General features: G+C 33.6%; 10 protein-coding genes across 11 annotated transcripts; 7 read left to right on the forward strand and 3 right to left on the reverse strand.

Annotated features, from left to right (window-relative positions):
- Positions 1-21,391: 21,391 nt before the first annotated feature.
- On the reverse strand, positions 21,392-105,283 carry LOC106716378. Of its 2 annotated transcripts, XM_045683021.1 has the most exons (8): positions 104,474-105,283; positions 101,226-101,361; positions 40,402-40,497; positions 28,068-28,488; positions 23,434-25,485; positions 22,713-22,851; positions 22,307-22,426; positions 21,392-22,101 (listed from the first exon to the last, which is right to left on the reverse strand). In XM_045683021.1, exons 1-8 carry the CDS (start codon positions 104,860-104,862, stop codon positions 21,915-21,917), a joined length of 3,540 nt encoding a protein of 1,179 aa, XP_045538977.1. In that variant the 5' UTR covers positions 104,863-105,283; the 3' UTR covers positions 21,392-21,914. The 2 variants fall into 2 exon arrangements, with proteins under 2 accessions (XP_045538977.1, XP_014365376.2); XM_014509890.2 differs by lacking the exons at positions 40,402-40,497; positions 101,226-101,361; positions 104,474-105,283 and adding an exon at positions 33,850-34,206.
- On the forward strand, positions 85,495-88,268 carry LOC106716379 (glutenin, high molecular weight subunit DX5). Its single transcript, XM_014509891.2, has 4 exons — positions 85,495-85,527; positions 85,907-86,595; positions 87,294-87,506; positions 87,837-88,268. Exons 1-4 carry the CDS (start codon positions 85,519-85,521, stop codon positions 88,183-88,185), a joined length of 1,260 nt encoding a protein of 419 aa, XP_014365377.2. The 5' UTR covers positions 85,495-85,518; the 3' UTR covers positions 88,186-88,268.
- A 1,638-nt stretch (positions 105,284-106,921) lies between the features above and the next one.
- On the reverse strand, positions 106,922-108,867 carry LOC106716366 (tyrosine--tRNA ligase, cytoplasmic). Its single transcript, XM_014509875.2, has 2 exons — positions 108,741-108,867; positions 106,922-108,606 (listed from the first exon to the last, which is right to left on the reverse strand). Exon 2 carries the CDS (start codon positions 108,587-108,589, stop codon positions 107,018-107,020), a length of 1,572 nt encoding a protein of 523 aa, XP_014365361.2. The 5' UTR covers positions 108,590-108,606; positions 108,741-108,867; the 3' UTR covers positions 106,922-107,017.
- Positions 108,868-110,041: 1,174 nt separating this feature from the next.
- Positions 110,042-149,203, forward strand: LOC106716388 (RNA polymerase II elongation factor ELL2). The gene is made up of 13 exons (XM_045682811.1): positions 110,042-110,385; positions 120,032-120,079; positions 138,783-138,875; positions 140,598-140,752; positions 141,119-141,577; positions 143,992-144,062; positions 144,132-144,288; positions 144,644-144,885; positions 145,354-145,470; positions 146,533-146,620; positions 147,009-147,180; positions 147,467-147,604; positions 148,862-149,203. Exons 1-13 carry the CDS (start codon positions 110,251-110,253, stop codon positions 148,913-148,915), a joined length of 1,929 nt encoding a protein of 642 aa, XP_045538767.1. The 5' UTR covers positions 110,042-110,250; the 3' UTR covers positions 148,916-149,203.
- Positions 149,204-154,720: 5,517 nt separating this feature from the next.
- On the forward strand, positions 154,721-162,472 carry LOC106716384 (stress response protein NST1-like). Its single transcript, XM_045682779.1, has 13 exons — positions 154,721-155,026; positions 155,203-155,466; positions 155,707-156,782; positions 157,490-157,607; positions 157,911-158,096; positions 158,291-158,439; positions 158,724-158,890; positions 159,193-159,299; positions 159,814-159,924; positions 160,843-160,931; positions 161,017-161,101; positions 161,396-161,525; positions 162,420-162,472. Exons 1-13 carry the CDS (start codon positions 154,863-154,865, stop codon positions 162,444-162,446), a joined length of 2,673 nt encoding a protein of 890 aa, XP_045538735.1. The 5' UTR covers positions 154,721-154,862; the 3' UTR covers positions 162,447-162,472.
- Positions 162,473-163,897: 1,425 nt separating this feature from the next.
- LOC106716357 lies at positions 163,898-202,312 on the forward strand. The gene is made up of 13 exons (XM_045682998.1): positions 163,898-164,033; positions 164,754-164,901; positions 164,972-165,032; positions 167,006-167,069; positions 168,402-168,548; positions 184,199-184,318; positions 198,768-198,961; positions 199,578-199,681; positions 200,560-200,757; positions 200,917-201,043; positions 201,245-201,411; positions 201,658-201,786; positions 202,201-202,312. The coding sequence occupies exons 1-13, from the start codon at positions 163,927-163,929 to the stop codon at positions 202,282-202,284; spliced, it is 1,650 nt and encodes a 549-aa protein (XP_045538954.1). The 5' UTR covers positions 163,898-163,926; the 3' UTR covers positions 202,285-202,312.
- Positions 202,313-206,408: 4,096 nt separating this feature from the next.
- On the reverse strand, positions 206,409-273,478 carry LOC106716380 (elongation factor-like GTPase 1). The gene is made up of 11 exons (XM_014509893.2): positions 273,010-273,478; positions 272,408-272,647; positions 271,790-271,982; positions 270,641-271,517; positions 270,494-270,567; positions 270,158-270,313; positions 269,532-269,649; positions 268,077-268,801; positions 267,636-267,749; positions 206,841-207,025; positions 206,409-206,699 (listed from the first exon to the last, which is right to left on the reverse strand). Exons 1-11 carry the CDS (start codon positions 273,355-273,357, stop codon positions 206,511-206,513), a joined length of 3,219 nt encoding a protein of 1,072 aa, XP_014365379.2. The 5' UTR covers positions 273,358-273,478; the 3' UTR covers positions 206,409-206,510.
- On the forward strand, positions 214,484-223,156 carry LOC106716383 (protein giant-lens). Its single transcript, XM_045682759.1, has 4 exons — positions 214,484-214,785; positions 221,373-221,497; positions 221,914-222,181; positions 222,646-223,156. Exons 1-4 carry the CDS (start codon positions 214,594-214,596, stop codon positions 222,892-222,894), a joined length of 834 nt encoding a protein of 277 aa, XP_045538715.1. The 5' UTR covers positions 214,484-214,593; the 3' UTR covers positions 222,895-223,156.
- On the forward strand, positions 230,346-267,445 carry LOC106716381. Its single transcript, XM_014509894.2, has 6 exons — positions 230,346-231,224; positions 264,171-264,281; positions 264,673-264,813; positions 265,228-265,390; positions 265,938-266,036; positions 266,503-267,445. The coding sequence occupies exons 1-6, from the start codon at positions 230,403-230,405 to the stop codon at positions 266,748-266,750; spliced, it is 1,584 nt and encodes a 527-aa protein (XP_014365380.2). The 5' UTR covers positions 230,346-230,402; the 3' UTR covers positions 266,751-267,445.
- A 6,875-nt stretch (positions 273,479-280,353) lies between the features above and the next one.
- On the forward strand, positions 280,354-283,764 carry LOC106716356 (zwei Ig domain protein zig-8). The gene is made up of 7 exons (XM_045682999.1): positions 280,354-280,432; positions 281,117-281,298; positions 282,272-282,482; positions 282,777-282,876; positions 282,968-283,125; positions 283,539-283,708; positions 283,759-283,764. The coding sequence occupies exons 1-7, from the start codon at positions 280,393-280,395 to the stop codon at positions 283,762-283,764; spliced, it is 867 nt and encodes a 288-aa protein (XP_045538955.1). The 5' UTR covers positions 280,354-280,392.
- The last annotated feature ends 4,594 nt before the right edge of the window (positions 283,765-288,358 follow it).

A 288,358-nucleotide genomic window follows, 5' to 3' on the forward strand; every position in this document is an offset into this window, starting at 1 on the left:
TTAATTTTCTGAAGCCATTTTGTCTTTGTAAGGAACCAACTTTGTATATAATTATTTGCATATAAACCGACAAGGATATTCTGACCCGGTGAGGATAAGTCAAACTAAATTATCACAGTTCACTAGCGCCCCCTCTCAATATCAAAAAAGTGTAACGATATCCTTTTCGTTCTGTAGCTGTCACGTATTTGGTTTCTTTTATGCCAAATTCTATGCCCACTTAGGTTTTAATATTTTGTTACATAGAAATAACCTTGATAGTTGAGCCTCTCTCATAGGGTCAGATAACATGGTTGGTAACACGTCGATTTTTTGTCAGTAAAAACACTTTTTTACCAATATTACGACTGTCACTAAAAATCATCTAGCTTAGTGAAGTTACATAATTTTTTCCACCATTTTGGGAAATAAATATTTGATATGAATTGAATGAGCTTAATAAATTTTAAAACATTCTTAATCTACATTTTATATTTGTTCACTACGACTGCATTGAAGGCGTAAAACGATAAATTATCTAATATATAAAATTCTCGTGTCACAGTTTTCGTCACCGTACTCCTCCGAAACGGCTTGACCGATTCTCATGAAATTTTGTGAGCATATTCAGTAGGTCTGAGAATCTGTCAACATCTATTTTTCATTTTTTTTTTTAACTGCGCGCGGACGGAGTCGCGGGCGACAGCTAGTGTTCATATAAATATCGATTCACCTTGAATTATCTATAACATTTTTTTAGTATCGTAAAAGCAAGCGTAAAATAAAAAATGGTGCGCGACCAAGGGTTAATTGCGTATAGAGTTTCATGCCAGTGATTCCTGAAATAACATTAAATCACGTAATCTGATTTATTTACATGGGTATATGATAACGTAGATGTAAAAGTCTTAGTAGATTTTATTTGTATTGAAACCATGGTTTTTGTTTGTTAAACTACACTTTTTTGTAGAACTAACCTTTGTTATTAAATAAAAACACGAATATCAAAATAATATTTAATTATATTTCTGCAACCGCCTGTACACTAAAAGTTTTATTAAAGTATAGAGGTACCACTTAGATACCATTTAGTAGTGTGATGCACACTCTTGATTATTTCATATCCTAATTGAAACCATGCGTATAGCCGTGGAAATGGCACCTCTGCTGTTTCTTTGCCATATGTATATTTTCCCATGTCTATATTTTCCTACAATTGTAACCGAACTTCTTATAACAAAAACAAATGGTCAACAGAGCCATTAATATTAAGTCAAGTATCGTCCGTCGAGATGACGTGACCAGCCTGTGTCGTACCATTTTTTGTTACGGTAGCATAATCCCAGGAAAGGATGGGATACACTAATACAATCATAACTAATAATCTGAAGCATAGATTTCCAAACTTTCCTCGTATATCCCTTTAATTTTTTTCTGGTTTTGGTGAACCCCCAGTTACTACATTTCTTCAACGTCTGAATCTCAATCACTTTTTTTTTCATTTTCATTTCCCACCATCGTATACCCCTGACGGGTCTTCCGAGAACCCTAGAGGTCCTGGACCACTTTGGGAATCACTTCTCTAAAATAAATAATACTCAAACCGCTGAAGCATTTAATACGCTGCCTATTAATTGCCCTATTATAGAGATTTATGAGACAATTATTTGAAGACAGGCTTCGAATTTACGACGCTTGACGATAAAGTAACGTTTCCACATAGCAAGTAAAATCTTTAACATACTAAGTGATACTATGTTTTTGAAACATTAAATATATAAAGTAGTTTTTGAGTCGACTTTTTAAACTAACATGAAGACAATGAATAACGCGCATAATATTGTGTTCAACAGAAATAAAGCCGCTCAAAAGTTTGTTATAAGTTTATTTACAGGAAACAAAATTCTGTATTGAGAAAGATCACGCGATTGTGTCATAACTTTGACATGAATAAATTCCCGGTGTACTTATTTCATTCTTAATTGTATCACTGTGTATGAAATAGGACAGAAGGGTAGATTTAACGTTTTAGTTCGATGTAGTCGTCGAGTCGAAATCGCACTTTTTCAATCTGAAAAAGTGTGTACGTAAAGGTAAAAGGTTTAGCTGTTTTTTTACCGACAGTAAAGTACAGCCGGATTTGAAAAGTGTGATGTCATTTAGTTGGAATTCTGCTCTAGTAGTATGTCATAGCTACAGTTGGGGTTATTATTTTTTTTAATAAACTATTGCTGTTTACTTTATTGCTAACTACCATTGAATATATGACAAGGCATCTTTACGTTTAATTATTTTCCCTCGTTCAATCTCTCAACTTGAAATCCGCCAGCGTACAGAAGAAAGATGGCGCGCACGTACTTTGTTTTACCTTTTTTCTCCGGAGTTCAACGGAGATGGATTTGTTTATAAAGTAAACCGGATATTACGTTTCACTTGACACGCTTCCTCTAGCTTCCCCTCGAACAAGTTCTTTTATATTTTAATCGGTGTTTAACTATTTCAAAGGGAGAGCATTTTTATTTCTTGGTCGTTATTGTTTTATCGTGGTTATATTTAGAGATCTTATAACGGTCCACTTGAAAATTACCTTTACGTCACATATCACATTGTCTAAACATTAGTTCATGACTTCATATCTAGACGTTAGTAATATAACGAGTGAGTTGATAAACTCACTATACTCACAATCTGACGAAGTAACTTTGAGTGTTATGTACCCAGTAACAACCCCTAAGTTCATTTCAATATCTTCTTGTCATCTTAATGTTTTTCAAATGCCTTCAGATCTATAAGCGGAATAAATATATTATTTGCGTTTGTTCGAAGTCTAAGTAAAGATATTAACGTGGACGAGGTAACATAACACCGTCCACGAACTGGGACGTCACTAAACCGGGCCAGAGTTCAAAGCACCATCGCGTGACTTACATTTTAAAGTTATCTACTTCCGGGAAACGGAAACGTTTACATGTAAGGATTTTTTTTGAATACTTTAAATCTAATCTTTTTTACGACTGCAGTGACACTTAGTATTAATACATGCTGTAGTCTCTTATCAAAGATAATGAAGGGATGAAAATGTCTAAAATTACAAATGTCTGTGCAGTGGACATCTGGTAGTAGGGGAGGCGAAGTGGGTTAATAAAGCGTGGCAGTTAAACATTAGGAATCTTACGCCCAATCGAGTGCTCCAACTGAACATAAAAAAAACATATAGAGCCGCGAGTTAAGGTTGACCGATTAGGATACTGAGTAAAAAATCTCAAAATTCCCGCTTCGCCTCCCCTAATATAATTTTTTGTGCACTGAAAAACATATTTTACGAATATCATAATTCATTTATTCTAAACTACTATTTCATTAAAAAAACATTCGGGTCGATCGGTATCGTCAACTAGGTCAACAGTTTGTGTTATTTATAATTCCATAAACCGATACATTATGATATGCAAAACAAACTTCGATTACTTTCAAAAAATGCTTTAATCATTTTTCCATACTTGTGATTTAGGAAGACAATTGGTGATTACAAAAATTATATATTTTACCGAATTAATTGTACAATTTTTAACATTCAAAGGACATGATCCACAAACCATACCATTTAATTACATTTAGGAATCCTTGCAAATCATCAGAATTTAGTAGATCGGTTTTTCTCAAAGAAAAATATTCAAAAATCAAAAATTTCGTTAAAAGTTCAACTGATGAAAAAATACCGTATCCCGACTATATTTGAATATATAACAAAAGAACGTTATGGAAATTTTTCTGAATGTAGCTTTGATTTTGGAGAGTAAAAAAAGGAAAAAAAATATTCATAAATGTCGACAACGAGGGCTAGGAAAGTTATACAGATTTGCATTCGATTGTGAAAACATTGAAATATTGTACCACAAAGGTAGTATTGGTTATTATATTTTTAAATATTATTATTCAATAGAGGAAGCATTTATTACACGAATGGATTCGCTTCCGAAGACATATTATCCCAATTTTTTTAATTATATTATTAGATGCAAACGAGCAAGCTGCCACCTGACTTCGAGGAAATAGCGAAGCTACCGCTCCCATATATATATGCGCAATTGCAGATACATTGCCTACTTGTAATCGACGGAGGACATAGAAAGAAAATATTCCCCTTCCCACCCTTTCCTTATAAAAAAGAAGTGGAACAGGAAATTCTAAAATTAGGCCTCCGGCACCAACTTGACTTCATGCCTGTCTTCTGTATGGTGGTATTTCACCGGGCGAGCCGACCAATTCATGCCACAGATGTGCTGGGGTCTACCGATTTTTGTTTCCATTATGTAGTTACTTTCCTATTCCAATATTATTTTTAAAGCTCTCTCAAATCCATCGGTTACCTATTTGTAAAGACAGTATATCAGCTAAATTTGAAAGGTTAGAACAGCAATATTTTATCCCATATAAATCGTAAAAAGCCATTCGATCTCTACATAATTTAGCTTACTGGACTACATTCTTCGATTTATTATTTTTGTATATCTGTAATCAGGCTCACAATTTGTGTGTAGAAATTTTATTCAATTATGATTATTGATTAAAAAAGTCCTAATTTGAACATTGATAGATAACTATTTTGCCTTTATACCGTTATATTTGGTGTAGATACCAATCGGCGACAGAGTCTAAAAGGTGCTTAGCCTAAATCAATATTAAATAACACGAGAGCTCCCCCGAGAACCCAAATCGGGAAATGGCCATGCTCTAATCTAACGGATTGTACTCTCATGACTTCTTGACCCAAATAAACTATTTAACTATATGGCATGATCTTACATCTAATTCACGATTATAACTATGGAATCAATTCATCGACAAATTATTGTTATTCCACTACCTTAATATTGTATCTCCAAAACGGTCCAACGGATCTTGATGAAATTTGGCACAGATGTAGAAAATAGTCTGAAACAACACTATTACTATGGGCTATTTACTAAGTGTATTTTCAAAAACCTCGCGGACAGAGTCACGGGTGACAGCTAGTCTATCATATAAGTCTTTGACTTCGCTGCTTAAACTGTAATTGTGACGGTAGCTCGATGAATTTGTAAAGTAAAATACAAATGCTTTATTATTTTGAAGATATTTACATCTTCTTACAAGGTTTTACGATAAGCCGCTTATTGCCTCATCCCAGAGTGCCCTTTATTAAAATAATTTCACAAATTGATTTCGTTAGGCGGCGATCCGTTAATGTTACCATGGTAACGTTAAATTTATTTAATAGAAGTTAACATTCATTTTAAAAGCTTTGAAAGGTTAAAGCAGAAGATAACAGTTGAAAGTAGAAAGTACCACTGTTTTGAAAGCAAATGAGAAAGATAAGAATATGTCTTTGTTTGGTTGTTTTGGAACTGGAAACTCACATAATGTAATTTCTCTGTAATATGATTAATTTTACGATGTAGAGTTCAATATGGAAATTCACATTTTATCCCAATAGGCGAGGGCAAAAAATCCAATTTAAATATATAGATCTGCAAATGTTATTGGTTATTCTAGGAACGCTGGCCGAGTAGAACGTAAACTTTTATGCTGACACTTATAAGTATACATTTTTTTTTTATTATAAAACTATTGTAACTTCAACCTATGTTTAAACTTTACCTCGATGGTGAATCTTTTCAGTGATATTTCACGTAGAAATAAGAGTTTCATTATTTTTATTTATTTATTTATTGACTCTTATCTATATATATATATATATATATATATATAGATAAGAGTATAGTATAGTATAGTATAGTATAGTATATATATCTATATATATAAAAGAAAGTTGTGTTAGTTACACCATTTATAACTCAAGAACGGCTGAATCGATTTGACTGAAAATTGGTGGGCAGGTAGCTTACAACCAGGAATAGGACATAGGATAATTTTTACCCCGTTTTCTTTTTTTTTTTTATTCTGCGCGGACGGAGTCGCGGGTAAAAGCTAGTTGTTTTATAAATTATACAGAAAAATGATTAAAAACTAATTTACATAGCAAGGGCGGTCTTATCGCTATAAGCGATCTCTTCCAGGCAACCCAGTGGGACAGGAGAGATTATCTTAAGTCTATCCCTACAAAAAAAAAATTACATTGATTCCCGATTAATAGGAAGATAGTGTGATTCGCGGATGTTAGTATGAAGGTTTTTTGTATATCAATTTAATTGTGACCCGTGGCCTTAACGGCTAAATTGATAGTGATGTATCACTGGATTCGTATTCTTCCGCTTAGTGTCAGGCGTATTGTTTTTTATTAAAATAAATTGCTAATAATAAGATCTGTAGCTAATAACTCATAGTTAATAGCCGATAATAGATATTTTTACTTATCTACAGTACAAACCATATTGCTCATTTGCAATAGTAATCAGTTGTAGATCTCACGGAACAATTTCATCAATATTTGAATGACTCGTATTTTAACGAACCGTTAACTGAAGTTTTGCTTTGGGATATATTTTTAAGTGCAGTTATAAAACGAAGAAATATATTTGCAAGTCGATGTTACTACGAGTTACTGACTTGTTTAACTAAATGAAGAGTTACGAATAAATAGAGTTAGCAAAGTGATAACATTGTGATTTAATTTTCAAATTTTTATGACTTCTTACTATGAATTTGAATTTATATTTATTTACACATATACCGTAGAATCTAAAATTGCTTTACATTGCCTTTGCTTACTCATATGTAATGCTTTTTTGTAATGATAGGTACGTTCATATTCAAACAAATAACATGACAAAGGCTTCCTTCGCAAAACAAAAGAACTGATATTAAATTTTGCGTCTTCCCGGAAACGAAAATAAGCGATGCGTTTATGAAATGACATAAAATGATATTAACTTATATTTTCATTTATTTCCCTGAAAGTAAGAAATAAAAACATATGTAATCTGATTAAAACATCTTCATACCTTACTTAATAAATAGAAACTAGTTTCCTATTTATTTAACTTCATATTCTAGTATAAAAAAGGTTATGAAAATTATTGGCTTAGTATCCAAAGGAGAGAGGACACTTTATAATCTCACTAGTTATAATATGAACTGACAATGGTAACACTCTTACGGTGTTTGCGATACCCAAAACTTAATCAGTCGGTGTTAAAACTGCCGTCCATATAACAAAAGAATAATAAAAGTGGATTTTTCCCGGATTTGGACAAAGCCTTTTCTGTCGGCTTTATTACACCTCCAGGGCGAACTGGAATGTTTCCTCTGTAACTTCAATAAGGATATTTTAGTTACAACGTGAACGGTTAACGTCAAGGAATTTTTTTATTACAATTTTTTCATAAAAAAATTGCGCATTTTTTTGCTGTGATACTCAAAGCCGTTAATAAGTCTCTTAGTGAGATACTTAGTGCAGATTTTGTATGAATAATATGAATAACCTAAGTTCAAATAAAAAAATCAAAAAACCCAACTGACTGGCAGCCATGACATGCATGGATGAGAAAGCCATCTATTGGTTGCTTTTTTAAACAAAGTACCTATATTTTTCATAAATCATTAAACTCATTTTAAATGTTAACACTTCAGTAACAAGATTCAGTGATGAAAAATAAAGTTATGGCGAGTGAGTAAAATTTGTACTTATTTTTCATTAATTCAGAATTTTGAGATCAAATTCCAAAGCATGTATTTTGTGGAGATATAATTTTGCCCACAACACTCGGGGGAATTTGGTATTACTCCAAATCGGATTTGATCAACCAGATTTTCATTAATAGTATTGATATCTTCTACCTGTACAAAACTGGCTCCGTGCCATTAGAAATATAGTAAAGCTTAATTTATCTATGAGATATTTCGAATTTTCTTACTATTTCCACACTGAATTTGACATTTTTGTCCAATTTACGGAAGGCCTATTAAAAGACGTCGTCAGCACACACACATTAGAGGTAATAGTCAACCACGCTAGCCCAATGCGGGTTAATTGACTTCTTCAGATCTTTGAACATCTTCACAGATATGTGCAGGTAGCATAAATCGTCGGATAAATGCACATATGAAATTTGAAAATAAAACACAAACGTGGCGGGGATCAAACCAGGACTTGCAGATTTCAGTCCAGTCCGATCAAGCGCTTAATAACGGCGCCAACGACTTAATCAAGAATGTATAATTGTTTTGAACTAGCTGTCGCACGCGACTCTATCAGCGCGGTATTAAAAAAAAACTTAATTAGTTGCCTATGTATTCTGCCAGACTGCGTTCTACATCTATAAGAAATTTCATCGATATCCATGCAGCCGTTCTGGAGATACCTTCAAACAAACATCCATCCATCTATCCATCCATCTGAACATTTGCATTTATAATATTAGAAAGATTAAACTCTTCCATTTAGTTAACCAGAAATACATTATTATAAACACTAAACTCCTGTCAGTTTGGCGTCCATCGCATCTTGCAAACTGTGGGTATCTTTTGAATAAAACACTGAACAAAATATTGACCTAAAACCGAATCAAAACTGTTATCTAATCAAATTATAACGCTCAATCGTTCATTTTAAATATTGACCTACTCAAAGTAATCATTTAGTTGAAACTTAGTTTGTAATTACATTAGGGTGTTGTCCTTAATGAAGCTCGCGGGTAGTCAAACAAAAACTAACAAAGCAATGCCGAACCGATACCTTTGAACTTAATTTATCCCTTATTTACATTGGATAGAATAAGTACACAAAGTTTTTTTTTACTAACAAGAGTGTACTTCCGATTAACATTATCAGTTTTAACATGTTTTAAACAAAACACTTTTTGCCACAATCACTCTTTTTCTATATTTCTGTTGTTTTCATGATTCGTTAGTAGTAATGCCCGCAACATCGTCCGCGCGGTGTTAAAAAAATGTAGAAATAAATATTGACTATGTCACCAGTAGATAGTGTAGCTTCCTAACAGCGAAAGAATTTGTCAAATCGGTACAATAGTTTTGGACCCTATTCAGTACAAACAAATCTTTCCTCTTCATGATATTACCAGCTGTCGCCCGCGACTCCATCCACGCGGAATTAATTAAAAAAAACTTAATTAGTAGCCTATGTGTTCGCATTAGTAAGATTGTTATAATAATTACAGACTATTATTATTTTACTTTTTTGTAAGCACTCTTATTCACTATGCACATGGGCCGATACATAGCGTGTAAATTATAATTTTTTTTTTGTTAATATGTACACGTCCGTAAAGATAAATTAATCTATTGATCAATATAATAATATACGTGACCAAAAATAGTTTTCTTCATTAGAATCCTTAATAATGAAGAGTTACTAGCTATATTAATCATGTCATTAATTGTTCTCGAAACTCTGGAGAGAATCGTAACTTTTTATATCATCAATTTCCCAGGGATTTACTAGTGAGAAAATAATTACGTCAATTTCTATTTTAAATATGTTACACTCATTCTCAGAGACATTAAATTGTTACTAAAACAGTTACTTAGCGAAGATCTCTACACTAAAAGACTCAAAAAATACTACTTACAATTACTCTTAGATGCGCTTAAAAGAATTTTTAAAAACGTTCCACAATTTTTTTTTACTTTATCAAAAAAATAAAAGACAATTTAATAAAGTTTACAATAAATTAGACGGGGAATTTTGTGAATGATCTCAACAAGCGTATAATTGAAATAAATCTAATTTACAACCGACGTTTTCGTTCAATGAATTTTCAATTTCGTATTCTACGCATTTGGCAAAATCAGAGAGGCAATTAAGCATGTACACAGGGGAAGAGCCAATTTTAGAATTATAAAGCAATATTAGAGTGGTATATTTCTATCAGAAATATTTAATTACGGATACTACGAGTGAGCTTTCTGAGACTTGTCATGTTAGTGACATATATAGTTATTGATGTCATAATGTCGGACCGTCTTTAACTGTCTCTAAATGATAATTTCAAGGCCAAATTATTTAAAGAAGTTTAAAATCTAAGTATCGACGACCGCATAAATACGAGATACTAACCTAATACTGTTTTAAAAAGATTTCAAAAGACTGGTTTTAGGCATTTTTATCTCTTTTTAATTATCTATAAATTACAATAAGATTATAGTAATTTAATAGAGCAAGAGCCCACGACAGCCAGACCTTCGTTTAATAATTTTTTTTCTGGGCAAGTATATAAAAAACCAGCGTCTACAGTGTTTGGTTTGTGGTCACTAAGTCAGGTTGTACCTTTAATTCTACAAAGTTCATTTTTTAATATTTACCAAGTTTTAATGCAAAAATTAATTAAAAACGAGATTTTTTTCAAAAATTAATAGGGCAGATGTGTATTTATACTCTGTTTCGCTCACCGTGGAGTTTTTAATTAAATATACACAACAGAGGTCGCGAGTTACACTTTTATGTGCCGCATAGCTACACATTTCTGCATCACCCTCAAATACTGTATGCATTTCCCAACGGACATAAAAGCACGGCCGTTCTTATACAATTTAATTTTTTTTATATATTAAACTTCAACTTGACATTGATACTTTTATCATCACACAAAACATATTAATCATTGAATGTTAAGTTAGTAAATTTACTTACTAAAGAGTTGGTAGTTACTATTATAGACATAGATATATTTAACTAGCCACAAATCATTTGCCTGTTTTAAGATTATATTCTGTTTTCCCTTTAGTGTCAAACTAAGACAGTCCGCTAGTCGGAAAGGATCTAATTTAATTTACAGTTATTTTATCGAAATAAAGCTTTTGAAACCCATCTTACATATCTAATATATAAAATTCTCGTGTCACAGTTTTCGTCACCGTACTCCTCTGAAACAGCTTGACCGATTCTCATAAAATTTTGTGAGCATATTCAGTAGGTCTGAGAATCGGCCAACATCTATTTTTCATTTTTTTTTAACTGCGTGCGGACGGAGTCGCGGTCGGCAGCTAGTAATCATATATAAAAATGTAAAATGATAACATATCGTTATTGTTATATATTTTCTAAATATCTTTGGTTTGCTCATTGTCAAATTTAGGCGAATGCCCAAATACTGAACCACTGCTCGTGAGATTTTCCAGCGCCTCTTCTTAATTATGTTAAAAAATAACACTGTTGTTTGTTACTTTTCCAAACAAAAAGTCGTATTTTTAATAATGAAAAAATAAGAGTTATAAAATAATTTACCAAGGGTTTTCCCTGCAGAAACACGTGTATAAAACATACCTATAGAATTCAATCTTAATGTTTAATTTTCGTTTCTTTTTCGTCGATGGTTCGTTTCCGAATATTAACGTTTATCCACAATTTGTTCATATTATAATTACAGAAATTCATAGTTTATTATGTTGCACTAAAATGTGATAACACTAAAATTGAACGTTATCTTTTCCGGAAGGTTCAAAATATGTGAAATTACATCGGACGTTATCTCGCGCGTGCATAACATCGCAGTTCGAAACTAGTTAACGTCCGTTTCGAGATAAATAGAATTTCACGTACGCATGTCAAAGTAATCCCGAGTACGGTTAATTGGAAACGGTGGTAGTTTGAACATCGATGTTTACATACCGTGTCGTTTACGAAGGATTTAATCCAGTTCAGATTATCTTTGAAATGCGTATACTGATTTTCAGTCAGTATACTTTGCTATTATATTACGCTAGGGTCGTCTTTTATTATTTCGTTACTAGCCGTCGCCCGCAAATCCGTCCACGCGGCAAAAAAAAACATAATAAGTAGCCTATGTGTTCTTCCAGACAATTTAAGGATCTACATCTATGCCAAATTTCATCGAGATCCGCTGAGCCGTTCTGGAGTTACCTTCAAACAAACATCCATCCATCCAAACATTTGCTTGGATAATATTAGTAAGATGGTAAAGCAAATTTCAGAGATGTTTGTACAGTTATATTTACGTAAAAGTTCAATAATAATAGTAATTTTTACCTAAAAACAATTGAAACTCCTTGAGCCACAATAATTTGAAATTTATGAGCTAATTATGACATTCTTGAATAAAATAGAGTACTACAATGTTATAAATTTTGTCGAAAAAAGTTTAACAAAGCCATGAGTGGTCAAATTCAAGTAGAGTTGCCACTCGCAAAGCCCTTAACATTTTGAAACACTTTGAGAGCTTTTGTTTTTTACGAGATATTATTTTAGATAATAATTAAAAAAACATCAAAAAGTAGTGGATGTATATTTTACTATATTTTATCACATACTAGCTTTTACCCGCGACTCCGTTCGCGCGGAATAAAAAAATAGAAAACGGGGTAAAAATTATCCTATGTCCGTTTCCTGGTTCTAAGCTACCTGCCCACCAATTTTCAGTCAAATCGATTCAGCCGTTCTTGAGTTATAAATGGTGTAACTAACACGACTCTCTTTTATATATATAGATATAGATTACTGGATTAAAGAAGCGTGTTGATTAAAATTGACAATTACTATGTACTATGTAGTCATCACACTCATCATATTATACTTTTGGAAAACCTCGTATGTAAGTAAGTACCTATAATGTAAGATTTCAGTAAATAAATATAAACACCCGTCCAAGTGTCGTAATATGTATACATAAATTATTTATTAGTATAGTGTTTGTCGATATAAAAAAGGTTTAAAAACCTAAGGTACAAAATGTACACTCCATGAGGTTGCGGGCGTGATGACTACCATTCGTTAAAAATTGTTACAAGTAAAACGTAAAACGAGAATTCTATTTAAGTTCGTCAAATATTAACAAAGGTAACGAATACATCTTTTATTTACCTTTGATCAATATTCCATTTGATTGGATAAAACGTAAAAACGTTTGGCTGTCCTTTTCACCTAGGTCTGAGACGTAATGTTGGCGTGTTATTTACCTTCTCTTGAACAAACATTTTCACAAAGGGTTCGCGTAATAGACGTACAAAGGTAAACTAACAATAATTCCTTTTATACTTATTGATTCTTTTTTTTATTTTCTAAAAACACGCAAATATAGCCCGGTCAAAATAGACATTGACCTTTGGTTCAATTCCAAACATGCTGCAAATTTACAGCCGCGTATGGGGTACCACTCTTATGATATCCTGAAATGTCCCATGTCCCATCCCACACGGGATGTGTGATAAAACTTTACCACAAGTTCAGAGGTCGCAAAATGTTCTTTTTTTGGCCAAACCCTTAGTTTTTCGATAAAAACAGCTTGGCTATAGCTAAGTTAAGATAAATAGGGGTAACCTATTGTGTAGCTATTGATAAGCTCATTTGACCGGACTGCCGTTTGAAAAAGTATAAGGTCATTTTTATCTGAGTTTTTTTAAATAGCCTCGGTTTTAACTTCAACAACAAATTCAGATGGCCGTTTCCTCGTTTGCCACCTTTTGATACATATTTTGTAAAACCCTCTTTACGTTATTTTTGCCTTATTCATTTTATTTTATTTAAAATTTAACATTTTAAACTATGAATACAATATTAAATAAATATTTATTTTAACTTTAACGAGTAAACACAACATTTGCCGGAACATTTACCGGAATTAGAAAAGCAATTGAAGTTGTACGACAATTTCCTGCTATTGCGATACAAAACAAAAACTTTGTAACCACTACTCGAACTATTATAAACGACGCTAAATTAGTTTCCAACTTAAACTTAAGTTGCGATCGAAACGGAGAAAGCTTTTCAACTTGCAATTTTCTATGCAATTTTAATACTTTTCAGCAAACTACGAGTATCAGACAACTCTCTTAGCTTTACTTTGTAATCGGGTTCAATAGAAATCACATCAAAATTCGTTGAATTAAAAAAAATTAATCGGATACTAATATGGCCGTAGACCATTTATGTAGCCAAATCCAAATATAATCATCAAATTTTATTGTCTTAATCGATCTTTCTTCTAGTATTTCACTCGTCATTCTATTCTTAATCATGGTACCTTTCAAGTCCCAATACAGTCAAACCTGGATAAGAGAGAAAGCTCTATAAGCGAAAGTCATTGACCTCTATAAGGGTTATAGAAAATCGCAGTCATTTAGACTCTCTTATTCAGGATTATTCGAAATGACAGGAATTTCAAAGTAACTTATTATTCATAATAACTTTACAAGTCTTACTGAAAACGATAAAGAAACTCATTTTATAAAGCTTTATAAAGTTTCGAGATTCAATTTTAAGAATTGAGTTTGTAAGAATTAATCTTTTCCTAATGGAAAGAGTGATAAAAGATGCAATTTTAGATATAAGTTCGACGTTCACGATTCAACAGACATCAAAAGCATTTCATGGGATTCTTTGATAACGCTCTTTGAATCGTACTTACCTGATCTACTGTAATATTAAATGAAATAAAACACTGAACAACTTCTTACATATACTTTTCAACTTGAAAACGACGTTGTTTTATGAAATGACATACCTAATAACGATAAATTCGATTAGTAATGTTATAGGAATGTTTTAAATAATTCAAATACATCTTTTGTTGTAAATCTTTCGGCTTAGAATGTTACAGTTACGAATGGTTTTGTCTAAGGATTCGTTGACCTACAAAAGTAACATGAACTATTAAAATATTCAGTAAGGTTCAAACCGAAATCCAACGTTATGTTGTGCTACCGTACAGTATTAAGACCTTTGATAGAATATGTAATGAACAATACTACAAACACGAAATATATTGAAATAAATTCACTTTAAATTGATTCCGGTTTTGTATATTATAAGTTGGCAAATGGTACAGGCGCCACATAAATTCTGCCCATGGGCATCTGCAATTGCAGGAGTGTGGTCATCTTTAATCGATGGAGGAAGAGACGCACAGAATGAAGATTTTTCCCCTTCCTATGGTCATCTGCTCCATCAAATCATTTCCCTTGGATCCTTTCTGTATAAGAAAATGGTGAGAAGGGAAAATGGAGTAAAATTTGATCTCTGGCATGCACACTCATCAGAATAAACGCAAAATTACTTCTACTTTACGCCTGTCTTCTGTGTGGTCGGGGTATTGCACCAGGTATTGCAATGGATCCGCCATTCGTGCAACAGACGTTATTGTTGCTTGCATCTACCACTGTAAAATTGTTTCTGTTCATCTTACTTAATCTAGATTGTTCTGCAAACTTTACAATTATCAAGTAAACACTTGTTACAAAGTTAATTCAAATTGAAGATCAAAAGATGCCTTATACATTATCTTAAAGTAGGCATAACGAGCATCACTTAACGCCGGATTTACTTCCACTTCGAAAGATGTGAATTCTAATTTAACTTGAAATACTCTAATAAAGTTTTGGTACAACTAGTTGAACAAGTACAACTTTGCAATGCCAAGTGAAGTAATAAGAGAGAAAATTACAAATTACTGACAAAATCACATGCAAAAAGTTTTTTTTTATATCATAAAGTGGGCAAACGAGAAAACGGCCACCTGAATTCGCCGCACTAGCGAGTCGACCGATGCCCATAGACATCCAACATATGCAGATGTGTTGCCTACCTTTAATCAACGGAGAAGAACGCACAGAAAGAGGATATTTCTCTTTCCTATGCGTCCCCTCCTCCGGCAAATCACTTCTTCACTTTTCTTATTAGGAAAGGATGGGAAGAGAAAGAGGACTAAAATTAGGCCTCCGGTACCACACTCATCAGACTGTACGCGGAATAGCTTCCACTTCACGCCTGTCTTCTGTGTGGTCGTGGTATTGCACCTGTCGACCCAATTCGTGCACTCAACAAATATTGTTGTTGCGGGATCTACCACTGTTTAAGTTTCATTAAATATGAAAAATGATTTTATTAAATTCTTAGATTTACCGAACAAATGGTGTTCAGTGAACATCCAAAGTTCATAACATACAAACACTGATCTTTACTTATATTGTGATGATGAATAGATAATGTAACACGTATTTCATATAATTCCAACACCCTTGCGGTTTAGAACATCTATTCATGTTATTATACGAGCTTAACTGCGGGTACAATAAGATTAGGACGAATAATACATACAGATGTCCACTATTCTAGCTACAACATCTTAAGTACATCTTCAGTGCTCTTTGACCATTTCAGAGCAAAATACGTATATGTATACGTATATACATATATGAGGAGCGTCGGAATAAAAACCTATACTTAAATCTCTTTTTTTTTTTGTTTTTGCAAAAGTGTAAAAATATGGCCAAGTACATGGCAGTTCAATTGACATCATAATAAAAAAAAATCAAAATGTAATTTATGGTTTTTGTTCCGACACTCCTCATATATAGGTATAGTTAGTAATTAGAAACTCAAAAAAAAATTCATTACCATTTACCAGTAAAAAGAAATCGAAAAACGGATAATTTTGAATCTACAAAGTTTTTATTAATGTGAATTTTTAAACATAATCAGATTAAATAAATATCTTAACAAAGGATCGTTTAAACTTTATAGTACGTAGAAAACAAAAACTTTTCACTTTCATGAACGTGTTTTCCAAACTACATTGTTTACGAGCGCAAGACGCTCCAAGACTTTCTTTACAATTCTGAACGTCTGTTGTTATTTAACCTAGCTTTTGAAAGCCTCGATCCTAGTACCGAGACCCTAAAGCTGTTCTTCAGAATATTTACTTCTGTACAAAGACTAAATTCAAAAGCACTAGTATAAAAAGATATTTTTCAAAGGAAAATCTAATTGATCTCAACTCTTTAACTACATCGTCTTCCTCAACAACATTCCATTCGTTTGTAATCGATAAAAAAACATAGAGTCTAGTTCACATATTGCTACAAAATATTAAATATTTATTATATTGATAACGTCGCAACTCATCCAACATTTTCATCAATATTGGAATTTAAACAAAATATTACTTTAGGACCAACATAAAAGAATTGCCAACGATCCTAGACAAGCTACACAGAAATAATAGAATATAGAATAGAAAGAGCCATCCAACATTTTGATAGCTTTTGTCAGTTTTTTTATTTTATTTTATAAAGTGGGAAACGAGCAATCGGCCACCGGAATTTGCCGAAATAGCGAACGAACGATGACATTTGCAATTGCAGATGTCAATGGGCGACCTTTAATCAAAGGAGAAGAGGACGCACAGAAAGAGCATATATTCCCTTCTTATGTGTCCTTTCCACTGCCAAATACACTTCCCCTTCCCATAATTTCCTTATATGAAAAGGGTGGGTGGGGTATGTGTACTATGATAAGGCCTCCGGCACGCACACTCATCAGACTGAATTGAATCCACTTCAAGCCTGTCTTTTGTCTAGTTGTTGTATTTCACCGGTCGATCCGGTCCATTCGTGCACCCAACAAAAATTAATCTTTACCACTATTAAAATTTATTGTAACATTTTTGCATTTTCTTCCAATTTTGCTAATGATAGTTTGGCTAGGTACTTAGAAATCCAAGGGAATTTTTTTTGGGTTTAATAGTTATTTAGACAACGTCCAGTAAAACATGCTCTGAAATTTATTTCAATCTTATTCGGTAACATTGGTTCTATTTGACTATCTAATAACAAAGAATTAACCGTATTATTATCATTTTTAGAAGCTTTTTTAGTAAATCACTGGCGGAGAAAAGAATCGTGCTCATTAATGTAATATGAGACTACTCATTGTGTAATTGGCTAACCGAGGTTAACAGGAAAATGCTCTTAGAAATCTCATTTAGTATTTCCAAACGTATAAGCAAAATGAGACTTAAATCCAATTTCCACTTAGTCGTTTGCCGCGCAGCTGCCGGCCGGCACAGTCGCGGCCGCGCCAGTGGAAATACCACTTCATATGCGCGACTTCTGTACAAAGTGATAACCACTCGCATCCAGAGTTGTTCAGCTAGCCTTTACTTGGAATAGACAATGCGGGCGCTACGGTAGGGCACACTTGGGCAACCGCCCAGGGCGCTGGATATAAAGGGACGCCTCAGGTCTGCAAATTACTCAGTCTCACATAACCCTGTTAATCACTTCCCCTAAGACACGTTTTAAGCATGTTGAAAACGGGGAGTCATAGAAATCTTGCCCAGGGCGCTGTAAGCGCTAAATCCGGTGCTGGGAAACAGGTCCTTATTTTCGATAGTGTCCTTTATTATATTTTTTCCTTTTACTGTGGTCCTTATTTTATAGCAATATCAACGACATCTTTGTAGTCTTATCGTCATTTGGGATATGATCGAAAAATGTTATATGGAAGCTACGAGATGGCGCTTAAACAAAAAACATTGTTAGTTCAAAGCGGCCTGAATTTTGTGACCTTTTTGCTTTTATTATTTTAATAGCAAAATATTTTATATTGTCAACTACCTCAATCAAGATGAAGTGCCTATTACATTAGGAACTCAAATTTTAAGATTACATTGCACCATAAGTGGATATGAGATGAATAAATAGAATTAAAGTTGTAAGTTTCCTATCCCTCTTTAGTTTAGTTCCCGGTGTCATAGTACGTTGTAACCTTGAGTAACAAAGTTGTAAGAGTAAATCTATACAAACCATAGTATCTGCCATTACTTTTTGAAAAAAACATTTTTCGATACACCATTTCGTTGATACGAATATCGGCGACGAAATAAGTTTTTTTAATACCATTTATAGTTATTAAATGCATACTATACTGCATACATATGCACGCTTTTACGCTTCGATATTTAGGGATGTTGTTAAAAAAAATATTAAATAAAACACAATATATTTTTCCAAGTACTTTATTTTATCATCCATTTCAAACTACACTTTCAAAAAAAAAACATTATAATCGATTATAACTACCGTAAGCTATAAACTTCTATCTAACCTTTGATCCGAATGTGTGAAATATAGAAAAATTTTGACACATTATTTTTTGTATTCCAAACCAAAACGTATTAACAACATTCTATCTTACTAATCGTTCGCTATCTTAACTTACAATATTATGCTTAATGAGCCGACATGTCGAACTACGTACAAATTATAAATGATCCCAACTAAGCCGACTCTATTCTATCGAAATATTACCTTAAGAACAAATACAATAAATTAATTATTAGATATTAGTTGCATGCTTGCAGAAGCTGCATTACGGTGGTTTAGTAAAATTACAACATAAATCTAAAACATTCGTACATGTTCCGCTTTTATTACCTACTGTTACCTAGTCTATTGTACCTAAGAATAAAATAAAAACATCACTATACGTAATTATAAGTCTCAAACAATGCATGTTAGTGTAAAAATCAGGTACAAATTAATAAAAACACATGTGAAAGGTAACTCAAATTATCTAGGAAGTCAATGAGATCAATCTTTACCAACTTTACTACAAAATTTTAATATTAAAAATATTACGATAATAAATAATATAATATTAAAGGTTTTATCTACAACCTGTGTACGTCTGCAATACAAAAAACTAACCATATTTGACAAGAAGCTTCTGGCTAAATAGCTATTTCAACTTAGCGTCCAGTCGCGCGATTCTGACCGCGAGTGGTTGTCTTTTATACCAACCGCACCAGTGGAAATTTGATATAACACGACTCCATGCAAAAGTTCTAGCCGCTAAGTTGAAATTAAATAAACTGCAAGCTATCAAGTTCATACTCTACTTGATTCACATTTGAATCATAATCGTCACATCTCAAGCTGTTTTACAATCGCTTCATTCGTGCGATATATAAATTAAATAACTCAGTATATGATATATATGTATATACATAGAATCACTATATTTTTTGGCTTCGCTATTATCAAACTAAATCACAGAAATAACTACAAAAAAATATCTAAGGCCTTGCGCACACTACAATCTTTGCGTTCTCAATATCTTAATAAAATAACCACGATATTATGCATGTATTTTAAAATAATATGTTCCTTATTTTGCATTAAGACGACAAATATTGTGATAAATCATAGTGCGCACTCAGCCTAACCTAAACTAATCATACGTTCCAGGCATTATGCGCATAAAGTATAAAGTTAAGATTTTTTTACTTTTTCCAAATTACTAAGTGCGTACATAAACACTAAACTTGTTATCCTACAACCTAACATTTAAATCGCATTAATCTACTTAAACCTAAAATAACAAAAAATATAAACAAGTCGATGTGAAAGTTTCATAACACGTGCAATTTTTTGTTACAAAAATGATCTTAATTACGTGCTGCCGTTATCATACATTAACTAGTTTATACCTCAATGTGGTATATCATATCCAGATTAATATAACCGTGAAATTCCACTGCCGTAACACTTGTATTAAAACATATTATTGACAGTGTAAACCCACAGCAACATCCCAACAAAATGGTTACTGTGAGTGGGCAATTTAATGGCGTCGTTTGATTTGTTATGACGTTAAAGATCCTCTATTTTGTAAGTAATGCATTTGATTTGGTGCATATCTTAATTATGTCAAATTATTTTCAATGTTTATCTGAAAATCTTAACTTCAAAAGCAATACAAAATGCTGTTAATTTGTATACACTTTACTCAATTTAAAATATTGACATTTTCGTTCAATACTTTGTCGTTGTGGAAAGATTTTACTTAATTCATAAACGTTATTTATTTATTACAAATCCAAGTGACTTTTATGGTCACTTTTACAGCTCCTTAGTTTAAGATAGTATACTAAGAGCCACCCTAAGTGGCCATTAAACGACTATTTAGAGATTATACGTACGCTAAGTTAATTTAAATATGTTTATTTTTTTTTCGAATCAAAACTCTTTACATGTTTTAAATAAGATACTGTAAGTTGAGTCACCATTTTGTAAAACAATCGATAAGTTTCCGTGACGAGGTCGTTTATCGGACATAATAACGATGACTCATTGGATTATTTATATTCGACATACAATGTTACCGTTTATAGTTTTTTAACCGTTTATAGTTTTTTACCCTAGTGATACGAACGTTTTTAGTTTCGTAAAATATATTTTCACCTTACACACATCTGTCAAATAATAAAAAGAATGCGCACTCCCTGCGCCATGTTATGACGTCATAGCTATCAAATAAAAAATGGCGTCTGTATAACAGTTATAATATTTTTTTTATGTAAAGATCAAATTATTCTTGTTTTATCGCATACGAGTAGTAGCTACTAAAGTTAATCATGTTTAGGCCGTGTTTATATAAAATAATTAGTTGAAATATTAATACGCAATTACGAATATCAACTTATTTAATGTCTTATTAGTATTTGAATATATGAATCATTTTAAACAAACTTGATAACATTTGAATCAATTAAAATAAATACAATAGAAATAAATAATACAACAACTTAATTACAGAATAAATAAATAATAAACGCATAGTAAATAAAGTTTCTTAATTAATTACGATCGGCAATTAAAGACGTAAAAATTTGTTAATTTTTTTGTCAATTTTATAAAGTATTGTAACTGTATGAACAAATACTTGTTAAAACTGTGGATAGTACTTATCAAATCCGGTGAAGAAGATACAAGATGATAGCCTTTTTCTGTGCCTTATCATCGATAAGCGAATACACGTGCTAAGACAACATCGAATTACATTTATTTTGCTGCTATCCGGGACTAGAATAAACGAATTATATCGCAACATCGCAACTAAAGTACACGATTGGTTACTTCACTAAATACTCTTTGGTAATATTCACTGGGTTATCTAAAAGCTAAATATAAATACAAATACGTAATAAACTGCCATTGCATATCACACTTAATCACTATTGAATACGGATTAGAATCGCTTGGATTCGATGCGAACGTCTTGTCACAAAGGTTGTTCCTATGGTTCTGCGTTACGTCTTAGCTCTTGCATAGTGCTACCAGAACTTGATGCTACGAGCTGGCAGATCACAAATCGTTAGACTACACGGTACGGGCTCGTTAACGGTTGCTCCTGTCGTGTAGCATTTGCTGCTATATAGTTGCCCAAGTGCATAGCTTTAGAGTAGGACAGCAGGCAGCGGTGTGGAGAGCGCCATGTGCTCTGCGCCGCGCACGGGCAGGCGCTGCGCAGTGACGTAGTGGCGCAGTAGAGCCGGCACGTTGGGGAAGGCGGTCGCCGCACCGCCCAGTGTGTAGCCCTCGGCGCCTCGGCAGATGCGCATGTGCATGAACCCACGAGTTGACCTGCTCACAAATAATTTAATTAAAACCTCTCACCAATCAACTTTGTATAACAAACGAGTTAAACAAGAAATAATAAAAATATTATGCACTATTAAAAATCTCATCACAATTGTGTTTTTTATCTACTAAGATATTCTAATCTTGTTTATGGCCTTCAATAAACTCACTATCATAATAACTCTTATCAATGCTCTGTTGAACTTACTTTAAACTCAGAGAATAATCGTGTTTGGCAGATTCGCTGTTCCTAACGAGGAAGACGCCTTCGTTGGCATCTCTCAGCAAACCTTCGGCCTCAACGCGGGAAAGAGTACCATGGTACCACCTGGAAATCAACAATGTCATACATTAGATTACATTAAAGATTATTTTATTTTAATCTTAAAACGTACATATAAAATTATTATCAACACTATCTGGTATTTAACTAAACCGAAAATATTAAAATTTCTAAACGTATTACAATTTTAAAATCATTCTAGCTATCAAGCGTTATCACTGCATTTGAGTTAATCATATTTTATCGTAAATAGATAAAACTGCCAGATTCTGAAATCACACGATTCAACCTCTGTCTTAAAAATTATGTGATATGTAAAAGATTGTCTTACCCTTGCCGGTCGAGTGGTAGCGAAGCGTCGATCAGATCCCGCGGCGGAGCGATGGGACCGAGGTTCAGATGCAATCCCTTTCCGCCTGATTTCCCGCTACCGTCGAAGTTTAACGTCAACTTTGCTCTGTGTTTGTTACCTGAAATAAATTCAAACTTTGTTTATTAGTATATTATGGTCCTTGTCTCCAACATTTCATTAACTTGTGAGGAGTTAAAACAAAACAACATGTTTTGACTATAATTTAGTACAAAAATGTTATGACCTATTGAACGTCAAACATGAGTTTATTGACAACGTTACAAATTGTTTTGAACATACCCACGCTTGGGATAAAAGCACTCAAGTAAATTAAATATCAGAACGCTATCAAGTCGAGTTTTCGTGCGGTATAATCTATATTCTTACATCTTAATCCGAATAACAATGAAAGTATATTTGACGGGATAAAAGGGACAACGGAATTGACTGGACACGCATCGCCCTTACTTACAGGGAACTTTGTGAGAAGTTTATTATTTTCAAAAAGCCTTTTCTATTGTGTTCCAGCGTTCAATATTGTATTACTCAAATCGAAAATATTCAAAAATGTATTTTAACATTCGGATGTAATAAGTTCACAACAGCTGAGAGGAGCAGAGGTCACTTAATTTTATGCCCGATGGTTTAAAATGATTATACCTACCTATAATTTGAATTAACGCAAAATAATGTAACTCACCTTGATTCAAATCCTGAACGCTCTGGCTGGAAGAAGCATTGGAAATTGCTTCTCCAAAATCATTGTTGAGCTGCAGGGACTGCCCGCGCAGCTTGCGGCGGAGCTTTGGCATGTCGAAGGGCAACGTCCTGAGGTCTACCTCGGCCTCAGCGCGCCGCCGCCGTAGCTTGGGCATGTCGAATGGCAGGTCAGACAGGTCCACGTCTTCGTTCTTCTTCTCCTCTTCAACGCTACTGCTGTTCTTGAAATTAATGAACGCGTTCCGTGAATCAACACCTTCCCGCGAATGTATCGATATACCGCTATCGGATCCCTGGATCTCCGTATCTCCCGCGACCGAATGTCGGAACGAGAGATTTAATAAGTTCTTGTTCTGTAACGCTCGACGTTTAATTTTCGGAGCAATGTCGGTAGTCATTAACGACGCGTTGCCCGTCTCCAAGTCCTCGGGAGACACTTTCTGGGAGTTGTTATTTTTGTTATTGTCCGAGGTCTCCGATCCTGGTTCCTGCGACGATTTATCCGAAATAGGGCTCAAAATGTGTAGCTTGGTCGGGTGATGCCCAAACCCCGAGAGCTGCATGTGATGCAGCGACTTGGTAAAGGGAACGTTACCCGAGTCGGAGCTGTGCGAGCTGAGCGAGGAGGAGTGTCGGCTCTCGGAACTGGTAGTACTACGGTCGCCCTCGCTGTTGCTGCTACGCAGCGACTCCATACTGCCACCGCTACTGCTGGTGGCCATACTCTCGGTGCTCGAGTACTTCCTCCTCGGGCGGGCCACGCTCGGCCTTCCTTTAAACTCCATTATAGGGCCGACCCCCTTTGGCCCCATGTACCGATTCGACTTTGACGTGTCGGAATCGGAAGTGGGTCGACCCTTAATCTCTAAAAAAATACCGTCTTTTGATTGCCCTCTCTCGTCATCGCCCTCCCGCGACTCACGGCTTGAGTCTCTAAGTCGCTGCCCGATGTCGAGGTCCGTGGAGCCCGAGCCCTTCACGTCGGCCATACTCACGTCACTGCTAGGTGGCGTATCGCGTCCGCGCAGAGACTTTACCGGCAGCCTTAGGTCCTTCAGCCGAGGATGCGCCGGTTGGGACTGAGGTAAGTTTGGGGCACTTTTTATACTGTTCATTGCGGATCCGTCTTTTTGCTGAAATTTAGTTGGGAGCGGTGCAGTCGACGGAGGCGACGGAGTATATCCGCGGAGAGGCAGTTGTGAAGTTGATGAGTTTCGACCTTCCTCCTCGATGTGGACCTTCTCCAGTTCCTCGGACAGGGCACTCGCGTTATTCTCGTTTTCTTTCTTTTGACGTATCGTCGGTATTTTGGAGCGACGGACGCTGTCAGTCTTCATGGTGACCTTGCGCCGGCCCTTGTAGTCGGGTTCGCCGCGCTCGACCGCCTCGAAGGCGGACGAGGCTGAGGAGATAACTTTGCGCTCCTCCGCCTGCAGCAGCGCTGGGTGGTTACTGACGCGGTCGAAATCATCAAGATCATCGTCGGAACGCGCGACTTTGCAGTCGAATGCCGTCTCGTATATCTGTCGCGCGGTCATCTCTTGCGGCCAGCGCGGTAGCGGCGCCGGTACGTAGAACACGCTGCGTGAGGCCCGCTCCTCTACATGTTCGGACGCGGCGCACGCGCAGCCGGCCGCGTCGCGCCCGCGCCGCCGCGGTGGCATCCACGCGCCCTCACCCGACGAGGAGGACGAGCGATCTAGCTCGCGAAACCCATCCTCGGCCACCGAAAAACGCTTGGGCAGTGTCGGGCGGGGAGCGACGTGCGGTGCGTCTAGGCTAGCTGACTTTCTATACCGAGAGCCTCGAGATGATGCTGTAGTGGGGGCCGAAGGGGCCGGCGGTGGAGCTGCTGTCTTGAACAGATCGCCGTAGTAGTACGGGCTGGGGTTCCTCCGGGGAGCGTTTGCGTATCTAGGATCCGAGCGGCCGCTGTCAGGCGAATGCAAAGACGGTGCGGTCGCGAACGGGTCGAACTCTCCAAACTCTTCCTCGTCGTCTGTTGTCGTAGATCGATCACCCGAAGATGATTCTAAAAACAAATAAATTAATAAGGTAAAGGCTTTACTAAACTTCCTTAACCGTTATACAAAACATTAACTCGACAAAGTAAATGCATATTTCGAAAAGCAAGTGAGTCTGAGAAACGCCCTAAACCGTCTCAAGTGGTGTTCTTTAATGAGCGTCCGTATTTTACGTTAACTGGTTTATATGAAAATATTTAACAATCTACCAAGAAATAGTTTAATAATGACTAGACATACCCTAGAAGGGCAAAAATCATAAAGGCAACATGTAAAACTCCACATAATGGAAACATTAAAATTAAAAATAAACATCTTACAACACTGTAAATGAATGTGTTAAATCCCCCTATACCCACACATGCGCTAATGCTATTTCAAAGGAATATAGAAATACCCTAATGAGAAATTCTAGATGCACGCAACAAAGGCGTGCTTGTGAATGCATGTTGAGTACAAAGTTTGAATTTAAGCCGAACCGAGATAAATGTCTGCAAGATAGATTATATAACCCTTTGATTGTAATTTTAAAAAATGTAAATTCATTATGACTTGGAAGAAAATATCACAGTTCTGGATTTCTATTGCAATTTTAAAATGATTGATTCTACTCGTACAAATATTTAAAAATAATGCTTGTTTTCTAGTTTTGAGAGGGATATCCAACTGAACAACCTCTTCAAGATGGACCAGCAATCGTATTTTTTTAAGAACAAATACTTATCACCTTTAAACCCTTTTAAGATTTCACAAGAATATTGGTAAGACCAAAGACCGAACTTTAGACCCTTGGACTCTTAGATAGCTTTATGCCCAGCTTATAATTACGATTACAAAATTATTTTATTCAATGTTACATTTTTTTTATTTGCTAAAATGTCTACACGCGCTACTCCAATCGGCTATTAGCGATGTGAGGGGAGCGTAAGTGATGTCATTAGGCGGTGTAATTACTTTTCCGCGTGGATGACCACAATGGTGACGTGAGTTGAATTTGTTAAATTGTTTCAATCTACACTTGTAATGTCTTTTTGTAAGACAGACATTACTGTGAGATCGACTGTTGATAGTTTGGACCCAGTTTCCGACAATATATATTTAATCTTTACTAAAAATAGAAGAATTCTAAAAGTAAGTAACTAAGTAGTTTAAATTATAACCATCTCCCGGGCCTTTTCCTACTCACGTGGGGTCGGCATCCAAGGTTTTATAAACCTTAAAGTTTTGGCTTAAGTTTTTACGGCCGGCCGCCTGCCTGTCGCCAACCCTACTTGGGAGGAATATCTTAAAATTAAATATAACATAAACGAAATATAGCTAAATAATTCAAAATTACTCCTAAAAATACACCAAAAAAAAATTTAAATTATAACATAAATTTATTTAAAATGTTGTAGAGAAAAAAACCTATGCTCTACAGTGCAATATCGTCGTAAAATCACTATGCCTGTATTTATTGCAGCCGAGACATTTTTACCAGTCTAGACGGACGAACAAACGGGAAGGCCTGATTAAAAGTTTCCATTGTAAGCCCGACTCCGGCCGCTGCGGCTTTTATTAGCAGCGGCCTAATTGTGGAAAGCAAATCAGCTTTCATCCAGACTGTACGTGCGTTAAGCTATCGTTTGTCTTATATCTTTTTAAAAACATATATCGAAATATTTATTCGATTTCATTTATAAATAATATTTTTAATTAATTAATCGCATAAATTTGTTTGCAACTACAAAGCTTTGTTTTGTACGGTCATTCATCTTAGCCTTTGCCTTAGAATTGTTCATATTAGTTATCTAGATTGCAAACATTGTGATTCTAAGGCATGTTATTACTCAAAGAACAAACAACAAGGGTTCAACATATTGTATAATACATAGTCCAGAGTTTTAACGGTCTCTATAAGACACTTAAGAAATAGTCTGCAGATCGGTACTCAAGATGAAGCTGAAAAGAACTGACCTTTGTGTACTATATTTACACAGAATTGGTTACATCGAGCGGAGATCACCTCCTCTAGTATTAAATAGTATCACATGTTTTTTGTCGTGGTGATTTCAGAGGGAAATAATTACAAGCGTGTATGCAACGCCGCATAAGAAATGTTTGTGTTTTTTAATAAAAGTGTAACCAACGGACACACTATGTAGCTGCACACTACAGCTGGCCCGAACAATGCTTCTAACAAGTCTCTACCGCAATTGTGTTGCAAGAAGAAAGAAACCTTTGTCCTGTGCTCCTTGTAGACGAGCTGAGTTATAACGTAACTAGTTTATAAGACTAATGTAGGAATTACATTATTAGTTCATTGAAGTCTGTGTGCATGCAGAAGTGATTTAATTCTTAACATAGAGTATAATTTACAAACATTGAAATATCAGATATAATTTACAAGTAAAACTGCGTAAACTCTCAACTTAGTTGCTAGATGTTGTAATCCACGCGGCGCTACATCCACAAGTATTAGCAGTTGGCAAACTTTAGTTTTGCGCAATCATTTTAAAAATAATTTGGATTTGACGTTTCATATTTTATTTAATGTGAACTAATTATTACTTCTTAAATTATACATGTAATAATTATATAGATGACGTACCAGATTCGTAGTACGGCTGGGAGCGATGGCACGACTGTCTATCCTGTCTGAGGGGCGCGGAGGGCGCGGGCTCTGGCGGGGAATCTACGGATCCCTCGGGCGCGCTCTCCGGGCTGCGCCGTGCACCCGGCGTGGACAGGTGAAAATCGGTTCGTCGAGCCGATTCGTAGTCGGCACGGCGTCGGGCCGATTCCGCGTCGAAGGCCGGCCGTCGGGCCGAATCGTCGTCGTACTCGCGGTAGTGTCTGCCCGAACCGTAGTCGTACGGTCTCCGGCTAGACTCGAAGTCGTGCTGTCTGCGGGCTTCGTGTCGCCATTGGGTGGCGTCGGGTGACCGGCGCGGTTCCCGTGACCGCCTGCCGCGCGGTGGCGACCGACGTGCTGTGTCTTTCGGCGTGCAATATGCCTCTAAGAATTCAACCTGCAACAATAATTAAATCAATCAATGACACCGTTAGGTTTTCTAGAAAAAATTAATGAGTGTGTATTTTTAAATTAACAAGATCCAATATCCTCGACTCAATTATTAAGTACCTTGATTGTAAGGTAAAATAAGAGAAAAATAAAAGAAAAATTGTCGGGAAATAAAATTCAAATAAAAATATATTTGCCTTCTAACACGGAAAGAAGTCACCGCGAGCTATTCTCAAAAAGAAGCCCTTCATCATGAAGGTCGATTATGTGGCGGAGTAAAGTGGTAATAAAATGCAGCGGTCACATATCTGGTGAGCGTAACGGCCGGTTAGCCGGCCCCTCACCATGCCCGGGCGTCATTACCGCGGCCCGGGTGTGTTTATGTGGCCGGATATAAAGAACATTATGAGATATTGCGCTTCACGATTGGATGACCTGATAGCGTTTTACATTGCTACGATTATTGTCATAAATACAATGGTTACTTGCAAATTAGCATATAATTATTTCTAATTTCATCTTAAAATTGTAATGCATCAATATAAGACATTAAAACATGAATACTGTTTGTGACGAAACAAATCTACATTTAGTTTTTTACAAAGTATTGAAAATGATGCATTGAGGAAAAACCCGTTTAATTTTGTCATCTATTTTTGCGTTAACCTAACGCGAACTTTGTACGTTATGATATAACTAGCTGTCGCCTGCAACTCCGTCAGCGCGGAATTTAAAAAAAACGTAGTAAATAGCCTATGTGTTCATCCAGACTATGTTCTACATCTGTGCCAAATTTCATCAAGATCCGTTGAGCTGTTCCGCAGTTACCTACAAACAAACATCCATCCATCCAAATCAATCACACTATTAAATTCAATGGAGTCAATAAGAACAAATTAACACATGTTGTTGCAGTTATTGTTTAATTTAGAAACTGATTACAATATTTTTTCGTCTATATATCATCGTTAGCAAATTGATTTGCATAATAAAACGTCATGTCTACGTAACGAGCCCTCGCTTTGATTTGCGACGTCTGCCAGACTCGGCCGCCATTTGCATATTTTTCTCAACGCTTAATTAAAACTCAAACGAGGCTTGTGGAGGGTTCAAATGTTAACGTAAATATTTATTAATAACATTTTTTTTAGATGTAAACAGTTGCATCAAGAACAACAAATAATGATTTTGTTTCTCTCTTATTAATGTTGTAAATGTTATATAGTTTAATTTCATTAGACATAAAGAACAAACATTACCAAGGATTAACACTGTCCAAATATTTGTGTAATTTCACATTGATGACAATCTTACTAATATTATAAATGCGTATGTATAGATGGATGGATGGATGTTTGAAGGTATCTCCGGAACGGCTCAACGGATATTGATGAAATTTGACACAGATGTAGGACATAGTCAGGAAAAACACATAGGCTGCTTATTAAGTTTTTTTTTAATTCCGCGCGGACGGAGTCGCGGGCGACAGCTAGTATGATATAACAGTGGAAACTGACGGTTGAAAATATATCCCGCATCATCTCTAGCTCTCGTCGTTTCTTTTTCAGCCAATAAATAAACGATATGTTTTATTTGATGTCCATTCTACCGACTACAAAGCTTTCCGATATATTTTTTTATATTTCATAATACATACTTTTACAGGAAGTATCCAAACGTCACTTCCTGCTCAACCATACATAAATTGACTCGAATATATTTCTAAAGGTTATAAAATTATTTCCTCTTATCACTAGCAGCTTATGTATGAAGTTTATAAGGAAATTAATTGCATTAAGACAACATAGACCTATTTACTTCTATTGTTTTATTAAACTCTTATTAACATTAAATATAATAATAATAAGACCGTGTTCTCACTTAGATGTAAAGAAACAAACATTAAAGAATAAACTACGTTCTATAATTACTTAACGTCAATTTATTTAATGCGATAAAATTATATAAATATAAACAACAAATTAGCCCGAATTCACACTGACGCTTTTGTTACGTCGCGTTAAAACGCGTTCAAATAATACATGCATTTCTATGTATCTGTCCATATGGACAGAATAATGGTAGCGTTTTTAAAACGCGACGTTTTTTTATCGCGCAATATTACATTTTGAGCACTAAGCGAAGAAAACAAGCGATTTTAAGCGTTCGATACATGAGAGCCGCCAACGCCGATTAAAACGCGGCATAAAAAAGCGTCCGGGCGAATGCGAGATTAGCCTATCAAATAACGATAACTAATTGATTGCCTAACAATAACTAAATGATTTTCGTATAATAATTTTAAGCCCAAAAAATCAGCAAAATCATCACAAGTACGATAACTGTACTGACGTCAATGCCTACAATGGAAGATCGTGCTTTTTACGATAGCAATAATTTTTGTTGATAAATTCTGTTATTTATAAATAAGTATAGCAAAATAACCTCTTTGCCGTGTACACGATGATTCTATCATATTTATACAGATAACAAATGTTTAGTTATAAGGACGATCACCTGTGTGATAAAATAAATGATATTTCGATTGTGACCTTCAAATGATAGATAAATTTAAGTAGATTCTATTTATTACAACATAATTGAAGATAATTTTCCTAATTCAAAAGTCCATGTGCAAAAATTTACTACCCCTATAACTAAGAAAAATATAACTAGACAGATTTGTTCGTAATGAGCGAAAAAAAAGTAGGACGTTAACATTTGGCTAATACGACACAAAATAAATGAATACACGACCGATGTATTTTGGTGCGGAATCCCGGGGAGGCGTGTTGTCGTATTAATACGACCGGGCGAATGAGTCATCAACAGCCGTACGCAGTTTGCAGTCAACAGCAGTTAGGAGTCTGTTGAGAGCGTCTTCTGTCTGCGGGCGGCGTATTGCCCCAAATCCTCTAAGTATTACTCATCGGCCAACCCGGAATCCCTCACGAAAGCTACGTCTACGTTTGTCTTGTTTCGTGCATTCATATACGGGTATTTATTTGTAATAATAATAATTCAATTCTTCACTGTCTCGACGTCTGCTTCGTCTGGATTTATTTCACAAAAAAAGTATTATTTTAAAAGTTGAATGTTCCAAAATCAACATTTTAACTGGCAGCTGACAAACGAAAGAGGTTTGAATCATATTATAAACTCTACGGTATAGAATTGTTTCGTTCCCGATTCCCGCCAGGTGGTCTGCTCTTTCATAGACAACCGTCTGCCGTCTGGTCACGTTTCGCTAACAGTCACCAATAACGTTTCAAATTCGAGCAATTCAAAATGGTTTTATTCTTTTCTCTTTCATTTTAAATCATAAATATTTTCCTTTTTGCATCGCGCTGCAAGTTTGCTTTGTATTTATTATTCGATCGATCCATTGTCTATCTGTATTCCGCATTACTATTACCTTTGAGAAACATTCTTATTTTTATTTAACTTCAATCAATCAACTCGCTATCATTGAATCAGAACTCATGTGTTGTCAAAACGAAGATAAAATCTTGGTTTTACATTACCAGTGAAAGTTAGTAATGTTTTTGAGTCTTCCAATTTAAAGACACAATAGAAATGTATATTTTGAAAAGTTGCATGAACGTTTAATACGCCTTCTAATTTGCCAATCTGATCAAGTTCAGTTCAAATGGTCGAAGTAACTAAGAAAAATGTAATCTTAGTTCTTAATAAGAAGGAAAAACAATCACATTCAATTCCGGATCCGAAAAGTACCTTTGATTTCATGTCCAATGAACTGTTTGAAATTTTATTTATTTTAATGTCCTTCTCTTGTGGCCTCCTTTTTGATACGACACAACGTCCATTTTCAGCTTTATCTGTTACATGTATGTTATTCTTGGTCTTCCCAATTTCTATTCCCTTCTATTTTCCTTCTATTATTGTGCTTGTCATGTCGTTACAGATTTCCCAACATCTTTCCTCTCCTGTTTTCTGTTCAACGAATAAGCTTAAGAAAGACTCCTTTATGTTTTATTCTAAACATAAACAATGCAACAAATGCTAACATTAAACGAAATATAATCCTCAGATAAACTATGAGTCACGCAACATGAAGGTACAAAGATTAAAAAAGCTATCATCAAGTGTAAAGTCAAAACAAATGAGCTTAGTTACTAAATCGTCCGTACAAAAGCTTTAAAGATAAGGATAACTTGAAGTTGATACTTAACAATGTTGAATAATTATCACGAAATAACATCTTTCCTTTGTTTTAAAGCATTCTGCTTTTGTTTGGGGTGAATCATAAGGGATGGTGTCAATTAAAACAAATAAACAATTTAGGATTCACACCTTTCTTTATACTCAGTGACACAATAAATTATAGGCTCAAATTGAGCAATTTGTATCATAATTTATGTACTGAGTATCATAATTTGAATTTATGTTTCTATCTTTACAACAGAAACTTACGAGTAGGATAGTTTTGTACGAACAATTTTTTTTTTTTTTGAGAAGGGGCAAACGAGCAGCGGGAACACCAAGGTTTTCATCAACGCCCATGGACATTAATACTAGAGGAATCTCAGATGCGTTGCCGGCCTTTGAGAAGGTGATACGAATTAATTCTTATTACATATGATAGGTATTTTCTTATTATATGTAACGTATGATGATAGTTAATATTCAAATTTTGATATACATATAATTGTGAAATACCACTGTAGTTACACTTCTTAACACATATTGTTGTCTCTTTTTTTTCTATATAGAATTAAAGCGACGACAATATCATCGACATCAGAATAGAAGTCCTTGAAAAATGTAATCAGGTAATGAATTTGTAACATCGATAATCAAATAATTTTAAATATCATGGTGCATAATAAAAACTGCTTGTCAAATAACACAGAGACATTATTACTACTTATAATGAAGTAGCAATTTTAAATACTTACAATACTAAGTACCTATAGGTACGTTTTGATAAAAATAATAACGACCTTTCGTATAAATTCGATCTACACACACTATGCTCTACAATTGGTTCTGTTCAAAGATCTTACTTGGTTCGCAATTGAATGTCTAACTTTGCTTTCTAAACTTGTAACGAATTTACGTCGGCCCGAGTTCGCGAAGGGTCTTAATCGATATCCATGAAGCTATGAGTTGAAGAAACATTTCTTTATTCCCGTTTTAGTCTTTGTACTACAGATTTACTTTTAAATTAAATTAAACTAAGTAGTAAACATTAATTTGATACAACTTCAGTTTTTAAATCAATGAATAGGTACACCTTTTATGTTTAGTTTTAGCTATAGAGTTAGCTCGCAAGTGCAAATTGCAATTAGTATGTAAAAATCATACTTGCAAATAAACTCTAGTAAAGTGTTAATTATAGACTTACCAGATGCACAACCAAAATCCACTGAGCTAGTTGTCTCACTTTTGAAATTAGTTTCTTGTTTGAAGGCATAGTTCTAATCTTAAATGGTCTAAATTCACTTATATTATTCACAAAATCAGCTTAGAACGTTTCACTGTGACACGCACACTCACGTAATAAACTAGAACCGTACTTCGTAGTCACTTCACTTTCACCTATGCTTGTTTTAGCACTGGACACTTAAAATATATACTCAAAACTCAATATCTCGTCAATAAAATTATTAGTTTATAGCGTTGGGCAGTTAAACTCTGCGTTATAAACGCCTATAACGTTTTTGTAGTTCACTTGACGAGTCCAACTGTAGACTGACAACAAGCTCAAACACAATACGCGAATGTGTAAAACGGTGACTCATCGCCCCGCATACTGTTTACCGAGGCTTGAGTCATCGCGGCAGCGGTACCAACTCTATAAGCGATTGAAGCGCTGTACTCAAAAAGCTGTGAGACGCTGCGGTATACTCTATTGATATTTTAAAGCGCTCGACCGCTGCATCGGAAAGATTCGACTCCATTAATACCTTGTGGACTCCGCACGTGTTCACAATGTTATACTATTTTAAATCGTATGACAATAGAGATAGAGCTCAAATAAGATAAAATATGTCGGAAACGCAAACCATTGCGTTAAGAATTCGACTCGTTTTAGATTACGGCACTTGACTAGGCCGTTTTGAGGTCGTTTGTGCAGTAGACGCTAAAGTATTTCTAATTTTATTTCGCATGCACTTTAATTATACCTAAATGTACAAAACACCGTTGGTACGTTAATCTTTTTACAAAATCTATTTTAGTATTATTCAAAATAATTAACGAAACGTGTATTATTATCTCATCTGATTTTAATAGATTACAATATTCTAGTTTAAACAAGAAATTGTTTTCTTTTGTTAGATAATTTTTTTAAGGAGTGTATAATTTGAAAAATACATGACAGCGGTTTAATAAAAAGTTCAGTTTTTACACAAGTTGTAAAGGATAGTACACACTATATATACTTTTATACTAAATACATAGTGCGCAATGAAATGGGTTTTTAATTGTTTATGTAGGGTTTGTTGTAGTAAGTAGTGAAACATTATTATCTTCATTAAATGTGTTCTTTTATTTGAAACTGAATTCTAGAAAGAATTTAGTAGGTTTATACATTAATTCTTTTAAACTTAAGGATAACAACAATACCGAGATAGCTTACTCCACAAGCGTAAACGAATATATCCAAGGGATAATAAATTCAAAAGTAAAATTATCCTCGTATAGTAATCCAAACGTAACATCGTGTTTGTTCAAATTCTCCTTAAGGTTTGTGATCAATTAAATGATCTAAAATACGTATGAGATAGATATAAATACCTGTATAGATTGTAGTAACTAATGTATTCATAACGTTTCTATTTTCTTTATAAAGGCCAAGGTGAACTTAAAATATAAACAAAACAATGTTGGCTCGTAACAAATTGCGCGGAAAGCGGCTACAATTTGGTAGCATGAGTCAGCCGCTATCTTTCTCCCGGCGTCTGGGTCGCATATGGTACGAAATTACTCACGTGAAAATAATGACTCATTCATGCAGGTGGTTGATATAAAATAATAAAAGATATTTTAATTCGGAATTATCTATTTAAAGGTTATAACATAAAAAGAGTTATTGACATGAATGAAATTAAAAGTTGATGGACGGAGTTTAACATTTTTTGTTAATTTAGTTCCATCGAGAAGCAATGAAGTATTTTTCCACGCCAGACTGTTTTTCGAATATCCACATTTTTTGTTCGGATCTTTGATGGTCTTCTGTATCCTAACTTATAACCGATTTTAAAAATTAAAGGTATTATTAGAGTTGTATTTTCTCCGGACTGTCATATAGTCGGGTTAAATGAATTACTTTTATTGTATGAAATGAGATAATACATGAAACAATCAAAATCTGATTAATTTAAAACTAACATCGATTCTAATATTCATACAATTGTCCGAAAACAAACGAAGATATGTTCTAAATTTAAAAATGACAAAATTAATAAACTATTGTTTCCAAGGAGACAGAAAACAATGGCGTGTTTATGTCATGTCTTATTTTACAGCCTTCTTTATATGCAGGATTATGCGTCATTCGATTTTCCTCGCGCTTCCCCGCGTCACCGTGACGCGGCCCTAGTGAGCCACGCGCACTCGCAAGGAATTTTTATTCTCTGACGCAAGGAATGACCCGGACTGAACCTTTGCTAATAGGATTTTTCCTCGCGTAAATTCATATTATGAATATTACGACTATTTGTTTTCTAAGTAAATGTTAATAAATAGTACGTACATGTAGTTACATAATAGATACGTCAAAGTCGGGCAACAAATACTTAGTTAACACATAGTTCTATGTATCATTACAGCGAGTCTCCACTATCATATCTGTATTACAATATATTTCCTTTCGTCTATTCGCTCCGAAGAAACATATATACATAACTATTAACAGTTTACAACAGAATAAACATTTGAAAATTACGATTTAAAAGTATTTTTCTAACATAGTATAGAGTATATCAATAAAGAAATTACGTACTTAACACAAGGTGCAAATGCAAAAGTCTGGTTGTTTGGAAGGATATTTCTTATGGTATATGCAGAACGGCTCAACGGATAGTCTGGAAGAACACATATGCTACTCTTTTTTTTAATTCCGCGCGGACGATGCCGCTGGCAAAAACTAGCATAATATATACTATAATATGTTTATCCTTTGAAATAAATATTTGATTGTTATTTCAAATTCCAAACAAAAGGGGTCCATTGCACATAGAAGATATTGCAAAATTTAAACAATGACACACCCCTCTCGCACATGATTAAGGACTATGACGCATCGAAGCGTTGCCGAGTTGCAGTGCCATGTTAATAGTATCTCTTTGATGTAACCGACAGGTTCAATGCGGAACTAAACAACTTCGAAGACACAAATCGTACTAGGAGTAATTGAATTTAGGATTTTAATGTACATTTATATATTTTAGTGTTAGTAGTGACATAGTCATCTTACTTATGTTATAAATGCGAATGTTTAGATTGATGGATGGTGGAAGGACGAATGATGTTAAGAGTAAAAAAAACAGTTGATATATGTATGTACATATTGTTGGAACGAAGTTCGAATCCTTACGAAAAGTTGTCACGACACTTTTTGCTATAGTAAGTATGTTAACGACGAATGAGCGCTACTTCACCATGGCAACGACGTGACAATAAATAACGAAAATTCATAGAAATAAAATGTACTTCTTGTGAAGACTTAAGTTTTTTATTCATAGAATAAACATTGGTTCCTTCACTAATTAATCGAAAGGAACTTCGTTCCATCCGGGTGTCCCTTGACACCTCTCAAGTTTTTTTTTACACAATATACTTTGTACACTTCACCCTGGTCAACTTATATTGCGAGATCTAAATTCTCCACCCAATGCACAGTTCAAACAATGACACACCCCTTTTGCAAGAGATAAGAGGGAGCCGTGACGCATAGCGCACCGGGGATGCAGTTAACGCCTGACTCATTCGCCTGACTCATTTAGTGTAAATGACAGGATCGCTTGTTTGATATATCTGTCATCGACAAATCGTGAATGCCGCCTGTTTGTAATTCACCTAGGCAAATCGTTACCAAAGTAAATCGCCTATCGAAAGAATTCATTCTCAAATTGTGGATATTTCGACACTTTGCAAAGATTTAACATTTACGATACAATTTCAAGCGCTGATTGGTCGTGACATTTTATTTGGTGTATTGTGTCAGTCACATAAACCGCAAAATACTCGCTATAATATGTCTCTTTTTGTGTTCGTTCAATATTAAATATGTCAATTCTTTACTATTCGCTCAGTCAGTTATTAAACGGTCGGTATCCACAATTTACCGGTGACATATCGATGCACTAATTCGAGCTCCTTGTCTCTATTGTAATTGAAGCTTCGTAAATATGAATTAGCTTAATAAATATTCATAGTATTGTTCATTCATTTAATTAATAATCAATTTCACTGAACTTTTGTCGATGAGTAATGAAATTATGTAAAATTTTTTCGTTAGTAACATCATAATTATATTATTCTTAGGCTATTATTATAATTAGCCTTTTGGAAATATTTAGGCACTTATATCAACTTATTCGAAGCGATAACCAATAATTTTATCCAAAGCTATTGTTTTCAATTTTTCAATTTGTTATAATCCAAGAAGCTACTAGAACATAACAGAGTATTTCTCTTGGATTGTAAGTTTGGTAGGTCGTTCTCTATTTGTGGCGGTTGGATTTGAACTCCTTTACTATTCTCTGGTTCTACCAAAGGTTTACCTTTACCCCATGCTGGGATAACATAACTTTGTTACCTCATTGCAGTTTCGTGAATCGAAGTTCGCTTTCATTGAATCTAGAATTATTTGGAGCGTTAGACCAACAATTAAAACTTTATCTTCCAGTTAGGATTAACTTAAAAGAAACAACCTAACACAAGATTACTAAGCAAACCTTTAGGCACAGTTTACCTTTGATGTAATTTTCTCTGCTTCATTCTTTTGCCTCTTAATCCTACCATCTTACCAAATCCAGTCACTTCATGACTGAAATCATACATTACCAAATTATTGAAAATTAAATCGTACACTGATAAAAATGTCAATATAGTTAGCATAGAGGGAAACAGACTTATTTTTATTGTAAAGCTTCCTAACTAAATATAGTTGCAGCTAGTTGAGTCAGTATACTAAAAAGGACTCATGTAGTGTAGTCGGGTGGACGAGTGACCGAGTTCGTCGTTCAGATTGTAATCGCGCGAGTTGAATGACTTCCTATGACTCACTCGGCGCAATACGCATGCGTGATCTTGTGAAGGTGAACAACGTTCTTATGTTTACTTCCACATACTTTATTTATTTACTTGTTTAACATGTACATAAAGAGAATTTAAATTACATTGAGTGTACAATTGGTATGGCGACTAGCGATTTTCACAGAGCTAAATTATAGCTATGTAACATTTATTAACAATTTAGGGTGTTTTGTTATTTCTGGTTTATTTAAAACTATTCTATTTTTAAATTTAGAGGTTTAATAATTACTATTAAAATTAAAGTTCTGAATCTAAAAAGCTCTTAAAGTTAACATCGGCGCTGTAATTTGCTTATAAAATGTTATTGAAAAGTTAAATTGCAGTTATTTCATGAGACAGCTTCACTAAACTATTAATTAAAACGGGCACTGATAAACTATCTCTATTGTGTCTATATCTGTTTAAAAAAAGAAAGAAAAAAACATACGGACAAATAAAGAACTACTTTGTTATTGAAGTCGGTTTACAAAAGAAGATAATAAAATTCATTAGATTTTAATAAATTATCGATTGAATACAATATGAATAAAAGTCTTTTATAAAACTATCCTTGCTGTATGTAAAACGTCTGTATAAATTGACACGATGTGAGTCATCGATTAATCGCATTTCATCGCTCATTTACGTCATAATCATGAGTTAGGAAGGTCAGACGCGTAACTTAGCAATTACGATTGTACTTGTACAATCTAATATATAAAATTCTCGTGTCACAGTTTTCGTTGCCATACTCCTCCGAAACGTCTTGACCGATTCTCAAGAAATTTTGTGAGCATATTCAGTAGGTCTGAGAATCGGCCAACATCTATTTTTCATACCCCCCCATTTAGTTTTTTTTAACTGCGCGCGGACGGAGTCACAGGCGACAGCTAGTTTTACTAATATAATAAATGCGAATGTTTAGATAGATGGATGTTTGTTAGAAGGTATTTCCATAACGGCTCAACGGATCTTGATGAAATTTGGCGCAGATATAGAACATAGTCTGGAAGAACACATAAGTTTTGTAAAGTTTTTTTTTAATTGTGCGCGGACAGAAGCGCGGGTGTCACCTACGTTTAATATACAATACGTTGTTTTCATAATTTTTAAAGGATTTATTGTTTTTTTTATCCTTAACACGAACAACGTAAAAATATTTCTTTTGACCTTTTTATGAGTAATTCATTTATCGTTTTCATTTGTGTGATTAATGCGGTTTTACGTTATGACCTCTACTAAAATACTTGGTACGAGTAAGTACTTAGAGTAAAGAAATTATAGGGGCACTGCTGTGCACCCAAATTATTTTCCTGTTTATACAACATGTTTTACTAAAACTTATAACAATCTTCGTTCACAACGCGTCCAGAAAGTAAGTCGAAGAAATTTCTATCGTGGTTATGTTAAATTTTGGCATAGGCACGTTCCTTGCAGTGGTTATCTCTTTGGATTTCATTGCTTCTTAACACTAGAAGGCATTATTATTACCCTAGCCACGGCAGATGAAGAATCCAACAATAGGCCACAATGAAAACTAAAAGGGCCTTCCTTTCGAAGTTAATGTTTCAGATCTAAGTACGTACGTACTACGTACAAGTATTGCGGATTTCATTAGCCTACGTTCATGGTGATGAATAATGTTGTGACTTACTTTAGGTGCAGATATCTCGTGAAACGAGCTGGGTCTCGGCGCCGGTCCGGCCGACACGCAGTCCACGGGCACGCTGTAGTCTGCACACAGCGCCGCCTGCAAACATATTAGTTATTAATAACTAGCTGCTGTCTGGGACTCACATATTATATTGCGAGTAACTTCCAGTTACAGATAGGGAATGACCCATCATATCCTCTCATAGGAAAATAATGTATGCAGCTTAGTAAATGTGTCCGTGTAATTAATTAGAACATGCATTGTAAAACATTATTTCCAAACACGATTTTAATATACGATCTAAAATATACGATACATTCTCAATCAGTTACTTACGTAACCTGAAGGATATAATCAAACTGACTGTCGCCCGCGACGCCGTTCGCGCAGTGTTAAAAAAAACTTTATAAGTGGCCTATGTGTTCTTCTGGACTATGTTCTACATCTGTGTAAAATTTCATCAAGATCCGTTGTGCCGTTCCGTTGATACCTTCTAACAAAGATCCATCTATAATTTATTGCATGCATTTATAATATTAGTAAGACAGTAAGATTGTTTTTTTGCGCTGAAATTCCTTTAAATATGAAATTGTGGCTACATTTAGGTACTGAAATAATATTTTACGTCGAGATTCGATTAAATAAACAAAACAACATTAAAACGAAAAGAGTTAAAATTAATTATGCGTTGCAATCGTTCGAAATTAAACGGGGAAAGTCGTTAATTATAATCTTAAGAAACATTGCCAAGTCAACAGTTAAACGTTGAAACATAATAAAGTCACAAGTTTTCAACTGTGAAAGTAGTCATAAAAAACTTCTGTTACGTGGCTGTTTATTTCTAAGCTTGATATAAACTTTATTTATTTCATGTTATCTGAATACAACATACGACGATGCCAAAAAAATCAATATCATCTAATAGGTATATAAAATTCTCGTGTCACAGTTTTCGTTGCCATACTCCTCCGAAACGGCTTGACCGATTCTCATGAAATTTTGTGAGCATATTCAGTAGGTCTGAGAATCGGCCAACATCTATTTTTCATAACCCCCCCCCATTTTTTAACTGCGCGCGGACGGAGTCGCGGGCGACAGCTAGTAAGTTTATAAAATGACAAAAGAAAATTTAGTTTATTTTTTAGATCACAAACCTTGGTTATCTCAGAAAAACAATCTACCAAAGTTTCATCAAAAGTGGTAGTATACAAGTAGGAGAAAAATATACACATATGAAAAAACAATAATTTTTGTTGTAATAAAATGTCTAAGCAAAATTAAGCAAGTCAAAAGCAAATGCGATAAGGCACGCTCGACAGAAGATTTCGAGCACTTCGGGCACATACTAGAAAAGAAATAAGAATACCACTAATAGATAAGATATTTTCTAATTAACACTCGTGAATGCTTAAAACTATAAATATAATTTAAAAAAAAAATATTAAATTAAGTCCCATTTTCTTTGTCACTTCTTACAAATTTTGTATGTATAAAATTTATTTTGCTTGGATGTGACAAGGTGGAACATCCTATATATTACGATCTAATCCATAACATATTTGATAAAGCTTCATATTTATTCATGTGTGACGCAAATTGCGACCCATAGCTTCCTTTGTCGGTCATATAATTTTGTCAGATAAATTTGGACGTTGCACAAAGTCTTCATTACGCTTGACAGCGACCCATCAACATGGGATATCGTAAGGTTCGTAGTGCACAAAGAACGTGCTATGCGTGGGGGGGGGGGGCGCATAGTTATGATATTGAGTTATGCAGACGGGTTGATAGAGCCCCCATTAATATCGATGTCTGGCTATCTCAGATACCTATACAAAATCTGTGGTCTGTCTATTTATATATTAAACCTACAGTCTGTTCTAAAGCGTATTAAGTCTTAAACGTGACATGTTGTATAAATTACCTTACTAGTATTATTTTGAAGCAATCGTAAATACTTACTGTTTAGAAATGAACTTCAAACACCCAAAGTATACAAAAAAAATCGTAGGCATTTTAAAATTTATCTCTGATTCAATTCCGTGTGTCTATGGGGAAGATTTTTTTTGTCCTTATTGCCTTCAGTTTTTACTTATAGAATAGTCACCCTCATTGTTAGGACATCACAAGTCACAGGTCAGTGGAGCGGATAGATAACATTATCTACAGGGGCGATGTAATTGTTTCCCTAACAGACCCGCGTCGACGGCACTCTGAGATATAAACAAATTCATTATAACTTACAAATTAATTTAAAGCTCAAATTTCAGAAAGTGAAGGCAAGGAATATGAGAAATTATATAGATATCGAATTCAAACGCCGAAATAAAGTAGGGAAAATTCAAAATCCATAGATGGCGGAAAATAATTTTTTCTGTCATTTTTTTTTAAATTATAAGATGAAGGGTAACTAACTAATTTTAAAAATGTTTCATTGTTTTTTTTTTGCGACTTTTAAGTCGGAAAGTCTTCGGTGGGAAGTCGTTGGATGCGGAAGGCAGAGGACCGCGTACTGTGGAAGGCATTGGGTCTATGCCCAGCAGTGTGCAGATAAAGGCTGTTGATAATGATGATGATGATCAGTTTTTACTTTTTACGTTTTGCCTACACTGAAAACAATTCGATTTTTGATTGGATAGAAATATATTTACTGTATTGAAGAATAAAGACGAATTATTAAAAAAAGATTACTATAATTACACCAAACCAAGTAGGTATATTTTTTTGTTAAGGGCCAAATCGAAACACGTAAAGTTTTTATGTTCAAACAATCTTATCTGCGTACTTCACAGTTGATCACGATACGCAGGAAGAACAAAGGTAGCGGAATTAAAGGGGGGAGTAAAGGGGAATTCCTATAGGAATCTATGTGGCTGAGGTCACGAACAATGCTATACGTTGGGGTGCAGGCGATTGAATGTGGTCCTGCGGCGAAGGGTCCGGTTTGTTAAAGCTTAAAATCACCGTGCAGTATGTATAACCAATGTCCAGTTTAAACTAATAAATACCATAAATACTGTAACTACTGATATTTACCGAAATTTTATTTTTAAGAAAAATAAAATGTACGTAAAATATTCGGTAGAATAAAATCTTTTACCATTCAACTTTCTGGCAACGCCCAGGTTTCTCATGTTTGTAGTAATTCTGAAACTTTTGTCCTTCCTTTTGTATTTGCCTTCACTCGCTTTACTATGCGTATTTAACTTTCTATATCAATAGAACTTAAAGAGAAATCTCGAAACAATATCAGAGCAAACATGGCAAAAAATATAAAGGAATACAAACATAAAAGATGATCGTTTTTTATATCTTTTTAGTTTACATTCTTGCCATTATTGAGAGTTCGGTTTAAGTATTTCTAGACGCGGTAGCGTTCATTATCATCAGATCACCATCATCCCCACCGAGGGGCTCGGAACGTACCCTAAATTAAGGGTGACTAGGCCTTAGTCAACAACTCACAGCGCTGGTTGGATGACTTCACAGATATCTTTGAATTTATTTTCAGATATGCGCAGGTTGCATCGGATAAATGGATAAAGTAAATCAAAAATCGAAAAATCATTGGTACATGACGTGATTCGAACCCAGGACCTGCAGATTACAAGCCAAGTGATTAACCCCTGAGCCACCGACGCCCATAGCGTTAGCGGTAGCGTTAATTCATATTTAATCCGAAAACTAGATCTGTTCATAGCTCAACAATTGAATTACCTAAATGCACGCGCAGTGTGGTCTGTGGTCAAAGCCACTTTAACGCTAAAATCCATTAAAACCATTATTAAATCATGATCACAAAAGGTACGAAGGCCGCATATGAGCAAAGCTGGTAATTGAATGAAGCCGCTTGCTTTGTCTGATTGTGGTTGGACGGGATATTGATAACTCACCTATTTCATGTTGCATTTGCGTCTATTTTCATTGATTTTATCATACTACGGTTGCCGAAACACGTAAAACAAAATATCTCTTTCATCTTTTTCATTCTCATTGAAAAAGTGAAATTATTTACAACGTAACTATGTATATTAACGTTCTTCGCCACCAGAATTGCACACATGGAAGTAAAAAAAATAATTTAAAACTACGTATCTACACTATACATATATGTTCATTTGCTCATCATCAGCTATACGTTCCCACTGAGGGGCCACGGTGGCCCAGTGGAGGTTGGTTGACTTCACACATATCTTTGAATTTCTTCGCAAATAGGTAGGTTGCATAACGATGTTTAACATCACCATGCAAAACATATGATAAATGTACATATATAAATTGAAAATCGAAAAACACATTGATATACGGCGGGATTCGAACCCATGTTACGGTACTGAAACCTACGTAACTATGAGTTTACAAAATTGTACATGAGACTGCCGTATTAATAGGAATTAATGTTGACCTTACGTCAATTCGTTTTGAAAAGTGTTATGGCGCTGGATTTCCCACAGCTTAGCGAGAGAGGGATGTAAGTGTCGTGTCACTATCATTTATCAACTTGATAGGGAACATTCGATATCATACCACGCATCTGTTATTGAAGATACACTCACGCACTTTAGATTTTAAGATAGTTAAAAAGGAAAGGAATAAAAGCTGGAAGAAATAAAATCAATGAAATTGTAGCGAATTTTATAATTACGAATACAACGATAGGGCAAGTATTAATAGCCAATGTATCAGTGGACTGGCCTACTCTGGCCTTTTAGTTCGCAGTGACGTTAATTAAGGGAAAACAGTTAAATTAAGACTTTATGTCAGAAATTATAATAAATAGGTAGATATTGGTAGGCAAAACGTAAATCAACGGTAAATACGAATCAATCCCGAATTTAATTATAAAACAAAAGATTTAAGAACACAACAAAACCAGAAGGCGAATTGAAAAGCCGAATATCAAATGAAAATAGAAAGACGGCATTGTTTACAATTGGAGTGGGTATCACAATGTGGCAAGTTTGTAGAGGCTCGAGTTATTACGCGCTGAAAGCATCGTCTTGCTGACAAAGAGCCCGCTGTTACTGCGAGCAGAGAGCTCCGTCATGACGCCGCGATGACTGACACGTCTATATAACATCTTTCTTTTGAAAATCTTAAAGAGCATAATAGAGTGGTCCGAGAAAGGAAAATTACGCTGGAGACAAAGTTAGTTATGAATTTTAATCTAACAAGAGACAATCGCTTCTTTTATAAAGTTAATAACCAGAAGTAAAATATTGTAAGGATTAGTTTTTCAAACACTATCCTTTATATCTTTGGTTGAATAATCTAGACGCATTATTCCCTGGACTGGCTTGCCTCAATTCAAAGGAGCAACGATGGCCACCAGGCTCTTAAAAGTTTCAAAATTACACAAGCAGATTCTTCCTCAAACGAGCGTTAGAAATTCATCTTTCCTCATTTAAAATTAAGTCCAACTTCCTTTATCTACTTTTGCCCTACGAGTTATATTTAATTAGAATAACGTACCATTGTTTAATTAAGAGTTTACTGAGAGAGGAGAGATGAAAAATTTCAATTAACACTCGCTTGTTCGATCCGTTTAACATGGGATTGAATTGGCTGGCACTGGGCGACTGCGGGAGCCAATAGCATGTTACGAGTTACCTATAGTACATCGTATAGTTTTCAATGTAATCCAAGCGGCGTTGTTAGCTCCGGATGTTGACGCTGCAGTACAGGCAGGTAAACGGTAGGTACACGCACTTAATTACAGAATTGTTGTAACGTTGACTGAAATTCGTGCAAAAACGAATATCATCAGTACTAACAATGTTTCTTACAAGTAGAGGCTTAATGTCAATTGTTGATGGGACGTAGTAATAATATTGAATTTCGGCAAAGATTTTGCTGGTCTGTAGCAAAAAATTTGATTTTTATAAGAAAACCAAAACGTAATTTTACGAATCTAATGTTATGATGTATGCAGTGAAAGACTAACATACTTTTGTTTTTAAGCTGTAAAAGCTATTTGATAAAATAAATGGCCAGTATCAAAGTGAACTTTAAATTGTCTGTGGTTTAAATTAAGACGACTTTATAACAATGTGCTAACTTTAAAAATATTTTCAGTAACTGTACCTTAAAAATCTTTTCCAACGAAAAGAACAACGTCAAGCTGCATTCTTAAGTGTTTTCCACTACCCAGACGCACTCGCCAGAAAATTGATATAAACCTCTGGCTGGGGGTTCGCTCCGTTTGCTCAGGTGACGGGGCCCATATTTATTGCCCCAGCCAAGCAAACATCACTCCTAATACAATTGAATTAAAGTTGACATTTGATCGAACAGAGTAATAAATGGCGGAAGGTACGTTCGTATAATTCTGCAGCATTAACATTTAATGCTAGTAAAAATTATGGTTCATGCAACATCTTTGGTTTGTACAATAAATTCTCTCTTCGCACTTTTTCTGTACATATTTTTAACTTTTTTTTAATCTGAACGATACAGAAATAGAAATTGTAATCAGAATACAGTTTGTTTGAATTTCTCATTGTTAGTTTCCATCAATTAACTAAAGGAATCTTGAACTATAAATGCATTAGAGTGGCAATGTAGAAGTAACGAAGACAAATCAATGTTTCGATGACCTGACAGCAAGACACGGTCGGACGCGTTGCTAGATACGGGACAGAAAGCCATTAAGCTGAGAGGATGGTATTTATCTTTCCCTACCCTCCGTGAAACTTATAAGGTGACTTGACGTGTTACATTAGAAGACAGATGGTTCGTAATTATATTTTGTATGTCCGAATATTTTGCAATACAGAATACAAACTTCCCATAGGTGATAAAAAATGTTTTGTAGTGAATGATTTTGCAAAATCGCTACAGTAGTTTTCGAGTTTATTCAAAATAAACTATTAAACTTTTTCTTTCATCTTTATTATATTAGTACCTATACCTAGTACCTATACGTAAAAGGCGGACGTTATTGAAATCTAGCGAGGTGTTTTCAATCACTCGATTAACCTAAAGCTTTTCAAATAACCCTAAGCAATTGTAAAAACTCTTTGGGGTAAGTTGAAGTTATTTTTAAAACTCATTTCGTTTCTCTTTGTGTACTTCACAAACTTTTGCCGTCAATGTTCGCGCATTTCAGAAATTAGTCACAAAGCAATTACCAAAACGTTCTCGTGAATATACTGGGTGGTATATAACGCGCCCCAATTTCCTAAACATGACTCACACGCACCAGTATGCCGGTTGGAGTGGCCTTCAGCAATATAAATTACGTCTTTTGCATAATATCGATCTTTCCATGAAACGGCTATTTCGGTACAATGGATAAAATTATGTTGACTTTCTTTCCACGTAAGACACCGAATAGTGGAAAGTTATATACATTTTTACTTCCACTGAGGAGTACAAATTTAGCATGTTACCACTGCCGAAACACAAGGACTACTTACCAAATTTTATCATATTTCTAATTGTCTTTGAAAATACAAGCCGGCAGGTACTCACGGTCAAGTTAACTAATGTCTTAGCGCATGACTTATATACAGTCGAACCTAGATAACCGAGAGTTCAAGAGATCACGATATTATTGTGACTTATAGAGCTTCCTCGCTTATTCAGGTTTAATTGTAAAACATTTATCAGAAGTAGTTCTTAGAACTTTAGAACGTGCACAATCGGTTGTAATAATCACCTCTAGCATGTAGCACGAGCTGGCAACGTTAAAAAAACACAATTTTTTCTTTGTCTTTCCCTAAATCTACTTGGACTTACTTTTAAATTTAAGTCGATTAAAGTTCAAAGTGTATTTTTATGATGTGATTTCTTAAAATAATATTTACGTTACTGCGATGCTGTGACCATTGTACTCGGAATCGAAACATGACAAATCATTGACAGATGGATGAGATTTTTCTGTAATGAATCTCACGTGATATTTATGCTTAAATTTTTTGAATCATAGTTTCCAATGGTTAAAGGAAATGCCTTCGGCGTTTACTTAGTAAGGCTTCTTAGAAACTGGACGGAACAGGACGTGAGTAATGTTGTTAGTTCTCTAAGAAACAGTTCTGTCTTTTTTTGAAGCTCTGAATTTATTCATCTTATAGTAGGGTATTATGTTTAATGATTGTTTAAAAGAGATTGCTGTTTATTTTTTTAATATTTCGTCAATAGAAGCCCAAGGTTAATTGGTGTAAACTTTAAATGTATTGTACACGTAGGTTCCAGTCAATAAAGTAGCTCCTTAACTTGGAAGTAAGTACTGATTTCTTTGACCTTGAGTACTCATTGCAAAATGCAGACAGAGTAATATATTGTTGTCTCTGTTTTATCAAATAGAGTGAGAGGGATAACAATATGTTTTTCCAAGTGTGTTCTGATACTGAAAATCGGAACCGAACTACAACTGTGTAAATTCAAATAACCAACAACGTCCTTCCAGTGAAGGACGAACGAATTAAGCTTAGCCGGTACATCAAGTTAAGAGGTTTGTCGTCGAATCTCAATTCAGACTGTCCTATATTCACTTGAGCGACCTAATTACGTTATTTTCATCAGTGTATAAAAGAGAATATCATCGTATAATAATTATTTTTATTAATAAATGTTGTTAAAAATATTTGATACGAAAAAGGTTTTTAAAGATCAGAAATAGCATTCATAATCGGTTTTCCAAATGTTTCTGAATGTCTTGATTAAACAAAATTGTCAAAAAAATTACTGTTTACTAAAATCTAGTTAACAGTTTAATGTACCTTTTTAATCATTTATTTTTATTGCTTAACTCCCATAGGAAGTAATTACTAATTACCTTAAGTATTTCTCATCTCTTGGGAAATCGCTTCGCTCACGCACATCTTCAATAAGAATTAATACAATATAAAACAAAACTTTCTTAATTACAAACTTTCTCAATGTGTCCTGAATGCTTGGGCTCCTTAAACATATTATGAACTTTATGGAGATTTTGATACATTGGGAAAAATAACAAAAATATAATAAAAATGTATCAGTCAGCTTCATAAAATAAGAGTGCATGGCTATTTTAAATTATGTCAACACAAATAATTATAAACAGAAAATTGTACTTAAACATAGTTTTCGACTACCGAAACACCAGTGCAAAACTAATTCTATCTTTATTTTTTTCAAAGAGAATGACCGAGATGTAAATAAATTTTATACTATTGTTTCGGTAATGGAAACCCAAGGTAAAAACACAACATTTTATGCAAAAGCCGTCTCCTTCGTCGCGGCGGTTGCAATTAAAATGGCTGTCGTGGTGAGATCTGGCTCCATTACTATTCGACGGTTTCCCAGTCAAGTGATTGGAATCGTTAGTGCCGAGGTAAAAACCTTTAACCTTTCTATATTTTTTATTGAACAAAGATTCAATGAAAAAAATAGTGAAATGAAATATTTAAAGCGAAATCACTACTAGAGGAACTTTTTTTTTAATATAAAAATTTCTTCCGCTACTCAGATGTAGCAGAATATAAACTTCCAATGAAACAATCTACTGCGAATATTGTATAAGGTATAGTTTGACCATTTAATTAACTATATGTTGCAGTTTACCCAAGATCGCGTGTTGCACGTCAATTCATCTTGTTATTGTGTGTAGAGACCGTGCCGTAAGGGCCGCGTCTCGGAAACTGCAAGTTAATCGTCCATATATTAGACAGTATCCCATAATATCTTAGTGAGTTGTAAGACAAATTGATTGCAAAAACATTTTGCTCTCCATTTATTACTTAGGGATTAGCACGAAGACAACAATATGAATTTAATGGTATAATTATCACCATGAAACAGTCCAATTTATATGTTAGTATGTAATTCGAAATTATATTAACATGTGAAAATTATCGAGATGAGCAATTATTTTTAATGTTAAATTTGCCGACACTTTTTCAAAAGGCGTTAAGTTTTTGTTCCTCAGGCTGTCATATAAGTATTTTAGATGGACAAAGAGTGTTTTAAGATGATCTAGAGATGAGCAATCAGTATTAAGTTTCACAACAGTGATGTTTTAAATTTCAAACGATGGGAATCACTTCTATGATCGAACAACCTTAAAGTATCAGGTGTTCAACATGAATATCTAATCTTAATGGAGAGTACACACGTATTTTGAGATAAGGGTGGGTGTAAATCTTCGAACGAAATGTTTTATGAACTTCCCCGTGGGAAGTAGCAGGTTGCGCGTTGTCGAACAAGTTCACCATTTGCGAATACAACCGTTATTCTATTTTAGCGCCTCGAAAAGTTATAGGGGATACGAAATTGACAATTCCGCGGGACGGTAATAAATTTAGAATTTACTTTCGATGATACAACACTTATATTTTGAGGGTGAAATCTTTTAAACGCCATAATATAACCCGTACATATATTTGTAAATATAATATCTATTTGAAGATGAATCGACACAATTTTACTCAACCTAGCTAACCAACTATTTAAAAGGCAAATCATTTAAAGAGGAAATGTCAACACTTTTTAATATCTCTTGCTAAAGGCCTTGAACTTTACAATTTTGGAGTACAAACTAGAAAGTTGTGTAGAAGTAAATAATATTTTGAATAAATTCAAGAGATTAAAAAATCACATCTTTAACTTTGCGTCCTTCAAAAGTATAATTCTGTTTCATCCCAGTTATGATAAAGTTGACAATGGGCTATTTTAATGTCATCAAGGGAACTTGGAAAGCACGGAAGGGAAGGGAAGGGAACCACGCGTCGGTCGTCACGTTTATGATTTATGCAAGTAATTTACTTAAGTGCGTACTTACGTAGATACGCTACGAGGTTTTTTAAATGGGAACGTAGATTAAAATATTCACCGCGATCGGAAAACGTCCTTTTTAATCTGTTTTAATTTTTTGCAACAACGCAAAGACTATTATAATTAATTTAATTTAAACAATCATTACTTAGTACTTGTTTTAGTTTTACTATTAATGATTAATAACTTTTCTTTCTAAGTTTAGTAGCGATGTTAGTTTCTGTAATGTGATTAAGTTACTAGAAAGCCTACAAATTAATTCAACTCTATCAAATATTCATTGTCATCTTTATATAACACAGTTTTAATATCATTAAGATTTTTCTATTTATATACGAGTAATAGAAGCCATTGTAGGTGTAAAGGTCAAAAACAAACCGTCTATTTATAGTTATACGCTATCTGTCGCAGTGGTTGTGGGCACGTTTCTTTTGTTTTGATGAGCTAGGTTAATAGGTTGCTTCGACAAGATAACGTTAGAGGTATAAATGTAGATGTAACCTTACTTCCACCTAGTAGCTTTACTTTCGAAAAACTAGTAAAAAACAGGAATGTCGAAGAAAAATGTTCGAGAAGTCATGAACCATAAAGAGAAGTATATCATCATCAGCTCACTGTATGTCCCCACTGAGGGGTTTGATTCATATACAAAGATACAAGTGTTACGAATGTGGAAGTTCGCTTTTTTAATATCTCAGTTACCATAGTTGTTTGATCAAATATTAACCAACAGAAGGGCAAAACATTTTTTGCGCCGCCCTATAGCTAAAATGCGAATGTAAACCTATAAGGTGTTGATGTATATTGACCCATAACTTATTGTAAAACGTCGGAACATCCCGATGCACTCAAATAATAGTAAAACAGGGACATTTTGTAGAGAATAACGCCACGTTCGCACCCCGCGGCCTCACGCGCCGCGCGACATAAATATCACGTTACGGACACCCGCTCGGACCCGAAAAAATACGTGCCATTTCGTTACTTTTCGTATTATTTAACTTTCGCTCTCTGAAAACAAAATTGAGCAAACTTTAAATAACGCCCTATAAACAATGAAACTTGGTGCTGAATAAATTCTACAATTACAAAAATAAATTGATACATAATGAGCAAAAGAGAGTTTAAGAGATATCGAAATTTACCAGATTTAGCACAAGCCTTAGGAATTACCTATAGGGGTACTAATATCAAGATCGAATTTCATGCTAAAAGTATGTACTAACTACTGTATATAATAATATTGTAAATTTAAGTATTAAGTATTATATAATAATTTATAATAACACAAAGGTGCAAAACAGTGTTAAAATTAACTTTGCACATATTTATTTTTTTAATTACTTTTTCGACAACATTGAATATGATACATCTGTATCAAAATTTCAAATTAATAGAGCACGGTTGCCCCACAAATCAAAACTGATTAATGAAGGAATCATATACCCATAGGACAGGTTACATCCCTTAGAGGTCAGAAAGCATGGACTCTTGTTGCCAATTAATTTACGTAACTTTATAAAGTGGTCAAATAATTCAAAACAACGGCGTTTGTTACATAATGTTTTGCTTAAATACCTGTTAAAGTATTTTGTTTATTTATTTCAAACGCCTTTACACATTTGTAATTCTATAATTCTCAATGAGAATCTCTTATAAATTTTACTGAAATAACCGAACTGCAAAGCTATTGTTGCCAAGCGCCATTACAAATTTGCTAATTTATTTTTCCAGGCGTTTACATTTACGTAATACAAATATTTTCCGCACTATGATAACGAATATATCCTAAAATAACACGAAGCCATATAGAAATAAGTTACACATTACCTTTACATAATCCTCATAAGAAATTATTATTTCATACGTAGTTAAGAATCAGTATATACTTTTATTCTATTACGGTCTTTTTCAACTTTAACATAAAAGACAAAAGTAGCCGTAGTGCTAAAAGAATGGTTTATTCTAATTTTCGTCTGGAAGGGGAGGAGACAAACTTGTCCCCTCGCCGCAGCCACTTCGACACTCACCTGAAACAATTCAACACGTCTTTGAATATTCAAGACCCTTTTAGTCGAACTTTATTAAAAGTGGTCGAATTGTTTTAAATTACATCGAAGAAAGTTAAGAGGAGATTGGAAAAACTTAATTTTGAATGCATTTAAAAAAACCTTGTTCGTCGTCTAATTGACTACACTTTCTTTCGTTTTATTTTAGTTTAAATTATAATATGTCAAAATTTAGATTCGAATTCCGACAATCTTACTAATATTATAAATGCGAATGTTTAGATAGATGGATGGATGTTTGTTTGAAAGTATCTCAGGAACGGCTCACCGGATCTTGATGAAATTTGGCACAGATGTAGAACATAGTCTGGAAGAACACATAGGTTATTTATTACATTTTTTTTTAATTCGGTGCGGACGGAGTCGCGGGCGACAGCTAGTCTTACATAAAATTAACTCCAACTTGCTTATATGAAAGGTGCTTTGTCTAGGAATTTACTATTAGATTGCCTATTTTTTTAACCAAAATATCATGATTTCGAGTGATCAACATGCTTCTTAATTTTCTTTGTTTGGTATTAAAGCCGTTTTATTTCCAAGAAGGAGTGTTATTTGCAAAAGTAGTTAAGAAGTAAAACAAGCAATTAGTGCTCTCAACTCTACACAGTGTTAGATGATGTCATTTGCCAGTAATTATACACTTTACAACAACTCTATGCAAATTATAAAGAATTTCATACTAAAAAGAGTTACTTAACGTGTTTATTGCCCAGGAACTTAAATTTGTAAAATTTTTCATATATACTTTCTAACTTCAAGTCTTAATTTGTCCTTAAATGTTGCTTTATAACCAAAATAAACGTTTTTATAAGTAGAGAAAAACTTGTCAATACACTAATGTAACTCCGTTAATAAATAACTGTAATAGTAAAAATATTACTTTTGAAACAGAAAAATACAACAAAGCTTTTGTTTGGCTTTACATAGATATTGAAAACTTTTATAAATACGAGTACAAAGACGTTAATACAAAAGAAATTTTGATCTACAACATTTTCGCTAGAATCAGCAAAATATTACAATTACAAAAGACAGAAACAAACAGAAAATTTTATGATAAAAATTATTTCATTGACAGTTTGCACGTGTGAGTAATCTTCATGTTTTCATGTGTGAGTGATTGAAGGTCATGGTTTTTTTCGATAGCGTACTTTGTTTGAGGTTTATTAAATAATTAATTATTACAAAGCATCACAGAATACCCTTTCTCAATTTTTTTCTTTTCAATTGTTTTCTTTTTCGCATTTAAAAAAAGAAACAAAACAAAATAAAGACATAGATAATATTACCATATTTTCGTATCGCTTATATCTTTTCTGCTTCTTCTCCTTTTTACGGTTTATGACATTTTCGCCTTTCAATACAGAGTCGGATTATGTCCCTAGCCAAAAAATATATTCGATTTCATATCTGCTGACCGAACTTTTTTTTAACAATACTCACGAATGTTTCTTTTCATGCAATGAAATTGTATAGAAAGGATTTAGTAACGGACTGTTTTCCAATCTAAAGGATCAAATAAACATTTATCTATTTATAACATTAAAAATTAAATGTTTACCTCTATTTTACTAAAGAAAAAACTATATTTTTATATTTATAATTCATAGTTAGTAATTCATCTGTCTCGATTTAAAGGTTAGTATCCTTTTAGGAAAATAAGCTACAAGTAGTTAAGAAATCTAATAAATAAAAATAATAACAAAACTTTTCCCATTTCCAAATACTTATAGAGATGAATGATGTTTCTAAACATTTTTTGCTGATTTTTTCAAAAACACTGCTTCACCAAAATCAACTCTAAAACTAAACCAGAAAAACATTAAATCCCATCGCGGTAATATAATTTCTTGTAGGTAAATCAAGAGATGCGTCAACTTGAACATTCACTTTCGGGATCTCCAACAGTTTGGGAAGAGCAATCACTCAGTACATAATCTCTTAGGATTTAGTTCGCACACCGCACCCTAATGCTCAAGTAGGGGGAGCCCTTTTGTTTTTAAAAAGACTGCGTCTTTCTGCTAACCTTTGTAACGTACACTACTTTAAAGTCATTTCACACAGAAGTTTTACCTGCAATATTGTATATAAACTATGAAAATACGTAAAAAAATCCTGGTACCAACATTACAGAGGATTATTTCCAAACCTCCAAGTCGTCATAACAGTGATGTCAAAATGTTAACACAAAAAATACTTTCAAGATTTTTAAAAATGAAAGGAAATCACAATTTTGCTCTTACAAGTAAAGAGCTGACTTATGTTAAGAATGCCAGCTATTTTTGTCTACTTATAATATTTACGGATTGAACATAAAGCCATATAACCCAGACAAAAATGTGCCATATTTTAAGATATCAAAGAGCAAAACCCCCTTCTCACATCCCTCACTGTGTAGCACAAAGATGTCGGCAACCCCGCGCCGCCGCCGCGATGCCATTTTGTTTTTGACACTTCGCTTTAATCACCGCGTGAAAAACATAAACAGTTGCATTCTCATCGCAAAAAGAGCAGTATATTTCCCGCCAAAGCCTTAACACATAGGAATATGCGGAAAAACACCTTTGTCGGAATGAACATTGCTTTCATACATCGACTACGGGAAAAAAACCTTCAAAGATTATTTTCCCTCTCGCCCTTCTTGTAAAACTTCTATATGGTTTTAACCCTACATAAAGTAATTACATTAAATTGTGTTATGTTTTCTTCTTACACATAAAGAAAAGAAAATTTAAAGTCTCGACGGTTTAAGGAGTTTCCTACTAACAATTGTATCAGGGAAAGTATACCGGATAATATCAAACTCGAACTATCTTACTTTTATTTAATTTGCCTAGCTTATTTATTAAAATCATAATCAAAGATTTTTTAATGGCGTTAAAGAATGAAAAAAAAATGGAACAGGCTAATGGTAGGCGGGAACACTGAGGTGATCTAGGACCAAGGATATTCTCAACACTAGAGGAAGTGCAGCTTTGTAAGTTAATTAATAAATTAAAAATGCCACTAATGAAGCAAACCGAATATTTAGATAAACGAAACACATACAATTAAATATCTAATTTGGTGTATTAAATAATGATAAAGTGCATCAAAATTAATAATCAAAACACGTGTAAAGGTCCATTAGCAGGGTACCTATGCCAGATAAAGAGCCATTAGTTAATCCAAAACCGACCCTGCTATAAATCACTAGCCCAATATTGCCTAAACTCGTACCCGCTTTAATGAAATTCAATTTGCATATACTAAAGATTTATTTACATCGCGAAATACTTAATATCGCTGATTCGTTGACTACTAAATGTATACAAATAAACAAAGATAATATTAGATAGCTTTCTATATATAGAAATCCATTTTTTGTACTTTGGTTGTAATGAAATAAACGTACAAAAGAGTTTTGCGTCTTTAAATCAAAACGGCAGTTCTCCTGAGCGATACAAATTAGATTGAGCCTCCGAGGGTACCTCTCATTAGTTGTTATTCAATTTGCCATCTGGAGACGTTCCAAATACAAATAAATCTGATCTTGAACAAATTGAATTATATCAAATATCCAAGATTAAATTTTTTGATCAATATTATATTAATGAAAAATATCCGATATCTGCAATATTAATAACATAAGCGACATTATACAATAGAAAAGCAATCGAGCAAATAATAAGAAACAATTGAATAAATCTACAAATATTTTAAATACGAATGTTTTTAGATGGATGGATGGATGGATGTTTGTTTGAAGGTATCGCCGGAGCGGCTTAACGGATCTTCATGAAATTTGGCACAGGTGTAGAACATAGTCTGGAAGAACACATAGACTACTTATTAGTTTTTTTTTTAATTCCGCGCGGACAGAATCGCGCGCGACAGCTACTATTGGATAAACCTGAAATTATATGGGATAGTAATTCTTGCACATAAATAATAGACATTCCAGAAACGTTGGACGAAACTTGCTGGCGTGTTTTACATAGGCAACAAATCTTCGAAATTCCTCAAATTGTTAGGCGACGCGTAGCATCCATTTTAATATTTAATTGGGCTATTACACTATTGTTCTATTGGACCCCTCCAGCATCATAAGGGCATAATTCACAGCGAAGCCCCTTCAGCTTAGTGAGAAAGATCTTCCTTTCATTCACGATTTAATTTCATTCTCACCCTCTGCCGTCGAATCTTTGAATACAATGACTGAATGACTTACCAGCTGCATTAATTTAGAGATACAAAAATACGTACGTGCACAATAGCAAAATCAATTATACGAGTATGAGACAAAGTTTAAACACCAATAAACATCTGAATCTCTCTTCAGGTATAGTCATTGAAAGTATTTTAATGGTGGCACAATTTAATGAGATGTCCTATTTTAGTGTCTATAAAATTGTCGTACTACGTTGTATAGTTTCAGTACACAGTCGGCATTACCACCGATTCACGCGCGAGACTAATTCGATCGAACACAATGAGATGAAATTGCTGGGAGCGAACATCGCACGTTATTGCCACTAAATCTTTCACTCGCCTGGCTGTGCCCGCGGCCGTTGCCTTAGGCTTTTAGTGTTACATTTGCCAATTGATTCCCCGCTGCCTTCCCGCTGCCCTTTAAATGTTCCCGGAAAGACCCCAAACAAATATTTATTTTATACGGAAGCTTTGCAAAAAAGTACGGTAATTACAAGCGAATTAATGTTATAAGTTTATTTTATAAATGTTATGTGGATAATATGTTTGAGTACGAAACTGTATATAATTTTATTGTAATACATAATTTCATACTTTTATTAAATAAAGAAAAAGTATCCTACGTATGCTTCACGTATCTTCAGAAAAAAGTTTTTTTTATTAGAATTTAGTTAAACATTAACGGATCGTAATTTCAAGTCTGCTTTCTACAATTTTTAAATCACTTCACGAGTGATACAAAAATTAAATTCTGGCAAAAGATATACTCGAAATTTTACTTAATAATAGAATTATTCAATGATGCCAAAGAAATCGTAAATCAATCAATCAATATTCACGTTCTTAAGAACTCAGGTGGTGGCTCGCAATCCGCGCGTGGTAAAATGGTTCCCTTCCCACATTCCAATCACGTACTTCTGAATTTGTCATATTGGATTTTGGCGGACGCTCGTCATGTTCCCCTCCGCTGTCATCTAGCCAAAATGAAAACATGCATCATTTCCCCCAAACACGCTCAACTCGACCTTAAAGGCCAAGAATGATGGAAGAGAAGTCTAAAAACTTTTTAACAACGTGAAAATATGACAGATTTACTTTTCTCATCACACAGCTTTGCTGGTACTTCTTTTTCCTCCTTCTTACAATAGAAATTTTTGAAATATTCTTTGTTACGCATATGCAAAAAATATAATACTTATTTTTAGACCTTTTTTATGCCGAATAAATTATCGATAAATAATTACTAAAGTTATAATAATTACTAATATACGAATGTATCTTACTATTCACATTTTTATAATCTTAAATTAATACGATTAAATCATAAGTAACAATGGTTAAATTGATGTAACCATGTATATTTAATGTTATAACAGACATTTCGAGGACTTTATAAAATTTTCCGTCACGAGGGGCTTGAGTTGTGACCAGAAGTGCTGAAAAGTTCTCGAAATGTCGAGAAATTACATTAAATTTAAGCTGTTATAAAACATGTCTCTTAAATTAAACTAATCTTCTTCTTCGTATTAAATATATGTATGTTTATAAAAAATCTATCATGGATTTGCTGAGACTTAAACAAAAATAATAACGTAAAGGGTCCGAGTTATTTGTTGTGGGACTTATCAAAATAGCAGGAGGGCATTTTAAACTCAATCAAGGGAAATCAAAACGCGGAAAAATCGAGGGGGTTTGCGTTGGAGGGTTAAATTCGTATCATCGATTGGTCGTTAAAAGACGCGCTGACGTTTGGAATCTTCAATCGATGTCGAGCGACGGATTACAAATGAAAATTACAATAGAATCTGTTTTTATCGAGGCGTAATAATTTGTTAAAACGATTTATCCATCTATATATTCAAGTAACACTTAGTATTTCGTATATTAGTTTGCGAAATTTGGCTTTTAGTTTTGTAATTGAATTCTTAGTTATCTTTAAAGGTTGTGGATTGACAACCAAATTACAGCAATATTAAATAATATCATTAAATTATACACCAAGGGATGTTCACATGAAAATTATGACGCGTACGTTATTGCCATATAAAAATTCCTAATAAAATTCAGCACATTGTCCCCGAAATCTTTCTTTAGTCTCGTATACTATCAGGCATTACAGTGACGAGCTCGCTATTGGCGATATTTTTTGCCGGGTCTTTATTGAAATTCTACAGGGTCGCGGGAAAGTTTGCGATCGGGCGGACGGAATGTTGAATTACTGGGACAACAAATGAGATTTTGTAAGTTTAGTTACAGGCAGAATATTTATATTATTAAATATTCTTGGTATATGTTCTTTATTTTTTATTCCAACTTTTGCATATATATTCTATTGATAGTTTTTTTCCTTTTAAAGAAATATATAAAACAAAATGTTGTTATCTCAGTGTTTCGGCGGTGGAAATTCACGGCTAAACAAACTTATTTGTTTTTTTTTGTTATCTGGAATATCTCTCTCTCTGTGTCGGTCCCTCATTTCTGAGGATCGTGGTCAGCATGTGCAGGGTCGCATCTGGAGCGGATGATATGCCTCCACCGGCTCCTGTCCAGCGCGTCTCTCACGACGGTATAAAATTTTGTGGACGACAACTCCTTCATTTGGTCAGTCCATCTTGTTGGTGAGCGGCCGCGTGGTCTTTTTCCTTGAGTGTTGCCAACGACAATAAGTTTTTCTAGACTTTCGTCTCCTCTGCGTATTGTGTGGCCGAAGTATGATAGAATTCGTTGTTGGCATATAGTGGAGAGGCGTGTTTTTATACGGAGCTTGGTCAGGATTGATGCATTGGTGCGTTTCGCAGTCCACGGTACCCTTAACAGGCGTCTCCAGCACCACATCTCGAATGCATCAATCCTTTGTCTCTCACGGGCTGGAATTGTCCACGTCTCCACTCCATAAAGAAAGATAGGGAATACCAGAGCTCGTATCAGTCTGATTTTGGTTTTTATGCCGATTCCTCTTTTCTTCCATATGTTGGTTAACCGGGTCATCGCATCTTTAGCCATACCAATCCTCCTTTTTATCTCGGGAGCACACTTGCCTTCATTGTCAATTTGGGATCCTAGGTATATGTAGCGATCGACGACATTTATGCCAGGAATGTTGCAGGCTACATTTGTTAAGTTTCCGGCTCGATCCACTATCATAACCTTTGTCTTTGCTCTGTTTACGACGAGGCCGACGTTGCCGCTTTCTGACTCAAGTCTTTGAAACAATTCCGTCATTTCTTCCATTGATGTTGCCAGGAGAATGGTGTCATCGGCATATCTGAGGTTCGATAATCTTTTTCCGCCTATGGGGAATCCTTTTTCCCAGTTATCGATTGTCCTCCTCATGATATATTCTCCATATAAGTTAAAGAGTGCAGGCGATAAGATGCAACCCTGTCTTACTCCTCTTTTGGTTTGGAACATATTGGAAAATTCAGACCCTATCTTAACGAAGGAACGGTTTTCATTATACAAATTCTGTATAAGAGCGACGAGGTGCTTTGGAACTCCCATTTCTATTAGCACATTCCACAATTTGTTCCATTGTACGCAGTCAAAGGCCTTTGCGTAGTCAACAAAGCATAGGACTACAGGGCAGTTGAATTCTCTGCTCTTTTCAATAATTTGACGGACGTTCAGTATTTGTTCCCGCGTTCCTCTGCCCTTTACGAAACCTGCCTGCTCTTGGGGTATTTGTCGCATTAAGAAGTAGTTAAGACGTTTATTAATTACATGAAGGAGGATTTTACTCGCATGTGATATTAATGCTATAGTTCGGTAATTTCCGCATTCTTTTGCAGAGCCTTTCTTGTGAAGAGGTATAAATATCGATTCTGTCCAATCTTTAGGCCATCTACCAGTACTCCAAATTGTATTACAAATTTCGGTAATAGCTTTTGTGCCTTGTTGACCTAGGTTTTTGAGGATTTCTGCGGTTACAGAATCCTTTCCTGGTGATTTCATGCACCTAAGAGCTTTGATGGCGTGCTCAATTTCTGATGTAAGAATGTCAGGTTCTTCTTTCGTCCATGTTATCTTTTCGTTAATGAAGTCTTCTGTGTCATATAACTCCGAGCAGTACTTTTTCCAGCGCTCTAGCACTTCATTCACATTCGTGAGTAAACGCCCGTCTTTATCGTTGATGACACAGGTTTTTGGCTTGCGAATGCCTGACAATTCTTTTACTTTTTGAAAAAGATGTCTACATTCGTTTTTCAAAGAGTGGCGTTCGAGTTCGAGACAGATTTTGTTGATGTGGTCGTCATAGTCTTTTCGACAGCATAGCTGGACTTGGCGGCTTAGTTCTCGGTACCGTTGTTGATCCTCATTCGTACGAAAACCGGACTCTTTAAGTTTACGCCTCATTAAGATGATTTGTGCCGTCTCCTTTGTTATGAAATCTTTCATAGCGGGTTTAACTTGCTGATTATCTCTGGCTGTTTCCTCTATCATCCTTTTGACGTATTCCCATTTAGTGTCGCTATCTGTCACGTCATTTGGAAAGTCTCCCATCCTCTTTACAAAACCTTCTTTGAACCCGTCGATATTTATGCTTTGCATATTCTGAACAATTTTTGGTCTCTTAATACTCTTCAGCCGCAATTGAATTGTTGCCACAAGAAGTTGGTGATCGGAACCGCAGTCAGCACCCGGAAAAGTTATAGCGTTCGTCACTGAACTTCTCCATCTCGTCCCTACTAGAATGTAGTCGATTTGATTTCTATATCGGTCACCAGGGGATATCCAAGTATATAATCTACGGATATGATGTTTGAAACAGGTGTTGGTGATAGTAAAATTTTCTTCACAGCAGAACTGTATCAGGCGTTCGCCTCTGTCATTACGCTCTCCAATTCCGTGTCTTCCTACGGCACGCCGATGGTGGTCATCGTGTTTGGTATATCCGACTTTGGCATTAAAGTCCCCTAAGATAATGGTAACTTCCCGTTTAGAGATGCCTTTGAGTGTCGCAGTCAGCGTACCGTAAAATGCCTCCACTTCTTCTTCAGTTGCCTGTGCTGTGGGGGCATATACTTGCACGATGTTAAGTTTGCACGGTATGGTGTTAATCTTAAGTGTTATTATACGATCGCTAACTGAGTTATATCCGACAACGAATTTCTGGAATCTGGAATATAAATAATATTATTTACAACATTATAAAACCTTTCTTTGTTTCGCAAACTTTTATAATAAGATTAGTACTATTTTATTTTTAATTTACGTTGAAGCTTCTAAAAAAAATCCACCGAATTGACCGAGACAGGATATCCTTTATACACAGTTTGGTGCAAGTGGATATTAAGTGCTTAACTTGGAACTTGAACTTGTTCACTTTTGTCGGACGCGTCTGAAAAACGATACGAAACGAACGTGGTAAATGAGTTTAGCATATGAATATTTAATAATGAACCAGTTAACAATAAGCTAATATAGTTAAGTAAAGACACAATTTTTAATTGAATAGAAGCAGTTGGTTCACCGCAAAGGTTAAGATCACCTATAGAGATGAATTTGAGCGAAAGATTATATTCTAATACACTTTTAAAAGTTAACAGCAATAGATAAAATTATTTTTAAGCTTAGTATTATCATTAAAAGAGAAAAAATTCTACTCCATATTTATAAATATCAAAATACAATACACAATACAAGTTAAAGATTTTTGCTGTCGAGACAAATAATATTCGTTGAAACCTCCAAAAATAATTGCATAACGCAAGAGGCAGAAGAAATTAAAGTTGCTATTCATGAAACCCTTAAAACGAGCTGGCGGATTGTTCCCCCGGGAAATTATGGACTTAACACCTGACACGGCTCAAATTTTAATGTCCCCGCTTACCGACGCTGGACCCGTTTTATTTTTTCTATTTTTAAAAAATTAACTTGCTTATCTAATGTTAAACGAAGAAAGCAAAGTTAAACATTTTTAATGTTCATTATTCATTAGCAATGTCTGCCGCTGTCCAACCGAATAATCGATCCTTAAGTGAAGTTATGAAAATTTTACCAAGATTATTTTAATTATTACTACTAGATACTTTATTCAAAGTATGTCTTGAAAATTGCAAACTTATACATAACATTTCAGACTATTTTTGCGGATATCTTTTCTTCACATCACATAGAATGAATCATTCACAATTTTTACAGGCTCTTATCACCCTGGGCCATTACCCTCTATGGAGGTCGAGAGTTGACCCGAATAAAATATAACACAAGCACGAATAAAATACAATGTTTTGTATTTAATTAAAACCAAGTTCGTCGGTTAAGTTTTCTTGAAGCTTTTGTGTCCCCGTGGCAAATAGATGAGATCAAATAGCCAACAAGTGTCTTCATTACTAGTCTTTGTTACTACATAATGTTTTGTTTTTTACTTAGCTTTTTAATAGATTTATAATGAATCAGACCATACAGATGCAACAACAATAAACTTAATTTATGTATAAACATTTTCAGATATTTTAGAGGCTCCTAACTTCGCCCGAGTCGCTGCGCAGAACACAAATTTAGGTATAGCGGACCGTAGTGTTATGCGCAGCACACCGATCACTGCGCCTCAAAGATAATTGAAAAGAATAATAATAAAGCTAAGACAAGACATTAATAGAAACACTAGTTGAAACCGTCAAGTGTAATGCCAAAGACAAAATTATCGTCAAAAGTCGTAGTAATCAAAATAATGTCACAGTACGAAAAACAGTTTCAGAAAACATTAAAAACATTGTTGACGATTTTACTGTCAATTAATTTTGTATTTAAAACTATTAATTACATTTTATAAAAAATAACACATTTATTAAAATAAACGACAAGTTTTAATAACTTCATAATTTTGCGGTAAAAAATTATTGATACATAAATAACTTGTAAATGTAAATAATTTATAACCTTGTAAAAAACAAAAATATGCGAATGTTATATATTAGACTTCACTGTTTTGGACAAACATTTTAATAGATTCCATTAGTAGGTTTCTGATTATATCTTTGACAGGTCTGTAATTAACATGGTCTGCTTTATTAAATTTATCTATTTATAATTTTGATAGGTTATATATTAACAGCTTGAGAAATTATTGCAGATTAAAATATTTGTAACGCAAAAAAAATTTTGTATTGTATTATGAGTAAAAATTAAAAATATTGTTTAGTTAAATATGAAAATTAATACTCTATTCCTAACGAGGTTATTTTGTATCAAAGGTTTGAAAACTTTGCAAATATTCTGAGTTGAACCGCAGCCGCCGAGAGGTTTGGATGTGCGGTCATTTGTAACTTTTGAGAGTGTCTGTAGCAGTCTCTGTGGATTATTATAAAAATAATTACTTTGTTTTACATCATTATTTATTATTATCGTTTTTATTATTTGATTGTTTATGTACCGATTCTTTATACGAGTATACGTTGTGTTTATCTGTAAGTGAAATTACATGTTGCCTGAAACCTGTTGTAATGTATAAAACCGATGTAAGAACACATGTACTTTTGTTGATGAACCAAATAAATAAATAAATTACTACTTTGTCTTTATTTAATTTATTATATTTCTTTATAACTAGCAATTGCATGTTGCAATTTACTATAGTGGTATTGTTAAACGTCTTTTTTTAATATTCAAGTAAAGTTTTTAAATTTTTTGATCATTCATGTCATTTTGTTTTTCTAGATTTTAGAAAGGTTTTCGGGAATTCGTAATGTTTAAAATTCGGTCAAACGCAGCATGACACAGCGCCTGTAGTTTAACATAAAATCGTCATCATAACGGACTGTCTCCAAAACCATGTTATCTTAATTGCCAATACTTGTCGCCGTTTGTTAGATTGATTTTATGCTATACCTTTTTATATTGATTATTTATTTATAATTATTTATTTACATATTCCGACAAGGTCTAATCAACTTGGGTCAAAAACATGTCAAAAAACGGTAATAATTTTCCTTAATTAAATGAAAATAACACTTGAATTTCACAGCCGCTACGATAAATGGGTTATGAATAAAATATGTGAGTGTTACCATACGTTTACTTCAGTGTCAGGTTCGAATTGATTTGAAAAAATGTCAGAGCCGTGTAAATATATTTATGCATCCAAATTTAAAACCAAAATGAAGATTTAATTCTACTTCGAACCAACAAAACATTAACTCGTTTACCACTGCAAAAGCATCGGTACAAAAAGATTTAAAATAAAGAATTCAAAAAGTTCTATTTATTAATATTTAAAAACTTTATGTTCCCATTTAACGACGATATTTTAACTATGAATATATTAACAATGGAAAACTACAGTACGAATTAAAATTGCTTGTTATATTTGAAAAAGGCAACCGAGGCAGATTATTTAATGTTTTTTTTTTTTTATATTACAAGGTGGCAAACGATCAAGCGGCCACATGAATTCGAAATGGCGAAGCGACCGCTGCCCATAGACATTCGCAATTGCAGATGCATTGCCTACCCACAATCGACGAAGGAGGAGAAGCACAAAAAGAGAATTATTCAAGAGATGTTTTATTCAAATAGAAACCATACCGAGATTAAAATGTAATAAAAAAATCAATGTCAATCGTAATCCGATTAACAAAGAATGTGTTGCATATAGTCACATCTGACTCACTCCATTCTTACATTTCATATTTCACACGAGAAAACTATAAACAACTTACTAACTTCTATAGTTAACATACTATGCTTGTATACTATGTATACGCTTTATATACGTTGTTCTCACGTTGCGGTTTACATTGTCGACGTTAAGATTCAATTACAAACTATGTCTCTGCTATGGTTATATTCTAACTTCTGACAAACTAAGCAAACATATCATACATATTAGTTAGTCTGGATATGATATAATATAATATCGACTTTATCAAATTCTTATTACAGTGAAATTTCATTAACGAAATTCTTGGATTAAAACATGTTGTTTTCTCTGTCTCTTTAATAGAGGATTATAGGGACGAAAATATGTCTGTACCAAGTGAAACCCATCTTTGGGATTCTGTTGAGGGAAAATTATCCTACAATATGTTACCTTCTGTTCTCAGTTAGAAGCTATAGCTTTATATACATCCTAATTATCTTAATAGCAATCACTGTTATCTATACAATGATGGCTTGATATTTTGTTTGAATAATTACATGTCAATGTCGGATGACAAAAATCGTTTTGGTAACACTGCTTTCGTTTCGATCCTTTTCGTTTTCGTGACAATTTTCTTTTCCGCCGCAGGCCGGAGTTAAAGGCCTCACGCTCAGCCAGCTTCAAATTATAACAAATTTTCACTAATATATCTCTAAAAAAAGTGTCAATTCCCATGTTAAATTGATAATATTTATGCAAACATTTGAACAAAACAATACCTTTAGTATATAAATATTGACGTACACAGAGACATTTAGTTATTACTTAAATAGTCCCTTTATATAGATTTAGTCTGAGAAAGAACTCCTTTATTAAGCAAGACTCTAAGCGTGGTAGATAGACTATGTCCTTTGTGTACATTATGTTGAAAAAAAAAGATATAGCAGGAATACGAACATTTTTTCCTTATATGAAAAGTCAGTACTTCTTTAAATCTGTTACTCCGCAAATAAATTTAATTTTTATAGTATGACTAGCTGTCGCCAGCGACTCCGTCAGCGCGGAATTAAAAAAAAACTTAACATGTAGCATATGCATCCATCTAGCTAAACATTCGCATTTATAAGTAAGAACTAAGATTATTGTATTGTAAATAACCACTGTCTATACCACAAATTATAGTAGAAGTATTTTTTATAGATCCCGTGTTTTAACATTATTTACGTGTTGATACAATTAACGAGAAATAATCATTAACATAATGAACATCCCATTATGACATTTTAATCTTTCCCTCCCTTCGTCTTTCTGAGACAAAGTGAGACATTAATATTATTGCATCCGTTGTAATCTTTATTTTTATATTCTGCCTTCCTAACTCCGTACTTAAATTGTTAAATTAGAACAGAAATGAAAAATACCTAAGCGTTATTTAAAAAACGAAAAATGTTATCAAAATTATTTCAATTAAAAAATATCAATCTTAAATATACAAAAAAAAAGCACTCATCGGGTTTAATTAAGCTTCTTGTTGGTAATATGATGATATTTATGACACTATTTTGTTTATTTAGATATGAAACTAACACCAGCATTGCAATGCCGAATTCAATTCGTTTTTTTTTTATAAATAGAGATCTTTGACAAATGTTCCAACACACGAACAAATCGGTAATATGACAAAAGATTTGCATACATGACTCGAATAAAATACAAACGATTAATTTTTCATACAAATTCTATCCATTTTTATTCCAACCAATTTTATTCCGACATATTTTTCACGTCAATTATCAATTCTTAAATTTCTTTAATAAAAAAAAACTTGTTAGAAATAACGGTTATTCTGCTATTAGCTATTTATTTAACGTCTTAATAATAGTCATTATTGTCAACATGAACATACAAACAGGGGAAGTGATTTCTCGTGTCTTCAAAGGGGAATGTCAAACTAATTAATATTGATTGATTCTTTTAGTCCTATATTTATTCTGTAATTAATTAAGCTTAATAATGAATTATTGGACTTTTATTAAAATGCGAACAGGGTCAAAATACCTTTTTAAGGTTCTTTACCTGAAGTTTTATCTCGTGAAGTTCAAAACAGTGAAATAAGGAATGAAATTAAATTAATCATTGATTTATTAATTTACTTATTAAAATTCAATTGAAATTCGTAAATCTATTTAAGTCAATAATAATTTCTTAAACTATCAAGTTTAACGCTAAAAATCGTGTATTGGGAAATATTGCCGGAGTCCAATTTTAGTCCTTTTTCCCTTCCCACCCTTTCCCTATTAGGAAAGGATGAGAAGGAGAAGGGGATTTGGCGGAGGAGGGGACGCATAGGAAGGGGACGCATAGGAAGGGGAAACATTTTCTTTCTGTGCGTCCCCTTCTCCGTTGATTAAGGGTAGGCAACACATCTGCATTTGCGGATGCCTATAGGCAACGGTTGCCACCTTTTGATATATATAAAAAGATGGGTTGCCGTTAATTAGTTATCGCAAATATATCATGTGCATGAAATATGAATATTTTATTTCAATATTACATACAGACACCATTTTATTAACTGTGTACACAAAGTTGGCGAAACCACATCAGATGTAGTGGTGAGCGACTTAAGGCGATTACACTGAATGTGGAAAGGACAGCGTAACTCCGAGCCTTAGAGCCTACAAACAGGGGATTAAATATTTCACTCTGCTAACGAAGTTGCTAAAGGGATTTTATTAAGTATTTTTGCTAATCCTAATAATAATGAAGATAATTCTATGATAGACGTAAACGAGCAAACGGTTCACTTGATGTTAAATACCGCTTTGTCAACATAAGTAACAATTAAACAACATTTAAACTAAAAATTAAATAACTATATGTTGACATAGATTTTATGACTTTTTACATTAATTTAACACATTTCAGTATTGTATTACATTTATAACATTATATAAGAAATTCAGACGAATAAAAAGAATTAATGATTGTACGTACAATTCGAGTATTTGTTCCAATGGAGTGAAAACGTCGTATTGGCTGGAAAAGGTTCTTCTCGGTGATTAGACGCAATTATTGGAATTCAAGAGCGCACATGGGACCGTCCATCCTCGTAATTGACTTTATTTTATTCTACACATTCTGAGATACGTGAACGTTGTGCAGGTTAAGGTTTGTTTCCACTGCAGAAATAATTTACATTGTCCTTGAAAACTAAAGCTCAGATAAAATGTAAGTACTCAATTTGTAAGATACATATATTTAAATCTTCGGGTTTAATCTTTTTGAAGACGGTTCTATGTATGCATGCTCTAGTATGGCGTTAAATATCACACCTGTATACGAAAGTAAATATGTGTGGTGTTTTAGGAAAAATAACACAAATTTGTTCTTGTTTGAGCGACGAATATATAACCTAAATTTCTTAAAATATTGTTTTATAACCGGAAGAGATAACAATAAAATTCTAACTTAATAATATTTTTTTATTGGCTCAGATTCATTAAACTTGAATTTAAAATTATTATAAGACGCAAAGGCGAAGTGTTTTAAAACATTTCTGACGCCTTTCCAAGAAATGATCACAACCTGTTTACGAAGTACGCCTTTAAAACCGATAACACTTCAAGGTATTTGCCAAAAATAACCTTTATCGGCAATGTATTGGAAAACTTTTTGAGAAATTGATATTAAACTTTTGAACATTGATTGGCAGGTCTTTTTATAATTTCTAAACATATTGCTATTATGCATAATTTATAAATTACTGGTTTCAATAAACACTAATGGATACCATATTTAAAGACAATAGGTACCCCGAAAACGATAAAAAATAAGATCATTTTTTAGAAGATTTATTTACAACGTGTTTAAAACACCTCAATACACATGTAGATATTATGTGTATTGAAGACACAAATTCATAGAAGTAAATAACTTATTTTTTACGGATTACAAAAAGAAAAACATGTGAACTATATGTGACCATCACTTCTTGAGCCTATTATGTTGGACACATCTATTCTCAGAGATGAAACGCAGCAATATGTTGTATTAAATGATAATACTCAATACACTGATCCTAGAACCGACGTCTACAAACACAATATACGCAGTACACAATCTGAACGGTAAACAACAGATGCAAATGTACCTTAAAACGGAGATAGACGCGTCTCCTTTTACTTCTTTTCCTCTCTTGAATAACACCGATAGTACAGCACTAAGGATGACTACGCGTTGGATATATTTTTACCAATAATATCACCAGGGTCAGAGTCCAACATACGTTAGTTGTTATTGTTTTTATCACAACAGGACTCACGGTATATCCCCACGAACTCCGCGGGGTGACTGTTGCCGACACTCCGATTTACGGGTTCACCCTGATGACGTCATCCTAGACCAATAGGGTGAAACTCTCCACGCATGCGCGTCCCACCAGCCGCCGCGGCGCCGCAGTTACATAAAATTCAGCTCGTCTTATATCTGTATACATTGCGGCTATTGCTTTGTTTTGTATCGCTCCTGATGTGATGCAAATCTTCAATGGATTACTAACATTGCAAATGCAGCGTTAATACCGATCAAAATGTTTGCAATCCCCGTGAAGTATCCTTTTGGGAATGGTAGAGTGAGTTCCCTATTGCATTTGAAAGACCAACGTAAATATACCTTTTTTGTCTGTGAGAACAACACTATAGACTTCTCAAATAATTGAGGCGCCGGCTCATTTCATAATAATGACCTTTTGCTTTCTTTCATATTTCTATTATACTCTTATAATTATGGACTTAATACAGATAATGTTTATCTGAATAAATTATTGAATCATTCACGATTATCGCAGTAAAAATTTCCATACGATAAAAATTCACAAACAGATTCGCGACATAATTTTCCAATTGTGTCCACTTCATTTAACAGAACCTTTCTGAGTTTCATTTCCTTTGTCGAATAATATTTAGGTATCCAGTTCACGGCCAGATATGAATGGACTTTTTTATCTTTCATCTCGATGAGACTATTAGAACACATCAGAGCAAAATAACGAAATAGTAACGGGTGTTCTTATAAGAGTAAATATTATTTTGGTTTTATAAGTAGAAGGCTGTTAGAAGTATCTTTTAAAAGTCCCGACTCTGTATCTTTTTCGATTTAAATCGAACCTAAACTTCAGGTGAATACTTATAGGTACTCCAATCACTAAACTATAAGGTTTTGTTTTTCTATTGTTTTATTTTACTTAATCATTGACAATATATTTAGGTTCAACGTCTTATTCCAATTATAGTTATCCGGCATACCATCTAAACCGATTAACCTGTTTCTTACAGAGCCTCAGTTAACCGTCAAGAACTTGATCGATAACTCGGCATATCACAGCAACGAATCGGAATTACAATTCGATACTTTTTCATACTCCATCACTATTACTCGTAGACCCCAATCTGATTTACAAATAATAAGAATCGATTTAAAATATAAAAACTTTTTGCTTCTATTTTGCTATTTCCCGACTCAGAGATCAATACTTACTAGACTTAATGTTTAAATGTACATATAGATGATGTTTGTTTCAAAGTATCTATAGAATAACTGCATGGATGTTGCTGAAATTTGACATGGATTTAGAACATAGTATGGTAGAAAACATAGGCTACTAATTCATTTTATTTTTTATTCCGCGCGAACGAAATCGCGGGCGACAACTAGTATTTACTATGATTACAATTGCTAGATGATGCTTATCTTGAACGCCAAATGCCTTGCTTTTTTTATCTTATATTTACTTAATTGCAGTTGCTTTGTTTTAAAAATACTGTATACTGTATATGGATGGATGTTTATTTGAAGGTATCTCCGAAACGGCTCAACAGATCTTGTGAAATTTGGCACAGATGCAAAGCATATTCTGAAAGAACACATAGGTTACTTATAAAGTTTTTTTTTAATTTTAGAACTAGTAAAAATAAGTGTTATACTAAAATGCCTATATATATAATAATTTTGTTAATTTTCACTTTTAATTTAATTTAATTTGTAATCTTAACTTTACTAACATAGTTATAAGTATTATTTTACTAACAATGTATGGACTTATAATGGTCTGAATTAAATGATTTTTTTTTTTTTTTTTTTTATTTATTTTTTATAGAATAAAGTATCGGCGTCTAGAATTTATCTATCTATATACCAAATTACATAAACTTTACGCTTTAATAACAAGATTAATTGTGACAATCAGAATAACAATACTAGCATATAACACAATAGCAATAATCATTGAATCATTAAGTGTATAATTTATCAAACAATCAAAAGAGAATAAGGCATGCAAACGAGATGAGAGGGCGGTGATAGTCTGCCGGGGCGCTAAGCCTAGCACGACAGGTAAGCTGCGCTAATTTATCATCCCAAAACAACGGAAGGGAGGCCACGCTTTGTATATAAACAATATATCATTCCAATAAAACCCTCAATACGCGAACACATAAATTCATTTAAGCTTTTTGCAATATTGTATTCGAATGACGATTAGACTGTCATTTGTTTTATGAAATGTTGCAATCATTATTAAAATGGTCAAATACTTTAGGTATTGTTTTAAAATTATGCTTTTTCATTTTCCTGATTTGTAATTTATCGTATCGTATTGACTATTTGCCGCTCGCGACTTCCTCTGCAAGGAAATAAAAAAAACACTTAATTGTTTGCCCATGTGTTTTTCCAGATTATGTTCTACATCTATGCCAAATTTCAGCGAGATTAATGCATCCATCCATCCATACATCCAAACATTCACATTTATAATATTAGTAGGAAGTAATATTTAATGATCCGACACAATAAAATGTTGTAAATTTGACTAATATTTCGTAACATGTATCAATAAGTTGTGATGTATTTAAATAGGTTTTTATTATCATAATTTCCTATTATGGAATGTTGAAGCATGGGATTCACTAAGCGCAATGCCTTATGAGTCTTATTTTGTATACTCAAATGCCTTTACCCATTCAAATATTAAAAATAGAAATGTCAGAAAAGGGCATGAAAGCGTTTTTCTGCAAATCATTCCGTAAGCAAGTCTGATTATATTGTAATAAAGTTATTGTAAAAGTGATTGACGTTTTAAAAGTTAAAAAATAAATGCAAGTAAAGAATTTTGTTGTTAAAATAATCTATTTTTAAAACAATTGTACTTTTATTCTTATGTTTTAATAAATTAATGCATGTTCAAAGAACCTCATATAAAACAGCAAAATAAAAGATTTCATACGATAACTGTTTAGTAAACTTTAGCATGTATTAAATTGATATTGACGGTTGAGTTTTGTAATTTAAAAAATAAAAATAAAAATCAAATTTGCAATCAACATTTAAAGATAACGTTGATTCACAAGCGCCTATCAATTTGTTATAATGTTAGTTTCACACGAGGCAGCATAGTGAGGCAGAACAGTAGGACAGAAAATGTAGACTATTGGAAGTAAAATTCAATGAGCGATATCGCAAATCGACAAGTCAAAATGGCTTCTAACTGATAATTACTTTCGACATATTTTGACGCATTTTGTCGATATCTTTGTTTACGGGCTCAGTACTGTTTTGACAATAAGGGTGCTTTACCTATAGAACAATAGCAGTACTGCACTCACTACTGTCCTGCCTCATTGCTCTGACCTCGTGTGAAACTAGCATAACGCTGTTATTGAACGGTACGAATTTACTGTACAGTTAATTTATTGCCTCTTGGAAAAAAATTCCGGCTGCAACCTGTACACGTGCTCGTTGAAGTCTTTTATTAACAATAATAATAACTCTCCCGAGAAAGATAACGGTTATCGCTTTCGAAGTACAAGATTCCACTTTTAATATGGTTGATTATAACTTTTTTTAATTTCCACATTCTTGTGAATTCCGCCACGAAAATAAGATCAAACGATTATAAAAGCTCTCTGATGACACTTGCAGTTTTATATTTCTACTAGCTTTTGCCCGTATTTCATCCAAGCGGAATTTAAAAAAAACTTATTAAGTAGCCTATGCGCTCTTTTAGATAGTAATCTGTCTCTGTATTATTCAGATTCATTTAGCCGTTGAGATATCTGCTAACGAACCATCCATCTAAACTTTCGCATTTATAATACTAGAAGGAAGTAAGATAATCTTGTGTTTGCATTGCTTAAATACCTGTATGACATTTATTATTTCTGTTGTTCCCAAGAAAAATATATCAAAATGTTTTTGTACAAATGTTTTACCAATGAAATCTCACAGTTAGACAATGCAACGAGAATGACGCTTAAGATGTCAGAATCAAGCATAATGGAGCTCTTAATTACAGGGCAAAAATTATTAAAGGTTCGAAATGTTTGTTTTTTTTCTCCGTCAGCCGAAGTGTCGAGTTGTGTCACGATGATGTGCAAATATTCGCAATGAATGCATCATTAAAGTGCATTACCCGCGTTACGGTATGCAAGCCAAGCAATACACTAAAGAAATTATATGCATAACGCAAGAAGTAATTTTTATTTGTGTTTATTTTGTCTGGCAGGTTTTATCCACTTATTTGTGACTTCTAAAAATTAAATTTTGTCTACTTTTATGCTTTGAAAATTTGTATAAATAATAAAAATACACAAAGAAAATCCAGTCTCATGGAATATAGTGCAAGCTTCGAGATATTTTCCGTTATACCTTGTTTTCTTTTTTAACTCTTAGGAGAATAAAAGTTTCTAACAACTATTTATATAAACAACTGCTTCTACATTTATTGCCTTAGATCATTAAACAAAAAAAAACTTCAAGATTACAAAAGGCAAGCATGACGTAATTGCAAATTGATTCAGGATCGACCACTTGATACTTTTGTTGACAATGTCTAACTTGTTTAATTTATACTGACAAAAATCTTCAACCTGTCTGTTTGCTTAACCAAAGGATCGCATACAAACAAGAGGCATAATGTACGCCCACACAGCTCAGAAACCGTCTAAAATCGCTTTGCGATTCTGTTGTGCATGCTATTTTTATAACTACAAAATTTACCATATAGATTAAAAAACGGTTCTTTAACTAAGTATGATAAGTTTTTTTTATTTAATCTAAACACGCAAATATTTTTTATCGCTCTCTAAGTAATTTCACTAACTATAAGTATAAATACAAAGGACCTCACGATAAATATTAACTTAACTTCGATTACATATTAACTTAAACATTTGTCAATCCTTAGAGATTAACCGAAATCATTATTATTAAAATATGGTTATGCGGAGGCTTCCGAAATGCAATCTTGACAAATTATTATCAAAGTACTTATACCGGAAGCAGTTTTTGTGATACAATTTATGGGTAAAACATCAATCAGCGGCGGGCAAAGGATTGAAACACGTATTTAAAACAGTGTCTAACTTTTTTGGAGTAATAAAGAAATTTTATTCATACAAAATACAATAATCGGTTTGCATTGGTCTTCTCTATGTCTTCTTGTTTCTGTTTAACCGATTTTAATGATTTTCGAAGATAAGAAATATCAATTAAAAATATGGGAGTAACTTTATAACTGGTGTAAATAACTGACATAAAGATTATTAAATTGATTTAAAATCTCATTTAAAATGTTTCTTCTCAGACATTATAACCCACTATAAATAATAAAGTTTTGTAAAGGACAACTTTAATCTTCAAGAAGGTTAAGCTTAAAATTTTGAAAGGAACATATACGTGGTTATTTATTTTTATATAAAAAAACACCGATTTTAATCTAACACTGGCGTACATGTTCAGAATTAATATAAATATGAGTGAATAATAAATCCTAGAGCTATTTCTATTCAAACCAGGTGTGGATAAATTCCATTAACTTTATTTCGTTTCAGCGACATTCAATTTAGTACATTTTCTGATTCAAGAGGAATTCTACAAAAAGATGCCCATCTACGCAGGAAAGGTTATGCGAGACTATTCCATCCTCCTCAGGCTAGAGACTTCAGTTGTCATCGTCCACAGTAACTGGCCTAGTAGTGGAATATTTGTAACACATAAAATGTTACTTGTCCTAACCCTAAGGCCTTCATTGAACATCTCACAGAAGATGCTTTCTTCAAACCAGATGACACAATTTTTCCAAAAGTTGATAATATGGGAAAATAATATTGAATATTCGAGTAAGATATTTTAATTTTGAAGGTCTCGCATTGGGTTCGTTCGCCTTAAACTTGACCTTGGCGGTGGACCTCTGGGTAAGGTGATAAATAATGAACATTTTTGTAACAGTACCTTTTTTTGGACGTTGTCACTTTTATTTTTTGAAATGAGTTTCGTTTTACCTGGAATATACTCTATTTAAAGATAAGTTCTCAACAATTAAACAGACAAGACTTTAACTGCGATCCTAATAAAGGTAGTCATTTTTAAGTATTTAACAGAATGGAATCGAATCTAAACATCTATAGGTGAGTTGTAAAACTCGAAGAAACTGCAGTTAAAAATATGCAAGGATAATATTTTTTTCACATGGATAATCGATTTGAAGATAATTGTAAAGAGCAACAATGTCTTAGGGCTGTTACCTTACTTACAGGAGAAATTACCTTTCCAATGTAAAAAAGTCAAAGGTAATATTTTGTTTATATTCAGGTGTTTTAAAAGACGAAAGCCTCGGTTAATAATATAGTGCGGCATCGCGGTTAGTTCCGTCACAAAATATGTCAAACATACTTAGGCTTAGAAAATAATATAAGAAAAAAAAATCATAGCAAGACAGCTATAGTGCGAAAAAAGCCGTGTGTCACTTTGACATTTACAGGGGGCGCTAGGGAGCTATAATAATTAATTTTTTTACTTATGCCCACCGGGTCGGATAAATTTGTGGGTCTATACTTGTAATCGTACATGCGGACGTATGTGACATGTATAAAAGCTAAACAAACTATAAAAAGTTCTAGTCCTATTAAAATTACAGTTGTTATGCTTGAAAATAACAAGCAACATTAATTTATTAATGTTATATGTCGTAATATGAGATATGTTAATAGAAATAAAATGATTTATTTTTCACTTTACTTGTATCCGATACCTTTCAAGAACCGTTTTACAGATGCTTTATATCAAAGAAATTATGAATAGATGATATAAGCTATCAAAAATGGGCATTTATCAAAGATACATTTGTAAGATAACTTAGTTTCTACAAGAATTATGAACGTTGAGTAAACAAGCGCTGACTCATTTCGGGGTCAATAACTTTTGTAATATGAAACCTGTTGCACTAAACTCTATATACTAAAACTTGCGGTCCTCTTGAATTTATATTAACAACTAGCTGTCGCCCGCGACGCCGTCCGCGCGCAATTAAAAAAAATGAAAAATAGATGTTGGCCGATTCTCAGACCTACTGAATATGCTCACAAAATTTCATAAGAATCGGTCAAGACGTTTCGGAGGAGTACGGTGACGAAAACTGTGACACGAGAATTTTATATATTAGATTATTTCCACGAAATCGTAAATATAGGTTAAAATTTATGTACCTTGAAATTTATCCTGCTTGTTAATCATAACTAAATTTAACAAAAACTGTCATATTCGTTAAACTTACAAGTAATAAATTGTCATAAAAATATATGTTATCTTATATCTTAATCAGCACCAGATTAATTTATCTATACACTTTTCGTTACAAAAGTATAAAACTAGGAAAAAATCTTTAGAATATAAATAAACTCTATAATTATTAAATCAGTTGTAATATATTACGCCGTAAGAAACTTGTACTATTCAGATATCAAACCTATATCTATCTATATATATAAAAGTAAGTCGTGTTATTTACACTATTTATAACTCAAAAACAGCTGAATCGATTTGACTGAAAATTGGTTGGCAGGTAGCTTAGAACCAGGAAACGGACATAGTATAGTTTTTACCCCGTTTTCTATTTTTTATTCCGCGCGGACGGAGTCGCGGGTAAAAGCTAGTCTATTTATATAAAAGAAAGTCGTGTTAGTTACACTATTTATAACTCAAGAACGGCTGAATCGATTTGACTGAAAATTGGTGGGCAGGTAGCTTAGAACCAGGAAACGGACATAGGATCATTTTTACCCCGTTTTCTATTTTTTATTCCGCGCGGGCGGAGTCGTGGGTAAAAGCTAGTAAAATATAAAACCTATGTCATTAATAATATCTAAATCGAATACCGCTGGTTAAAACCCATGATTCTTAATTTAAATTTCTATTCAAATTAGTTCAATCGCTTTCTCTTTTCCCTTTTTCTTCCTTACTAGATAACGGCAGAGTTTATTTAAAAAAATATATAATTTATAAGTAATTATGCAAATTATCGCACAGTTAAAAGGCAATCCATCGTCTATATCACCTCGTCCAATATATCAGAACTAGCACTTGACAAATGTAATCCTTTTTGACATAATATATAATTAACAGCTCCGAACTTAACAAATAAACACAATCAGTCAACTTTACCATCTCCAGTTAGCGAAACATTAATCTTGTCACTTGAATGATATATAGACATTCAACGTGGGATTTATTTTGTTTTAAAACAAACCACTTAATAATGGTACAGAAAGAAATCAATACAAATAAAAAAAAATGATTCTAAATTTTAGAATTTTAAAAAATACATTAAAATGGTGGAAACAACTCGAAAATCATAAAATATGTCACACAAAATTTTAACTAACTTAATCATATCAATCCCGCAACCAGCAACCCGCAACCTTGATTATCCTGGTCATGGTTGCGGGAGTGCATTGGATGCGATGTGATGACCGGGCATTGGGGCAATCGATGGGGGAGGCCTACGTCCAGCAGTGGACGAACTTAGGCTGATTATGATAATATATATCAAAATACAAGCTAAAGGAATTTTAATAGAAATTTAATATAAATTATTATGAATAGAAATTACAGTGGTAGATCCCGCAACAACAATAATTGTTAGGTGCACGAATTGGCCGGGTCGACCGGTGCAATACCACGACCACACAGAAGACAGGCGTGAAGTGGAAGTAATTCCGCGTTTCGTCTGATGAGTGTAGTACCGGAGGCCTAATTTTAGTCCTCTTTCCCTTACCACCCGTTTCTTATTAGGAAAGGATGGGAAGGGGAAGTGGATTTGGTGGAAGAGGGGACGCATGGGAGGGAGAATTGTCCTCTTTCTGTGCATCCCCTTCTCCGTTGATTAAAGGTAGGCAACGCATCTGCATTTGCGGATGTCTATGGGCAACAGTCGCATCGCTATTTTGATATAAAAAAAAAGGTCAATAATAAATAATTTCAGAGCGTATTTTACTGTTCTTTTTCTTGTCCTTCCCACTATTATATCGATACTGCAATAAAAACCGAAATTAAAACTTCCTTCAAAAACCTTACCTTGTTCCGTTTAAACGTAATTTATTACCTGTAATTTAAATTGTAAAATTAATTATTTCGGACTTTAAAAATGAAGTATAGGGGCTTTAATATTTTACATGCGGTAGAAACGCATCAGTAACAGATGCTGCATTAATGGCCGCTTCGCAATTTGAAGAGTGGCTGATACGAAGTGTTCGTGAAAGTTTTTATAACTAGCTGAACCCTGCATCACCAAATATTTTAGGCACCAGATATAAAAAATATTTATCTATTTAAGATAACATCTCTTCGGCGACTATGAATATTCAACTAAAATTTCGTCAAAATTTATAAACATACAAACATTGTTTTATTTGTATAGATTTATTCTACTAGAATGCAATTTTTTTCTCATGTAAGAAAAAGCTACAATTCGTAAGGTAAAGTGAAAGTGAATCAAAATTATTTACAAAATTTGTTATAATTCTTTAGAAAACATGCAATAAAAAATAAATCACTATTAAAAATTCCATATAAATTACATAAATATATTACCAGGAGTCTTAAGATGCCGTTTTCAAAGAAGTCATAAATCGAATGAATCAAATTGTTTTATTCAATCATTCATCATTCACTTAATGTACGACCGAGTTCGTGAAGATTAAAAAGAAATCAAGGAAATATTTTCTTTAATATTGTCAAGCCTTTGAAGATTGATTTGTTTCAATTATCACAAAAATATTTGCATATCATTAAATTAAATTAAAAAAGTTATATATTAAATTAAATTAACAGTAGTAAAAATATTTTATGGATATTATACGCAAATAAACAAAGCTTCACAGGATCAAATTACATTATCCCACAATAGGATTTTGAAAAAATGTTGTCGGACACCTTTCATCGTATCCATGGCAACGGTATCGCCAAAAAATTAATAGACTAATCCTAAAAGTTGGAAATAGTCTATTATTTACTAGCTTTAGTTGTATAACTACTAGCTGAATTCGACTGCAAAACCATTAGGCGAAAAAATTATGTGCAACGCAACACCAGTATTCTGTGATTGTTTTTTATAGCATTAATTTGAACTCATTTACATATAGCGTGTGTTAGGGAATGAGGTTTAAGGAAAATGCATTTTTATTAAGAGACAGCATGCTTGTTTAATGCAGAAAAAAATGTTAGCCTAATGTTAACCCGTAAATAAGATTCTGATATTCGTAAGATCATCAGATAGCGAAGTCGTATCAAGATGTTGTAGGTAATTTATATACGGTTTAAAAGATAAATTTAAGAATCTTCCAACCTAATAGCACCATTAAAGAGAAAGACTTTATTTGCAACAAATACACAAAAGGCTGTTAAGATTACTCACGTAAAGATTTCAACGTAAAAAAGATCGATACTGTGAGCCTAGCATGAATATTTGTAACCACCGCCATCGTATAGACAAAATTTGTGCATCGTAAAGTCCACTAAAAATTTCATACTAAGATTACAAGTCAAGTGCTTAAGCCTGAGCCTTTGACGACCAGAAAGCATGTATTATAAAAATTGACTACTGGAATATCTTTTTAATTGTCCAATTGAGCTAACACGCCCATAAAACTGTGTTGAGTTTGTTTATTCACAAATAAGGGCTACCTTACCGTTGAGTCAATAATCGCAAAAACACGGTTCCGCAAATCAGCGCAGCGTCATTACACGAGAATTTGACGCACCGTTAATTTGAATTGCATCATAAATTAACAAATAAAATATATAACATACGTAAAAAAATTGATTTGGTCGTTAAATAAATACTTATAGCTGTTCCCTTAAGATTTATAAATTTAGAAAGTACAAACATACATAATTCCAACGCTCGCAGAAACGAACTGTTTTGGTTTTAGTGGTTTTTGGATCATTGACATTTGTGCTTCGGATTAGGTATTTTTAGGTTATATATCTATGGGTAACATAAATGATGCTGGCTTTTGGAACGAAGTTCCTTATCGCGCGTTGTGAAAGGGGGCTAGACAGAAAAAATTCTTACGAAAAGTTGTCACGACACTTTTTGCTATAGACAAATGAGCGCTACTTCACCATGGCAACGACGTGACAATATATAACGAAAATTCATAGAAATAAAATGTACTTCTTGTGAAGACTTAAGTTTTTTATTCATAGAATAAACATTGGTTCCTTCACTAATTAATTGAAAGGAACTTCGTTCCATCCGGGTGTCCCTTGACATCTCTCAAGTTTTTTAATTTATAACGAACAATTATAACAATTCCAATTTATACCGAATATTGCAAGTGCATCTGGCATAAAGACCTCTGGAAAAATAAAATGTCTTGACAAAATTTAATTCGATAAGCACCTTAACCTTTTTAGTGATTCATCGTTTATAAATGAATATGTTTCAAAATACATCAGGCATATAAATATGAAAAGATCAAAGAAGAGTAAAAGACAGGTCCTATATAATATTCATCCCTTTTTCTATTTCTCTCTCAATTTACTTTACATGGTTACGTTATTATGTAAAGACATAAATTTACACACTTTAAAAGTAATGAAACGCTTGTACCTACTAGAATTTTTGAACATTTACATTCGGTTGAGGATCGTCGAATGTGAATATTGAGTTTGCTTATTTGGAACCAATATTTAGTCATATCTTTACATAATCCATTCCCACAAATAGAAAATAGATATAATTTTATTACTATTCTTAGTAAATATCTTTAACAAAAAGTTATAAAACTTCGATAACATTTAACCACATCAAAAGGTGATCGACCTATCTTTGTTCATACACAGTCGAACAATAAAATCATTCATAGATAACGGAATAATTTATTGAAATACAGTTATTCTATACAAATAATAACTATTTACATCTTACATCCTAATTGGTAGGCAATTGATAATTTTAATTACTTTAAAAATATTTCAATAATGCGTATCAAAGACAATATGCCGACTCTATTTGCATTACTGTTTGTTCGATATCAAGTCTCTAGCACACAGACGAAAGCGAAGAAAAACAAAACACTGATTTTGGTTCCGTATTCTTCTGTCGCAATTAATCTTTTGGTGCATAAGCTAAATTTCTTATTAATATATTTGGGATACGATTATTTTAAAGTTAGAGCAAAGGCTATGCCATATTTTATTTAGCTTCAAGCATTATGGTATCAGAGATATAAAAGGTTTTTCGGTGATTAATGATTTACCATTGACCATAACCTTCAAAATGGCGCATCGAGGCAATCGCAAATTGAAAATTCCTAAGTATACATATAAAAAAAAGAAGAAACTGATTTATCAACGCATAATTCAAACTGATGGGCCTAGTTTTTACATCGGCGGGCGGGGTTTGGTGTAATCTGCAAAAGATACGCAGATTTTTGGAGGAAAGATAGAGATATGTGGGATTTCTACTCACTAAAACTTCCTCGGTGGCCATAATCAAGTACGACTGCGAGGGTACCAGGATATCAAACTACTAGGCTTCAAATTTTATAAAGATGTTTCTGCTACAACTATGACCTATTCTAAACAATTCCTAAAAGGTTTTATTTTTATAATTTTTTTGAAATAAGCGAAAATATGAGGTTCACTTATGGTTATAAGCTGATAAGACAATGCTCAAACCGCTTAGTTAATGCTGAATGGTATTTGCTAATAAAATACGCGTCATTTTTACAGTAGACTCTATTGTCATTTAGTACATTCAAGAAATAAATTTAAAAATTATTACAACGAAAATGAATTTGGAAACATCTCCTCTCAGTTATTGATGTCTTCAACTTTGATATGAAACCTTGTTTTATTCTCGAGATACAATTCCACTTAGGACGAAGATAAACTCAAAATTAAATTATGTTACTCATTTGTTGTGATTTGTTAAATGTCGCATGGTTACAATTCTAAAAACTAACTTTAAAAAGGAATTTGATATTCATTTAAATTACTTAAGTAAATTATCTTAGAAACTAAAGCATTCATTTAAAAAAAGTGACATCAAAACTTGTAAATCAATGATAAATATGCTTTGTTTTTTTTTAAACCTTATGCGTATTTATTTGTAGTAAATGAGATGAATTGAATGTTGTTTTAGGGTAGATTTTGTATTAACCATACCTTCACTCAATCCAAAGGTAGAGTAACTTCTATCCCAATGTACTATAACATTTTCGATTGACTATCTAATTTCTGTGTATCAATTAGTATGTAAGTTAACAAATTGTCTTAATAATACTTCTGTCCGAAAAACTAATCCAAAAAAAAATTGTCGATATTAAATACAGCGCAATTAATTTGTCATGTAATTTTAAGCCCTCATTCGCACGGGCGCTTTATAAACGCCGCATTAAAACTAGGAGTTGGCGGTTGTCGAGCTACGAACGCTTTAAAATCACTCAAGTTCCGTTCGCCCAGCGCTCAAAACGCAACACTGCGCAATAAAAAAACGTCGCGTTTTAAAAGCGCTGCCGTATGAAGGATAAAATGAAATGCATTTGTTCTATTTTAACGCTTGTTTTACGCGCGATAAAAAAGCGCCCGTGCAAATGAGGGCTTAGGTGTGACTAAAAGGATCTTAACTCATAACTCCCGTATTTGTTAATACTATAAGCTGAGATAAAAGCAGACCCAAAGGTCCGGATGAGTTCACTTTGATATATCTGTTGCGTTTTTTTTAAATAAAATGGACAAGGGGACGTCATTAACCGCTGCCAAAACCAATACTTCACACATCGTATTAGAATGGTTATTCATGGCAACATTGACGGAGTATTAAAACTGTTCGAGCCGTCGCGATCCTTCCCCTTCCCCGATGTTCAGGTTTTTTTAACACCGTTACAAAAGGAAAAACCTGTCCGTTGATTCATACCTCCGTCACAGATATCGACAGAATACGCATTTATTAATTTAGAACTGACATATTGTACACATTGTTATAAAAAAATAAACGTATGTCCTCTCTTACCTTTACACATATATATGCTACGCGTGAAATGTCAATTACATTTAACTCTAAAACTTTTGATGGTTAAAACATATTCTATCGCTGATAATTCCAAATATTATTTTCATATCGTTCAAAAGCTGGTTCAAAAAGATTATTATGCTCCAAATTTTTATCGTTATTTAGGAGTAAACGTTACAAATATAGCTCTAATAATTAGATTATACGCAATTTTAGTATAGCGTCTAGGGTATGCATAGAGTAATTACTACATCTCTTTCTACTTCTCATTCAACTAGTATTAGTAAAGTGCTAGTGATTTTACTATTATGGACTAATTAATAATAACAATTACAACCATATTTCTAGTAGTAAATAAACATACACCTATGTAGATTATTCTCAACATAAATTAAACAACGAAAAAACAACACTGAAGGCAAAAAAATTACCAAAGAAACAATAGTTAATTATATATGCTAATTGTTTAGCAGTCAAGTTGTCCACCACTGGGCATAAGCCTCGCCCACGAATGCTACAAAGAACGAATCCGCCCTTGCTTACTGGTCTCATAACCTTGACCAAATAAATTAGACAAACTGAACAATGTGTATGTAAATGATTAATGACAAACAACTGTATAGATATCTAACAGTGAGGTTTCACTGACGAAATGCCTGTAAAAATATAAGTATTACAACGTATTTTTGAAAATGTTTTGTATAGGTACAAAGGCAGTACTCACAGTTAACCTTTGTTTTTAATTTCAAAAATAATTGGTCGGTAAGGAAGTTTTTTAGTGTAAATTTTCGAGAACTCAATACTAAAGGACTATTTAATAAACACTTATACCACTGTGGGTGTGGTAATTTCAAGTAATTATCCCTTAAAACACAAACTAGTAACATTAATTAACAAAATATCAACGCGCTTTATAACAAATTTATAAAATAAAACTTAACAACATTAAAGTTTAAGTAATATATTTTTCTTCCTCGGCTGGTCTTAGAAAGAGTCACCTTAATTCCATTTAATAATAATTATGTGGCATCGAAAAGCGAGGTCATTGTGTTGGGCGGCACATACGCAAAATGCAAGGCGTCCTCGACGCAGGATACTTCCTATAAAATGTGGAGCGACCCCTTGTGGCCACAGTATCGAGCTGACCACGGCCACAGAAGGACACGAACATGAAGTTGGTGAGTCCTTGGATTTCTTTAAAAACATATTACGAAATAAACAACAATAATTCTAAGTAAAAAATATTTAAAAGATTTTCGAAGTAATTGAATTAAAACAATTTCGAACTTACAGATTTTGGATATAGTTTATATCTAGTACATTGTAATTTAAAGATTATACACGAATTAAATAAAGACTATTTTGTATAAAGTGTACGCTAATAAGCTGGCCAGTTTAAATTTAAAATTAATTAATTAAATTTTTGCTTAAAAGTGTCTTTACTAGATTATTTATTTAAACCATTGAAACCAAGCATATGAAATTTGATTTTTTGATATTAATGTAATTTGTATCCTAGCAAAATTTTTAATTTCATAATAAAACCTTAATCCTCAGGTCTTTATAACCGCCGCCTTTTTGGCGCTGACACTTGCTTCCGAAGAACCAGAAGCAAGTTTCGAGGATCAAGATGTGTCAGCGACCGAGGAACTATTAAAGTATGATCAAGTAGCAGCCCAGTCTGGACTTAGGAATAACTTCGCCCAGTACTACCCACAAACGGTCACGCCTCCGCCCTACGTTCCTCCAAGCCAGACACCGCAGAGACCTTGGAACCCTTCCCCTAGTAACTACATACCTTCACAGAGCACTCCCACACAATCTTTTGGTAACTACGTACCCTCCAGTACTCCAATTCCAGCCAGTAACTACGTACCCTCCAGTACTCCAATTCCAGCCAGTAACTACGTACCCTCCCAAAGTACCGTAAACATACCAACAAGCAGTAACTACATACCTCCCTCGCAGAGCTATTATCCAATCCAAAATGATCCACCTCAAAACACATGGAACCAGAACCAACAACAACAGGGTAACTACGGCCGGCCACAAAACAATTACGTGTCCCCACAGAACTCTTGGAACAATAACAATTGGCAAAACAACAATTGGAACAACCAACAACAGCCACAAAGACCGCATCAACCACAACCAGTGCCAACTACCACCACAACATCATCGACACCGACCGTAGCTGTAATCAAAAATGAGCAATCCTATGGAGAAAATGGCAGCTACAAATATGAGTAAGTTTTTGCAATTATCTCTCTTGTGTTCTCTATTTGATCAAATAATTTAAATTTTTTGTACAATTGTCATAAAATTGTGTATTTTAGATTATAAATACCTTTTTCTTTTTCTATAAAAAGTAAATTCAAACTTTAATGGCACTGAAATAAATAAATAAAAGGTAACCTTCAATTTAAATTAAATAAAAAGGTATTATAAAATGCATACATCACTTATTCGATTAATTCAGTTAAAAAATGAGACATCTCCAAATTTTAAGCATAATATGGGAAATAAAAGGCGGCTAACGGTCAATATTCGATCGGTTTCGCGTAAACGACTTCCAATCCGGTTATCATAGCAATTTAACTGTACCGTAAAATTCTTGACAAACTACGAAATTTTAGCTATCACGCATATGGTATATTTATAGCACCTGTATATGTCAGAGGTGTATTTATTTAAATAACTGATTTAAAATTAAAAATATTAACAGTTACTTTTGAATGTGTAGGTAAATAAAATAATTAACTTCTGTCTTCTAAACTTAATAGACAGATTTACGTGTTCGTTATGACAAAGGAACAGTAGTGGCTATAAAATAGAACTTAATAAGACTTTTGTACATTTCTTTTGTCAATCTTTCTCTTCAATACATACGTCGAAGTCTATACTTTATTTGATTGCAAAGTTACTAAAAATTACTTTACTTCAGATACGAGATCGCAGACGGCACACACGTTGGTGAAGAGGGATACTTCACAAATCCTAAGGCAAATGATGAGAGTATCGTGAAGAAGGGATGGTACTCGTTCACCGACAACAACGGCAAAGTCTACACTGTCACGTACTGGGCCGATGACAGCGGCTACCATGCAACCGGAGACCATCTCCCAACTCCACCACCAGTTCCCCCTGCGATCCAGGCGTAAGTACCATAAAAAAATCCATATAAATATGTACTTATTCATTTCTATGTTTATATTACATAAGATCACACTCGCAGTTAGAAGTTTTAAGTTTTTTCAGTAAATGACTATAGTCTGACCCACGCAAGCCTCAGTAGTTTTTGTGCATGAAATAAGTTATTGATACATCAATAGCAATGACCGTTGTAAAGCCAATTATATATCCTAAATGACCTCTTATAAATCATTGTGATCAAATTGAAGACGGTTTATTTATTCTTGAAAGTTGAGAAATTATACTGTCTCATTTTATTAAACTAGAAATATCATTTAATTTATTTTTTTCACAGGGCTATCGAACAAAACGCAAAAGAAGAGGCGGCTAAAGCTGAAGCGGAGAAGAATAAACAACAACAAATTCAGTCAATGAATCCTCCTCAGACATACCCACAACAGACACAAAATCCTCAACAAGTGTACTACCCACCACAGACACAGAAACCGGTTTACTACCCGCAACCGACTCAGACACCGGTGCAACCAACACAACAACCTGCGGTTTATCCTCAGCAACCACAGCAAACTTACTATCCACAGCAGCAACAATCCTACTATCCACAACAAAACCAACAATCATACTACCCACAACAAACCCAACCTCAACAGAATTATCACCACCAATCGAGCTACGGCAAATAATCTGCGATATTAGGAACGTAAATTATACAGCAACGATAAATAATTTTAATTGCAAACACGTGGTACATTAAACATGATCTAAACGACAATTAAGTGATATTGTAATATTTAATTTAAAATATTAAATATTACAATACGAATCAAAGGATTTAAAATAATCAAATGAGCAATCCCGTGCACGACATTTATTGTGCCCTCGATTACTACTTGATATTCTTTTGTAATTATTTTATTGTCGTTGCCATAAATGTGTGTGATTTACTATTTTTAAGTTAATTAAATGTATTGTAAATTATAAATTATTTTATTTATATCTCCTAAATATCCTCAAAAACAAATTTGTTACTACACCTTGGCTAAAAACTCAAATGAGTCAGTGTTTCTTTTCAGTGACTAACTTAACCGTCTTTACCTATTTTCATACTGCAGTTATACAAAGCTTTAGATGGAGGCGCGTAGCAAGGTCCTAAAATTTATTTAAAAAAAGTGTAAACGACTTGAAAAGGTTCTCGGGCAAAGTTATGGACTTCGTACATTATAAGATTCAAACTTTATAGCAGCACGTGTTTCGCTGCAAAGGCAAGTCACGGGCACGGGTTTGTCCTTTACCGCAGATACCTAAAATTGCGTATTGCGCTGCATCTCGTTTGAAATTTTAAGCTGACATAAAGTTTGGATCGCAGTATACCTTGCAACCCGATTACGTCGTGACCCCTTCAAGGCTAACATCGGCTATAAACCCAAAAAAATGAACATGCAGCTACTAAAATAAAATTTCGTATCATACGGCCCAGACCTTGAACCAAGAAATTTAATACTAACCAGTTTATAAGGGCATTGACTTAGCTATTATAAAAGTTACATATTTTCAAGAGTGCGTTCACACGTAAAATATTTTACAATGTTATAACATTACATAGAAACATCACGAAATATTACACTCTCTAACTCTTAATCACATTGAACTTAATAATTTTTGTGTCATGAAATCCACAAAACATGAAAATTTAATCATATAATTTTACTAAAACAAGTATTAGAAACCAAACTAAGTACATGTTAATTAAGATTAAAAGAATGAGGATGCTTAAACTAAGTTTAAAAATACTAGTTAGAAAAAAACAAAACACGAAGCATTTCTCTGAATTATATTACGTAATAAAGACAAAATTATAACCTAAATACATTTACAGCACATAAGTTGCTTGAGTTTTTTTCGCAACAAGCCAAAAGAAGCTTTTAAACTGTCTCGTTTAATTTACTTCCCAAATCTGTACTTTACTGATTATATTATTAAAGATAGGAACTGACTATCGATTTTCTTTAACGATCAAAAGCAATATTATCATAACATAACATAAAAAATGGCAGAACTGTGTCAGTAGTAACATAAGAGAAAACATAGTAAGTGATATTTTCACGAATGCCTGAACATGATCTTGCGTGTGTATAAATATATGCGGAATTCATTTTCATTATCAGTCTTTATTCTATCTGTGTTAAAGAGTGACGTGATACAGAAATATATGGATTACAAATCCAGGAAAAATGAAGCTGGTAAGTGATTTCCAAATAGTTTTTGTTTATTTCACCAAATAAAAAACATTAAAATCATAAAAATATTGTTTCAGGTGTACTTTTTCTTTTACGTTAATATGTTTTTTGCAAGTGGTGAAAAAGTTCACCAAGGACAGTTTCAATTTCCACAAAATTATCCATTGACAAATTCAATGGTTACGTCAGAAAGGTCTATTTATTTTCCATCGGGATTTCAAACTTTAAGTCCATATTTCGCGTCAAACAATTATGACGATACATATAAACTTTTACCCTCAATTCAGGCAAAATTATCGAATGCATTTCCTACATCTTTTCCAATTTTACTAACACCAACAACGGATTACAAAGACGTATTTAAAAGAAGAATAGAAAGCAATGAAAAGCTAAATAAATCTGTACCAACGCCATTCATGTACAATCAAACTAAAATAAATTCAAACATTAAAGAAGCAGAAAGAAGAACATTTCCTATCAATACACAAGTATTAAACTATAAACAAATTGATAGAATGGATAGCAAAGCATCAACACAAGTAACACCGACTACAGAAGCCACAAAACCAACTACAAATTCTGCTTCTAAGAAGTTCATAATATCTACAGAAAACATAAATAATCAGGACCTTGAACAAAAAGCTTCATTTCATAATGTACACTTTGCCCCTCCTCCTAATGTGTACATACAGTCTACCACAGAAATAGCAATACCTATACTAAGACTGTCTAACGAAATGGATTTAGATGGAAGCTTCAGTTATGAGTAAGTTACATTAATCATATTTGTAAATAATGTCTAATGGAATTAAAAAAATGTTTGAAATCTCCGTAATTAATTTTCAAGTGAGGAAATATTAATTAATCCACACTAGCACTAAAGAAAAAGTTTGTATACATGGGATTTTCTATCTGGTCTTTTACAGTTTCAAACAGAACGTTTTGAAAATGTATATTTATTTTAGTTTCTACTGTTTTTTTTTACGTACAAAAGTAGTCTACAATTGTTTATTTCGAATCTTTTATCCACTACTAAGATGAATATACTGTTCACAAACGAATTTTCTTTCAAACAGAGCCTTAGGTGCGGATCAAACTCATTACGTGCAGCACAGTCGTATGGAAAACTTGGGAACTGACAAGGAGAGTCAGGTTGTTGAAGGTTCATATTCATATGTTGGTGACAATGGGCAAACATATACAGTACACTACATTGCTGATTCTAATGGATATCGAGCTACCGGGGATCATTTGCCAGTTCCACCACCAGTTCCTGAGATCATACAAAGGTTTGTTAACATTTTAATATTTACGACTTTCTATTATGGAACTAGGAAAAAAATAAAGCTAGCACGAACTTTCATTACTAATACTTAACAAAATTATGTTTAATTTTATAATGGTCAGGTTATCAACAATTTTGGATATAGGACAAGCAAAAATTACACTGAAACATACCATATTTTATATTTAACTGAATATATGCTGAAATTGTATAGTACAGTAGACAAAAACCAACTTTACCATTTTATTTTAGATCCATTCAATACAATCTCGCTGAGGAGGCCAGAAAACCACCACATCTAAGATATTACTATGACGACGAAAGTGATAGCATTTATAATAACGACAAAGACAATCAAAATTATCTCCCTCTACAAAATAATTTATTTACTGGGAGAACACCGGAAGCCTTTTCTTTTGGACTTTCACAAAGATCATCTTTACAAAACGACTTAACATCAACAAATTCTAAAGAACCGATAAATCAAAATATAGAATTCTCTGAAGATAAATTCAAAAGAAATACAAATATTGAAACTCTTGAACCTCAAGTCACATTTTTGGCATCACAAGGCGCAAGTTTACCTTTGAATAAACCCCAAAAATCAACTTTACCCCAGTTAGTAAATTATGATTCAAGCCAACTCAAACCAAGCTCAAAAGAATCTGAAAATGCAAAAGCTCTATGGAGATGGCAATACGGTTCAAATAGTAATACCGAAAGCCTAAATCCTACAAAAAATCTTATATCAAGATCTTCCAGCGAAGGAGATGACGTAATCATAAATTTTAATGAAATGACACCAATGGAATATTCAAAAGCAATTAGAAATTATGAAAATTCATTAATAAATTCAAATAACGACCCAGAACACCATCCAAAAGCAGATTACAGCTATAACTACTCAATCGATGATAAAATTATGAATTCTAATAATAGCTTCGAAAATGACTACTATTACAATATGAATAATCATAAAACTAAAACTTCTGTTACCGAACCTACATCTAGTAAGTTCAATGATGTACATGAACCAAATTTAGATAGTAATTTGAGCAGTGCACAAACAAGTAAATCTGAAGATACATTTAATGTAAACAACCCATACACGTTTGCAGTTTCAACTGATGCACCTAATTGGTTAGACTATGAAACTGTGTCTTATAAACCAAAATTGACTTCATATAATACAGATAACATAAATAAATATTCAACATTTGAATACTTGAGAAATAAATCTGATTCTTCATACAGTCAGACTTACAAAAATAAAGACAATTACGAAGCAAATTTTAATGCAGATAAAATCTCTTCTAGTACCATAATCCCATCGAATTATAATTATCATCAAGATCAAGAGAATAAAGAATCTAAATTTCAAGAAGTGCATATAATACCAAAGCGGCAAGAAATTATAACACAAAACAATAAAGACCAAGTTACTACTACCGAAGTTAATATTAATGAAATGCTTCGAGATAATATTTTTCTAAGAAATCTTTTCAAAGCAAGAAAGCCTGATATAAATCAAATTTATTCACAAAATAAGATTAAATCAGAATCCTACAAAAATTCCATTATTGATACAACACCAAAATCAATTGATACTGATTCAGAATACGTTATAATAACATCACCAAAATCTTTTACTATTAGAAATGAACCAACACCTGCAAATGATATAAAATTCATTGAGAAAAAGCCATTCGATACAACAGATGTATTATATTATGTGATCAATAAAAACGTTTTTGAATCAAATAAATTAAAATCAAAAAGAAAAACTCTACAAGTTAACAATGATAATAAATATGGATCTAATGATTTGAGCAACGATTCCAAAAACAAAGAAATTAAAGTAGAGCAGCCAACAAATCAAAATAATTTTCGATTACAACCGCAACAACAAGAAATACGCGGTATTCTAAAGAATTATAAAGTGATACAGAGAAATAACGTTAGAAAGTCTAATACGGAACAAGAAAATCAATCACAAAATGCTCATGAATTAAAATATCAGAATCTTTACTCAATAAAACTACCGCATTTAGGTCGGGCAGGACCTTCAACAAAGAGCTATCTACCACCAGTATATTTATAAGTCAAATGTGATTATAATTATATTTAATAATGTAAATATTATTATTTTTTTATATAAATTAAATTATGAATAGTTTAGAAGTCTAATTTGTTTTGTTGCGACCTCGGGTTATCGTCGCGCCTACTTGGACTCTTCATATTTTTTAAATTTTGTTTTTGATATTCATTCATTTTTGACATTTTGGTTATATCTTACAAGATGTAAGATAAAACCAAGACAAAACTGTTTTAAATTAAACGAATTATTTAAGACTAGCTATTTCCCGCGACTACGTTTGCATAGAATTAAAAAAACTTAATTAGTAGCCTACGTGTTCTTCCAGACTATATTTCAGCGAAATCCATGCAGCCGTTCTGAAGATACCTACTAAGAAACATCCATCCATCCAAACATTGGTATTTATAAAATTAGTACAATTATAGCAGATCTTAAAAAAACAACATTATAAAGGTAATTATGATTAGTAATACTTGAGATGTCAATTTTTAAAGGTTATTTTTTATCTATCTACTAGCGACCCGCCCCGGCTTCGCACGGGTGCAATGCAAAATATACCTACTACAGAATAAATGCACAATATATTTAAGGTACTTAAATGGATAAGGATTAATGCTGTATTGTTTAAAATCACTGCGTAAAAGAATAAAAATGGTTATGCTGGGTTATCCCTAAGAGATAGACATATACCATCGCGGACTTTTTTGTTGAACTTTTTAAGGTGAACAATACTGTAGTACATTATTTTGGTCTATCTCGTAGGGTTCAGCCAGCGTTTGCAATATAAGCGCAAAAAAACGTGCTTATTTACGACATCACATTAGAAAACTTTAAATTTATCAGTGTTTCTCTACTATATTATGCATTTATTATACATACAAACCTTCCTTAAGAATCACTCTATCTATTAAAAAAAACCGCGTCAAAATCCGTTGCGTAGTTTTAAAGATCTAAGCATACATACGGACATACAGCGAAAGCGACTTTGTTTTATACTATGTATTGATATATAAAAAAGAAAGTCGTGTTAGTTACACTATTTATAACTCAAGATCGGTCGAACTGATTTAGCTGAAAATTGATGGGGAGGTAGCTTAGAACTAGGAGACGGACATGGGAACTTTTTTTATCTTGTGTGCATTTTTTTTATTCCGTGCGGACGGAGCCGCGGGTAAAAGCTAGTAATTAAAATACCAAAATAATCTTATGATAAGCTCATTACACTAAAGCCCGATTAATATGTTCTTTAACAGCAAAATTAAAGAATTAATAAAATAAAAAAATAAGCAAGAATAAGAAATAAATCTCACTGTCTGCACTGAAAGCGTGACGTGCGATGTATTTTCTAAGAATTTTTCGATCACTGTGTTTTATCAGAAGAAATATATCGAGATGAGTTCTCGTTATTAAAATCAGTGAAAGCAAAAACGTAACGGAACAGAATGTTATTGTTTAATTACTACTATTTATCGTCCAATTGAAATTAAATCATAATGTTTACTGCCTTAGTCTGAAGTCTACCTTATTTTGAACTAGTTGTCGCCCACGAGTCCATCCACAGATTTAAAAAAAACATCTTAAATAGCCTATGTGTTCTTCCAGACTATGATCTATATCTATGCCAAATTTCATCGATTCGTTGAGCCGTTCCGGAGATACCTTCTATCAAACATCCATCTATCCATCCATCCAAGCATTTATAAAATTAGTAAGAAGTAAGATAGTATACTAAGCTACTATTATATTTTATAACCAGAGGTAAGTATTAGTGAAATTGTCTTATGGATCACATTTGTGTTTTATTTTGGAGACATTTTCAAATTATGCGTTAACTTATCGTGTTGAATAATATAGTCTTTTTTTTGCACAAATATCATCTTAACCTCGTACTGTGGCATTTTTAAATTCGAAATATTATATTCAAATTCCATCCCAAGGGAATGAACATATTTATACTTATTCTAAACAAAATTCGCATCCTCAATAAACATTAAGAGCTGGCTGCTTGGAAATGTTGATATTATTTTATTCTTTTCTGTTTTTACATTACGACATTTGCTAAACGATTATCAATCTTATTGCTTACGTATTACAGCATAAGAATATCGAGAAGAATTTTAGGAATCAAGGATTGCCATTCATTTCATGTTACCGCCGACTAATATTTTTTATCCCAAAATTCAGATCACGTCTTTCCTTTTAAGGAGAAACCTTTGACTTTAGAAGAATCCAAGGGCAAAGCAATCATGGTTTTGTTCAAAAAGTAGGATTATATGTTTTCTATTTATATTTGTACACATTACATACATAATGCCGTAAATATAATTTGGAAAACATACTTTAAATATATCAAACATAATTACTGATATATACTTTTAAGTTAGGATATTAGTGTTTATATAAAGAGCAAAGACTATTTAGAATACATGTTACTAATATTATAAATGCGAAAGTTTGGATGGATGGATGAATGTTTGAAGGTATCTCGATGAAATTTGACATAGATGTAATCACATAGGCTACTTATTATTATTTTTTAATTCCACGGGGAGGGAGTCACGGGCGACAGCTAGTATATATATCTCTATCTATATATATAAAAAAAAGTTGTGTTAGTTACACTATTTATAACTCAAGAACGGCTGAATCGATTTGACTGAAAATTGGTGGGCAGGTAGCTTAGAACCAGGAAACGGACATAGGATAATTTTTACCCCGTTTTCTATTTATTATTCCGCGCGGACGGAGTCGCGGGTAAAAGCTAGTATGTATATAAACACAAACGTAAATAGATACATAAAAGCTCAGAATATACAATACACACGGCTGATTGCGTCGCGTCGCCAGACTATCCAAATTAAGGGGTATGTTTGAGCAAACCTTGTTTATAAGAGACTCTAATCCGAGCAAGTATATTTACTTATATAACGAGAAATGTTATTTTGTGTGAAGAGTATAGTATAAAATGTTAAAACTTGATAAATGTCATGAATCTTTAGTTTTGGTTTGTTGAAACGTTTTGTATAAGTTTACCTCACACATTTGAGTACTTATAAAAAAGCAGCAAATCTCCTTTATTATTTTATCACAAGACTTTTTATAAAAACAACCTGTTTTCTAAATTAAATAAAATATTTGTAAATACTAAAAATTCGAAATAAATAATATGAACCAAAAAAAATAACAGAAAACTTTTTTTTGCAGTCAAATAGTAATATACTATTCAAATAATACGATATAATCTTATACATGTTATTTATTAGATTACGTATTCAAGTATCACTGAATTTATATTGATAGCTTACGAGACGAAGACCGTTCTGAAAAGGACACAGGACATCAAAGACGAAACGCAAATAGAAACGCAAAATATGTAAATTTTAATGCAACTGAATGTAAAGACGGGATCAAAGTATATATCAGAGGACAGGGTTTTGTTATCTCTTTACTATGTTACTACTATGTATTGTTAGCTCTCACATCCTCTTTGAAAAAATAGGGACAACAATACATAAACACCATCAATGCACTAGCTTTTACAGTTAATAGAATGATGGAGACTCACTGGATTCTATTCTCAGAATGTGTCAAAGACTAGTCTGGCTATTCATCCAGTTAGCTAAAGGTTGAGTATAACAACAGTAAAAGGATGTTAGTACTGTTCTAGACATGTATTAGGCTAGTAAGAAGTACATGTTTCTTTTGTGTCTTCAATAACTGATCTCAAACGTGGCCTGCGTTGCGAATCTTTTGTAGCATCTTTCTTACTAGACGTAGTTGAAATACTAAGTATCAGAAGATTGTTGTCTTTAATAAGGATAAAAGATAAAAAAACATTGCAAACTACGATTCCACAGTTATTAGGTGAGTTTTAAGGGTAAATTAAAAACAAAGAGATGCATCTCCTTGCAATGCCATAGTCACATGCCGATTTGATAAAGATTCGTTTTTTTTTGTGACTGAGTAGTAACTGTTTGCTTTGAGGAGGCATTTACAGTTTCACCGGGCTTGAGGTGGCCGGGCGCTGATGGCGCTTAGCCTAAACCTCGTTTAAGAGTAACTAGTCTCGAGGGCTCCCTCAGGAGCCTCGGCTCAGGCTGTTACTTCATTATTATTACCGGATTAGGGTAAAGATTCGATCGTTACTCTTCATTATAAAATTCGAAAGAATTAGGATTCGGACTAAGATTGTGCTTTTCAAGAATAAAAAGTTATACTTTTTATTTATTCTATATTAAAGAAACTCTTATTGGCGACACAACTATAAAACCAGTTAGTACTTGATACCTCATTCAAGACAGTCGTTCTAAAAATGTCAACAACCATACCCTTAGTGACTCAAAGCTGGTATTTATGTAACCAAATGTTAGTAATTCTCACACTTGTAAACCTCGCAGGACATTAGCAATCCGAGACAATCCTACGTAAAACACCATAAAAAGACCTGATAAAATCACACGTCAACTTTATATAAACCACTCATAATGTATAAAAAATTATACACATAAAGGCTTTTTCCTTAAGCCGAATCACTTAAAAATAAACTATAGTGAATTAAAAACGTAATATACGTAAACACAACAATCATCGTTTTTCATACTATCATACTAATATTATAAATGCGAATTTTTAGTTGGATGGATGGATGTTTGTTTGAAGGTATCTCCGAAACGGCTAAACGGATATTGACGAAATTTGGCACAGATGTAAGTAGAACATAGTCTGGAAGAACACACAGACTACTTAATACGTTTTTTTAATTCCGCGCGGACGGAGTCGTGGACGACAGCTAGTTAATAAATAATAATGAGTCATAATGATCTGCACTGACATAGTACACGGACAATTTAAACCATTTTACAGCGGTAACTTCTGGATGTTAGTTTATTTTTTAATTGTGACAAAATGAGACTATGCTATATGCGATCATTGTACAGCAACATTACAGCTAGTTATTAATGTATAGATATGTATAGTTATGTATTGTAAGGGGACGCAATGTCATCACAGCGATTAATTAGTGGAAAATGAACATCGCACCGATCGACATTTTCAATTACAGCTATCTCAAACTGAACTGAATTAAAGCATGGCCGAAGGGAACACTCGAGCGGTTTTAATGCCGATGTAATAGTGTTACGGTTTAACCCACCAAATATTTCCTTTAAATCCCTGATAGTCTACATCGGATATTTTAATAGATTTTTGTTTGTAAATAGGAATATGAAGACTATTATTTCGACAAGAATTTAAACGCTTTTAAAAATATCTATCACTTTTAACTTTTGCTCTGAAATCGTAGTGTTTTCACTGTTTACTAAAAAAAGCAATACTAAGGAAAGTTTACTAAGTATGTTTATAGAATGAAAATACGTTGAGAAATAATTTCTACATATGTCGCCCGGGGATGTCAGCTTCCCAACAGTGAATGAATTGTTCAAATCGGATCAGTAGTTTCGGAGCTTATTCAATGCAAACAAATCTTTTCTCTTTCAAATATGTGTATTAAGCTTATATTACATTATGTATTAAGCTATATGTAAGCGTATATGTATTAAGCTTGTGTGCTTTTTAACTATGCTAGTTAAAGAAGCAACAAGCTTAACACATTTAGTTGAAAAAATATCATTGATAATGTAATTGACACCTATTTTTACATTTTTTAAGAAAGAGAGGGATAAAATTAGAGATTTAAAAGACAATTGGTCAAAAGCAAGATTCAGCCAGACACCTAAATAAGGTACGAAGCGGTATTTTACCCGGAGTTCGTTTTAAAAACGATCGTATCATTCGTTGTTTTATTTTGTTTCAACTCAGGTAGAGTCCCTTCGCAAAGGGCCATAATAACCTCATTTCATTTTTGGGTTAAACTCTGCGAAGCGATGGTAAATGTATTTTTAATGTTGCTATTTAAATTTTTGCAAGCTTACGATAAAATGATTTTATTTAATCATTACGACTTTTTACCAAAGTTTAAATGTGTATGCGTCGAAATAATGTACTCTTTGAAACCTCTCAGGAATTAGAATTTAAACTTACAGTTAAATCATACTTAACCACTTTTAGTATACGAGACAAGCGAAACTATAGGATCAGACATCCGAGCAAAATCAATTTTGATATAAACCTGGAATCGTTTTGGTTCCAAGGTACCGTTTAACAGCTGAACTTACAATTCGAAACAAATTTTGCGTTCAATACTCCTCCAGTTTTCAGGTTTGTCACTATACACTACACTTTGAATCGTTGTCAGCTCCTATTTTATGTTCTCACCTAGGTGCTTGGAGCCTACCCAAGGGATGACTAGGCCATAGTCAACCACGCTGCGTGTGAGTTCTTTGACTTCACGCATATCTTTGAATTTCTACACATATTTTTGTAGTTTTCCTTCACCGCAAGAACGTCAGATGTACATATAAAATTCGATAAATAAATTGGTACATGGCGAGGATCAAACCTAAACGTGTAGATTTCGGTCCTGTCCGGTCAAGTGCTTAACAACTGCGACACTGACATTCTTCTATGTATGTATTAAACTGATATTACGGCAAATTGATAAAATAAGCAGGTATAAGAACGGATCGTCAGTTATCGCAAACTGTGGGGCGTCAGCGCCCCCACACGGACTCTCGATACAACTTGGGGAGGACATATGGCGTTACTGTATTAGTATGTTGATGAGGCAATTTCGATCACCGCGGGGATAACGTGATTTATAGGCAGGAGGCAGGAGGCATGTGTGCTCGGTGTAAAAATGTAATAACTGCACAATAGCAGTTTTACCTGAACACTGATCCGGTGTAAACAAAACACGATAAGCAATTACTGAAACTTGGACAATTTTAAGATGAATTAAGAAAATTATGTTAGTACTTATAAACAAAACGATACATTTTTCTATGTTTTATTATATTTTAGACTAGGAAAGGGAAACTGACCAATAACAGGATTAACAAAGTCACATTATGTTCTGATCTAAACATTCAAACCACTTTTATTTCGTACTTGCATCTTACAGCGTATTAAAGGACTGACAAGAAACAATAATAATAATCAATGTATAACTGGAGAAAGCTGTATTATTAAAAACGGTTAGTTTTACCACCCATATAGGTCTTTTTTTATTAAGGGGGAAATCTTCAAAAAGATATGAATGCCTTTTCCGTACAAAGACAGGATTATGTGAGATTTCTACTCACTAAAACCCCCTTGGTGATCATCCTCAAGTGCAACTGCGAGGGACCCGAGATCCCCAACAGAACGCACCGGGACATCCATATAGGTCTAGTGATAACATTATACAAAACTTTCCTTAACATTTCTTGCGAATGCTTACCAACTACATAATTCACAAATGATTAACCACTTCTCAGGCGGCATGTGTGCACATAATTTATTTCGATTCTCCTTTCACACTGTTTCTTATTAATATCGATACATCAATCATTAATGTAAAAGGGAGTAAGTAAATTTATGGTTAAAGGCCAATACAATTAAGTACAAATTTTAAACGTAAAGCAAGTTGAATCAGAATGAAAGTCAATGAACAGCCGCTAGATTAAAGCATTTTAGGAATTCAAGCTTTATTTTGTAATGATTTTATTTGTTTTTATTTTGTAACTAAATATTGGCTTTACTACGAAAATTACCAAAGTTTGTTTCGAACTCTACTTCATTATTGTGTACAGCGCCATCTATGAAACTAACAAGAAGGTATTTTAAAACTCCTTGTTTTAACTAAACTATTTCAAAGGTTGTTTAGATTTCCACTAGATGGCACTTAAACTAAATTTAAAATGACCACTGAAAGACCTAACCTATCCCAAAACTGTAAAATTCTATACTACACTCAAGAGTAATTTGATGGTTTTCTAGTGTAGATCAGTAAGAAAAATCTACGCAAAGGGACTGCTTAAATTATCATTAAACCAATCTGAGTGTGACAATCACAATTCTAAATCTGTTTTGTCTGATAAATAACTGAGGGGCAAAGATAAAAATATACCGCCCCTACAAAAATAATAATCCTGGATTCTATGTCATATCCTACTTATTGACCAATGTAAAGGAGCTATGAACGTGAGATAGTACTATGCAAGTTACCTGTGAACTGGAAGTGAGGTCTTCCGCTGCAGGCTCTCGCGTGAATCGCTCAAACTTGAAACTGTTGGAGCGATAGAGCTCGTTGTCGTCCCGCGAGCGACGGCCGCGGCAGAACCGACGAGCTATCGACGTATGTCTGGAAATTATGTGTGATGTCACCAATTATGATAGACCGATCATAATTCTAATAAGTTCTGTTTAAAATACAGTAAACTTACAAATGTACAGACAACATGTACAGTCAGCTTCATAAATATAGTGGCAGTCAAGATATCCAAATATATAGGAACACCTAAAGTGATCAATTATATAAGTACAACCAAAGTCATCAAATTAATTGAAGCATCCACTCTGCTCAAAAAGATCGGAGCGTTCACATCGTCATATATATGAGTACATTCAAAGTGCCCATAATTATAGTAACAGACAGAGCGTCAATAGTAACGAAGCATCGAAAGTATGCAAAAATATCGTAACATTTGACAAAATTGAACTCTATGTCTATTCACTTAAGATACACTTTGAAATATACTACTTCGTTTAAATTAATTTGACATTTTATATCAAAACATTTTTTTGCTATTTACTACAAGTTTACGTCCCGCATGACAGATACTAGATAGATAAGCAATATCAAATTTTAATTTGTCACCATATATGCCAGTTTGGCTTTACGGCTTAACTGTTCGCTGTAATACGCAGTTTTGGCGATTCGAATCCCAAACTATGTATGTTTATTTTTAAATTTTTTAAGGTTTTTAATTTTATTATCAAAGCGTTATATAAAATTGAACTTTATCGCAACAATTATTGGTTACTATTACTATTTTATTGTTCACGTTTGTTATTGTAAGTTTCGTCTTTTAATTCCGCGCCGACTATGTCACTGGCGACATCGAATACGTGTAATAAATCTATGCTTGGAAAATTCTACTGCAACCGGACTGAAGATACCTAACAGTAAGAGAAAAATATTTTGATACAAATTGTTAATTAATTTAACAGAAGTTGTATACTTTCAAAGTGTATTTCAAGGATATGGATATACGAGTAGAATTCAATTTCAATGACCGCAATGACAAATGAAAACACTCTCCGCCCACTCGCTTTATCCCGAGATGGCCGAACCTAATCGTTATTAATTTTATTTAAATATTTAATACCCCAAAAATAAAATTTTAAATTGTTTTTGTTAAGAAAAAAACATATTCTAAGTACATTACCAGATTTCTCCTTTTCATTAAAAAAAATCAAGCTTTATATGTGATTGATAATATTGAAAAATAAAAACCTTGTAAGCCTGGGATTCGAACCATTAAACTTACGTACTGCGGCGAAAATAGTAAAACACTGAAACTAGCACATATTGTGACAGAGTAAAATTTGATGTTACTTACTAGCTTTTACCCGCGACTTCGTCCGCGCGGAATAAAAAAAATGCTCGCAAGATAAAAAGTTCCTATGTCCGTCTCCTAGTTCTAAGCTACCTCCCCATAAATTTTCAGCTAAATCAGTTCGACCGATCTTGAGTTATAAACAGTGTAACTAACACGACTTTCTTTTATATATATATAGATTAGGTATCTGTCATGTATCGTAAATTTATAAATTTTAAGCGTTATAATAATAAGAAGAAAAATGTTGGGTTGTCCGATAAGTTCGTGCCCATTTTTAAGGGAAATTTTAAAGGCCCTTAAGTTTTGGCATACGTCTTTTAAATTATATTTGTTTGATTTTATAGCAAAACGTCTTATTTATTTCGACAAAAATTAAGTCAATCAGTTTTTATAAAACTAATAGAAAAGAACGAATCGTGTCCTACCATTTGTCAAAATATGGCTGAAGTTATCCTCTTTTAGTATATATGTGTTATGTAAACATGTCATATGTTTTCAATAATTGTAATATATTCGGGTCTATTCTAAAATACCTATTGAAAATCGGAACGAACTTACTGGACAACCTATTATGTTGATACAAAGCGTCAAATGAATTTAACCGAAGTAGTATATTTCAAAGTGTATCTTAAGTGAATAGAGATAGAGTTCAATTTTGTCAAATGTTACGATATTTTTGCATACTTTCGATGCTTCGTTACTATTGACGCTCTGTCTGTTACTATAATTATGGGCACTTTGAATGTACTCATATATATGACGATGTGAACGCTTCGATCTTTTTGAGCAGAGTGGATGCTTCAATTAATTTGATGACTTTGGTTGTACTTATATAATTGATCACTTTAGGTGTTCCTATATATTTGGATATCTTGACTGCCACTATATTTATGAAGCTGACTGTACATTTATGTGTCATATATCAATATGGAAGAATATTAAGTACTGTGCCGACTCTTCGCATAAAAAAAGGGAAGGACGGAGATGACGTTTCATATAAATAGTACATTTATTAAAAAATTTATATTGTATTAAGTTAACGTTCGTAGAGCCGAGGGATGTCACGACCGTGCTAAATGGAGTGCCGTGGTCTTTGCTTACCCTTCTAGATTACGCGCGTGAGTTATGTTGTTGTTCTTACAACGTTCGAATTTACGGATGCAAAATGATACCTATGACAAAAGCTCATCATAAAATTACATGCCATACGTGGAAATATAGAAAAATATTGACACAACATCCTTTCAAGTTCTAATTCTTGTGTCATATTTGCACAGAACTAGGTACATTTAACTGCTATTAAAATTATTTAATTCGGCTCTAAATGTAACAAAATGCCATATTTACTAATACTGTCATTGTAATGTACCTCACAATTAAAATAATTTTTAATATTTCAACCTACCCACATGCAAATTATAATATTAAACACTAACCGCTGTTCCAATAAAAAATTAAGATTGTAAACATGTTACCTTTACGCAAAAATATTTTCATAATTATTATGTCCCAATTTCCCGAAAAAAAAACATTTTCTATAAAAAAAAGACATACAATATTATAATGACCAACTTCTGTAGTAAATAACGTAGTTCTGTTTACTCCGTTTAGTTATTCATTTCGAACCGCATTTGATTGGAACAGTGCAAAAAAATCGTTTCATCTACGCAACGCGGAATTTTACACGTACTTAAAAACATTGAATACCAAACTTTATGTTTCTGCTACAATAATTAAACCAACAGGAGTAGTAAACTTCGCAGTTACAGAACCTAAACTACTTTAAAAGTGAAGGTGTGTAGCCGGCTTTAAACGATATGGCGTGAAACAGTTTCATAATTATAATCTCACCTGGTCTCACTTGAGTGCAAGGGCCATTGTATTCCGAATAATTTCAGTTTAGCAGGCGGCCGCCGCTTCTGTTCTGCACGGGCATTGTCCTCGAGGGGCGGCGTGTGGTGCCGGCTGCCGGAAGACGCCCGCGTTCCGCTCCTGCGCCGCCGCCGACGTCGCCTCTCCACCAAGATGAAGTTGTCCCCGTTCCTTATTATGTAAGAGGAGCGGAGTGTAGACTTCTCCTCGCCCTGCCGCTGCCGTATCAAGTCGGCAGTTCTCAAAGTGTGGATGTTCTGATACTCAGCCTCCGGGGGAGCCGATGACGTCACTTCTCGACTCGTTCCACTTCCATCCCTTTTCTTGCGGGAGGAATGGAGACCGACTCGGCGCCAAACCTTTTCCATGAATCCGTATTTCCTGTCATCCCATTATGTTGCTCTCCGATCCTTTATCTATCACGACGCGAGCCGCCTTCTCCACTGCACTACTAACACACACTAAGTCACTTTTGTAATTTAATCCAAATATTTTTAGCAGCGAATTGTTTTAACACGTAAATAACTTTGCAGCAAATAAATCATTCAATCAAGGAAACGTTTTCATTGTCTTTATGATACACCACTTGTGGTAGTGGCATTGGTTTTTATGTATTTACGGCTCGAACACGCACATCACGCTGAACGATGTTGAGAGGCGATATAAAACATCAAAAATCATTGATATAAACAATGTAATAAGTGAATAAGATGGGAAAATAACTCATTTTTTGACATCACATTGAAGGAGACCTCGGCCCTACAGACAGGGTGCGGGTGCTGAGCCACGCATGCGCGCTCCCCTCGCCCTCGCTGTCGCCTGCAATGTTCCGCCAACTATTCACTCGTTCAAAATGGCGGGGCGCCGGCCCCTTGTCGATATTGAATATCTAATTTTATCCGAGCCTGAACATAGCAGAAGTGCACGACAACCCTTTCGCATTTATAATAAGTCACACAAAACTTGCACTTTGCTACTTTTTCCATTAACGTAACATAAAATATCGCAATTTTAATTTAAAATATTATTTCTAGAGAAACGTGATAGACATCTCTTTATGTCTAGCAGGGAGAGGACACACCACACTGCAGCTGCACTATACCTATTGGACAAAACAAACTTATGCTGAACTTTGTTTATCTTTTGTAATTAGAACTCAAATGCGACAATCAGGGAGGAGTCTTACTCATAATTCATACGAACGTAATGCTAACTTTAACAAACATCTGTTTAACATAAGTATTACGGACAATATCTTATTACAGAGCGTACATGGATGACGAGGAAATAGCACCTCAACTTATACTGCACTGCCCTGCAGTGCTTGATTACAAGGTCAAAATATTTTGGTTCATTGAGATCACCTCCGAAGGTCGCCGGCCACATCGAGGGTTGTTGGATTTCTGTGGAGATTTGCCTGGTTGGAGTTATTCCATATCGTGTCCACAGGCAAATTACGCGATATCCGTAGAGTTGCAAAAATAGAGATAGAAGCTAACCATAGTGGTAACCCCATTACTCTAATTACACGAAAAATCTACATTTTCTTTTTCATCTTGTCACATTGATTCCTTTATAATCATTTTCATTTACCCTATTTCTTAAACGAAGTGAAGAACGTAACCATGACAACAAAAATTTATAGCAGCCGCATTTAATAGCACTTAAATAATATGGGTGCTACAAAATATAAATTTTCTAATATATAAAATTCTCGTGTCACGGGGTTCGAACTTGAACTCCTCCGAAACGGCTTGACCGATTCACATGAAATTTTGTGAGCATATTCAGTAGGTCTGAGGATCGGCCAACATCTATTTTTCATAACCCCCCCCCCCATTTAGTTTTTTTTTAACTGCGCGCGGACGGAGTCGCGAGCGACAGCTAATAATTTATAATAATAATTTTTTTTGGAAATTTCAAGTATTTAAAATCATGGTGGTAATAGTAGTTTTCTCACCTTTTATTTATATCAGTAAATTACAAAGGTATATTTTCGTACCGAAACTGTGTCCTCTCAGTCACTGAACATAAGATATCTTGTATGTATGGTATATTTCTGACAGCTTTGTCTCTCTTACTATTCCCTACAAAAATTTTAAATAAATAAACTTTTAATAATACTCAAGCAATGACATTAGTTGTTGCCTTAGGTTATTGCAGAAATAACCTATTTTCTATCACATAGAAGTAATAACCTAACCTAACAAAATACCATTTCTGCTGTCCTATAAGTACAGCAAACTTTATGAGACAGCAAATACCCTTGGTAGCTTCAAAGTTTTTTTAAATACTAAGTTAAATTCTTATGAAAATATATTAATGAGACAAACATTAGTTTTATTGTTAAAGAAATATTTATTGAAATAAATAAAAATATAGATTATGTAAATCAAAATAATTTAATTTGAATGTAAAAAAGGAGGTTTTTTTTTAATGTCAAAATGCATACTTATAAACTCAACACTTCAAAAATGAGTTATAAAACAGCAAATTATTTTTGCTTAAAAAACCATTTTAAAATTATTTGATAGGTGCATTAACTAAGCACTTAGTAGTTACTGGGTTACCACTGACTTTGCTTATCAATTTATTCCCTTGCCATACTGCAAATAAATCTACATTTGTTTTCAAATCAACTTGCAGTTTCTCCCATATCTTTTTCTTTGGGTTTAACACATCATCCGGTTCACCCACAACATAGTCTTCTACTACAATTCTTTCACCGGGCTGGCTGTCTTTTGGTGGCAAGAGTGGTTCTACTTGTTTAGGGTCATCAATAGATGCACATAAAACCATTCCCTTTGATTCAATGCCCCTCATTTTAGCCGGTTTTAAGTTACATAATACTACTACATCCCGGTTTTGCATTTCTTCTATTGGAACATAATTTACAAGTCCCGATACTACTACCCTTGGTTCTTCTTCTCCTAAATCAATTTTTTCTACATACAAAGAATCTGCATCAGGATGCCTAGATACCTCTACGATGCGACCAACTCTTATGTCCAACTTAGAAGGAGTAACCTCATCAATGGCTGCAGCATTTGCTGTAACTTTTTTTGCTGGTGGATAAGCTTTTTTGGTCAATTCTTGAAGCTTACTATCCTTAAATATTTCATGAATTGGAGCTAAAAGTTTGTTAATTACTTGCTCTACTGAGGCTTTCAAATCTCCTGGATGGATTTCTTGCTTTGCATAAGCTTGTTCTAAATCTTCAAATTTGCAATAAACTACATTTCCTCCATGTTCTTCTGCTCGACATATTTTGAAAACCTCATCCTGCTTCATTAAAGGAAATATCACATGCTTAGTGAATGATAAAATACCATTATCAGTTATGTTACCGGGTTCACAGAAAGCTTTTTTAAGCTTCTTTTTAACAACAGCAGGACTATCGAGCAAATCAATTTTGCTGTCTTCCTCTGAAGCAGACATTTTGCCACCAGTGAGTCCAGGTACCATAGGGTTCATTAAATGTATTCTTTTAGCATAACCCAGTCGAGGCAAATATTTCTCAGCCAAGGTAAATATTTTCCTTTGATCAACACCTCCAAATTGTGCATCAACTTTCAAATATTCTTCATCCAATGCTTGTAAGCCAGGGTATAACAGACTACTTAGTACTGGATACTCAACTTGCTTCACTACTTCTGCTCCAGCCTTTTTCGCATCATGTTCAGTAATCACAGATGAGAGCCTGTACACATCTAATGTGAACTCTTTGCTCAATTGATAATCTGTGCCACGGACAAAACGAAGCTTTTCTAATGGTACTTCAAGAGAAGTTAACATAGCTTTTATTGCTGCTTCATAGTATTCAGTTCGAAGTGCCAAGAGATCCCATGGTGCTTTCATATTGTCCAGATAGGCATGTAAGTCTGCAAATAAGATTGTTACCTCACATCCTGCTTTAAGAAAATCGGCTATTTTAGACATAGGCACAAAGTATGCTACATGAGGTCGGCCTGTTGTAGCTGTACCCCAATAGATTTTAACATCTCGTTGCTTCAGGATTTCGACAAGCTTCTCTTCACCTATAACCTCCTGCAAATTACGAGTGATGAGATGTTTCTTTTCTTCGAAATCAGACATGACTCCAAATTTTCAACCTGAAAACCAACGAATAACGGCCATAAGCTTTAAAAAATTTATGTGATAAAATATTGTTTGATTAGCGCATTACAAAGTGTAGATTAAAGTTGAATAAGAATAAATTACTAAGTAACATTTTAAAGAAACTTACAGCACTTTAAGAAGTTTGTCACCGAAAATTAATACCAATTTCTGTACAATATGTTAGAAAATAACCAATTTCGAAAGCAGGCACACAAAACTCCACATTGCATCATTCAACGTCATACGATGGCGAGACGTCAGTCACAGCTGACATACCTGTCAATTGTCAGGTGTCAACTACAGATAGCGTATTCACAGACAATATAGTGAACACCTTTTTCATATCTGTTGCCCGATTAATACAGACCTTTTTCATAGGTTTCGAACCCCAATGAGTTCGCTCCACTTCACTTGTTTATAAAATTAAGACAAATCAGATATGGGACTAGGCTTCACAAAAATTAAAAAATCAGTTCGGTGGGTTTCTAATTTGTTTTGAATGTACAAATAATCAAATCTTTTAGCTTTATAAAAACATATAAAATTGAAACTTTTTTTTCTAAAAACAACTTTTTTTTCTATAAGATAAAGAAATGAGCGACTAGCACTTTACATGATCACTGATGCCTGCAAACATAAACTAGAAGAACTGCAGTTTCATATCATATTCGTATAGCTACTATACATCACCAGACAATCAACTTGGTAGGTTTATAATAAAGTGCTAGATTACATATTTAAAATACCTTATTTAAATGAAACTAGTTTAATTTGGCAGACTTATTTTCAAGATTAATTGTGATATATGTACTTATTTCTATGTTTTGGCATAAAATAATAAATAAGCACGTCCAGTCTGAATGCCCCGATTATAGATATCTATTGACTTTCTTGAAAATAAGTAAACATTTGGTCAGATTTTGGTTTGATTCATAGAATATAAGAGAGAAGTGTATTCACCCTTATATCCACCTGTTGCCACCATTAAAACCTTAATACGTGTTCGTTGTGAAACTATAGAATGTAACATCTTTAGTATTATATTTGACTAAATTTTCTAAATTTATTTTCTTTTATCATTCATTTAATAGCTACATCTGCAAATTCCTTGGAGTACTACGTTTTAAGATTTTTTTTACAAGTTAATTAGTTCTAAGCTTTTCAGTTTGTCTCTTCAAACACTAATAACTGCTCTTTTATTTTTATAATAAATAGAAATTATGAAGCTACATCTCAAACCTCGTAAATATCTTATGAATTAAGGAAGAAAGAAATTCTAACAAAAATACCAAACAAAATCAAAAGGTTTGTACTAACATAAAAGTTTTGTAATACTTCAGTTTGAAATTTAAATTTGGCGCTACTGTTGCAGTGAATGCTCGCGTTTCCTGTCAAAAGCGCCATTGCGCATGACAGTCAGTGCGGCCTTGCAGACTGAAGAGCGCTGCCAACAAAGGCCGAGTCGATGGGGTTACAAAAAATTTGTTAATTTGGACTTATAAAACCCTTTTGTTATCATAATTATAATTTTAAATAGGTTGTGAATCTGTGATTACGTTAAGAAATGTGTGAATGATATGAATTGTGACGACTAGCAAAGGAGTCAGCTGGTCCACAGTGCGAATAGTGAATAAGAAATGGCGGCCTTGCCAGCAGGTGTTCAGTATGGGTTATCATCTGAGTCTAGTTATAAAGAAAACAAGGAACTAGTGTTTGTGAAACTTACGGATTCTGCTTTGAAAGCTATAGAAGATTTTATTAGGAATAATAGGGTAAGTTCATACGCCATATTGTTACTACCAAAACAGGCCAACAATGTCAGGCGCCATACTTATATTTCAAGTAATCATAATGAAACTGCTAATCTGTAAATATTTGTGCAAAACACAATTTTTCTTTTATATCAAATAAGTATTCTAGGGCTATCTAACACTAAAAGCATGAAGTGAATTTAATCCCTGCGCTGTCACGCCACGTCAACAAGTAGAAATTTTACTCTGTATTATTACACACAGAATTGTATTTCACTTGGCTATTATTAGGAAGACTTCGAATTATATTGTCACCGAATTTAGTATTTACAACGTTTTATCATTGTCTGCTTTTGCAGCAATTTCAATTGATTTTTACGTCATAATATAGAATTTTCTAACCACTCTTGTGCAATTAGAATCTTTGTTGCTGAGGAAACTTTTTACCATGGAGAAGTTAACAAAAATATAAAACTATCTTCTATTGCGAAATTTTCACATTTCAATTAATTATGAACTTTCGGAAAACTAAGAGCTTAGATAACATTAACAACTACAATAAATTTTTTTTAAGAAATAATTTAAAACAATTTTTGAGTATTACACTATATTAATTTATTACACTATTACCGTGATAAATATTAAAAGCTATATAAATATAAAAAAATATATTTTTTCTGATAATTAATTTTAATTGATTGGATTTTGTGAAGTAATGTTTCTAAAAGATACCCTACCCTGCCTTCTGGGGCAAAGTAAAGAACTGTAAAGTTTTGTTATTTTGAATTACACATGTTAATTGAAGTTAATGTAACTATACTTTCATAAAATTAAAGACTAGTCAATTTATATTTAAGACCATCTAAAGTTTTCCAAAGAAAATAGATTAATAAGGTTTTTTTAAATCATTACAAGTCAAAATCAACTATTAGTTTAAAAAAACTAATAATCTACAAACAATTTGTGCCATATTTCATCAAAACAAATGTGTATTTAAAAAATAACTGAATGTTATAATTTTCATGATATTTTTAAAAAACCTAGTAGCCTAAATGTTTTTCCAGACTATGTTCTAACATCTATGCTAAATTTCATGAAGATCAGTTGAGCTGTTTTTACAATACCTTCTAACAAACATTTGCATTTATAATATAAGTAAGAAGTAAGATATTATATTTAAACTTAAAGAAACACATCATATAAAGTAGATTTTCATTATATGTAAATCAATCTTAAATTCATACAACAGTAAAAGTAATCTAGGCAGATAGAATACATGCAAAAAGTATTTAAACAAGCTAGTACCTGCCATTTTGCATACATTCATTATCTTCTGGTGCCAAATACTTGGAAATTTCGTTTAAAAACTTACATTGCCGTACATAAATATTCAGAATCTTCTAGTATAGTCTGGTAAAGTGGCAGATTCCATGGTAATTGGTCAGCAATCACCAAAAGTCCATGTGCCAACAGATTCTAATGTATCCATGAAACAAGTAATTCTTATTTTAAATCCTATAAAAATGTTAGGTAGGGGAAGAATTATAAAAATCAAATTCTACTCATAGAATAATATTTAACTTGTAACTTTAAAAGTGCAAGAATTTTATTTTTCAAGTAAATGGATCTAAATAAAATACTGTTTGGTTTATTCATTTCATTAATTCTGAAAAGATAATAGTTATGGTTAGGGTTTTCCCTGGAAGAGATGGACTGTATGAAAGGTGATGTTATTAAGAAGGGACACAAAACTGAAACAATGTAACATACCTCAATCTGGAAGACTGAGGAATGGGACATGGTCGGGAAAATGATGAACCATGAAAAAATATTACATTCCAGTTAAAGAAGCAAATCTTATCTTGTTAAAATATTCTTGTAGTTGCATATAAACATTGTTGTCATTGCCAAAGTGACATTTTAAGGTGATAAAATGTCAAATGATAGTTTTTATCCATCCATCCATCCAAACTTTCTTATTTATAATATTAATAAGATAAGAATAATAGTATTAGGATAGGCAGGGATATGTAAAGATCAATTTTTCACTGTAAATAACCATTCTTTTCATATTCGGGGAAAGATACTCCATCTTCTGTTGGGAAAATATGAGCATGTAAGACTTTACTCACCAAATCATCCTCAGTGGCTATCATCATGTGTATGGAGATTGTCTCAAGTCAAAGTACTCCGGGGTCCTTGAGATAGTCTTTACTGCAGTTTCCTGATGTACCTAATTAAGGTGCTACTGAGAAATATATGTGTATAAAATCATAATTATACTCTTGATTTTAAGACATACCACTCATGTATAATTTTTCACCAGGCCAGTGTGTCTACTGATTGGCATTATAAACTCGGGGTTAAGTTCAGTAAATATGTCCTTGCAATATAAGGGAACAGAATATTTTTGGCATATTCAGTTTTAATTTCATATCTTACAGTTATGTAGACTAAATTACTGAAAATAATACACTGTTAGCTATATTTATCAATCCAAATAATAAAGTCACATAATTTTATGTTAATTATTACTACTAGTATACAGTTGAACTTGTCAAGAACTGGATAAGCGAGAAACCTATATAAACGAGCATTGTCCAATACCTATGGATGAAGAAAATTATTGTGGTAACTTGGACTCTAGCTTACCCAGGTTCAACTGTAAATGTGAAAGTTTAGAAGTATAAATTTTTATGAGGTAACACCTAAACAGCCGACAGATCTTTGTAAAACTTGGAATTGACATAGATTACTGTTGGAAATATGTGCACAGACTACTAAACTAAATCAGTTTCTTGAAACAGCTAGTAAAAGAATATAATAGTAGGGAGTGACTTGGAAGACAAAATCTGACATGCTTACATTTTTTTTGGACTGTGTAACCTTATTTCAATTACCGTTATTGTGATCTATCAATACTATTTAGGTAAATATTTTAGCCCTCACTTTTATTTTTTACTGACATGTACGAAAAATGGCTTCTGGTTTTACTGTATTCAACCTTATTTTCAGTTTCTGTCAATGAAAGTCATAGAAATGATAGATTTTAGTTTGTTATATTTTAAATTTCAGTTTAAAACAATTCTTTAATCATTGTTTTTCAATGTAAAACAAAAAATATGACTAATAATTTCATCCAGATCATTGTTAGAAATCCCAGTAACTATAAATTAGACTAAAATAATGTCTTATTTTAAATGTTATGATTTATCTAGTATTAGATATTAATTGGATTATCTCAAATGAGATGAATTTTGATAGGTTTCTTATGAATGGAAAACTTCAATGAATTTCTTTAAATGCTCTTGTGAATAGACAGAATGTGTTCAATAAGGTGAATTAGTGATGCTGCACACTGCCAGTACTTGTTAAAGTATGACAGTGAAAGTGGCATGTGATAGAAAAGACATGAAAGTACGAAATAATGTCATAGAAAAGTACTCATATATGTTAGTTTTATTTTGTATTATGGTTGGTTACATCACTTGCTATTTCTCACATTTCATCAACTTTTTGATGAATAACTTAATATAAGTATAAGGTTCTCTCAAAGTTCAGTATTCCAGATCCTCTTATCAGTTAGGTTCATCTTTTATAGATTTTGATAGTTTAAAATATATCCCTGAGGAAGATAATAGGCCCAAAACTAACAAAATAATTTCTGTAATTGACATATTATGATGCTTTAAAGCAGGGATTCCCAAAGGGGTCTATATAGAATTTAAAGCATTGCTAATTCTCACTCTGTCTTCTTCTATTGACCTAAGTCAGAATGATATTAAATAATAATAATAATTGATCTTAAAAGTAGGTAATTTGGACATGAGGGTCTGAGGTAACAGTTCATTTTGAAAAAGGGGACATTTGTCCAAAATAGTTTGGGGATCCCTGCTTTAAAGAATTGAATATTACTTAAAAATTAGGGATGTGCATAAAGTATACTATATTTTGCAAATGTTTAACATTGGGAGGTGAAGCGCTAGGTTTGTTATAAAAATTTGCTCTGCAGTTCTTGTAGATGTTCCGTTATACTGTATATGCATATATGTGCATAATACATTTGTTTAAACACTCATTATTTAACTATTGCATAGATTTTTTTATTATGAGTTCTTGTCGCATTTGCACTATTGAATTTGTATTGATATACAGTGAAGGGTTTAAACTAGTTATATATTTATTACATAAATAAATGATTATTGACATAATTTTCTCTATTCTAACATAGTTTAATGATGCAAAAGTTTTACTACAACAAAGGCAGTATTTAGTTTCTTCTTCAGACTGACTTTCGCATCTGGCACCCAGTATGGTTAAGACAGTTCAGATCTTAAGTAACAATAATATTTTTATTATTGTATGTAAATTATGAGAGATGTAGAATCTTTCTAATTATTTGAAATAGTGAGAGTGGGAAACACGTAAAGCAAAAAGCTAATATTAATAAATAACTTTTGTCTCCCGTTTCTTCAGGAAAGAATATGAATTGAATGTCGCCTTGCTTTTTTAAATTTATCAAACCAGCTACAAAGCAGAATCTTTGCTTATTAAAATATTCCAACAGTTATGGAATTAAATAACTGATGAGCCAATAGCTTGTGAATATAAATTCCTTAATAATTTTCGTAAACCAATGATTGTTTGAGTTGTGATAGTTATCGAGTTAATTCTCGTAACAAGAGAAATCTTACTGGTATTGTAAATGCGAAAGTTTAGACGTGTGGATGGATGGACATTAGTTATTACGTATATCCAGAACAGCTAAATGCTAAATGGATCTTTGGCGTAGATGTAGAATATAGGCTGGAAGAACACATAGGCTATTAATTAACTTTTTAAAATTCCGCTGACTGGGTCGTGAGCAAGAGCTAGTAAACTATTATGCAAAGAGCATTTTTGTGGTGAATCTCTAACTGAAATATTAACTGTCTAATGCAGTGGTCAAATTTGGGTGATAATTCGGTTTAGAGCTGTTTGTTTCGCAAAGTCAGGTACATTAGGTAAGCGGATCGGACTCCCAGTCGGTTGCCGCGGTGACAATGCCGGGGCGGGTGCGCGGTCTCCTCGGTGAAAGTATGTTCAAAAACTTTGAATGACCTCGTTATCTATGAAGTTGTAAATGTTTGTTAACTATCTACGAATTGTTGTAGTTTAGTACATTGTCGAATATTTTATTACATTGTATCGGACGAGATTTGGCGATGATGTAATTCGCAGGGGACAAGTTGAATCGATATCTTTTTTTTAATGCGTCTCGATTTTTTTTATGTAAATCAGATTTAGCTTGATGATACAACTCACGTGCACCTATAAGTAGGTAGGTATAAGTAGGTTAATAAAAAAAATAGACTTGCTGTTTACTTTTAGACATAATTAACTTGGTATATGTATTGAAAATTTCGAAATTTTTTGTAGTTAAATCGCGAATAACCAAATCATTATTTAGTTTTTCCGAACGTAATTAAAGGCTTAAATATTAAGGAACCAAATATGGTTCCGTAATGACCCATAATTGGAACACTCTTCTCTAAACTATCCTAATATCGGAACCTAATTTTTTTAGGTTACATACGTTTTAACTACGACACATATCATTTTTCACAAAACAATCTTTTAATAGTCTTCGGGATAAACTACTCGTGGCACACTTTTTATGTTTACTACGCCAACGTCATTATTTTTTTTTCCACGCAATCTATTATCTTATATATGACTATGAGTTAGGATATCTAATTTTATATTACCGACTTTAGTTTCGATGTTTTAAAAGAGCAGTTTTCTATAATGTGTTATTAGCTACCTCACTAGTAGTCTAGCATAGCACCTGGTCATTTTTTTACTTAGATAAAATGTCAGGTAGTTACGTATGTTAGAATTGTCTACTGAGTGCACAATGAAATTTAATCTTTGTCGGTCAAAATTCTAACAATAGTCTATTTCAAGATTTATGCTTTCGTTCCATTTATTCTGTTAACGTTTTACGTAACATCTCAAGGATATGACATTTTTGTTTTAAACTATCACAATTTCCTAACGCTATGAACCTTCGGACCAAACAAAAGTCCACGATAGTAAATTGGTCCGCCTCTGTCGCCTGCCGATTCGTTTAAATAACGCGATAGTGTTCTTACGTTTCCTATAATGCAGGTGTTTTTAATATTTGTGGCAATTGAATGATGTAAGAAAAACTCTTTGTATCTAGTTTTATCTTTCCATTCGCGTACAATACTCGTCCGTACACGACCGATATTATTTGTGCCTCACTGATAGGGTTCGAGGTCGTCGCACCCTCGGCCCCCAATTCAACACCTGGCTTGTCCCCGGTCCCTTTCAAACAGATGCACGTCGCTCCTTCGAAACATTATCGTTTCTTTAATTTTATTTGTGCTTCTGTATGATTATTTAAAGCTTGACGGATTAGTCGAGAATTTAACAGATATAACATGGAACCTTATGTCATAGGCAGTTAGATCCATATTTTTTTACAATTTATCAGAATATGATTTTCCACTAGATTTTTCATTAGTTACGTGAGATCTAAGTAAGTTGATTGTTTGATTTTATCTTTTTTTTATTATGTTATTACGTGGTTTTTAGTTGAAAAAAAAACTTTAAATAATTACATTCAAACTCATTTGAGTGATTTATCATTGCAATTGAACGTAATATTTTTAAGGAATGTTATTTTTTTTTGTTTTCTGCACAAATGAACTTCCAATAATGTTAATATGTAAAGCTATTGCTTTGGGGAGATAAACAAAATATATAAATTCAAACATTACGCAAATTTGTGCTGTTTATCATATTATTCAGCAAGTAAACATTTCCGTATACGATAAGCATACCGTGAATTATGAGTTTTCGTCGCGTTTAATTTTCGATTTATTGATTTATAAACTTTGTTTAGTCCAAACTTGTTTAAATTCAAAAAATATACATATGTGCCTTTTCTTTACCCAGTTGACTACCAAAGAAATACTAGGGAGCTATCAAAGATCTATGAAATCTGTATATAAATTCTAACAATTATGTATAACAAAATACTCGGTCCTCTGAACTTCATTTTTTTATATTATTAAGATCACAAGCAGCCACTCGAATTCGTTGAAATAGCGAAGCGACCTGCTAAAGACATCCGCAATTGTATATGCATTGATTATATTTAATCGACAGAGCAGGAGACACAAAGACAGAGAATATTCTTCTTTCTATAAGTCCCCTCCTGCATCAAATTCACTTTTCCTTCCCATCCTTTCTTTATAACTAACATTAGGCCTCCGGCACGCACACTCAACTGAAGAATCGCGGAATTACTTCCACTCGACGCTCAACTTCATACAAAATATTTACTAAAAGTCTACAAACTTCGTCCAAGCCAACCCAATAACATACTTTAAAGTTATATTGTGTGGCACATATTACATAGAGTATAATCATAATAATCAAATATACAAATTAGTCGTGACATTGTAAATTGTTTGTGCTCTTTGACCGCGTAGATAGAAAACGGCAATTTCCATCGCGCTTTTTTTTAATGTAGGCTGAATTAATTTTTGTGAAAAACTTATTAATATGAAAAATTTGAAGTTAATTTAAAAAGGTCAGAATTTAGAAATACTGGTAGTATTTTACATCAATAAGTATCAGGTGATGTACGCTTTATCATTGATTGATACCAGGACGTCATAAAACTGCAGGCGTGCTATTTTAGTCCCCCTTTCCTTAGCTATCTTTTAGGAACTTGAAAAGGATTCTTGTATAATAATAAAAGTGGTAATAACTAGACAATTAATTCGTTCAAAGATTTTACAAAACTATCTCTTATTTTGGACGAATTAGTGCTTATCTAAATTTTAAAGTTTCTTTTACGAAGTTTACTAAAGCGCCATCTTTAAGATGCTCACTAATTCAATGTAATTTTTTGTGTAGCTTCGATTTTAAATTTGAGTTCGGAGATTTTTTTTTTTAAAGAACATTGAATTGTATCCTTGCAATTTGACCTTGCTTTATAAACAGGTTTGACATTTGCTTCGTATCTAAATGACATTATGATTTTAGGACAGGTTTCGATACAAATCGTAATTGATAATTATTAACATTTATTCATTGAAAGTATGAACAAGTAATCTAAGTTCAGAGGTGAGCTGCAATAATCGATAGGGGACGCCCGGTTTATACAAATCGATCATTTACGTCGGTACTTTACCTAACTTTAAAAATGTGTCTTTAAAGGTCAGGAGGACATAATCCTGGATATAAACGACATGAGGCTACTTCTAATTAGTTGCCAACCTTATTAGGATTTTAATGAATGAAAAATACTATTAGAACAAATCGCAATGATTTGGGACGTATTTAGAATGAATGCATTTATAGCTTCAAGATGAATGATTGCTAGATCCGGGTTCCCTCTCTTGTGATATCAAGTCGTTTTAAAATTTCACACTGTACAGGCTGGTTAAGTAAGCTAAGTAAAGCAATTTTTAAATTTACATCATCGTCGACGCCCAGCCTAGTTATGTTTCTCGCGTCCGACTATCGCCGGTTGTGCAATGTTACTTGCAGCAACTTGTGACTCCGACAATTCTACCGACCGGTCGGCTTGACTTATTTAAGGACTTGTCCACACTTTATTCAATACTAGTTATGCACCGTTTCAAGCTCCTTTCGTCAGATCCTAAAGGTCTTTGTACGTTTAAGACTAACTAAAGAAAAAATGTTTATTACAATCAGACCTGTAGTTAAGAAAATTAATACGCGTTCAAATAGAGAACCTCTTACTGTATTGTGTATCAATACACATGTCCATTTATTAGGTGTCTCATTTAGTGTACATTACACTAATAATTTTCAAAATATTAGTTGCACTGCGGCTATGTTTTGTAACTCAAAAAGACTTTGTAATATAGTGTATTTTCCTCAGCATTGGTAAATCCCCCTTGCCTTCATTCATTTACGCGAGGTTGCGCAAGGTATATGGAAACTATTGTTATGATTCATATACAACCGAACAAACCAATGTTTGTGGAATAATTTTGTCATCGTTACAATGTTTTTCTTTTTTACATTGTTAATTTAACTTATCAATAGCGATATACTCGGTCCATTTTTGACAATCTATTTTATATATCTTTAAATGTTGACTTCCTTAATATTTGATTTTAAAAAATGTTGTAAATAAATACAAACTACTGGAAAATTTCTAGTTTTTTTTATATTTTTTTTCCAAAACTCATTCCCCGAAAATTTAAAGTGCGCGATGAATGTTTGTATGGAGTTTGTGTGTTCTGTATTGAGCAGAATGAAAACATTTTTAAATACTGTTATTGAAGGAATTGATAAATATCTATTTATTAAATATATCTATTTATATTTTTCTTAAAATTAGTTTAAATGTAACTTTAATCTTACTAATATTATAAATGCTAATGTTTAGATGGATGGATGTTGTTTAAATTTTGCCCAGATGTAGAACATATCTGGAAGAACACATAGGCTACTTATTAAATATTTTTTTTAATTCCGCGCAGACGGAGTCACGGGCGACAGCTAGTGTTAAATAAATATGAATTAAATAGTTACAAATGTAAAAGCGAGAATTAATAAACATATTTTGAAAGTTTTATTTTATCACATGACTAATAAACTTTTCTTTTCTTTTCAGGACAAATTAGCAAAACCTAAAATACAGTTCCTACCCGGAAATGAAGGGGTGAGTTATTTTTATTGTGTTGTTTGGTCGTTTAAATTACTTTTAGAATTCGTATAAATTTTATGTCAACAATTTATCGATTGGTCACTAATTTCTGTTTGTTTAGGGTTATATCTGGTTATTTACATATTAATAGTATTAATTAGTTTAAAGATCTGTATTAGTAAGAGGGTTTTATAGAAAAGAACCCGATTTGGTTTCTCGTAACGTTTGTTTTGTATGTAAAAAAAACGCGTCTTATTTTTCCATATAAAATAAACATAAAAAATAAATGCGAAAGTAACTAAACGCCATCCAGTGGGGTTTCAGTAGAAAAAACAGTTAACGAGTAAATTTAATAAAGTTTATAACATGAAAAGATACAGAAGATACCTATTGAATAAAAAGTCGAATTTGCATATGCCGAGTCCAAGGGACCACGATTTTCTTTCGCTTATAGAGATTTTCCTCTAACCCTATTTTTAGCTTAAACAGCTTCGACTGTGACAAAATACTATTAAAATAAAACTTTGTAGCAAGTCCTTTTGCTCTAGTTGACATTATTTAAAAAACCACTAATTTTAAAAAGATATGCCTGTGATTTGCGACTGCCGACATTAAATATTATCCGGAAGAAGAGAAAGAATCGTAAATGATTTCGTTTTGTGTAAAGCACGTACGTGTTTTTTAAAGGTTTCCATTACGCAAATCAGTTACTTTATCACTTCAAAGATGTTAACGTAACAGTATTGAGAAATTTAATTACTTAAGCGAGTGACGTTTAAAATTTCGTACATGTGTATTTGTGTCTAACGATGATAGGCGCTTTGGTATTCAAGAGAGTGTCCGCTTCAATGGTGCAATGCAACATACAATTAATAAACAAAGAAAAAGTAAGGGCTTCGTCGGCCCCAATTCACAAATATCTATTCAATTTAGTTATCTATTTGGAAAATGTACTCGTAACCATGATCGTCAACTTACCAAGACCTTTGCAATTTGTTTCTGGACAAAGACTTTAATGAAATGTTGCAATCGTCCAATTTTTGAATACGCATATATTTCAAGTCGATTATACATTGGTGAAAGCCTGATGTTTTTATTGTTTATGCGTAATATGTCGTACTATAAACCTTTAACCGAGAGAAGAAGTATCTTAGGAGATTCAGGAAAGTAATCATAGTCTACGTAGAATGGCGGAAATTAGTGGTATTCTACTAATTTTGACAGTAAAAATGACTGAATGTCGTTCTCGTTCATTCTTCTCTAAGGGCAATATAGCTAATAATAGGGTTTTCAAGATTGATTTGTTATATTTTTTGAATTGACGTTAAATAGGACTCCGCAATGTTAATGATTAATACTACTGCGAGCTTCCTGTCAGTGTCGTTGTTTAGTATTGTAAAACATTGAGGTACGTGGCTCGAGGCGGTGCAGGCTCTCTGGCGGGCCTTGACTTGCTCGAACGTACCACTTCGCGGCACTCGATCGCTTGCGAAATTATTTGATGACCTACTTAGCCGATTTCGTTTCGCTCGGCGTTTCACTCTACACTTTTTTTCCCCTATTTCAAAAAGTTAGGTTACATAAGCGAACACCCGTTACTAATGTTCACATCCTATAAAACTGCATTTAATGTAACTTCTGGTCTAGTTTTTTTTTCATATTTTCGTTTATGGATTTTTTCCTTAAAGTTTCTAACGTATTTGGAAGAACAATGATATTATTTATTAACCTTTGCATATAATTTTCCATGCATGTTTTATGAAGGCAAGTGAATGTAATTTTATTTACAAGGCGATAATCCGCGGCAATCTCCTCGGCCGTCGGGCGGCGCCTTCGACCGGTTTGTTACAGCCACCTCGCGACTCCGCTCCGTGCCGGTTTGACGTGATGTCTTCTCGCACTGACCCCTCTCCCCTGTCCTCCGTCTCCTCGCCGGTTTAGAATAAAAGTGACTTTAATTATTTTTGTTAACTTTATGTCGTGAACTTTTTTTTATTTGACAAATTCAATTGTATTCAGTAGCCAAAGAATACCACTTCATATGCGTTTTGAACTATTCCAGGACTTGTTACCTAGTGGTACCAAGTCATGAATTACTTTAAAACGTGTTTAGTTCATACATACTTCTAAATATAGAAAGTGTTTGTGAGAAGAAATATCTTTTTTTCTGCAGTTATTGATCGTCGACTTGAGGGATTTTCTTGTAAACTCTTCAATATCGTAATTTAATTCTTGGAATATCTCGGTATCGGTACGCCGTGGCCCGTTCGGCTGGCGCATGTCCAACTTGCACATAATAACCACAATTCAATGAGTCGCAGACAAGAATAGTAAATAAGATAGAAGTGGACGGTGTAAAAATAGCTACTGTTCCAGCCGGTGGCGGGAGTACTATTGCACCTCCCAGGTGTGAGTGCGAAGGACGTTGTCCCTTGCACTATAACATTTAAACGACGGTTCCTAATAACACAATAATGTCATTTTTCAGAAGATCTAAAATAATGACAAATGTGTTCTAACATTAAGATTTATTCCATTATAAATCATAATATTTGAACAAAATACTTAAAGGTTTTTTGAAGTTGAAGATTTGGGAAAAAAGAAATTTTGCTCAAAAAACGAGTTACGACCTTATGCGTAGGATCTCTCGATGTCATTTCCTATCTTGTCGTTAGTTTACCTCTTCCGTTTATATCCCATATTAACTATCTATTCGTTCCTTATACTTTACATGATCAATAGTAACGACGAGCTTTACCCCCGGCGAGTTATCTTATGGTGAATTTTCGCTGCCGACATCTCATGAACTAACAAATATACAGTGAAAATCCACAGTATTTTTTTTTAAATAACGAATTACTAGTGCTTGAGCAGAAACTCTTCTGGTGTTAAGTTGATGTCGTCGAAGGATGATACGCTCTAACTTCATATGTCGTATAGTGCAGTAGTATGCCATAAGGCAAAGAAAAATTAAAGTCGTTTGACAATGTAAACATATTACATGATTTACAGATAGTTAACAACATACTACGTAATGTCACTGACTTGAATGTAATGTATAGAGAAACAATTCACTTAATGAGGTTAATTGGTCATTCACAGTTGAGCGAATACTGCATTGGTAAGGTGTCTGAATGGTCTATGAATAAACTAAACATTTACTTCAATTGGTTTTTGATTTGTAAGCGGAACAAGAAAAGCGTGTTGATCTTTGAACTCGGTAAAGTCCCTTTGACTGGTATCGTAATTCTTTACTTTGAAAAATTTTAGTTGACATGTTTGTAATAATATAATTATTTGGATATAAAAACGCATAAGGTGTAACTTTTCTTTGCAATGTATGAGTTTTCCACATTTCTGTGAAAATGTATTTTAGTATCTTCTGTTTATGTTAATGTTCTGAAAGTAAAGTTTCCAGTGAAAATACTGAGATAATTTTTCCCAAGAAAATTTTATACTGACTTGTTTAAAGCGATGTTATCCGAATAGCTTATATTTAAAGAGATTTTAGATTCATCTACATTTACAGTCCTTCAGATGTATAAGTGCTGAAATTATTTGTAAAAATTTTTGATTGGTCACAGATGAAGTACCTAAACAGAATAAATTGTAAATAGTTGTCATAATTATTCTTAAATATAGTTCTATTATTATGCAAGAACTAATAGATATTTTTATGTTTCATAATTAATTATTATTTGTCTCCTAAATATAGTTTTTCAATGTCATACAGTGACCAGTGAACTTTCGAAGGCGCAGATTTATAAAAAACGTAGGTACTCTAATGCAAGCTGAATACAATTTGATCAGTCCGGGTCGACGTCCTCGGGGTCGCTTTATTTATTTACACCATCGCTCGGGCCCGTTACTGCAACCGAGAACAGGATTCGATGCATTGTATACGAACTTATTACTTGCTCTTACGGACCTTTTAACGATTGCATATGACCATAATAAGGATTTTAATGTTATAGCTTTATGTAAATAATTAAATTCCTTTAGCTCATATTACGTGGATGAAAAAAGTTTAAAAGAACAAAAACATAAAATTCAAAACAGCATGATTATGCGTTGAAAGACTCAAAGTAATAGGAAAATAACTATTTAAGAACAACAATGATATACCGCATTTGCAATACTCTTTCCACATATTCTATGTATCATGTTTGTAAAATTATACAGAAATATCTACGTCATATAGGTAGGCGTGTTTTTAACGAAGTGATGTATTTACATTGTCTATTATTTTTTATCACAGATAAAAGTATATGTATTACTTTAAAATAGAAGGAAACTTTACGATTAGAATTTTTCGATAAAACTAACTCTTGTTTATAGAAAGATATTTATCTACAATTGCTACCACAGAATTTGATCCAAATTGTGAGAGCCGTTTTCGAAGTAGCTCGAAGATAGAGCTAGAAGATATAAATATTAATAAAATTCAAGTCTATGTTATTGTTCTATGACTAGTTTATCATGCATTAGCACTCTGCGCGTTCATTTGTAGAAAAAAGTCACATTCGGGTAGTCCCATTGTTGCAAACGTTTTGTTCTTTATTATCACTTCATGTTTTTCATTTATTGAAAAAAAAAACTGAACATGCTTTGGTTTTTATATTCACGATTGTTGGTGACGTTCTGCGTAGAACAAAGGTTGCTTGTTCTAAACTTTTCTCGAGCGATTTCGCGCACGGCCACGTGATCAAACAATGGTGTTTACAACTTTGTCAGCCGAGCTCATGCCGTGTCTAATGGTCGCTATAACGATAGCTACAAACCACAAATTGAGATATTTCAATTATTTTGACAGCATAAATTAATTCTATTGTCTTATAAAACCACGAAAGTAGTAACACCTGTTGGTAAGAGATACAAGTGTTGATTTTTTTCCAGCACCGCGTTAAGTTTTTGCTCGTATTTACTTAAGATGATTGAAACGTATTTAACTTCTTTTCAGAACAAACTTAAATCTTACTTCATTATGATACTAAGTCGGTGCAAACAAGTATAAATATGTTTTTCTTAGAATGCAATGCATGTAAGAAATGCAAAAGAATTATGTTTTATTGTTTGTTGACCATAAATTTTTTGTTGCCCTGTTGTTTGCAATTTATAATGTAAATAAGGAAATGGAAACTTACCGTGGGTTTCTGAGACCAAAAACCAGAGACTACAATTACAGAGATGACGATATGTTTTATACAGAGAGTTTGGTCTCGGAAACCAACGGTTAATAGAAATTTACATTATTATCCGGCGTATTACCCGGACGCATAATCTTGTCCTTAATGTCTGTGAAAGACTACTAGATAAATAAATACTTTTACGAAACAAATAATTAGAAATCTATTTAAAACGTACTAGATGTCAAAAGTGTACTCAAGTGGTACAAAGACAATAAAGAAGGATGGCGATGTGTTTTTTAACAGGCGTTATGGCGGGAATATTCACGGCTATGTGTTTTATTGCAACGTATGGGCAAATTAACTCTTATAAAATATTGGGCATAATTTAAAATGTTTCAATTATTTTACAAGACTACTGTTAACAGACCTCCGTTGTCCGACCTTCAGTAGACCAACTTGCGTTGTCCTACAATATCCGACAGTACGAGGTTGCTAATCAAGAACGCATTTTTGCATTCCGCTACGGTATGTTCTATTCGCACGATACTTTGACCAACGGATTGCAAATTGTATTTATTTATTGTTTAAAGTTTTAGTGATGTTTACCTTACTTCAATTGAGGATATCTCTTGCATTTATTTTTGCGAAGATAAAGGTTTTAATGATGACTAAAATATTAAAAGTTGAAAATAAACGTCATTTAATTTTTTTGTACCATTGTAGTATACAATATACAATTTAGAATTTGATATTGATGTAGATTATTTGAATAGAGTCTTGCCATATTGTATGAAAATTTACAATTCGATTAAATTATTGATGACTATAAATGAGTTTGATAAGATATTGAACATTTGATAGAATAATTTTTACGAATCCCCAAGCGGCATACGAAACAAGTTGTTTGTAAATTAGTAAATGATTTTTCATCTGAACACATATACAGAAAATTCGCTAAACACATCAGATGTACATTTAATTTAACACAGTAGTAATTTCATAACATTAGTTACTAGTGATTTTTATAGAGATACTAGCTGTCGCCCGCGACTCCGTCCGCGCGCAGTTAAAAAAAACTAAATGGGGGGGGGGGGGTATGAAAAATATATGTTGGCCGATTCTCAGACCTACTCAATATGCTGAAAAAATTTCATGAGAATCGGTCAAGCCGTTTCGGAGGAGTTTAACCACAAATACCGCGACACGAGAATTTTATATATTAGATAGTGTCTATCTTGTACGTTACTATTGACAACGGCCAGCATTCAAGCGACTAGCCCGTATTGTGTTATGTTGTTAATACGATTAACACAAATATTTGTGATTTTTCATTGCATTATTTGTCATATATTTTTAATTCTCTTCATAACTTGTATCCTAACATATTTATTAAAAACTAACTGTCTTTGAATTAAAAAACAAACGTTAAAGGTAGCCTATGTGTTCTTCCAAACTATGTTCTACGTCTGTGCCAAATTTCATTAAAACCAGCCGTTACGGACATACCTTCAAACAAACATCCATCTAAACATTCGCATTTATAATATTAGTAAGATTTAATTAAAAAAATATGTATTCCAAAGTAAACTAAGGCTAGAGTACGATTTTTTCTTCACTTAATTAGAATAACAAAAACCAAGGTTTTGATAATGAATTTTTACTTCATGTGTAAAAAAAAATGATAAACTTATAAAATGATTTAATTTTAAATACAGTCAAGATTTATAGATGTTGCTCTAAGTAGAGAAAATAAAACCTCCATTAGTGTCTCTATTGAAGAAAAACTATCGAACGAGTAAGTTATTTCGTACAGCCAAAGAATTTAATTTGCTTACCACATACGCTCATAAGAACTTACAGCAGACTTAGCATAAGTGCTAAAATTAATCGCATATGTATATATTGCCATGACGAGATTTTTTGCATCCAGAGCGCTAAACTAAATTTCACTGAAGGAGGTAGGAAATAAACGTCCTCGACGTTACTGTTGTACCTGTGATCTTTCTGTCTTTTAATATCAGATAAAGTTTTTTTTAAATATATTGGCTGCCCAACGTCATCGGAACCTTGCGCAGGACCCTTCACCCGCATCCCGCTGCGCCCCACTACACGTAAAATTGTGTCCTGCCCACGCGACTCGCTTGAAGTTAAGAGCCGCCAAGATATCTGAAAACATTTGTAGAATTTTGGTCAAAATGAAATAAAAATAGATGTAGTAACCGGGTGTTGTCGATCTGATTTCCTCGTGGGTAATTGTTGAGGTATGCGGACGGCGCGTCGCGTCGTCTTATTGGGAGTGCGAGGCAAATAGTACGTGCGCTTACTCACTTTCACTTCAACACGCAGTCGCCGCCGGACCCACCAAAATACAAACTACATTATTGTAATACAAACTCTTGAAGCTAAAATTGTTTAGACAAACTTTAGTAGATTGCGGTTATTTCCGGGTCCGGATACACGTATGCTGTTCATATAGGCTCGTATACGTTAAATTAGAATCTAGTTCTAGATTAGTGAAGAAATTTTAAAGGATCTATTCTATTAAAGTTATCAAATTAGTATTGCTACGGAGAAAGCAATGGCCGTTTACTTTACGCAAACAATTACAACTACTTTATCCTGTCAAATTACTAGATTTTTAAACAAACGTCTCACAAATTTCGTCTAATCTGAGAATTTGGATTGGATTTTTCAATAAATATAAAGTATTCATTAATGAATTAGATAGAAGTCTACAATAACGTGGAAAGGATCGAAGCAAACGTTTTTACGAATGCTGCTAACCTTTATGGTTGACTGACTTTGAATCTAAGGTCGTCTGTTTTAAAATTGATTAAGCAGAACGCAGCGTGCTATAGGAGCGCACCTATCTAGTTAGCATCTATTCAATCAATCGTGAATTTAGCTCGTCATCATTTTTACCATCTACTAGCAGTCGTCCGCGATTTCTTTCGCGTAGAATAAGAAAAAACAACTAAGTAATCTTCTATTCCGGACTGTAATGTATCCCGATTCCAGATTTCATTCAAATAAACTTTGTCTTGGTTAAATATACATACGTTAAAGATTGATTAATTTCAGTTGTGTAATAATAATTATATTTTTATTTCTCAGTAACCATAGTGTCGTATAGAATGTCTTAATGTTAGAAAAATACTATCTGGTATTAATGTTGTATGAGAAAGGTAGACTATGTAATGTTACGAAAGTTTTGCAATGTAGCCAGTTATAAATTGTAGACGGCGACTTACGCAACTTCGGTAAAAGTTGCCGCGACTACCTATTACTCTGAACTTCAGGCAGGCGGTTAAGTAGGACTAGAATTGTCGGTATTTTTTTAAAAGGTGGTTAACGAGTACACGGTTCCGCTGATGTGATTGCTTCCAATAGACATACATCAAGCCAAAAATATGCATATGCGTTTTCAGTTTTTTAATATAAAAAGAAAACAGATTTTTTTCCTTGTCCCAGCCACGTCTTCTCCCGTCAGTGTTGGGAAGTAATGAATTAAGCGTACTTAACTACGTATAGTTTACATACTTCGTGAATTCAAACTACGTTTTTAATTATTCAAAGTAGCCATCTAATAGGTAAAGCCTAAATATTAATTTTTTAAACTAGCTGAAGTAATCAAAATAATTTGAGTCCTCTCTGAACTATTATAGCAAACTTTCAAATAAGTCTATCCAGTGGTTTAGGGACCAACGAACAAACAATTATTATTATTAAAAAAAGTAGTTGCCGTCTTGTTAATATTGCTTATTTCTCATTAATCTTTGTCTATTAACCTCCAAACCTGTTAAAAGGAAACAATTTGGATAATTAGCTAACAACACGTATTTGCTAATCGATTTGTCGATTTATACTTTCAATTAACCCTCATGATAATTTTACTGTAATGAGATAGTCAGAGTTAGTTACACCGTGGTTTCGTCATGGTAATTTCCTAAATAAGTAGTTGTAGGTACCGACTAGTAACTATTTGATTCTGCTGATCAGAACAGCGTAAATTCAAACAGCCTTTTAAATAAGTCCCCTATGGTTTTCGGGTTTCTGAGACAAAAATTTCCCTGTCATTATCTTTTTACAAAAAAGAGATAATAATATATTTTAAAAGGGGGATTTTTGTCTCGGAAAGTCGCAGTAACCTATTCTGGTCAAGTATTGTAATGTCGAAATCTGTGACTGTGTAATTTATAATTTAAAAGTTTGGCAACTTAATCATGATTGTATTTCTCAAATAGCTAAAGGTCAAACTTTGTAAATGATGACAAAGTGAATGTTTGAACTTTATACTCTGAGCCGAAATTTTGATTTCGTTTGAATAGTTATTAAGGCGACCCTGTGTTATATTAAATAAAGTACATACACACATACGCTGTTTCAAATTGGAACATACTTTTTCTCTACGCCATTTTAGTAAGAAATGTTCCTATTTCGTAAAATCTTTTGAAAATTGTGATTAAATGGAGTAAATTGTAAAATCAATACAATTAATGTCATAAAGTTCGTTTTATGCAAATAATTTGGAATGAACGTATTTTAACATTGAAAGGTGAGTACCTACGCATTGTTTTTACCCGACTTCAAAAAGAAGGAGGTTATTAAGGTATAGGTCTTTATTTGGAACTGCGTAGGTAAGTGTTACCGGTGTGATAATGATACTTTTACCTTTTTTTTTAAATGTAAAATGCTTGTTTTCGGTTACACTAATACGGATTCCGATATAACGCCCTTATATATATTAGGTCGGGAAGAATATTATCCATTATTTTTATCTCAATTTTGTCACATATTTGTAAAAAAAAATATAATTTAACAGATATCGTCCTATATTTAAAATATTATCTAACTAAATTTTAAATATAAACCCAATATGAATAATTTCTGTGATTTTATCGACTTTTCTAACGTAGATCCGTTAGCTTGAGTAGAGCTTGTGCAACCTAGGCTGTAACCAGCTATCTAAAATGAGTTTCTTTTTACCCACCCTAATATATCTAACTAATATTATAAATGCGAAAGTTTAGATGAATTGATGGATGTTCGTTAGAAGATATCTCCGGAACAGCTTAACGGATCTTAATGGAATTTAGCACAGTTGTAGAACATAGTCTGAAAAAACAAACATTTTTTTTTCAATTTGGCGCGGATGGTGTCCCGAGCGAGAGCTAGTAATAAAATAGTAATAATAATAGTAAATAATAAACTTGGTCAAATGTAATGCGCCTCCATTTGGGTAAGATTGAACAGGTCAGTTATTTTACACGTGTAAATTGTAACAGCAGTATAGTTGTACAGTTTTATATATTGTTTTATTTTACTGATGGAATGTCCCATAGTTATCGACGTATTTTATGTTAACTTTCACCGACTACTTTTTGTGTCTTTAAATTGAAATGATCGTTCATTAGTGTTACGTATTTCTTGCGATTCAAGCCGGTTGTAATATTGGAAAGGAAAAAGTATTTAGATGTCTTAAATTAAAACTTAAATAATTTCTCATTCAAAATTTACTTTTGTTATAAATAATTTTGATTAGTTTGTACTAAATATTGATTTTTATAGATGCTATGTTGTAAGCGGGTTTTTCATTAAAACATAAAGTTTCGTAAGAGAACGTTTCATATCGAAGGCTGTTTGTTTAATAAAGATTATTGTATAAAAATCTTGCTACCTTGTGAGGCAGAGTATTATAAGATGCAAACATTGTGATGGCTCGTTGTTAGCTACGAGCGCATATTGATACCAATGTTGGGGGAGAAAAAATGCCCTTAACATGTGTGTTCTACTGTTGTATCCCTTTACGTTACTTTACTTTTCTTTTTGTCTATTGTACTAGCTGCCATGAACGTTTGGATGGCACTGTACAAATTTGATTTATTTCTTCGTGGCATTTGGTTGAACTATTGCAAATATTATTAAGAAAGCAGACCATCATTATCTCTGGAAATATTTATCGTATTTGATATCTGTACAATTTTGTATTGCAATGTTGTAAAGGTTTTGAAATAAACAATAAAACTGATATTTTATACGAACTCAGTTACGTGCTTTCGTTTTGTAATACCTTAGTTATCAGTTCATTTGTAAATGTACCAAGGTAACGATGTAAATAGAATCAAGAAACAAAATATTACAACGTTTAAATGAAATCCAAAATTAATAATTTGTACAGAATGTGTAAAACGAACTTAAAAAAGGTTACATCGAATTTTATTTAAAGTAACTATTACTTATAACTATATTCGTACTTAAATTTGCCCTTATAATATTCCTAATATATAATTCCTATAAGCCTTACTTCCAAGTACTGAATTCCTTGATAGATTTTATATTTTAATAATTAGAAAATAAAGTTTTGTTAAATTTGCTTCCATTTAAATGTAAACCTCCTATGAATAACAAATATTTACGTCACTCGAGCCGTGCGTAATAATTTTATCGTTTAATGTTATTATTTAGTATTCAAGAGTTAATTTTTAAACCGAAACAAATCAATAACATGTTAGAATATCAAGCAATTTTATGCTTTATTGATAACACAATATGATTTATATTATTCTTCATACATTTTCTTTCAGCATCTGCTCACAATGACCTAAGTATTTACTCAAATATAAATCCAAACTATCATCTTAATAACGAAAATGTTCGTCATAGGAATTTAACTAGAAATTAATGTCTAGTAAGGAATCGATCTAGAAAGACTACATAAATGTAAAAATGAGTTTCCACTGCCGGAACAAATGTACAAAACATTGTCAACGCTGTCATTTTCTTTGAGAAATAGAGAAACAAGAGGCGATGTAACAAATTTCGATACGCTTCTCTAAATTTTATTATCATTGTTTATTGAATTCGCTCAATGATTTGACATGACAATATCTTTATGGTGTATTGTTCGTGTTGCAAAGTTAATGAAGGAAATACTTTAACGTAACGTTTTACGTACGTCATCAGATTTAGTACTTTATTTTGTACGATTGTAAGCAACGTGATATTGATTCATAATTATAATTGCAAGTTATCAAAACTTTGATTTTTGCAAAAGTTGCATACGCGTTCGTTATTAACTCAATGGTTTGCAAAATGTTTTGATGTCATCAAATTTAATTAACAATTATAAATGTCTAGACAATTTTGGTCTAGAAATTTATGCACACTACATAAAATGATTCATATTATTATTTTGTAATGTGTATTAGTTTGACAATTTAAATGTTAGCCTTTTTTCTATAAAGCTTATGGCAGTGTACCGCTAGGTCATAGTTCATAGGCCTCCGCTTTACGCATCGAGTGGACTGACTCCTACTTATTTAAATGTATAATCCCACTCGATATTACAAATCGTTCCTGGTTTATACTCGGCCGTTGAACTTTAAATATCAATGTATGTAAAACTGAACAAAACATGGTGTTTATTTGATTAGTATACTCAAGACGAAAACACTGAAGTATTAGGAATAATAACTATAGAATAAGGACTATATTTCAGAGCCGTTTGCGGTAAGAGTATTTATAACCTATAAACATGATGAGGCTAGCAATTTTTACATTTTAATGGTACGTTTAGACTGTGATACAATATGCGGTACACTCAGTGTATATATCGTCTCTGTATGAACACGAGTGTCTCTGATTGCAAAATTTGTTGTGACACGATAATTAGTGTAACCCATTCTGGTCTTAATAGGACAGACATTTATGCCGTAGACTAATCGTAAATTAATACGGCAAAATAGACGTCATGGAAATATAGCTTTGTGCGCTTATGACTATGAAGCTGATGATCGAAAAAAATATTTTCTTATTCCCTTGGCTGAGTATCCAACCCAATTTTCGTATCGAAATTAGACGATAATTAACCGCTGCACTACGAAGCACTATCGTATGTGTTATTAAACGTAAATTCCGCGCTGCCGCCTACCACTCAGCTGTTGCTCGGGCCCCGCACCTTGATCTAAATACCTACAAAATTGTCTTTGCCGATACAGCGAGTATGTGACATGCATCGCGCGTTACTAAATCGATTCGATGAGCCATACTTTGTAATGTTTTACCGATTAATCGATTCTCGATCTCGGCCTTGGCACAGATTTGTTAACCCCTAAAGCAAACCTTAGTTCTGTTTATAAAATTGATATGAATAATTTTTGTCGCGTCATGTCGTGTCGTATTTTGAAGAGAAAATGTTGGAAAAATCTCTTCGAATTCAAATTACATATAGCTTTAGATCTTTAAAATTCATTGTTTGATTACTCATTACATAGGTGTACTTTATTTTTTGAAATGGTGTTTGAAAGTATTTTTCTTTATTTGCTGAAATTATGCTTTAAGAAAATTTGTTTGTAATATTTATTACAGAGATATGATTGTTAGGGTTAAGGGTGAGAATGGAATAAACTGAATGTTTTGAATTATTTAAATGTCAACAATCGTTATTTGTTTAACGTTACTTTGTAATACAACCTGAGTTTTTAATTAACCTGGTTACAAATACGACTTGCTACAAATGTGATTAAGCAACCGATAGTAACCGGGTTAAAATTATAGATTTGTTGTGACATTGAAATTAATTAACTATAGTTGTTAATCTAGTTATATAAATACCTTATTAAAATGCCTAAATCACGCTTGACGAAACGATAAAGGCTGTGCTAAATGGCACAATATTTTTTGATTAGGCAATCAATGGCACGTTCTTCATATACAGGGGGTTGATTTTATTAAATGATACGTATGAAAGTGACAGATTGTAAATAATACGTGAGTTTTATCTGATTTTTTGCTATTTAATATCACGTGCAAGCGAATAAATGTTTTTATTTCTTTCCTTCTCAGAGTGATGAAATTTTGGTTGTGTGTGCTTAAAATACCGAAAAAGGTTTCTAGCCCATAATAACTATTAAAAATAAAAGTTTTTTTAATGTAATATTTTGCACTAGGCATTGATAACATTGACTGTGTTATTTTTTCTTACTTTACATGCATTGCAACATATTACAGATTTAGCTGTTTTGCTTATAAAGTGTGTTAAAATACAATAATGGCATTAAGTCGGGGTGAAAGTATAGAGGGAAGGCGTATCGAGCGTTGAGTAATAATCGCTGGAGAGGTTAGTTACGTACGTAGTCTTGTGCAGCCTCGCCGCGTGAGGCCGCCGTCACGTCGCCGGTGAGAGGCTCCCCCTCCCCCTGTACCCGCCCCTCCACCGGAGGTCGAACGCCCCACTGACTGTGAAGGAGACAACGAATAGCATGGCCTAACTCACGTATACCGAATTTCAATTAACCGTCTTTATTTGCCTTCAATACAAGTAATGTTTAATTAAGACTATTTAACTTGATCAGATTCTAGAATTACTTCCGTCTCAAATATAAGGAGTCATCGAGCGACCTACTGAATTAGTTTCTCTCGGTTATAAATCTAATGCCGAATTCCCATCATATTAAACTAGCTGTCGCCCACGACTTTATCCGCGCGGAATTTAAAAAAAAACTTAATTGGTAGCCTATGTGGTCTCACAGACTAAGTTCTCCATCTATGCCAAATTTCAGCGGGACATCCATCCATCCATACATTCATCCAAACATACATCCAAACACTCGCAATTATAATATTAGTAAGATTAGTTTATCATATTTTAGCATAATAATGTTCGTTTTGAATCATTATTAATTGATATTTTTCTTTAAATTTCGCGAATAATCTACAGGTTGGTTATCAGGAATCGTTATCAGCGGAAGCCAACATGTCCAAGGCACGTGCAAACGATTGAATGTCACAAATGTAATCAACGAACGAACTGAAAACAACTTGAGGTTCATTAACCGTTGCATGCTTTCTATGGTTGGAAAATTTAACGTACATTTGCGATAAATCAGTAATTTTACACCTACATGTGTATATTTAATTCTAAAATTAATCCAGTAGAAGTGTTTCGAATTGAGTCGTAGTCTAATAATATCCACAACGCTTGTAGAAATCTCACTGCTCTGTGTCGAATATATTTGCAGGTGAGTTTAATTAACGTTGTGTTACCTCACATTGTTGACGGTTGCGACAACGAATCGTATCGTCCATTAGAAAGTCGACGAATGAATATGCAAATAAGTGGTAGAAACCACACGAATACCTGACCGACTGTACGGACGTACGAGCGATGAAAGTGTCCGACGATGAAGTGTCGCAACAATTTCTTTTACGGTACAATTGCTAAATTCTCTCGCGCAATATAGTCTTTTTATGTAAATGTTTTTTCGCAATCAAAAACGTAAGTTGAACAGCAGTGTGCCGTTTATCAGATTGTTTTTAAACAATCGCATAACATTCATTTAACTTTACCCATTATCACTTTCTCAAAACAAAGAAATATCTAGTTTTTACTTGATTTATTCTCTTTAGACATTCGGTTTAATGAGGCTACAGTTTCTTTTTTTGTTGCGCACGCGACCCAAAAAATCTAAGCAAGCAAACTGACCTTGCTACGTTTTCTTTTACAATTTGTAACAATCGCTCGACCATTGCTACAACTTGTTATAGTGGTTGATGTTAAAATCGTTGCTCAATTGAATACTTTGCTCCACTTTCAAACCCTACAACGCACTACTCTGACTCTAATTCTTTTGTTCTATTTTTCTAAATGTTATTTGTATAAACAAGTAAACCTGCTCATAAAATACTTTAAGTAAACAAGTATCTAATGTATTGATATTAGATAAAAGAGTCGCGGTAAGCAATTATTATTGTCGATCACAGCTCGACTGCGTGGAATTCCCGCTATGATTCGTGTTGTGTAGTGAACTATTTATTATCATCGTCGACTGCTGACGTACGTATATCGCGTATCGCCTCTATAGCAATGGTTTAAAGTCGACATTACGCTGTCCACGTTCCGGCCCACCTCCGCAATGTTACGTCAATGAAATACAGCACGTTAACTGGCCGAGCCGGCCGCTCGACTGCCTGTTCTGTGTCCGGGTTTGTCGCGCTCGAAATCATTACATTTCTTGAAATTACTCAACGGATTTTATTGTTCTTTATTAACACACTGTACGATCCTTATTTATAAGCGAAATACGAGTCACTTTTGTATAATTAGCGACTGTGTTCAATTATCTCGACCGGGTGAAGGAAACCGGTCGCGGCGGCCTCTCACTTTGCAACAGCAACATGTATACCGTTCGCCGACTTCGTTTGTGTAGGTAAAATTAGGTAACCGACGGCGCGGTGATCGTGACGATCGACGTTCCGAACCGAATAATGAAATCCTCGGCGCAAGCTGGTGCCACGGTAGCGACTAAAAATATTTAAATGCGTACTGGCCCGCGAATTACTCTCGATCATCAAGTGGCTACTGCAAAACAAACATAATACTGACAATTTGTACAGAAATTCTCAACGCGTAACTAAACAAAATATCAAAGTAGCGATTTCCTTATATTTTCCGGATGTAGCGATCGAATAAACACACGGCCTTCGCAAGAAGACAAGCGTTGAAACTGAACGACCTTGCCATGATATTTATATGGATTCCATTGCACTTGTGACATCCATAATTGGTTTACGATCTAATTATGAGCATTGCTGTTTTCGGATAATCCTGAAAGACAATTTTTATTGTGTACAAATAACAAATGGGCGACGGATGAGAGCATGAGCGTACAAATATAGTGGGCAAGACGGCTGTTCACCGAGTGCCGAAGCATTCTGCCGCGACGCGCTCTTTATACCGGGCGCGCTGCCGCGGGCCGCCGCGTAGAGAAAGCCGCGCCGCGCGCACCCCCCGCGGGCCCCGCGCTCGCCCACTGGCGGGTTTTTTCCTCGTCACACCATAATTGCATATGACGACGTATAACAGATAATATACCACCTTGAGTTCATCAGTCAAGATGCGGGTCCTATCGGGCAATCACAATTATTATTCACACATGCATTGATACCGAGGCGATGAATTCGCAAAAACAAAACATACAAAGACAATTATAATAATAGAATACTGTTTTGATAGTGTTTTTCTATGACGACCATTGGTGTAGTGTAGAACTTAACAAGATAATAAAAATTCTTATCTATAATGACGTTTGACATTTCGGAACATTTAAGTTAAATATTCTTTAATGTAATCTCTTTATATTCCAATTTTCCACAGTCTGCTATCAATACCGATAAATTGGTAATTATAAATATAAATAATCAGTAGTAAATTATAAATCACCTGAGATAAGTGACAATGTAAATTTGTTGTATATAATCGAATGATATTAGAGTAGATTGATACATTCGAGTAATATGGTTAACTATTGAGACACTTTTAATAGGTTAATTGGCTGGCATTGTAGTGCTGGCACACACCGTCAGCCACGACCTTATATCGGCCCGGGGCCATGCGTGTGAATACGTCATGAGCAGACGTACTACGAATGCGATGCGATACACACCTTATCTTAACATACTATCTTTCCCCGATTACACCAACTCCCCTGATATTTCTAACGGCTATTCTAATGTCTGTATTAAAATCCATTATTGGACAATACTCTAATTATAAATTTAATCCATAACGTGAGTATGTTGGCGGAGAAGAGGACACCTCAAAAGAACACCGTAGAATAACATCTCACCGTTAACGTTTTTTGAGGCCAGCGAAAGTAAGCGGTGACACAATTACTAGTTATATGAGAATTTCCATTGCGGAGTAAGAAAACACCTGAATATTGATACCCTGATGATAATAAAAGTAACAGTGGTACATCTGTAAATCTTTGTTTTTGATACGATTCAATTGTATAATTTGTCTCAGCTTTCGGGAATCGTTTCTGGCTTTACTCAGAGACGTTAATTGGTCACTGATTGTTGACTGACTGACTGGTTTAGTGTAGATTTCTCATAGTAAGTGTACACAAAAGGAGACCACTTAAAAAGTCTAATTACGTCAGTTAGAGCCATTCCTAATCTACTGATACATAGAATAATGTGTTGATGACTGCTCGCTATGGTTAACTTATTTAAAAGTTTTTCGGCAATATGATAGCGGCTAATAATAGACGGTTGTTTCATTTATATTCGCGCGTGTATTGCTCGCTGGTGAAACGGTAAAACGAGCGCTGTGGCTCGCGGCCGCGGCGTTGCCATTCCAAGCGATGAAAGTCGGCACATCACTAATTGCCTTCCTATGACGCACTTTAAACGGGACACCGTTTTGATATCAATCCTACCCTTGACGTTGGACCTTGTTTTAATTTAGTGAAATTGTAAACGCGTGAAAATATAATGGCTATCAGGTAATAAAGTTTATCTTTTATTGCTGAAACCTTGTATTCGTTCTTACTTAATTATCTTACACTTGTAGAAGTAAAACATTAAACACTTATAGAAAGTGTATTACTCGATTGGCTAGCATCTTTACGTAACAACGTTGCATAAATTACTTTGATGGTATTGGTAAAACAGTATCATCTGATTTTAACTAGATAGAGTTAACTATAGAGATAAAATAATACCACACCTATTTTTTCTTATTCATAAATGTATTTATTAAAATGTATTACTGTTTATTATTAACAGTGTTATTTTCCCTTTTTCAGAAAATATCAATTCCGGTCCCGACCAATGGCGCGTCAAGCGAGTCAACATTTCACTTTAGCATCAACAGCAATGCAGAAATGGAGGGCCCGCAGGTACGTTGTGTATGATGCATTTATTAGAAATTATAAAAAAAAAACAAACAAACAAGGAGCCAGATTTTCTTTACACTTTATAATACAAAAGGGGAATATTGCGAAACAAATGACATCTCACAATTCAAAATCGGTTGAGCTGTTGAGGCTTCATGCGGTCACAATGTAACCCACATAAGCTACAGTGGAAAATTTATTTTGAAGCAAGAATTGAGATGAAGTTTCTCAGGTACAGATATGATGAAATAGTAGGAATATGAGCCGGTAATAATGATCAACAAGGTTATGGAAACATGTTTTATTTGCATTGAAAAAACGTAAATAACAATTTAATTAGGCGATTGCTTTTTTGTTTTAATGGTAATTAAAATGTAATATACAAATGCCTTTTCTGTTGACTGTTTATATCTTTTCATAGAAATATATATGCGTGTTACATTAAGCTTTTGTAGTTACTAAATAGAAAGCGAATTTTTCTTTGAGAAGTGGAGAAGCGAGCCTAGCAAGGGATATTCGAGAGAACATTTTCGTAACGTCATCGACAAAATTTTGTATTCAAATTTGTACAGCACCCCTTATGGGCGTAAAGTACACCAACAAATGTCATACAAATATTGTTGATGACGTTACGAAGGCGCGTGTCGGAAATATTCGTGCGAAAAGAATTAATCTCTTATGTGATCTCTTAATGTGACTTCCTCGAATGAGTCGAAATACAATAAATAAGGAAATTGTAACGTATGTTTTTGTTTCGTATTTTTTAATCGTTATTTAGTTATTGTTCTTCGAATTGTCTTGCGTAAAGAAATTATTCAAGTTTTTGTTTTGAAACAATTATCTATACGTTAATAAAGATACAACGAACGGAAAAGATTAAATGACAAGAGAATCAGTTCTTGCTTCAATGTATTATCTATTCAGTTCTCGATTTAGTGAAGCTAAAGGAGATGAAATTATTTAGGAATATAAAAAAAAACATTTTTGTAAACGACTTTTGATATTACTTTTAAAGTTAAGTGATTATAATGTAGTTAGTTAGTTAGTTGTAAGGGCTCGATTTCCGCAACTCCACGGCTGGCGCGTATTTTGCGTGAAAATAATAATAGAATTAAATATTTGTTAGTGATTCCGTTCGCGCGGAATTAAAATAAAAACTTAATTAGTAACCTATGTGTTCCTCCAGACTATGTTTTACATCTATGACAAATTTCAACGCGTTCCATTCAGCTGTTCTGGAGATACCTTCTAACAAACATCCATAATAATGTACTAGTCTTAATGAATATATTAAAGGTTCTGTTAAACAATTATGATAATTATATATTTCATTAAAATACTTGGCCGTAGATACTACAAGCGATTCAATCACCGTGAGTTGGTATTCCGGCCCGCTTGTTTATCATGATAACGTCGTGTCATATCGTTGCTTTTATCAATCAAATTATATAATAAAATATTAACATGTTAACATTTTAGTGGCTCGATTCAGTGTCACATTTTTTATGTGTTAAGATCATGAAAAATTGATATAAAATTCGAAAACTGTATGAGAATGGATAAAGAAGTCGATGCCATTTTGCCCAACTGGTTTTAGAATTCATTCAACAGTCCGTTTTTAGTCCAAACTGATTTTGATCACTGTAAGATTGTACAAAATAGTCATATTAACTTTAAATATTAAAATGATGATAACATTTAATGTATGCGTTGTATGATATTCAGGGGTCGTTCGAGTGCGTGCGTGGGGGTGCCGGCGCGCGGCGGCTGGAGTGTTGCGGGCCTCTGCCGCGCCGCATGCGAGTGCTGGCCAACGATGACTCGTACGAGGCAACGAAGGACCGCATGGCGCGCACGGTTGCCGCCGAGCAGAGCAAGTGGTCAGTATGATGTCCATCAATACCCACTGTATTTACTTTGAAACTCTTTTCTAGCAAATTCATATTTTATCAATATTTTCTGCTGGACAATGTGCTGAGTATTACAATAAAAACTACGTCAGAGGTATTAATAGTACGAAGTCCACACAATTAAATTATATTAATAAGGAAAACATTTTGTTTAACCTTATAAAGTAAATTGTGCACTGTTTTATGCATAAGTTCAAATTCCAAATTGTTATAACCAACGTCATAATCCCTTACGTAGAATCACAAATACATCTCTGATATATCATATTATGATCCACCATTGTGATATTGGTACGTTGAATAAAATTAAAACGTTTTTCCATCTGGCATTTCCAGCACTCGGGTTATAAAACCCAACCAGACGGACATAGGACGTAGAATAAATAAACGCCTCTCACATACGACGTACTCGAATGGGTCGGCGGCGGCGCAGCTGGCAGAAAGAGCCGAGCGAGCCGAGAAGGAGCGGCTCGAGCGGCTGGAGCGGGAACGTGCGGAGAGAGCGGAGAGAGAGCGAGTCGAGCGCGCCGAGAGGGAGCGTGTCGAACGCGCAGAGAGAGAACGAGTCGAGCGTGCGGAGAGAGAAAGAGCCGAAAGGGCGGAAAGGGAGCGCGCCGAACGGTTAGAGAGGGAGCGCGTGGAGCGAGTAGAGAGAGAGCGCGCCGAAAGAGCCGAGCGGGAACGAGCGGAGAGACCTGACCGGGCGGAACGAGCGGAGCGGGCGGTGCCCCGCGGCGCACCACCTCCCCACCAACGCCCTCCGCCCGCCGCGGACGTTTCCCGACGCTCTATAAAGTAAGTTTCCACATTTTTAATAACTAACATAAACTAAGCCTAAAATTTCGTTGCATTTTTTAGACATTAAACACCATAGTGATTAATTAGTGGCGGTGCCACAGCATACAATTCAAGTTATAAAGAAACTTTGTTTGGCCAATATAACCGTCGCTTCTTCTATCTAGTTGATTAAAAATCTCACCAAATTCCTTGCCCGTTCTCAATACACTGTAATCTAATGTTTTGACACAAGGCATTCGGTATTCATCGTTCCTGGCAGGGTTCCATTTTATCTCAACAACATTGACAGCGCGTCTGTTTTCCTGATTCATTGCCGTGGGAAGATGTAGGTGTGCAGTGCATAAATCATATGCATCAGCAATAGTACTCACCTTGTTCTAATCATTACGTCAATATTTATTTGCACTCATAGATATTAGCTTAATCATTCTAAGAACGTATAAATTTAATTTACGTATAATTTTCCATACACTTGAAAGTAAAGAATTTTGCGCAATTTCCAACTTCTTGCAAAAGATTAAAGGATAGTTGAAATAGTTGAATAGATAAAGAGAAAATTATACTTATGTTATTGTAGCCTATTTATGGCAAGATGAAAAATAACAATATCATTAGAATTGTTTAGGTCAGTAACAAGCAACAAAGGATTGTAATATTATTTACTTTAGAGGATTTTCCTTGTTAAGGTATTTGATTGAGAAATATTGTGTCATCTAGTTGTGCTATTCCTACATAAGCTTCTATTTCTTAACTAAGCTGTAGCTGGTAGAATGTAACTATAAAATATACTTGAGTAATATTTAAGGGGTTGTATTATTCAAGTATGTTAAAAAAATGTGATTTTCGACTTATTTGCATTATGTTATCAAATCTTTACCGCTTATCGCTAATAAAAAAAATGCGAAACTTAAATAAAATAACTTAAAGTCGCCGTGATGTCATAGAAGATTGGAATCATAACTTATATTTGATGCTTTGAACTTACTGTTATATTACTACACCAATATAGTTTATAATTGTGGATTTGGACATTTTAACTTAACTTTTTTTCTTCTTATATCATTAAAAAAGCTAAGGCCAAAAGCAATTACAATTATGAAATGTTATTTTCATTGATTTTTCTGACCACAATTAAAATATTTAAAGAATTATTTTTTTATCATAAAATGCGACACACCACAGCGCTGATAAATATCATTATCTTGTTACATTGCAATAAACCATATCGTGAATTGTGGTTGACATAATTGAAGTTTGGTTGTTGTGGTTAACGAATGTCAAATGTTTATTTGTACGATAGATAGACCGATTACTTTATGACTGTGATCGCTTCCAATAGGGGCTTGCCACCGAAATTTTTCTGTTTGAATTCATGCTAAAATAGAATATACGAAAATTTATTTAACTACTATATATTATTAGTAAAGATTATATAATTATAAAAATTATATAATCCTAAAGATATATAATCCTAAAGATTATAAACATAGTGCATATAATAATATATGCACTATGTTTATAATCTTTAGCGATTCATATTAAGTCAATCGTATCAATAAAATTAATAATATAATCCTTATTTAGAAATTAATCGATACCAAATTAAACAATATGCAAATTTCATTCATTAAAAAATACAAATCTATGATGTAATCAATAAAATTTGTCACTACCAAAAATTGTCTCAATCTCGAATGTGGGTACTGTCGTTATGTCTTCTTAAATTCTGTCTAACCCCCCTCCCTCACCCCACCCCTTTTCTTAATTGATATTGTGGATTGGAGAGTTTTTTTTAGAATGGAAAGTGGTATTCGTCGATTGCCTTGAGTTGTTTACATCTGTGTGCGGTTTTGTCGCGACCTCGCCGCAGCGACTCATGATCACTCGCCTTCTAAATGCCACGCCGACGATTGTGACATTCAATTAATACCTTGATACAAGCGCATGTTGTTTACATCAATACAACAATGTTTTCTTACTAATCGTTTTACTGTGATGGCTTAAAGCTAAAGGTTTTTGTATTGTATCTCAGTTTTTGAAGATAGCTTTTGCCCGCGATTTGTTCTGCGCGGATTTTAAAAAAACCTCAATACGTAGTCTATGTTTTCTTCCAGACTATGTTCTATATCTATGCAAAATTTCATCGAGATCTGTTTAGACGTTTTGAAGATACTTTCTAACAAACATCTATACATCCACCTAAACATTTGCATTTATAACATTAAGTAGGAACTAGGATTTAAAATAGACAACCCAAAATCTTACCCAAATCTAAATCTAATTTGTCATTCTAATTTACTATCAGCAATACTTAAATATGAAACAGTAGACGTGTGATTTGTAATTTGTTAAAAAAGTTTTAATAAAAATATATATATGAGATTTTTAACCTAGATAATTTTCTGTTTCAGTGAGAGACTTATACAATTATTAGCACTGAAGCCATTCAAGAAGCCCGAGTTATACGCGAGGCTGAGTAGTGGTAAGTTGTCTGTCGGTATCCCTCACCACTAACAGCGTGTTACCACAACTAACCGCCTGCACATTGCAGAGGGCATCAAGGAGAAGGATCGCGCTGAAGTCAACAAGATCCTGCCCAAGATCGGCTCGCTGAAAGACAACTGTTATCACCTGCGCAGGCACATATGGAACGATGTCAACGAGGACTGGCCGTTCTATACCGAGGAGGAGAAACGCATGCTCAAAAGGTACAGTTGATAACGCTTATTTCATACATATCTCGGTTGAATTTCATCTGACGCTCAATGCAGTTAGATTGGAAACTTGTTATAGATATTTCCCTTTTCTACGCTTCTTCTCCTTCGTCAAATCCACTCCCCCTTCAGGACAACCTATAAGGTCCTTTATAATATCGGATATAACTTCGATACGTCCTTTAGATTGTCACTTACTTTCCGCACCGATCAAAGAATGGGATACTGTTGATGGCTTTTTCTTCACATACTGTAATTTGTTCGGTAATTGTCCGTTAAAAGCAGGTATTATGAATGAAAGATGTTTGTATTGTAAGCTTTGATAGACCCGTGTTTTTGATATTTCCAGGCGGAAACCTCAAAATCTAACGCCGCCTCTAAGCAGCGACTCCGCCAACTCTCTGTCGCCGCGCGCGTCTCCCGCGAGCGCCGGCGGGGGCAAGCGCGCGCCCGCAGGTGACGAGGACACGCCCGCAGCTAAGAAAAAGCGCATCTCACACTATCGCCGCCCCTCCCCGCCCTCCTCCGGCTATGCCACCACCTCCTCCGGTGAACGACACGCCTCCGACAACGAGGACGACAGGACCAACGGTCAGTTTACACTATGTACACTCTGATGAAGACATACCCTATATTATTTGAGAAAAAAAAAACATTGAAATTTAGACAAATAGGACAGTGAAGTTTAATAAATGAGAAAGTTTACATGTATGGATAGATGTATGTTAGCAGATATCTCCAGAACGGTTTAACAGATCTCGATGGAATTTGGTATAGATGTAAAATGTAATCTGGAAGAACACATAAGCTGTCTGCTTAGTTTTTTTAATTCCGCTAGGACTAAGTTACTAAGTCTTGAGTAACGACCAGAAATGCACTAAAGGGGAAAATGTTTATTATTTTTAAATTATTGAATAATGCAAAATGTGTCGTCATTAACAAGAATTTCCTTGTAGTTAGCGTTTTCCTTGTTAAAAACTTAGAAATAATTACAGTTCATGATTACCAGCTGAGGTTTTTTATGTTTTTTTTACCAAGTTATTGTTTTTTTATTTTCAGTTAAAAAGGATAATGGCTACACTCTCAACTTCAATACGGTGAAGGATCTCTGTCCCAGTCCTGTGAAACCTAACGGCTTCAGAAATAGTCCTACAGTAGAGCAAACTAGTATCACAGGTAAAATACTTTGATATTGTATGTCATTTATGAATTTAAGGTCTTAATTGATTCTTGACATGTGATAAGAGTTGGTTTGATAGCTTACAATGGTATTGGTGTTTAGATGTATGGATGGATGTTTGTTTGAAGGTATCTCCGGAACGGATCAACGGATCTTAATGAAAATGGCACAGATATAGAACATAGTCTTGAAGATCATATAGACTACTTATTACGTTTTTTTTTAATTCCGCGCGAACGGAGTCGCGTGCGACAGCTAGTAACTAATATAAAACCATTTGCATATATTTTCGATTATCAATATGTTTATTGTATAACGATTTCATATTATATTTTTATTAATGTGGTTACCTTATATGTTAAATGTCACTGTAATTCAATAGTAATGCACTTTATCTTAGAACTAGGTGTCGCCCGCGACTACGTCCCCGTAATTAAAAAAAATGTGATTTTAGCCAATGTGCTTCCAGACTATGTTCTATATTTATGGCAAATTTCATCAAGATAAATGGAGCCGTTCTGCAGATACCTTCTAACAAACATCCATCCATCCATACATCTAAACATTCGTATTTATAATATTATTAAGTTTTTCTGAAAAATCATACAAGAACACATATTTTGTTTCATATTGACATATTTATCACATAGTAATGCAAATAACATTCATGAATTATTTACATCATACACTACATACAATACTATGTTATGTAATATGTTGCACATGTTGCAGTTTGCGTTATGTAATAATGTATGTGTTTAAAATTTATATGTTCACATTTATATGTTGTGTTTAGTTTTATTTGCACTTATGTTATAGATTTGTAGTAGATAATAATGAAATATATAGCATGTTGAGTATTTACTTAACTAAGCATGCACAATAACATGATACTTGAGGAAATTATTACGTCATTGTTGCTGGTATACGTCATATTTGACATCATTAAGTTTGTTTCTTGTTATTGTGGTTGAATAGTATTAATTTTAGTATGTTATGATCTAGATCGGAAATGGACAGGCAGTTTATTAATTTTTTTTATTTTTTTTATTTTTCAGAAAACATCACAAATACTGAACAATTAGAAACTACAGATTTAACGTCTGTACCTGATGAGAATATGACTGATTTGGTAGATATTGAAAGGTGAGATTTATTTTCGAGATTAGAAAGATTTCAGATTGTAAATTTTCAGGTCAGAGATTTAAAAAAAATTTTTAGCAATTCCATAAAGTATTCTTTATTTGCAAAGTATTTATATCATTTAATTATTTCGTCCAATTTCGATCTTATTTGCATGTCGTATTGATTTGTGTGTATGTTAGAGACATAAAATTAACCAAGCAACTTAGTTACAATCGGTCGAAACAATATTTGTGTCAATCTTTTTCATGAATTAATTATGTCTAACTACATATTAAGAGCACCTGAGTCCATGCATGCGTAGATATATGAATATAGAACATTCGAGAAATGAAAGGACAGTGTTGTGTTGTGTACGATTGTGTACAAAACAGTTGTGTGTTGTGTACAGGCAGTACCCGGCGATCACGAGCTCCGGCACGCGGCGCGCGTACAAGCAGGAGTTCTCCGAGCTGTACACGGAGTACAGAGCGTTGTACGCGCGTGTCGCGCAGGTCGCCGCGCTCTTCTCTCAACTCGAGCAGCAGCTGCGCCGCACCGAGCCCGCCTCGCCGCAGCGCAGGGTCAGTACACGTTACACACGTGGTATATACACTTAGTGTACACAGTCGGTATACGCATTACGTATTCAGTACACACCCAGTATACATATACACGCTTAGTGTACACTCTCAGCGCTTATCAGATAAATTACCAAACTAAAAAAAAATCGAAATCTGAAATATCTGCATTAACCTAAAGCAAATTTACCTAATTCTTTGAATTAAAGTTGTGAGGGTTTATTTAATAAAAATGACATTTGACTAGTATTATATGAAGAGGTGATCTGTATCGTGTAATATGTTGCAGTCGATAGAGCAACGTATAGTGGAGGAGTACCAGCGCGTGCGCAACAACACCTCGTACCAGCGCGAGAGGCGGCGCGTCAACTACCTGCACCGCAAGCTCAACCACATCAAGCGGATGGTGCAGCAGTACGACCAGCTGGTGAGTGCTCATCTCTCATCATCACATCACATTCTCACAATATGTAGTCATGGCTCAACTTTTAGCTCTGTATTCACTTGCTAACTTATACAAGTCACTTAAATAATATTTATTTGATAATGCCATTAAGAGAGCGTCGATGGCTCAGGGGTTAAGCACTTGACTTGCAATCTACAGGTCCTGGGTTCGAATCCCGCCATGTACCAATGTGTTTTTCGATTTACATATGTACATTTATCCGACGTTCTTAAGGTGAAGAAAAACATCGTGATGCTGCACATATCTGAGAAGAAATTCAATGATATGTGTGAAGTCATCCCGCACTGAGCTGTGGTTGACTATGACCTAGTCACCCCTAACTTAGGGTAAGCTCAGAGCCCCTCGATGGGGACGTATAGTGAGCTGATGATGATGATGATGAATGACATTAATGCTCAAGTTCAAGATTAATCTTGGAATAATTTCCACAAACATGTTACTTACACTGACAAAAAATGTTTGAACGTAACAAGGATATGTTACTTATTTCACTGCCTTTGTATTTTTATTCATTATTAATTTTAGTTATTTTAATTTAATATTCACATTTTTAGAAATTTATTTGAGCATATTAAAATAAAAAAATCAATAAAAGTGTAAATTCCGTTACTATTTCAAGTCTGTAACACATTTAAAGGAGTTACCAGTAAGTTCGGCGTGCTAGATATTATTGGGAATGTACATTTGTTATTGTAGTGTAGAATTGTCTTATCTTTTGTCCACTTTATTGTGGATTTGTTGGAGAAGGGGATGCATAGGAAGAAGAAATATTCTGTGCATCCTCTTCTCCGTCGGTTAAAGGTAGGGAACGCATGTGCATTTGCAGGTTTATAGATAGCGATTTGGGTGCATCCAGGTGGCCGTTTGTTAAATTACCACCTTATAATAAAATATACTACTTTGTTAGTTGTTTTTTTAGTAATTTTTGTGTAGTATTTGTACGAATAAATCAATAGATTTATCGGTCACCAGTTACATTGTTTTTATGCACTTATTGTTGTAATTTACTCAATAAATGTTCTGTTATGAGTTTTGTACTCATTTTGTTATAGTACCATAATGTTTGTTGTAAAATTGATGCAAATTGTTGAATTTGATCACTATGAATGCATGTCGCACTAATTAAGACATAGTCAAATGGTTAATTTTATCTCTATTCCGGGATACATAAGTAAAAATAATGATTTATATATTAATTTTGTGTATTTTTTTTTTTAGCGCAACTTGAAACCGGAGCGCGTGTCGGCGGCGAGCACCACGCAGGCGTACTGACACTCGCGCTCCCCGCGCGCCGCCCGCTGCCTCTAGTGGCCGGCACCGCCCCGCCCGCCGCGCCCCGCCCACGCCCCGCCCACCACACCGACACCGACACCGCGCCAACACTGCGCCAACTACGCACCAACTGCGCACCAACTGCGCACCAACTGCGCACCAACTGCGCACTAACTGCGCACCAACACCGAGTGCGCGCTCCGACACTTGGCTTGTTCACAGACTTATAGCCAACCTTCATATACAAATGCTGGTTGTTGCCTACGCAGCGATGTACTTGCGTCTATCGATGTTGTATCGATGTTGTTTCACGAGGTTGTAGTATTTAGATATTATAGTTTCACAATTTGATATCATTATTATGTATCCAGATTATTCAATTTAATTTTAGTTATTGTCCGTTCTTCCATTATGTTTTAAATGAACATTTTGTGCCTATACGTTTGTTATAAAATCGCGAGATACGTTTTGTGCAATGATTTATCACTATTTATATAGTAAATACAAAATTTTGCACGCTCTTGATTGGTTTTTAAGCTTCTTCTAAAATTGATTTTTTTTATTATAAAATCATAATACTTTGGAATCTATAATTTGGTATATTTATTATGTATGACAGTTTTGACACAATTTTGATGACAGTGTATGTAGTGTGACTGCCGGTGATGTCACAGCGTGCATAAAATGCCATATATCAACATAAAATGACACTGTAAAAGTCAATTCGTGAGACTTATCGGCCTTTGGAAACAATTATATTGACATTTTTATAACTATATTAGCCATAAAATCGTCCCTTTTATTTCCATCCATTTGTTCAGATTGGACGTTCGACTTCGCATCTTGCCCCCCGCTTGTAAATAGTAACTTAACTCGTAATATTATTACAACTTGTTAAATTTTATTATTACTTCTAGTTTAATGGAGTTTTTTTTTTAATTTTATGTTGATAAAGTTATGAAACGTATTTATCATTTGAACAATTTTGTCGAGTTATTCCTGCTTTTATATAATCCAAATCGGTCACAAAAATATCTTTGACATTCGTACTTATTATATTAAATATATATATATATAAAAAAAAATATTGGAAAGTATCGCGTGAATAGCCCGACGAAATCAAACTAATTGTCATACATTTTGCCAAAATTATTTAGATTTTATGATGTTTAATTAGTTATAATTGCGAAATATGAAACGTCTCTAAAAGACCGGCCAGTTTTGATCATCCACTAGAAATAAGTAATTATTCTGGTCCCCTTCAGAACTACCCTCCACAGCACAATAAATTTATAAAATCGTAGTTATTTTTTATTCTACATTTGGGCTAGACATTTTTAATAAAATATTTTTTTCTAATATCGCCCAAGCGATGGATTGCTCCCTTTCAGATTTAAGACTTAAAAATCTTGCTTTCTCTTTCTACACCCTTTAACACATGCTACTTTAGAACATCCTGTAGCGTTGTATAAATTCTAGTAATAAATCAACACCCTTATATTACAATTAATTGATTGACAACGCTTTATGTTACCCAGAAAAGTAACTTGAAGACATTTTTTCTTATAAATTATAATTCACAGCTTAGTTCTGTAAACATTTAATAATAGGCAAAATTATTAAAAATTCATCACAAATTAAAAAAAAAAAAGCGGAAAATTATGATAGCCCAAATGTATATAAAGCCGTCTTTATCTATTTTGTCCTAGAACTAACGTCCATATTGAAAAAAAAATGTTTTAGCATTAAGTAGCTATGATTTTTGAACTCTTAAATTCAATTTGCAAAATCAATTCACTTTAAAAAAATACTTAACTATATGCGAAAATGTAGAAAATGCTACGCGTGCACCGTAACATGAGACTTGAGTGATTACGTCATTTAATATCAAGACAGACGTAATGGAATTATATGTTACTATTATTTCTTTGCTTTATTATTATTTGGATTTATTATGTTCTTTAGTGTTGTGATTAATTTAAATAAAAACGTTGCGTTTTCTACATTTCGCATTATGTTTATTTTGATTTGATAATGTTGTGTTAATAACGGCCATCTTGAAATTGTTTCCATCGAATGTATAAATGTTACGAAATTTATTGTATATTGTGTAAATTTAATAGCATATTACTATATTAGGTTTACGAAACCTTGTTAATGAATTGTTTCGTTTGATTTTTGTCAATTAATGTGTCAAAAGAATGTTTTTTAAATTACTTCTCCTGGTGTGACGGTCAATTCTTTTATCGGAAGGGGTGTTTGTTGGTAAAAAATCTGTCAATTTAAGCAAAGTGCCCTTTTGCTCATCGGATTTTATCGTTTTACCCTTTACTCATTTAAATGCTCAATGTTATAGTTATATTTGATATTAGTTGAAAGTAAAATTGTCTTTCTTTTAGTAATTCTCTTATTTATTTTAATTCGGTAATGAAATCAATTTTTTTTATAAATCTGTAATTTTGTTTATTACACATATGAGTATATAAAGGTATATACATATATATAAGCCGTTGAAATGTTATTGTTACCAGTAGTGTAAGGCGCGGATGGTTGTTGTGTGGAGCGGAGGAGACTCGCTAGTGCAAATATTGTTCCTTTGTGAACATCTGTTCTCATCACTTTGTTAAAGTTGAACATTATTATTGTCGATGCATTCCATTTGTCAATTGATGTACACGCGACAGACGCCCGAGATAAATCTTTCCCATTGTATATCGGACAGTCAGCGTATCTTGCCATATTTATATGAATCCTCTTATCTTATCTCTATCTATCCCATTTTCACTATAAAATTGCATATTTTTGTTCAATTTGACAAAGGAAGGCAACTCATTTGCAATATCTCGGCGAATTCAGGTGGCCGCTTGCTCATTTGCCACTTTATACTATATAAAAAATTATTAAACTTTTCTTTGTATTTATGCGTTCATAGTAATTTTGATTTACATATTTATTCGGACTGCGTCTTTAACTATGTAACTTTTTCATATTATTAAAATTACTTTTTTAGTCTATGTCCATTTTTGTCCAATTTATAATGATTGGCTTATCTCGTAAATATATTTATAGGAACTTAAAAAAATTAGCGCTGACTGTTCGTGAATATAAGGGTAAGACTTCACGGCTAAAATTATCACTATATAACAAAATAAATCTAAAATTATCCTTGTCGCTTACAGTGGTTACAAACTAATTCAACACTTGTCCCAACAATTCTCTCTCAATTTAAAACTAATGGATGCGTTAAAGACGTAATTAAAATATTAACTGTCACAAAGGCAGTGTATTGAAATGTCAAATGTTGCTCTGTTGTTACCTATTATGTTATTAAGAGATTTGGAACGAGAAATGTATTTTGACATGTTTATACGAACTCTAAAATCTCAATGAAATATTATAGTCCATTGTACAGTGTAGGATAAATATTTAGTGCTTTATATATATATCGACGTAAAATTATAATAGTTATATAAATGAGAACACTAACAAGATGTCGCAGTGCAGTTGTGAATGTGGTAACGAATGCGAGGCCTATTGTTGCACGTTGTCTCGCACGGCTCGGGGCGGCCGTCGGCTGAATTAAATTATTTATAAGTGGTCCATTGATTATATATATTATTATGTATTCAGATCAAAAGATATTGTAAATTTTGATGTATATTAAACCGTATATCGATTCGAGCGTGCCGTCGCATCCGACATTAATCGGATACGTCTTACCGAACAATTAAATACTATGTATTATGTCATTGTAAATAGAATACGAATTAGTAGCTTAGGCGCGTTAAGGGATATAATCTTAGTGTTTTATTTTTTTAAATTGCTACGAAAGTGTATATGGGGAAGTAGTGTGTGGGGAGGAGGGGGGGGGGCGGCCTCCGGTATCAGTGCATTACGAGTCGCGATGTACGGACGAAGGTGGACAATGTTACAGTGTACAGATGGAGTTTAACAGCTCGAGCCGCTCGGCTCGGGCGAAACGACGACTTGCTATGAATCCTGACATCGGCTCACGTTAATTAGCTTTATATAAATATTTCATCAAAATATAAAATACACAAAAAAAATATGGATGTAAATCTTTCGACCAAGTGCTGGTTGTTTTTTTTTTTAAATTATTAAAATGTAAAAAAAATTAGAGTATATACAAAGCATAGGTACAATTTATTAATTATACTTTTCTTTTTGGCATTTGATTTTGACAGTGGAAAGGAACGCTTGTTTGCCGCTTAAACGCGGGAAGCGGCGACTTTGTCTGTCTGTATCATGTTGTGTGATTTCTTTTGCTCACATCCTCTTTCATTGCTTATTCGTATCGCCATCTAATCGTATGTAATTTTTTTTTTATTTTTAAGGCAGGGTAATGCAGAATGTGGTACTTTTTGTTTTTCACCATTGATGAGTTTTGAAAGTAAGAATTAAGTTGAATTTATCCATTCAATGGAATATGTGTTGTTATGGAGGAAACAAGAGTTTGTTAATTTTTTTCTTAAATTAAGACCATTTTGATTTTCTTATTATTGAGGCAGCAATTAATTATTATTTACGATCATTAAGTTACCACACGCAATATTTTGAAAGTAGGCTCTCTTTGGCGTTGTCAAATGTTTTAATATATACATCTAGCACCTTTACAGAAGCAAATTTGTTTAGTTTGTCAATAAAACTATTGCAATACTGATAAACGTTCATTGTAATTTTATTCAGATATTGTACGGAAAATATTTTACCGTAGCATGTCTTCGTGAATAATTGCAAGAATTAGTTAGTTATGTTTTACTTAGCATAAAATACACATTGTGTATATATTTTAACATCATTGTTTTCATTAATGTTTTATTAGAGAATTGAATATAATTTGTAATATGTAAATTGTTTTGGGTTTACAAATAAAGAAATGTAAGGGTGTATCTATATATTAAAGTATTTGTTCGTTGCCCGTTTTGTGTTAAGATGAGGATCCAGTGGAGCCTAAATAACTACTGATGTAAATTTTCTAAAACAGTATTGCACTAAGCAAACAGCATGAGCTGAAGAGAGGTTGTGAAGAGTATCGTTGTAAAAGGTACCTATCCTGAAACAAAAATACAGACTAACTTGTCTAAAACGTCAGATGCGTTGCTACAATGTGCATTTATATCTTTTTAATTTGGATTGTAGGATCAGTGCCAAACTTTCTTCTTGTTTAGCTCAAAACGATGCAATTGTTAGCATGCTTGAAAAAACAGCTGAGTTAATTGTTTAGTTAGTCTGCCATTTGTGAATATTTTGTTTTGATAGTAGATATGTAAATCTTTTATAATATATTTGTTTACAATAAATAAATGACAACAATATAAATAAATAAAATTGTATTTTCCATTTAAACTGATGAAAAAAAATATATAAAAAGAATAATATGCAAATGACATTTGTTTTTTAATTCAACTCCCAAACTTGTATCGTCGAAGTTGCGATTACTCTAATTGAGTTGCGAGTTGAACAAGCTCGTACGATGAGCTTCGGCTGTTAAAAAGTACTGGACGCATTTTTATGTTATTCCTACAAAATTATACTTCTGCATAAAAAAAATTGAACAATGAAACAAAGAGTATGTAACTACTTCGTAGTAATTTTAATTTAATTTCGCAATGAAATTGAAATATGACGTGCCGCCATCGAATTCCAAATTGGATGTTGCCAGTAGCCTTATTTCGCTAAAATGCGGGGATTTTTGTCTATGATTTTCACACTCTTTGAAACCTAAATATTCAATTTTTATTTACTCTTTGTTTTTACTACTCTTTATTCTTCAAAAAGCCGAGGCTAAGAAGAAAATCAAGAGAAAAATCTATCCAGAAATTAAAATTTTAAATTAGGATTTAGTTCATTTAAGTTACTATCTAGGTGAAATTTGTGATAATATTGATGGTATAAATTATATGAATTCGACTGAATTCTGTTTAAAATGTCGAACTATAAAGACACCAAAAATAAATCCGCTCTTAGCACAAGATGGGCACAGATGTCCAAACAGGAACAAATTATTGAAAGAAAGAAGATGGAGATTCAGGCTAAGGCGGAGGCTCAGAAGCAAGCCGCTGCACTTGCTGCACAAGTAAAATTGAACAAGTAAGTTTAGTAATTAAAAACAATTTTATGACACTATGAAAAATTCGCTATATGAAAGTTTACCATTTACTCAAATGAAATGTTGTCTATTATTGTTTAATTTTTGTGCATCTTAAAAAATCAAAGTAGCGCATTCTACAATACCGCAAAAATGAACAATATCATAAATGTTTCAGCTCTAATAATCAAGATGAGAAATCAGGGAACATATTTTCCAATGATGGCTCTTTTATGAGTCAATATAAAGCTTTACTAGAAAAACAAAAACAAGAAAAGGAAAGAATAGAACAGGAAAAGGTGGAAGAGGAAAAGAAATCAAAAAAGATTGAAACGAAAGTTAAAGCAGAGGCAACACAAGTTAAAGATGATAATGATGATGAAGACAGTAGAGATGACTATAATGAAGATTCAGATGAAAATGTGTCAAATGAAAGATCAAGGTATTATTATTTAACAAAAAACAATAATTGCAAGTTACTTTAATATTTTTACTAAATACTTTGTGCTATATGTGGGTACATATCCCATCCTCTTCGCTAAAGTTGTGTACGAATTAAAAACAGTCGTTTGCTTGAAATGTATAATTTCACTCAAGAAAATTGACAAAACAATGTGTTACTTACACTCTAATTTATTTATGTTTACCTACTACATTACATAAAATACACAATTTTTTACAGGGAGACACAAAGAAGGTGGAATAACAGAGGCAGAAATAGTCCTACAACTCCAGTTGTAGAAGATAGAAAAAAAATGAATGAGAAGCAAATCCCTCCGTTAATGAATATTTCTGTTAGATCACAGGAGAGTCATTCATCTAATTCCCTTAAACAGTGGAATTCTTATGGTGGTTCTGATACTGAATCCGAAACACATATTGATGACAAAAAGGCATCTCCACAAGACTCTGCGAGTGGTCCAGCTGGCCCTGGAATGATGGGACAAGGTCCAATTGGTCTAGGGCCTATGGGGCAAGGACCCATGGGACCCACACACATGGGTCCGAGACATATGGGCCCTGGTCCAATGGGGCCGAGACCTATGGGACTCGGTCCCATGAGTTCAGGTCCAATGGGTCCCAATATGGATTCTATGGGACCAGGACCAATGCGTCCAATGGGACCACATGGTCCAGGCCCAATGAACATGGGACCAAATATGTCATCTGGTCCCAGACAAAATATGGGTCATGGGCCTAGACATATGAATGGGCCTGGTGGACCTAACATGCCTCCTATGCCACCATTTTTCGGTGGGCCCCCAAATTGTCCAATGCCACCAAATTTTATGGGTCCGAATGGACCTCGAGGCCCTTGTGGTCCTGGTGGCATGCCACCAAATATGTGTGGTCCTAATATGCGTGGCCATGGTCCGATGCCGCCATTCTTTGGGCCTCCTTTTCCAAATCCTGGAATGATGGGTCCTAATGGACCGCCTAATTCAATGATGCCATCTAATGCTATGCCTTTTATGGGGTCACCTCCCTTTGGCCCCAATGGACCCAACTTTGGCAACAGACCACCTTTTGGACCTAACGGCCCTCCAAATATGCCATTTATGCCCCCTACCTCAATGCCGCCTAACTCATTACATACCATTCCGGAACCAAAGCCTCTAGATGCAGTCAGCATTCCACCTCCAGAACCCATAAAACTTCAGAATATTCCACCACCAATGCCTTTGCCACTGAATCATATACCGAAACCTAAGGAATTGGATCCTGATAATACTTCTGCGACATCAAATTCCTCACAAGGTATGATATATTTTATAATGTTTGCAGTTTGTTTGTTTCCTATTTCAAAGGATTTTAGAGCATAGTCACCTAGTTCTGGGATGTTTAATATATTATGTAGTTCAAATTAGGATTATCATTTTAGTCTATATTTTCACATTCTATTGTAATTATGTCTTTGAATTTTTTTAATCATTTATATTTTTATTATATCAATATAAAAATCTTCATTCACATCAATCTTAATAACTTTGTATGTTGCATTTAAAATGAGTACAATCCAAATGAAAGAGAAATGTTTCGTTAGTTTGTTAAACTCAAGTTATTTTAAATGTAGAAAGCTCGAAATAGAATCTACACTATACTAAAATATAGGAAAAGATTTGATTATATATTTGCATTGAATTGGTTCTGAATCTACTAGACCAATGAAAAATTCTTTCACAGTTGGGATGTTATACTATCCCCAGGTAACCTAAGCTATATTTATCACTAGATTTTTTAATTCCTCGCGGCTAGTTATTTATAACTTTTCTTTTAACTTTATGAGCAGTATTTAAATAATTAATCAAAATAACTAAATCTATGTATTAAAAGAAATTATAATCAAAGTTATGTAAACTATGTTATTAAGCATCTCGGATCTTGTGTGACATTTAGTATATAGAAGTGTAATGGTTTGAGTATGTGCGGGAGTGAAGGATCCGTTGCTGACTCGTGGTGTGCAGTTCTCTCTGCAGATGTGCTCCCGCCGCCCGCGCAGCGCGCCGCAGCTGAGGTCGCCAGCAACGGCGACCATTGGGAAAATGTCCTGAAAGCAATACATACACAAGACCAAAATTTGTGGTAATGCCGTATACCACCCACTATAGTCCATACCGGAGGGATACTGTATTTCATTTTATATTTATATCATTATATAAAAACTTAAACCAGTGTTTGTCTTTAACAAAAAAAATACCATTCCAGTAAAATAAAAATACATTTGTTTGAAAATGATTAAAAATCTTTAAATAAAAATGTATGATAGATAATTTTGTAATAGTGTTCTAACACTGGTTCAACTTTTATTAGGTTAAAATACCTATTTAAGTCATCCTTAATATTAATTTTCTGTTTATAATGAGATTAAATGAGGAATAATTACAGGTTCCTACATAATACGAATTCTAATGAGTACAAGGCGTTCCGTGAGCTGGTGATGAAACTTCGTAAGGAGGGTGGTGATGACAAGAGCCAAGTGAAACCCGAAGACAAATATGAACCTGAGTTCTGTTTGGAGGATGATGATAGTTATGATGAAAGCAAGCCTATTAAACAAGAAGCATGTGATGGGTAAGTCAAAAAATTAAAATTATAAATCATGGAAAGAGGAAGTTAAAAATTAATTTCGATTTTGATTACATGATTAACCAAATTAAGTAAAAAAAAAACTTGTCGAAAACCTTAAAAATTTTATATACTTAGTTTTTTGTCTTACAATCATTGATTAAATAGAAATTGTTAATTTCTGTTAATGGCAACAAAAGAGATTCAAAACAAGATGATGGCGATCCGAATAGTAAAGAGGCTGAGGCTCGCAGAAGGGAGAGGAAGAGGAAGTCCCGTTGGGGAGAGGACCCTCCCGCCGACATCAAGCCTCCCGGTATAGCCCCCCCTCTACCACCAATGTTGCCAGGTGGGTTATATTTATTCATAAGAAAAAAGATTTAAAATATAGATTATAAGCGTTAAGTCAATCTTTTAGTGGACTTTTTTTCTTTAAATTAACAACTTTATCTTAAATCCGCAATAGCAGTAAGAAGGTTAAATATTAAAAAATTTGAAAACATTTCACTCTCCTGTTTTTCTAGAAATAAGGTTATAATATTGAAAGAATCTATGGTTATTGTTTCTAACACTTTAGTTGCCTCTAATATTTATCTTCAAACAATGATTAATATTTTTCATAATAATTTTTAGGTGCGAAATTAGCTAAAATTGATGAGGAAGGTATGAAGCTGACCAACATTCACCGCAACAATCCCGCACTGATGCAGTACGCGATGACAAACTATGGCACCACCAACCTTAGTGTGGATGATTGGAAGAAATGCGAGGATAACTTTAAACTTAACCTCTTGTATCAAGTATGTTGATTATATACTCTGTTTTAAATTAATCTTACTTCTTACTAATATTATAAATGCGATTGTTTAGAATAGACGAAGCCGTAGGCCACAGCTAGTAACTAAATATTGTAAACATACGAATTCAACAAATAGTGGCCTTTTTTTCATTAGCTAATGTAATTTTATGGGAAACAAGTAGTGAAGAATTGTGGAGTTGTATATTTTGTCTGTTAAAAGATTTTGACTACTATTTTTCGTATTAAACTAAACTAACTGGACTAAATAGTCTCGTATTTTTATATGTTTTTTTTTTTCATAAGGACATGTTAAAAAAGAGACAAGAAGTGGATCGTCTAGCTGCGGCGGGTAAACACAAATACGAGTATGACAGCGATGAAGATACATCTGAAGGCACTTGGGAACATAGGTGATAACTATTTTTTATTCAATTAATAGGTACATATGTCTAAGATTTGGCTCGTATTAAAAAAAAACTTATGTTTACTTATTTTCAACATTTTATCATCGTATCTTCTTTCCGTCTTCAAATCCTTCGTCTAATTTTTATATTCCAGTCTAATTTTAAAAGAAAAATAAAAAACCGCACATATTTTTATTAAACATGTTCAGTGTTAATTTATCGTTGGTTTCTGAGACTATAACATTTTTGTAAAAAAAAAAAAAAATGTATCTCTGTGACCTGACGTTCTTACGATGAAGGAAAACATCGTGATGCTGCACATATCTGAGATAGAATTCAATGATATGTGTGAAGTCAACCCGTACTGAGCTGTGATTGACTATGTCCTAGTCACTCCCTAACTTGGGGTAGGCTCCGAGCCGACATATAGTGAGCTGATGATGACGTTATCTCTGTCATTATGTTTTAAATGGGTATTTTGATCTCCGACATCTGCAGTAATGTCTTTTTGTACTTACAGATTAAGAGCAAAGGAGATGTGCGCGACAGAGAAATGGGCGACAGAACTTACTAAACAGGCGGCTGGAAAACATCACATTGGCGATTTCTTACCACCTGAAGAACTCAGGAAGTAAGTTAATATAATCTAATATATAAAATTCTCGTGTCAGTTTTCGTTCCCGTACTCCTCCGAAACGGCTTGACCGATTCTCATGAAATTTTGTGAGCATATTCAGTAGGTCTGAGAATCGGCCAACATCTAATTTTCATTTTTTTTTTAACTGCACGCGGACGGAGTCGCGGGCGACAGCTAGTTTTATATATAAAATTTATGTGTCCCAATTCCTCAGAAACAACTTGATCGGTTTTTATGAAATTTTATATACAAATTCAGTAGGTCTGAGTAACGGCTATCTATTTTTAATCTCCCTAAGAATTTGGTGCCGGAGTCTTAATTTTAGTCCTCTTTCACTTCCCACCTTTTTCTTATTAGGAAAAGATGGGAAGGGGAAGTGGATTTGGCGTAAGAGGGGACGCGTAGGAAGGAACTAATACTTACTCGGCTGTCATTAACAACTAATAGTCTCTCGAACAATCGTTTTGTAAATAAATCTTTATAAAATTAAAAATAAGTAGCTTACAATGCCTAGGCAAATTACTAGCACTAGCAAATTAGGGTAGGGGAACTGGATTTAACGGAGGAGACGCATAGGAAGAGATTATTTCTTCTTTCTATGCGTTCCCTTCTACGTTGATTAAAGATAGACAATGTATGTGCATTTGCGGATGTCTATGGACAATGGTCGCTATTTCGGCGACTCTAGGTAGCCGTTTGCTTGTTTGTCACCTTTTGATAAAAAAAAGAATATAGTCTGGAAGAACATACAAGCTACTTTTTAACATTTTTTATTTTTACTAGTTAAATAAATATATTTTGTTGCATCTTCCAAATAAAAAAAAGTCTCACATTTGTTTTAGCAAATTAAAAATATAGGTTCTTTTTCTCTCTTCCTTTAAATTCATTATATATAAATATGTTATATTTCAGATTTATGGAGAAGTATTCAGCTATCAAGAGCGGCAAGGAGCCAGATTTGAGTGATTATAAAGAATTTAAACTAAAAGAAGATAATATTGGTAAAGTTTTTAAATTATTTAGTTTTAAATAAGATATTCTAAAGATAATTGCTACTAAAAACCATGACTTAATATATCTGTTTAGGTTTCAAGATGCTGCAGAAACTGGGCTGGAATGAAGGTCAAGGTCTAGGCGCTGAAGGTGGTGGTATTGTAGAACCTATTAACAAGTCAGTATAATTCCTATTTATTTATATTTATTATTTTCTTTATTAAAGCATTTTGCCTAGTTGATTTTTTTTGTGGCAATTAAGTTGGCACGTCGCGTAGAATAGAACTCTTGTTGTTGATGTGCCAATTCAAATGTCTTGAATTGTTTGTTACTTCATTTAACTTAAACGGCTTGACTTAGTTTCAAGTGTGAGGTGTCATTCTGTTCGTAATTTTTTTAGGATTGTCATAAGGTACAAGATAGTTTGATTTTTATTTTTTTTAATGGATTTTTGTATGTTTTTGTATATCAGGGCACCGCAGCCGGTAGCCAATTTGGGTTTAGGCGCTGCGGCGGCGGAAGTTGTGAATTCAGAGGACGATGAGTTCGACGCCTACAGAAAGCGTATGATGCTCGCCTACAGATTCAGACCCAACCCCCTCGTGAGTATATATACTGCCTGTTTGTAATCTGCCTAGGTAATCTTGCTCATCGGCTGTCATTAATTCAGTCAAATCTGGCTAGGCAAAGCTGAGATATAGTTGCATAAGGATCTTATAGCAGTTGGATAATATAAGAACTAACAATGTCATCTTGACGGCTTCATATTTTGACCAATGAGGTAATGGCAGCAGCACAATTTAATGTTGCCATTTACATAATTTCCAAATTCCATAAAAATATAACGCATGATGTTATAAAATGAAGTTTTTTGTAAATTAATTTGATAATATGTTTGTATGTAATATGTATCAATTTATATAGTAATTACTACGAGAACTCAGGTTATAAGTTGCAACATGGTCGATTTTAAGATGAAGTTAGGTAATTTTTGTGTACTGGCAACTCTCACAACTTGTAGGTCTCTGTCAATGTCAAAAAACTGCCAAAAGATCCTTGTGGGACTTTACTTCATCGGTTGTCATTAATAACATAATAAAGTGTCTCGAACAGTCATTTCGTAAATAAATCATTATAAAAACTAGTAGCTTACAATGCCTAGGCAAAATACTAGCACTAGCAAATTAGGGAAAGGGAAGCGGATTTAACTGAGGAGACGCATAGGAAGAGGATATATTCTCTTTCTGTGCGTCCCCTCATCTATCAATTAAAGGCAGGTAACGCAATAGCAATGTGCATGTCTATGGGCAGCCGTCGCTTTGCTATCTATGGTTGCTTTTGACATTTTATGATATAAAAAAAAATACATTTAACGTCATATCATAACGATTATACATTTCATCTTTTAAAAAAAATGTCTGATGAATTATATGGCTCAATAACTTAACTATTTGTTCCATTGCGCAATATTTTATTTGAATTTATCAATTTTACAGAATAATCCAAGACGACCATATTATTAAACTGCAGAAAACGTGGTTCTATTGAAGAAAAAAAAAACCTTTTGAAACGGCAACAGTTCAAGACTACCATTGTCTATGATCAGTATTACTTAAGGTAAATACTTAAGTAATAAAAATAAGAAATAAGTAACAAGAAATGTTTTATAAATATATAAATATATTAAGTGACTGTCTCAATTGTGTAATTCCTTATTACCTTTAGTTTAACTCTGCGTTTTCAAGGTTGAAAAATTTATTTAAAAAAATGTTGCCATCTCTTTGAAATAAACAAAGATGACAATATATTTTGCAAGTTTTTCGACAGTGAAAATCCACGCTATAGATAAGCATGTTATTACGTTCTTTGCATTTAAAAGAATGTATTTTTACGGTTTGTATATTTAAATTAAGTCTTTCTTGAGAATTAAATTAATTTAAATCAAGAAAAAAATCCCTTTACTTAATGTAATGTAGATTAGATTTATGGAAATATAAATGTTTTTAAAAATAAATATAATAATTCAAAATAATGGTTTTTTATTTCAAAACATATTGCATTGATTACGTTCAATATTTAACCTCGATTCACATTGCGTAAACATGAATACAAAATGTTTTTAAACGATAGAGATACGCTTTTGTGTAAATACTTTGGCAGTGTGAACCTACGCTTATATTTAAGCCGGCAACAAACGTTCAGTTTTAACTACACAATTGTAATTGAACAGACCGACTGCACAATTTTAACTGATCGTGTAGCCTACTTTAGGTTGTATTACGCATGAGGGTCGGCAGGGGGGCAATGGGGCAGCTGCCCCTACCCCATAGAGAATCGAAAAAACATATAATAAATATATAAATTACTTCGAAATACAAAGATATTTAACAACTCCAATAGGCGTAAAACTACTTGTAAGTTTCTTCTATTACTTAGCTAATAAGCATAACCTTTGGAATAAAAACTGACCTACCCCCCCCCCTAAATTTAGTCTTAGATAAATGGCTGGTGCCGCCCTTTCTATTACAAATACGAAAAATATAAAAAATATTGTTTTACAAATAAAATACAGTCAGTGACATTTTTTGCATCAACATTGGACCAGCGTTTTGTAAGTAGGTACTTTATAAAACTTATATCTTACTAGAAATAATATAATGCGAAAGTTATATTGAGATCAACATTTACTTATATATTTATGTATAAGATTTATGTATAATATTGATTTTATATAGTTCAAGGATATAATAAAAAGTAACAGTTTATTAAGAAAGGTCTACTTCTTTTATAAACTCGTAATATTTAATTTACTATCAAAAACAGTTCCGCGAGAACGAAACGAGCAAGCGCTTATGCTAACGTATATTGAGTTAAATATAGATCTGAGTGACAAAATATTTCTAGTCGTATATTCTATACGTCGTTAACTGAAATGTTTTTTTTATAAAATCTTACTTTTAAAAGCTCGTTAGAAATCTTTCAACAGTGTTAGTGATTTTGACCATGAAGAGTCCAGTTAAATGTGATTTCAAATACAACCTCACATCTAGTTGCAGTGAAACATCAAATTTTTCCAGTTCATCTGATAGCTCGGATACTCCATTAAAAAGGTATGGTTATTATGTCTTCAGCAAATGTGAAAATACTTATATATTCAACATATTTTTTTTAAATCTTGATCCCTAATCAATATGTCTACAAATTTTACTTGCTACTTTCAAAATATTTCAGAGAAAAGTGTCATGTTTTTGTATATCTTTAAATATAAAATGAAAGACTAATGTTCATAATATGAATATAGTTGCGTGATATATATCACCTTGTATATTTTTTTGTGTGAACAAGATTACGCGTGTTTTGTTTACTCAGTCCGAGTTATAAGTTGATAGCTCCCAGTTCCAGTTAGGTTTATTATGATTGTTCAATCATTAGAACTTTTTGAACTAGATTTAATTGACAAAAAATCCTGTCATAGGCAAGGAGTTGAGATTATTAATATTTGTTGATCGAAGTGTGAACGAGGAATCTCTCTACATAATTTGTTAAATAACGCTATGCGTAGCGTCAATTCGAAAAAAGAAAGCAAAAGTTAAATATGAACCGTAATCTGTGTTATCATCACATTAGGTGGTTGACATTATCTTTGATTTGCACAAGGCTTTAAAAAAACAAACAGGAATACGTAAACAGACAAATAGACTCACGCGACGAAAAGAGTTACATTTCTTAAGCGATTGATACATAAGAAATGTAAGTTTTCGTCGGACGGGTCAATAAAGGCCCTTTCACACTATTACGGTAGACATTTTAATTTAAATTGTACATGATAGATTTAATCGTCTCGTGCGCAAGTCGGTGGCGCGCTGGGCGTACTTCCGTCGCAAGCCGCGGCCGTGGACGCGCGGCCGCTCCGTCTCCGACACTGGCCTCTGCGACATCGTACATCATGGTACATTTCATAATTTCGACTTAGCTGGCGTAAAGAGTTATATATCTGTTAAAAGCTCTCATAAGAGATGTAATTCTTTTCAAGGGGTGTATTGATTAGTTATGTAAAATAAACACGCCACTTAAGATATCAAAGGGAGTTCACATAAAGGACGGCAAGGGTCCGTTGAGGTCTCACGTTTAGGTTGAGGATACGACTAAGAAACTGTTTTCAAGTATTAGAATGTTTTTGTGGCTACCGTTTAGTCAATGGTGCGTGAATTTTCTATACAAATATAGATCGAATTTGATCTCTATTGTACCGACTGAAATATATATGTCAAAAACCTATGTAAAGCACGGCGGTAGACTTGTTGCGAACACATTTTCCTACTCAGTCATTACGACCAATTTTTATGTTTTCATAAGTCGTATTTTTAATTTTCGCATCTATTGTTTTAATTGTTACTCTCATCAGTCTCTTCTCTACATGTTTTAGAATCAAATTATTTAGACATTGGGCATGGAAAGCATCGCTCCTTGCTGGTTCTGGACGGCGCCGGCGCCAGTCGTTACGGTGTACCGTCTCTATATATTACGTGAGTTATTTCACTTTAATTTTGTAGAGTTCCATATAACTCAGTAGATCTTAACTTACAATGCATTTTAGAAACTAAATTGCCGTATTTGGAATGCGAATAACTAAAAACCTTGTAGCAGATTGATGCGTTTTAAATTCAGATTACTTACACTAAACTAAAACTTTCTTTTCGTAATTAAAACTGTTGTGTGTGAAATTCTGTGTGTGATAGATGCGTCATAATAAACATTTTAATGCAACCATCGTGGCAAACCTAAAGACCGACCTTTATTCCGCTTGATATTCTTAAAACGGTTTTTTATCTATATATATAAAAGAAAGTCGTGTTAGTTACACTATTTATAACTCAAGAACGGCTGAATCGATTTGACTGAAAATTCGTGGGCAGGTGGCTTAGAACCAGGAAACGGACATAGGATAATTTTTACCCCGTTTTCTATTTTTTATTCCGCGCGGACGGAGTCGCGGGTAAAAGCTAGTATCAATATAAATTGAAAATAACGTTAAACACAAGTTTTATTTAAGTAATAATACTCTTTGACAAAATTAAAAAAAACAGACGAATGTATAGAGAATATAATTAGTAGAATAAAATTGAATTGCCGCCATTTTTATATCATACATATGATTCTAATCAATATCTTGCGCAGTGTACGAGTACGCATGTTTCCCTTTACAGAAATAAGTGTAGGGGAATTTAGGTTTAAAGTTGTGTGCAGTAGAGATCAAAATACATCGAAAGTTTCGTTTACCCAGATGACAACTCCAAAGAATATTAAGGATGAAGACAGTGTTAACACAAAATGTTGTGTGTGTTGTGAATTAAAAAGAAATACATTGTATAAATTAAATTATCCATGTTTATTCTCAACGAAATGCTCAAAACTAACGGGTTTTATAAATAATAATACGTTATTGTGGTATAAATTATTACCATTGTGATTTTAACTTAGAATACGACACGTGTGTAAATTATTGATGTAATTTGTATTTCTATTAAAATTTTTGCTAATAGAAAAACGAAAATAAAATAGTTTTACTCATAATTAATTGTTAATAACGGACAATTTAGTTATAATTAAAAGCAAAATGACTATTTTTATTGTTATAACAGGTTAGAAAGATTTATGTTTTAAAATTTATTGGAATATTAACCCAACGTATAATTTTAATGCGCCTTTGTTTTATTAGAAAGTCAAATTCAGTGAAGTTAATTTAATCAACAAACTGATGAACATTTATAAATAATGTTAAAAATAATGCTAGAAAATATGCTATAATTTGAAGGATGTCTCCATAAGACTGTCGCATTAGAACAAATTCAAAACTGTCGCAGAGTATGATGCATCTAAAATATATAAAAGTGTATGTTATACAATAATCCAATAATCTACTAGGTCATCTTACACGAAGTTACAGCCCGTACTTGATTTTACCTCAGTTTTCTACAAGCATCCGATACAAGGGTGCTACGAATTGGTACAATTTGAAATAATGGTGCATTTTATTGTTAATTGTGTTCGTCTAGTGATGGAAAATATCAAATGTGAATAGAACATTGTGCATTCGAAGTGTATATTAAATTTCAAGTCATTAGTCGCTTCAAGAGAATATTTCGGTAAGTATATAATTAATTTATAAAAAATAGCATCATAATTTTCGTTCATTTTCACATTAAATTAAGATTTTATCCAAAAATATGTTTTTTTAATAATTAATTTTATTTAGATCAGATAGATTAGAACGAAATATTACATTGAACGTAACAAAATTAATAAAACTTCACATTTTTATTACAAATCGATCAATAAAACAACAAAAAATGATTCGTAATTACCTACGTCACCTTGAAATTATTGCCATTGAAAAAAATAGTATCTTTAAATTAAATTAACGTCAGATATTATGCTTAATAGAAGCCATAAAACTTATTTCTAGGTGAACATACAGCATGGCGTATTGCGAGTTCATTGCAATAGTTGACCATTGACCAGAGTTAGCTCCTGCTTGCAGCTTTTTGAAACATTATGCCAAGGTATTGAAAAAGCTTCGCATCCGAATTATTGATGATATTTTTCTTTTCGGTGTATTTTAAACGCTTCTTCAATACGATCTTCTAGACTTTGCTTAGATTCTTCTTTGTTTTGAGTGTGCTATTTCACTTAATAATTCTTTAACTTGCAAAATTTATTCGCATACTGTTATCTCTTTTATTTTCTCTATAAAAATAGAGATGTATATTTTTGTACGAGTATTTATGCAGTGGAATCCTACGGTTAAAAATGCTTAAATTACAATATGATTGAATAACAATCATTCGTTCAACGAATAACTTAGTACCTTCAAACAGTGTTATCATCATCGCTTTGACTTTGGCCTCCCCCAATGCCTTTCACCGTATGCGGTCCTCTACCCTGTAGTTTTCTAAATTAAGTATTATAAATTAACTATTTAAATCAAAAGAGAACTGTGGTATATGAAAAGGTTTTTCGGAAATTATGTTTCACTATCCGTTACGAAAAGTACTTCCATTACAACTAAAATTGTCTACTAAATCTCTACTAAAAAAAACTTTACATACATACGAGTTAGTTGCAATATTTTTTTGGAGTGTTGGTACTTTATATGATGTATATTTAAAAATTATAATGCTGAATAATCGTACGCGTATTCTACGAATATACTAATCAAGTTTTATTGGCTGTAGAATCAATTGCAATTGAATCAAATCTACGCATATGAAAATGCAAATTTGTGCTTTCCTCTTGCACTTTCTTATACAGGATATATTAATTATATGTTAAAATATACAAAAAAATAAAATAATTATTGTAAATAAACTTACTGATAAACTCTTTGTACAGTAAAATATATTAGAATGCACGCATATGTGTTTGTGAATTTATCACGAAGTCCAAAGAGTCTATTTTTACTTGTGACTTGGTGACAGGTCGGCGGGCGGTTCGGCGGGCGGCTCGGTGGGCGGCTCGGCGAGCGGCTCGACGAGCGCGCTCGGTCTCGAAGAGGCCAGCGACAGCGACGCCGAGCGGCCGCGAAGACACCACTTGCGTGTGCCCACACCTCATTACCACGGACAGTGAGTCTCGCTTACCACTAGCATCGTCTAATATAATAATTATGCGATCCTTTAAAAAAAAATAACTTGCTGTGGGCCTAGCACGAATATTTGTGGCAATCGCCTTCGCATCGTCATCGTCAATAATGTCAAAATTAGTATGAAATTTTGTCGATGATACGATGCATGTTTACAATGTTAACGAGAAAAAACAAACGACGGGAAACAGAAAATTACTCGCGACGCGTTTCATGTGATTCAGAGTTAGTAATTGTTAGTCGCAAATGGTGTATTGTATTGTACAATGTGTTATTAAGATATTTACCGTCCATTAGAATTTCACACTTTGTTTAATCCACGTTTGGATATATTAAGGTTAAACGTAACCAAGGCAACCATTAATCAGTCCTATGAACATTCGTTTAAATATCTTCATGCGTTTATTACAACGTGGTCGTTTTTGGATCATCTCATATTATTTTCTCGTTGTCAATACGCAAATTTTGGGTCTAACAACGTTACATTGCGTTGCAAAAGAATGTATCACATATTTCTCTGTGTATCTATAATAGCATTGTAAATAAGCAAACAAATATGCATTTCTAGTTATACTGTAATACTAGCAGTCGCCCGCGAATCCGTCCGCGCGGAATTAAAGAAACTTCAGCGAGATTCATGGAGCCGTTCTGGAGGTATCTTGAAAAAAAAAATCCATCGATCCATCCGTCCATCGAAACATTCGCATTTATAATTTTAATAAGATATACGTTATTCCATCACACTGTAGGAACACTTAGGCAAAGACTAGTCTAGTCTTAACAAATGTGTTTCTGCCAAGGTCACAATATCTATAGCTGTACAGTCAGCTCTAGAATTATTTTAGGCCAAGCTATAAAATGTAGACAAAACTGTGTACGTGACTGTACCGTTTCAGTATCTTTTGTAATGTAAATATAATACCGTGTTCGTGATAAGATTGGAGGAAAGTTTGTTAGTTAACTGTTTTCATTTATCTTAAAGAGTTTTCATCTTGTTTTTAATTATAATATTTTATGTGTCGATATTTCTCAACTATTACCGTAGAAAGTTATGAGTCGGGTACTATATTATGGATAAAAAGAGTGCTTCGTTGGGTGGCGCGAAGGTTCGTTGGTCAATAAGACGAGACAGCTTACCCCTAGCGAGTATTAGACGAGCTTGGATCAACGGCAGGCGCAGCATTTCTCCAGAATCATTTTCATGGAGACGCCGGTAAGGCATTTGCAATTCTCTATAATGTACTCTTACAATTGTGAATTATTTCATCATATGCTAATGTTTAATTCATCTCTGTACATATTTATCTATGAAATGTAATAACTTCTAAGAAAAACGGATAGCAGTGTCCTGAGATTGCGGATTTCGTAATTGTGATGTGTATTGTTTTTTTTTTTATGGCAAAAGGCAGCGAAAGTTAACAAAACAGTTTATCACCAGTATTAACAACTATCGAACGATTTTGTTGGTCACGATATAGCAGTCGTGAAAGAATAAATATTTTATTTATTTCATAATACATAAAACAACATGAATTATCTTGGAATCAGAAATGGCGTGATATTTAACGTGTAAGCCTGTGGTGAAAATTCGAACCTCATTTCAAACTTAGAAAATTAAATGTTTTGGGCTTGGTCTGAAACACAACATTTTTCTAGATTTCAACACCTGACTTATAGCGGACATAACCTGTCATTGAATAAAATTCGTTTAATGTTTTTCAAATTCCTAAAAAAAAATATTTTTATGTGAATTGTAAAGTTAGGATTAAAACAAATTTCATAAAAACCAAAAATACTCACGCGGTATGACCTCATAACCTGGTCTAGATTTGATTTTTAGTGCGCTGCCCAAATTATTTGCGTACCATGCAAGCTTGAATCGTTTATTTTAACAGAAAACAAGTATTCGATACGAATCCATTTTATCTAAAAATATTGTACATTTATTGATGTTTAATTTAAATGTTTTTCTGGAATTGAGCACACCTTTATCTCGTTCGTAATAATTAATTATTAACTCTTTTTCAGTAATCAGTATAAGTGATGTAATGATTGGTTTAAGAATTAAAATCTATGTTCTGTGTATATTTATTTTTGAAGTCTTTCTTATAACAAAGCTACAACTGCGAGTAATCTACAATAGTTCAACACTGAAATAATACATATTTTAACCTTCAATTTCCTTTGTTAAACACTCGTTAATATTATCCCTACTTTCAAACAGACAAAGTGAGATCACAAATATATATGCATGTGCTTCGACAGTGTAAACCCACAGTAATACTAACTACACCACAGATACTTTAACAATTGACTCAATTTTTCTTATTCAAGGTTAAGAAAAACATAGGTCTTTTCATTAAATCATTGTCACTGAACAAGTGTTCGTGAGTCAATGTTAATTGAAGTCTTCGATGCGTGAATAGCTTTAGTTGTTTTGTTTGTGTTTGTTCTATTTAAGAAACAAAACATTCGCAGATTAACGAAACGAAGTGGAACATATTGTACCTTCTTTTTGTAGAACCCAATAATCGATCTCGATCCATTTTTGTTCATCTAATGCTGTTTTAATTCATGCTAACATCGCAATAGCAGTCAAAACATGACTTTTTCTTTGGACTCTATACTTTAGAGGTCAACCGACAATTTTTGTATTGCCTTCCTCAATAAAATGTTATATAAAATATTAATGTATCAAACGAATATAAATACATAAATCAGTATAGGTTAGTATCGTAAAATGCGAATAAAAATGCGCATTAAATCTCGCTAACATTTGACAGATAGCGACATGATCAACACGCCATATTGAAGATAACCAGGTGCGGAACAAAAATATCAGATACCCAGCTTATCTGTGCTCTGGTTAAACAAAATTGTACGTTTTATCGAAAATGAACTATGTAAACGGCTTAAATAAAATTTACGGCTGTTTTAAATTTATTTACATTCATTAATTCATCACCATCATCTATAGTTACTTTAGATTATTTACATATCCACACTAGTCTGAATTGTAGCAAATATATTTATGAAGAAAGATTAAATTTTTAATGTTACATATTTCGTTCGGTTCATAGGACAATTTTATTTGTATAATCTACAATAAAAAAAACATTACATAAATTCGCTTATCTTATGTTCAAATAACACAGAACAAGATCTTTTTGGAATAATATTGATTCAAGGCCATAGACGTATACATATTAATAAAATTGGAGTGTCGGTATGTAATATTGAAAATATATATATCGTACACAGCGATAACGTAACATTTACATTTTTGGTAACATTAGTGATAACGTAAATCCAATATTTTAAATTTTTGTCTGTCCGATTTTTTTTCTTATGCTGACGAAGTCAACAAGATTACTTATTCTTTCCGTGAATTTCCACTACTGAAGCACTTGTAAAAAAAATGTCATCAATCTTATTCTTTATAAAAAAAAACAGAGATAACATATAATTTGTATAGGTTTTCCGGCAGTGGAAACTCACGGACAACAATTACGAACACCGGATAAATATTTTTAACTTAGTAATTTACATCAAAGATGTGTCACGTGTACGAAAATTTCCCGGATCTTTGAGTATGGTGTTTGACGTTGGTATTTGTAGCGTGATTCCACGAAGTGTTTTGTTTACTGAAACAATGCAGATACGAAAAATTACCTAAATACAACTCTGGATATAGATATTACCGTTGCTTTTAAATGTTATACAAAGCTACCCTTGTTTGTCCTGCAGGTAACCCAGGTGATCCCGTAGGTTACATTTCATTAGTCGTATTGATTTTTCGACATGCGTTCAATTCCCTTCAACTTTTATGTAGACTGCATTTAAACCAACGAATAAAATTAAAAGTACAAATATATTTAAATCTGATTTAGGAAATATATTAACGGTAAAAAACGTTATGCTACATTAAAAAAATCAAATTTTGTTGTCGTCTCTATTAATGTGCCTATATATAGTTTTTTGTACATTAATTTCAACAATGTATATACAAATTTGTTTATGAATAATTATTAATATGTATAGTATAGTTGAGCCTTGTTAATATTATTTCCTCTTAATGAACAAATTACATATTAAGGTCATTTTACCGCGCTCGCGTTGCTTGGTTCAAGCGGCAGATCGTGGCGTGGTGAGATGAGGCGGCCAGCCAGTCTGTCATTCGCTTTGAGTTGACGCAGTTCAGAAACGGCTGTCGAAAGTCAAACAAGTGTTTTCGAACAGAATACATACCGATTACTAAACGTTAAAGAACTGTCATTAATCATAGTAAATATCTATTTGTTAGTGAAATTGAATTTTTTATAGTGTAAAAACTTTTATAAATCGAAATTTTAAAGTGATTAGTAGTTTTTTTCTCGTATTTATTAACGAACTTTGCAATAACTTTATCAGAAAGTATTAAGAGGTGCTAAATATTAAGTTGGTTGTCTTTTTAGTGCTAAAAAGTAAAGTGAAACTAAAATTTATAATGATTCAAAATGTTGTCAAGGGCGACAATGAACATTTAATATTAGAGTTACTTTCCTACATCGCTTAAAGTTATAGTGTTAAGTCTACTTGCGCGTGGCTATCGAGTCAATCAAAAGCGGGCATGACCTTCTAAATGAAGCAGTCATATTCAGGAGACATTATGCTATGTTTCGTAGAAGGTTTTGGTAATGCTATCGAACGAGGATATAATAAGAGTCGTGAACTGAGTGAAAGTGATCTTTCTGAAGCGAACATAGCTTTGAAATCTAAGAAGAATTCAAAGAGAGTGTCTATAAATTCAGGAACTAGTGCCGAAAGTCTAAGCGAAGAAGTGGAATTACGAAGGACAGGTGTCAAGTCATTGAGGTTATCATCTCGAGAACGATTAAAGACTGTTACCGAGTTAAAGAGAAGTTTCAGTGACCGATTTTCCATAATTAATGATGCGGGAAAGAAAAAAGCTCCTAAAGGCATATTGACCATAAAAAAGACTTGGTAAATATAATTATTTCTTTATTTACTAAAAAATAAATTAAGGATATTTCACAGGCAATTTATTGACTTTGTGGGTATCCTTAACAAACTTTCATCCACTATCGCCTCGGAGTTCAATTTTTATAATATTTGAATTTATATCAAATTTACCATAAGTTGTGTAAGTAATTTTTGTGTATTTTAAATACCATTGTATTTAATTATATATAATTTATTATATATAATACTTTTATAATTTTAAGGACATAGGTAATCTTCATCTTAATTACTTAAGAATTTCTTTAACTCAAATTTCAAAGTCCTACCCTAGAGAATCAAAAAACTTAAAATATATATAAAAATTACTTCTAATAAGACCATATTAATGGTAGACCCCCACCCACATAGATCTTGCCTATACCATCACCTGACTACACCCATGGATAATAGCTATTAAGATATATTCGGAACATCATATAATACACCACTCTTCGTAATCTGTCAAGTCATTTTGGCTACTGGAGATTTAATATGGAATGGAAATAAAGTCAAGATCATTCCCGTGAATTAAATTTTAGCATTATTAAATTCAAAAAATGAATAGCCGAAATAAATTTTGTAGCTACAAAATTAGTTATTAAAGTTTTTTCTGTATTAGATTACTGATAAAGTTAACTTTATAATGTTTCCTTTTTCATTGAAAGAGCAACTGATAATATTTATGAATCCTTTTTAATTATTCATTATTACTTTTTTATTGTTGAACCAAAATTTAATGTAATTTATAACAAATTATTCTTTATTTTTCCTTTATGTTTGTAAAATTTCATTGTCTCTGTACTACCACTTGAATAATAAAATTATAAACTGTTTGTTCAGATAAGATAAAGTTAAAATAGTGGCAGATTGGCAACCTTTGCCTAGATTATCTTTCTTTATGATGTTTTACTTACCATATGTGTACAATGTGTATTGTGTACAATGATAAACAGGTATATTACTTGAAAGATATGTTAAAGATGATTAATAAAGAGACAGATTTTTTTTATGAAATAAAATAATAAATGCTTCCATTGGGACACAACCCTAACTACAATTTGGGTTATACACTAGGGCCACATTACAAGGACTGCCAGTCTGCTTACGCCCGGCGGTATTTTTTTTTGTACTCATAGCAAGCCTAATATTAACAACAGAGAAAGAATGCATGCTTTGTTTTAGCATACTCATTCATATTGTCATTACTCTTTGTTATTTTTTATAAGTTTTCATTGATTTTTGTCTTAACTTCCATCTAAAATACATGATTACGTGATACTTTTCGTAAATCTGAAGAATTAACGACGATTCTTGCTATTAGGATAAATCTTACTAATATTGTAGATGCGAAAGTTTATTTTTCTTTTTTTCGTCAGTCTTCATTAGTCTTTTCGCAATGGATCTTAATGTAATTTGTTCACAGATGTAGAACATAATTTGGAAGTACACATAGGCTAGTTATGAAGTTTTTTTTAAAATTCCGCGCGGATGAAGTCGCGGTCGACATCTAGTTTAGTTTTTATAAATCTTGTTGATTATATTGTTTGGTTTTCAAGAAAACAAAATATATGTTGAAAACTATTTTTTTATGCTACATTATTGTGTGAGGATATATAAGGAAGGTATTAGATTAGATATCATATTGTATCGTTATTAGTCTATGGTGACATCATTGACAGCAGTTCATAATGGCCGGATGCCCGTATTAAGTCGTAGGTGGTCTTCTTTGCGGCGATATTGTTCCGCAATACACGTTTATCATTCTTAGATACATATTCTACAATGTATTTTGTACTTTATATGTTTCATAATAAAAAAAAAACATGTATAGTGGGAGAAAAAGTGTATATATTTTGAAATTATTCCCATTAGAGAGAGTTCATAGAATATATTTTAATCTAAATAAAAGATATATGAATGTATTATATTCCAAAGCTCTTTACGAATGAGAGGTAAAAAGTAAAACACAAAACAATTTAAGCAGTCCAAGCTTTTCAGTTCCTTGCAGTTAGCAAATGCGTTTTGTATAACGCGTACTTTGTGTTTGGTTATTTATAACTAAACTCATCGACAAGGCCATCACTCTTCTCTTTAACTCGAAAAATAACTTGCCGATTTTGAAATACTCCAAGATTAGCATCGTTTGTCAGAGTTGCGTGTACTCTTCGATCTGGTCAGTTAATACGTGCATTTGTTACTAGTAATGAATTTAAACTGGAGCGTAGGGATGTTGGCTGGTTGCCAAGTTTCGACGTTCTCACTGACGTATCTTAGATGTTTGCATCGTACACGCACTCCTCTATACATAGATAATTTTACTCTCACGCAGTTCAGTCATTGTAGATGAGCTCTACAATATTTTCCAACCAAAAGTTATTTATATGTTACTTTTTTATCTCAAGTTTTGTTTTTATTTCCACAGTGTTTTTATTCTGTCTAGGATAGTTATAACAATTGCCATTGGCTTTTATTATTGTTATTTTCTTAAATACATTATAATAATTGTAATAATGGCTTTGATCCAACTTGTCCAACAGTTCATCTGTTTGTTGCGAAAGTTCATTCGTAATCACGTGAAACGAATTTGGCATAGGAGCACCTATGCCAAATTCTTTCCGTAAAAATTAAAACCGACTAAAGACTAAAGCCGAGAAAAAAAAACGAGAAACTTGATCAATACTTTGAAAATATTTCTCACAACCTTTATAAAATAACTTCAAAAAGAAAGAAGTTCTCAATTCGTCTGTAGGTATATTTTTGTTTCGTAAATTGGTGACGTCATGGTTTTTTCGACATCTATTGAAATTCCTAATTGTATGCGGAGTCATGATCTAAGTTTTGTGTCGTTTGTATTAGCGACGAATTCAAATTGCTGATTTAAAATTTTAACTCGAGTGTGAGCAAAAATATATTTTATAATTCACGCGTACTTCATACTAGCCATTCCGGTTTTTTTGTCATTGTTTTCAATTTTAATGCGTTAAGTAATGTATTCATATGGCTTTTTAGATTGTTTTAGGTTTATTCTAAAACCTAAAAAGAAAGAAACTTCGTAAATCTGTTATCCAATTAGAAAAACGAGCTAGACATAATTTGTATCCTTGAAATAAGGCATTATCAATTTTGAAGTATCTAAGTTCATAATGTCGCGACATTTGTCCATGAGATTGGACATCTGTTGACGCACTAATGTCTCCCGGTTAATATTTTTTAGTATAGTATAAGTAATCTCATCTGTCTGACCGACTGTGTACTCTACCTCGGATGATTTTTGCTAGAATATTTGGCAAATACACATATTTTAAACTTCCTAATATTATAAATGTGGATGTTTAGATGGATGGATGGATGTTTGTTTGAAGGTATCTCCGAAACGGCTGAACAGATCTTGATGAAATTTGGCACAGATGTAGAACATAGTTTGGAAGAACATGTAGGAACTTATTAAGTTTTTTTAATTCCGCGCGGACAGAGACGCGGCAAAAGCACTACTGGTATTACTCGTATAAATAGAAATCGTTGATGATATTTTTTCATAAAACTACGCAACGAGCAACGGCTCCAACAACGTGACAATATAGCGCTAATTTATAAATACAATTTGCACTAACGTGAGATCTTCAAAATTAAATTTTATTTCAGGATGTTTCTTGTATAAAAGGCACCTCTTGATAAGTGGAAAATTAACATCTCTTAGATTTAAACCTGTAATCAGTTGTATTTTTATACTATTAGTCTTCTTACTAGAGGTGTAAATAGTTATACTAATATCACACCCTCAGCCATAAAAGTAGTAACAGACTGTACATTAAATAATAACTTTATTTCGTTATTAAATATTTCTGCATCTGATATAAAAGTACACAATACATGGAAAATATATCTTTATATGTATGTATTGTCACAGGATATAACAGATTTGTGGAAAAAATATGTAAATTGATGAAATCAGGTACGATTTCATTATTCTACCAAGACTGGGGTATTGGCGGTACTTCTTTGTAATACCTGTTAATAAAAAAACAAGTTTATTACCAAGAAAAATTATTAACAAGCACTAGTTAATGTAGGTGTAACACTAGGGTCGTAGATCTGATGCAGAGTAACTATTAAAAATTAAATAATTTTATGAAAACTTATGTATCTGAAATGTATTGTAGCTTACCTTACAAAACCACCTAAAGGTGAAAAAGCTTTGTCATGTAGTGGTACCAACACAGTAGACGATTGCACGTCGTTTGGTAGTTTGACGAAGTATTTCACGCTGCTTGGGATAAGGACACCTGGTACAGAAATAATTTTACAGTCAATATTACAGTCGAACCTCGATAAGCCAGAAACCTTTTTAAGCAATAGTCTTTGTCTGGGCCCAACGGACTGCCTCCATAAGCGAGAAACTCGGGTAAGAAAGAAAACTGTATAGGCGAGAAAGATATCTCTGTCCCTTGGACTTAGACTTTGTGATAATTACGGGTAGATTATCCAAGTTCGACTGCATATGACTAATCAGGGTAAATATACATTAAATTTTATTATATCAATAGATCCAGCTTCACTAACCGTTTGAGTCGTATCTGTATTTGCGTAGTAAGGAATGCATGTTTGGATTTTGCATACTAGATAGAACCACGATTGCACATGACTGAAAATTTAATTATTATTTTAATAAGACGATAGCATACAGCCGCGAATTCACATGCCTATAGCTGGCAGATTTGCTAGCAAACTACTTGAACGTGCCAGCTAGAGGCATGTGCCAATGCACAATTGCACAATTGCACAATTGCAATGATAACTGGAATGCCGGTACGGGCATGCAATTGTCCAGTTAGTATGTACGTCTTGGAAGTAACAAGCATGCAAATCTGTAATGTAATACATTGCACCAGTGACAGGCAAGTGCCAGTAACAGGCATGCCAGCTACTGCTCCATTTTACAAGCATGTGTATTCGCACAGGCTTGTTTTGGCAATTAAGGAAACTCGCATGAAAAACTTGAATTTTGATAAAAAAAAAACGTTGCTATGAGTTTTACCAATAAATTTAGAAAAAGTCACAAAAATCTGAATTTGTATCACTTTGCACTTAAAGCAGATAAGAGCTAATATATTTCTAAATCTAAAGGTACCTTTTTAGCGTTATCGTTGATTTTCTTGTTCATTCCGTAAGAGTTATCGACTTGTTCCTTATTTTTTATGGCATCCGGATTATTCTCAACATGAAGGCCATAAGATTTCTGTTCCAACATTGAATCGGTACCATCAAACATTTGATCATTTGTGTTATCCTTGGGCGCGACTCTCTGAAAAGTAATTTATTAAAAAATAAATACTAACGATTTTATTCAGAGATAAAATAATATTTTTAATAACCCAACTTCTTTTCATAGTAACCATATCTATTATAATAAAACTTTAGTCTTATATAATTGTCCATGAAAACAAAGTTCTATTTTTCATAAACGTGTAACATAAAACATTTCATACTCATCAAGAATCTATTGTTAAAGAAATTTATCAAAATCTCACGCTTTTCCTTATGCTCAACTTTCACAGTCATTATCAACGTAAGTAGCATTAAAACCGCCACAAATTCTATGATATTAAAATTATAAAAAGATATAAGGAGACAACTTATTAAATATTATCTTTTTCAAGTATATTTCAAAGTTATTCACGCTTAGTTGTTTAATAGAATCATTACTTTTGCCCGTCAGACTGACACGAATTTACCTCAAGCGCACGGTTCAGTTAATTAACAAGTTAATATAAGCAAGCTTATTTAATTTCTTGATAAACAAAATAAAATGCCAAGCATTCATGAACAAAAAAGACTGGTTAAATAATACATAATATACTTTATATTAAATTAAATAGATAAGAAATGGTTTTATATATTTAACTTTTGTGCACACTGACGGAATAAAAATTTTAAGCATCGAATAAGTTGGCAAAGGCCGAGTATGTAAGATATTATTAATAATCTGTACATAAACTTAATAATTGTAACCCAGAAGGCTAGGTAGAGTTCACGTAATTCCATTTAGCACGATCCTGATATACCATTCTCTGTTCTTCGACCATTCATGTACGAATTAACTAAACGTTGAATGTTACAGTTACTTTTCATATGTTTCTTCTATAATTATGTTAATTTTGCAGTATGTACGCTCATAGTTGTTAACAAACACCAATCACTCTTTCTTCTTTTATCCTAATATGAATACTAACAGCGCAAATTAACTGCGGCGATGAAAAAGTTAAAATTATTGCACAAATTATGATCCACATCGTGTTAAAAGGACGCGACTGTTGCAACTAAAAGTGAAACATACGTTTAAACGTTACAGGGTAAGGTACTCATATTAGTTTATTTTATAAACATTACTCCAGTTGCATTAAATGTTAGAGTTTTGCTTTCGCATTGAATGTTATGAAACACATCTACTCATATTATCCTAAGCAATTGCTATACCGAAATGGAGATACGAAATTATTATAGCTTAGTTATTAAATGGTATATCTTGAAATGTGTAGAACATAGGTTGAGTTGCTGATGATGTTTATGCATGATGTTCAAGTCAATCCTTTTCATGTCTTCTATCTTTGGTCGTCTCATTGTCTTTATATTTCTTTCGAGTACAAATTGATTTTCATTGATAGGCTTATTTTATCTATGCCACCATTGTTCAATTATGATGTTCTTTCATGGCGCGTACAAGAACGCAAGCATCTGTTTTGTTGTTTAAGTATATTGTGGGGTATCAATGAGTAAGGAATCGTTAGATTAATACTGAACCACCATCGTACACTTCACCATTTTACATCAGGAAGTTGGTTTAATGTGAATTACTTTGACTATGAGATTGCCTTTGATTATATACCGGAGTATCATAGTGGTGGACTGAGTAAGACTTAAAAGGTTTTTTTATTAACATTATATTTGTCTTTTAACAATATATATTTTAATTTAAAAATATGCGAAATTTGTCGCTCATATGACAATTTATTAAATTGCAAAAGGGTACACGTGACTTGAATGAAGATAAATAAATTTATAATTAGGCCGTCTAAATAATTGGCATTGAGACGTCATAGACAAGTAGTGTTCGCGCCCACGCTACGCCCACCGAATGTCGCGATCCATGCCACTCTACTCGAACCAGTGCTGACTGTCTGTTCACTCATGATGCAGTGCAGGAGGAACAGTACTGCTATTGTATTGTTGAGAGGGTGTGATTACACAAGAGCAGTTTTACTGTTTACTACTATGTCCTCGTATGAAAATAAAATTTTATAAAAAGTAAACCTTTATTGTTTTTGTCGTGATTCAATCTTAATTATAAGAAATGGACCAAATGTATCTAATGTGACTCATTTAAAGACAAGATTATTTATTTACACGTCAATTCCGATCAGTAGCGTACAATTAAAAATTCAATCTCAACTTGTTTTATAAATAATACTAGCTTTTACCCGCGACTCCGTCCGCGCGGAATAAAAAATAGAAAACGGAGTAAAAATTATCCTATGTCCTTTTCCTGGTTCTAAGCTACCTCCCCATCAATTTTCAGCTAAATCAGTTCGACCGATCTAGAGTTATACATAGTGTAACTAACACGACTTTCTTTTATATATATAAGATTAGTCGTTGGTTTCTGTATTTTTATTCAAAAGTCATCAATAATAAGAAAGGAATTAACTATTATTCTACAGTAGAGTGGTTCATGGAAATGTTATAATAATGAGAGACTTTTCCTCTTTCATTCATGAACATTTATCAAAAACGTCAATTGCTCTAAATTAGTATTAATTAATGCTCGCGTTCACTCGAGTATACCACAACCCAACTCTCAATGTAGACCCGCTGTGGAAAGCGTGGGTCTTGTGTGAAAATATCCTCCATCTGATCAGAAATATTAAATAATTATAGACCCTAATTTGATCTAAGTCTAAGTTCATCGGGCAAATTGTTGTTCTCACTTTCTTACTTACTCGTAGTATAGTTGATTCGCTAGTTATATTCTATTTATAATGTTAAATTGTTCTTGTTTATTCTTGGTGTATTTTTAGAAGTTCAATTTTAAATATTGTATGTCATTTTAAATATATATTGTTAGGACTGTTGAGGGTAGCCACACAAAAAAAAGTTTTATAAGGAAGTATGCGCTGCTGCTCGAGGCAGTCTCTTTCCATCCGTCATTGCGGAACGTCTGACATTTTTGTTTATTTACGTTCGGTTTGAGTTTATACTACAGCGAGGATTATTATGAAGTAGAGTTAAATTCATTATTTCGCTGTTAGTTTAATTCTTTTAAAATACTTTTGCATCAAATATCTTACATCAGAAGTGGGATAGGATCCGCGTGATTCTATCCACTTTGCTCACTCTGTGTTTGTGTTTGCATTTTAGTGAAAATAAATGCAAAGAGAAAAATATCAGATCGTTACCGTGATAATCGTTGTAGTCGCAGTAAGTTGAGTCGAAATCAAAGTCGTACCAGTGTTCGCGAAACATGGGTAGCGTGGACCAAGCCGTTTATTCTGCATGGGAATATGTGGGCAGTGAGGCTCACGCGCTGTCTGTGTATTTCACAGCAGACAGGATTGTGGACACGATCTATTCAATTTGTACTGCGGTAAGATCGAACCAATATTTTTATATTTCAAATTTTGATGCCAAATAAGACAACATCAGACTTTTTTATTAATGTAAAAATGTGTTCTTTACTAAAGACTGAAATTGAATACCTCGATCAGTTCATTAGTGAGGGTCAGGTAAGGCCGAGTCGTGATAAGATTAAAAGTCTTTGCTTGAGTCAGATGGATGTCATTATGTCGTAATAGTCATTGATGCCCTTTATGAGTTCAGTTTGCTTTGTCCATGTATTGTCGGGATGGTCTGCGTTGCGTAGCCTGCGGGATACCCAACTGCAGAAGTGAGATAGTGAACGAACTGTGAGACGTTTTGTAGCAGATGATGCTTCTAGGGTATTTTCAGGACTGACAAACTGCGGGTTGCCATTAATATCATGTAGAGGACGGACTGCGGGACGCTTGCCCTACATGGTGCCACGGTGAGGGGAGTGGACTCCCGAGACATGCTACGCTTTTTTTTTAACGGTGAGACATCTTATGTTCGTATGACACGCAAACGTCGTGCCTATGTTATACGAACGATTGTGTGATACTACTTGCGTATAATAAGCGAACGTCGTGCCTATGTTATACGAGTAGTTATGTATCTGACATGTGTGTAATAAGCGAACGTCGTGCCTATGTTATGCACATGTAGATGACACATGATATGCGAACGTCGTGCCTATGTCATGTGCTGAAGTCATTTGTGTAGATGAACTATGCAAACGTCGTGCCTATGGTTCACTATGTTGTTGTAAATGAACTATGCAAACGTCGTGCCTATGGTTCATTGTGTTGTTGTAAACGAACTATGCAAACGTCGTGCCTATGGTTCACTGTGTTGTTGTAAACGAACTATGCAAACGTCGTGCCTATGGTTCGCAAAGTTGCAAAGAAGCACAGGAGGACGAGGACGTCCTCCAGTCAGGAGAGGCCGTGTTAGGACTGTTGAGGGTAGCCACACAAAAAAAAGTTTTATAAGGAAGTATGCGCTGCTGCTCGAGGCAGTCTCTTTCCATCCGTCATTGCGGAACGTCTGACATTTTTGTTTATTTACGTTCGGTTTGAGTTTATACTACAGCGAGGATTATTATGAAGTAGAGTTAAATTCATTATTTCGCTGTTAGTTTAATTCTTTTAAAATACTTTTGCATCAAATATCTTACAATATATTATATACCTCCCAATTAGGATTGGTAACGGGCATGGGGCCGGCCGTAAAAAATAAGCCAAAATTTTAAGGTTTATAGAGCCTTGTGCCGCGAACCCATGAGAGTGATATAAGGGGGAGATGATAATGAGGATAGTTGACACGCTGTTTAACAATATAATTATTAAAAATCATAAAATTTATTAGAAAAACGTTAAATTTGAAACAGCCTTTTCATACCGATATTTTTTATGCATTAGTCAACATATTGAATTACCTCAAGTTTTAAAGTTACCTTTCAAAAACGACCATGACATAACTTATTAGTATTTTTGGCCGATGAAAACTGTTCGCCTTGGTTGTTAACTTTGAGAGATTATGAAGTGGCCAAGAGCCAAGTTTATTCAAGTTTACCTGTATACTTTGACCAACGGCTCCGCCAAATTATAATAAAGTGAAGAGGGTTAACCTTACTATATGGATTTAATTTTTCATGTTGTAGTGAAGTAGCTCGGATGCATTATTATCTTAATCTCGATAAGGTTAATTTTATTGCCAAGGTATCTTAGTAAATTTATGTACGGACGAACTCAATAATCGCTCAAATTATACTAAAACAAATCGGCCAATCGTCATCTCAACGATAAATCGGGGTTTTCGATTGCTATTGAGATGCTTAGATCAGTAAAATTTCAATCTAATGGAATATAAATGCTAGATATTAAAAAATTGTTCGAGATCGATTATTGGGTTCGGCCGTTATTTAAGCGGTTGTTATAGATCTAGCGGACATCCATTGCGGTGCAGATGTACGTTATTACTACAGTTGCGTGTTGCTTGCAGGTCAACCGGGAACTTCGCTGGTGGCGCGGCGGGCGGCGGGGGCGGTGCCCCTCGCTCCGCGCCCGCCACGCCGCTGCAACTGGAGCCCCACCCCAGACATTCCTCACACAAGCACGACAAGTGAGTAGCCTGCCATTCTTCTTTGTTACGTTAGTATACCACGTCTGATTTCTCCAATAAGCGGGAATAGTAAAATTTGATGATATTTGCACTTCAGTTGCACTAGGCACATATCTAGGGATTGCAATCCGGAAAATCGGATCCGGTAATCCGGCGGATCCGGCATCATTTAATGGTTACCGGATCCGGTACCAATATACCGGATCCGAAAACCGGATCCGGTGCTAGCAGTTTGTGGGAAAATAATATAGCTGTTGCATGAGTAGGTACTTATTTATCGTAAGTTGATTAAACTAAAGAGTTCTAAACTCATTATTGTGATAATTTTTGCCATTCATTCGTTCGACAGATTCATCAAATCATGATGGTATCTGTTATAATCATAAATACCTATAAGACTTGTTTGTTAGCATTCTCAAATACTTTAATAATGATTTTGATCTCATTTTAATTAATTACGTAAGGTTAATTGTTTCTATTAGATATTATAGTTACTTGATAATTAATATTGTTACTTATAAATTGATCTATCTGTGAAAGTGAAATCTAGAAAGACTAAGCTACTCGTTACGTCGTAAAATTATTACTAGTTACCTACACTACTAAATTTTAATTGTTTTCTTGTTGTCTATTTGTCTTAACATTGGTTAAGAAATAAAGTCGATTTTATATATTAGGTCCTTACATATGAAATTGGCGTTTTGTATGGGAGGAACAAAAAGTCGAATATTTTTTAATATAATATATTTAATTAATCAAAGTATGAACCATTATTTTCTATGCACTTTTGCCATCTCATAGGTAGTTCATTGATCCCTTTACTAAAAAAAACCAGTCGGACGGGAATCAATAAAATCTTTGAAGGCGATTTGGACTGCCCCATCGGGTTGAATTTTTTCCCTTGCAAGAAGTTATCCAAATTTCGAAAAAAATGGTAATCTGTTGGAGCAAGGTCCGGGGAGTACGGAGGATGTCTTAGACTTTCCAATTGAAGCTCTTCTAATTTAGTAGCCGTCTGTTGCGCAGTGTGTGGTCTAGCGTTGTCGTGAAGCAGCAGTGGCGTGGAGCGATTGACCAGCCTAGGTTGTTTAGCCGCTAGCTTTTCCATCATGGTTTGCAATTGCTGATAATAGACATCAGCCGTAATAGTCTGGCCAGATTTGAGAAAACTGTAATGAACAATACCGGCACTAGTCCACCAAACGATTACAAGTAACTTTTTGGGGTTAATTTTCGCTTGGGGCAGGATTTGGCTGGCTGGCCAGGATCCAACCATTGCGCTGAGCGCTTCCGATTATCGTAAAGAACCCATTTTTCATCACAGGTAATGATTCGGTTTAAAATACCTTCATTATTGTGCCGGTTTAGTAATGTAACGCAACAGTCGACGCGCGTTTGCCGGTTTGCTTCAGTCAATTCGTGAGGTACCCTACCTTTCAAGCTTTTTAATCTTCCCAATTTGCTTCAAGTGAATTAAAACAGTTTTATCACTAACATCGCAGCCTGCAGCTAACTCGGACGTGGTTTGCAATGGATCCGCTTCCACAATAGCCTTCAACTCTTCATTATCAACTTGAGTCTCAGGCCGTCCACGGGGCTTGTTCTGCAGATCGAAATTTCCAGAACGAAAACGTTGGAACCAAAAACGAACTGTGTTTTCTTTTGCAACACGACCGCCATACACATCATTCACCCTTCGAGTCGTTTCCGCAGCACTAGTGCCACGGCGGAACTCGTACTCGTAAATAATGCGATATTTTAAGTTTTCCATTTTGTAAAATGAGTGACGCAAACAGAAAAAAAACAGAAGAAAAAAAACAAATGAATGACGGTCATCGAACCACAAATACATGAGTCTATTGCTGTACAAATTTGAGTTTGGAATTCCTTACCAAAGAGGAGAAATTCGTGATTAAAGTGGCCAGTACGAAAAACGCCAATTTCATATGTAAGGACCTAATATTTGTGATTTATTTTTAATAAACTACCTACATATAAGTGCAGTGACACTTGATTAACTTACTTATTTTGTACTAAAAAGCGAAAATCATCTTGATTTAATCAATCCGGTCGGATCCGGTCGGATCCGGCCGGATTGATGGGAATCCGGTCGTATCCGGCCGGACTGAAAATGACGCCGGATTGCAATCCCTACACATATCCCCTCAAGTCCACAGAGGTGGGATTATAACTCCAAGTTCAGGACTGAGTTGAAGTGCTGCGGGATCGACAAGAGTGGAGGCTTATCGTTGAAGACCAAGGCCCACTTTAGGTCACTGAACCACTCTAGTTAGTTAGTGGACGTGCCGGAGATGGATTAATCTTCTATTTTCCGTTTTAATATTTCACTAGCTCTAGCAGTTATGTAGTGCATATTGTTAGTCGTTTGCTACAGAGTTGCTTTTGTTTTAAATTATGTGCACTGGCCTAGGGATTGCAATCCGGCGTCATTTTCAGTCCGGCCGGATACGACCGGATTCCCATCAATCCGGCCGGATCCGACCGGATCCGACCGGATTGATTAAATCAAGATGATTTTCGCTTTTTAGTACAAAATAAGTAAGTTAATCAAGTGTCACTGCACTTATATGTAGGTAGTTTATTAAAAATAAATCACAAATATTAGGTCCTTACATATGAAATTGGCGTTTTTCGTACTGGCCACTTTAATCACGAATTTCTCCTCTTTGGTAAGGAATTCCAAACTCAAATTTGTACAGCAATAGACTCATGTATTTGTGGTTCGATGACCGTCATTCATTTGTTTTTTTTCTTCTGTTTTTTTTCTGTTTGCGTCACTCATTTTACAAAATGGAAAACTTAAAATATCGCATTATTTACGAGTACGAGTTCCGCCGTGGCACTAGTGCTGCGGAAACGACTCGAAGGGTGAATGATGTGTATGGCGGTCGTGTTGCAAAAGAAAACACAGTTCGTTTTTGGTTCCAACGTTTTCGTTCTGGAAATTTCGATCTGCAGAACAAGCCCCGTGGACGGCCTGAGACTCAAGTTGATAATGAAGAGTTGAAGGCTATTGTGGAAGCGGATCCATTGCAAACCACGTCCGAGTTAGCTGCAGGCTGCGATGTTAGTGATAAAACTGTTTTAATTCACTTGAAGCAAATTGGGAAGATTAAAAAGCTTGAAAGGTGGGTACCTCACGAATTGACTGAAGCAAACCGGCAAACGCGCGTCGACTGTTGCGTTACATTACTAAACCGGCACAATAATGAAGGTATTTTAAACCGAATCATTACCTGTGATGAAAAATGGGTTCTTTACGATAATCGGAAGCGCTCAGCGCAATGGTTGGATCCTGGCCAGCCAGCCAAATCCTGCCCCAAGCGAAAATTAACCCCAAAAAGTTACTTGTAATCGTTTGGTGGACTAGTGCCGGTATTGTTCATTACAGTTTTCTCAAATCTGGCCAGACTATTACGGCTGATGTCTATTATCAGCAATTGCAAACCATGATGGAAAAGCTAGCGGCTAAACAACCTAGGCTGGTCAATCGCTCCACGCCACTGCTGCTTCACGACAACGCTAGACCACACACTGCGCAACAGACGGCTACTAAATTAGAAGAGCTTCAATTGGAAAGTCTAAGACATCCTCCGTACTCCCCGGACCTTGCTCCAACAGATTACCATTTTTTTCGAAATTTGGATAACTTCTTGCAAGGGAAAAAATTCAACCCGATGGGGCAGTCCAAATCGCCTTCAAAGATTTTATTGATTCCCGTCCGACTGGTTTTTTTTAGTAAAGGGATCAATGAACTACCTATGAGATGGCAAAAGTGCATAGAAAATAATGGTTCATACTTTGATTAATTAAATATATTATATTAAAAAATATTCGACTTTTTGTTCCTCCCATACAAAACGCCAATTTCATATGTAAGGACCTAATATATAAAATCGACTTTATTTCTTAACCAATGTTAAGACAAATAGACAACAAGAAAACAATTAAAATTTAGTAGTGTAGGTAACTAGTAATAATTTTACGACGTAACGAGTAGCTTAGTCTTTCTAGATTTCACTTTCACAGATAGATCAATTTATAAGTAACAATATTAATTATCAAGTAACTATAATATCTAATAGAAACAATTAACCTTACGTAATTAATTAAAATGAGATCAAAATCATTATTAAAGTATTTGAGAATGCTAACAAACAAGTCTTATAGGTATTTATGATTATAACAGATACCATCATGATTTGATGAATCTGTCGAACGAATGAATGGCAAAAATTATCACAATAATGAGTTTAGAACTCTTTAGTTTAATCAACTTACGATAAATAAGTACCTACTCATGCAACAGCTATATTATTTTCTCACAAACTGCTAGCACCGGATCCGGTTTTCGGATCCGGTATATTGGTACCGGATCCGGTAACCATTAAATGATGCCGGATCCGCCGGATTACCGGATCCGATTTTCCGGATTGCAATCCCTACCTGGCCGGAAAAATATAGAACTGGGTTAATATTACTCGTACACATTCCGTTGTAGATTTTCATATAAAAATCCAAACGTCCGAAGTTTTGATTATTACATCTTATATTGCTATAATAAATCTATGCAATAAACAACAAATTAGTGTTTATATATTTAATTTTATTAGTAGACTATGTACAGTTATAGTACTAATAGCTTAGGTACTTTGGCACAGGTTTTACCAATCATACTAATATTATAAATGCGAATGTTTATATGGATGGATGGATGTTTATTTGAAGGTATCTCCAGAATAGGTGAACGGATCTCGTTGAAATTTGGCATACATGTAGAGCATAGTCTGGAAAAACGAATCGGCTACTAATTACGTTTTTTTACCTGCGCGGATGGAGTCGCGGGCGACAGTTAGTTAAAAAATCCAGGACCACACAAAATACAGGCATCAAATGGAAGTCGCTTTGCCTGATGAGTGTGTGTGCCGACGGCCTGAATTTAGTCTTCTTTCCCCTACCACTTTTCTTTTAACGAAGGGATAGGAAGGGGAAATGGAATGGTTGGATTTAGAGAGGTTTAGATTAAAGGTGGGCAATACGATGTGTAAGGCAAATGCGGATGTCTGTGGGCAGCGGTCACTTCGCTATTACATCAGTTGATCGCTTACTCGTTTGTTACGTTAAAATAAAACATGTGGGCTTGCAATACAGTGATGAATCCCTTAAATATCACGGTGACTGTCAGTCTTTGCTGTTAACATTTCTAAAAGTCACCTTCATATGGAGTATGTATTGTAAAAACAAGTGAATTATTCAAATATTATAAATACTCCTTGAAAATGTAACCGCGACTTGATAAATAATTCAATAACAAAAGACCTTTTCTTATATAGTTGACAGTGTGTTTCCACTGGTGAAATATATACACTAAACATATATACTAAATTAGTTTAGTTTATTTACTATAGGGTAAAAGCCGGATAGTTGCCACACTTTTTAAAAATCTTCTTTAAAAAATTTGTACCAATACATTTTTTATTCAAAGTGTATTCTCCAACATAGTTCATTAATCTTCTAACATACCCTAACTATAAAAAAATTATAAATATTATAAATTTTAAGTAAATCCACTTTAATATGACCTCTAAAAAAGAGGATAGTTGCCAACTATAGCGGATACTAGCCTAACGTTAAAAATGGTTGGGGGGATACTTGCCCAATGTGAGGATAGATGCCCGTCTGTTTTTATTTTCAAATAAAAATGAACTTATGTTAATTTAAATAATCAGTTTTTATTATTAAATACAATTTTTTATAAAATATTATTTAAAGTTAAATTATAATTATAAAATTATAACAATAATTGACTCCAAAATAGTAAATAAGTGTCCAAAATAAAAATGTAATGTTATTATTTATTTCGGTTCGCAACAATGGTAATTGTTTCGCCTTTTTCACCGGAAGTAAGTGATTTCACTGTTCTAGTACCTTTCTTGGCCAATACCTTGCCTGGTTTATTGTTGAGTTGGACACCACTTTCATCCATATTGAAAATTCGCTCCGGCTTATCTAGCAAATCGTTATCAGTTAAGACGGTTATGAGCAGATCAAAAAATTTGGCTAATTCGGCTCTGCTTAGACCCTTCGCTCTTTGAATTGATAAGCCCTCAGCTTGCCTCACACCTATTTCGGCATTTTGCTGTTGACTATTTATTTTATTTTAGATAAACTATGGTAAAATCAAATAAAAAATCACCAAGAAAAAAACAGTAAAAGCAAATGAAAAAAATGAGTAAGAAAAAAATCTGTTTTTGCTTGTTAACAATGTATAGTTAGATAGTTGCCGCAGGGCAACAATCCGCCAGGCGGGGCCACGGAAGAAAGCTAAAGCGTTCCCGTGGCGCCCGCCATAATGCGTTAGAGGGCAGTCAGGTTTTAGTGGGTATTCCGGTCACCTTCTGTGGCCGGCGAGTCCCACACTCCCTACGCCATTGCACAGCCCGGCGTAGGCGTGCGTAAACGCATTTCCTGACTTTAAAAAAAAAAAAAAAAAAAAAAAAGGGCAACAATCCGCAAAAGACAGTAGGGCAACTATCCGATTTGATACGGATACTTGCCCTTTTTATTTACGAAATATACAAAACATATTTAACAATAAAACCTAATAAACAGTGCAATTTAAACTCTAATGAACTCAAAGAAATTTATTTTTGACTGAAATCGCAATCAGTTATAAAAATATTTAACAGAGATTACTTACCAATATAATTCTGGCGCTCGTCAATGTATCGCCGCGGAAGATGTTTTCTCACACAGACAAAACACATACGCCTATTTCAACGGCTTATGCGGCACTAAGGCCTGCGAGGGGGACGCTTTTAATTATGATCAAAAAGAAACACAGTCAATACGTCTAACATAGAGCATTTGAAACTGAGGCATGTATCCGTCCGAGGCAACTATCCGGCTTTTACCCTATAGAGACAGGTTCTTACATAAAACCCATAATGATTGGATAGGAGAATCTGACGGTGGAATTCTACTGCCTTGACACCTGTATTGAGACATATTGCTATCTTTTTCGTTCTCTTGTACAAAACAGAGACGACAATATATTAATACGATTATTGGAGCAGTAGAAACCCATTTAGAAACTACCTGAAAATCGTATCCAAGATAGCTTACTCGTTGTACTTATTCCACTGAACTTGATTACTAAATGTAATATAGATAATCTACGATAGTATGATTGGTTCAATGTTTGATGTAGGTAATCAGTCGCCATTATACCGTGATCTGTGTAAAACGTGTTTGTCGAATGTTACGCGGTGTTTTAGGTGTTTATTTTTGTGATGTGATAACATGGCACCCTCCTACCAAGACATGCAGCAACAAAATGCATGGGCTGTCATACGGGTGATTAACTCTGTGTACGACGGCCTAAGGTACAGTCGAGGACGTTTATTTCCTATCCATATGCAGTAATTAACTAAGGTTTGCTAAATTTGACGTGTACAAAACAGAGTTAAGTTTAAACAGAGTTGAGTTAAGTTTGGTCAATTTAATATACTTAATATAATCAAAGTGTATTTTCTATAAAATAATGAATAAAATGATTCATTCGCTAAAACTTTTATACATCTTATGAATATTAATGCCTTAATTTGTATAAATGTGTTGGAAAAATACGATTTTATTTTTATATATTGTTCTAGAAAATTCGATTGGACAAATTGTCTATTATAATAGTCGTACTATTTGGGATTCAAACCATGCCACTAGTATTCTATGAACGACAACATGTAGTATTAGTAACGTACGGTAATAATAAAGCCGTAACACACGTTCCTCAATCGATTTAAGAAGCGTAGAAGGCGTGCCAATCGACTTCCGCAATCTTCACATACCATTCATTTCTTACAAATTTTTGTACTGGTTATAATCGTGGTTGTTTGATATTAAATAAATTGTTAAACAAGTTGCTAGTGTCTGTCCAAGTATCTGGGAGTCGTTCAGAGTGTATAGGAATTTAGTAGCGCGCCATCTTTCGAACATATCACGTAATAGTAGGATCGTAGGTCAAGCACATACTAATGTAAAGAGAAAAGATTTGTTTGCATTGAATAAGCTCGGAAACTACTGAACCGATTACCGTACTGTGTTGGTTGACTATGGCTTAGTAACCCTAATATGATTCACACATGTGAGGTGACGACGTTATTTATCACTTAAACTAATTGTGATCAAACATAGATTTTAACTATCAATATGATTAAATACAGAATTCTGGTAATCAAAGATAGTAACTATTTATTTTGGATTACATTGCAATTATTATTTATCGCTATCACGATGGCGCAATATGTTCGTGCCTTTTTTGTCAAATTGAATGTATTTTATATAGTAATAAAAATTATGATTGGAGTAACGTTTGTTTGATGACGTCATCTCGTCCTTTCTCTTTCTTTCTCATACCAACTGTAGTAAATAATATCATGTTTTATTGACCCCTTTTAAGAGTTCCAATATCGTCAAAAGGTAATAAAGGAAAATTTTACGGAGTCGCGGGCGATAGCAAGTTATTTTACTTCTTACTAATATTATAAATGCGAATGTTAAGATGGATTGATGGATGGTTTGTTTGAAGGTATGTCCAGAACGGATCAACGGATCTCGATGAAATTTGGCATAGATTTAGATCATAGTCTGTAACAACACATAGGCTACTTATAATGTTTTTTTTTTTAATTCCGCGCGGACGGAGTCGCGACCGACAGCTAGTTGAATATAAATGTACATACTGCTATTAAATTTTGCTGTAATATTTTACATTGAATGATTTATTGTATATTTGCACAATTTTAACTCGCAATTTTTTGGTTGGTATACGACATTCAAGGTCAAATAATCGCAATTAACCATATGCTAACATTAGCCATGTGTTTTATGTCCTATCTAACGAGTGGACTCGTGGTTCGCAACAGATTGCCGCAAAACAACTAAAAAGCTTCGACACACTTATGTTTATTTTGATGAAATTATATTAAAAATGGCGCTTAATGAAAAATCATGTAATGTAATTAATAGTTTGTCTTGAGAAGTTACTGAATTATAATAATTTATGTATTTTAATAATTCATTTCCTTCAAATTTAAATAATCAAAGAATTGCAATTTAATATTCAAAATACCTGATCTATCGTTTAGATGCCGATCGACCCATTTTCATACTTTTTCACATACAAAGTAAAAAAATATAACCAGATCGATCCGAGCGGATTGAATATTGGTTTCGGTCATTAAAAAGCACGTCTTTATCCGTCTAATGGCATCTCACGTTTCCATTCAACTAGCGGTGGCTAGAGTCGACGCACGTCACAAACGTAAACGAGACGAGTTGTGCCCATTTGTTCAATCAACATAGATAATTTACTCGATCCCGAGTCGCTGTCGATTCATGCGAATTGCACGTGTACAGACGGCAAAATATAATAAACTAGCTTTTACCCGCGACTCCGTCCGCGCGGAATAAAAAAAATGCACACAAGATAAAAAAAGTTCCTATGTCCGTCTCCTGGTTCTAAGCTACCTGCCCACCAATTTTCAGTCAAATCGATTCAGCCGTTCTTGAGTTATAAATAGTGTAACTAACACGACTTTCTTTTATATATATAGATTTATTGAAAACAAAACAACTATAGTATCCCCTGGGCCACATTAGTGGCCATCAAAGTAGAGCCATTGATTTGTAGCGACAGGCCAAAAGTTTGTAACTTTTTATTGTTTAAAGAAAACAGACTAGTAAAGTAAAAACTGTAAGAATAGATAACAAATTATTACATATTTTGATTTTTAAATTAATGAGCAGTAAACTAAATATTAAACAGCTCACGCTATTATTCGGTGTCGGCACAGAATCGTTTCGAGCCTATCCGAAATTCTGCAGCATGAGTAGCCCTCTTATATTTATTTTATAATATTGCCTTACGAAAGTTTAAATAATTAAATCGGCGGTTTCCAAAGAAGTTATAATTTAATTAACCTCGGTTTATGAGTTCACTTCTAACATTGAAGTATTTTTTTTTCTTGTATTATTTATTGTAAGAAACGGCACGGGAAGTGTTTTGTTTTGTTTTATAAAGAAATCATAACAAATATAAAGGCAACTGTAACAAGTATCAGAATAAGATTAATATACACTTCGATTGCGGAAGTTTTGGGATATATACTTTCTTAATATAACTATCATTTTGTAATATAAAAAATTTAATGTTTTCTTCATATTTATTGCAAATTTATTTGATCATGTCTACTATCGACGGATAATTTTCAAGATGGATTGAAAAATAATCAGTTTAACTTCCAGGGCAATTGTTTTGTCTCACCGTACCTCGTGTTGATAAATGATCGTGGTTCACATCGCGTCGGGCGATCGCGGTTGCAGCGCTGCGCGTGCGCCACACTGGCAGTGCCTGCTCGCGCGCCGCCCGCGGAGGCTCGGATATTTCGCGAATTGGACGTTAGCGACGATGACCCGTCTCTTAACGGTCTCCTTTTCACCGCTCTACGAGGTCGATGAACCCTCCAATACAGATTCGAGATTGATCACATTTCGCGCTCCTAGAAATATCAAAAACGTGTAATCCGCCACGCTCGACTAGTGGACGTTTATCTTATCTTTGCCGATAAATTAATCCGTGTTCGATGTACAATCGATAAGTGTGCGCGCGTTAGTTTATCAACAGTTATTTTATGGATCGCGGCCCGGGTGCTTCTATCGTGTCCGTTGTCTATGTTTTTCCTAAGCTTACAATATTACAATCCAACGGACAACAGATTTAGTGAGCGTGTGTTTGTGATTTATCGTGAAATGTGCACGGAAGGTCGCCGTTGTTCTTGTGATACAATTTTTACCGGTTAGCGTTAGATTCCATATAAATTCCTGTGCTCTTGTTTTCCTACAAAGCAAAAGAACTGTGACATTAAAATACATAATCTGATTCATATTTTTTAGCAAATCACATTGAATTTCATTTATGTACTTGTTTGATCTTGTATTTTATAATTAAGGTGCAACAAGACATTGTTAGATAGGTCAGTGTTAAGTCTTAACTAATTAATTTTTACTCTACACTGCATATATTCATGCATAGCTTTCAATATTTAGCTGTTCGTAGTGAATCCATTTCATTTGATAAAACAGTGCATTTATTTGAACTTATTCCGATACTTCGGTTCTCACGGATCCTTCCGTATTATTAATATGTGACGTCGTTGTAAATTCGACAGCTGTGCATATATAATGTTGAACGTTAACAATTTGTTATGATTCATAAAAACAACGAGCGACTTAAATTGTAAATGTTGTGAATACATAAGTATGGTGGATAACGTTTCATTCGAATATTCCGACGAATCGAGCAACGAAGGATCTTTCAAATTACGTTTGAATCAAGAAACCAATGGGTAAGAATTGTTCCTCAATTAAAATATAGTATGGGCTGAGCGGTATATTGCTTTTAGCGGATTTAATATGTAAGATATGCAGAGCCTTGTGCACTTATGCTCTAGAATATAACCCAGGGTTCATAAGATTAATGGTATATGTTTTGTTATTAACTTTTAGAACGTCTACATGGATATATTATGCATATATAATATAATAGTATTTGACCGCGGCTTCGTCCGCCAGAAATTAATAAAAATATTATTAATAAATATGGTCTACTAGCTGTCACGACTTCGTCTATGCGGTATTTAAAAAAATCTTAGTAAGTAGCTTATTTTTCAGACTATGTTCTTCATTTGTGCCAAATTACGTCGATATACGTTGAACCGTTTTGGAGATAACTTTTAACAAACATCCATACATCCAAACTTATGCAATTATATTATTAGTAAGATGTCACCCGGGGATAGTGTAGCTTCTTCAGTAGCAGTTGTTTTCTCAAAAATGAAATCGTTCCTCTTTATATTATCAGAATGTATAGAAATATTACAATCTTATTGTCTTAAAGTGTGTCTAATATAACAAACATATAGAAGTAGTATTGTTTTCTGACGAATGCAGTAATATGTGTATTATAAAATATAAACATGATCACGTGAACTTCCTGTTCGTGTAATCTTGCTGTGTTATAAAAAGCGATATTTTCGACCGATAAGGTCGTGGTCATACACCACTTGACCCTTATTAGTGGCAACGGTTATTGTCTTGAAGTTATTTTTATGAATTGAAGAAGATTCAATATGTTTACTTACTTCATTATAATCTCAATGTTTTCAAACTCGTCTTTAATAAGCCTTACTTTTTACTAATATTATAAATGCGAAAATGCATTGAAGGATGGATGTTTGTTATAAGTTATCTTCAGAACGGCTGCATGGGTATGGATGAAATTTAGTATAGATGTAGAACACTGTCAGGAAGAACACATAGATTACTTATGCTTTTTTAATTCCACGCAGAAGAATCCGCAGGCAACGACTTGTATACTATATTTATATATGTGTCATAACCCTAATAGGCTTGTATTACTGATACATTTGTAGAAAAACAAACTTACAAAGTTACATCTGTCATTTCCCTTGAAATCCCCAACTGTCTTTTGTAAGGGTTTTTGGGCAGTGGAAACTTACGGTTAGGTAAGCTCGGCATTACCTATTGAACCATGATACAAAATAATCTTGACTTATAGATAAATACGTGCGTCACTAGTACGTACAGTTAACCTCTTTAATATACGATCACTTACGTAGTTGTTGTTGTGAATAATGTATCTGGAACTTGCATTGATGAATGATTAAGGTATATATTCATACCTTGGTGATGTATTGAAAAGAATAAATTTCCGATCTCCCCAACGGGAATAACACAACCCGAATGCATATAACCTGACAACGGAAAGATTTTCGATCAGTTGTTTTTAGTTTGTCCCATAAGTGCGACGATTTTGGGATAATGGTAGTCACTTTCCTTAAGAAGTAGGTCATTTTCTCTAATAATAAAAAAAAAACCAGTTACGTGAAAAGTTTACGACATGAATGGCTCTATCAATCTGTGCAATACCAGGCAGAAGAAAGGCGTGAAGTGGAAGTATTTATGAATATGGCGGCGGAACCCTAAATCTGTTTCTCCGTCTTTTCTTTGACATTTTGAGTTCAACTAATAATTCTTTAGATTCCTTAAAGTGCAGTACTTTTGAATCGCAAACAGTTATAATGTATTTACTTTTAAATTTGACACATTGGTTTATCATTTACTACAACGTTATCTTTATATTGTGCACACCTGTTTGACAATAAGACATAGATTAGACATTCGTATGATAAACCTAAATTCTAGTTAATTCAACGATTGGTAACAGATAAGAATAAAATTTGATTTTTAGTTGAAAATCTACGATCAATAATTGATTTTTAAAATCTATTACCGCAGAAATGTTAGTAAATTTTTCATTAATTTGTATCAAGGAAATGCTGTCACTTAATGTTTATCCAAGCGTAGTCGCACAATGGAACAGGATTGGTGTAAACATGACTTTGATTGCGATGCGTTATCACTAACATACTTCTTACGTTGTGTTTAACCGCCAAGTGCCAAGATTGATGGACTGGCGAACCATAATAACGTACAACATTGAATAACTTTGATGTAACGTAAAAAATAATTATTGTGTTGTCATCTAAATACACTTTATCGTAGCCCCTGAATGATAGAGACGATATGCCATTGTTTTGGGTGATTTGGCACGATTAATCGTTGGCTTCTGAGACCAAAATCCTGTATAAAGATATTAACATCCCTCTTATTGTCTTTGACGAAACAGATTTAACAGTATGTTTTAAACGGGGATTTTGGTTTCAGTAATAAACGACTAGTCAATAATAGTTCGATGTTTGTTGATAATGTTTTGCAACTGCGAATTTTTTTTCCACGCTTTTCAATCTCTCAAAATGATAACAACGAAACCAACGAAGCAAAATGACAATGTTTGCGTTCAGTTTATTTCTCGATAAAAAGACAACTTTAATATTTGTTTAGTTGAAAATTTAATAATTACATACTATTATTACGAAAAAAGTTAAAATTCGATTCTGTTTTGTTGTAGTAAAAATTACGATGATAGGTTCTCGTCATCTACAATTATAAATAAATCAAGTTACTTTACAAAAAAAAAGCATTTATCTCGCATTGTTATTCTCGTGTCTTGCGCAGTTATGAGGTTTCAACATATAACAACTTATAATTATTTATGATGTGATTGTCGTTCTTTGTAACATTTCTGATAAAATGAGATCTAATGGCTTTGTAACTATGATCTTAAGATTAAGTATTCATCGACATTAGGAATTACATTGTAAGCCATTTTAGTGGATAAAGGTCTGCAATACATCGTTTGCTTAGAAGAAACGTAGAAGTGTCTTTCGCCTGTCTTCTGTTAGGTCTGGGTCTACCGTGTTGTTTTCAAAAAATTACTTAATTGCAGGCATGTAGTGAAGCCGCTGTCAGGTTCAGCGCCGTCGGTTCGCGTGTCGGCTCTCGGGCCGCAGGAGGATGGCGCGGGGGGTGGTGCGGTGGGCGCGACGGGCGCGGCGGATGGCAAACCGCCCGGCAAGGCGCGACAAAAGAAGTTCCAGCGACACTTTCCGCAAGTGGGGCCCGACGAGCGCGTGCTCAACTGTAAGTCAAGTTATACCCTACACTAACATAACTACATAATATAATCTAATCTCGCGTGTCAATATTTTGTTGTTGTAATGCGAGACTTTGACTCGTGTGTTTATTGGTTGATAGCGGTGGATGTCAAATGGCAGTATTCCATTTTTAGAGGTCCTTTAATTGTACTATGGTAACAAAATATATATAATATAACCCTTATGTCTATGATATAAAGCCCAAAGCTCTTTCAATCTTACTAAAATTTTAAATGCGAATGTTTAGATGGACGGATGGATGTTTGTTAGAAAGTATCTTCAAAACGGATCAACAAATCATTTGGCATACTATATGTGAACATAGTCTGGAATAACACAGGATACTAATTAAGTTTTTTTTAATCCGTTTGAATGGAGTCGTGGGCGTCAGATAGTTATTTATAAATTCAAATACTAATAGCTTTTTCCTCTTTGTGACATTACATATTATAGTTTTACATATATTTTACACGATGCAATCAAAGCTTTCATTAATTATAAATGTATTAAGTATACATATAAGAAGTTGTGTAAAGCTGAATTATAAATATGAAATATCGATTAAGTTCAAGTTCTCAGTGGTTGCATATTAATGATTTCAGATTACTCATGCGCTCTAGTCGGTGACCTCTTACTTCAAGGTCATCTCTACATCACCAAGAACTACTTCGCCTTCTACTCAAACGTGTTCGGATATGTCACCAAGGTATGTAGGATACAAGTAACTTTTTAATATTTTTTTTGCAATTGACATTATTTTTAACTAATGTTTTCACAACAGAAGTCGTGCGAAAAAGTTCTATTTTCTTTATGTGATTTAATTCCAATTTTGATGTACATTGTAACGAAATTTCATTAGAGCATGCTTTAAATTCATTATAAGTACAATTATGAATATAAAATTGTGTTCCACGTATATAAAAAAAACGTTATACAGCCATTGCGATAACCTCTATACACCAAATATTCCGATAACGTTTATTTAATAATTAGGTTTTAAGCAAAACATATTTAAATTATCAACTGACGAGGCACAAACGATTGCGAAACAGCGTATTATTTTGCTGTTGGCACAGTAAGAGGCAATTGAACTCTGATTATGCATATTATGATGTTTTGTAATAGATTTTTTCTATCTTAGCGAGGTCTAGGACGTTGATCTGATGATTACTGATCGGTTCCGATGTGACAGTATACTGGTTCAATGACCTTCATGAACAACGTGAAAGTTAATGGGATGTACTTGCAGTATAAATTTTTTAACTTGTAACATTATAAAGAAACTTTTTCTTCTTTTTCTTCTGCTATTACTCGTCTATTCTATCTTGGAATTAAATCTATATCGTCTATAGACTTGGTGATCAACGTAGAATAATTTATGCAAATTTTAAATTTCAACATATAAGAAGCTCAAGCTCAAGAACAGGTTGGCCAATACTCATTTGCCATCGCAGTTTACGAAGATAAATGTGTATAATATGTGTTGGAATGATGGCCCTATTAGTTACCTCGAGATCTTTTTCGTTTCGGTTTTTAACATTAGCCGTGTTCAAGTATTGCAATACGAGTTGTCCTCGTGACCAGTTGCTGATCCCGACGACGTCGGTGTTGCGCATCACGAAGGAGAAGGTGGCGCGCATCATCCCCAACGCGGTGGGCGTGTGCACGCGCGACGAGCGGCACGTGTTCGGCTCTCTGCTGTCGCGCGACTCCACCTACAAGCTCATGATGCACGTGTGGAAGGCGGCGCGTCTGCCCGAGCTCGCAGTGCCACCGCCGCAGGTTACATGCCACCTTTATAGCTCTCTCTACACTCCTGCTGTCTGTTATGAGGCCCCCCTCATTTTTTTTAAGTAAATAGATCCCGTCCGAGACTTGAACAAAGTTCCATGGAAATCTTAGTTCAGTTCATGTTTTAAAGTTTGTGATGTGTTTTTCCAGGAGTTAAGATCTTCGGAAGTAGAGCTGGAAGCTTCGGAGTACTCGCCCGAGGACGACAGCAGTTCGGCGGGTGCGGACCACACGGACGCGCCCACCAGAGACCCCACGGACCCCCTTATAGCTGCAGGTTCTTAGTCATTATGTGACCCATATGATTGTTTAACTAGAGAGTCAAGTTACTATTTGTGGTGACCCTGATTCCTCGTAAAGGTGGCAAATGAGCAAGGAGTACCCGGAGTTCATAGGCATTTAAAACAAGTTGAAATTATAATAGTTGTATGTATTTAGTTGTTAGAGTTGTATTAAGTAGTATATGTGTGTGTGTCAGGCGGAGTGGGCGGGGCGGTGGGCGGGGCGGTGATCCAGCCGGCGCTGCTGACGGGGGGCGCGTGCGCAAGTGGGGGGTCGCGGGGCTGGCAGACGGTACTGGCGCTGCTGGCCGCGCTGCTGGCACTCTCCGCGGCATACCTCGCGTACAGACTGGCACATGCAGAGGTAACATCAAACACATAGACAAACTTACCTCCAACATAGAGTTGATCGAAACAGAGTTAATAAGTTATTGAAATGCGAAGCTCTTGACTTGTACTTGAAATGAACGGTCTAAAATTACATCAATAGAAGCCCTACTTTCTGTTAATGTTAAATGCGAATGTTTAGGTATTGAATGTAAATAAAATAAGAGAATATTGTGTATGTATGTATGTATGTATGTATGTGATGTATGGAGGTGGTGTGCAGGAGCCTGCGCGGGTGATGTCAGGAGGCGAGGTGTACGCGGCGCTGGTGTCGTGGCGCTCGCGGCTGCACGGCCGAGCTGCAGACGAGCTGCACTCCTTCCTCTCCACCAACCTGCTGCTGCTCACCAAGGTAACACATACAATCATTTTTCCCCGTTTCATCTGATGAATGTGGTGCCGGAGGCCTAATTTTAGTCCTTTTTCCCTTCCCACCCTTTTCCTATTAGGAAAGGGAAGGGGAAGTGGATTTGGCGGAAGAGGGAACGCAAACGAAGGAGAAATATTTTCTTTCTGTGCGTCAACTTCTTCGTTGATTAAAGGTAAGCAATGCATCTGCATTTGCGGATGTCTATGGGCAATGGTCGCTATTTCGGCGAATCCAGGTGTCCGTTTGCTTTTGTTTGTCACCTTTTGATATAAAAAAAACCTTTTAGAAAAGTACATAATATACACGACCTGATCATAGCCTAATTAAGCTATGACGTCACAATATTCCAGTCCATCAGTAATCATCCAGGTCTTATGTCATATATTTATGTTCCAGGTGCGACAGTCTCTAGAGACTCTGTCGGGGGTGATTCTGACAGACATGGGGCATGACGTGCCCAACGACACTGCCTTCAGTTAGCGCACGCCCCGCTCCCGGCCCCGCCTTCTGCCCCCGCCCCAAGACACGCCCCGCACGGACATAGTCCATGTACATTAACTTGTGCAGTTGCGATGAATTGCGGTGTTACTTGTACATATGATTTTAGTCAAATCGTAAGTCGATCCGGGAAATGGAAGATAAGAGTCAAGTATTAGTAGGTTTGGAATTTTTATATTTTTATTGAGTTTTTAAATGTTTCAAAATAAATCAGACAAGTACAAAACATCCGTCAAATAACCAATAATTGAGGTACCGAAAGGATACAATATTTGTTTGAATTACTAACTAAAATAGGAAACGGCTAAAACACGTACATTTGTCCGGTGTCGGCACCGACTAGACTAGTCAGTGAGCGCCGGGCCGCGTCCGCGAAATAATACCAGTCCCACTCACTCTGGTAAAGTGCCCCTGATTGGCTCGAAACTAGTCGGTGCCGACACCGTATATAAGTACATGAGTATTAGCCGTTTCCTATTTTAATTAATGATAAATGTCTCAAGAATTTTTGAATTACATTTAATATATTAAATGTCTAGGATAATATCCCAAAAGCCTACTTTTTATCCTGGATTTGACATAGATTAACATATATATGCATTTATTTTTATTATTCCGTTCGTCGTTAGCTATTTTAAAAAATCAAAAATACCTTTATTTGATTAGAGGGAAATGGTTTATAGTTTTAAAAAGATAGTCCTTAATACCCAAAGATATTTCGGTTTTTGGTGCAGTGTGACGTCATCGTTTTGTGCACTTGCTTTGCAAAAAAACTCATGCCTTTGAGGCATTTAATATTTGTGTTAAACACAAAATATAATAATGGATGGGTGACCGTATTTATTCTCCTCGTTGTTTAAGTGTTCAAGTTTATTTACGTCACGAGTAAATCAACTGAATTCATTCCAATTATTTCATTTACATCCTAGAAATATTAGCTAGACCATTCAAGAGCTGAGATTAGATTAATTATATAAAATACTATGTCTAAAGTTAGTAGTACAAGATGTGCGACAGAGAAAGGACATTTGTTTCTAACAATGCTTTAGTTTCACAATTTTGTATATGTTTTATTTACCGGATATAATTATGGTGCTAGTAAATAGTAAGAGTTATTTACATTCCGCGATCACATAATAATTAGCCCAGTGAGCTACAGATTGTACTGCAGATAGAGCTACAGATTGTACTGCAGATAGAGCTACAGATTGTACTGCAGATAGAGCTACAGATTGTACTGCAGATAGAGCTACAGATTGTACTGCAGATAGAGCTACAGATTGTACTGCAGATAGAGCTACAGATTGTACTGCAGATAGAGCTAAAGATTGTACTGCAGATAGAGATACAGATTGTACTGCAGATAGAGCTACAGATTGTACTGCAGATAGAGCTACAGATTGTACTGCAGATAGAGCTAAAGATTGTACTGCAGATAGAGCTACAGATTGTACTGCAGATAGAGCTACAGATTGTACTGCAGATAGAGCTACAGATTGTACTGCAGATAGAGCTACAGATTGTACTGCAGATAGAGCTAAAGATTGTACTGCAGATAGAGCTACAGATTGTACTGCAGATAGAGCTACAGATAGCAAATGTCTATCTTTGTGTTGAATTCTTGCCAATAATCTGTATCGTAGAAAATTAACACATTTTTAATGGAAGCCGGTTTTTTTTTATAAAATAGGGTATTTTACTATATTGGTCCTTTGAGTCGGATGTTTGTCCAGTAATCCTAATTTCTATCTTAAAACATTGATAATTTTAAGAAATAAACACAAATAATTCCATTAAATATTCCAACAAATAATTATGTTTTTAGGAATTGTCGGAATAAAAATTCGTTTATCACGTGATTGATTCCGTTTGAAAATTTTATCTAGATATGAATTTAATATTAAATTTTGTTTTATTGATTGACATTTTTATTTATGATTTATCTAATATTGGTATAAATTTTTCTTTTTTTAGCACATTTTAGTGCCTAAATTAAATTTTATTTGTAAAAATAGTGAAATACCCTATTGTGTAATATTCTAGTCTATAGCAAAGCTCAAGGTGTAATTTTTTAGTATCACTAGTTACGTACTTAATTTAATAGTGTAAAAAAATTTTCAATTTTCAATAATGCAAAGCAAATTGAACCTTATCCCTTTAGTGTTAAGGTCGAAAATTGACCTCGATGTAAAGTATTTAAATGATGTACATTGTTCATTGTAATATATTTGTTATTTTAGATTTTCTGTTTAAAGAATTTTAGTGCAATAATCTTGTGATTAGTTGATATTAATTTTAATATTATTTAAATTGTGTTTCCATTGCCGAAACATTTGTAAAAAAAACAATCTTTTCTCTCGTACTATTTATAATGTTTTTTTTATGTAGATGTTTCGGCAGTGAGAACTCATGGTTAGACAATCTGGTTTGGTTTTGGGAACTGTTATTTATTTAGTTACCATTTTAAACCAAAATTATAACTTCGTGATAATTTCGCGGATCATTTTATTGCCAAAGACAAATGTTTTGATGATTTGAAATATACGTTAGTTATAGAAATAAATTGTACAATATTTAATCTGTAGAAAAATTATTGTAGCGATTCATTTATCGTGTTTTTTTAAGTAAATCACAATAATTGCAATGTAAAAAGAACGCATTTTAAAATAATTATTTTATCTATACGTAAAATTATATTTAGTTCAACTTTAATCCAACTTGTTATCTGGCTTTAGTATTTGTGAATTTTAATTTCTTGATACTTTTGAGTTAAAATTGCAAGATCAAGGTTTTCTTTCCCTCTATATTTTTTAATTGGACATTTTATTGAAATTAAAAGATTATTGAATATTTTTAAATTTGCTTGATTCAGTTGTCAATATTGTTGAGAATGTTTGAGATAAATTGGTAATACTAAATACTTATTAACCACCAAAAATATTTAATTTGACGAATTGTATGGATGGATATAATTAAGGTCAAAACATTTAAAAATGTTTATGAAAAATCAAAGGGTCTTGTTGCCTTTTGAATTCCTTAATTTAATTTATTTTTATTTGACCTATATTTTTAATGGATTTGCATTTTTATCTGCAATACAATACAGCGCCATCTATGTTTTGATGAGTACAATGAATTAAAAAATTTATAGAAACCTTTTTCAAGAGAAAAACAATAATTTGTGCCAATTTTAATGATGTGTGAGCTCTCTTTTTCTGTTATTTCGTAACTTTTAAAAAGCAACTTGTTAATTTTCTAGTTGACTATGTAATTATAAAAATAAACTTTTTTCGGATTATTTATCCATTATTGAACTTCGTGTAAATTGTAAAAAAAAATGTTTAATATAGTCAAAAATTGATGTTTTCCCTCAAGTATTCAGAAAAAACTAATTTATTACAAGTGTTTTTTTTATTACAAGACGTCATTATATATTTTTTTTCAAATGATTTATTTCATTGTATTTGTTTATTTATAAAAAATATTGTTACATTTAATTTGTTGTAGAATTAAAATTGTAAATACAGTAAAATGGGTTGTTTGTTATTTAATGTAAATACATAATTGATAATATTGTATAGTTGTTTTATTTACCTGGTGTTTTGACAATGGAAACTCACAGAACACTTGTTGTTGACGACTTGCTGTAAAATTGAAACAAAATGAAGTTTTATCATACTCTTCACCAGTGTTTCCCAAAGTGGGCGATAAGGGGCCCAAAAAATGGGGGGCATTGAAATTAATTAAAGTAATGAAATTATGGTTTTTAAGTTTTAGGGCTGAATAAAAATTAGGGCGCTCTGAAATATAATTGATTTTCAAAGGGGGCGTTGAAGGAAATAAGTTTGACAATCACTGGTCTACACAAAGACAATTCAATAAAATTTGCATATTTATTTAAATAATATATTTAATTAATAGAAACGTACAAATTTCAATCGTCGTTTTTATAAACAAGCTTAACAAAAAAATAATACTTTACACATTGAACAACAAACAAATTGAATATTTTTTCAAAATATTTATAACATTTTGTTCATAACATTTTACCTTAGACTTTCATCGCTGTGACACTGACATTGATACATATAACCTTTTTTATTTCGTTATACTGTAGTTACGGCTGTGGTGACATATCTGAACTGGAAAAATAGTCCAATTTCGTAATATGATAATTATTACTTCGAATATTGTTATATTCGTACGAGTTATTTCTTCTTAGAGAGCGTCCTCTGCTTCTCAGCGTGTAACACGAGCTGTCTGTCTGTGGCGAGTCCTTTGCGCGCTCGCACCATGTCAACGTACGCTTTGGCGCGATTGACGCCGTCCCATTTCTCACCCCAGTGTAAGTATTCCTCGTCAGTACGCGGCTGCCAGAATGGATCGATGTTGATCACCTGATATTATTAATTTTGCTTTAATATTAAAATTATTTAAACATCTAACTGTGAAATAAACCATTTACTATTTCTTATATACCGTGATAGAAAGAGACGGTTAACATTTTTTAAAACAGAGGCTATGTAAATCGTTCTTACCTCCCAATGGCTGAAGAGCAGCTGTGGTGCTGCGAGGCCGGAGGTGTGCGTGCGCAGGTCGATGGCGAACCGAAAGCTCTCTGCGACGGGCAGCAGCGCCGCCACGCGGAACGCCGCAGAACCACTCTGAAGGTCTCCGCCCACCACGCGCCCTCCGCGACGCCCCAGAGCGCCGTATAGCTTACCTGAACACAAGCAAACATCCTTCAAGCCTACCTTATTAGGGACTGACTTGGTCTTAGTTTACCAAGCTAGCCTAGTGTACACTAAGTAATAGATGCAGTCGAAACAGAAGTACGGCATATCATGGTATAGTACCATTCAAAGTCTATGGCGGCTTGGTATTTCGAATGAGACGCTGAACAAGTTTGGGTATCGGCAGGGAATAAAAACGTGCGCTTCCCCACACCCACAATGGCACTGATATGCAAAAACTGATCTTGCAGCTAACTACGACCGCCAAGAAGTACGAATCTTGTAATGATTGGGGGTAACCTTTAAGGGACGAGGTACCTTAAAAGTTTTAGTAGTCAAGTTTGCTCATTGGATAAAAGCGGCACGAGTAAGAGCAATACGATGACGTGTGTAACGACTGCTTATTAATAACGTAATGAGAAGTATACAAATCGAATAATATCGCTTTCCTGAAAACAAAATAATTTTCCATAAATATGTCACCGATTCGATGCCCGCTGCGGCACGTGTCTATGCGACACGTGTAACTATAAGTTTCAACCAGAGAAACATCTGCATAGAAATGTACTGACTGAACCCTTTCGAATTTATAATATTCCAGACAGCCTAACTTAGTTCAAATTTAAAATTAATCATAAAACATATTGAAAAATAATAGTTATTTTTTAAAATGGCATTTTTTTATAAACTAAAAATAATTATTTAACATGATGCAGTATGAACAAGACTTTAATATAACAAACTGCTTGATTAACACATGTTGTCAATTAGCTGATCTAGTTGTAATTCTACTCCGTAATCGATGCTATGGTGTTAAATTTAACACTTCCTCTGCCACAATTATAATTTACATAAAAAATAATAGCGTAGCTATTTATGAATGATCAAGCAACGTCAACACTAAAACCTCATACACCTAAATGTTTTTACTTCGTGTAAATAACAAAAGAATATTTGTCGAAAGTCCCTTAATCTTTATGTTCTAAATTATCAAAGAGAGAGGCGAAATTATTGGTTTAGTGAAGACCACAGCCGGCGACGCGACTCGCGGTCGCGGCGCGGATGTGAAAAAATAACAGACCAAAAAAGTTTGCCCCCACGCGATCGTTTCACAAAATATTTAGTGGCCAGTCGACTAGAAAAATTCTTGCTCTGTTAAATCATTCGCCGTGGCCATTTTGAGATTAAAGGGGAACTTCCGGCGGCCGCGAGCATCCGGTTTCAAAGATTCCACTGAGCCTTAACGTGTTTTTGTATTCCACGAAAACAAATAAGTGAGAGGTTGTAGTGCGTGCGAGTCCCGTTGCAGGGGACGGCGCGCTCATTGTGTGACTCTCACTGGAAGAGGAACGCTCTGGAATGGAATTTGTCATCTCCAACTCGGCCCGGCTCCGGTCCGGCGCCGCGCCTGTACCGTTCACTTAACATTTCTTTTAAAAGTTTAAGTATTTTATTTTTCATTTTAACTTCGATTTTAACTGTAAAAGAATATGTTCACACGAAGGTGACTCATTCATTTTTAATCGCATTTAATTAACTGAATTGACAGCATTTGTTTTAATTTTCGACATACAAATTGAAATTTTCACGTCCAAGTTAAATTCCGGTGTAACATTACAAATTATTATAACTAAAGTATATGTCCTCAATCTTTAGGAATCGAATAATCCAATCCAAGAAATTATTTTATCAAGAGCAATGCGTTCGTTCGTTCGCTCCGAGAAGCTCGTTAGCGCATTAAGGAAAAGGAAGTGGCTCATCTCAATGGATTCTAATCAACTGTGCTTTACATTTTGTGCCTCGTCTATCCTACATTAGTAATTTGTTTAATTCTAGCGTAACAAAAAATTTGAATATGTTTTTTCTAGATTTTAGGAATCTGGCATTAAAAGTGTTTTTACTCATAACGTATGTTACATTAAAATAGAAGATGCACCTACAGATTTTATAAACATCAATGCTTCATTGAATTTATTATTTACTGTGGTCGAATTCCAGTAACAATCATGACTGTAAACTGGCAGATTAAACATGTCGCAAAGTACAAACGTAAAAACAATAACACAAGGGGTATTTATATAACTCGAAAATTCGCAACTCATCAGCAGAGAAGCGGTCATCGTTTTTTCTCGGCATTCGGTCCGTTGCGGCCTATATACCTATCCGTTAACAACGCAGTTATCTCCCGCTTCCGAGGCGCGCATGTCCGGCTCTCCGCTATCCCGGACATTTTTAATAAGCTCTGCAACTGTCGCGTCCGGCTCGCACACATGACAGCCTCACATACCGGAATGTTTCGCAGGCATTGCTAGCGAATTTGTTGGGATTAGAAAATTCCTGTATACGTTGAAACAAGAGTTTTATCATGAAATAATTGACGTAGCCATAAAGTCGAATTATAATATATTTTTTTAATAATATTCGATAGTTTATGCAAATATGATCTTGATATTAAATTTCCTAATAAATGCCAAAATTATAGCATATTGATTAAAAATCGTTTAATTAAAAAGTTATTTAAATTATGTAAAAGACATTGAATTATATAATATATAATGTATTAAGATAACAAAATGGGTGTGTTGTATTTACAAAATACTTTAACTATATACAAACGGACTAGACAAAGAGCCGCTATTGTACTTAATAAATTCTACTACTTTTGAGAACGTGCTGGCACTTTCGTTAAATTGAAACGTCTTTATGAACGCTAACTGTCTCAGAAATGTATGCACTCAAAACAAGTAAACACACAAGCAAGTTTAGAACTTATTGTTTTTATTTGGCAGTGGAATGTACGCTCTTAATAAATCCTTTCTTTTAAAAGTCAAAGACAAAATATGTATGGTGTCAAGAGGCGCGTTCTCACGGCGCGGTGTTCGCGTGGCGCGCGATTCAACACCATGCCAATGACCATGGTTCCTCTTTTCGCGATCGCTATGTGAATTATAAGTGAAGTATTAACATGTCGCATATTTTTTCGCATAACTTTCTCACATTAAACTTGTCCAATCTTAACTCCGTGTTATCTTTGTGTAACTGTGTTTTTAATTTGTTTTTAACCAACCAAGTACCAAACCACTTCCTACTCAATCTTAATCCTGGTTACAAATTACAATAGTTTTGTTCCATAACAAAGGTTAGACGACGACCATAATAATTAGAGGATTGGTGTAAGAGGTGAGGAAATGGTCTACATTTCCCGCGCATGTGCATAAAAAACTAGAATCGGTGACGAGAAGTGACGCCGCATTGTAACGGGAACTTAAATCACCTAACGCAACTAATCTTATTATTATAAACACATTATTCAAAAAAACGTAAGCAATGACATTTTTATGTATTCATGTAAAAAACTTTCTCATGGCAAGAGGAAAAAATGAAACCTTATGTTAGTACGAAATGATCATGAAGTATTTTGTACAATATATCTTCTATATATATATAAAAGAAAGTCGTGTTAGTTACACTATTTATAACTCAAGAACCGCAGAATCGATTTGACTGAAAATTGGTGGGCAGGTAGCTTAGAACCAGGAAACGGACATAGGATAATTTTTACCCCGTTTTTTATTTTATTTTTTATTCCGCGCGGACGGAGTCGCGGGTAAAAGCTAGTATAATATATTTATTAAGTTTCAGAAATACGCTGTTTATTAATGGATACTAAGTTTTTATTATAATTAAAAATAAAATAAACCATCTCGAATAAATTATCTACATTATGGTGAAAACTTTATTTTAATGTTTCGTGGCTTAGTAAAACATAGAGCCCAAACAAAGGAAATGGAAAGCGATTTTCTTTTACTTAGGACGGCAGAGAATATTGGGCAAAAACAAACTTAAAAATAGATTGTTTTTATTCTTAAATGAAAAAATTTCTTGCAGTATAATATTACTGTCGTCCGCAACTTCAGCCGCGCAGAATTAAAAAAAACTCAATTAGTAGCGTATGTGTTCTGTCGGACTAAGTTCTACATCTGTGCAAAATTTCATCAAGATCCATTTAGTCGTTCTGGAGATATCTTCTAATGAACACCTATCCATCTATAATTTGCCATTTATAATATTGAGACTATTTATACATTCGCCTTTTTTTTAAGTTTGACATTGCAACATTTGCATAAATATAATAAGTACTACTTTCGACTACCTACATAACTAAACCTTCATATTAATATGTAGGATGTAAAAACTTTATAGTTGGCATATTTTCATTGCGCCATGAGTTACAAAAGGCAAGGTGAACTGGCGCCGGAGCGAGCGGCAAATCGTGTCGCCCGACTGCATGGCGCATTGATGTTGACTTCGTTATAAAATGTTCAATACATTTATAATGTGACAAGCTTACCTAAGCTGGTAAGAGAGCTTTCGCGGTTAGTTTTGTCCGTCATATGACATAAAAGAAAAACATAAGACAGCTACAGTACGACGGTGCAAGTGAGCCATCATAACTTTGTTTGTCTTATGCTCACCGGGTCATAAAACTATGTCTATACATCTATGCTATACCAAAGTCGAAATAATTGTCGAAGATCAATCAGAAATTTTTGTTTACTGAAAAAAAAAATACGTTTTAAGGCACAAAGCTTCTCTGGCGTTCTAAAACTTCCCTACCACTGCAAAAGTAAAGACGTAAAAATTACTCTTCATAAAAAATTGATAATGTTATCGCTAGTTACAAAGTTATTTTTAGTTCTACACGTTTTCAGTATCACCATATTGAAAATATGTTTCTGAAGAAGGCCATACTCGTGTGTGGGCGAAAATAGCTATGCTGCGCGTGTACAATGACAACTATGACTTTAGACTTGGTAAATATACTTTTATATGTAAAAAATGAACCTTAACATTTTCAACTGAAATTTTTTTAATGTAGCAAATACGTAAAATAAACAGATTTACATTACAATTCGTGAGTAAAAATGTTTGTGTAGGTAATGCCATTGCAAAATCCACATATGTACAAAATTGTAACTTGGATTTTACTTAGCACTTTTCATAAATATAAAATTCAATATAAAACAGTCTGTTATTTTCAAATTAGAAACAAGAGATAATGAGTCTAATTAGAATGAGCATAGTATTTTTCAAAAACATTTACATAATGAGCAAAATTAAAAATCTTCCTATGTTCAAAGTGTTCGTAGACATCTGAATGTAGACCTCTTACACGTGGCTACATTTTCCTCGTGCTTAAAGTAAGGAAGGTTCTTAAATAGATGAACTCGTAAAGATTTCATGAACATGAAGATATAAAGGTTAATTCTCAACATTTTTACTATTTTTTTTTTTTTAGTGACGAAAAATAAAATGATATGAGTGAATTCAGATATGACCACTGCTAAATATTTTGAATTTCCGTAAAGAAACAGAGATAAAGAAATAATGTGAAAAATTAATAATTTCGTTTTAATGCAACATTGGTTTTTCAATCAGTTTGGGAGAATTCAACCGGATATATCACTTCTACGTAAAGAACAATATCTTAACACAAGAAAATAACAATAGTTTGTAGTGCGCGTGCCTATTCTCTCCTTTCCCTTCATAGGAAGTAGAAAAAATGCACACTCGAGTCTCAAGTGGTCTGTAACAGGCATTGTTTGACACAATGAAGACAATGTCCTCAACTAAAGGGATGATGCTTTCTTATCAGTGCCATTCTTTGAATTTTTGAGTACGTCATAAACTTTACTACGTGCATGCCTTCGCAAGATTAAATAAAAATATCGAGAGGATTTAAGTTTTTTGAATCCGGAAATGCTGATTGCGGTAACAAAAAATAATAATACTGATATTAGATATCCAATATATAAAATTCTCGTGTCACAGTTTTCGTTCCCGTACTCCTCCAAAACGGCTTGACCGATTCTCATGAAATTTTGTGAGCATATTCAGTAGGTCTGAGAATCGGCCAACATCTATTTTTCATAACCCCCCCCCCATTTTTTAACTGCGCGCGGACGGAGTCGCGGGCGACAGCTAGTATTTATATAATATTTAGATGATTATTTGAGATACGAAGAAGAAAGTTTTCGAATACAAAAAGTCCTTGACATCATTACATTATCATGCTTTTTTGAATTTATTAAATTTATGTTTTTAAGATATAAAAGCGAATACAATATGTAATAATTATTTGCATGTGAAATGTATTTAAAATGTAATAGCGAAGTGCGTCTGCAAAGTAATCAGTTATGCGGAGACATACACCGCGGCCGTGGACGACCGACCACGTGTCGTGTTAAATATAATGCATGCGCCGGCCCGACCCGACCAACACTGCTTACATTTCCCGATAAACATAACTCGATACAAAACAACACATGTACATATACAGCCCAGTATCTATAGTAAGATAGCGACTGTCCATTCATTCATAAGAAGCGGTTCATTCATGCGGGCGCGACGGAGGTGAATGGGAGCGAGCGAGACGGTACATAAGTAAGGTCGCGTTACAATGGGAACTCTTTGAATTCTCGTGAATGGGAGGTTAAAATCCTATTCTACGAAATGTTGAATGACAGTGTTTTGTTTTAAAACAATTGAGTACAAGGAGTTGCGGGTGTCTTGTTGAATAATGCTACTTGCTAGCATTGTATTGGCTCGAAGCTATAATGTAAGCCTTTAAGTACTTCTTTCATATCAATCAATGTATACAATTTAAATATTAAAAAAAATATATTTGAATTTAAAAATGTTAATGAAAATAAAACAAGTAATTGAATGTATTAAACATAATAAATGTTTGTCTTTTAAATTCAACGTTATTTTATTTTGAATGAATGATTTGGTTTATAGTTTACTTTATACTATTTTAGCGCAGCAGAGACATTAGTCTGTGCACACAGCTTTACACCGGAGCAACAAGATTGTGTAAAAAACACCATCGGTAGGAAGTCAACCCAAGCGCAACTCAATAATCTTGATACTAGCAATGTTTTTCTATATTTTAATATTAAAACTGTTATGGATTATATTTTTAATTTTAATTTATAATGTTACGATAAATTTAACCAGTAGAATCATCATTGACAACATAGTTAATTTTAACTTGAATACCAACATCAAGAATATCTTACTTTCAAAAAGCGTACGAAATGCGGAACCACAAATAAAGAAATTAATAATTTTGGCTTACTTTATTAAAACTATAGATAAAAATTGTTTTAAAAAATGTTTCACGGGCTTAAGCTCAAAGAACTAAATGTAAATGTCATCAGAGTTTATTAAATCCCTAAAGTGTATTCAACTAAAAGACATTCACTAAAAATTACCTTCACTAGCTTTACTCTCAATTCTGAAAGAAGTCAAAAAATAAAAGAAAAAATATTTGTAAAGTATCAAGATGTCGCGATCGCTCCCCGAGGTGGTTATACCCAGCGCGTAGGCCAAGTCGTACCTGGTCCGGCGCGCCCGCGGCCCGTCGCCAGTCCGAGCTTGCCCGAGCACACGACACGACCCGCGCACTACATCACATACCGTGCAACACGACTCAACGACCAACTCGGCAACACCAAGACGACTCAACGACCAACAGTACACCAGTGCGTTAGTGATGCAAGTGTTAGCCACACTTCTGATGGCGACTGTCCTCGGTGTAGTACGAGGAGTGATCCGGACGCCACTAGAGGCGTTCAGGCCTTCGGGTGAAATACATTTAAAGAGGCCGGACAAACTGCCTCTTCTGCCACACAGGAGAACAGCGATGCAGGCGAAAAGCGGACTAAAAATATTATATCAGATTGGGGTAAGTTTTACGATTACGTTAACTTGGAAGGTTACTAGATAACTTAGATTACTTTTGTATTTTCCATAATGTAACTTAATGTCAGTAGTTTAAAGAATTTCCTTTTCGCACGAGGGACCTTTTTGTCACAACATTTAACTTTGTACTATTTAACTACAGTTATTTAGAGAAAATCTTATTTTTTCTTAAAATTATTTTGGCGCCAAAATGTTTAATCTTGAGATGTAATTCGTAATTATTTAAGTTACGTAAGATATTAATAATAGGTTTATAATTTACTACCAATATATTAAATCTTAGGACTTCAGAGATTTTTTTTTAAATCGTCTAACCGTGTATGTGACTGCAATATTCAAAATTGATTCGGTTTCTTATTTTGAACATTGTACACTAATTTGACAATGTGCAATTGTAATTTTAATTTAAAATACATCAGCATCTATTAAGCTATCATATGTCTTAGATGAAATCAATGATTAGCAATCACTACTTACTAAACAAAATAGTATAATATATATTAAAGTAAAAAATGTTTAAATTCTTAAGATGAATCTACATAAATGCAACCTACTGCATATTTTCAAGCAGTAAAAATAGTACAGAGCTTTAATAAAACAAACAAAAGGTAATACTCAAAGTTTTAGTAAATGAAACATGTCAACGTTAAATTTCTATGTAGATTTTTTTAAGATAATCACAACAACCGTAAAACGTAATAACGTAGGAACATAAATTATTTTTAGACACCAGTTACAATGGAAAAAGGACTTTTATACTTTGACTATAGAATCGTAATTCGTAAGCTGTGTTGTAATGATTAAATACGGCATTATAAAGTCGGTGTTGTAAGCGGCCGCGTAGGTATGTGTAACACCGGTAGCGGCAGGTGTTCATTCACTCTTTCTTATCTTGACAGCTTCGATGACTTACGGCCGAGCCCCGCTCACCCGTTCCCGACCCGTGTCTGTTATTTGCTTTAAAAAAAAACGTTTTATTTCACTATTTTTAAGCCGATTCGTAACGGTAACAGTTGATCTTGAAGAACGTTTTTGAATAATAGTTCTATTTTATACGAAATGCCGGAAATAACTGACAATGAATGTGAGATGATATTCTCAAATTGATTGATAAATTTCAAGGTCAAACATTACAGTGCTCAATAGAATAATAGTCTTGCAATTTGTCTATCATACAATCTAAAATACCTACTAAAATTATTCCTACGTGCACACATGTTACGGTTACAATGACGGACATAATAAATGACCAACTTAATCTGGAAAGTAACCGACCGACACTTAAGTCATTCGACGCAACGTAGAACCATAAAATTTAATTATCAATTTCGTCTGTCTTTTGGTTAAATACCCAGATTAACCAAATTCATCTAATAGCTGTCACCATTTTAAAAAGTTGTATAATTTTATATGTATACTAGCTGTCGCCCGCGACTCCGTCTGCGCGCTGTTAAAAAAAATGAAAAATAGATGTTGGCCGATTCTCAGACCTACTCAATATGCTCACAAAATTTCATGAGAATCGGTCAAGCCGTTTCGGAGGAGTATGGCAACGAAAACTGTGACACGAGAATTTTATATATTAGATGTAAAGAAAACATGACCGGCATGAGTTTGCCGGCGAAAGTAAAATCAAAGTGGTATTAATGTAGTGTAAATATCCGATAGGAAGGCAGGAACGGATACCTACGTCCGCGGCGGCGGACGTAACGGGAGTCGTATGTCCAATGCTAAACGAACACCACTTACTAAGTAAACATGGCCTTTAATTAACTAATTAATAACTAATAATTTAAACAGCATTTTGTATATAAACTATATGTGTTCTATAAAAAAGACCATTAAAATATCACACTGCTAAATGTAGTGCTGAAATATATAACTCAGTTCATATTATATTAGTGCTATAAAATATATTAGTTTGTCTGATGAACTAAACTTTTTTATGAAAAATGCGTACCGAACTAAATATTTAATGTCAATTCAGGTTATACATACTATAAACAAGTACTTTTCCGATATTCTAGAAGAATTCTTGCTTACATTCAAATGTTTTTGTCGTAAAATTCAAACTGTTAAATAGGACTAATAAGTACGCAAGATAAACCGATTGGGGGCTCTTATTCAGGGTGAGTTAGGACTGATATCATTTCACGATCGTGACGCGTCACTGACATTCGTTTTCATTGTTTATTAGTATCGTTTAAATCAATTTCAGTTTGCAGATATTGTTGCTAACCTACTTTAGAATTAATGTAATTCGCGGTATGTTTGAAGAGATAAGTGTTTCGGTGTCATCATTCAATCTGCTCTCATTGAAATCATTACAGACACATTGGGGGAGGCGAGTTGCAAAGTAAATGTACGACTATAATTCATTCCAAAAAAAAATTGCAATTTTTTAATAAAAAAAATAATAATTTACATAGAAGACAGTTATTATACTATTTTATATTTTCATCACAAAATTGTAAATGGACAGGTAAATGTTAAAAAAATTATCATACATTTTGAAATTTAGGATGGAGTAAAACGACGCAGTATCCCATTTGTTTCTACATTATGGATTTACATTTGAAACAGCGTATGAATTATGTATACATCCTACGGATTACAAAATGTATTTAAACACAAGACAATTTTAAATAAACTAGAGCACTTTTAAATTGTTGAATAAACCATCACAGACATCTTACTTAGCATTTGAAACAAACTAGTGCCAATAAGATCTAAGAAGTAAGAATTATTCAACCGCTTTGCCAAAGAGTTTAATGTTTTCTGACACCTAAATCCTCGTGTAAAATATATTTGTTACAAGGTAACAATATGTTTTATACAGAGATTTTGTTGTCGGACACCAAAGGTTAGTATATACAGAAGCAAATATTTTCAAACACAATTAAAATACATAAAGCTAATATCAACAAGCTACACATAAATTAGTTATACTACAATTTTAGTGACTTCTTTTTACTTTGCGGCTGAAAGTGTAGAACGACAGACGGATGATCTGATAAACAAAAGTGTATGAATAGCAGAGTCTTCGATATTTGAACTTTGAATTATGTTGGCAATAGAATTGGGGTCCAGCATCCGTCTCAAGCGAGCCACGTGCGACTTGAATAGAGCCCCGGATGACTGCACTTACAATGAAGACGATCACCTAATGCGCACTTATATTGCCCTAACACATATATAGCTGTGAAGTATATACAGTTGTACTTTCTTAATATTTAATTCTTGATATTTCGAAGTAGAAAGTTATATTTTTTAAGAGACTCTTAGTAACACGGTTCGAATTTTGTTCATATTTTAGATATTAAAAAATTGTTAGTAGTGTTTAAGAAGAGCTTATCGATTCAAAGATATGACGGCGAGACTTTAACTCTTTTTCATTTTTAAGTGTTCCTATCATCTATTTGGAAAAAAATTAAAACGTTTAGCTGTTTGAATCTCTTTAAGCCAACAGTTTGAAGTAGATCGAAATTTAGAATTTTGACTACATGTTACCAATGATAACAATATAAAATATTACTTTTAGAAGCTTAATTCTTATGGTCTCATTTCACACATGTATATACGAAGACCCGACCAATGATAAAGAATAACATTGTTTCTCGATTGCATGTTCGCTGACAGCGTTGAAATCTTTTGTATGAAACAAGCTACATCTACGCTTACATTTATGAAGATTTAACTATATATTAAGAAAATTAAAATTAAGTATTTTAAAAATAGTCAAACAAAGTTTGAAGCTGTAACCCAAAATACTACTAACTTAAGGCATAGTTACAACAACATTTGTAAAGTTTAATAAAAAAGAGCGAAACAAAAGTTTGATAAAAAACACAGCCGTGCTTCGGGCGTAACTTATAATTACGGTGTAATAAATAACATGCAGCCTCCGGCGATAAGATATTACGTATATTTGTATGTTCTCGGCTACCTGTGTTCCTGTGAGCCAGTCGACATCCGGTCGGCTCGCCCCCTCACCCCCCGCCCCGCGCACAACTCACTTCGATTCTAATTACTTAGAACAATTATATCTCTTTTGTTTTCTAACTTCAGGTTCCTACCATAGTGCTGTCCACACTTATATTGATATATATTGTTGTCTCTCTTCTTTCAAAGAGAATATGAGCGATGACAATATGTTTAAATACAAGTTAACACGCATCATTGAAAGTTTAACAGAACTCAACAAACGAAAGGGATGTTGAGATTTCTTTTCTTGTGTTCCTACTAACGTAATACTTGCACAGAAAAATACTGTCACGTCATTATCATAACGATATCTTTTTGAATGGGTGTTTCTGTCAAAATAAATGATAATATAGCAGTTACTAAGTTATAAACAGGAAGTCGTAGAAATCGGATACGAATAGACGCGTTTCGAAATGCTTAGTTAATGGTAGGGCAGTGTTACATTTCTTATTTACTCAAGCAGGACAACAACATGCTGTCATACAGGAGTAATAAATATGGAAATTATTTAAACATTAAGAAGAACATTAAGAGAAGAAGAGTTAGATGAACCTGATCATAGATAACCAAAGATTGATTCACAGATTTGTATATCTCGCTGAAGATTTTTTGCTATTTTTGTTAGTTAGGCGTTAAGCCTAATCATACTAATATAATAAAAACGAAGATTTGGATGGATGTTTGTTGTTTAGAATGTATCTCCAGAACCGCTCAACGGATTTCGATTACATTAAGCATAGATGTAGTATATAGTCTTTTTAATGCCGCGTGGACGGAGTCGCTGGTGACAGCTAGTAAATTATAAACTCAGATCAAGTGAAAATTTCGAATAACAATTTATAAATCGCACCTTCGTTTTTTTATAGCGTTATCGTATGACCTTAGCTCGGCGTGGGATATGAATAGGCCGCTTTGAGAAGGTTGTGTAAGGTCAGCCAGGCGCACGAATAACAAATTATTTGATTAGTGGGTGCGGTGGCGAGGCGAGGCAAGGAGCGTGCGCCCGCGCTGCCACCTGTCCGCGCCGGATGCAGCCCGATCTCCCCACTCCCCTGCCCCCGCCCCCGCCTCGACAACATGCACGTAACCCATCCCACTTGCTCTCTACTGAAATACCAATTTACAAATAATCCGTCCCTTTCCATTTCAGAAAAGGACGCATATGAAATCCTTTAATAATGTCGCCTCCGGCTATCGACGCAATCTTGGACCTTTCAAAAACTTACAACCTCAACGTCCTCGGGCGACTTTTAAATTGGCTTTTTGCCAAAAGTTGTTATCAATACGAGTTCACCTATCAATAACCGATATTTAAACAAATTTTACAAGATAATTAAATTTTTAAATGTAAGCCACAACTCTTTACAAATAAAACTAACATCCACTTTAAATGACAACTATTCCGGTCTATGTGTCTACTACAAAAGGACTATCCGTCCGTCTAAAGGTCCGGTGGTGATGGTTCCTTTTGAAATCTAGAGCAACAAACAACAGGAAGTATATCCGGAACAAAGAAAAAAAGTTTAGCGTTTTCATACTATTGAAGTTTTTAGAATTCAAAGCTAACAGAATCTATAAAAACAAACAGGAACATACATATATGTTGTCTCTTATGTATACATAGGTACACTGATATGTATTACATATTATTCAACATAATTTATTGTATATGTTAACAAAACGGTAACGTAAATAGCCGTTTTAGGAGAAGACATTAGGTACATATGTCATAAAATAAATTATGTTTTACTTTATGTTTTACGTTTACGTAAAATAAAAAAAAATGTAATCAACTGATTTAATAAATCAACGTTTACGACTTTATATAACATCTGGCACTGACCCTAGCAAAGGAATGTAGCAGAAAAACTGTTCTCACAGTTAGCAGGTTGCCAAATGGCGCGTCTTCCGGTCGGAAGTACAACCGATGCTCTCTTAAAAAAAACATGAATGGATTGTAAACGCACATGTTCCTATATCCGTGTTTAAACCATACAGTCACCTTTGGAAGTCTCCTTGTAAAGATTTCTATTATGTTTTTCTTGTATAGACGACTGAGAGTAGAAATATTCCCACGGGCAAGTGCGTTTTATAATTTACTCTGTTACTATTAGTGTGCATATAAAATTTTACTGCTGCAGCGAATCAAGAATCGTTCAATGTATAAACATCGATGCGCGCAGAATTGTAATAGAAATCGATTTTGAATGCAAGCCAATACTTAGTGGGAAGTAACTCGTAAACACATCAAATTAATTGTTTCCAACATGTTTATGTTATTGTCTTGTAAGTTCATCATTGACTTTATAGAGGTATAATAATAATTGATTTTCCATTAAATTAAAGGAAATTTGTTATATAATAAGTGATATTAAATAGCTCGATAAATTACGATCAAAAAATAACAAATATGCAAAACAATAAAATTACAATCGACATGTTTTTAATCAAATTACTTAATAGTATACTGTTTCAGGTTTTCTACATATTAGAAGTTTTTAAATAGCGTTTATCAATCTGTCAAGATTTATGATTTGGCAAAAGAAATCTATGGGATTTTGTAATTATTGTGTTTGTACGTTACAGACGTCTGAGGAGGATCTGCCTGAGTGCCGTGCGCGGCAGGTGTGCAGCAAAGCGGACCTATACGACGCAACGCAGCCGTGGATAGAAAGGAAATGCCGTTGCTTAGGTCACAAACCATGCTCCAGGTAAATAAATATTATTTACCTTGTTATCAAAATAGATTTAATTTAAAAGGAAAATAATTTGGTTATAGTAACTTGGACTAACAGAAGTGTTAAAATTATTATTTATATAATTCATCTAAATTAATACCTTCGTAGATATAACTTATGAACAAGTCAACAAACACAACGATTCATAGAATAATTAACAATAAAAAACAAGATAGCAAAATTCTATGAATGATATGTGTCTAATACAAATCTCTTACTCTTTATGCATATAACGACTTCCGGCATTAATTGTATCAACTTCTTTAACTTCTTTAAAGGGTTGATTTGCACTGTCAAAAAAATAGATAATACTTAAAATACGCAGAGGGATGAAAAAATGTTTATAAATAAGCCTCAAGATATAAAAAGATTTATTTCTCTATTTCCAGTGAGCTGTCAGCGGATGATAACCATACCTTATCTGACAAAACAACATTGTACAAGACGTGTGAACCAATAAAGAGATTGCCTAAGTGCAGATACTTCAAGGATGCTGCTTGGACGATATACTCTTTCCCCGACACCAACGCAACGCAACAGATCGTCAATTGTCATTGCCCGAAAGCCTCTATGACGTATTTACTCAAGAAACTCTCTTACACGACAGCTAGCGGAGAACTTGGAAATCAATATCAATTCGCGTGCTCACCGCTAAGCGTAAGTATCACATTATCTACCGAAAGATGGCGCTTTCCACTGTTCATAGTATTCCCAAAGAAACTTTTTAATTGTATGTTAAAAAACAATAAGTTACGAAACATGTTTTTGATAATCTATGTTAAGTGAAACTAAGTCAGTTAACCCACCATTAGCTTTTTGACCCACGACAATAACCTCATTATCCATCACGTTCAAATAAGTTCCGCTTAAAAGTGTGAGACAAGACCTCTGACCTTCTAAAGTGGCGTAAATGGCTAAAAGGTTTTTGTTGTACCAGTATTTTTATTAATTAATAAAATTAGTAGTACATTTGCACCAGAATATGTTCTTTTTCTGACATAGTTAAACTAAAATCTCACAGTACTTATTTTCCCTTACATTTGAAGATCAAAAAGACTATTTGGTAATTCTGTTTATCCGTACTCAGTTAAGTGATACGTATGTTTCTATTAAAATTACAGAGATTGAGGTGTTCGAGGAAAGAGCCTTGCAAGTTGTTCAGTGTACGTCGGCGTCACGAGCAGATCGACGAGGTGAACGCAAGTACGATCTGCCAGTGCCCCCGCGACCACACGTGCCCCCGTCATCACACAGAGCCGGGCGTGCTCCCCGGGGTCACGTACGCCGCCGAGGACATCCGTACCTATCACGGGTACTGCATGCCTGAACCCACACTAGATACCTATAGGTTCGTAGGTGATAAGGACTGAATGTGATTTCTCGTTTCTTAACAATAACAATGTGATCCTACGAGGTACTTAATGTGCATTCGTCTTTAAAAAAATATATAAGCGTCTAATATGTTGCAAAAACAAGACACATTCGAATAGAGATAGAGATATTAATCAAAAAGTCAAAAATATGTTGAACTGACAATATTTGATATGTCAGCTGCTTGTCAGTGGCTGGTGACATTGTCGTGTTATTCATTGCTCATTGCCTGTTTAGTACAAATTAATGCTTATAAAAGACAACGAAATAGTGGTAGAAAATAATATTCTGTACATTATTGCTTACGTATAACAAAAACTAAATAATACGTAATTTAACATGTATTATTACCGTACTAATGTCTTGTATGTAAAATTAGCAGAATTGAAATAATTATGTTCTACAAACTTATATTAATTTAAACTAGAACATTTCATGAGGCATCACCTTGAGAATTTTACTTGTTTATTCAAACGTAAAATGCCAATGTAAATACGGAATAATGTTTATTCGAAAACTTGATTTTTTTCCTTTAAAATATCGATTGCAGTTTATGATATGACTACATGTAGTGATAGAGACGCACTATTAATGCAAATATTGTAAATATTTTAGCGTTAACTCGTTGTTTCTGTTATATCGTGTAAATGTTATTTTGTAAAAAGATCATTCCAATCGTTTGACATATATTATTTAATGATTTTTAATTGTTTACTTGCCATATTACAGTTGGACTCCACTGCCGACACTTGTACAAGAACATTTTTATTCATTTGTTTCGGCAGTGAGGACCGACAGTTATAATTGTTGCTTCCAGTCTTCCAATTGTGCGACGGAGACCAAGTCATTTTCATAATTATAATAAGTGCAAAATGATATGTTATTTGTATGAAGCCATATTTAATATTTTTAAATGTATTATTTCGAATGGTACTGTGACACTTTTAAGAGGTGACATACACGGACTGTTTCAAGCAGTCGGCACAGCTCATTAATATATAGCTAACAGTTTATACAGCAATTAGCGGTCAGTGTATAGCGATCGTTACTTAAAGCTATAAAATGACTGCTAAAAATAGAAAAATGTTGTGAATGAATTTTGCGTAGTGTGGCTGTCAAATGGTAGAGTTCTTCCAAATGTACAGATATATCTATTGTAATTTATGTAAATATAAAAATAAACGTTGATGTTTGTTTGTACCTATGTCTTCCTTGTTTTATATTTAAGTGTAAACTAAGTTAAATTATTGAGAAAAAAATAAATAAACTTTTGAAATCAATATTTAAAATGTTTCATTTGTTATTGTGCTTTAACATAAAAAGTACTATATGTAACTGCTTAGTATAGTAAGTTTAGTGACTTTTAAAACTGAAGAACGTGTTGCTATATTCCCACACAGTCGTATCCGTCCGGTATGTCCCGTAAGTTAAAAAGGGATGTGAAAGATTGGTGTTCATTTTACAAATTAATCCGTAGTAATATTATAAAAAGGAAAGATTTAAGTTTTTTGTTCGCATTGAATAGGTTCCGTAACAACTTAACGGATTTGAAAAATTCTTTCACTGTTGGGTAGCTACTAACCCTGGATGAACAAAGTTGCGGGCAACGGCTAGTACTTTTGTAATAAGAAATAAATAAATAAAAGGTCGCAAGGGGCAATCGCAATTACACTTGTGCCGGTAACCAATTACGTTCCGCAATATAAAGACGAACCCTACGATTGTGCGTGCGAGCCACAGTGTAACTAATCATTGATTATAGACTAATCACTTAAGTAAGAAGTGATTCAAGAAAAACTTCTATAGGTTCCGTAAATTTGCACTCTGTGTAAAGTGCTTTGTAATCGCTGGGATAAGGTGACATCTCCGGGACGAGAACCAATGTTGTGGGAGTTAGAGAAAATTATGACATTTCTTATATTGTTCACACAAGTCGAGTGCAACGTCATGGGGTTGAATAACAGAATATTGCTATTTCTTGTTTTTCTAGTTAAATGAGAGGGATGCCAACGTGTTTTTATATCAATGTTTCGTCTATTGAAATGACTTTCCGTAATCAGTTTAAGTCAAATAATTCATTATTATTATTAGTAGTATTATTATACTTTGTAAGTCAAGACCGAGTCAGAATTTGGAATTCATTCTGGTATTGCAATATGGTCCTATATTTATATAATTATTAAAAAACCCTCTATTCTGTTTGCGAATGCATGAAGGTGGAAGAATTGAAAAAGGTGTGCAGTCAACCTGCGAAATGCAAATCCATAATTTCCGACCACTGATCTGGGTCGGAAATATCATATCATATTCTGTCACTTTCATTAATGTATTTTTTTATAAACTTGTATAAAAATATATGGTCCCATATTATTTGCAAAACACAGATAATTATTGCTTTAATACAATTTAAAAAGTTTACGAGTGTTTTAAATTTTAAGTAATGTTTGAAGCTTTTCTTAAAAATCTGAAATAACTTAAATCGCATCAATATTTTGACGTCGGCGAATAGTCGTGACTGATCTCAAAAGCAGTAGATTTTATATTGTTTTAAGTGTTCTAGAATCTAGGTCTGCACCGCCGTGGCAGTTGATCAATACATTAACTGTTAGAAAACTCTATGGCAGAGATCACAAACCTTTTTTACTACCGTACAATTTTATAACAATATGTTTTGACTTCTGGAATGTTATAATTAAATGTTATAATTTTTAGTTTAGGGAGTGGAATCTACACTATTATAAAGTAAAAATAATTGAGTTTTTGAATGTTTGTAGTGATAATACTCAAAAACTACTGAGCCGATTTCTAAAATACTTTCGCCACCAGAACACCATATTATTCTTGACAAATAAGCTAGACTAATTTAATATCCCAGTAGTAATATACAGTATATTACAAGTGTTATAAACTAGCCAACAGGAGTAATCGTAATGTTGTCAACCCCTGATTTATACTTTGATTGCACCAATTTTGTGTTAATAATGTAATTCGTGATTTCAACAAAATTAGTGGACACGAATCATTTCGGTTTTTAACAAACTAACGGTCTTTGTGATATTGTCGCGATACGAATTGGAGCTTACTGGTTAATGTATTTTGTTTTGGAAGGTTTTAAAATAATTTGTTCCATTCATTTCGCTAAAATAGTGACATTCGGAAGTCGGACAAGGAGTATTCATTAAGTCAATGGCTTCTACGAATAAGGTGCAATGTGCAAAGTTACAACTTTTCAGGGGAGGCTCTCAAAGTTTCAACCATTTAGGAAAATAGGCCGCATAGGCCTTTTTACTTCAGCAAATATTAAGATTTACACCTGTAAATGTGTATTTTGTTAGCTTTTAATACAAAAAAGTAAAAATCATCAATTTGTTACTTTGCCCCTTATACATAGGACCCATCGAAATACGATATGAATTTTAAATCCTTATAAATAAATTCTATGTTTTTTGACTTAATGTAAAACCTCACATAGTGTAAAACTGGTCAGATTTAGAACTGTGTGGAATGAATCGATTCATATTACTCTTCAGACTATCATAGGCGGATATTCAGTTGAGTTAATCGCCTTCACGACACAATCATATCAGCTGGAAACGTTAAATTAAAAAAAAATGAATAAAAATGATTAATGCAGATTTATGACTGCTTTATATGCCGATAATATTATCTAAGGCGACGACGTGCCCATGGTTTGCAATTTATAATATCATTTAGAACCCTCGGCAATCAATTTAGGTCTAAACTTCCTTAATGTTTTTTTAATTTTTTTTATATTTAAATTTTTCTATTATTTATATTTTTTTACATTATTTTCTTACTACGAGTAGATGCCGTTAGTACAGTATTTTCATATGTCGGATTAAAAATCATTACATATTACGTAGTTGTAAGCATTATACTCTCCGAGTCTAGTTACTCGTATTTAATAAATACACACGAGAAAAATATCGCGCTCCCTTGGACTCTTGCTTATCCTGGTTCGACTGTATATTCACTCCACCAAAAAAAACTCAAATTGTAACTGAGAACGTTAAAGCACTGTTTGATGGTTTCTAATTTTAAGTCGTAATGGACTAATATATCTCATTGAATGTGTCACTAATTTGTCAAGATAAATTTTATGAATTTTGTTTCCTAATGCAAATACTTCTTAATAGAAGAGTTTTTTTATTTGTTTTCAAAGATAAGTTCATTAATTTCATCGTTCATTTAATACCTTTAAAATAAAAATCGATAAATCACCATTTGTAACTTTCTTAGATTATTTTTCAATATGTTAAAGTTTATTTTTCTGACAAGTAAAAATCTATTAAATATTATTAGATATTTTTTTTTAATTAAAGGTTAGTCGTATAAATTTCTACATACTAAGTTGTGTACTTGGGGGCAAGCCAGAGCCCTAGAGCCGCATAGTAAATACCCTTTGCCTGTTACCACGAGCCATGAGTAATCTTACTAATATTATAAATGCGAAAGTTTAGATGGACGGATGGATAGATGGATGGATGGATGTAAGGATCTTGATGTAATATGGCACAGATGTAGAACATAAACTCTAAGAACATATAGGCAACGTTTTTTCTTTAATTTCGCGCGGACGGAGTCGCGGGCGCCAGCTAGTCAAAGATAAATAAATATGTTGTGTACTGTCCGAGGATAATTTCCGCACAAGTTATTCAAACACCGGGGGTTTAGTATTTTCTCTATCATTTAGTATTTCCGACGTATAAAGGTATTATGTTTAAAGGTTTCTGTGAAGCAACAGTTGCTCTACTAATGTTATTTTAATAATGGTCACCGTCGTTATCCACGCGGAAGCGAAATTATCTGTGATGTTATAAAATAACAATTATTTTTGCATAACATTTAAAAGCAAACTTACGGTACTGCATGTTTACGCATATGTCACTTTCTTTTTTCCGTTTTAAAAAATTCAATCTGGTTAAAAGTTGACTTAACAACATTCATCGTACATCGCAGTGATGATAGGAAGGGAAAGTGGATTGAAGGACGCCTATTGAAATGCAATATATTCTTTATTTCTCCACCATTCATTAAAGGTAGGTAACGCATTTGAAATTGCAGATGTCCATGGGCAGCTGTCGCTTCGCTATTTCGGCGAATTTAGGTGGTCACACGCTCGTTTGCCACCTGATAATATTAAAAAAATGGTATTCATTATAAGATGGCCAATTTGTAAGTATCGTTATATTGATATCTGTTGGAAATAATGATAGTTGTGAATTTCCAAACAACATCAACACTATCATTTCATGTGTTTATTTTATACTTAGAATGTGACATCTTTTTCTTTTCTATTTTGACTACTTTTATTGAAAGTGGACAGTAACGTAGCAAACTCAATAACAACTTTTTTTTAAAATTCCATTTGATTTTAGTTTGTAGTAAACATGCGTTGAATAAAATGAGCTTGATTATCGAAATTGTACGAGTTATTAAGTGCCAAATCGAAAAAAAAAATTGGATTTTTTCGTCTTTGATCCAATTTAGACTGTATATTTTTTCACATATATCAATAAGTAAACAATAGACAAAATAAATAAGGAAAAATATATTGTTCGATTTTTGGTTTGAATATATTCTTTGATAAAACCTCTTTGCTAATCTTTGACACAAATGTTAAAGAAATGAACTCTTTTCGAATCGAATGGTTCGAAATGTAAGCATGACCAGACAATATATAGAATATTGATAAAAAATCTGGATTAATTGTACTGTAAATATATTTCATATCGTATTCGTGAAGTCAATCTAAAAAGTTGAAAAGAACAAGTATAGTATACAAGAAATTCATTCAACAAAATTGTAGCATTTCCTTAAATCAATGGTAGAAATGTGTCTCACGTTGAATTGAAACGAATCCTCACATCCGCGATATAGAAAGTGAGTTCTGCATCTTATGCAAATGATACCGATACGAATGGAGACCACACTTAGAATGGAATACATGTACGGTCTATAAAATGTCTAGTTGTGACTTGTACATTCATTGACAAATTCTTGTATAAAAATATCAGCCATCGACAGGGAAACAAAATTGTCCTTTTTTGCAAACATTATAACATTTTTTTATTTTATTTATCAAGAACAAGTTACAGCTAGCTCGCAATTCTAATAAAATAATAATAAAAAAATACGGATTATGTTGAAATTCAATCCTTGTTGTTTTAACAAGCTCTTTATCATTTTAAATGAACACATTACTACTAATTCTTGTACTTAACCTAAGTTAGGAATAAATTAAAATAAGGTTGAACACACTAAAAAATACAGTTAAAAAGATGAGTACGTTCTTAAAATGAAAATAATTTCAATATAGTTGACAATTTATAAAGAAGCTGCATATAGATTGTAACTTTAAATTGCTCACTTTTTTAACAAGCGATATAAAAAAATATAACGCTTGTTAAAAGTTCTGTGAACGTAGACCGCTTACACGGCGATGACAAATTATATTGCATAAAATTTATGGATTTGTTACTTGAACAATCAACAAAATAATAAAAAAAAAATATAGTCAAGGTAAGTGCTAAATGAGATAAGGGTGAATATATCTTCATACCTATACTGGCAACTGATAAAAGCTGCATTTATGCTGCATGTTTTGTATTTGGTAATTGTAAAAAAAAATAACTTTCGTGACAAAGTTAAACCTAATAAGATCAATTAAAATTCGGTGATATAAAATTATTTTACGTAATTGCTGTTTTACAATGCATTTTACAAATAAATATTACATTTGTTGCATTTGCACACATATTCAAGTGTCTTAGATGAAAGTCAAGGAGAATCTAATAATATTTGTTTTCTCTATAGCAAGTAATATATTAATATTTAGGTCAAAGAAAATATCTGAGAAGTAGTTTGGACTTAAAGAAATTTTATGGTATATACCAAACAAATTGGTTTCATACAATCATAACAAACGTAACAAACACTATAGAAATGTTCATAGCGTTTTTATAGAGGTTTAGTAAAATATCGATTATAAATAGAGCGTGTAGAAGTAATCTGTTCACGAATATTGCACGGTTTGCGGTGGATCATAGCGCGGTTCTTGATAAATTTCTGGTGACAAACGAGAATCACAGTTAACGCTCGAAAAATTTGATCGGCTGATTGAATAGCGGTAATGCGAACCACTGACAACCCAAATATAGGACAACACGACATCTACGGATTTACTGATAATCTCAAATTCCATCAACAAGGGACATTCAATAAAAACATGTCATACAACTATGCATGCAAAATAAGTTAACGACGCATGAAGTGAACAATGTCGCCTCCGTAATGGGGAAAAGTAGCTAGGCTTAGCCACAGAGCCTTGTATTGTATAAGGTACTTTCCTTTGCGAAGCCTGCACTGCCAGCCGCAGGGCGGAATGGCGGCGAGCGGTGGTGAGCGGTGGTGAGATGGTGCAGTGGCGCTGCGCTCGAGTAGTCCCGCTCGGATCGTCGCCGCGGCCGCACGCGCACGTCGCGCCATGACACGCCCCCTGCTGCCCGTGATCGCGCTCGCGCTCGCCGCCCTCGCCGTTGTCGCCGCTGACGCCACAGACGATCTAACACGACCTCGAATCCTAGATTTCAACCCATGGTCATGGTTGCCCAGCAACAGTAACCGATCCCCTTCAGTCATGGATTATTTTTTTCCACCTTCCCGAACACCGAAAAACTCTAACCTCGATCCCCCGGCCGACCGTTCGCCGCCCAAAATGATGTATACTACCATAGCCGATACGTTGACGACAGGAAATCAGGAACACCCTACCACTCTCAGTCGTAAATCCGGTAGCAAATCTAAAATAACCGCATCGCCGTCTCGCATAACCGCATCCCTGAAAACTAAGAAAAATGCACATAAAACCATCGATACCGAAACCCCCGCTGAAACTAAGACCACGCCGCCTGTTATGTCCAACAATGCGACACAAGCTCCCATCCAGGTGGTGGTTACGACGACCACCGCTCGACCAACGAAGCATTATACTATCCGGCCGTTGATTCGGACCACGGCGACGGACACTGTGGAAACGGAATCAACTTTGAACACCGACAGTGATAGCACTGAGACGGTGGCAGTGTTTGACACGGCCGGCACGACCGATGAAAATGTTAAAGTCACGCCTACGTTAAGTACAACTGAAAGCCGATCTGAAACAGGAACGGCTAGCACCGGAACGGAGTCGACTACCTTGGTGGACAGCACGCTGGCGGAAGAGCCCGACAGCCGCGAAGGTTACTTACCTCTACGAGACAAGCCGCCGCAGACACATGTCAAGATTAATGAACAGACTAAGAAAGAGGTATGTTATTTCATATTTAATATATATAATTAAACACGGTTGGTATGGTTGGTTAGGCAGGTTGTAGGTTTAAAATAATTATTAGAAAAATAAAAACGTTACAGACAAGGAAACAGACAAACGTTTTCATAAAATGTTGTAGGCAATAACACTCAGCTTTTAAAATAAAATTAAAGTTACCTTGTACCGAATGATATCAAAATGTAATACCGAGTGAGGGAAATTTTAATTACAAATTTTCAAGCTATGTGCAAATCCGTGGCGTAGAAGAAAAAGTTTACCACTGATTAAAATTGTTATAAAAGCTCTTAAAAGCTTTTTTTATCTTTTTCTTTAAATAAAATGAAAGCTGCAGTGTAAAATATTTCAATGTTTGTAATATATTCTTAGATTTGATAAAAACGTTTTATATAATACGTTATGGATTAAAGCATTTTATATAATATGTATTTACGCATTATTCATACCGAAGTAGACGTACACGGAGGTTTGTCTAGAAGCACAATTCTATTTATTGCTAGGAATGGCATCGTATTTTCTCTATTTTGTAGAAATTGTTTGGATTATTGTTTTCACAATAATTTTGGTGATTTCTAAGCAATACACGTCTTAATAAATCTCTCACTATAAAACTCTCTCGGTTAAATATAACCTGTCACGTAGACGTAGTATTTGGGGATTTTATATTTGCCAATTTTGGGGGCAATGATAAGCTAAAAAACATTTTTTTTATTTTAACACTAACCATAAAATAGCATTACCAACACTTGTATTAAAACATATTATTTTTTTCGAAGAGTATCAGAGGAATGATGTTTTTATATATATGTTTTTTTTTAATTAGCAAACGATCATCGGAATTCGCCGAAATAGTAAACTGCTGCCCATAGACATTCTTGCAGATACTACCTACATTAAATCGACGGAGGACGCGAAACTCCTCTGCGAAATCCAATTTCCATGCCATTTCTTTTAGGAATATACGAGTAATCAAAAACGGATGAAAATTAGGCGTCTGGCACGCACACTCATCAAACGAAAGGAAGCATTGCTCCCACTTCATGTCTGTCTTCTGTGTGGTCATGGTATTTCACGTTAAATTAGTTTTTTGTTAGTTGAAACTCAGTAAGACATTTATAATTTGTAGCAACAACAACTGTAGCGGAAGTTATGAAGAACTAAGTTTAGAACAACTGCAACAAAAGGGAATGCATGAATATCTCATAAAGTCTATTATATTCTATATAATACAAAAAGGAAGCAACAATGAACTCTATTAACTAAAGTCAAACAAAAAACTAAGCAATTATCGTGTAAATTGAACGACAGCAGCCGTTAAACTCATTTGCATGTTGCTCAACACAAGAGAAAAACTACGATGATGGGAAAGAAACTTTTAATTCTTTACATTAAGGGCTTCGATGACAGATTACATAGGCAGAACGTTAAAAAAATATTATACATGATTTTCAAGGTTTTACGGAACTTACGACGAAAAGAGTGACATATATAAAAAGATCTCATAAGAGATGTAACTCTTTACTTTCGGGTGTGTCGATTTATAATGAACTAGCTTTTACCCGCGACTCCGTCCGCGCGGAATAAAAAAAAATAGAAAACTGGGTAAAAATTATCCTATGTCCTTTTCCTGGTTCTAAGCTACCTGCCCACCAATTTTCAGTCAAATCGATTCAGCCATTCTTGAGTTATAAACAGTGTAACTCGACTTTCTTTTATATATATAGTTATAGATGTATATAATAATGTATTCTGAAGTGCAGGTAAATGTTACCTACGCTATATCGCTATTTCTAACGTCTATTACTTCCAACTTGTTGATTTCGACCGATTATCGATATCAATAATACTTTTGCTATATCCTTATTACGTCACAGCCTGTTAATATAATTTCACATACCGTGGGTTTTTGAGACCACAATCACCGTTTAATACGTATCGTTATTTCTGTTTTGTCAAAGATACTGATAGAAATGACGATATGTTTTATACAGCGATTTTGGTATCAGAAATCCAAGGTTAGAGTAGTTTAATGTAGAAATTGTTGTTTCCTATTCCCTTAATATCCTCAAGCATGGTGGTAAACTTAGAAGTTGAACTTTTTATTCATGCAAAAGCTTCAAATATCATTGATTATTTCTTCATATAATTGCATAATTGGTATATCTTTACATAAAAGTTACAACAACAAAGACAACAACGTAACTCACGCCCCTAACCCAGAGGGGTAGGCACCACGGACCGCCATTTGTCGCGGTTCTAAAACACCTCTTTCGCTTCTTCTACATTCATACATCTATGCATACATGCACAGATACAGCGTGTTAAAAAATAAAAACATTAAATTCTGAGATGCCTATTACAACCAAAAAAGTATCCAAATCACTGCGATATAATAAAAATTTATTCATCGCATTCCATAAGATCGATTGGCAAATATTATACGTAGGTGTATTTGCGATTCGTTCAACAAATACGTTCGTGAAGTCAAAATGAGCCGTATCATGAACTGAGGCAAATGATCAGTACAATTCACACTTTCGCAAAGCGTTCGATGCAATATCGTAATGAATCGAGTTTAATTAATCAGTACGCATTATTGTTAGAAAGTTGGTGGTATCATTATTGCGGATTCGAAGAGAAAGGGGGATTAGTACCTTAGGTAACCAAAGATCTAGGTTAAACTAGCCGCAAACAGAAATAGGAGTTGAACGGAAGGTATTTTATAACAATAACCAAGGGACTGTTATAAAATAGCTTTAGGAATACGATGGTAGAATTAAAGCATTATAATGTTTTACGTATCAATTAAATATTAGATTGAGCCTTGAATTAAATGTATAGGATATCTTTATATTAGTGACTTTTTGGAGAATGAAATCAGAGAAGTAAATTGGTTTTCACTTAACCGATATCAGATAAAGATTCAATTGTAATGAAAAAAATAACTGTAAATTGTATGGCGAGAGTTACTTTCGTTAAACTTATCTTGGTAGTTACTTTATTTAATTACGTATTACGTAAGATATAAATCGATCGCATTGTTCAGTATCTAAATGTAATTTCTTTGTCTAAAAAATCTCGAGTTTAATTGAGCATCAGAGTTACGACTTTCGGTTATTTTCTTTTAAAATTGTTCTTCAATTCGTAATACGGGCTCCGGCTTTCACCCGTACATCTCGATCGCTCGTCATTTTCTGCATGCGTATACTAATTTTGCTAGACCATGTGAAAATTACATCTCTATCGTATTTGATACTGAATCGTTAGTTAAACATCTAAAAATCAGGACACAACTGTCTTAAATAGGCAGTTTTGTTACGTCATCTTTTAGATATCTCCCTGTACCGTTTCAATGTTGTAGTTCTGTTTGATGAGTTAGAAAAATACAACTACATACATACTAGAATAGAAGAGCGCACGTCTTAAAACGGGGTAAAGGATAATATAATAATCCACACAATAAGTCTAGAGTCAATAATTTTTGTAGATGATTTCACTTCATTAAAAACGAAAAATGAATTGTTTAATCGATTGGCTTGGAACAGCTAGTTGATATATCGTATATATGAATTAACTAGCTGTTGCCCGCGACTCTGTCCGCGCGGAGTTAAAAACATGATAAGTAGCCTATGTGTTCTTCTAGTCTAGGAGAAACCTTCAAACAAACATCCATCCATCCATACAGCCAAACATTCGCATTTATAATATTAGTAAGATTTCCTGAATAATCGATATCAAGAAGTCAAGTTTCCATTTTTAAATCACAAAACATTTATACAAAACGATTTGAACATGGAACATGATTATCACAAACCTACAATTGTCGTGTAGATGAGGTAATGAAATGGTTGTGGTTTAAGTGTAACTTTGTGTTCTAAAAACATAATAAAAAAATTAATAATGGCATATGTAATTATTTTCAATTGCATCGAGACGAGGCGAGTTGGGTTCAGTAAAAAACATGGACTATGCAATAAACAGGTTTCGGTGTGTAGCAATTTTCTCAGCAAATGCACCGAGTTCTACCTTAAGACTGAAGTAGTTGTTCCTTTCGAACTTTCTTGCATGTTACTTCAGAGAAAAGGCCAGTAATACCTAAAGTGAAGTGTAACCTATACATACAAATTAAATTATTTCATCATGCTTGTCCACTGCTGAAACAATTAAACAAAAACGTATTGTAATCTCAATTAAAAAAATATAACGAGAGGGGTGACAAATAGACAGATTTTTTTTTATTTGGATTAGAACACCATTTTATCAAATTTTAGGAAAAAGGTTTAAGATTATCAATTCTGCTTACATAGATAATGTAAACAAACTTATTTTGGGAGATTAAGTATTAAAACTATATATGTGTTCATTCAATTCATAACATTAACCGTATGCGCTTGAGTAAATATTTGTTAATTCATTGGAATAAGACGGTATATTTGTACTACGCTACAAAATATCACGGCATTTCAAATAGATCGGTTTTTACAAATAAAAAGAGATGATTAACGCCGTCTCGTCGCACAGTTACGTTCCAAATCACGTAATGCCTCTCCGTTGCATTAACGGTTTTATCCTTGTCTTTGTTAATAGTATTTTATTTAATCAGTCCCTGTTTTATAAACCTACTGACATCATTACTTCCTGATATTGTTTTAACTGGGAAAGGGTTAACATATTTTAATATTGTATCTGTTTCCGTCTTAATTTTACTTTCGTTATGACTCTAAAAGTGTTAACACATGAGCAAGTTACAATTATTTTTATATTAATGTAGTAAAGAGCTTTTTAGGTTTTGCTCTGAAAGTTAAAAAGATTTTTTCTATTAATAATCTTTTGAATTACAAAAATTATGCATATCTTTTTTGAAGTCGTTAGTACTATAAACAATTTAAAAAATAAATTAGTTATTTGTATACGTTACTATGAAATGCCAAGTGAAACCCTTTTGGAGAAAGTATTCTCAAAGGAGTAAAGTCAGTCGGTTGACCGACATTCTTTGTTCGCATTAAATATCATTAAATTTAAGAAAAAAGTTTAAATTGAATACAAAAACGAAAGTATCTTCGTCAATATTTATTTAATTACAGTCACATCGGCTTTGGTTACGACAATTTGTTGGTAGTTTAAATAACAATAAAAGAATTTGCCACCTTATGACATAAAAAAAATGGACGTCGAAGGAAAACATAAAATGTAAAAGTATATGTAAACATTTTTTTTTAATGTGGACGGTAAAAGTTAACTTTTGCTTTCAATTTAGAACTTTGTAATTTTTGACGTTTTCTATGAGATAAATCGTCAAGACTATTTGATTCACTTTACATATCTTACAAAAAGTCGTTACAATATAATTAATGATTTACAAAAACAATAGATGAGATTTAAAAATATACATAAACAAAACCTGTTACAATGAAACGGAACGTTTTATCTTTTAACCACCAAAAAGGGAATAAATAATCATTGCCCTAAAACAAATTTATATTCTACTAGCTGTCGCCCGCGACTACGTCCGCGCGGAATTAAAACCTTAATAAGTATCCTATGTGTTCTTCCAGACTTAAATCTACATCCGTGCCAAATTGCATAAAGATCCGTTCAGCCGTTCAAGAGATACCTTCAAACAAACATCCATCCATCTAAACATTCGCATTTATAATATTAGTAGGTATGGTAAGAAATCGGTAGCCATATTCTACCGGGTATCGATTAACACAAACAGTTTGCTAATACCCAGTACGAAAGCGTAACCAACAAGTTGATTTACTGATGAAAGTGTACAAAATCGATTTATCGTACTCGGTATGTGTTCATTAAACTAAATATCTGATATCACAAAGGGACAATAGCGAACGATATTGTTAATCTAAAATTAATTTATGCTGTACGAATTAATTAAATTACGATACGAATATAAACGCTTATTCGCATCATATTTTAATATAGAATTAACTAGCTGTCGCCCGCGACTCCGTCCGCGCGCAGTTAAAAAAACTTAATGGGGGGGTATGAAAAATAGATGTTGGCCGATTCTCAGACCTACTGAATATGCTCACAAAATTTCATGAGAATCGGTCAAGCCGTTTCGGAGGAGTACGGGAACGAAAACTGTGACACGAGAATTTTATATATTAGATTGTTGTTTCCAAAAGAAATGAACAACGATTTATATGTACTTTGCTTCGAATGAGTGTCGATACTAAATCAATTGACCAAACACTTAATCTGCTATGAACATTATATAGGATTATATATAGAAGAACATAGATAACTGAACTCAATCCGTAACAGTTTCGCGGGAAGTCGAATGATAAGATAAATAAATTTATAATTAAGTTAACGGATTTAACTGTAACTTTATCGAGTCATCGACGGGTTTAGAATTAACGCTTTCCACGGGATAGCTGACGCGCCACTTCCCTTTGTAATTATTCATTCGTGGTTAATGCGGTTAGATAATATATTATTATAATATTAGGGTATTATAATTATATTTTTATATTATATTTGGATAAAATACTCAAATACAAATTCTAAATTACATTTATAAAATTAAATAATTTGTAACTGTGTGTGTAGCTCTTTAAAAACAGATTTAAACATAAATAACTATCTTTGTTCTTTGCACTTAAAATCTAGATTTATATCTTAAATCTAGGTGTGCGTAAAATTTTCCTCATTGTAAATTCTATTTAAAAATAAACCAAAATATGTTCTCTCTGGATTGTCGAGATAAATATTATCTGTTTAGGACATCGCGAGACTCAGCTCGCTTTTTATAACTTTAGAAAGTTTTCTTGTAGGTTAATTACTTTTGACACATGTATAAACGTACAGCTTCTTTCAACAATGATATTCGTAATTGTTTCTACAAAATACTGCAAACAGTAAAAATTTCCCGTTACAAGTAAAAAATTGAAAGAACTAAAACAGGGATGTATTTATAAGTTGTAAGATGCTTCTAAAATGGAAATCCGTTCCACAAACCTTCGGTTAAAAGCATACTTCAAATATTTAAAAAATCTTTCTCAAAGTAAACTAATTTACAGCAATCATGTTAGAGTTAAATTGAAGCACAACTCGGAGCCTAACGTATCAGAGAATGCTTGTAATAGTAGAGATCTTGTAACTTTTTAGTGTAAAATAATTATGGATGCAAGTCTTAACTAACAATTTTACATTCAATATATTGGAATTGTTTCTTTTAAGTTGCACAAAAATCTATTTTTTTTCCGGAAATCAAATGTACACTGGTCCAAAAAAAATTGAATGAATATTGTTAAAACAAAACTGATTCAACTAATGCATGAAAACTCGTTAATACAAAATGAAATTAAACCTGCCATGATTCTAGATTATATCAGAGTTTTAGTCAAAGCGCACAGAGCAAACATATAATAATTATTTGAACGAAATAATAATATATTCAGCATTTATAATTTAACGGCAAATCAAAATTTACCAGTCATCAGAAATGTTATTCCATTGTAATAGAATAATTTAAATTCAAATTTAGAACTATTACTGGCTCTCTAGTGAGTTGCTAGAAAACAAAAGTGAGAATGCGAGGGCTTTCTATGTGACAATAATAGCTTATCATCTTAGATATATAGATAAAAAGTAATGTCCAGTACTTGTTCCTAAAATTCTAGACAATCTTAATGAAACTTTTATAGGATGTTTCGAGAACAAAAGAGACGGTTTATTTCCTAATATTTTTTTTTAAGTTTATTACTTAAATCTTACTAATATTATAAATGCGAATGTTTGGATGGATGTTTGTTAGAAGGTATTTCAGAACGGGTGCATGGATCTCGCTAAAATTTGGCATAGATATAGAATAGTCTGGAAGAACACATTAGCACATAATTAAGTTTTTTTTAATCTCGCGCGAAGAGAAAATTTTTCATTGTATTTGTATTGAACAGTCTCCGAAAGTACTGCACCAATTGGAAAAATTCTTTCACTATTGGGTGGCTACACTATCGCTGGGTGACATGGCTATATTTACTATCAGATTTTTTTATTCCGCGCGGACTTTGTCGTGGGCAACTGCTAGTTTTCAAAATCACTTGGTTTTTATAGTGTGAGAGACATTATTTTGATTATTTTGTCTTTGGACATTATTGAAACAGCTAGTTAAAAAATTGTTTCGATGACAGATGTAGAAAAAGTGTATTAGAAGTTATTTTGTAATAGTCTAAATAACTTTCTGCATGCGTAATATTGTACAATATTAATAATGCCTTCGGGCGAAAGTTTGCCGCGCGGCTGACCTCTCAGTAAAAGTAATAAAAAAATAAACAGTGAAATTTATTCCGAATCTTGTTTATATTGAACATGATATAAATTTTATATGTTATATCATTAACGTCAACATTAAATATATTTACACGGGAGACAAATTACAAAATTTATTAATACATATTATAATCGAAAATTTCTACTTATGAAAACCAGAATTTTCAATAAATAAAAAGAGCAAATTTACATTCTGATATTGATACAGATATTATCCAATTTATTTTCGGTAACCGGTTTATTAAAAGATCTTTTAATATAATAAAACCTAAGCACTTGTAATTAACATTTTTTATACATTTCGTACAGAGCTCTGTCGTAGGCAGTGGAATAGTTTAGGTTATATCAGGTTCAATTTAAAAGATCTGTAGAAAATTAAGAATTTTCTTTTTTTTAGCCAAGACAAAAGAGTTAATCCACATAATTAAATTTTTACAATTTATAAGCATGTAATATGTTTCATGATATAGAAATTTTTGTGAAAACAAGATACCGTGTTCCACCGCACGTTATTATTTCTACCATCAGGTGAACGTCCTGGCCATTAAATTGTTCTCTAAATAAATAAAAAGAAAACAATACGTCCAACCACAATTGGTCATCGTAAAAATCAAAAATAGTCCTAATACTCGAATATTAAGATAATATCTGCAATTCGAATCCCGAACTCACGACTCAGCAAGCAAGGGCACTGACCGCTGGATCACGCGGCCAACAACAAAACACTAAAATAAACGAAAAGATCTAAGATACCTAAAGTAGGGTATTCTCTGGGTAGATACTAATCATTTACTCGTACGTGCTTTACAAGATTAGCGTCGCTATGGTAAAAGATTGAGACGCACATATTGTGAGTACAGATTTGTATTTGATAAAGAGAAACCCGGAAACATTTCGATCGGTGACGCGCGATTTCACACAGTGTAGGAATTCGCACGTGAAGGAATTTATATATACTCAAAGATCTGGATCATTTTGTATCATTCATAAATAAACACTACCCATATGTCATATATGACAATTGTACGAATAATTCAAAATTTAAAAACAAAATAAACACAATAAGTTATTTTGGACACCAGTCAAAAAGCGTCTGCCATCGCCGTCGACAACAACGCTGGCCCAGTGCGGGTGGGTTGACTTCACACAAACCTTTGAATTTATTTGAAAATATGTGCATCAAAATGTTTCCTTTACCGTAAGTACATCTGATAAACATACATATGAAATTCGATCAAACTTGGACGTATAGATTTAATTCCGGTCCGCTAAAACTCTTAACAACTCTTAACTGCGCCAACAACGCTCTATGTTTTGGTCATATTTCTTATATAATAAGTAAATCCATAATAAAATGTAGTTCCAAAGAAACGGTTAGATTATGAGTCGGTTATAAAAACAGTTGTTCGGATGGCGAGCGGCTAGGAAGAGTCGAGCCGGTTGTAATAAGTACTCGCCGCGTCGCCTTCTAACATTGTAAATAACTAAGTTTATATCATCTACCGTAATATGCAGGCTTGGTGAGTTTCTTGTGCGAGATATCATTACTCAATGACATACAACTATTTATCAATCAAAATTGCTCATGTGTATTAAAAGGAAGTTAATGTAGGAAATTCTATGTATTAGTCGTACAATTCTTATGGTTCATTAAATCGATATGCTTAAGAAGTCCTGTGATTTTATCTCAAAAGAGGCAATTTTTACGGATTCCATTATGTTCTTTGTTTACGGATCGGATAAAATTAAAGGTGTTCTCTATGGACCTTAGTGAAATAAAAAAATACGTTATATTATTGCTTTTCCCCCTTGTTGATATCGTAAAGAATTAACATCCCTCCTCGACCCGACTCGGGCAAGATGACAAAAAAAAGAAAAATAAAATACAGTGTGAATTCAACAGTTAAGTAGCTTTTAAAATCGGCTGAATAGTTCAATGTATCAGCAACATATAAACAGAAATTGAAATACATTGAACGAAAAAGGGATAACGAATTTGAGTAGTGATAATATTGCACCAAAATATTAACAAAAAACATCTGCGTAGTATTTATTTGAGGCGATCTGGAATATTTTCATCGAAAATATGGTATTATAATTTTCAATCTCTGAAATGAGTTAATCTTCTTTTGTTTACGAATACTGTTTTTTTATTTTATTATTTGATATGAGTCGAATGATTCTCTTATTTTAATTATCATTACTAGGCACATTAGACTTAATATAATTCCATAAAAGAGAGTTAAAATCAAACAAGTTAAGACGTTATTATTTCATCTCACAAAAAATATGGATTTCACTGCTATAAATGTACGCAAAGAAATTGTCATACCTTTAATGTTTTTGGCAATACAATGTTAACAGTATATGTTTTATATAGAACAAATCTTACTAATATTATAAATGCGAATGTATGGATGGGTGTTAGAAGGTATTTCCAGAACCTGCATGGATCTCGCAGAAATTTGGCATATAACATAGCCTAGAACACATAGGATACTAATATTTTTTAAATTTCGCGCGGACGGAGTCGCGGGCGACAGCTAGTACAATGTTAACAAAATAAGAGTGAATTTGAAAAGCTAACAAGAACTGTACTTTCTTATATCAGGTACAGAATTTCAAACAACACAACCGAAATCTAATTTTTTTTTTAATATTTAAAATGTTATTTATTTTTAAAAAATTGCAATACAAAAACTTTAAACAATCAGTACATGGGTAAATTGTGAGTTACAATTATTTAAGTTGCAGATCGAAATTTGCTTATTGATACGTTTTGATTAAACCGTCGCGCATCAGTAAACAGAAATGCGTCTAATGAGTGTGTCAGATAGCGGTATGCACTTTTTTCCCTTTCCATGGCCGATTCCATTTTACTCTGAGCAAAGATTCGAACGATGAACGACACCGTGAGTTTTCACTACCGATAAAGTTGTATAAAAACACAACATCTCAGTTTTTTCAAAGAGACTGATAGAAATGACAATTTGTTTTTAATTGAATGTTTGGGCAGTGTAAACCCACGGCTATAGTGACAAATAAGTCAAATAAAACGAGATCGGTTTGATAAAATACGGACAATTGGTTACATACATTTTTTATTGTTACTAGTATAATAAATACGAAAGTTTGAATAGATATTTGTTATCGCGTAACACCAAAACAGTTGAACGGATCAGGATGAAATGAAAGGGGATAAATTACTGTCTGATATAGCGTATAGTTTTACTAATTAAGTTTCTTAATCCGGACGATGTCGCGAGCGACAGCTAGTTAGAAGGAAACGAGACCTATCCCACAATGTTTACAGTTTGGTGGCACATTTTACTAAGAAATTACTCTTTCAGGTTTGCATAGTAATTTCAATTTATTTCTAGGTGAGTTTATTTGTCGTAAAAAGCCTATCTAATACAAAAAAAAGTTTTTATTCGACTGCAATTTGGTGATATTTCTAACGCCACCTGTCAGAAAACCAATAAGACATGTATTTCCATATAAAAAATCCAAACAATTTTTTTATATTTCTTTTTTTTATATCATAAGGTGGCAAACGAGCAAACTGCTACCTGGATTCGCCGCAATAGCGAGGCGACCTTTGCCCATAGACATCCGCAAACGCCTACCTTTAACTAACGGAGAAGAGGACGCACAGAAAAAGGATATTTCTCCTTCCTATGCGTCCCCTCTTCCGCCAAATCCACTTCTCCTTCCCACCCTTCCCTTTTAAGAAAAGGATGGGAAGGGAAAGAGGACTAAACTTAGGCCTCCGGTACCACACTCATCAGACGAAACGCGGAATTGCTTCCACTTCACGCCTGTCTTCTGTGTGGTTGTGGTATTTCACCGGTCGACCCGGCCAATTCGTGCACCCAACAAATATTGTTGTTGCGGGATCTACCACTGTTGCAATTTCGAGTTGAAAATTATGACAAGACAGGTATTCCTAGTTATAGTATGTTGTATTTAAATTTAATGCAAACTAATAAATTAGGCATTAATTAGAAAGTAAAAGTTTAAAAGGATTACGTAGGAAAAATGTTGTTTACTTTTAATTCTAAGCAATGTTGTAAGATTGCGGGCGATATAAAAAGTAGCTCGCAAGTGAACACCTAAAAAGGGAGATGGCATCTTTCATCTAACTGTACCTGTTGCTATCACAACCAACTTTCAGAACCGCATTTTGTACATGTAAATAAAAATTCCTTTGTTTATAATGCTTTATATATATAAAAATGAATTGCTGTTCGTTAGTCTCACTAAAACTCGAGAACGGCTGAACGGATTTATCTTATCTTAGTCTTGAAATGTTCGTGGAGGTCTAGAGAAGGTTTAAAAGGCGAGAAAAAATTCATACCGCTATTAAGTTTTTTTCCTGCGCGCGGACGGAGTCGCGGGCGACAGCTAGTCCTTTATAGACAGTGTTACTGTTTAATCCCCTACATCTAACTAATATTATAAATTTGAAAGTTTGAATGGATGTATGGATAGATGTTTATTACTAGGACACTCTACAATTACCAAACGGATGTCAAAAAATTCGAAAATAAACAGACTGGAATACGGGATGGTTAAACATTTTATTCGGAATTAAACACATAAAGATCAGAAAAAATATACGGTTCCAGTGGAAGAGTTGTTTTAATTTTCATTAATTAATCCAATATCTTTGCAACGAAATATTCAAACGTAATTACAACGTTATGAATTTAATTAATTTTGTAATTGATTACATATAATTTAATTCCGGCCTATATAATAAATTATAGGAGAACCATGTCGTGTAAGTCATGAGACTGAGTAAAGACAATAGAGTCAAAGCCTATCAATGGTTTAAGTTATATATTCTCATAACCACCATATTATCGTGATGCAGCTGTGAGAACCTTTTTAGATCTGTGAAATTATAAACATTTCAAAAACGCATTCATTTACCAAAGTAACCGTTACTATTATTGCTCGCCTTCATTTATTTTAGTCTCTATACAACGTATATGTTAAACCTGTACATTTATCTACTACTCTAACAAAGAATACATATTAAATTCGTTTAAAATAGTCATCAAGCGTTTTTGGGATTGGGTTCCGAATTTTTACTTTCACACCCTCAAACATAGGTGGATTTCATCACCCCCACTGTTTTTTGTACACCCGCGATCGTACGTCCAACGTACGCGGTTAATAACCTGTCCTGATTGATTTCAAATATGTATATTGTCTGTACGTTCGTTTATCTGATTTATTATAAATAAATGAGGTTATGGAAGCGTAATTAAATCCAATCAGCACAAACAAACGGGAATCGAATCTGCATTTATTACCAACGTTGCCTTTCTGCCGCAAATTAACGTTATTGCATACCGCCAGTATTATCCGATCTCTTCACAATCTCAGTAACGCGACCACCGGGTTCTTATTTACTTTGCGGTCGGCAATCACTATGAGGCGACGAAAGTTACCTACATGTCTCGGGCACGTATCACTTGTGGGACAATTTTCCCCGGCTCAACGCAGGTCGTGCTTCATTCAAGGCATTGGCCAGCGTGAATTGAATGCAAAGCTTGCCCGCTAGCCGGACGTGTGCGAATTCAAATCGACCATTTAGCGAACGTTATTCGCGTGCCGCTCGCACGTGTCTAGAACCGTTCAGGACTAATAACGAACATCTCATTAAAATAAATTATTTAGAAATAAGGATTACCTGGATACGCAAGAAGGGTTTTATGTTGATTTGATTCATTAAACGCACGGTTTCCAGTGAAACAATTCTTTTATTTTTATTTTTAATTCGGGAATGGAAAAGCACGGTCAATAATAAAATGGGAATTATTTTAAAAACTTTCATTTGATTTTGTTGTCTTTGCAATAGCATGCAAGACAAGGGACAAATATATCTATCAAGTAAACATTAACTTTATTAAAGACGTTGATTATTGTCAAATTTCGAATTATTGTTAGACTTGCATAACTCTATTTTACGATGACCTGCATATAAGACTAAGTAATAGGTGAAAGTTGAAGAAATGATTGAAGTCTCGTCACTCGGTCTGATAATCTTAAAGCGTATTGTAAGTAACAGAACAGCGGCCGGCCAACGATAAAGAATAGGCGGCGTTGAAACAGCCTTTTCATTTTACTAAATGAGATAGGAGCGGAATTCACTCCTACTGCAGGCACCGTTGAAATTGAATAAGTCATCGATGTTGCATCGAGGGTTACAAAGCTTGCCCATTGTGGTCGACGTCTTTGTCCGACTATAAAGCATTCATGGTGCGTAATGACCGGACCTACTACTCATTAATTGTCACTTATCGGACGATTAGAAAACACTGTTGACCTTTACGATTGACATGACAGTAAAATTGGTATAATGCTCTAAGTGTGAAAGTTCTTCAAATCTCAATAGAGCATAACGTGATAATGATCCCTGTAAGACAGGAAACCCATTATTCCGTAATTTGCATTCGATACCTAATATTTAATTTCTTAACATTCAGTAAATTACAAATCACCATATCTCGTTTGATTCAGCAATTAATGTAAGTTGAAAATCATCAGAAAAACTGCAGATTAACACGTAGAACATGCAACGGACAAAGAAAATGTTATAATTTAAGCTTAAAAAGAAGTAATTCAAAGAAAGGGTTAAAACATAAACCATAAGTAAGTTTTGGTAAAGAGGTTCATTTCCATATTCTATTTCCGGAACGCTTGATTCGGGAAATAGAAAACGGATTCTTAAATGTTTGGTACGGTTTATTCACTACTTTATTCTCGGGGCAAATATTCTTACATACAAACATGTTGTCTAAATCGTAACAGCAAGATTGCAGAAAGATTTGAATTCTAGAATTATTTTTTAATAAATTTCAATTAATTATTTAAGCATAAAAAAGTTCGACATAACTATTAGGTATGCACGTAAATAAATAAAATATCTGTGTATTTAATAACAGTAACATAGTAAATAAACGTCTCTTGTCGGATCTAATATCGCAGTAGACACTACATGCAATTAAATCAAGCATTGCGCTTCCATAATAATTTCATGCAAATTGGCTTAAGTTGCATATGTCCTGTCAGATTATGACGTAAGTACCTTCAAGAATGTTAAGTGTACTTAGACCCTTCGTACGCAAATCAACATAAATCTTCGCAAAACAACTAATATTGTATGGTTGCGTCGCGAGTATCGCGTCGCGCGAATCCGAAGGCGGTAGTCACGTATTTATGACACTCGCCCTACAAACCTCTCACCTTCGGCACACAATACTACCGTACAACAAATCAAATCACGAATGGCATGTAGAGAGCTATACCAAGTCTTGGCAGAATTTAATCGTAACGTATTAATTCACCAAAGTTACGGCAAGAAATGTTTTGTACTTTGGGTGGTCTAAATTGAAATCTCTATCTTGACATGTACGAATGACTTATATGTGATAAGTTATTTAGAAGATTTAAAGCTTTTCACAAATATAAAGCATTCTTTTATCCTAAAAATTACAGGAAAAAAGATGGTTTTTATTGATGGCAATGGCGTTTATTTCCTGTCAAGTGAGCAGATGTTTATAGGTTTCCTTTTGTCGTACAATTATATATAAACAGTGAAGAGTTTCATAAAAAACATTGTCACTTACTTTAAAAACATAAATAAACTGTAACAATTACAAAGTAATTTCGTATACCAACAAGAAAGAGACGTCGTAAAAGTTCTTAGATACAATTAAATACTCCGCCATAAAAAAACAAAGGCGCAGAAAACGTACGAGCACTTAACAGTAAAATGCAATGCTTCTAAGATGGCGGGATGGCAAAAATGCATCTGCTCATATTTTCAAACATGCGACGAAAAAAGTTACATGTCTTAGGAAATCTCTTAAGAGATAAAACTCTACGTCGGAAGGGACTCTTTGCTGTGATGTAGTGGTGTGATAATATACCGTTAGATGTGAAATTCCGTACAATACAAGCATTAAATGACATCGTCGATGGGCTATTTGAATTGTTATTGTGCCGGGAGCGAAGGGCTTGATAAATAAATGAAAAAGACACAAAAACCATCAGACTGTGACCTAGTCGGTATCTAATAGAAATAAAAACTACTGTTTTAGCTTTTTTTCACAACTACGTGTCCGTTCCGTGTTGAGATAACAGTGTAACTGAGTAAAAAGACGTAAAGTTTCATAATAAAAAGGCAGTACTAACACCTTCTTTTCCCGTTTGGCAGTGAAATTGATCAATGAAAAAAAAATCCGATTTAATACGGTCGTACAAAGAATGCATTTCTCAGTCATGTACTGTAATTAATATAATAGTTCAGTAAAGAAGAATATGGTTACCTTTCACTACTTTTCATTTTATTAAATTGCACAGTTTCAATATAAATAAGGTACAAAACATAACGTAAAGTAAACAACTATGCAGATACAACATAGTAAATTTATAGTGAAGTCAACTATCCGTAGCGTATTACGGCGCCGCAACAAAAGTGGTTAGGAAGGCTCCAACGACCGTATGACACTAATGTGACGTCGATCAGTGGTAACTGCAAGTCGACTGAATTTTACCCAGAACTTATTTAAATCTACTTTACACAGCCACACTTCTACTCTATTCTAATCTCATAAACTATATAGACATTATCTTATTAAGTAATAAGTTTTTTTTAAATACTATTTTTATACTCTACGTAAAAAAACAAATATTAGTTAGTAACTATTTTTTAATTTCAATTTAAAAATTTGAGCGGGGAAAAGCAAAAAATAAGAAATTTGAAAGATGAAGTGATATTCAAACGTTTCTTCCAAGATGTGGAATGTCTTACTATATCTTGCTAACATTAGAAATGCGAATGTTTAGATGAATGGATGGATGGATGGGATGGATGGGATGGATGGATGATTAATAATGAAATTAGGCACAGATTTGAACATGGTCTGGAAAAACACATAGGCTACTTAACTATAACGTTTTTTTTAATTCCGCGCGGACAAATTCGCGTGCGACAGCTAGTATCTAATATACACTTTTGATAATTTAGTCTTCAAAAGTGTAATCAATGCCTTATGTTCATTTGAGTAATCTAAAATCTAATAGCGATAATAATTATAGTCTGAGAGCCATGAGAACGGATGTTTGATAAGATTTGTGTAAAAGGTTAATAAAGATTGTAACATCAAAGTTACAATTAACAGAATAAGTAACTGTAGATTATATTATTTATAAGATTATTACCAATAGTAAACTTATAATTCTATATCTAAAATCATTACAGTTCTTAAGATATTACATAAAGATTGTTAAGAATGATTTAAATGTAAATTAGATGTCTTAGCTAAATCGAATGAATAAAACGACAACTGAAGCAAATCAAGCTAGAAGTAAAACATGAAATCGCTGAAATAAAACCGTCCAAGTAAATAACTATTACTTGAAAAACACCGTTCACTTTTCACACTCCCACAACATTTAGTATAGTAATTCTAAATCTCAAAGCCTGTTTACTAACAATGTAAGAAATGACAAATCTAGAACATCATTAGTGTTACACAGAATTCCTAGGTTAAAGGTTGAAGCATGGTACCTAAAGGCAGTTCAGGTATGGTCGGAATCAATTTGACGCAGAATCTAAAGTAACGATGTCAGGAGGTTATAGTAATCCAAGAGATCCGTCGCCGGCCCCGTTATTCGCGGTTCACGCGGCACCGTGAGATTATACTAACCTATCACTGACACTGGTGACTTTATATGAACATAAATAAGTAGAAAATAAGCCTTTAAAATTGTAATATTATTTGTATAACTATGGAGAGAACATTACTTGTGATAGAGCCCTATATGCAGCTAGCGTTATTATAGCGAGATTAGCCGTTGTTATTCTCATAATCTTTAGTTTAAGATCTTATACACTATCTTTACCATAATTAAAAAAGAGGGAAACATTTGTAATTTAAACGTACATGTACATAAGAGAGATTGAAAAATTGTTATCAATTTTGTCTATAAAGACTGGGACGAATACATCATTTAAATACGATAGGCTTAAGCTAAATTTAAAAGCAGGGACACAAACTACTCAGGCATAGTAACTAAGTTTATATTAAAACAATAAAATATTTCAACAATATATTTTCAATGTACGCTACATCGTATCTTCCGCTACAAATCGCGGCTTGTCTTGTAACAGACGTTAATGGCGATCGGGCCGCCAGCTGACACGAGTGTGGGTATACCATAACTGCGACATTGGAACAATATTTCAAACTGGATTAAACGTAGATATGAAATGCTATTTATCAAATGAATACGTATTAAGTAATAAATAAACTCTCAATTTATAAATTCTTTCGATTTAACTACAGTTAAAACGTATGCTTTTGATTTACGATATCATAACACTATTAGTTTTTTGTAATAACTACATTTGTCGACATCGCATTACGAAAATTTATTTTAATAATGTTCGCTAACGTAACATTAACTTCTATTGCAAAAAAAAACAGAAGTGACTTTTTTCAACAACGAAATACTTTTAAATTAACAGATTAAATAAAGTGTTAACGATAATCGTCATCGGCTTAGTTTGACGCTATTGCGGTTTGCTTCAAATTTGAAGTGGAAATGGTCTCATTGACACGCTCTGTAGACCCTTCTCAGTTAAACCACAAGCGAAGATCCGTCGACTTTATGAATACCGATTGCTCTGAAAATCGATATCTCTCAATTCCGTTACATTTCAACAAATCACTTAACGGTCAATTTTCACACTATAATGTTATACATAAACTGCGGTGATTGCGGATATATTAAGATAATAGGGATAATTTCCACGTGTTCCTCCAATTTTAAAATGTTATCTTGAACATTCTATTATGCCATAAAATTATTCCTTCATCATAATATTGAACACAAAGCTGCGACTTAACATGATTGGAGTTGTTTTAACATTTAAAAAGAAACAAAATATTTTAGATATTAAGACTATGTTTGTGTATAAAAATATTATTTATTGTATCGTTTAGGATAACTAATAAATAACTCGCTTACGTCCCTTGTGTATTGTAGAAGGCAAAGCGGATAGCATTTACGTGCATTTCTCTACACTAAGCTTTATAACCCGCCTACGATGTGATAACATTGGCAATAATCCAACTGTTTTACGAAGATAACTTACGTTATACAATGAACTAAATTTTCAGTAAATACGTTACGTGGGTGCATTTTTAGAATAAACTGCAACTGATCATTCACTTACTTGTTGAATTTAAACTCACTGTAAAATATCAGTTAAAAACATAATTTTAATAATGTAGTCCTTATTAATCAGTTCGCTATTAATTTGTTAAAATGGAAATCAATCGTCCCATGTATATAGATGTAACTTCTAAACAGTTACACTTATTTATCTAATTCTTTGTTTCTTGTATTGGTTATAAATTCAGGTTATAAATCAAAAAATTGTTAAAATCAGTTAATAATAAATAGCTTGAACATTTATTTGCTATTATTATCAATTATACGCGAAGAGAACTTCCAAAAATTACCACAAAAAAATAATAATAAAAGAATTGCTACGAAGCCATACAACAGCTAAGAATAATAATCAAATAAGAATCCTTAACTGAGAAGTATATAAAAATATGTAAGGGTTGAGGAAATTGGACACCTCGCTGTCTGAATACACTCGTTGGGGTCACGAGTGTAGGCGAGTTCTTTTTTTTTATTTGGGAAACAATATAAGGACTGACAAAATTTAATTTACAGATCCTAGTTATTCTGTCAAGCATTTAGATAAAAAAATCACTGATGAATGCGGTTAAGAGACTAGATTTGCTTTACAAGTTTTTCTTTTAATTTTCTAAACTATTATAGTAAAAGACTAAAGATTTCTATTTTTGTACGTTTGTCTGTACTGATATAAAGAGAAAAGATTTGATTGTTTTCATTCAATAATCTCCGAAACTATAGAACCGATTTGAAAATTATTTTCACTATTCCCGGTTGACATAGGCTATATTTGTTAATTCATTTTTTTAATTCCGCGCGGATGAAGCTTCCGGTGACAGCTAGTAAGAAATAAACATAAAAACTACTACTAAGCTACATTCCTAAATAACATAGGTTATAATTAATATTTTAATAAAGCGTTTTAAAATAATGTTCATCCATTTGCTAAGTTGCATATTTTTGTTAATACTGGAATTAGAAATAGAAAAAGCAATCAGGAAAACAAAATCCAATAGAACATTTATCCAACAATATATCGAATGTAAATTGTATACCACTTCATGAATATCAATGTGGCGTCACGTAATTACACAACATATTGCCTAAACGCATTGACTTAGTAATGTAACATTGGCAGAAAATACGATTTGTTAATTAAAAAAAACAAAAAAAAAACATTGACACACCAGGGTAGAATACGAACTAAATGACATCTAACCGTGGTTTTCTGATCCCATAATCTCCGTTTAAAACATTGCTATATCTGTCGTCAAGATCGGTGCCGTCGCATCGCTCAAAGACACATATCTTGCTAATATTATAAACTAGCTTTTACCCGCGAATCCGTCCGCGCGGAATAAAAAATAGAAAACGGGGTAAAAATTATCCTATGTCCGTTTCCTGGTTCTAAGCTACCTGCCCACCAATTTTCAGTCAAATCGATTCAGCCGTTCTTGTGTTATAAATAGTGTAACTAACACGACTTTCTTTTATATATATAGATGCGAAAGTTTAGATGGATGGATGGATGTTTGTTAGATGGTATCTCCAGAACGGTTCAACAGATAATGTCATGGAAGAACGCATAGGCGACTTTTTAACTTCTAGCTACTTTGTTAATTTTTCTTTTAATCCATGTGGGCGGAGTCGCGGGTGACAGCTGGTGTATACATAAAAAAAAAGTAATAATATGTTCCCAAGTCAGTCATGTAAAAAGTGTTATGTTTCCACAACATTAAGGAAATGTTACGCGAACAAGAATAAACATTTTCTATGAAGAAATGTGTTCAATTAACGCAGTGAATTTGTTGAATATTCAAGAACTCGTGGGAATACTATTAGACAACAGTAGGATACAATATGAAATTTCGTTATGAAGAAAATTACTTCCTGTATTACATAATCATTATTTCTGTCTGATTTTCTCATTACTATATTCAAATGTTATGTGTGAATTATTAAGCCAAAGAAACTGCTACCATTATTTTTTTTAACACATTGTATGCCTCCAATTTGCCTGGGGACGAAAAATTTTTAGTGGTGTGGAACGTGTTAACTTAATCAATAGAGTAAACGCTTTTAACGAGTTAGATGAAGCTGAAAATACGCAAACATTCTTTTTTAAGTATGAGCCTCACATTTAAAACATATGTTGTATTTGTGAACTAGTGAAAACTAGTGTAAACTAGTGAATTTCACTTATTTTTTTCGGTTTGAGGTCCTCGGTTTGGTTTTTTCAGATTTTTATTTGAAACTTATTAATAGTTATGTAATTTAACTATCAATGGAATATTAAAATCATAACTTTCGCCTCTGAGAAGAAAACTGGATGTATCGTAGGGTTCGCGGTTAGTCGGACGCATGTAGACCGTATCGGAAAGAGCTGCCGACAAAACGGTGCGTCACGCCCAACTAAGCCGAGACCAAGATAAAAATAATGGAAAACTATTATATTGTATAGCTACTGTTCAAGATTATTACAAATCACTGAACCTTACAAATTAACGGTCGTTCCTCCACAGAGATAGGAAATTAACATTTTAAATGATAATATCGCTAGTACTATAATGTTTAATCGAGGATAATCTGTACCTAAACATTCAAAAAGACTCAACTAGAATCCAGTTCTCAAATAACAAAATAAGTGTATTATTTTTAGGCAGTGCAATATGGTTTTGCCCATCACATTTAACATATATCGGCCTTAGTGACAGAAGACAACGGTGGCGTGAAAATTTAAATGAGAAATTTGTATTCTACTCGTATATTTGTATCTTACTAATATTATAAACGCGAAAGTTTAGATGGATGGGTGGATGTTTGTTTAAAGGTATCTCCGTAACAGCTCAACGAATCTTGATGAAATTTGGCAGATGTAGAATATGGACTGGAAGAACGGAAAGGCGCGAGCGACAGCTAGTTTTGATATAGTTATTGAAAGTGGAAATCTGAAAGTTATCAATGTTACACAAATAAACTTAAGCTTAAACATTAAGATCTAAACATGTACATGTGAAAACTCTCTTCACAATGATGAGGAGAATTTCGACAAAGTAAGATGGTGAAGATGTAACGCTGAGAGTACACGCGGAAAGCAGTACACTGGGGTGCTACTAACCTACAACCAGCAGCACACATTCCTGTTACGTACGACAATAGCACGATCGAATGATGGGAATTTAATATTTTTTTACTTATGAAAACCTCGGCAACGTCAAACTTCTATTCAGAGACGACTCATTTCAATATACCTTAGTTATTATCAATATTGTAATCCGACATTTGTCGTAATTGTGGCAATTGTAATATTTATTTGCAGTAAAAAGCAACGACAATCAAACCTGTTTTAAATTGTAAAAAAAATTGCATCAGTGTAAAGGCCGAGATATACTTGTTGCTTGAAGAATGATTTCAGCCAAGAATATGGAATAAAGATAAACGTACATATGGATATCACACACTCCAGTGGGTTATGCAGGTTTTTTGTCAAGTACGAGTATATCTTTACATTGATCACCAGTATAAAGTCCTTATGTTGTATAATTAGCTGTAATAAAAATTACCTTCAGATGGTTAAATTTTTTACCATTAACCATTCCATTAGGATAAGCAAAAAGTGGTCACAATAAAAACGCTGGTAAAGGTTGAGTAGACTAAATACAGAAGCGCATGAGTTCCCACATTCACCTTTCGAACTAATTAAACTTTTTTATTAGATGTATACACATTACATGGCCTTTATAAAGGAGTTTACTCATTGAATCAGTTAATAATGAACTGTCCATTGATATAATTTGTAAACGAAAGTTTATAGGATATAAAGTTGAAAGTATATTGTTCCGGGTGGTTTGTTCCAATGTATTTATAAAATGACATACATTATTATGTTATGTTTAGCTTTCTCGTTGGTTTGCTTAAATAATTTTATATTTATCACTATAAGCTAATATATAGATAAATGGTAAAATATTATGGTTTTATAATAATACATATAAAATGCTCTTTTTTTCTTTTTTGTAATTAAAAGGGTGAGCTGCTGGCTATTGTTAAAGGACTGTATTTGCGATGGTTGAATCTTTTACTTCTCCAGAATAGCGAGCCATAGTCGTGATGTACGCGAGATAACTGGCGTAGGCAAAACTGGTTTATTTGCTCCGTTCGCTTTCCGCAAATCCTTTCGTTTCAGTATATCTATAAAGTTGAATAAATCAATTTTATGTAATAAAATAAGAATATAAAATTTGATTATCAAATAATCCGTGCAAAGATCGAAAATATTCTCATTTCGTTCACGATCAAAATATACCTGCAGTTACTGATACATTGTGAAAATAAACGTGAAAAAACCTTGTAACTTTTAACGTGTATAAATCAAGGTGATTTAATTTTACCAGTTTTTCTATAACTGTAGCATTAAATTACTAAAATGTGTTGTATTTGATGAAATTAAATCGCACGTTAGTAAAACTGTGATGGTATGTGGCAAGTAGGGCACATTCCGACGTGTCATCTCACAGTAAAGTAGGCTAAACGGACTCACTGTTATTTTAAAAAGAAAGCATTTTTTTAAAACGCCGGACCGCATTTAATGTACGTGCTCTAAACGTTTATAGAAACATTCAGCATTAAAGTCTTTTTATTTAATTCTTACGAGACATGTATCGAATTTATAATTAAAAATGTATAACCCTGAAAAATATGAATTTTAGAACCTTTTATGCGGGTTAAATTGGAAAGCAAGAACATTTCGACTATATTAAATGTTAACAATCAACTGTTGAACATAAAATGTATGCGAGATCTTAAGAGTCTTTATTACCGAGACCATAATTTCTTAGACATTGTTAACAAGGAGTATAACATATATTGATGGCAAAGCAAAGCTGTTTACTACCATTGAAATTTCGCACCCTATTAAAACATGTTTGATGTTTGTTACACAGTTTTTGTGTACAAAATTTTATTATCAGATGAAAAGAGTTACATCTCTCAAGTTATGTGAAGAGATGTAACTATTTTCTTCAGATGGTTCGAAATATGAAAGTGCAACAGAGCCCTTTACGTGACTGCGGGTCTGGTGTTGTGATTTACGGTACGCCGAGACTCTGGTATTCCGATCCGCACGATTGCTTATTATCCGTGCTTAGAAACCAGTTTCGTCTTTACAGGATCGTGTGGCCGGGGCGGAAGACTCAGTTAATGACTGTTCGGTCTTCCAGACAACGATTACTCTTCGTAATGAAAATCTTAAACATATCTCAGGATAGCTAGTGAAAAAAATCACTTTATAGCATTGAACATTTTACCGAAAGAACTATGTAATAGGAGTAGGATAAATGGCTATAAATTCGAATTACTAAATAAAAGTAAAATGTATACAGAGCCAATTAGATGTTATTTGTATTTTAAGGATTGACGGTAAATCGTTGAAAATACGTAATTCGTTGTTACTCTCTTAGTTAGCTCCTTCTTAATTAATTATATCGTGCATTTGCACACCCTTTTCAAGCTATTTGGATTCTGCACTAGGAAAGAACTTCGGGTCCATTAGCGTATAAAATTGTATAGTATCTTTGCTAAGATAATTCGTTAGGCAAACTATTTAAATGTTTGTTTAGGAACAATGGAAGCGTGTAAGGCATTATCAGGGAACATGGGGCCAGTTGAGCGTTTTTACCGGCATTGTAAGTCACGGATATAAAGGAGTTAGCAACGCGTCGTCTGCAAAGTATTGGTAGATGTTATATGCGGCAATAAATTCTATTAAGAGAATAGTTATCGCTGGCCGAGGCGGCGCACTCTCGTAGGCCGCGTCCGCACTTATCGCTTTGTTCAATCTGTTTACGAGACGCGAAAACTCTTTGTTGTTTTACACTTTTTCTAACAAGGATTTATGCAATTTTGTTGCAATTTCTTGCATAAAATTAATAAAGTATTTTCATTTTATGTCGTAACAATATTTAAAAAAATCATGTTCTCTTATAATTTAATTCACTCCTCTCTGTTTTTATTACTTTTATGTGGGGTTTTTGGCGACACACCAAATTTTTGTCCTCGAAATTGATAATTTTCCCAGTGCAGCATACATATTTATTGCTTTTCAATATATTGAACCAGATAATTACAAGTACGACGGCACCTTCATGGAATAACGTAAATGTTTATAGTTTTGTTTTGCAAAATTTACGTTTCAAATATACGATACCGTATTTGGGAGCCGTTGTAATATTGCAATATATTCTTCGCACCGATCAGCGGTTGTCAAATATTTTACTTCACATTTATTCCGTATTCCTTTACCGGATATCAGCATCTTCTCAGAGTTAAATTCGCGAGTTCAGCATACATGGAATCCTGTCTCACGATACTGTAGTCAGCGCAACATCTCGATAGGCGATACGCGAACAAAACACGTATCTCGTGAATAGCTTAAACGATCCAACAAAGGAACGACAAAGGAACGCTGTGGAAACATTCAAATAACCTTTGCATACATTTCGAAATTTTACACTTGCATATTAAAGCTTCTGAGAAATAAATAATAGTACGAAACATTTCTCCCGTGGAAATTAAACCTTTGAGCTTTATTTTTATTTTCACGGAACGTTTTCATAAAAGTTTAATATAACATTGATTGAATATTTATTGAACATTGTAAGTGTCTTTCATTCCTAATACACATTTTAAAAAAAAACTTGACCAATAACTACAATCTTAACCACTAGTAGCTATGTAACATTATGTAATCGTACCATGTAAAATATTTATTATACTACGAGATCAAAGGTAAAGTAAATAACGAAAGATTTCTGTCATTTTGTGGTACGTGTGTGTCATATACGAAAAGCATTACTTTGGAATTCTCCCATGGTAGTTAAAGCTCTGCCTCTGAACAATTTCGAGCCTATTGAACCAGTTAACAATCGATTAGATTCTATGCTATGTTCGACATTCGTTTAACTATTCAGTTGTCGTCACTACTATTGTAAAACTCTATTTAATTTGTGATCGCAAGAATTTAATTATTTTTGGGAACTATTTTACCTGAAATTAAATTTCATTTAATACTTCTCTAGTGGGCAACAAAACAAAATTAAAAGAAAATAGATCGCTCCGTAATTCTCGAATGGCTGGGCTAGATTTGAGAAATACCTCGACCACACAAAACCGAAAAATTACGAGTTTCGCTAAACTGCTGTCAGCACGCGCAATCTCTTTGTCTCTATATACAGGATGTCTCTTCTTTCGTTTTTATTTCACATTTAATTTTGCAACAAACATGCAATCATTGCTCTGAGTTTCCTTTCGTTTTGATAAATATAACCGTGAAATTCCACTGCCGTATGTAATACTTGTATAAAAACATAATGTCTGTTCTTCAAAAGCGAATATATGGTCAGACAATTTATCAAGCGTTTCGACAATGGAACTCTACGTTGTACGCTTCTTTACATTTACTCAATTGATCAATACTGATGTAATAATTTTTGTGCCGTCGATAAAGTCACACTTAATGACGTCAATAATTTCCAGTGTACGCGTCCCGGTAAATAGCTCGAAATAACCCGGAACGAGAACTCGAAGCGATTAAATTACTTAACCGCTATGTTGTTCAGAACCTGTCCTGTGGGATGCTTGCTCGCTTTAACTGTTACCCTTGATAAGGAAATAACACTGGATTGGCAGTAACTTGACCGTGTTGGCGACGAGGTTTTAATTGAAAATATGTGTGTGATTGATATATTTATTATTGTAGTAATTTTATCTAGTTATATGCATGTTATATGGTACATTATTGAAGCATGATCCGCTACAGATTTTTTTAAATATTGAAAATTCAGGATTTAACTTGTTTTCGATCATAAGAATTGAAAAATGCGTGATAATTTTAACAAAACGTTCTGAAACACACAGAATAGATTTTTTACTAAATTACTGTTGCAGATATACAGTTATATGGCTTACATTAAATTGATTAAATATTATGATTTTAGTTTTTTTTTTATAAATTTTTTTAACAAACTCACACCGTGCTGTACTACTAGACTATATGTTGCGATAGGTCGTGGTGTCGGTTAACGAACGCTTGCGTGTACTAGGCCTTGATCGTGCTGAGACTACGACCTACGTTACATTACCTAACATTTATACGAAAAAAACACCAATAGTTTAAAAGAAAACAAATGAATAACAATATCCACATCCAAACCGAGAATCAGTCGGATTTCTTAGAATGTATTTTTTTTTGCGAAGATATCACGGATTGTTTTTGAAAATTACATTGTAAGCGTACAAAAATATATTTTCATCCTTCTGATTCAAGTGAATTTAAAGATGAAAAGAAAGAGACAAATATGTTTTTGCATATGTATTAATATTACCACAATTTCAGTTCCTTTTATAAACATAATAGCTTTTACCCGCGACTCCGTCCGCGCGGAATAAAAAATAGAAAACGGGGTAAAAATTATCCTATGTCCGTTTCCTGGTTCTAAGCTACCTGCCCACCAATTTTCAGTCAAATCGATTCAGCCGTTCTTGAGTTATAAATAGTGTAACTAACACGACTTTCTTTTATATATATAGATATATAAATAGATAAATATCTTTGTCATCAAATGCATGTATGAAAGTGAAACTTTTAAAACTTAATGATAACAATTTACTGTTTGTTCAATCTGTGGTGAAAAGTCGACTTTCAGTCAATTATGTGAAAATTTAAGTGCTAAAACCGCAAGCAATCTGAGATAAAATACACAGATTTCTCTGCGCCAAATTACTTCTCAAACATTTAAACTGCACAACAAAGTTCAAAGGAGTTTGAAAAAATTATGGTTTTTTTCATTTCGTATATTTTACAACAACTTCCGCGTTATGTTATCTTACTTTATTAAAAGTATCTTTTTAGAAGAATATTTGGAATAACGCTTCACTGAGTTTTCCAGTATCTGTTTACTTTATCATAATTTCATACACTAGTAGTCGCCCGCTACTTCGTCAGGCAGAATTAAAAAAGTAGTATATTATGCCCGCGTGCATCAGCTACCTTCGCGCCAAAATTCCATCAAAATCAGCCCAGCCGTTTTTGAGATTACCCGGAACAAACGCGCCTTTGTGTACAGACATACAGACAGACAGCCAAAATATATATACATACATACATGACTAATTACCGGAAGTACGAAATATGATTTTAGTCTTGATAAAACATACAGACACTACAATTTTATTAATATGCATAGAGTATAGATGAAGCAAAAACTTTGTACCTTGTAAATAGTTAATGTGGAGAAGTGAATTAAGCTATTACTAATTTTAAAAAAAATATTAGGAATTATGAAGAATTTCAACTGATGGGCGATTACTAATTTTTTTGTCCACATAGATGTATGAAATAAGCAAGAAAAAGTTAAAACTATCAGTATTCATTCAACTAATAATAAATTAGCGGAGTCGGTTTAAAATAATCATGTTTCATTTTACAGTTGTTCATGTTTTAAATAAGTTGTATTTGTGAGCATTCAGATCGTTTTCATCTATTAGTCGAAAGGCTAAAGCTTATTATTTCGCCCGGTGGAGCATGATACGGGGTGAATAAACGAATAACATAGTTCAGTGGTCAAAATTAGCACGTAATTAAATAATAATACCTTGTTAAACACAATGTACAAAAATCTATTAATATTACTGTTAATGTTTTGTCAAAAAAGACTGAGAGGAAATTTCAATACGGTGTACAAATCTTTTCTGACGTTTTACATTAAAAAAAAACTGTAATTAAGTTGTAAAGCAAATAAAAAAAAAATCTAAACTATTTAGTCGGATCCAATTACGAAAGTGAAAAAAACGAATATGAAATTTTATTTTTAAGTGGCAATTTAATCCAGTCCAAGGGCGCCAGATAACATTAAACAACAAGTCACGGGACGTAATACCGCTAAGCTTTCACCAGTTAAAATTTGACCGACGTCTGCTTTGTCCAACGGCGCAGAGCATTTCAACCACTGAAGCACTGTATAGTGAAACGCAACTTTTTTTTGCTATTTCTCACGGGAATAGTTTTGGCTTGATTAGGTCTATTATTCACCAACAAAACCATCTTGTTTATGGTTTTATTAAAAAATAAACATTAAACATTCACAGTTTCTCCAGACAGAGAGAACACAATTAAGGACGAATTCATAACCCATTCTTTTTGGAAGCCTATTAAAAACTAAGAACATTTTTATCAATAATATAATCAATCTTTAAGAATACAAACCTACGATACAACGTTTACTATTAATTTATAGAAAACATGTAACTAAAATATCACGAAAATCTGAGTTCATTATTTCTATGTATAACTAAACAAAAAAAAAACGGCTAAAATCACGTACACTTCATCCGGTGTCGGCATCGACTTGTTTTGAGCCCTTTGGAAACTCTTCTTCAGTATGAGTTCGACTGGTTTTATTTTGCGGTCGCGGATCATTGAGAGACTCGATCTCTTTTTATAATAATATCTCACAAAAGTTTAATTCATTATTACTGTATCAATTCATTTAACACGTAATAGAGACTTTGAAAACAGCAAAGTATCATGAACATTATTATGAAAGTCGTTATAACAGTTCAGTTCATTGTTGTAACCAATGCAAGTTGCAAAGTTCAGTTCATGTCGAGATCGTAAGTCTAGATAGGCTATTAAGGTAAACATATCGAGAGATCTCGACTCATCCTTACATTGACCTCGTAACTGTTCAGTGAGCTATCGATTAGAGATAAGAAATAGAGAATGAAGCGAGGTAATGATGCTGACGGTACTGTTTTTTTTCGGATTTGCGTTTTTACTGTAAACTGATCTCGATTGTTAAATATATTTAAATTAGCTAGAATGCGGTATTCGTGGATATGTCACGTTGAATAAAAAATAATTTAAATACGGACACCTTGTTTCGCATCACAATATCATGAAGGGTTTAAGAACGCGTAGAGAACAATTTTTCATCACCTGATCCTCTTCTACGGCTTTTGTTCGTAACTAAATTTTGATTCATTCACAATTTACTTACCATGGGTTACTGAGACCAAAATCTCTGTATAATATCGTCATCCTTGTTATTATTTTGGTCTCAGAGACCCACGGTTAATGCATTACAAATTCTTAAAAACCGTGACTTAGCGTAGAAAATATTTTAAGATTTATAAATCCGCTACTTACAGTAGTTAAGCTATTCAATGAAAATTAAATAGCGTTATATATTTTTCTAGTTTGAGCTGGCATTTTTTCAATTTTATTTCATTTCAAACAGTATTTTAAAAGATAAAAAACCATGATTTAGGATTATCGAACGATAGTCTACCGTCACGATTGGTCGAGCTTTTGTCGTGGCTTCCGGTAATTTGTTGAAAAAAAAAACTCGTAGATATTTTGAAAAGAATTTTTATAACCAATGTTTCTTGCTATGTAACAATATAATTGAATAAATTTTAGTTCAAAATATTTTAGCCATCTTACTCATCAAGTTTTAAAATCGAAATATAACAAATTTACTAACAATTTGTATTGCCCGCAGCTACACGAAAAAATAATTACAATCAGTACAAATTGTATTTTATAAACTTTAATTGCATGAAATAATTTCATAAAACTGAAATCAAACTAATAGCTTAGCTTTATCGTATACTAGCTGTCGTTCGCGACTCTATCCGCGCGGCATTAAAAAAATTATAAGTAGCCTATGTGTGCTTCCAGCCTATGTTCTACAACCATGCCAAATTTTGAGACGCCCTGGAGATACCTTCAAAAACATCCATCCATCCGTCTAAACATTCGCATTTATAATATTAGTAAGATATGTAAATGTCGAGATTTTTCTAAAGTAAAACTAAAAAAAAATCATTCCAACAATTAATCTCAAATACGAAAGGCGTAATCAAGGTTTTACAGTTTAGAGAACTTTCAATACATTCGTTCAATAAATCTGTTCGGTTAGCACGATTGCAAATAAACAATTTCTTTATTGTAAACATTACAAGAATGTAATATGGAAAAATTATTTTTTATAGAAAAAAACTCTTTTGTCCATTCGGTAATAATAAATGTTTTTTACTACGGAGTAATTAAAATTTCTAAAGACAAAAAAATACATTTTTAAATCCTTGTTTCATTTGAATTATTATATTGTATTATTATTGCTAATAGTTTTTCAGTGTAATATCGAATTTGAATTAATTAAATTCAATACTAGCTGTCGCCCGTGACGCCATCTACGCGGAATTCAAAAAACTTAATTAGCCTATGTGTTCTTCCAGACTATGCTCTACGTCTATGCCAAATTTCACCGAAACCCGTAAATCGTTCTGGAGATACCTTCAAACAAACATCCATCTATCTAAACATTCGCAATTACTCGTATAACATTAGTAAGATCATTAATTTAATATAATTTGACGTAAACCAAAAAGTAATTTAGCGGATAAATTGAAGCAGTTACAGTAAAAATTACTGTTTGTGAAGCAACGCTGTGGATACAAAAAGCTCTTTGTTGTGGAATATCATTTCATGTAACTAAACAGGTCACTGGAGCACTTTGCGTTCAAACAGATGAGATGATTTTTTATCAAAATTACATCTCTCAGCAGGTGTACTTAGCCTTTGTTAGCATTCGTTATTACTAAAATAACTTAAATACAGTTTCTCTAACTGATTACATGATGTGTCTATTTAGACTTTACCGAATAACTATGGGTTTCTAAGACCAAAATATCCATTTAAAACATATTCTTATCTCTATTTTGTCAAAGATAAAACCAAGGATGACGATATGTCTTATAGAGAGAATTTAGTCTCAGAAATTAACGGTAAGATTTAAGTTTTAATATAGCTTTGGTACGTGACTTAGTCCGCGCAGAATTAAGAAAAATCTAGTAATAAAGCCTGTGTTAGTCAGTCATAATATCGATTTCTAATGGCAAAAGAATATAAGTGTAGAAAGACGTTTACCAAACATTTGTAATGTGGACAAAAACGTGAAACAAAGCCGCCACAAATCACATAATTTGACAACATAAACTACAGTGAAAAAAGTTGAACATGTATTAACGTAATGCTTGGTATTATAAGGAAAATATAGTGTCTAATACTGTTAAGCCGCATGTAGATCAAAGAAAAGTAAGGTTAGACGTCAGACCTCATCTCATTTGACAAAGAGATTCTCACAGAGCTGATGAATGGATCTTTACGGAGCGGCGACGACCTAGAGATATTTCACATCATTGTGCGCGGTGCTAATGACATCTCGGCCACATTAGCGCTTTCGATGGTGCCATAAATTTTTGCGCGATGAAAGAATGTCAAATATAACAAGTTTTCGTTTACTGTGGTTAATCAATCATTATAATGGTTATTTTCAGACAGTACCGCTGCCCGCCGGCTCCACTTCAGTGTTAGCGAAGCCAACGAAATACCATTACTATCCTCATAATCAGCACATTTACTTACTGCCAGAGTGTGCTATACAACAGGTAATTATAGCTTTATTAGTTCTATTCACAGTAAATAAAGGGATATTCTTTTTAACAAATTACTCGTACTGGTTACTAAAATCTTGAATATCATTTTGTTTTATGTACTCTCAAATTAAGACTTTTAAGAAAAGAAATTTAAGAACTGAAGTAGAAAAAGATGAAATTGTCATTTCTCTATTTGTGTGTCCGAATAGATCATTAAATAATGGCAATATTCACAATAAGGGTCACACCCGTAGGGTTGTCATTAGAGGATATATGACTTCTCTAACTTAGCTCAGAGACTAGAAAGAGATAGATTGATGTTTTTCACGTGAAAATCTTATTGCAAGATAACAATTATTGGAGGTTTAAAAAAGTTTAAATAAATATGCCATTTAATGACTAGGTGTGCAATGCGGTATACGTTCGTCTGAACTATACGCAGCCGCTGTGCGCGTGCCCCGCTCGCTACCGGGACCCTTGCTCGGCGAGCCTCAACGCGGATGACCTGCATACCACGCGCCTCACCACCGACTCCAAAAAGAAGGTAATACTGCACAAACAAGCCGTTGCAATCGCTCCCCATGTACCGTTATTTCACAGCTAACAGGTGAGAAAGATATTCGTTTCGCGTTAACGTAATTTAAAGTACGCTTTGTGCTTGTACTGACCTATTTGTAATAACGATTGGGTTCAATTGATATGGTATGGATACTATTTTATTAGACATGGCTTTTGCCGACTTCAACATATGTTGGAGTTTTTAAACTTGTTCATTGAAGACTAAAATTTTACTTCAAGATTGAAAATAGTACCGACCTGTTAGACATTAAGACATTTTGGTTTATTGAAAATAAGCCGTGAAGTTTTTGTATACATTTCAACTGTGTGAACATTTTAATAATAAAAAAGGAATTTCACCTAATAGATGAAAGTATTTTTATTTTATTTTCTGTTCCAGTACGCGAAGAAAGCGGTAACATTAGTAAAAACTTGCGAGGCAGTGTCCGAAATGCGAGAATGTCGGGCGCCAAGAGACTGGTCACTACTAGCTCTACAGAACATTAGAACAGGGAAATCACACTACTTGGTCATTTGTCGATGTCCAGAGACTCATATTTTAGGTAAGTTATTAACTATTATACTCCAAAAACCTCTGTTTGACCGCCGCTGATTATTATTGACGGCAACGTGGTTATACTCGTATGTTTCACCATGAATATGTATCACCACAATGCTTTCGGTACTTCATTATTTATTGGTAAAGATCGCATTTCGAAAGCCTACACATTTTTCAATAACTATGATTTGTTTAAAATCCGTGCCGGGAGCTATACTCACGGTATAAAAGATTTATTTATACATTTATTTGAAACACTAAGTTTTTTATGGTAAGGCCATATTTACCTTAGTTGTTAATTTTTTAGTTCTTAATGTTCCATCATTAACTAGTAAGCCAGTTTTTTAAATCACACTGAAATCCACATAAATAACTCCAATATCCTTTAATTTAAGTTATAATACTGGATAACTTAACGATTATTTCATCAGAATAAGCTTAGTTTAAACTCTAAAAAGCTAATAACCAGACTTAGGATCGATTGGAGTGGGTATTTAATTCTTGTAATGACGTAGGTATAGATTTATATAAGACTTTTGTATATTTCTCAGAGGGACCGATGACGCACGACCAGCCGACATACGCCTCTGTACCGGGTATTAGAGTGTACGGCATGATGTGTGTACGACCATCGCCCGCCTTTCAATCAGGTCAGTATCATTAATTACTGACCAAGCCAACGACATAGACAAAGTAAATTGTACCAAAAAACTGTTGCACGTTCAACTACAATGTTTTGAAGTCAGTCCCTACATATGTCTATGATTACTACTTATACATGTTCTTCGATTTCGGGTGCTCTTAATATTGCCTTTGTTGAGTATTTCACGTGATTACTTCATTCTACCGCAAACGCAAACAATACATTACGCCTTCAAAAAAGAAAATAGACTAAATATGAATAAAAAAACCATATTATCGCATCCCAATAAAATTAGAACTGCTCTTTTAAAAGTGATACAAATTCCGAAACAAAATTATAAATCATTTATCCAAGAACATAAAGTTATGTCAGTTTTAATCAGATAAGAAAATATTTGGTCAGTAAAAGCCCACGGCTATTATATACACCCTTATCTTAGGAAGCAAACTAATCGAAAGCGATTGTGATTCCAGGTTACAAAGGAAATAGATATACGAGCCCTTCAAGCACCACCAGCTCATACAAAGTGGACTATTCTCAACCACATTCGTACTCAGATAAGCCAGTCTACAACCGATTCCAGACGCACAGCTTTATAGACTCTAACTACTACAACAGAAGGTCGAGAGCCGCTCGCATGCGACGAATGGCTAGTCTATACCCACCCTTTCCTTGGGACAAGGTTGAAGAACTAGCACAATCTTTACATTGGATTAATTAGGTTATTAACGATGAGTTTCCACCGTCGTAACACGTGTACATTATTGCCGTCTCTATCATTATTTTAATAAAAACAGAGAGCAATTTTATATACATATGAAACGACAGTTGAAACTCATGGATAAGAAGACAAGTTATGTTGGGTTCAAATAGGCCCTTGTAACCATTTAAATGCCTTTTTGAATTCAACGAAAAAATTGATAGTATTACGTACGCAATTTTAAAACGCTTTACGAACATATAGGCCATTCAATTAATAAGGTTTGTATTCGACGCCGAGGTTTAGTTTCAATTGCCCATGATACAAAGGGAGGCATTTAATAGAATGTAAGAGCTTCATTTAAATTTCTAATCGTTGGTTTCCGAAATCAAAATTACTTTATAAAAACATATCCTTATCTCTGTTTTATTCAAGATACTGAGAAGGATGACGATCTGTTATAGAGGGATTTGGTCTCAGAAATCAATGAAAAACAATTTGAATAGATAAAATTGCATAATTTTTTTATATACAAAAGAATATTTAGCCATTTTAGTGTTCATAACCATAATTTTCAAGTATCTACGAATATAATAAAACAGTATTTGACATTTTTTAACATATTTTACTATAGAAGTAATATGTTTTCCCCACCAAAACACGTTATTACAACGAAATAAAAAGAATACTTAATCAAAAATGAACACGATGTAATGTGATAAGTTCTGTTAGGTGATGAAATTGTGTAATTTCAATGCATTTATAACTATTTAAGTAGCTAGTTGATAAATATTATTTATAACAAAATGTATGAGTAAAAAAAAATTGACATGTAAATATTAGTGATAATTGCAATATTTGTAATTACAAAATTAGATTTTTTCTAATATAATTCGTTTTACTCACCCAAGACCTTCTGATCGACGACGATGTCACACGAGTACATGGCAGCCATCAAACGTTGAGGCTGGGCTTGGAATGCCTTCCGACATGCTTCTTTCACCGCTGATATAATTTGACCTAAGAAAAAAAATTAAACCTTACTAATATTAAAAATGCGATTGTTTAGATAGATGTTTGTTTGAAAGTATCTTTGAACGGATTTCAAATTCAACACATAGACTACTTATTAAGTTTTTTTTTTTAATTCCACAAGAACGAAGCGCGGGCAAAAGCTAGTATTTGTTATAAAAATGACAACGACTTGACGAAACTCACTCGATTCTTTGTCACTGTTCTTTGACAGGAATCGTATTATTTTCGATTAACTTTAACACATCATCGTAAAAAGTATAGTAAAACGATCAAAATGAACTACTGTATAAGGGAATAAATAAAATAAATTACCTGAAAGTGGTCCAAATGTGTGATTAACATCATCTTGATCGTTTTTCTCTAACGTCCACTCATCTACACAAAACGCAACACCCATCATTGGTTCCTCACACAATGGACCCGCGAGTGTGGCCAATTGGAATCCATTCACAAAACTGCCCTCGTATTCAAATCTAGGATCCTCTTTTATATCTTTTTCGTGTAGTAAAAACTTCGTTTTGTAATCAGTCGTTTGATTCAAAAGTAGATTGGGACCACAATTTCTAGGACCGACTGACCATATTTGTTCCACTACGTTTTCCCATTCGGGGCCCAATTTCGAACAGATTGTTTGCAGTTCAAATTTGAATATTTCAATTAGCTTAACCATTCGTTCCGATAGTGAATTTTTCGTTCCATTCAGTTGCATTTTATCTAATTTGTTTTCTAAATTGTCATTTTTTGAAACGCCTTGTAATGATTTTATATGTTGAGATATAGCTTTTAGTAAATCAGCTGATTTTTCTAACAAAGCCGTTATTTCTTTTGGTAATGGTTTTGCTCTTATTTTTATTTTACTCTGTTTATTACTAGTATACATAGTTATGTATGGATCACTAATAATCTCATTTCCTTTGTTTATATTTTGTGAATCTATTTCTTCATTCGCCATATCTATTTTCGGCGGTTCAATTATAGTTTCTCTGAACGGTACAATAGGTTCTGAGACAGATAGTGGTATTTTTGCATAAATATTTCTGTAAATTAAATCGTTATTTTCGAAACAGTACAAAAAGGTACAAAGTAAATCAGTGGCCTATACAATTATAAACGAGATTATAAAATTTAAAATGAAACCTAGCTGCACCTATTACAATATTTTAGATTCTGAAAGTAGTAAATCCGGCTACAACAATATTTGTTAGGTGCACGAATGGGCTGGATCGACATATGAAATACCACGATCACACAGAAGACAGGCATCAGGTGTACCTCCACGTGTCACCCTTCCTTCCCTTTTCTTATAAGGAAATGATGGGAAGGGGAAGTGGATTTAGCGGAGGAAGGGATACGTAGGGAGGAGAAATATCCTCATTCTGTGCGTCTCCTCCTCCGTCGATCAAAGGCATCTGCAATGGCAGATGTCCATTGATAGCGGACGTTATTTATACAAATTCAGGAGTCCGCTTGCTCGTTTGCCAACTATTAATATAAAAAATCTAAAAATTTATCTTAAAAATTGTTAGTAGCAATATCCAAGAATTTATTGAAAAGAAATCTAGGAAACAGTTTCGAAAGTCCGACTCAATATGGAATCGAAAACTAATCAACAAAAATAGCTTTTCGGAATTTCGTTCATGTGAACATGTCACATGTCCAAGCTAAGCTGATACCGGATTTACACAGTTACTTAAACAATTCTGAGGTCAACGTAAATTTGAAATTAAAAACTACATTACGATTGCTTAGTATAACATTTATACGTACTTTAAGTCTTCTAAACATCTCTGCAGATGCACTTCGCCAGCTGTAACTAATACGTGTTCGCCTGATTCTTGTAGAAGTACTTGTACACATGGATCTGATTGATTTAAAAGCTTTAGACCTACGATCGAAAACAATATATTTAAAAACTTAATTAAAACTATAGAAAAGTTATTCAAAATAATAAAATTTCAATCTACCTATAATTAGTTCCAAAATTACGTTAGGCTATTTTACCGTCTACCCTCTCTTAGATAGTCAAAAACAAATTGACTTTAAAACGACCGCCTAAATTATACAGTTGATATAAAATTATAATTTAGTACAGCCGTAAATCTCAGAGAATACCCAAGGGAATGTAGGAATATATGACGAGCATATACAAAAGTGACAATGTGAGGTTCATGTTACGAACTTTGTCGCAGTCATTTTGTTCTACGTATTACGCTACCAAAAGGAATAATGCCAACTCTGATGTACACTTTACAAGCACAACTAACTTTAGCGGTTACTATGTAAAATTGCTGTGTAATATATACGTTATTAATTTTAAAAACAAATTGTACATTTAACTCAGGTCTAACAAATTCATTAGAAAAAACTATTAATAATATAAATTTTGAAATTACCTTTGACAAGTTGAGGTAGTTGGGAAGGGTATGCAGGTTCGACGGCGACTCTCAATATTGGTACTGCTGCATACTGGATCTCACAGAAAGCTGGACACGCTATTGTACTGCTTAATGTTGCTGTTTTAAGTACGTATTCATCTAACCCACCGATACCTAAACAACAGAAAGAAACATCAAAATATAAATAAACACCAATGAATACGATTTGTACTATCTGACGTTTTATTTGGCACGTCGAGACCAAAGGTTTGTTCTACCTGAAGTGCCATCCCAAACGCTGAAAACGATACTCAGACCACAACACACAAACGACAAAACTCAATCGAATCTCACCTATTATATTCCCAGCAACTCCTTCTTCTATTTCTTCCAATTCCCTTCCCATCAAAATATACAATGATTTTATTCTGTAAATAAAAAACAAAATTACGAAACATAAATTTAGAGACATCAAAAAACGATTAAACAAAAAGTACCCACTGAGCTATAGTAATATGTTCATCACTTTGTAAGTCTTTCAGTTTCTTATTGGCATCAATTTTCAAGTCTATCAAATTAAGAACTTTATTAGGATCATGTTTAGGACCTAAAACATAAATAGTGCTGCCCTTTTTAACTTTACCACTAAAAATTCTAGCAAATGCTATAAATGCTGGTTGATCTTCACTTTCCTTTTCACTCTCGTCTTCAACACATTTTTCAACACTACCGTCATTTTCTAGTTTCGTTTCGTTCTCATTAACTGTTTCTAAATCTGTAGCGTTCTGTTTCTCTTGTCGCATTTGTCGAGCTCGCTCTCTTCTCGCAGCCATTTCTTCCAACGTTAACGCTTTTGGTTTATTTTCTGGCAAAACGTTTTTGTCCACACTAAACATTTTTGATACAAAAATAATCACAGGTCTATCTTCACTGCTATCACAGGCTAAAAAGTCATCTTTAAGATTTTTCGTTTCCAAACTATAAGAATCAAAATCCCTTATTGGGGAGCACATTAATTTCTCTATTCTTTCTGGTAATATTTCTTTTGGGGATGGTAACATTTTACAGACCATGTTTAACACTACGGTCGATAGAGGTAGCCACTGCATCATTAATGACTGCAGTTGAATTCTACTATCCGTGTGTCTCAAGTCTCGAGTTGTAAGTTTAATATTTAATTTTTCACAAATTACGGGAACTTTATCTTTCTCATTTCTCAAAACAATAGTTTCGTAAACATTCCATAAGTTATCAAAAATGACCTGTACAAATAAAGGCTTCTTCGCTTTCTCCTGTGCGCCTTTCATAAAACGCTTCGTTTTAGGATTCAAATAAAAATCTCCCCATAAAACTTTTTTAAGAATTTCTTCCTTAACACCTAAAAAAATTACTGTATTGTTTAATGCATATAAAGTTTACATTAAACTAGCAGTTGCGCGAGACTTTATCCTCGCGTAGTTAAAACAATATATAGCCTATGTTACCCAGGGATAGTGTAACTACCCAACAGTGACAGTTTCATTCAGAAACTGTTTTTCAAATTGTTTTATTAGTTTCAGAGACAATTTAATGCAAACAAACAATCAAATAGATAATAAGATTTATAAATCGTTCAAATGAACAGTTCATTTAAGTTTAAAAAAAACTTACCAAGTTTATTAGAAAATAATTTAGCAAATGTATGTATACTAAATCCCCAGCCATCAATAGCGCTTGCAAACACAACATTTCCTTGTTCCGGTGAAAAATATAACATAGAATCATCAGCATCTTCTAAAGCTGATGTCCAATCATAATAATTATTGTCTTCTAATTGCGTTGTCATGGAAATATCTCCTTGTTGCTACAAGAAAGATATTTTATATTTAGCTTAGTTCTTGAACAGAATTAGTCACAATAAGATCACAAGGATCAGATCAGAATAAAATCAGACGGAAGGAAAACTTTGTGATGCAACCCGCCCATATGTGTGAATTCTGTACCTGACTCGCCCCCCGTCAAGTTCCGTCTCCCGAAATGGCGAAAAGTGGATTGCGGGGTTTCATTTGGTCACACCAAATGGTCGTCCGATTGTTTAACAAAATATTTAAGTTATTACACTTGTATAAAACTCAAAAACCATGCAATGTTAAGTGAAAATTTTAAATGTTATTAATTTTTTTTTAATATGATTTAAATACAGAAAAATTTTGTAGTTATATTTACCATCAAATCTTTAGTTGGATTATTATTTAGACTTATGTGTTACTAGTCAAAATATTAAATTACCTTTCTGTCAATCATATTTTCTTCAGTTTTTAATACATCCGAGGCAAATAATTCCCCCATAATAGCATTAACTTGTTCTAAAACTTGGCTTATATGAATGTAAGCATCCAGTGCATTCATTTTCATCTCCAATATAAGTCTATCTATTTTATTTAACACCAGTACTGCTTTAATATTCTCTGAATATGCTTGTTTTAGAGCTAATCTTGTTTGTGGGCAAACACCTTCAACTACATCCACCTAAATAAAGAAGAAAACAAATAAATTATCTGTGTCTATATTTGAATCTGGAAAAGTAAGAGTCTAAGGGACTGTGATACTTTTACTTCTAACCCAAATTTATTATTTATTTTATTGCTTAAAAGGGTCGTCCATCGGGATTGGACCATAACTCTTGCTTACAGAGGCTTCTCAGTTGTATTTTAAGAAAATGTCTAATGGTTGATCAATTTAAATTTCAATAATAATCTGCCACACTCAAGACAGTATAACATAACATTGTGCATTTTATTTTACATTTATTGTCTTTTTTTAGATACAGTTATTTTCTATTCAAGTTGTTTAATCATAAATGGATTATAGTGACCAATGTTACAACTTACCACAACAATTGCTCCATCACATAATCTCACAGCTGTAGAGACTTCACTAGAAAAATCTATGTGTCCAGGTGAATCTATCAGATTTACAAGGTATTCTTCCTTTTCTGAAACATGGTACAGAGAAATGCTGCTACTTTTCATAGTAATACCTCTCTCCTGCTCGTCGGGTCTACTATCCATGTATCTTAGTTTTCCTGACATTCTCTGGGATATTATACCATTACTAGATATTAAGGAATCAGCCAGGGTTGTTTTCCCGTGGTCCACGTGTGCTACAATACAAATGTTTCGCACATTTGAAGGTTTGTTTTGTAATTCCAAAAGTTTCGTTGTATCTACCAGCCTCATTTTAATACACTTTAAAATTTCTTTTAAATTTGTGATCAAATTGTTCTTCAATGAGAATCTTATTAGTGAAAGATATCAAAAAATATATACGATAAAGTTAACTTTAAATTGCACAATGTATACGAAATAATATTGACATCACTCATGAAAACATGTCAGTGTCAGAGTCGGTGACGTTTTCGTTCAGAAACACGTTTAAAGGTAAACTTTTCAAAATGTTATGTTGAAAGTAAAGAAGAGCAACAAATAAATGGAAAAATGTATTTAAAAAATGAAAAAACAAAACTGTTAAAAACAAGATTTTATTATTAAGCTTTAATTAAAAAAACAAAGAAATAAAAAAAGATACTCGACGAGACTATTTCAACGAAATTAAACACGATGAGGTTGTGTCGTTTCATTCCGAAATAATGAATTCTCACGCAATTTAAACATGTCAATAAACAATAACTCAATCAGTAATCGGGAAGTGGATCAAATTTAGTTTTCAACGTTTTGAAGAGGATCTTCGATTTAAAGCATATATTGTATATTTTCCCCCAAACCAAAGGAACATCAAAATCTTATGAACATGGTAAAAGCACTTTCCACTTACTTATCAAGAAACACATGTTAATGTTAGATGTGCGATAATTACATATTATCCATTGTTTGAAACATTTGGGCTATGAAATAATGTAATTCTTCATTATTTAATATTAGCTTTTTCCCGCGACTCCGTCCGCGCGGAATAAAAAAAAATAGAAAACGGGGTAAAAATTATCCTATGTCCGTTTCCTGGTTCTAAGCTACCTGCCCACCAATTTTCAGTCAAATCGATTCAGCCATTCTTGAGTTATAAATGGTGTAACTAACACAACTTTCTTTTATATATATAGATATTCGGTCCTTGGAGATTGGAGTCATAGAAGTGTCGTAGGGATGCGGAAGTCAAGCTTCTTAGTTTTAGATAACATTAAAATAGATAACATTAACTTTAAGTTGAAATTAAAAAAGAAAAGGAAAAAATAACAATAAATAGGCCTGTTATGATGACAAAGATATTTTTATATCATATTGGTATTAACTTTATCCTATCTAAATATATTAAAGTTATTTATACTTACTTAAGTCTAACATAATATATCAAGCGTTGCTACTAATGCAAAGGGCGTGTTCAAAAACCGGAAGCTGCCTGAAACGCAAGATTTACGTTCGTAATATACTATGCTTTCTTAAAGGTGATACCTCAGTTTACCCTCTGGAAATATATTAAAAGTCAGAAAACTGAACAAAACCAAACAAACCTACGTACAACAATATTATGAGTTTATAAATTTTAACAAACGGAATTACTGTCGCGAAAATAAGTAATAGAGTTGGTAAGATGATTCTTAGGTGAACTTATAGTGACCAACATTGTTAAGTTACTGAAAAAGGCAGTATTAACAGTACCCGAAACTACGAGCATCTCTGCCTAACTCAATAGGTAATTGGTGTGAGTCGTGTTGTTAAAAAATTGTACATTTTGTGCATCACACCAAGGCTATAAAAAGAGCAAATTGTATTGTATGACCGGTAACAAAAGCGCCAGCGAATGAGACATTTAAATCTTTAATTGTTTTAAATAGAAGGAAGTTTATAATACATCTACAGGCCTGGCAGTTTGCCAAAACCAATAACACCACCCTAACCTAATTCATTTTTCTTTACACTTTTGTTCGTTATGTTACGTAAAATTATTTTATAATAAACAGGATTTACAACATAAACTAACAAAGGTTTTGAAAATAATCCACGTTGTACAATGAATTTATTATGTTGACAACACATTTCGAGAAAGAAATTGCACAAAATAAAGCAAGCGTATTCGCTTAAGTTAAGCCGGAAATTATCATTAAGTTTAGTTTTATGAATTTTGAATTTGGAACAGAGTGAGGTTATACCTAAGGTAAAGTAGACAGGTCATTAGGCGCAAGACGACACGAGGTGCGAATTATGTTATCAAAATACCAAAGTATATCATAAATTGACATGACTGTGACTTATCAGAAAATCGAAGATATCGCCAAGCAAACTAAAAACAAAAAAAATCTGGATTTATTCTTTTTTTTAGACTAAGAGATGTTGGTAATGGAGATATTTAATTTTACACAACGTAAATGAATTTGATATAGTTTTGATCATTATAATGCCTCTACAGTATTCAATCAAATAAGGAGAGGGAACTCGCAGGACGATTAGATGGCACTGGTTACGGGATAACAACGGTTCTCCATGTCATGACCATGATGTAAGTGATGCGAGTGCAAATGAATCCTTATTAAATATAAGAGCAATATCAGGGATAAATACCTATAAGTACTTACATCGTATGGCAGTTCAGTTTATTGTGAATTGAGAGAAACGCGTGCGCGAACTGCGGTCCCCTCTCGCTCAGCAATTTCCTTTCAGTCCGCGCTGCGAATGTACTTGTTGTGCAAGTCCAAATTGTTTCTGCGATTCTCAAAATATTTCGTTACCGTAATCGTGTTTACCCCTGGTGTTTTATAGCATCATTTAATGGATTACATTAGTAAATTTGTTGTGTAAAAGATTGAGTCTTTACTGCTAGGAAAATGAAAATATCAATTCCGTGGTTGAATTTATCATACGATGTTTTTGGTTATATTTGTTTGCGTGATAAGTGCCCTTTCCACGTATTTGTTTAGTTTTAAAAAGTATGTTATGGTTTATTATGAAATCTAACATCTGTAAGTATAGAACGAGCATTCATTAACTAAAAATTTTACACAATGAATAAGTGTATTCATATTCATTCCTTTATTGTAACATTATATTATACCTATATTATATTATATTAAATTATATTATAGTTTTTATTTTATTTTACAAAACACTTATTTAACGTTCGTACCCATATCAGTCAGGTAGCTTGTAGAATTTGTAAGTAAAATCGAAAGATATTAACTTTGTAACAAGTTCTCCAAAACATAATACATATTACAGATTGTGGCATGTGTATCAGAATAATCGACCTGTACCCCCTAGTACCTATTTTATCAACCTGTTCGTTATAGAATTTATATGTTCTCTCTGAATACAATCGAATCCAAACCACTTCTCTTAACACGTTAACTGCGGATTGAGGCAGGATAGGCCCAAAGCGTGACTTCTCGCTGGTGCGGCAGTCAAAATCGGGTTGTTTCGCTCTGTGCGGGAGGCTACTAGATCAGTATTTCTATGAGTACGACAGAGAGAAATATATAGAAATGTTTCTCTTGCGATATCTAGCCGAATAGCGTAATTAGATAAAAATGAGGTCCCACAGGCCCCAAACGCACTAAAAAGAAATAAATTACGCCTAGTGCGGATTGAGGTCAAATCTATCTCAAAATTTGTAGGCCTCATGGCCGCACTGCACGAAGCGCGGGCGGCGCGGGCGCCGCGCATCCTAGCTTAGTGTTGTGGAAAGTTTCGATAACGTTTCGAGTTTCGAGGACGTTTTGGCAGGATTTATTAAAGGTTAAGCGTAGAACTTTATTTTAAAATCCTTAACGTTTTAAACCAATAATGGTACTTCATCTGACTTATTTGAAAATGTTTATTGGAGTTATGAGAAACTATGTTGACCTCGGTAAAAATTTTACTTATACCATACAAAACCTAAATTACTGCAACTTTGAATTTTAAGGGGGTGGACTGTGTCTATGATGAACCAAAAGTGCATAAATCGGACACAGAATGTATTTACGAGCCAGAAACGCAACACTAAAAGCCAAGCTACTATTAACTAATTCTACTTAAATAGCACGATTAGTACGTCTTATACTTAATATAATATTCGCACGCACGCACATTCACCACTAACAATACTCAATTATCATCATTATTTTGTTTTGCACATGGGTGTTGCTTTAAAATGTGTGCTCAGTTGTGGATTATTCTTCACTGTTATTTTAAGCAAGTCACAGTTCCATTCGAAGTTTAGTCCATAGTGGCAATTTTTACCATTGTGTGCTGATCATCGTTTATGTACAGAGAACGTTGAAAGTTTTTGCTGATGATCTAAAATATATATTTTATTCCAAGATTTCCTATCGGCAGATGTGCTGATCATTTGTTCCAAAGAGGTGGTAAAAGAAAGCGCTGCGTAGGTTGCTACGAAAAATTAAGATTGACATTGAATGGCACGCAAGCTGCTAAGAAAACTAAAAAAATTGTGACTTTTTGTGTCCAGTGTGACAAATCTTTTTGTTTACCATGTTTTAATGAAAAACATTTTCTGTGATTAATACTCAATAAACATTTATCGTAACTACAACTCTCTTTTAATCCCATCACTAGTCGAGGCATTAATTGACCTTCCTTTCAGTGCGATTTGAGGCAGAACCGATGACAAATTTTTAATTTTACTTTATTCATTAACGAAACGTCCTAACTCCAGGCGAAGCTAGATTCATATTATGCACATATTTAAGTTCATAAGAGTGAAGTTTCAAGCAAATATCGTCTAATTTGGATTTATTAAAAATGTTTTTCGAAAACATAATTTTGTGAGGCAGGAGAGGCCTCAATAGCACTGGAAAAACGTTCAACTTTGCCACGAACAGGCCTCAAACGCACTGGCTGAAAGTTCCGCCAAAATGGCCTCGCAGTTAACGTGTTAAAACCACGCAAAGAAACTATATGACAAACTAAACATGACTTTCCTTGAAAAACGTACTCTTATATCTGTATATATCCGACTGAAAAGAGGGTAATGTTTTTAGAGCCTAAACGAATGAACCGATTTAGATGACTGAGGTCTCATTCGATTCTCCTTTTTCTCCGGAGTGTCCTAGTGTATATAACAATGGCAAAAAACACATAGGTACAGTGGACGTCAGAAATAAAATCTTTTAAAATGCTGGCAATACATGTAGTAATTACTCCATAAGAGCCTAAGTCAGTTCGATTTTTAAAATTGAGGATATTGTTTTTTTTTATAAAAATTAAAAAATGATTGACATGAATTTTGTAAAAATTTAAATATTTCAGTAGAAACTCATGATAACTATAACGATTTACTCGAAATATTTAGTAAAAATATTAATTTCTCCTTTGTCACTTTATTCAAGAAACTCTTATGTTATCCTACCTACAAAAATAAAATAAAATTGAAAGGTGTATTTGAAGAATATTTTGTCAGGCGGACTTTTTTCTTAATAGAGTCATCCATTGTTACATAGCTTTTTAAGTTGGCTAAGTGCCAAGTTCAGGTTGACTACAGTTGTAAAATATCTTTTGCCGTCGATAAAATTGCATAGCCTGAAGTCTGTTGCTAAATAAATGCGGCAGTCGAAGACCGACGACAATCTACCCAGTAATAGAGAGAAATTTTTCTCTTTGTAAAGTTTCTCTGGCGCAACCGGTGTTAAAGTCGGTGTAAGTCAAAAAACAAAACAAAAAGAATTTGGTAACATCCATTTAGGATTCACAATCACTTATTATTATCTTGAAAAAATATTTAAAACTACAATATTAAAAATAAAAAAAACATTTCATATTATTGTAAGTATATTCGAAAAATTCTTTTGTCCCGAATGCCCGCATGAATACAGAAAAAACATTGTCGTTTTCTTTATCATTCGTACAAATTCGATATAACAAAAGTTTATTTCCAAATTGACAGTCAATTACATTTAGTGTATTCTGTAGTATTCTTTATATTCTACACAGATACAATATTCTATTTTATCATTTGTCAGTCTGATTTCAATTCTCCGTATTAAATTAATACTCCAATGTGAATTGCTTATTTTTTAATTATTTTATTCTGCGAAAAACAGCATAATCGGTCCATTGCTCGTTTGCCCCTTTCTCCTATAAAAAAAATATTTTTTTAATTTGATAGTTATTTAATATTTATTTCGATTCATTTCAATATAATATCAAAAAGAACTGAAATTACATTCAATAAAATTGTATTTAAGATTAATTAAGCTTTTGCTGCATAATGACTGCATTTCATTCGGGAATTTTACACTTGGAACGCCAGAGTGCAATTTAATGTCGCTTTTGCCCCCAAAAATATCACAGCAACCTCTTGAACCACGCACGTGATCAACGATACATACAGATAAATAAAATTGATACATTTGTATGTAATATATAAAAAACATTTTTCATATTGCGTGCACATTATATATTTTTATTAAGTACTCACAACCAAAATTAATTTTAAAATTTTTTATCTCTCTGTCCTCAAGTCCGCGTTTGTTCTGGGTAATATCCGTAACGGCTAGACCCATTTTGACGGGTCTTTCAACAGAACGCAGGTGAAGTACGCTAGAATGCTTAACATAATTTTTATTTCCACGCTGACGAAGTTGCGGGAAACATAACTCATATTTGAATCTCTTTGCAAGTGACAGGGTCGTTTCTAACATTATAATTATTCATATTTAACTCGATTATTAACAGACGATTTGAAACTTTATTCATTTTTCTTATTAGGTTTAAAATTATTAGTACGTTACTTGTTAAATCAAATCGTAGATTAGTTTTAAAAGGCTTTTTGACTTTACATTTAGTTGCCAATGTCAGTGTTTCTGTAGTACAACGTACAACCTTCAGGAGTAGGATGAATAGGCATTTATTAAACTAGTGCGTACCATCTTTTGACTAGATAATTCATCACTTAATACCATGTGACGTCGTCAAGCATTATATTGTTTATCTATACATATAAATACAATTGGAGTGTCTGTAATATCAAAAAACTGACATATATACTATCAAAAACAATTTTTGAAATGTCTGTCTGTCTGTCCGTAAGTCCGCCTTTGTTCCGGGTAATCACCGGAACAGCTCGACTGATTTTAACGGGACTGACGGGAAGGTAGGTGATGTACACGGGAATATTATGGACTGATTACTATTTTACGCTGACGAAGTAGCGGGCGACTACTAATTCATTAATAAAAGGTGTATAATTCAATGAATAGAAGGGTTTTTGCAGGTTGTTTGTTAAGCAAAAAGTTATGTTATAAACATAATAAGTGAGTGGGCATCATGAAAGTTGTATTGCTGGCGTTTTTATATGGTCTTTTGGGTACGTATGGATTTTTGTTTTAAAGCACATATACGTAATGTTTAAAGATCATTTTAAAGATAGCATTAATTAATAAGCTATTAATGTCAACTTATTGGTTTATAAGTTAAATAAATTTGTCACTGCTGTAGTGGAAACGGATAGGAATAATAATTTTCATAAATTTTATGAAGCGTCCTGTGGCTTTAAATTGACGTTGACATTTATCTCAACGTCTTCGATATCTTTTGTAGAAAATGATCGTATTTTTTACGATCAATGTTTGTAACAAAATATTTCAAGAAAAAAGGATAAATTAATGAGTCGCGACATTCACTCTCGATATAAAGTTACAACAGTGGCTAGTATTATGTTTCCCTCCCGAAAATAAAAAAAAGAAATATTGCTGTAGATAAAAAATGTCCTTAATTTTGAATCATTGAAACTTTTAATATTAAGAGACAACGTGTAGACCTCACACATTACAAATTCTTAACCGGTTAATAGAAGGGATAATAAAATAATAACGGACATGAAAAATGTCCCACTGTTCACTGAGGAGAAACACAACGTAAACTAAGCTTAAATATCTGTTGCCACTAAAATGCTGCTAATGCTTGAAACTCATCGTGTACGACAGCCCTAATTATTTTAAATTGATAAAAATGCGTATGTAAATCATGTTTTTTTTTAAATTTTCGACAGGATTATTATCAGGACAAGACAATCCAAGTAAAGATGATATATTTTATTTAACAAATTACACAATCAACGAGAAACTGAAACAGGAACCACATTTCTATAATACGTCTATCAGAGACTACAAAGCAGCTGTGGGTCAACCTGCATACTTACATTGCTTTGTGAAAAATTTGGGCGATCGTGAAGTAAGTTTTTCTTTCTATGTTCAATAGATAATGAATTTTTCTAATTAAATAAAGTCGTTTAGTGTTATTGTACAATTTTTGTTTATTTATTCAAAAAGTTTCCGCATTAAGTTTCTAAAATGCTAGACAAAGTTGAATTGAAAAGAAATCAATAAAATGTTATTCTCCAAAGTCATTTTTCCACGTTTTATTTTATCGTTTCTAATCGAATAGTTATTTCCTTTGACAAAGAACTTCAATCGAGTAATCCTTTCATGACAAAAGACACAAAAGGATGTTGAAACATACGTACAAGTACATGAAAGCCTAACAATAGTTTTAATTTCATGGAATTTCATAAACTTTTTCTCATATCGAAAGAATTATCTTATATTTTTCCATATAAATTATTTATTACACACATTTATGACTTTTATCAATCACATAATAGCGTACGTTTTTAATCATTGATCAGTGTCAGACACAATTATATGAAACGTATGTTTACCTTTGCCAAGCCCATAGGAACAATCGCCATCCGTAAAGGTGCTCGTACATTGTGTGGTACTGGCAACAAGCCAAACAAAACAAACAATAAATTACAATTGAGTACATATTACGGAATGTACAAAACTGTTACCATTCGCGTACATCAAATTACACAGTAAATAAAATATCAGTTTAGTGCCAACTAGCCCCACAATATGAACTTGGCGTTAAAAATACAACCATCAAAAGCGATTTACTAATCGCAGCAACCAACGCGTTACTCGAGTTTTCCACAAATGAAGCACGTTACAAAAACATATTGTAATTTTGTTTTCAAAGTAAAAGACAGGGATGAAATGTGGTTGAATGTGTCCGTATCGTTGTTGGCAACAGATTTTCGGAAATGTCCTTTAATCTATATTCTCCTCCGGAACGTCACTTCTAAACGAGTTACTAAATGAAGTACTTATACTTAGCACAAGTGATAATTTATTTTCTTGTACAGGTATCATGGATACGTAAGAGGGATCTTCATATTTTAGCTGTGGGAGTGCATGCTTACAGTAGAGACCCACGCTTCGCAGTGATACACACAGAGGGCTCTGACGACTGGGTCCTGCGCGTTGCTAACGTTCAGCTCAGAGACACGGGCGCCTACGAGTGCCAAGTTTCAACAGAGCCCAAAATGGGAATTACCTTCTGGCTCACAGTAGAAGGTTAGTTTAGAGACAGGAGTCAAACGAATAAAAGGCTCTCCGAATAAATCTCTTTAGACCAAAACTTAAATAAGAAACTAATATCGTCGACTTTGACAAAAGGTCATGTTTTGACCTCAAATAACTGTGTCAAGAAGTGGGCGTCGTTGTCTTTGACTGCTCTCTCTCGCTAATTAAGCAAAGACATGAGTAGCAAAGTGATACTTTGAAAAAGGTGATACTGGAAACTCTTTGAAACACTCAAACACCTTGTTATTAATAAAATAAAAGAATAAATGTAAGGTTTTGTTTCAGTGTCTAAAGCAGAAATCACTACGGGAACGGAAGTGCTTGTTCGCGCAGGTTCTGATATTAACCTCACGTGTCGAGTTGCTAACGTCGCCGAACCGCCCAGGTATTAATGTTATCCTTTTCTCACAATGACTCTAACCTGTTGGAGTCAAATTAGTTGGAGTAAAATCTTCATATAATTGTTATTTTTTCAGCTTTATCTACTGGTACCGTGATACGAACATGATCAACTACGCCTTGCGGGGCGGCGTCAGCGTAGAAACCGACCAACACTTACGTACCAGCCGGTTGCTCGTCGCGCGAGCATCTACGAAAGACTCCGGCAATTATACCTGCGTCCCAAGTAATTCAGGTACACTTTTTCTTTCACTAGGTCACTACCACTTGATCACGGGACATATTATCGTCTAGTAGTAGTAGGAGCTACGGGTTCCACAACTTTACGTCTAGCACGTATTTTGCGTGGGGGCAGGATGGAACACTTCAGCCAAACCAGCTTAACCAAAGTATCACAGCAACCCTATTATATGTAAGCCGAGATACCTACCCCTGTTGGGGTCTATATAAGATGCAAGCGATCGTCTTTCTAAGTCAGTAGTCTATAAATGCGATGGTTCGCATTACTTCAAAATAAATTCATTTGTTTATCAAGTGCTGTTCTTGCCCCAACATCATACAGGATTTAATATGCTGAGATTTTATAACCTAGTCCAATAACAGTTAGACATTACATTACTATTTTAATTCTCTTCTTACCTTACTCAGATACGGCGTCAATAATGGTGCACGTTGTAAACAGCGAGCGGCCTCAAGCTATGCAAAGCGGCGTATCATCCACTCCGGCATCGAGTGTACCACCCATACTTCTCATATCGGCTGTCGTCAATAAAACCAAAAATCAATTTCTTTCATTTCTCATACAACTTATGATACTTGTAAAAATAATTTATTTAACCTTAAAAATCAATTTTAATATTTCAATAAGACGTAGTATATGACATAATTTAACACTCGTCAATATGACAATGTAAATATAATCCCAAAAGAAACTTGTTTCGGAACTGATTATTATTTAAGTGATAAATAACACGATTAGATTTGTAATTTTCGAAATAATAAAGTATACTAATGTATAGTAATAAACTGGTACTTTTTAGTATGAACTACTTTTACAAATTAAAACTTAGTATATCACTCGGCGACTGTCGCATATCACTAACACGCCGACATAACCGCGGCGTCCACGCGTCGGCATGTAGACCACGGGTTGACAACAGAGTGGTGCAGGAGCAATTGGATAACCTTTACCTACAGCCCGGTGACATGTTTATAAAATGACTTTACGCTCATAGCAAAAGATAATATTCGTATTAGGTGGGTGCATTCCAGTTAAATTTTGTACATAATAGGTATAATTGTAATATTAGTTATAAAGTTATAAGTTATCTATCTATTCTGCATTTTATGCAATGAATTGTAAAATAAAATGGGTGCTTTTGGTTGTAAAAAGAAATGGAATTAATAATTTAATTATATTAAACAAAAAGTAAAGAATGCTCAAAACTTCAAAATTATTTGATTGCCTCTTCTACAGCAAAAAATATTACGTTAGTTACCCCATCTCTTTGTTATTCGTATTGTAGAAGAAAATCACAAATGTTTGTATTCGACTAAGTTGAAACTTCTAACAGTGATATTTATTCATGTGAAACATCTATAGGATCACTTGTAAACCGAATCGTTGGGTTGGCGACGCTTGCCGTGGCGACGGGTCGCCAAGCTATACTGAGGTATACATATATATATTTTTTGTGTTTAGTTTAATAATATTGAATATTTAATATTATTATTATTATTATTCCACATATTTATTAATTTTCTGATTTAAACATTTTTCTTAATATTATTATTATTATAATTACTATCATTATCATTGCCATTTCCATTGCCATTGCCATCGCCATCGCCATCGCCATCATCGCCATCGCCATCGCCATCGCCATCGCCATTGCCATTATCATTATTACTATTATTTATTTAATTATAATATTTAATATTTTATGCACATTACTTGTGCACACACGATGTTTCACATCTGCCAGGCGTCCCATGACGGCTCACAAGTTTTTTTTATTTTATTGCAATCTGATTCCCGCTTAATTTACTTTACTTTATGCATTCTTTTTTTAAAATGTCTTTGTTTAAGTAAAGACAAAAATATCGGGAGTCTTTAACGAGCTTTATGTGTGAGTAGTCAATTCCAAATTTAAAAAAAACCTTGTTACCATATATTTTTTTTATGTTAATCGTATAAAAATGTTGTAAAAAATATCGAATCCAGTCGAAACCGAATTGAAATTTAAGTAGCGTTTAAGTTGTTATTACTTTTTCAAATTGATAACGAATTTTCAATACCTATAGTGTAAACTAAACTAATCTAAAGGTGCGATTACACTGTCGTGACACCCGTATTCAGTTCGGTTCAGTTCTTAACTAAACAAACCGACTGTTTAGTTTAGATAGATTTTCAGGTTAACGAAAAAGGCTTAATTAGAGTATCCGCTCTAAATGTATTAGGGAAATGAATTTCTTTTCACGCTTATCAAGTGTTTAAAGGGATCAAACTAAGTTTTGATGTGATTTAAAGTAACACGTTAAAAATGTGTTTTAATATTAGTTTAGATATGGTGTACAATTAAAATATAAGTCACATTAATATCAAATACGTCCATTATTTGTGGAGTAATTGTATTAATAAATTGTTTACATATTACGATTTTTTTTGTCGAGTTTCCTTCATCTTTGCCATCATGTCCAAAATATGTTGCGCTCCTTGTACAAAGTTAGTAGGTACTCAACCACAATCGTCTCAAGTTTATCTGTTTTAGTTGAACACATTTCGAAACTTTGCACACCGGCCGTGTAAACTAGAAGGACAGTTTAGCAGTTTAACTCTTAAAAAGAACGGACAAAAAAATACAGACAATTTTAAATTAAAAAAGCAGCTATCTAATAAATCAAGGACATAAATAGATCTGCTCTCAGTGCTGTGGGTAATGGACCAGCAATTTGTTCCCGTCCTCATTAAAAATTAAAGAAAACATAATAGAACATTAACCACATTTTATATTACGAGAAGTTAAACATATTATTAGACACGTTATTTAAACATTGCTTACTGCCGCCGGCGACTCCGTCCGCGCGGAATTAACAAAAAACTTAATTAGTAGCCTATGTGTTCTTCCAGACAATTTTCTACATTCCTATCAAATTTCATTAAGATCCGTTGAGCTGTTCCGGAGATAACTTCAAAACAACCTAAACAACCTTACTTCAATTAATATTGAATTAATAAGTTCTGTTAATTTAATAGTCTCTTCCATATTCACATATATAATATTATAGGTATTAAAAGTTGTATAAATTAAAAACAGGCAGCGCGACACGCTGTTTAGGTATGCTTTTTATACGGTGCTTCACGTTTTGAAAGCGCGTTAGAAAAGTGGCGTGGCAAATAGCAGCGGATTTATTTATTTAAAACTACGTTGCTTTTTTATAAAGTGACTAGAAAACGTTAGAAACATGACGTTTTATTCATCATTTTTAATACCGGTGCACTTTTATGATTACTCAGTAATTTGCTCAGTGCTAAAATCAAATTTGAAATGTCAACTAACAGTAAAAAAAGAAACATAAAGCTAAGTATTATTGAAATCTTCGTTGATTTTTTGTTTTTCTCATAAATAGGATATTAATCATGGGTTTCTGAGACCAAAATCCCTGTTTAAAACATATTGTTATATATCTCTATCTATCTACAAATCTCTGTTTTGTCAAAGATATTGACAGGGGTGACGATAAGTTTTATAAAGATATTATGGTCTCAGAAACCAACGGTAAGTCGTTGAGTATGAGCCCGGATTTCTCAGTCAGCTTTCATAAACACAAGAACATAAGTAATTTCAATATACTTTTTTTGTTAAACACACTTATTTACATTATTTACTAGTATGAACTCGATAGCAAAACTAACCTCTTTTTGTGTAAAATTGAAAATAGTTGACGATACTGAGTCGATATGATAACAAAAAAAATATTTTATAACACTATACATGTCAGCATCTATTTAAGTATAGAAAAGCTAATTATTACCTAGTCAATGTGTTGCCGATCGATACAAAATAACAATCAATTGGGAGTGTGAAAAAAAATTAATGTTTATTTTTTATATATATTTTAAAAATTTCATTATTAATTTTATCGATGTGTAACGTGAAAAACGAAAACTATTTTTTTTTCAATTAATTACAAGCGATTTAAAATTAAAATATAGTCACGTGAATGTGAACGATAGCCACAATACTTGTGACGTCATAATGTTTCGCAAATTCATAATGGGTATGTTCCGATATGCACTGCGACCACTGTACAGTGTGACGTCAATTCAGTATGCTGTGAAGCCGTCCGTCTCTTTATAGCCAGTTGTACTGGTTACGATTTAAAACGGAACGCAATCCCGTTTACTTGCAGCAGCATTTTTTGACACAGCATTCAAATGAGTGTGTTCAAGTTTTCTAGTACATTGAAAAACTGTTTTGGAGTAGTGTCAAATTAAAAATATTTTAATTAATATGAATTGTAAATTGAATTTATAATATAATAAAACTAAGTACTTTTTCATAAAAAAGAATATGTTTTTCATTATCAACACAGTCTAATAAGGTTAATTTTTGCAATTCTTCCATTGTTTTATTTATTAATCCAAACTAATTACAGAACTTTAAAATTTTCTGATTAAACTGTAGCTTTGTTTATAAGACGTTAGGCACTCGAGTGGTTTTGACTGATCACGTGATCAAGGTATTGCGAGTACCTTACCTCGAAACCGCCAGTGCTCACAGTAGCATATGGCGGCGATTTATGACGTCATATATTTCCCTAGGGTACTGCGGCAGTATACTGGCAGTCCATAACAGAACGATTTTTTCTACAGTGATAGCACTGTGCAGTGTTCGCAGTGCATATCGGAACATATCCAAATGCATCGTTTACCGCTATTATACGTCAGCTGTCAAGTTGACAATAAAACAGTATGACGTCACACGCGCTCAGATTTGTTCGGGAGTTCTCGGCGCGTCTTCGGTACTGGATTCAAAAATTAATTTTGATTTTGATATAACTTTTTAATTATTGCGAAAAATAAAAAAATAAAAATTGTTTTGCTACAAAACTTATAGATGATCTTTCCATTTTTCAAAGGAAAAAAAAAATTCACACACTCAATTGGCATAAATTATAAAGTAATATTTACCTTTCCGGATGTTGTATTTCTGTCTTAAACTATAATATTATACGGTCGCCGCCTCTATAGATGATACCAATCACTACTTTCAGAAGAAAGTGTTGAGGGTGCCACAATCTCCACTGACATTGCAACACTTTACAATACGTCACTACATCTAACGAACTAAATTCATTTCAAATTAACCCTAGTATTTTAGACTTATCTTATGTTATTGCCTTTACATTTTTATTCCGCGGTAATATATTTCCAACATCACATAAAATTAGCAGGTACTCAAAAA

This window comes from Papilio machaon, chromosome 20 (genome assembly GCF_912999745.1).
Source record: "Papilio machaon chromosome 20, ilPapMach1.1, whole genome shotgun sequence".
Taxonomy (NCBI): Eukaryota; Metazoa; Arthropoda; class Insecta; order Lepidoptera; family Papilionidae; genus Papilio; species Papilio machaon.

Excerpts from the sequence above, each read along its gene's own strand:
- LOC106716379 (XM_014509891.2), top strand. Across the intron at positions 86,596-87,293 it reads AATGGCAGCTACAAATATGA|ATACGAGATCGCAGACGGCA; the intron begins GTAAGTTTTTGC and ends ACTTTACTTCAG. Across the intron at positions 87,507-87,836 it reads GTTCCCCCTGCGATCCAGGC|GGCTATCGAACAAAACGCAA; the intron begins GTAAGTACCATA and ends TTTTTTTCACAG.
- LOC106716378 (XM_045683021.1), bottom strand. The coding sequence starts at position 104,862 with ATGGAAAAGGTTTGGCGCCGAGTCGGTCTCCATTCCTCCCGCAAGAAA. Across the intron at positions 28,489-40,401 it reads ACGAGATATCTGCACCTAAA|GTTGAATTCTTAGAGGCATA; the intron begins GTAAGTCACAAC and ends TTATTGTTGCAG. Across the intron at positions 22,427-22,712 it reads CTACCACTCGACCGGCAAGG|GTGGTACCATGGTACTCTTT; the intron begins GTAAGACAATCT and ends GTTGATTTCCAG.
- LOC106716366 (XM_014509875.2), bottom strand. The coding sequence starts at position 108,589 with ATGTCTGATTTCGAAGAAAAGAAACATCTCATCACTCGTAATTTGCAG.
- LOC106716388 (XM_045682811.1), top strand. The coding sequence starts at position 110,251 with ATGGCGGCCTTGCCAGCAGGTGTTCAGTATGGGTTATCATCTGAGTCT. Across the intron at positions 144,289-144,643 it reads GAGAAACGCATGCTCAAAAG|GCGGAAACCTCAAAATCTAA; the intron begins GTACAGTTGATA and ends TGATATTTCCAG. Across the intron at positions 147,181-147,466 it reads CCGCCTCGCCGCAGCGCAGG|TCGATAGAGCAACGTATAGT; the intron begins GTCAGTACACGT and ends AATATGTTGCAG.
- LOC106716384 (XM_045682779.1), top strand. The coding sequence starts at position 154,863 with ATGTCGAACTATAAAGACACCAAAAATAAATCCGCTCTTAGCACAAGA. Across the intron at positions 158,440-158,723 it reads TCTACCACCAATGTTGCCAG|GTGCGAAATTAGCTAAAATT; the intron begins GTGGGTTATATT and ends AATAATTTTTAG. Across the intron at positions 160,932-161,016 it reads ACTAAAAGAAGATAATATTG|GTTTCAAGATGCTGCAGAAA; the intron begins GTAAAGTTTTTA and ends ATATCTGTTTAG.
- LOC106716357 (XM_045682998.1), top strand. The coding sequence starts at position 163,927 with ATGAAGAGTCCAGTTAAATGTGATTTCAAATACAACCTCACATCTAGT. Across the intron at positions 164,034-164,753 it reads TCGGATACTCCATTAAAAAG|ATTTAATCGTCTCGTGCGCA; the intron begins GTATGGTTATTA and ends TGTACATGATAG. Across the intron at positions 164,902-164,971 it reads ATAATTTCGACTTAGCTGGC|TTATGTAAAATAAACACGCC; the intron begins GTAAAGAGTTAT and ends TGTATTGATTAG.
- LOC106716383 (XM_045682759.1), top strand. The coding sequence starts at position 214,594 with ATGCAAGTGTTAGCCACACTTCTGATGGCGACTGTCCTCGGTGTAGTA. Across the intron at positions 214,786-221,372 it reads AAATATTATATCAGATTGGG|ACGTCTGAGGAGGATCTGCC; the intron begins GTAAGTTTTACG and ends TGTACGTTACAG. Across the intron at positions 222,182-222,645 it reads TCGCGTGCTCACCGCTAAGC|AGATTGAGGTGTTCGAGGAA; the intron begins GTAAGTATCACA and ends TTAAAATTACAG.
- LOC106716381 (XM_014509894.2), top strand. The coding sequence starts at position 230,403 with ATGACACGCCCCCTGCTGCCCGTGATCGCGCTCGCGCTCGCCGCCCTC. Across the intron at positions 264,814-265,227 it reads CCACCGACTCCAAAAAGAAG|TACGCGAAGAAAGCGGTAAC; the intron begins GTAATACTGCAC and ends TTTCTGTTCCAG. Across the intron at positions 266,037-266,502 it reads ATCGCCCGCCTTTCAATCAG|GTTACAAAGGAAATAGATAT; the intron begins GTCAGTATCATT and ends TTGTGATTCCAG.
- LOC106716380 (XM_014509893.2), bottom strand. The coding sequence starts at position 273,357 with ATGAGGCTGGTAGATACAACGAAACTTTTGGAATTACAAAACAAACCT. Across the intron at positions 272,648-273,009 it reads GTGATGGAGCAATTGTTGTG|GTGGATGTAGTTGAAGGTGT; the intron begins GTAAGTTGTAAC and ends TTCTTTATTTAG. Across the intron at positions 207,026-267,635 it reads CGTCGATCAGAAGGTCTTGG|GTAAGCTATACGGCGCTCTG; the intron begins GTGAGTAAAACG and ends GCTTGTGTTCAG.
- LOC106716356 (XM_045682999.1), top strand. The coding sequence starts at position 280,393 with ATGAAAGTTGTATTGCTGGCGTTTTTATATGGTCTTTTGG. Across the intron at positions 280,433-281,116 it reads GTTTTTATATGGTCTTTTGG|GATTATTATCAGGACAAGAC; the intron begins GTACGTATGGAT and ends AATTTTCGACAG. Across the intron at positions 282,877-282,967 it reads AACGTCGCCGAACCGCCCAG|CTTTATCTACTGGTACCGTG; the intron begins GTATTAATGTTA and ends TTATTTTTTCAG.